Raw genomic sequence first — 288,358 nt, forward strand, 5'->3', positions numbered from 1 at the left:
TCTTGCACACTCAGGCGAACACGGATTCATACACATACATTCAAGTGCAATCACACAGTAACACTGTTTTGCACACACAGCGCATCGGACGCACGAGGCCTTGAGCAATTGCGTCGGTGACCCACACCTGCCAAGATGGTCCTACTGCATTGATTTTACATTGTTGGTTCTGCGTGTTGGTTGGTTTAAGTAAAGCCCCTCAATCCTGACGGGGAATCAAAGACAAGTCCTTCCAAGGTCTGTGGGAGCCAAGAAAGGAGCCACAGAGGCCCCGTCGGGACTGGGAGGGCATAAATAATAAATAAAAAGGCCCAGGCAGGCGGAGCTGGGGAAGCCCGGCACTAAATCACTCCCCAAATCACAGTCGCGTCCTGCTCCATCCAATAGCTCTAAGCGATTTGTAGGATTGGGGGTTGAAATCAATTTTTTCCGTTCTCGCAGGTGCAATATGAATCAATTATCTTAATTAAGATTATGCCGCAAGCCCAGGAGATTTGGGGAGGACGGGTTTTGCGCTCGGGGCGACTGCGAGGCATTTTAATAGCATATCTCTTGCGCTTGGCTCTCCCCGGTCGCCTGCCAGTCGAGCCTGAGCAGCTCCAGCCTCAGGCCAGGACCCGCGAGCCCAACTGCCTCCCCCGGGGCGGAGGCGCGGCGTCGGCGGTCTAGTCCGAACCCGCGTCAACCGCCCACCCCCCACCCCCTACCCCCCACCCCTCGAAGCTCTCTGGAACCTCTGAGCTACCGGGCGTCTGTAGGACCTGCAGCTCTCAGCCGTCTATCCTGCGGCCTCTGCGCGCCAAGGTCTCGCGGGCCCCTCGGTTACCCTGCCCCCCACCCCCATCTCCCGCCCCTGGAACGCGCACAGGCGCGGACACCCCCCTCCTAGGTAGGGCGGGGAGAGGACGCGGGAACCTCTCGGGGTCGGCGGGGCTGCCCAGGCTACACTTGATCCTTTCATTGAACGCAAACCTCCCTTTGCAAGACCGAGCATCTGTTTCCCTGAGAAACAGGTCACCGCGGCCGACGCCGGCCCTGCCCCTGCTCTTTATCTTGGCCCTGTGAATGCTTCGCCCCCACCTCCCACCTCCCGCTTTCGCCTCCAGCCACACGCTTCCCACCCCCTACGTCCGGGCCACTAGCTTCCATCCCTTCCCCACCCCCATCCTTCCACACGCCTCCCCCTTCCCCTCCGCCCGGCCCAGGCCACACTGCCCTCTCCCCACCCTCGGCCACACGCCTCCTCCCGCCCCCTTCCCGCGGGCGCTCCGGCTGCCGCTGTAACGGCCGGGACGCCCGGCCCGCGCCGCGCGCTCAGAGTGGGGACCCGGGAGGCGGCAGATTTGGGGCATTGCTCGAGGGCAGTGAGTCATGAAAGCGGCTTTTGTTGCCCGCGCGTGCGGTTCGCGTGCCGCTGGGTAGCCTGCAGCGCCCAGTGGGGACTGGAGCTGGGGGAGTACAGCTAACGGGCAGCGAAGGGAGAGAGAAAAAACTTAGAGAATCAGGAGGGGGGAAAGGGTGCAACCGTCCAAACGTGTCCAAAGAGAAGAAAATAAGGAGGCGGGGCGAGGCCGCGGAGAAGGTTCTCAGCGCTAAGCTCCGCCGCCCCTTCAGCTCCGTCCTCTCTCAGCGTCCGGCTGACTCTCTTCTCTCGCCCCAATTTCTCGCGCCTTCAACCCCAAGCAAAAAGTACCTCAATCCAGGCCTTGTCTGGGCTCCTCCCTTTAGGGTCTAACTACCCCTCCATTTCCCAGGAGCCCCGCAGGCACTGGCTGAGCGTCGCGATGCCGGCGCCCCGGGTCGAAATTCTCCGCGCGGAGGAGGGTCAAGTCCTATCGCTGCAGGCTGGGAAGCCCAGTAACAGCCACCGTGAGACCCAACCTCAACCCGGTCTCAGAAACATCCTGGAGTGGCCTTTCCTTTGTACAAATCCCCAGACCTGAGCGAATAACGCTCAGTGGGATTAGAGATGAATTTATCGAGGGGAGAGGGAGGAAACAGACTGGTAATTCCCGCACTTTATGTATTTGAGTCTCCGTCTGGCAAAACACTCGGGCGTCCCTCTGGCCCAGGAACATCTGACTCCGCCATAATTCTCCTGTATTGTACGGAATGTCGCAAACTGGAGACGTTTCTGCTTTCTGAGGGTGACGGACAAGGATTTAGCAGAGGGACCTCTAGGCCACCCCTGACCTCGGGGTTAGCTGGAGTCCGTTCTCCCCCTCTGTCCCCAGATATCCTCTGGAGCTTCCCAAGGTTAGAAAAACGAGAGCCTAGGCACAAGTTCCTTTTGCCTGCAGCACCGTACGCTGCCAGTCCGGACAGCTGCCGGGCGAGGCGCAGCACTTAGCTTGGCCCTGCCTCAAATGTCCTCGGATCTCGGGCTGTAAACCAGCTTCTAAGGGCTAGTACTCCGATGTCTCTCGATTTTTAGCCCAGCTCTGAAGATACAGAGAGTACAGGGGTAAATCCTGGGACCAGGCTCCTGGGTGAATTATTTTATCCTCTCCTATGGTCTTTGTCAGCCACGTGAAGGTAGGAAAGCAAGCAAAACTCTGGAACCTCACAAAGATTCATGCCACGCTTCGGTGGCACAACTCCTTTCTTCCGTTTTTAGATTCATACTGTGCAAGGAAGGCTGCACCTGCCACCTTCAGACACTGGCGATCTGGCTAGGACCCACTGCCTCCACCTCCACTCTCTCCTCCGTCCCCACCCTTTCCCAGATGCACCCCACTCCAGCCACTCGACGCTGACACTGTTTGCAAACTCGAGGGATGTTTAGGGCAATTTCCTTTAAATAAGTAATTCACTTAAGAGGTATTTATTGCAGAGGGCTTCAGGTCTGGGAGGGGGTAAGGAGTCAGTTAATGAAGGATTAGAGGCAAAGCTGGGAAAGAATGAGCAGACAGGCCAGTTTCTTTCTTTTTAAAATGTATTATTCCGGAAGATCCTTGTTCGAAGAGAGTGAAGAATGACTAGGCAACAATATCTAACGGCTCCTTCAGAACTGATCGAGAATTTCTGTGGTCTTTGCTTGACCTGCAAGGTGGGAGCTTCAAATCAGAGGCTTTGAACCCTGGAAGAGTTTGCAGCCATTAATCTTTCCCGGGGTTGTGCTAAAGGCATTTCTAGAAAGAGTTCGGAAAGACCGGTTCAACACACACCCATTCCATCTTCTCTTTGAAAAGGTTTGTCTGAATCAAGTGTGTTACACAGACTCGAGATTGAAAAGAGCAAGAGCGCAGGTCCAGCTGTGGTGAGGTGTCCACCACCGTACTCGTGGTCAATGCCTGGACTAGAGAGGCGAGGCCATGCAAAGAGGGCTGGCCAGGGAACCAGAAGGGTCCCTGGACTAGCTGAGTGAGGATGCTCTTTGCAGCAACCCAGTGGCCATAGTTAGAGGGCAGAATCTAAGCGTCAAAGAAGCCCCCAGCTCCCATACAAGAGAGCGCAAAGGCCAATGGAACCAAGGCCTCTGGAGAACTAGCTCGCTTTGAGGACAAGATCGTGGGGATGGAGATGGGGACTGACATAGTGAGAGGGTCTCAAGGGACAGTGGTAGGTGAGGGTCAGGACACGAAGGATTGCATGTATGGTAGGGATAGAATGACGGGTACATATATTCTGTACGGAAGGAACTGGCAGCGGACGTCTGGTTAGGGAAGCTGGGGAACTAATCTCAACGCTGCGTTTACAGATGAAGCGGCTTTTATATGGCGTGTATGTTTGCTTAGAGGGGCCGACGGAGATTAGAAGCCACCCTTTGGCGCCAATGATCAAAGCGTCTGCTAAGGAGAAGCAAAGGGATGGGCCTTTCAGAGAGGGCAGGGAGTCATGCTGTTCTGAATGCCAGTGCCAGGGCAAGGAATCGAAAGGAGAGAGGACTCATCACTGCGTGCCTCAGTCTCCCCGCTTCTGGCTCTTTCACCTCTGTCCTACTTCCGGCGCGAAAGCAGGCCACTCGTTTTGACCTAGACCTAGTCAACATTAGCTTTTCCCTTCCTTCCTTCAAATCCCCTCCCCCCTCTATCCCCGGTCCCTTCTGCCGCCTGAAAGGGTTAATCTCTCCTGCGGGTAAAAACAGGTCCGCGGAGTCTCTAACTGGCGACAGATGGGCCACTTTCTTCTGGCCACAAAGGGGCCGGAATGGAGCGCTCCGCGGCATACAAATGGGCAGGTCACGTGGTTCTAGGCTCTTGGCTGGACTGGGAAGACCATATGGCGCATGCCGGGGAGGAAGGAGAAGGGGCGGGGGTTGGGGTGGAGGGTGAGGGGAGCGGTTGTCGGAGGAGGGCGGGAGGAGAGCAAGGCGTGGGGAGAAGCAGGGAGGAGGGGAGAACCAGGAGCGCACAGCCTGGACGCGTGCGCAGGCGCCAGGCGCAGAGACCTGCTAGCCGCTCAGCTCGCAGCCCCGCCCGCGCTTAGCATCACTAACTGGGCTATATAACCTGAGCGCCCGCGCGGCCGGGACACGAGGAATTCGCCCACGCAGAAGGCACGGCGTCCGGAGGCCCCAGGGTTATGAGACTACCACCACTCAGGACCTACTAACAACAAAGGTAATTAAAATTCTTTCATTTTTTGCTCTAGAATAGAAGCAGTAACTGAAGACTGATGCACCTACATATTCTGTATGTGTGCGTTTCCAAGCGTGTGTATATGTGTTGAGACCAGCATCTCTCTCCATAATTGCCCATAACTACTCACACAAATGAGTAATGTCACTCAAGTACCCCCTGCAGGCTTTCTAATTTAAAATTTAAAAATTTGGGTTTCTTTTGTGAATAGCATAGAAGCTTCTTGGATGTTTTTAATAAAAGAATACACGGTAACCATGATTAGCTGCTAGTGCTGATTTTAAAGTCTCAAAAGCAATAATGACTTCACTTTCTCACATCTTACAGTAAGAAAAAAGCTGTTATTCTATTTATCTCTATAGTGTGCATGTATTTTATGCACATTGGGAATGTCAATCTGTGTTTTCAGTGAATGAAAGGGACATGGATACCTTCAGTATTCACATAATGGAAAATAAATCAGATTCGGAGATAGTTTAGTTGAGAGTGGGGGAAAGTGGAGAAAGGGAGAGGGACTCACTTCTGCTACCTGTTACCGCTCCAGAGGCGGCCAAGTCCCCAGCAGCCACTACTGGAGCCAGAAATTCAGTTGTTTTACCAAAGGCTTTTTATTTTCCTTATTAGAAGCGGCAACTTCGCCGTTGCCAATCGTTGACCATTGTAATTACTAAATCTTTTAAAGGGAGGTTTGAGGCGAACTTTGAAAAGCCCCAATAAAGAACGGGCGGTCCTTTCAATGGGCTGTTTATTAGAGAGGAGCCTTCCGCACCTGATCCCCAGCGCGTGGGAGAGCGCTCTGCGCCGTGCCCCCAGCCCTGGCCCTGTACCGAGAGCTTTTGTACAAGGTGGAAATTTAGCGGCTAGCCAGAGATGGAAGGCAAGAAAAGAATGGCGAAGGTGGGGTGGAAGATCCTGTCTACTTTTGTTGCCAAATGTTACATCGATGGTGAAACAATTTTGTGGAAACTATTTTTCATCCTTTCTGCATTTGTTCTTCAGTACCCTTAAGTATAATCTTCTTAAAAATCACTGCCAGTGTTAGTAAATTACGCAGTGGCTCTTCAAGTTAAATCGTTAAGTACCTAGAAGCCAGGACAGAAAGGGAAGCAGAATGTGTGATTTTTTTCAACTCATTTTTTGGTGGAGTTGCGAGCAACTTTGAACACATTTGGATAAACATGAAGTCGCTGAAATATACAGTCATTTCCACACACATTATCCTGTTGGGAAACCACCATAAACACATTTAAGTTAATCACTAGGATACATACACATATGCGTGAGTGGTGTACACATATACATATTCACTGCCCTCCTCCCGTCCTGTCCTCACTCCTACGTACCAGCGGGGCACACGCATGAGCCATTATAAAACACTGCATTTAACTTTTTCTCAGAGGCATTCATTTTGTAATGAGCAGGTATTTTTCGCATGCATTTGTAGAGGTTTAGTGGGTGGAAGCTGAAGGCGTATCTGGCTTTTGAATATAGCGTTTTTCTCCTTTTCTTTCTGTTTGCCCCTCTCCTGTTGAATGTAGGAAACAGAAACATGACCAAATCGTACAGCGAGAGTGGGCTGATGGGTGAGCCTCAGCCCCAAGGTCCTCCAAGCTGGACAGACGAGTGTCTCAGTTCTCAAGACGAGGAGCACGAGGCAGACAAGAAGGAGGACGACCTTGAAGCCATGAACGCAGAGGAGGACTCACTGAGGAATGGGGGAGAGGAGGAGGACGAAGACGAGGACCTGGAAGAGGAGGAAGAAGAGGAAGAGGAGGATGACGATCAAAAGCCCAAGAGACGCGGTCCCAAAAAGAAGAAGATGACCAAGGCTCGCCTGGAGCGTTTTAAACTGAGACGCATGAAGGCTAACGCCCGGGAGCGGAACCGCATGCACGGGCTGAACGCGGCGCTAGACAACCTGCGAAAGGTGGTGCCCTGCTATTCTAAGACGCAGAAGCTTTCCAAAATTGAGACTCTGCGCTTGGCCAAGAACTACATCTGGGCTCTGTCAGAGATCCTGCGCTCAGGCAAAAGCCCAGACCTGGTCTCCTTCGTTCAGACGCTTTGCAAGGGCTTATCCCAACCCACCACCAACCTGGTTGCCGGCTGCCTGCAACTCAATCCTCGGACTTTTCTGCCTGAGCAGAACCAGGACATGCCCCCGCACCTGCCGACGGCCAGCGCTTCCTTCCCTGTACACCCCTACTCCTACCAGTCTCCTGGGCTGCCCAGTCCACCTTACGGTACCATGGACAGCTCCCATGTCTTCCACGTCAAGCCGCCGCCGCACGCCTACAGCGCAGCGCTGGAGCCCTTCTTTGAAAGCCCTCTGACTGATTGCACCAGCCCTTCCTTTGACGGACCTCTCAGCCCGCCGCTTAGCATCAATGGCAACTTCTCTTTCAAACACGAACCGTCCGCCGAATTTGAGAAAAATTATGCCTTTACCATGCACTATCCTGCAGCGACCCTGGCAGGGGCCCAAAGCCACGGATCAATCTTCTCGGGCACCGCTGCCCCTCGCTGCGAGATCCCCATAGACAATATTATGTCCTTCGATAGCCATTCACATCATGAGCGAGTCATGAGTGCCCAACTCAATGCCATCTTTCACGATTAGAGGCACGCCAGTGTCACCATTTCCGGGAAACGAAACCACTGTGCTTACAGTGATTGTCGTGTTTACAAAAGGCAGCCCTTTGGGTACTACTGCTGCAAAGTGCAAATACTCCAAGCTTCAAGTGATATATGTATTTATTGTCATTACTGCCTTTGGAAGAAACAGGGGATCAAAGTTCCTGTTCACCTTATGTATTATTTTCTATAGCTCTTCTATTATGAAAAAGTAATACAGTAAAGTTAAAAAAAAAATGCACCACGAATTTGGTGTAGCTGTATTCAGATCGTATTAATTATCTGATCGGGATAACAAAATCACAAGCAATAATTAGGATCTATGCAATTTTTAAACTAGTAATGGGCCAATTAAAATATATATAAATATATATTTTTCAACCAGCATTTTACTACTTGTTACCTTTCCCATGCTGAATTATTTTGTTGTGATTTTGTACAGAATTTTTAATGACTTTTTATAATGTGGATTTCCTATTTTAAAACCATGCAGCTTCATCAATTTTTATACATATCAGAAAAGTAGAATTATATCTAATTTATACAAAATAATTTAACTAATTTAACCAGCAGAAAAGTGCTTAGAAAGTTATTGTGTTGCCTTAGCACTTCTTTCCTCACTAATTGTAAAAACAAATTGCACAATTTGAGCAATTCATTTCACTTTAAAATCGTTCCCTCTCTCTAAAATAAAAACCAGAATCATAACTTTCAAGAGAATAAAAAATTAAGAGATTCATTCTCTATCAAAACATATCAATTCAATACATTACTTGCACAAGCTTGTATGTACATATTATAAATGCCAACATACCCTTCTTTAAATCAAAAGCTGCTTGACTATCACATACAATTTGCACTGTTACTTTTTAGTCTTTTACTCCTTTGCATTCCATGATTTTACAGAGAATCTGAAGCTATTGATGTTTCCAGAAACTACAAATGCATGATTTTATACATAGTCACAAAAATGGTGGTTTGTCATATATTCATGTAATAAATCTGAGCCTAAATCTAATCAGGTTGTTAATGTTGGGATTTATATCTATTGTAGTCAATTAGTACAGTAGCTTAAATACATTCAAACCATTTAATTCATAATTAGAACAATAGCTATTGCATGTAAAATGCAGTCCAGGATAAATGCTGTTTGAGATGTGATGCTGGTACCACTGGAATCGATCTGTACTGTAATTTTGTTTGTAATCCTGTATATTATGGTGTAATGCACAATTTAGAAAACATTCATCCAGTTGCAATAAAGTAGTATTGAAAGTGATAGTAATTGTTGTATTTCTTCTTAAAGGGATTTTGTTTTTATTTTGGGGGAAAATAGTTGCTTTTTTGCTGAATTAAAAAATACTAAACACTCTATGTAGAATAAAAGGAAAGAAAAAAGTTTACCTTGGCTTATGGTCTTATCTGTCTATCTTGCATAGGGAGTCAACCAGCTCTTTGTAGATAATGAAAAGACCTAGCTAATATTTCATTATTTGGAATGTGAGATTGGATGTGGTACAAACTGTGTTTTTTCCTTGTTTTAAGTGGCTTAGCCTTTAGGTTTTTTATTTATATTTTAAAAAAATTATTCTATTTCTTTTTTTTTAAAAAAAGGTCAATTTTGTTAATTATTGACAAATAAGACATAAACAAGTATCCTAGCTTAGTTTTTCTACACATTTAAGACATAAAAACATTACCATTTTCTTGGTGTTCTGTTATTTGTACATTTTTCTGAACAGGTTTATCTTGCAAACCAGTACAGTCCCTGAGAAATTTATATACCTTTAGAAAGTACCAAAGGGAAATGGGTTAATTAATTTAAAAAATCCAAGAGAAGTGACATTTTATAATTGTTCTACAAACATCTTTTGATGATTTCCATCATTTTCCCATGAAAAAGCATAATGGATTATTTGTGCTGAAGAGCATGCTATTTGTACTATATTTTAGGAAGGTGTGATTATCTGCCCCCCCCCCCCCCCCCGCCATTCTTTGGGGCACTATTCTGTTGTTTCATGAACACAACTCACTGGAAAAACTTAGGATGATTCTGTCTATCATTAAGTCCACTTCAAAAAAAAAGAGTTTGGCATTTCTTTTCCTCTGGATGTATTGACTGACAGTCATGATTCCTAGGGAATATCATGTTGGCACTTGTGCCCTGGCTCTACTGTGGTGCTCTGATTACTGTCATTAGTAACTCCATTGTTTCTACTCTGATTCGGGTGCCACATTGGATGACTACCCCCCTTCCCAAGCTTGTTCCTTTAATCTCCTTCTCATTGGTGATTTAGGGGTTCCAGAAAGCTGACCTCATTTAGCAAGCTGCTCCAGAAAAATGTGAGTAATGTAATGGACAGGAACAATTAGCCATACTAATAACATTGCCAATGAGGCTGCGTCAAGCTGTGACAGTAGCAGTAAGAAATATTTCAATGTTAAAAAAATGTTTGAGAGCAATTTAAAATATATCACTTTAACATGTTTTCTATCAGCCTTCATCACATGACAGAAATACTTTTAAGTTAGTCCCAACTTTATCTAAAATGCAACAATCTCATTCCAAGTGAATCAGAGTTGTTATTTTGGAATCAAGCTGTTGCTTTCTATATCCTGGATTGTTCTCACTGTTCTTACTTTAAGAAACATAATACTGATATGATACATGAATACTATCAGCATAGGAGATCATGAAGTGAGCATTCAGACCTGATCTAATCTATTAAGTAGCTCAATTTCACCTGCAATTAAAATTAGACATCTTCATGCAAACTAAAATCTGTTGCTGTAGTGAGGAGAAGAAATAAAATAATGACATTTCAAGAATTTCAGCTTTCAAAATAGCAAACAGGGGAATCTAGACTGCATTCTTTTGTAAGGTAGAAATGAAGACTAAAAGTTAGGTTTGATTTTTTTTTTTTTTTTTTTCCATTTGCCAATACAACTTCATTCTAAAACATAGGGATTCTTTCAGTCAAGGAGTAACTCACATGCCACCATCTTTTATTCAAAGGCAGGCACAGATGTTCCTTCTGCAGGGGAGGATTTAATTTATGAAAATGATATTGTTTATGCATGAATGAACTGCATGCACTCTGCATAACACATAGCACTTCCATCTGATCAGAGAAATACCACAGAACCAGTGCCAATGTCAGAAACATATTCTACAAATTTACTCACTTAAATGTTTAATGAATATTTGGAAGGCATTTTCAAACCATAAGAAACATTTTAAATTATCTTATTCTTTTATGAATTGCTACCCATATTTAAAAGAGATTCTTACAGTTTTTGTAATTGGCTAATGCTTATACCCAGTTTGTAAGAAAAGAACATATTTTACTAAATGAAAACCAACCAAAAAAAAAAAAAATACTGGCAAGTTTGACTTCGCTGGAAAAAATATTTCTTTTAGTTTTGCTGTTTAATGCTTGTCATGAATAATATTTAGGATTCTATGTGTTTCTTCATCTTGAGCCACAACTATTCCTATCAAAAAGATGCTTAGGTATATTTGTTTAATGTGAAAATCCTATGAATAGTTATTTCTAGAAAAAGCTGGTATGCAAAATCAGGGTGAAATTTCATAGTTGAAGATGAAATTTGGCTAAATATAATAACTAGTGTATAATTACTATTGAATAGGATACTTTGTATAACATATTTTATTTTATACAACCAATTGCAGCTATATAGTATGATCTATTCACTTTCAATCCTTAAAACACTTATATACAAATTAAGATGAAAGATTATAATATCTTAAGAATGTTCTACTAATTTTAGGTTTATGATATATTACAGTAAAATAACATTTGAAATAAATTTTATGTTCTAATTTATTAATCGTTAAATCTCTATGTTTTTACATTTGAAAGTCCTTACACTCTTACAAAATTAATGCATTTTCTCAAAGAAACTAGCAATTACTAAAATGATATATGGATCATTAGCTAACAGTTTGAACCAAGCTGTTTTAGTTCTATAATTATATAAGAAATTTAAAGTGAAAATATCTATTAAGCAATTAATAAAACTAGATTTCAAAATATTAGCTGATTTTCTCCTAATGGGAAATGTAAAATAGCAAAACTGTTTCTTAAACTACACAAAAACCTCCTCATTTATCTTTTTCTCTCCCTCTAACACCACTTATTTCCTGAAAATTATCTAAATCAAAGCTTTAATTCCAGGGTCTGATAAAGAATAAAAGAGCCAATGCAACATCTTGTGGAACACCAGGACTGAAAACTCTTGTTGCTACCATTGCAAAGAGGCGTTCTGGCGTCAGATGCACAGTGATTTGTATGGTGGCATAATTATTGGCTCCTGGCCAGGCATTATGTTTCAGAGGACACTATTGTCAAGAACCATTCAACTAGAAATCTGCACTGTATGTGCTCAAAAGTTGAGATCATCTGCCTTCCTATGACAGGAAGAATTCTGTGCTGGCAATTGACTCATGGACTCTCTTCACACACACTAAAGCTTGGTCCAATGGCTCTGATGGAATTAACTGTGCAGCCAAACTAGTGGCATTGACGAGACAAGGCCACAGTCTCTGGGGACTTCTGGTTAAATTGCTAATTTTAAAATGCAGAGTATTATGTTAATGCTGGATTAAATCTTCAGATACATTAAATGTGGATTTGACCATCTAAGCATTATTGTGTTATTTGCCCAGCTAATTTAGAGGTAGATAGATAGTGATAATAACCATCTCTACAGAACCACAATTCTCAGACATGGATCCAATTTTGAAATGACAAGGAGAAATAAACAATAAGTTCAATTTAGCATATATAAAGTAACTTGGTAACTGACTTTTCTGTTAACAAGATCAAAAGCTAACCTGCTTTACACTTTCATGTCTAAGGATAGTCATTCAGAGAGGTGGCTTCACATATTAGGCCAGTGCTAAGTGCTTTTCATTCACTTACATATTGCATCATCAAAGCAGCCTCCTGCCTTATTTATAGATGGGGAAACTTCAGGAAGTTGAAATACCTAGATATTTGCATTCTGTCTTCCTTTCTTCATTCAGATTTTTTTTCAATGCTACTTTTTCAAAGAAGCTTTTCCTGATTCCCATTTAAAATAGCAACTGACTTCAACTCCACCAAAATCAGTATATTGCTCCTCTCTCTTTCCAGAGCATTTACCTGTCAAATGTTATCTTGTCTACTTATTTGTTTAGCTTATTTTTAAACTATTTGTTTCGTTTCTTTTTAAACTATCTATCTCTAGATCTTCTAAGCGCCACAGAAACAGAGACAAAGTTGTCTCTTCTGTTTGTTGCTATTCTTCTGTTGCTTAGAAGACCTAGAGGATCCTCAATAAACATTAACTTTCCAAAGGAACTGAAGAACACTAATGTGATGCCAAACCTGTTGCCTTAACCACTATGCTATAAGTCAAGTCAGTACAGAATGGAGAGGACCACAGATTATTTTCAGTCTAGCAAATGTTATAAACATTGATTCTATAAAAATAAAACAATTGAAATTAATTTCTTATTGTATTGCATGGCACCAAACTCCCTCCACTTCCTTTTTGAGGATCCGTAATCATGAGTTGTCAGGCACAGTTTCTTTTTATTGATTATCAACTGGTTAAATATAACCTGGAATTGGAATAAAAGAACAACAATTATAGGCTCTTTGTAGAGCATGTATTTCAATGCATGTTATTTTTTTCCTTTTGGTTCATTATGCTTTTGGCAATTGTTCTTGTTCTATTTTTAGTGTTATATGAAACTACTCTAGCTCATAATTTCTATTTTAAAGTGTTTAGTGTATAAACTCAGCACATCAATACTATTTTTTTAGTGTTCACTCTCAATGATGTCGGTTAAGAGATCACCATCATTTTTGGCGACGTCAATGAAGGGGTATTACAATGCTTGAGAGAACTGTTAATCCCTTTCCACTGGTGTCACTAACGATTGTAGTGCTTGTTTACTCATAGCAGGTATGTGCCTAAGCAATGCTAACATCAAAGCAGAAATAGGATAATAGAGTGTTCTAAAAAGAAGATTTGGTGGCTGGGTACAGTGGCTCACACCTGCAATCCCAGCACTTTTGGGAGGCAGATGGGGGTGGATAACTTGAGGCTAGGAGTTCAAGACCAGTCTGGGCAACATGGTGAAATCTCGTGTCTACAGAAAATACAAAAATTAGTGGTGCATGATGGCATGCCCCTGTAGTCCCAGCTACTTGGGAGGCTGAGGTGGGAGGATCACCTGAGCCTGGGGAGATTGAGGCTGCAGTGAAATGTGACTGCACCACTGCACGCCATCCAGTTCAGGTGACAAAGTGAGACGCTGTCTCAAAAAAAAAAAAAAAAAAAAAAAAAACTTAAGATAACATCACTTGTCATTGTTAATAGATAACTGAATAATCTTTATTCCAGCCAGTAACTTAATACATAATAAATGATAGTACAAATGCATATAAATTATAACTAAATCTAAGTAATGGTGTTTATCATATTTCTTTACTAGAATAGTTTTTTTTTAATAGGGGCAGGCTACTTGTTTAGATATCTTAAAATATCAACAAAACATATTTTGATAAATAAATTAATGGTTCCTTAACTCTGATTGGTGTATTAAAAATATTAAACAAAGAGATATTTTACTTCCCAAGGTTTCATTTTCATCTAATTAACCACTGGTGCATGTATATTAAAACATATTGTCAAGGGAAAACAGATAGATAGATAGATAGGTAGATAGATAGATAGATATGGAGTGTGTGTGTGTGTGTGTGTGTGTGTGTGTGTGTGTGTTGTACTTGGCTGAGTAGTATCCTTTTTCCTTCCCTACCTCTCTCTCAAGTTTATGTCCATCCAGAACCTCAAAATGTGACCTCATTTGAAATACTGTCTTTCCAGATTTAATTAATATATAAAATGTAAATTAATACGAGTTCCTGCTGGATTAGGGTGGGCCCTAAATCCAATCACTGATGTCCTGATAAGAAGACAGAATGTAGATACACAGATACATAGACAAAGGCAGAAATTGGAGTGATGTGTCTACAAGGGCAGGGGCCCTGAGGATTTGGGGCAAACATCAGAAGCTGGGAAAGAGACAGGAATTCACAGCTTCTCCCTCTGTATCCCTAAGAAGGAATCTGTCCTGTGGACACCTTGATTTTAAACTTCTTGTCTCTAGAACTGTAATACAATACATTTCTGTTGCTTTAAACTACCCAGTCTGTGGTGATTTGTTATGGCAGCCCTAGGAAACTGATAGGTATACTAAAATCTCTAAAGAATTGATGTTGGCCGGGCGCGGTGGCTCAAGCCTGTAATCCCAGCACTTTGGGAGGCCGAGGCGGATGGATCACGAGGTCAAGAGATCGAGACCATCCTGGTCAACAAGGTGAAATGCCGTCTCTACTAAAAATACAAAAAATTAGCTGGGCATGGTGGCGCGTGCCTGTGATCCCAGCTACTCAGGAGGCTGAGGCAGGAGAATTGCCTGAACCCAGGAGGCTGAGGTTGCGGTGAGCCGAGATCGTGCCATTGCACTCCAGCCTGGGTAACGAGCGAAACTCCGCCTCAAAAAAAAAAAAAAAAAAGAATTGATGTTAAATATATGTAAGTATAGGAGAGTTTATTTAAATTCTTCTGAAAATGTCATCTTAAACTTTTAATGAGACGATATATTACAGCCAGTATACTTAGTTGATATCAGGTTTGATATTGAAAAAGCTGACAAAAACAGCTATTTAATAAGCATCTGAATTATATAAAAGTTATATTGTTTATTATTCATGTGAATGATCTAAACTGACATCGACATTTAGTGAAGTGTGAATAAGCCTAGCCAATAAACTATGGGCAATTTTTTTTAAGTCTTATCTTTGAATTCATAAAAAATTATCAAATATCAGCTATTATTTATTCTTCATGTGAAGAAAATGTCATATTTATTTGATTTGTGGAGCAGCATATATATTAATAAATAAAGCCTCTGAAAGAACAAATGTAGCATTTTCCTGATTTCACAGACACTCATTTAACACACAATTTTATATTTAAAATTACATAATTAAAAAAATAATTCTAGTTCAAATGAATTTAGGTGCCATGATTTCTAAAAATTCTGTCTCTATTTTTGCATTTTTTTAAGGGGCTTCAGCCAGTACTCTTCTTGTGAGCTTAAGAGGCTAAGACTTCAATTTTAGTTACATTGGGCTTTCATCTGACTATCAGTCTATTTTGATTGCTCTAAATACAAGTTAGTGATCATTTCATCTGAAGGTATTTAATTAGAAGTTTGGGTTTTATGTAGATCTGGGGTTCTATCTTGTTTTTAATCTTTATTGGTCTGTTTGTTTTGGGATAGTTGGTACTTTCATCTCTTATGCTTGCTTTCTTTCTCATTTTATGCCCACCCTTAGTCAGGTGAACATCAGTAAGGAATAAAACTTTGTTGTTTTAAGCCACTGGAAAAGTTTGAAAACCACATCATAACTCTGCCTCTGCTAACTGATAAAGATGATAACTTATTAAGACAAAATGTTATGCAGGAAGACTTTACTGGCATAGAGAAACTCCCTTTTTTATGTAAGAAATATCTATAGAGGCCGGGCACGGTGGCTCAAGCCTGTAATCCCAGCACTTTGGGAGGCCGAGGTGGGTGGATCACGAGGTCAAGAGATCGAGACCATCCTGGTCAACATGGTGAAACCCCATCTCTACTAAAAATACAAAAAATTAGCTGGGCATGGTGGTGCGTGCCTGTAATCCCAGCTCTCAGGAGGCTGAGGCAGGAGAATTGCCTGAGCCCAGGAGGCAGAGGTTGCGGTGAGCCGAGATCGTGCCATTGCACTCCAGCCTGGGTAACAAGAGTCAAACTCCGTCTCAAAAAAAAAAAAAAAAAAAAAAAAAAAAAAAAAAGAAAGAAAGCAAAGAAAGAAATATCTATAGAGACATGTGTCTTTCTTGTGACAAATGTGATATGTATGTGGATTCGAGGTCTGGAATGTGGTAGCATTTAGGTACTTGGAGGAGAGAATTTGAGCAGGCTAGAAAGACACGAAGCAGAGGATGATGCTCACCCAATAGAAAGCAGAGTGAAGAAAGAAAGGGAAAGTGGTTTTTTTGGCATTATATTATTTGAGCTGTGGAATCAAGTCTTTCCATAAGCCATCTCTATGCCTCTAAGTAGGTTTTATTATTTTAAGCTGGTTTGAGTTGGGTTTTCTGCCACACACAAGAATTGCCTGATACAAGAGAGGCTTTGATTTTGTTGTTGCTTGCTAATTTCTATATACTAAGATGGAGAAAACCCTGGACATAGTGAAGATGAAATTGAGGACTTCTGAAAGTCATCACATTAACATAAACTCAGGTGTGGTTGAAAGAGGATTGTTTTGAATAACAAAAGATGTGCCTTTTTCCTTTCTGTCTCTGAGTTGTTTCAGGAGCTAGGGACAAAAGCCTAATACTATAACAACAACAAGAACAACAAAAACAAAACTTTTGCTTTCATCTCTTGGGAATTACAAGGATTTTAGGAGCTCTGTGCAGAAGCTGGTGATGAAGATCAAAATATATATTTCTTATTATCTCACAGTATCACACACATACATGATATCTGTAAGATAAGTGAACTACATAAAAGTCAAAAAGTTTCTAAAGGAGTTGTGTCCATTTACACAATTTGTAAGACAAAAGTATCTGTGACAAGTCTAATCAATTTAGAAGTTCGTTTTTCCAGTGTTAAGGACATGCCTGTGACACAGCCTCAGAAGGTCCTGATGACATGTGCCCAAGGTGCCCAGGCTACAACTTGGTTTTATACATTTAGGGAGACATAGGACGTCAACCAATGAATATTAGTTCAGTCCAGAAGAGCAGGACTACTGAAAGTTGGGGCTTCCAGGTCGTAGGAAGATTCAGAGGTTTTCTGATTGGCAGTTGGTTGAGTCATTATCTAAAGACCTGGAATTAATAGAAAGAAATTTATCATGCAGATGGGGTTTCAGGTAGCAGGCTTCAGAGAGACTAGATTGTTAAGTGTTTCTTATGAGACCTAAAAAGTCTGTTCTACCAGTATTAAGGTCTCTGTGTTGACGTTAATGCTGGTCAGCTATGCCTGAATTCCAAAAGGGTGGAGGATGTAATGAGGCATTTCTGACTCCCCTTTCCCATTGTGGCATGAATTAGTTTTTCAGGGTAACTTTGGAATGTCCTTGGCTGAGGAGGGGTCCATTGAGATGGTTGGGGGGCTTAGAATTTTATTTTTGGTTTACAAGTTTAGCATGAAAAGCCTCTGTACCTCCGGCTTTTTAATGGATAAAAAGAAGCTGAAAAAGCTACTTGGCTGCAATCATGGGCCATTACTTGGTGAAAAGAAGAATAATATGGAGGGAAGAACCAAAAGCCCAGAGGCTGCAGCCAAGAGCTGCTGAGAATGATGAATTAGGGAACCACTCTCAGGGAGCAGATCTGGATGTGAGATAGGAACATTCTTTTTCCCAGGGTCTGGGAAACTGCTAACACATGCCTTCCTGAATTTCAGAACTGCTATGGACCAGTGATTGTGATGTCCTTTCTATATTTTTCCCTTTTTGATGGGAGCATTTATCATGACTTATCCTCTCCCTGTCTCTTCAGTATGTTGTATTTGTGTGGGAAGATAACATGTGTTTTTAGTTCCTAGGTTCTCCGAACAAGAGGAGCACCATAAGATGCTGGATTTTGCACTTGATATCATAATTGGATGAGACTTGGGAATACTGAAAGAAAGTGAGTATATTTGGCAAATGGGAGGGATGTTAACCGCTGACAAACACACTCACAGGGTCCACTGTGTTAGCTTGTCTGCAAAGATGGCTGCCAACAATTCTTTCTGTCCATATATACATTCTCCTTTTTAATGTGATTGTTTCATCTGCCAGCAACTGAAGGGCTTTATTTCCATGTCCCCTTGTGACTTGTTGGACTAACAGCAAGATGTAAAGTAAGCTATTCTGGTTCAAGACCTGGGCCTTAAGAGCGGTGACAGCTTCTGCATTTACTCTCTTGAAACTCAGTGTCATTTTTTAAAAGCTCAGGCTAGACTACTCACAATGAGGAACAACATGAAAAGAGATAGGCCCAGCTAGTTTTTACCTATTCCAGCCACTCCAGCTGAGATGCAAGACATGCAAATGAAGCCATCTTGGCTATTTCACCCCCACCCGAGCTTCCAGTTAAATGCAAGTACATTCAGTTGATACCTCACAGAGCTGAACTACTTTAGCTGACTTTATCCAACTCACAGAACTATAGGAAATAACAAATTGTTGCTTTAAGTCACTAAGTTTGACTTTTTTGTTATCCGGTTAACAAATCCAGATGAATTATACAGTCTGAAGGGGAAAAAAGAAGAGAGTGCACTGTTAGTTGCCTCATCAGTATTCATCTAGAATTTCTTTTTCCATTTCAGTAGGTCTCACCTCCCACCTGGAAGCTGATAACACCTTTCCCAGTATCTCTGGGAGCTACAGCACAGGCATATTGCCCAATTCTAATCAATAGGATATGACAGGAGGTCTGCTGGGTGGGATTTTTGAAAATATTTTTTTCCTCTGGTTAAGAAAAAAGAAATGCCCAAGGAAAATCTACAAATGCCCCTTCCATAGTTGCTTTTGGACATTTTTTGAGAGAGGGTCTGATGCGTAGCGCTCCTGTAGCCATCTTGAAGCCATCAGTAGAATCCTTGTTGCTACCTGGTGATAGCAACAGGTAGAAAGGTAGAAAGCTGCACAGCTCTTGATTTCTAATGACACAGTATGGGATGAACCAACCCAGGAACAGCCTGACTCTGAACCTCCTTTAATGTCAGAAATAAAATCTTATTTTAAACCACTGTTAGTTGTACAGGTTGTTGATGTAGGCACTGAAGTGCCCCCAAATGGTGACAAATAATGAAGCAAAAGTCAAAGACAGCAAGGCTGGTGCCAAATTTTTTGATGCCTAAGGGTAAGAAGCTGAAGAGAATGAGCTATTTTCTTTCCTTTTTAAATGTGTTTTTTATTTTGGTGGGTCTCTAGATGTATACATTAGTGAGCTATTTTCAATAGTGAGAAGGGATGTTACCACTTAGTATAATGCCTTTTTCACAACTATCATAGAAACTATATACACATATAGTACAGAAAATGAGGATAGATTTCTGACTTAAACTGCCTATTTCATTTGTGTGCCTGGGTACATCTAATTTAAGATTCTACAACACAGCATTGCTAGCAGTTACTGTGAGAATATTTCAAGCTCCCTATCTGGTGGAAATACATTGCAGTTTTTTTGCTCCAAGTTTATGAGTATTAGAACCTACCTAAAAAAAAAAAGCTTTTTAAAAACTTGAGGAAAGGAAAAGTGAGGGCCTACTCTTCCTGCCTGTGTTACTTCTTGTTACTGCTGATTGAGACGCTAGAGATCACATTGGGTGAGATGTGTCTTAGAATACAGCTGAGCAGTTCACTTTTAACACTTTCCATCTGAGTACAGAAAACTGGCACGTGCAGAAAATTGGATATTCTGACTTGGTGGGATTCTAGGATTTGTTCTATTTTTTTCTGTAATTGTTGTAGGGACATATGGCCCTCTACCTTTTAGGCAGCAGGAGCTGGAATAGCAGGAACATTCTGACAAAATTTCCACTCAGCATGAGAGGGAAGCAGTCCCCTTGACACTGATGATGTGCCCATTTAGCATTAAAAGTGATTGAGAGGTGGACACAACTAAAACTCACTTCACTCAAAATATATGTTGACATAGAGAAAGTAAATACAATCTGCTCTTATGAATCTTTCATTCTCACCAATGAGACATATGTTAAATAATATTTGAAATTTATAAAGAGATTCAATTTTAAAAGTTTACTCATTCATGCATTTAACACATTTATTGAGCATCTGTTATACAAATGCACTGTTTTAGGCACAAGAGGTAGAGCCACATATAAGCAGATTAAATCACTGGACTCATTGAGGTATCAATCTGATATGAGAGAGGAGACTGAAATAAGTAAACATATAAATCAACTACATACTTTTACACAGTATAAAGTGCAATGAGGAAAATCATATTGAATACGTGTTAACTATTGGAATGGCTGGACAGGGAAGACCTTTTGGTAACATGAAGTTGGCCTGAGCACTGTGTGAAGTTATACCATGGTGAAAATTGTTCCATGGTGAAAAGAGTAGACAGAAACAGCAAAGGCCCTGAAGGAGAATGAACTTGGCTTGTCTGAAGAGTAGAATGAAGGCCAGTGTGGTAGGATACATACTAATAATAGAAGAAAAATGATAGAAGAGAGAATGTTTGAGCAGGTGGGCAGGAATTGGTCAACATAGGTCATAATAGAAGTTTGGATTTTATTCCATCTGCAGTGAGAAGTTCCTAAAAAAATATTCTATAAACTGGAGTTTGAGAAAAAAACTATGATAATGATAATTTTTATAGCAAAAGCCCTCAATCATTTGTCTCATAAACTCCAAACTTCTAATTCAGCAGAGACTTAGGGAGATCAAAGGGACTACCATAAAATTACCCACGGGTTAAAATTCAGATCCACGGCAGCTGGTCCTGACTGGAATTAGACTTCCTTGTCTGTTGCCCTCTTTGCAGTGGGTCTGAATGTCTCTGTCGGCTATGAATTTTTCTGCCTTCATCTGTGGTCCTGAGAAGGTGGCCCAGGCTTCTGGAGTCTGTCCCATTGGCCTATACCCTAGGGATTTGCTGCCCTTCTTTTGGAAATTTGGATATTTGTTTTCAGAACATACATAAAGGCCTCCTGAAAACAATGTTAACAATAGCGGAATGTTTTTTACGGTCTTCTGCTCAGACTTGGATTTTTAAAAAGCAGGGATGGAGACTGTATTTCCAGATCTAGTCAAATCCCTTCTAAACTTAAAGCAACAAAGTGCCTTTCAAACTAGGACTTGTACTGTTTAATGCTCTGGAATCAAATACCCAAGCTTCAGCCAAAGGAGAGAAAGTGATGTTCTGGAAGCTTTCTGAAAGTTTTTGGAAAGCAATTTTCATGCATTAGTATAATATATATATGAATCACTAATGAGAAAATTGATCTTCAGAAACTAAAGTGAAAAAAAAATGGGTTATCTTTGTATCATTGTTACAGATAAATGTCGAAGAAGTTCATTACTTCTTTCAGATATTAATTGAGGACTTACTGTGTACTAGGAACTGTGATAGATACTGGAAATTCAATGGCGAATGAAAAAAATTCTCTGCCTTCAAGGAGCTTATATTCTAACAACAACTTAAAATTTACTGAGTGTTCTCTATATTTCAGTAGTTATTAAGTGCACTAATTCAGTGGGGAAGCTAGATAATAAAGAAGTATGTAATAAGTATTAAATATAAGTGCTGTAAAGAATAATAAGGCAGGTTATGGTAGAGAGATTAATGGCAGTCTGAAGATGTCCATGTTTCAATCCCCAGAACCTGTGAATATGTTACCTTACATAGCAAAAGAGACTTTGCAAATATAATGAAGAATTATCTGGGCAGGTCCAATGTAATTATAAGAGTTCTTGTAAGATGAAGGGACAAAGGTCAAAGAGGAAAAGAGAAGATTTCAGGATAGAAGCAAAGAGGACAGATGTTAGATTGCTGGCTTTGAAGATGGAAAAAAGAAACATGAACCAAAACAAACAAAACAAAATCCACAGGTGGCCTCTAGAACAGGGGTCCCCAGTCCCTGAGGCATGGAGCAGTACCTGTCTGTGGCCTGTTAGCAATCAGGCCGGAGGTGCGTGGAGGTGCCTGGCAAATGATGGTCAAGCAAGCATTATCACCTGAGCCCAGTCTCCTGTCAGGTCAGTGGCAGTATCAGATTCTCATAGGAGCCTGAACCCTACTGTGAACTGCATATGCAGGGATCTAGGTCTGTGCTCCTTATGAGAACTTGATGCCTTCAAAATGCCCATGCTTCAATCCTACCTCCATCCGTGGACAAACTGTCTTCCACAAAATCAGTCCTTGGTTCCAAAAAATTTGGGAACCGCTGCTATAGAAGCTGGAAAGGGGGAGATATATTTTCTTTTAGAGCCTATAGAAGGATACAGGCCTGCTGGCACTTTTAGTCCTGTGAAACTGATTTTGGATTTCTGAACTCCAGAAACGTAAAATAATACATTTATTTTGTTTCAAGCCACTAAATTTGTGGATTTAGTAATTGGATACAGCAGCAGTAGGAAATGAATACACAGGTTTACAGGATGGTGAATTATGGAGGATGCTTAAGAATCACCTCTTTGAGGTGCTGGCCTTTAAAGAGAAAAAGGCGCAAAGGAACAAACCATCTGGTGGGGGGAAAAGCAGTCCTGTCAGAGGGCACAGCAAAAGCAAGTGCTCTGAGAAGGGACTATTCTCAGAGTGTTTGGGGACTGGCAAGAGGGCTTTGTGAGAGTGAGCAAAAGGAAAACGTTAGTAGGTTATCTTGGAGACATAGCAAGGGACCAGAATATGAAGGACCTCTCACCTTGCTAGGCATTTTGACTTTATTCCAAGAATGATGAGAAGTCATTGAAAGGTTGTGAGCAGGGTTACATGCTCTTGTTACTTTTTAAAGGCACAATGTAACTCCAAAATGGAAAATCAGCTCTGGGCTGGAGGTGCCAGCATAGGGGAAAGGGAAAGCAGAGAGATGGATTGGGAGAACAGAGCCTTAAGTTGTCCAGCTAAGATGTGCGAAGTGCAGACTGGAATGAGAGCAGGCAGAAAGGACTATATGTGCTAGATGGAATGGACAGGATTTGCTGGTAGATTGAAGGTATGAGACAAAGGAGACATGGATGATATCAAGGATTTTGATGACACTACTGATTTGAAACATTCTGAGAGGAACAGGTTTGGGATGGAAAATCATGAGTCTGATTTTAGATGTTTTAGAAGCTTATTGGACAGCCAAGAAGATGTCAGGTAGGCAGTTGGACTTAATATTTGAAGTTCAGAGGAGTGATTGGAGCTGGTGTCATCATTTGCAGAGCTCTGGATAGTACATAAAGCATGGGATAGTGTGGGGGATAGATCCTAAAGACAGAGCCCTAGGGCACTCCAGCCTTTACAGCCCAGGAAGAAGACAGCTTATTGAAGGGTTGGGGGGTCGGGAGAAGAAAAAAAACCAAAAAAAAAAAAAACCCCAAAAAACCCAACTCTTATTACTTCCATTGTCAGGACAATTCAGAACCACTTTTTTTGACTTCCTGGCCTGAGTGAAGCTTGAAAAATGGCAGCTTGCCCCTTTGCAAAGGTCCTAAGGAGTAGCCATTGGCTTGGCCTGTTTGCCATGGCTCTGGGTGAGCTTTTAAAATGCCAGTGAGCTCTAATTGTGTTGATTGCCTAACAGCTGTGAATACAAGATGCTGAGTCCAGAACTGTAACTCACTCTGCGAAGGGCACCATCCTTTTCCCACTAATGACTGCTGAGCAGAGCCACCTGAAGCCTGCACGGGATTTAGCAGCAGCTGCACTTCTGCTCTAAGAAATAGCTCACTGCAGTCAGATCAAAGTGAAGCTCTTCCTTGCTTTTCCTGGAAGCTTGGGTATTTACTGTCAGAGCATTAAACAGTAAGAGTTCTAGCTTAACTGGTGCACAGCACTTTATGTTTGATGGGGATTTGGTTAGGGCTACAAACCATCTGAGCTAAGAACCTTGAGAAACTCCTGCTATAAATCGCTTTTTCTGCGACTTTGTGGTGTGACCAGGAATGAGGACAGAATAAGAGTTGGCTGCCTCTGTGATGGAACTGTTTAGGCACCAGAACGCTGAAACTAGATCTACAACCCTATGAATTTAATGTCCTCTGCAACTCCCCTACTCCTAACTTGTTTTCAATATGATAATGACTGCTTTTTTTTTTTTTTTTTTTTTAAGCCTTCTGCTTTACCTCCCACTCTGCTCTTCTTCCCAGGGACTCACTTTCTTCTTCCTGGCTGCTTCCCCATTACAAGCACTCAGCTCCCAGTGTTATCACCCTGCTTAGAGCAGCCATTATCAGCCTTGGCCAAGCGAGCATTGGAATTACCTGGGAACTTCTAAAAATCCGGAAGTCTGGGTCTCACCTCCAGAGATTCCAGCTTAATTGTCTTAAGCTTGGCCTGGACATCTGGGTTTTCAAAAGCTCTTCAGGTAACTCTAATGTGCAGCCAGTATTGAGAATTACTAGCCTCCAGACTCTCTGTATTTTCCAAGGTAACCTGCAGCTGATTTTAGAAATCTCGATTGTCAGGAGAAAAGGGTGAACCTCCCAGGGCTCTACTCCTTTACCAGGTGACACTTCTTTACCTCAGTGCGTGGAGGAGAAGTCCTGCTGCTTTCCATCTCCCTCAAGAGAGTACAAGATCCAGGCAAAGACAAGACTGCAGAGGAGATGCCTTGGGGGAAAGTAGGACCCTAAATGCTTACACCTGGAGGCACTTAACCTTTAATACAGAATTTGTCAGATGCAAATTTGTCTATGCAAACAAGGGCCTTATCTCTAGCTTCCCCTCGGGGGTTTTGAAGGTGCGCTAGTATTCTGAAACAGGGTTGTAAAGTACCTACTCTGCTCACCAGGGAACCTTCTGGAAAGGAGGTGGAGAAACGGAAGCTTTCACCTTTGCAAGTGTGTTACGTGGCCAGCGAGAGCCGTCGCCTAGTAGTTTCTTATATTTGTGGTATTTGGAGGCCAGCCCCACACCTATTTAACAGGGATCTGCATTTGAACAAGATGCCCAACGGATGATATGCAAGTTAAAGTTTGAGGAGCGCTGGCCTAACTGGGGGTTGCCCTAAGTGCGGAATCCTACTTCACAAGAGAAGCTGGGCGAAGGAGCCACTTATTCTCCCTCCAGCTGGGTCGTTTTGTGGTGAGTGGCGAAGCGGCGAGGCTCACGGGCCAGGGTGCTGCACGGGCTCCGGCGCGGCCCCGCCTGCCCGCCCCGCCTCCCTCCTGGGTCCTTGCCCTGCGCGCCGTTGCTGTGGCAGCGCAGGACGCGGCTGGAGCTGGGCGGCGGCGCCCTCCATCTCCTCCTCCGAGGCCTCCCCGGGCCCCTGGCTCGGGCCCAGCCTGCCGCTCCGCCATGCCACGGAGGAGGCGCAGGAGCCGGGTGAGTGCCCTGGAGGGCGGCCGGGGGGAAGAGGCGCCCCCGGAGGCTGCGGCTGTGCCTTCGGCGCCGTTAACGTCCCCGCAGCAGACGGAGGCGGCGGCGGCGGAGCGGATTCTGCTCCGGGGCATCTTCAAGATCGGGAGGGGCAGCTGTGACGTGGTGCTGAGCGAGCGAGCCCTGCGGTGGCGGCCCATCCTGCCCGAGCGCCCGGCGGGTGAGTGCCCGGCCTCCGCGCCTTCGCCTCCCTCTCCCCGGCCCCAGGCCCGCACCCGCGCGCGCTCTCACTCCACCCTCCTCTCCCCCCATTCCCGCTCTCCAAGCTGCCGGGACAGGTTCCCAAGTCCCCAGGTCGCCGCCTCCAGCTTCCCAGCCGGGAACTCACGCCCCTCGCCCCACCCCACAACCCCCAGGGGTCCTCTCGCTACCACGCTTTCTCCCGCCTCCGGGACCTTCCCCGGGCAAACGTGACACTGAGCTTTTGCTCAGCGTCTCGGCAGAAAATCTGGAGCCCCCAAGGGGAGGTAAATTAAAAACGTGAGAAGGTCACTTCGCCACTCCAAGTGGAAAAAGTTTTACTCCATCAACTTTGATGTTCCACTGAAACTATAAACATTTTACAGATATGCCTACACACGAGTTCTGAATACAACACTCATTTTGCTTACTTGAAAATGCAACCCCAGAGCGTTGGGAGTGATTCTGGATTTTTTTCTACTCCTCACCTTCCTTGCCGTTGTCTAGAATCAAGAGTTCTTCAGGCTCAGCCTTGAAACTTGATTTTTGATATTGACCCTAGAATATTGGATCAGTTTTGCGATGGTTAGTTGCATCAGTCGGTTTGCGTACATTTGCCTTTTATTGACTTAAAATCTTAAAGTTGTGATGCTGTAGTTTATAACAAATACTTCGAATCTATTTTCACGTCTTAATCAAATGGTCTTATAGTCTTGCAGTTATCTTATAAAGACCATCTTACAATATAGTCTTATTTACAAGTCTAAACTCCAGAAATACTCCCCATTGTTGAATTAACTTAGATGTGAGTGGTGAGCTTAGATGTGAGCTTAGATGTGAGCTCTACTATATCAAGGTTATCTACTTGCGAGGAGATGACTTGGGAAACCTTGGAATCTGATATTCAACCTCTTTTAGCTGAATACAAATTTATGAGATTAAAAAAAAATTCCTGTTGGAAAACAAGACACAGTGTGCTATTTATGTTGCAGAATAGAAAGAGTCACTGTCTTAAAGTTTCTTCCGCAAAAGTCTATGAAACCAACTACCAGGGCACCTGCACTGGCTGCGATTGTGAATTCTGCCTGTGCTGTGTGTGCCATGCTTGCTCACTTCATGAAAATGGTCTTTGACCTTAATTAAAATGTTTTCGGGTGTTTTAAAAACCAAGATGAAGTATTTTATTGAATGTTTTAAAAGCTGGGGATATAGTATAGAATGATTTGTCTTTCAGGCAATTCAAGTTATGCAATATAGAAGTTTATAATTACGTACAGTTTGGATTAGCCCAAAGAGCCAATTTAACGTACAATGCTGCTGAAATACTATAGAATTAAAATGAGACATTGTGCAATGAGAGGTCATACACACCAATGTTGCAGTATTTGTGTACAAAAAAAAAAAATGGCACGAGAAAAGAAACACTGTTTTATATTGAGTGGTGCTTGAGAAAAATAGGTTTAATTAGCATTCCTGGCAGTAGAGTTTTAAAATACATCTTGACAGATTTGTAACTTTAATGGTTGTAAGTACTGATTCTTTATGTTTAATTATGCCCGAAAACCATTTGGTTTTCTTTTCCTTTATTATTAATTACAAAAAAGAGATACAGGTGTACCTTTTCTTTACTATTCTTTTCCTTTACTGTTAATTACAAAATTACAGGTGTACCTCTTTTGTAATTAATACCTGGTATTCAAACCACTTTGGGCCTCTAAAATTGAAGACACAGAAGCCTTAGTAAGTACTTCCATTTATAGAAGAAACCAAGAGATGTTTTATTTAGATAAAATATAGCCAAGCGTGGTGGCCTGTGCCTGTAATCCTGGCTACTTGGGAGGCTGAGGCAGGTGAATTGCTTGAACTCAGGAGGCGGAGGTTGCAGTGAGTGGAGTTTGTGCCATTGCACTCCAGCCCTGGCAACAAGAGCAAAACTCTGCCTCAAAAACAAAAAACAAACACTTGGACATAGGAAGATGTTAAGAGATGATATATTTAAATGTGAGAAATACTTTCTGTTGAATAAACATAGATGTGAGTGGTAAAAGATGAAATGGAAGAGGACTATATCAAAGTTACTGTACTTGGGAGGACACGATATGGTAGGATGTGGTTGGGGGAGAGCATGTCCATGTCTGGCTGTCTCAGAAAAGGATGAGGGTGAGTAGGGGAGGTCACTGGACGTTATTAGAACATACATACGTTTTCAAGACTGCTTAACTCGTAGTGTTTTTTGTTTGTTTGTTTGTTTTTTGAGACAGTGTCTTGCTCTATTGCCAGGCTGGAGTGCAGTGGCATGATCTCTGCTCACTGCAAGCTCTGCCTCCCAGGTTCAAGTGATTTCTTGCCTCCGCCTCCCAAATAGCTGGAACTATACAGGCACGTGCCACCACGCCCAGCTAATTTTTGTATTTTTAGTAGAGGCGGGGCTTCACCATGTTGGCCGGGATGGACTTGATCTCTTGACCTCATGATCCACCCGCCTCGGCCTCCCAAAGTACTGGAATAATAGGCATGAGCCACCATGCCCCACCAAGGCTGCTTAGTTTTTAAACCTCATAGTGCCTTAATTGTTTTCACTGATGAAATAAATACCATGTGATCTTTTTCTAATTTTCCATCTTGAGTAATGAGCAAAGACATTAATGTATTTTATGAAGGCTATGACTGCCAAAATTGGGACAAATTGATGGTCTTGTTGGCAGGGTAAATGAACATAACCATAGTAATTGTAGTTCGTTTTATTGGGTTCGGGGGTGACTTGGAATAATGGATGTGTTACCCTTCCCTGTAGAAATGAGGCTTTCAAAAACAGGCTATAAGTCAAGTTGGGAGGCACAAAAGTATCAGCACTTTTTGGGGATTTTTTTTTTTTTTTAAGTCAAAAAATATTTGAAATCAAATGTGTGTTATAATGTTATGCATGTGCTTCTTAAGCACATTAACCAGATCTAACAGCTGGTCTAATAACTTTTTAATTGTTTTAAAAAATTTAATTGACACATTGTAATTGCACATATTTATGAAATACTATTTGCTGTTTTGATATTTATGTTGTACATTTATCCAGTCAGAGTAGTGTATCCTTCACCTCACATATTCATTTCCTTGTGGGTTAAAACATTCAAAAGCCTCTTTTCTAGTTATTTTGTGGTATGCAATAGCTTACTGCTAACCATAGTAACCCTGCTGTGCAACAAAACACCAGAATTTATTCTTCCTATCTAATTATACCTTGGTATCTGGTGACTAACCTCTCTCCATCCTTGCTTCTTCCCTGCTCTTCCCAGTCTCTGGTAACCACTATTCTAATCTCTGCCTTATTTATATCAACTCTTTTGTAATAGAAAAATATTCTGCATGTGAGTGACATCATGTGGTATTTGTCTTTCTGTGTCTGGTTTATTTCACTTGACATGATGTCCTCCAGGTTTATCCATTCACAATTCACAGGACTTTATTTTTTTTTATGGCTATTATTCCATTATGTTTATATATCACATTTTCTTCGTCCATTGTCTGCTTAGGTTGATTCCATATCTTGCCCATTGTAAGTAGTGCTGAAATAAACATGGGAGTGCAGATTTCTTCAACATACTGATTTTATTTCCTTTGGATACATACCCAGTAGTGGGATTGCTGGATCATACGAAATTCTATTTTTAATTGTTTAGGAACTTCCATGCTGTTTTCCATAATGACTGTACTAGTTTACAATCATACCAACAATGTGTAAGTGTTCCCTTTTCTGTGTATCTGTGTCAATACTTATTTTCTTTTGTCATTTTGGCAATAGCCATTTTAACTGGAGTGAGGTATATCCCATTGTGGTTTTGATTTGCATTTCCCTGAAGATTAGTGATGTTAAGCATTTTTTTAAATGTACCTGTTGGTCATTTGTATGTCTTCTTTTGAGACATGTCAATTAAGGTCTTTTGCCCATATAAAAAATCAAGTTGCCGGGCGCAGTGGCTCACACTTGTAATCCTAGCACTTTGGGAGGCCGAGGTGGGTGGATTACCTGAGGATGGGTGTTCAAGACCAGCCTGGCCATCATTGTGAAACCGCATCTTAAAAAAAAAAAAAAGAAAAAAAAAAAAATCAAGTTATTTTTGCTGTTGTGTTGTTTCTTTTATATTTTGGATTTTATCCCTTTGTCACATGTATAGATTGCAAATATTTTCTCCCATTCTGCAGCTGTTTTCACTCCGTTAATAGTTTTCTTTAAGGTGCAAACGTTTTTAGTTTGATGTAATCTTACTTATTTTTGTCAGTGCTTTTGAGATCTTATTTTTAAAATCCTTGCTCAGCTCAGTGTTGAGAATAATTTCCCTTTTGTTTTCTTCTAGTAATTACATAGTTTGAAGTTTTACATTTTAAATCTTTATTTTGAGTTGATTTTTGTATATGGTGAGAGGGAGGGGTCTAATTTCATTCTTCTACATGTGAATATCCAGTTTTCCTACTACCATTTGTTGAACAGACTGTCTTTTTTCCCCATGTATGTTCTTGACATCTTAACCAGTTGGCTGTTGTAGGTGCATAAATTGGTTGTTAGGAGCATGTTGTTTCCATGATTTGTGAAGTCATCAGTTTTCCTTGTTGTTGATTTCTAGTTATTTTTCTTTTGTTTCTCTTTATTTTATTTTATTTTTAGTAGAGGTGGCTTTCATTATGTTGCCCATGCTGGTCTCAAACTCCTGGGCTCAAGCAACCTGCCCACCTTGGCTTCACAAAGTGCTGGGATTAGAGGTGTCAGCCACTGCACCTGGCCTGATTTCTAGTTTTATAATGCTGTGGTCAGAAAAGATACTTGATATTATCTTTTAAAATTTGTTAAGACTTGTTTTGTGGCCTAACATATGATCTGTCCTCAAGAGTGTTCCATGTGCATTTGAGAAGAATGTGTGTCTGCAGCGGTTGAATGGAATGTTCTGTTAAGTGTCTGCTAGGTGCATTTGGTCTATGGTGCAGCTTAAATCCAATATTTCTTGATCTCTCTCTGTGTGTGTTGGTATGTGTGTGTATGTACGCATGTCTAGATAATTTATTCATTATTGAAAGTGAGGTGTTAAAGTCTTTTACTATTACTGTGTAGAAGTCTATCTCTTTAGGTTGAATATTTTGCTCTATATATCCGGATACTTAGGTATTGGGTACATGTATGTTTATAATTATTATATCCTCTTGTTGAATTGATCCCTTAATCATTATGACGTTTTTACAATTTTTGACTTAGTCTATTTTGTCTGACATAAGTATTGCTTCTCCCACTCAATTTTGGATTCTGATTGCATGGAATATCTTTTTCCATTTGTCTTTAATGGTGAGGTAAGCCTCTTGTAGGTAGCATGTAGCTGAATTTTTTTTTTCCAGTCATGCAACCACTTTATAACTTTCAATTAGATAATTTAATCTATTTATATTCAAGATTTTTATTGTTAAGGATTTGTTTCTGCCATTTTGTTAATTTTTTTTTTTTTTTTTTTTTTTTTTTTGAGACGGAGTTTCACTCTTGTTACCCAGGCTGGAGTGCAATGGTGCGATCTCGGCTCACCGCAACCTCCGCCTCCTGGGTTCAGGCAATTCTCCTGCCTCAGCCTCCTGAGTAGCTGGGATTACAGGCACGAGCCACCATGCCCAGCTAATTTTTTGTATTTTTTAATTTTTTTTATTTTTAGTAGAGACGGGGTTTCACCATGTTGACCAGGATGGTCTCGATCTCTTGACCTCGTGATCCACCCGCCTCGGCCTCCCAAAGTGCTGGGATTACAGGCTTGAGCCACGGCGCCCGGCCTGTTAATTGTTTTCTGGTTGTCTTGTAGATCCTCAGTTCTTCTTTCTGTCTTGTTTATCTCTGCGGTTTGCTGGTTTTCTGTGGTCCTAAGCTTTGTTTTCTATCTCTTGTTTATGTATCTGCTGTAATTGCTTTCTTTGTGATTCCCATGGGGCTAACCTAAACAGTTTTGTAGTTATAATAAAGTATTTTAAGCTGATAGCAAGTTAACTTCAGTCAGATAAAAATACTCTAGACTTTTTTCCTCCCCCATCCCCAATTTATATTTTTGTTGCCTTTATTTCTTTACTATTGAAGCAGGAGTAGCCATGAGAAACAGACCTCTCAGACACTGAACTAGAAAAGGAAGGGGTTTTACAGCCCAGAAGACAGGCTTTATGTTTTGTCCAAACGACCACGCTCCCCTAACAAAGAGAAGCTCTGCCTTTATATAGGCTTACACTCTAGATACTACACGTGAAAGAATCTTAGGTTTACAGCCTTAGAAATAATAAGTGAAAGAGTCTTGGGTTTACAGCTTTAGAAATCACATATGAAAGGGTCTTGGGTTTACAGTTTTAGGAATTACATGTGAATGAGTTTCTGGTCGCTGGATGGAGGTGTGGGCTAGGGGTTTGATCTTGTTCAAGTAAAAACATGTCTTCTGGAGAGATTCCCCCATACCATGCCTGCTATTTACAGGAAGGTGATTTAGGAGGCACCAGTCGGCCAGCCTTTTCTTCTATTGAAATGCAGTGTGGAAGTCAAGGGGGAGGTGATCCTAGATGCCTGGGTCTCCTTCACCATGTGTTCCTTAGCCATTGTAGCTGTTGTTGTTTTTGACCAGTTTGACTTTAAACCTTCGTATAGAGGACTCAGAGATTTACATACTACCATGCTATCTCGGGGGCATTCTGTGTTGGATTTATAAATTTACCTCTATTGGTGATTTTTATACTTCAACATGGGTTCATGATAGTTATTTTTTCATTTACAGCCGTAGCACTCTCGTAAGCATTTCTTGTAAGGCTGGTGTGGGAGTGATGAATTCCCTCACCTTTTGCTTGTCTGGGAAGGCCTTTATTCTCCTTCATTTCTGAAGGCTAATTTTGCTGGATATGGTATCCTTTATCCTTGGCTGATAGTGATTTTCTTTTTCTTTTAACCCCTTGAATAAATTATTCCTTTCTCTCCTAGCCTATATCAGTAATAAGGTTACTGATGAGAAATCTACTGACAGTCTGAGTATTCCTTTACATGTAACTTGATGCTTTTCTCTTGCAGCTTTTAGAATTCTGTCTTCGACTTTTGACAGTTTGACTGTAATGTGCCACAGAGAGAATCTTTTTGAGTTTACTCTAATTGGGAAATTTTATACTTCCTTAATCTGGATGTCTATATCTCCCCCAATATTTGGGAATTTTTTAGCTATTTCATTAAATAGATTTTCTGTGCCTTTCTTCAACTTTCCTCCCTCTGCTATTTCTATAATGCAAAAATTTGTTTAATTTTTTTTAAAAAAAACTTTTTCTCTGGGTTAAAAAAACCAATTTTCAAATTTTGACATTCTTCTTAATCTGCTCTATTCTGGAAGCTCTCAATTGTGTCTTTATTCACTGCTTTCTTTAAATTTTTGTGTTTTTAAAATGATATATCCTGTATTAATTTCTCATTCATTTTATGACATTTTCCTGATTTCATTGGATTGTATTTTCTTATATCTGGCTGAATTTCCTTAAGATCATTATTTTCAATTTTGTTTCTGGCATTTTATAAAACCCTTTTCTTTGGGGTCCATTACCAGAGACTTTTGTGTTCCTTTTGGGATTTCACATGTCCTTGCTTTTTCTTTTTTTCTTTTTCTTTTTCTTCCTTTTTTTTTTTTTTTTTTTGAGATGGAGTTTCACTCTTGTTACCCAGGCTGGAGTGCAATGGTGCGATCTCAGCTCACCGCAACCTCCGCCTCCTGGGTTCAGGTGATTCTCCTGCCTCAGCCTCCCGAGTAGCTGGGATTACAGGCACACCCCACCATGCCCAGCTAATTTTTTGTGTTTTTAGTAGAGACGGGTTTCACCATGTTGACCAGGATGGTCTCGATCTCTTGACCTTGTGATCTGCCCTCCTCAGCCTCCCAAAGAGCTGGGATTACAGGCTTCTGCCACTGCACCTGGCCCGTGTCCTTGCTTTTTCATGTTGCTTGTGACACCTGCACATCTAGTGGAATGGTCACATTTCCAGTTGTAAGGAGTGCTTTTCATAGGGAGAGACTTTTCCTGTAGATGGGTCCTGGAGTGTTGTTTGGGTATGGTACATTGGCTTTGGTTTTGGGTGGATTCAGTAGCATGGTCTCTAGTAGTTTTTTCAGCTGTAATCTTCATCAGCAATGTATGTGGTTGCCTCAGTGGCCTAGGCTACAGGAGTTTTTGATGGTGGTATAGTTTTGCTAGGGACAGGTGTGTCAGGCTGATTGTCAAGCTGGATACTTGCAGGCTCAAAGGACTGAAAAACTATCTTTTGGGCTCCCCAGGATGATTTTTTTCCAGCTTTTCTTCCATGTTTATTTAAAACTTTGTTGTCTGACTCACAGTGTTCTTTATCCAAAGTCTTGCCATTGGTGTTGGTTATATCACAATTATTATTAAAACTTCAGACTTCGTAGACCTCTTGCATTTTGGTGACCTTCACCTTCATTCCCCTTCATTTGCCTCTACCCGTGACCGCATAATAAATGTTGTCATCTCTACTGAAGGCAAACCAATCCCATCTCTTCAGCTTCATCTAGAAATTTGTTTCATCTGTTCCACTTTCTTTCTTTGATTTTTACCCTTCACTCTCTACCAGCTCTTTAACTACCTTGCTTTTTTTCTTTCTTTCTTTCTTTCTTTTTTTTTTTTTTTTTTTTTTTTGTTTTTTTGTTTGTTTGTTTTGTTTTTTTTGTTCTCACTTGTTCTGATAAGCTCCTAGAAAAATTGGTTTACTCTCACGGCCTCAGTTAGTTCACCTCTTAATTATTCTTCAGCCATCTGAGACCTGGCTTTGTTCTTTCTCTACTGAAACTCTTCAAGCAAAGATTAGCAGAAGTCTTCTAATTGCTCAATCAAGGAGGAACTTTCAGTCCTTTTGCATTTCTTCTTCATTTGACTTTGACTTGGCATTTGACTCTCTTGGCTTTTGTAATACCACCAGCACCTAGTTTCAGTCTCCCATAGGGTTTTCATTTTCATTCCATCTGCCTGCCAAATGGTGGAGTCCAAAGAAGTCTTGTCTGATCTGCTATTCCTCGTCATGTGCTTTCTGGGTAGTATTGCCCATTGTGGTTTTCACCTACCATCATCTACCTCCAGGAGTGCCAAAAATTTAGTAAGTTTATAAGGAAAGCAATTTTTCTTGCTCTGTAGACTACTGATCTTTTGTTCCCTATCATGGTTATGGAACCCACTAGTTATTCAGCATCAGCTATCAGAATATTTAACTTTGCTACTTAGGTCTGTGTAAGTTGTGGGACAATAATTAGGATAACTACAATTAGCTTGTAACTTATATTGGATAGATTCATAGAATTGCATTTAAAAACAGAAATCTGGAGAATGCAGTGGTGAATAAAAGACACAATTGAGAGCTTCAGGAATAAACTAGATCAAGCAGAAGAAAGAGATTCAAAATTTGAAAATAGATTATTTGAAATAACCCAGTCAGAGGAAAATTATTTTTTTAAAAAAACAAGCAACAAAATTTTTGCATTACATAAATGGCAGAGGGAGGAAAGTTGAAGAAAGACACAGAAAATCTATTTAATGAAATAGGGGCTTAGTATGTGAAGGAGTATTTAGGAGGCTATCTGGAATGTTATCTAAGTCAGGATTCTGAGGGTAACCCCCAGCCTCATTGTCACTTACTCACTATTTCTAAACACCCACCAATCCTGCCTACTTTATTTACTTAGTATTTCTCAAATCTACGATTCTTCTCTGTCCAACCAATCACTGCCCTAGTTCAGGCCTTTATACTCTCTCACTTGACCTACTCCTTCACCTCCTTTGAACTTGTGCACAAATGTTAGCTTCTTAGTAAGGCTTTCTCTGGTGACCTGTATAAAGCTTGCACCTGCTACATACTCCTGGTTCACTTTATTGCCTTATATTCCTCAGGGATATTTATCTTCTTGTATGCTATATGTTTTCTAATCTCTGTCCTTTCTGCCACCACCCCACTTCAAGATGGCAAGGATTCATCTGTTACATTAGTGGCTGTCCTAATAGGGAAACAATGGCATGTATATATTAGGATAACTTGAGAAGAATTTTTTAAAGTCAGTATTTATAAATGTGTAGGCAGGATATAGGGATAGTGAAGTACTCTTGGGACTAGTAATAATTGGGCAGGTGATACTATTTTTAAGCTCATAGTGAAGGAGCAGGTGTCTAAACCTGGATTCAGAGAGACTATGTAGAGGAGGCCACTAGGCAGGAGCTGTGAACTTTGCCTCAGCTTGACTGATTTCCTCACTAATCCTGCAGGGAGGGAGGTGGGGACTAAATTATCCAATCTCCCTGTTTTCTGGCCCATTTCACAGTCCAAAGCCAACTTTAAACCAGAGGGCAAGGGGAGCATTTGGTATAGTTCATGCAGTGTGGCCTCCCAGGGAATAGGGCAGGTGGAGAAAGATGGAGACTAAATCTAGATGAAGGAGAGGGAAGATATTCAGAATATCTTTTTCTTTACTGTCAGCACCTTAAAGAGTGACTGGCATATAGCTAATATTTATTGAATGAATGAATTCGTTACTAGTTTACTGGTCTCATGAGGTTTAGTTTTGCCTATTCTAACTTGATGACTACATTCCTACATACTTGATACCAACCCCTCATCAACTACGAAAGCATATTCCCCTCTCCCTATTTTTAAACATTAAAACTCTTTTAAAAAAATTCTTAAATGCATCCCCAGTATATAGCAGAAAACTACAGGTTCCTTGATTGGAATAGTGAGTAAAAGACCCTGAGTCTGTCTGCTTGGTTTTCTTCTTTGCCTAGCAGGAATTGACTATCTTGTTTGAACAAGCCCACTGAAGTAGAAAATGGGGTGAGGGACACACTCTTCAACATGGCTTAAGATTTCCATGCTTGGCTCCTGCCTTTCTCTGCGTCCTTATTTCTCAGTAGTTCCCTCATATTTTACCATCCTGTAATTGAAAGAATTATAAAACTTGTTCTGTATGCGCTCTTTCTTGCCATTCCAGCAGCTGAGAATTAGCTTCTTTTGTGTTTCTATTTGGATGATTACATGTTTACATTCATTAAAATTAATGAAGATTCATTACAGTTGTTTCTTCTTTAGGCATAATTGGATCTCATATACTGAGACATTGGATAAAACTTTGATTTTTTTCCCCATTGTATGGTAAGCTCCTTGAGGTTCTTTTCAACTTTGAGTTATTCCAGAATTTTTATTATAAGAGTTAAGGTTGGCCCACTTCTCTGATGTGAGGTTCATGGCAGGAAGGTTTCATGTTGCACAGCTGCAGAGTAGAAAATGCCGAGCCAGGGCATAAATAGATTAGGATGCTGCCATTATAATATAAACTGTGTTTACAAAAGGGCATCATCAATTCAGAAAATATCTTTTTCATTGACTACAGTGGTGCTTGATAATCTTTCTGTTACAATCTTAAATTATGGTCATTTTAATTGCAGAATCATGCATGAGTTCATGTTAAAATAAGGTAATTATCAAGCTAACTGTGACCTACGAGAAAGAAAAATCCTGAAGAAATGGCAGAGGGATCCGGTGAGTGTTTTTGAGGTCAACTGCAAGAGATCAGACAACTCTAGGTCATAGGACCCTGCCAAGGCAGAGCAGGTCAAGTGCTGTGCCCAATAGGTCCAGCCCCCAGTATGGTGTCAGGGACTGGGTGTGAGAAGCCAAAAGGTGTGAATACACCTCAGAAAGGGGATGTGGACAGATACCACAGGCTAATTTACATATTTCATGATTTATCCCTTAGCCTGTGCCGATATTGGATCAGATATTCTCAGTGTTTAGTATTTTCAAAAGCATTGCTGATCACCTGTCAGCATTGGTTACATCTCAACAAAGAACAAACTTTTTCTAGGGACATGTGTTTGCCAAGTGATAAGCTTTTATTTGAAATGTTAAAGCAGAAGATTCAGGCATTTTTGTGCCTCCCTAAAGCAGGATTTGTTTACTGTCCTGTGCGCATAAATATAATGCCATTATTTCCCATAAAGGAAAAACTACTGATGGGGAGAGTAAGTAATAGGTAAGATTAGACAATGTTAAGCTCATACATTAGTATGTTTAAGAATGATCAATTTAGGGATCTCTGTGACAGAGATGCCAAATGCTCATAATGCTATCTCATGTTGGAAATATGTGTCTCCTCCACTCCTTTTGGTCCCTTGAAGTGACGGCCCTTTAGGGATTGACAAATACTATACATATTTCTATACTGATATGTGATTTGTCTAAAACAAAAATGTCACAAAACAATTCTTACCATTGCCATTTAAGAGTCACTCAGGGCCGGGCACGGTGGGTCACGTCTGTAATCCCAGCACTTTTGGAGGCCGAGGCGGGCGGATCACGAAGTCAAGAGATTGAGACCGTCCTGGCCAACATGGTGAAACCTCCTTTCTACTAAAATATAAAAATTAGCCCAGTGTGGTGGCACGTACCTGTAATCCCAGCTACTTGGGAGGCTGAGGCAGGAGAAATGCTTGAACCTGGGAGGTAGAGATTGCAGTGAGCCGAGATTGCGCCACTGCACTCTAGCCTGGCACCTGATGACAAAGCAAGACTCTGTCTCAAAAAAAAAAGTCACTCTGATATGTTCTGTTTTCATTACAAACAAGTGCTCCTTATGATTCATGAAATTAACTTCATAATTTCCTAATGGATAGCATCTTGAAGTATGAATAAGCACTGCAGGATCTTTCACAGCTTCCCTCCCCAGCTCTCTATAATCTGCTCCCATCTGTGGTGTAGGAAAGGTTTCAGGAATGGCCACTGAAGGCCCTAAGAAGATATCTAGTCTCAGCAAATGGTAAGGTGTATAATGGACTTTGCACAAGTTATTTAACACATCTGAGTTAGTTTATTCACAGGCAAAGTGATGGGCGTCTATGATATTGTCTCTAACTACTGGCAGTTCTGACCACCTATGAAGTTTCATGTTAAAGAAAATATCTATTTCTATGGCCTTTAGGCATTAGGGAATTTTGTCAAGTAAATCTCAGGTTTGATGGCCAATGGCATAACCGTCTGGTGTGTGTGGAGGGGTGTTGTATTTTACAACAGGAATTTCACAGTCTTAACGAATTTCTAATTAGAAGAACCTCCTGGAAAATATAGAGCAAAGCCCTTTGCTCCCCTCACTCAGCTTTGGGGCATAGTGACGAGAAGAGGGCAATTGCTTTGCCGTAGGTATTGTCATTGGAAAGGAAGAAACCATTTTCTGGAAGAAAAGAGTTGGTTGAGGCTAGTTTTAAGCAGCTGTTTCATGGACTAGCTCATCCATTCTTCATTCATTTTACTGTATCTATCGAACTTTTGAGTAAAGATTTTACCCTATGCTTGATTAGCATTCAAATATGTTTCAAAGGTGTTTAAAAAATAAAACTTGGCTTTTGAATCTTAATTATGGCTTATAACTTTATTTTTCATACACTTATCTCAAGTTAACAATTTCATGTTGTTTTTTCAAAGAATATTCCTGCCACAACTCAGAGCTCAGCTGAAATAGAGCAGTGACTAGAAAATCTGAGAAAGCTGAGCTTCAAAATAAGGCCTGGAAAGTGTTTCTTATTGTTATAAGAGAGTCAAAATGATTTTCTTGAGCTTTAAGTTTATATAAATATTTACTTGAAACTCAGCAGTGTGAAAGATAATGTGCAAAAATGTGAAAATGAGGAAAAAACAATTTCAAAACAAGAGTTAGTGATTATGTGGGACTTAGCAGAGCAGTGTATATTCTAAGCATTAATCTGTCTAAGCTGTTTGGGAACAGATGTACGTGAAACAGATACCCGGTGTTGTGTTGTATACACCCCAAGTGAGACATCTGTCGGTAGACCGTGTGGTCAGAAATAATGGAAGCAGGGGTTAAACCCCAATATGACCTATTAGTCATGTGAATTATTGAAGGACTGATTGCTCAGTAAAACATGATGCTTTGATTCATCAGTCTACACATTAAGAAAAAAATGCCTCTTTAGAAAAAGATTTAGTTCTGTTCCTATGTTGTCAAATATAAAGACATTTTAAAAAGATGGATGCAAAGTTCCATAGTAACTGCAAATACTATCTGCCTATAAAGTTTTAAAATGTTTTGTTAGGTCTACTAATTATAAAAATATTCTCAAAGTTTTTAGCTTTTTATTAGGGTAAGTTAGGTCTCACAGAAAACAAATGTAGAGTGAATTTTCTAAAGCAGGACTGTCCAGTTAGACTTCCTGAAATGGGAGTGTACTATATCTGAACTGTACAATATAGTTGCCACCAGCTACATGTGGCTATTGAATAGAAACATGGCTAATGTGATTGAGAAGCTGAATTTTTAATTATATTTGATTTTCATTAATTTGAATTCAATAACTGCATGTGGTGAGTAGCAACTGCATTGAACAGCACAGCTCTGACACATGGAGAGTTGAAAATGTTTTCTTTATTCCCAGGCTTTCATTTTAGTGTCTTTGTTTCTACATAGAAAGATATGGCTTCTAAAAAATGAACCTGAATGTAGAACTGATATGGTCATTGCAATTTGAACTGCCGATTTAAAGTTAAAGCAGCTGAGCTTAGACATTTCAAAGTGGCAAAGTCCTTTAACATATTTTGTGGGCTGGGCATGGTAGCTCATACCTGAAATTCCAGCACTTGGGAGGCTGAGGCGGGAGGACTGCTTGAGCTCAGGAGTTTGAGGTCAGCCTGGGCGACATAGTGAGACCCCATATTAGGGAAAAATACATATACACATACAAACATACATGCACATATATAAACATATTTTGTGTGTACAAATATTATGTGTGGATTAGTTGTTTACTAGTAAAATTAAAGTCTTCTCTATAGAAATCATTGTATTATTTTTCGTGATAATTGTGATACATTGTTTGAACTGAAATTTGGCAAATTCAATCTTACTACAAGAATGGTTACATAGATTTGAAATGATGACTATCTTAGTCTGTGTACTCTGACCCTGTGAACGTCTGGAAACTAATGTTCTTCCTAAATATGCTATCTATAACCATGTGGCACCACCTGAAGGCAAACACTTTTTAAAAACTGATCTACATTTGGAGACCCTTCCTCTCTCTCTTCCCTGCACCCCTATGGGTCTATTACTGGCACAAAACTATTCCGCTAGGAGCATGCAAATTGAGAATCAGATAGGCTGGACCAAGGTCATTAAACCAGAGAGGGCAAAACAGAGGGGTTGTCCAAAGTAGGAAGTTCTGAAGTGAATTGCAGAAATCTAAACATGGCCAATATAAAGGAATAGAGAACCAGAGCGATGGATATAGAGAACAGAGCAATTGAGTATGCAGGAAGTTGCTACTGCCTAGACAGGACATTTTTGTAACCTCTGTAATTTGGGGAAATGGACCATCCTTGTTGAAAGGGTCAGGGATTTAATAGGTGTAATTCACTGCAGTTGTATAATCTAAGCACTAGAATACTCATAACTGTATTGCTTGTTATCCCACCTACCTGCCACCTGATTGAGTTATTAGATTACATTTCAGACATTGACAAGTCTACAAGCATCATTGAAATCCTAAACACAGACTTCTTTAAAACCTCCTGACTGTATTCCTGCCCAAGTTTTAGAAGTACTGTGCCAATGATGGGGTAGTAGATACTGAGCAAGTAAGTTTTGATTGTGTGTGTTTGCATGTGTATGTGGGTGTGATGAGCAATGAGAAGGAACTCTCCGCCGTGGCTCTAAATGCTCGTGTGTTGGCCAGAATCGGTATGTGCTAGGAGAAGTAAAAGGAGAGAGAGGCATGAAGCTGAAGGACATTAAACCATTAGCCAGCTTTTGGCATGCAATCCAGAATTTGAGGAACCTTAGCATAGTGGATTACTGAATCCAGAGGTAGACAGGCAAGCGGGAAGGTATAGGTACCAGAAATATTCACAATTGGTGAGCATTTTTGTTTTTATCATTGGTATGGGGCTATGAACTTATATTAAGCCTAAGGGTAACTCAAAAATAATGTACCAGCTGGCATTAGGGAATTCCTGCATACATTCCTAGATTTTCATTAGAAACAGTGTTTTAGAAACTACCATTGCTGCTATACTATAGTACCCAGTGCTTGACTGAAAATAGTGAACACTTACTTTGTTTACTCTGCCAGCTTCTGTGCTAAGTATCTTATCTTGTTTAACCTTAGCAACTAAACTATATAGTCTAGATAGGATTTTAATCCCTAGGGCCCAGAGGTGTTAAATAACTTGCCCAAGGTCATGCTATCAATGCAGTTGCTGGGGTTCAAAGATAGACAGTCTGATACCAGAGCCTGCAGTGACCCCATTAGGTTATGTTACTTCTCCAGTCAAGCAAGCAAGAACTCCCTCCCCCTAATGCCATCAGGAATCTGTCTGACATCCAAGTTGGTGATAGTAAAGCATCATGGTCTGAACCAAAATAATAAAAACCTTTGAAACAATGTTATCTGACTTCTTTTCAGGCTTTTAAGACAGTTCCGTCTTCACCAGCTTCTTCCATTTTTCTGGCCACTTCCACTTTCTGAACAAATGAAGAAAATGGAAGTGATAAATTAGAGTTTTTAACAAGTTTTTTATCCAATATTTTTTCATAGAAACCACCAAACATACCCAAATGTAGACATAATTATATAATAAGCCTTCATGTTCGACCCTAAAAGGGGTAAGGCTCTATGTGACCCATTACTGAGTTTAAACAGTTTGCAATTTATGGTCAGCCTTGTTTCACCTATACCCTACCCACATCCCTTCTTCCCCTGGAATGTTTGAAGCAATTCCTAGGCATCATATAATTTCATCTATAAACATCTCAGCATGTTTCTCTAGGAGATAAAGATTTTTAAAAAATTGTATTACTATTCACATTTAAAATAATCTTTATAATTTTAAATACCCAGTTAGTGTTCAGATTTCCCTAATAGTTTATTTTTTAAATATGTCAACATTGAAATGAAGATCATTGTAGTTGATAGCTATGTCTTTTAAATTTTCTCATCACAGATTCCTCTTTTATTTTCCTTTCAATTTATTTATTTATTTATTTATTTATTTATTTATTTATTTATTTATTTGAGACGGAGTTTCGCTCTTGTTACCCAGGCTGGAGTGCAATGGCGCGATCTCGGCTCACCGCAACCTCCGCCTCCTGGGCTCAGGCAATTCTCCTGCCTCAGCCTCCTGAGTAGCTGGGATTACAGGCACGTGCCACCATGCCCAGCTAATTTTTTTTTATTTTTTTTTAGTAGAGACGGGGTTTCACCATGTTAACCAGGATGGTCTCGATCTCTCGACCTTGTGATCCACCCGCCTCGGCCTCCCAAAGTGCTGGGATTACAGGCTTGAGCCACCGCGCCCGGCCTCAATTTATTTTTTGAACAAACTAATTTGTCTGCCCTGTACTTTCCCATGGGCAAGAATAATCTTCAGGCTGGGATGCCCATCAATCTGATACCTGTAAAGGGGATCAGGCAGGCTGGGGAACTGAGAGCCTCAGACCACGATCAGATGTTACAAGGTCTTTGCTTGCCTAGAGTGAAGACTTGGGAAAAAGACTGCCCATTAGGAGTCCTGCCTTGCGCAAAAGTGACCAACCTTTAGCTGTGCTGCCACAGGCTGTGGGCTGCCTTGGAAGTGTAGGACCTCAGCTCCTCTGAAGTTGAGGGTACCAATCCTTGGTGGCCATTGTAACCATAACTATACTCATTGCCCTGGCATGACAGTTTCCTCCTCAAAGGTGGATCCTAGCAGCCACCATGGCCAATGAGGTTTTTTATTGTTATGATTACTATGAACTCAGGGATTTAAACCTGTTAAATATTCAATTTACAGCAATGGCTATTTTTACGGATCTTGAAATTGTCACAATTTTGGATTTTTGGACCAATGGGAGCCCCTTCATGTTGACTTCTGAGTTCTTTTGACATGCCCTCAGCTCTCTCTTTGATAGCTTCCCTGCTTCCTGGAATGGCAAGTTATTCCAGGTACATCTTGAACATTCCATGCTTGAGATGGGGAATCAAGCTAACGGTTAGAGAGGCCTGGTTCCTTTTATTGGATAGTGGTATTAGAGACCTCAGTTTGAGAACTAATCATGATCACTGCAAACACTTCCCCTATGTGAACCTTGTTACTTAGGTTTTTCGAAGAAGAGAGATTTTTTTTTTTTTTTTGCTTTGTTTTTTAAAGAAAAGATGTATCATAGGATTATGCTGATACTTTCAAGTGCAGGCCTAAGCTTTTTACATGGTCTCTTTTCTCCTACCCCTAAGGTCCTGATGCCTAATTATAGCAACATCATTACTCATTTGCTTTATTCTGCTATGTAGACACAATAGAATAACACCACCAATGCTGCCAATCAAAAGTATAATTATTGAAACCCACTTAAGATAGTTCTGCAGGTTTTTTTTTGTTCATAGAGTGTACACTACTAGGGAGGTGTAGACAAGTTATTATGTTTTAAAGACACTTGGAATAATTCATATCTGTGAAGTTATACTCCCAACTTATTTGTGTTTTGTATTGTTTCATTTTGCTTTGGATATTTAGGCATTTCTTTTTTTAAAAAAAAATTTTATAGTTATGTGAAATACTTATATGGTTCCAAAGTCAAATCTGCTAAACAAATCATATTCTGGGAAGTATATCTTTTCTCTATTTCCCTTCTATGCCTTTCCTTCCTTCCTGTAGGTAGAGAAGCTTGTTTCTTAAAGTTCTGGGTTGCTCTTTTATTTTAAAAATATAACTAAACATGTGCATATATTCCTTTCATTACCCCACAGTACCCGCCTTCGTAAACACATGTATCATATTTGTTTTTCCACCTTGATTTCTTTCTCAATATGCCCAGAAGTTTACTCTGTAGCACTATATGGCAAGAGTCCTCATTTCCTTTTACATTAGCACCATAATCCATTATGTACTATTGCTTATTAACCTCTCTGTTGGAGAATTCAGATTGTTCCTAGTCATTTTTCTTATTACAAATGGTGGTTTAATAAAAAACCTTACTTTGCATTTTGTATTTTTTTTAATGTGCTTTTAGGATAGATCCCTAGGAGTAAGATTATTGAGTCAAAGAATAAATGCATTAATAATTTTGCTCAATATTACCAAATTCTTTCACAAGGGTTGTGCAGTTTTTCTTTTTAAAATTATTTTGCATAAGGGCATCCATTTCCTGAAAATTTCTCCAAAAGAGCTTATTGTAAAAAAAAAACCTGATACATAAGAAATGATATCTCAGCATAGTTCAAATTTGCATTTTTCTTATTAAATCATTTATGTTTTTAGTCTATTCCTTCTAACATTTAGGGAGCACTTATTATGTACTGGGGTCTCTAGTAGGCTCCAGGATGCTATAATCAATTTGACATGATTTCTGTCTTAAGATATTCACAATCTTCAGGAAGATATATTGACAAAAGAATAACTGCATGATCTATTTTGTATGCAATTGAGGTAGTACTTACAGAGCATTATAAATGCACATGGAAAAATAAGGGAGAAAATTGTTCCCTGTTGAGTGGGCTGAGGGGGAGGTTAGGAAAAGCTACAGAGAAGTTCAAGGGTAAGCTTGAATGTGGGCCTTGAAGTGTGATTAGGAGTTATCAAGTCAGACCAAGGAGCAAGGAAACCATTCTAGAAAAAGAAAAATCTGAAAAAAATCTCAAAAAACGATGCTTTGGCATATTTGCAAAATAAGAATATTGTCTCATTTATGGGGGAGATGATGGTGCTTTGTTATTCGTCAGTAATTTATACAGGACTTTTAACAGCATGCCAGGAAGTTGGTATCTCAACCTGAGTGTTGAGGAAAGTGTGACAAAGGCTGGGCTTTAGCTGAGATCAAGAATTTTTGCTTTTTTGGTAAATGAGGTAGCAGGATAGATTATAAATGGGCTCCATACTGAGGAGCCCAGTGTGATGACTGATCCACCAGAAGATCAGGAGGCAGTGGCTGCAAGGCAGGGAGAATCGCGAGGTAAGCCTGGATGCAAAGGATATTGTCAAAGACAGAACATGGAGGATGTGAGGCTTAAGGAAATAAATGATAGCGATGCTGAGATTTCTAGCTTGGGCAGTGGGTTAGATAGTAGACACTGCACAAGTTAATTTTTAAATCAGAATAAGAAGCATCTTATTTGAAATATATTCTACCAAATTTTAGCATCAGATGTGCCAGTGACTAGCAAAATGTGTAAACAGAAGGAAAGTAGCTTGGAAAGTGCACAAACAGGAGAAATTGCTCCTGAAGGACGGTAAGCTGAACCCTTGTAAGCCTAAGATGTTTTTTCCTATGAGCCCTAGACTCTTTCCTTCTGTATCCTGTTTCTTATTAGAGTAGAGGCTACTTAAAAATAATCATAGTTTAAAGCTCTCCATTTTCAGAAAATATTATTCATTAGATGTTAGTAAATAACGTGATCTTTGTACATTTATAATATATCTGCATTATTGAAATGTCAAAAGTCAATGAAATTGTCATTTTTAAATATGTCCGTTTTTATCTGGAAAATAACTGCTCATACCATTTTAAGCTTAAAAGTTCTTCATTTACTTAAAATACTCATGTTGATATTTGGTCAAATACAAATAATTATTACCCCAAATTAAGCTTTAAAGTTTACTAAATGTTACAAACATAATTCAAAGTACTCTTTAGTGCCCATCTGTGCAGGAAAAATAAGATCAATACAATTGAGCAGCTGTTAGCATGTATTGGTTTCCTTATATTTTAAGTATGTTTTCATGTTTTGAAGGTGTAAAGGGATGATAGTATATGTTTTGTTGTGGTTTTCATCATACAGATAAAAACTTATTACAGTTAAACTCTTGGTGAACATAAGACATTGTGAAAGTTCCATTCCTCACCCACTTATCTAGATACTTGATTTAAACACAGTAAAATAAATAACATGGATACATTTTTGTCATGTGATTTGATTTACAATGTTTTTTTAAAAGTAGAAATAAATTTCTCAAAGTTGTTTTCATTTCTTAAATTTAGCATTTTTCCTGTTTGAGGAAAAAAACAATATGTCTTGGTACCCTAGCTTCTGAACTAAAAATACATCTGTCATTTTATAGGTTATTTTAATATTTTTCATTGGGATCAGACCTACTCTGGAAACATCTCATGGGTGAGATTGACTTTTATGAAACATTTTTGGCACTTGAAGACCTTCTTAGGTGCATGCCAGACTCATCTTGCATCCAGTTCTTCTGCATGGAAAATATGTGCGTTGAGATTCTAAGTGCTTTTTCAAATTTGACCTTCTTAGAGTATAATATGAGTCCCAACAATTAGGAAAACTATGGAATGGCTTTTGGCTTTGACTTTTCAAAGATTTTCAGTCAATAATATTTAATTAGTATTTATTATGTACACTGTACCTTTTTGTGTGATATGGCTAGTTACAAAGGAATATTCTAGAAGCTCTCAGCCCTCTGATATTGGAGGTGATAATACACTATAAGTTATGCGTTGCTTTACACTAAAATAATGTTGCAGCAGTTATTTACTGCTTAACTAGTGGGTATAGGACGCCAGGTTGAAATCACTGATTTTGAAGTGAAGAATTCTTGTTTATATCTTAAACTAACCAGGTATGTTCATTAACATTGAGAATACAATGATCTTTTTTCATTATTCTTGAGTAGACTGGGTAAATCAGAAAACCTGTGTTAGAGATCCCTGTAAAAACCTCAGTCTTACTTGGTAAATTGCTCTGGCTTTATAAGAGTCAATCAAATCAGGTAAATTTAAACTCTAATTCTACATACTGTCTATTAGGTTCAATTTACTGTTAAACAATGCTATGCACTGGAATAAAAATTTTCACCTTAATGAAATCACTGGTCATTACTGCTGCTACTGATGCTCTTTTGTCTGCACATACTGTTGCAACATAATGTGTTGTGCATTTGATACGGATATTATCATATTGCCATAAGGAGCTGCTATTATTTTAGACACCAACTGATTCCATGATAGTGTCAGATTTCTTTAACATATGCTTATGTTTTTGTACAAATGACCCCAAGAAACATCTGCTAGTTTTGTGGTGGTATCTACTGTTTCTCTTTTAGAATTTGACCTGGTAGTCACTTTTTAACGTGAATCTACAATATTTCGTTAGAGTAGTCTTCCTTTCTAGTTTTTATGCCATTGACATTAACAAAATTGAGTCAGTTTTATGGCATGATTCAGAAAGAAAAGTTGTCTATGCATGTTATTTTTAAAATATCTTTTTCACAATTGTGCCTTTAAATTTTGTATCATTGGTTGACACTTTAAAGTTGAAAAGCGCCCTTTAAATGAATCTTTTAGATTCCAAAATCTTAATTAGAAAATTTCTGTCTGTTGGTCCTGAAATTACTCTCTGAATTTGGTAAGAAGTATGTAGTAGTTGTGGTGTATCCTTGGTCAGTTTATATCCTGTGCTAATTGCTAATCTCTCTTAGTTTCTTTGATAGGTGTGTGAGGACAGTCAAAGAAAAAGTGGATTTTTTATAAAACTGAAATCTTTGCCTTATGGAGACTAGAGAAATTTCCAAATAAAAGAAACCACTCATTCTATTGTAGTTAGGATCCCTTCTTTGACTTGCTTTTCATCTTGACTGAGAAGAAACGATCAAGATTTTCATTGTCTGACACTTTCTCTCTCTCGCTTTTTTTTTTTTTTTTTTTTTTTTGCTTCTCGTAATACAGCTATCATGTTTTTAAAGACAGTTATTTATTAAAAAACAATGTGAACTTTTATTTAGGGGGCTTAAACTTGGAGCATCAACAAAACAAAGAACAAACAAAACCACCTTTCCAACTTTATTTTATTAGACAATGTTATCAGTACAATTTTGTATGACCTTCATACTTGGTGCCAAACCTAAACCCAAGAAAGTGCATCCTGTGTTACAAGCATATCCCTCTGTTTAAGATAATAACTAGAACAGTTTACTTTTATTTTCTACTCGTCTGCTCTCTGTACATCAGCTGTTGTCCGCCCTCAGCCTCGAAGCATGTCATCATTTACATCTCCATGCTCATTCAGTCATCCTTGCTGCTCTTAGTCCCCTTTTTGTCCCTTGGGTGACTTATGTCATTAGGACAACCTTCTGTCCCCACTTGGCTGCAACTGAGCTGAGGCCCTTGCCAGTTGCATTAGGTGTGACACCTCTCGTGGCTCAGTTTGTGCCTCTGTGATATCTGTGTGCCTTCTACTCCAAAACTCCATTCTGCTGGAGGTGGCAGGATGACTGGAAGCTTTAGTTTTAGTGACAAAACCCAAGCGTGGCTATGATGAGTGTCTAAGTAGCTTTCATTTAAGCCTGAAATAGGAGAGTTAGGAGCCTCTATGTCCCTTGAGAAAGAGGGATTTCCCTCAGCTCTCTGAGCCCAGCACTCAACCATTATAAGTGAGCTGGTGAGTATAATTTCCCTAAATTGTGGTTTAGTTTCCCTATGTGTAGGACTGGAGTGGGACCAAGTAAGGGAAGTCCCTAGTGACTTTTCTGCCTCCTGAGGAGGAGGCCATTTACTTTCAGTCATAGCTTCTCCCATCTGTCTGTCTCCACCCTATCCAAGGCCCTGGAGGAGGGAGGAGATTATGGAAAAGGGCCTTCAGGTACTGGGTATATCTGGAGTACCACATAAGTTTAAAAGACTCTTTAACAATTTTCCTCCGATACTTATTACTGCCTATACTTGTTAGGTTTTAGTACAGTGAATTTTGTCTATCATGAGGGTGAAGAAAATAGAAATATTCTCATTAACTTTGCATGGTGCTTGGTATGATACCCTGAACAGGTGCACCCATAATTGTTTACTTGATGTTCTTTTCAATAAGTCAATTACATCATGGGAAATTGAAGAATAGCAAAGTTAATTTGTTTAATCATTCTATGGGAAATGTTGCATGCCTGTTCACTAGAGGAACATTGGGTTTCTCCCGTAAAGGACAAGGCTTTGTTTTGTTTTTAATAAGACACACTCTTTATAATTAAAACAAAATCCCAGTGTTAAGGGATTACTGTTTTAAATAATTGGATTTCTTTCCTTTTTTTCTCTGATCCCTATATGAGAAAAAAATCTAATGGTGTCTTAGGATAATAAATATTTTCCGATTAAAAAGTTCTCTTAACCACTGAGATTTAATACTTCTCGAAGTTTCTTGATGATATAAAATGTAAGGTTGAAAATTTTATGTTTGGCAAAGGCAAAATACAAAAACTAGTGAAAAACAGCAAACTGGAAACACTCTTTTAGAATAGTGATGTATTTATCTTTGCAATAAATTATTCAGAAATATAAATCATTATGTAATTTTATTTAAATGTTTTCAAAATACTAAATTTAATACTATATATTTCCTTCTTTCAGATAAATACCTTCCTGAAAATGATATTTTGACATCTAGAAATGGCTTAATTTAACAATGGTGGGGGTTAAAAATGATATATAGGGAAAAGCAAAATGTGACAGTCCAGCCCTGTTACCTTTAGAGAAACTCTCGGAATAAGCTATTTCCTTCTCTTTCCCCTTTCCATACTCAAGAGCCCTTTTCTGAGACTCTTAAGTCATGTGTGGGCCTTGGAGAGGATAAATAGCAGGGTGGGTGGTAAGAGGGGAGAGTGCTTTGCTTGAGGCAAAGTTTTCGTCCATAAGGGACCTTCCTTGAGCCCTCCCTTCAAGCTCCTTAAATTAGAGCATGAGCTCCTAGGACAGAGGTCATGTGGAAAGCGGCATTAGTACAGAGGGAGGGTGGTGTGGAGGAGTGTAAGATGCAAAAAGCAACATGATTACAGAGGAGGGATGGGGTAGAGCGGTGTAAGGAGAAAGATGAAGTGGTTGAAGGGCCGTTTTCCTAGTTTATGACCTCTGACTCTTCAGATGGACCTGTTTCTGCACTTAGTCGTGGACTAATCTTGACTCTTAACTTTCCAGGTGTATCGTTCAATGCTGGTTTCTCCTGGGTTTGGAAGCTCCGAGAAGCACTGGTTCTAGTTCAATCACAAGAATTTCAAAGAACCAGAAAAATAAAATAATTTTTCAAAAAGTAATGAAAAAACCTTTTAAAGAACCAGTGAGAACCTGGGAGTAAAAATATTGAAGACTTTTGAGAAATTTTCATCTTTACCGTTCAAGTAGACAACATGAGAAATTCTTGTAGATGGTGCCTTCAAATCCTTCACAAGGTTCTCAGTTCCCTACATCTGTACTCCCTAGACTGTGTTGTATCCCTTGTTATATTGACTAATTCTCAACTAAAATAATTCAATGGCCTCCCAATATAATCTGGTATTCTAATTAATAAGTTAAGCAGTTATTTGGCTTTTCTCTCATTGGCATTAAATATTCTTCAGTGCCAACATTTGGAAATATTGGAACACAGAAATGAAAAAAGATGCAATCAGTGTCTCTGCTTGCCATGTTTTCCTTGATATGGCAGTACAACAGGTCACCCTTTGAACAAAATTCAGAGATACTAAAGAAGAAATTAAAACTGAAGACAAGGCAGGATGGTGTAGGAGTCTGTTAGGGCTGCCATAGCAAAATACTACAGCCTGGAAGGCTTGGACAGAAATTTATCTTCTCATCATTCTTGAGGCTGGAAATCTAAGATCAAGATGCCATTGGAGTTGGTTTCTGGAGAGGGTTCTTTTCCTGACTTAGAGGGGGTCATCTTCATACAGCATCCTCATGTGGCCTTTCATATTTGCCTACATGGATAGAGATCTCTGATGTCTTCCTTTTAAGAACACCAGTCCTATTGGATTAGGACCTCACCCTATAACAACATTTAGCCTAATTACCCCATTTAAGGTCCTAGCTCCATGTACAGTCACACTGGAAGTTAGGGCTTCAACATACTAATTTTAGGGGAATACAGGTCAGTTCATAACAGCTATAATACTCCTTTACCTAAATACTTTTCAACCTTGAGAATGAGTTTAGGCCAGGTGTGGTGGCTCGTACCTGTAATCCCAGCACTTTGGGAGGCTGGGAGGGTGGATTGCTGAAGCCCAGGAGTTTGAGATCAGCCTGGGCAACAAGGCAAAACCCTGTCTCTACAAATAATAATAATAATAATAACTAGCTGGGCTTGGTAGTGCTCACTGTAGTCCCAGTTACTCAAGAGGCTGAGACTAAAAGATCCCTACAGCCCAGGAGGCAGAGGTCACAGCAGAGATTGCACCACTACACCCCAGCCTGGGTGACAGAGTGAGGCCTTGTCTCAAAAAAAAAAAAGGTGGGTTTTATTCTTCCTCCTAAATTCCTATTAATAGTGAGGGGAAGCTTTTTTTGTGTGTTTCTTTTTCCCAAAACAATGGCTAATGTATACTTACTTAAAAATGATATATAACACCAAGAAACAAAGAATTATTAGGAGAGTCATGTGAGATAGAACATATTAAAATGGCTTGGAAAGATGGGTAATTTTTAACGTTTTAAGTAGGTTTTCTCAACTCTGGAACTTGGTCAATCTAATCAGTCTAAATGTAGCAAAATTAACAATCTTAGTTATATAGACAAATAGCAGTAGTAGCTCTCAAAGATAGTGAAATATATCTGAACATCACTAACAATGTCATGAATTTGCTTGTTCTTAAGTTTTCTGAAAGTCAGACTTCGTACCTGAATTTTTTTTTGAGGAGAGTAGTGGCAGACACCCGCCTCCCCCAATTTATTACGTTTATTTCATATTTTGGTACTGAAATCAGTGTTCACTTATCTTTGTGTCTTCCTGATAAATCTTGCCAATAAATAATTACCTTACATATTGAAAAGTTCTTAGGATTATCACGTCGCTGGGGGCAACCTTAAAAGGCCATGCAGAAAAGTGACTTAGGTGGCTATTACCCTGCTTTATTCAAGTCTGAACATTTATGTTTCTAGTACAATCAGAATACTGACCTACATTTAAAAGTGCAGCACTGCCCTGTTATCTAAATTCATTGTGTTCTTGAGAGGAAATAGCAGAAAAGAGGGCACCAATATTATTTTTCTGCTGTTCTTGATCATAAGTGATTATCTTTTTTTTTTATGATTACGCATTCTGCTTCTGAAAGATAACTGAAGTTGAAGTTAGTAGAACTAAGACTTTTACATAAAATCATAGGAAAGATAATTTTTAGGATTGTTGAATCATATTGAAAAATGGTATAACCATATTAAAATAAGATGAGGACTAAAATGAGTTAATTCCATTTGGAAATCGTTAAATTAGAATTTGCTTCTGTTTTTGATGAATACTGCTTTTCAAAAAAAATCTTTTGAGTATTTAAGCTTTTACTACTCCAGTCATTCTCCCTAAAGTAGACATAGAAACGTGTTCTTATCTTGATTTGGTAAGGCTTTGAAAATGCAAAGCAACAGATGTTGTACCCAGCATAATTATATGTATCCTGGAAACACATCTTTATTGAGTGGGATTTGTTCTTGGGGAAATAAAAATTTGGCAAACAAAGGGCATTAACTTGCTGATCTCAGCAGTAATTACTTGGGTTAGATTATAATAATCCTGTGTAGGTGGTAACTGAATGCATATATTGGAAAATAATATAATTCTAAAATACGTATATTAAAAGAAAAATGAACTTGTGTAAACTTAAGCTCATTTATCCCCTGGAAGAGCAGAAAATATCTCAATTTCATTTTTTTGAAAGTTCTTTGAACAGCTTTTTGGAAGAGGTTTCCAGGATTCCAAATCCTAATATGTATATTGATACTGAGGCTTTGGACTAATCCTCTGGGGGTTACTGCCTTTTTTTTTTTTTTTTTTTTTTTTTTTTAATGCCCACTGAAAATAGAGCATTTCAGACAAATGAACTGATCTGTGATCTTTAAGCATCCCAGTAACCCTTTGAAACAAATCCATAGTTATTTGTACCAAGGACTGTATTGAAGCAGTACTGTCTGTGTTATCTCTTCTGTTCCAATGTCATTTTTAAACATCCTCTTTCTTCTCTCCCAGTAGGTAAAGTAAAGTAGAGTGCTTAGGTCTGGGTCATGGAGGAATTATCCGGAGGTCAGTTTGAGAGCCACTGTGTAAAACATTTCTTTTTTCTTTTTCTTTTTTTTTTTTTTTGAGGTGGAGTTTCACTCTTGTTACCCAGACTGGAGTGCAATGGCGCGATCTCGGCTCACCACAACCTCCGCCTCCTGGGTTCAGGCAATTCTCCTGCCTCAGCTTCCTGAAAAGCTGGGATTACAGGCACGAGCCACCATGCCCAGCTAATTTTTTTGTATTTTTAGTAGAGACGGGGTTTCACCATGTTGACCAGGATGGTCTCGATTCGACCTTGTGATCCACCCTCCTCGACCTCCCAAAGTGCTGGGATTACAGGCTCGAGCCACCGCGTCTGGCAAAACATTTCTTAAATAGGTAGCTACAAAGTTGTGAAGGCCCTTAAGAAATTTCTGAAGTTAATGGTATTGGTTTTTGGAGTCTGAAGCTTAAATAAGAGTTTGTCAGTAGTAATGGTCTAAATAGTTGGTTACTACCAAGGTCATTTAATTGTTTTTTACACACACAAAAAATATTCTGAACACAAATGAAACCTTCAGGAAAAGACATTTATGTTTTAAGTATATCCTTAAATGATTCCCGTCATGTATCTTATTTTATTATCTTAATGATAAGCATATTTTTTGTTGTTGTTGATCTTATAAATGTGCTATCATCTAGTTTCTGATTCCTAACAGCTTCTTCACAGTGAAATATTGCTGTGGCACAGTTTTCCCATTTGTTGAGAAAAGATGGCGACTAGTAAGCGTGGCACATTTCAGGGCTAGTGTGCTATCTCAACATCTAGTGTTTTAGTACTGAGGGCAGTGAAGTATGAAGTGTTCCTTACAGTAATGGAGTGTGGGAAGTTTTCCTCTTCGGCAAAGTCTGTGCATTTCCAAAGCTGAACTCAGGATCCAGCGAAAAACCACAAGATGGTAAGGCCAGATGATTGTGATCAGATTTCTGTTCCCCACTACATGATCATTTGTTTTCGTCAAAAGAAATACCCATCCTATCCTGGGTTGGAATTGGTAAAGAACTTTGCATTGTGAGTAGGACACATAAAGCATTTTAGGATGAATAGAAGTGGAATTTGATAGATTTCCCCAAAATGTTTGGGAAAAGATTTATGCCTCACTAGGAACAGCAAGAGTAGCAGTATCACATGAGTCAACTCCTGGTAATTTTTAATTCTTGCTCTTATTTCAATTATATCTTCTCATTATTTTCTCTCTCTCTCAGTTTCTACATTTTTCCTCTTAACCTATTCTGTAAATTTCTTAGATTTTTTTTTTTAAACCAATGGGGGTTTCCTAGTTTGCTTTAGGAGGCAGTCAGGATACCCCCTTTTGTAAGGCAGTAAATTGGAAATAAGAATCTGGTGAAGGTCCACATGATGGTCAGTTTCCATTCTCCATTATACCAAACTGCTGCAGGGAAAGAACCATATTTAACCTCAGATTCTCAATATTTAGGCCAGAAAACATTTGGCATGGAAGAGACACTCAAATTTTGCAACTCAATAGATTATTGATAGAAAATATGTTTGTTGCCTCTACAAGCAATATGAAATCAATACGACCTCTAAATATCTTCAGATTATCAGGGGCAAATATTGTATTAAAAGAATAATTCTTCAAAAAGGAAAATCCAGCTACTCTGATATCACCACTCTATGTTGAAAACTAGGAAAGATAAACTGGCTTCCAGCCAATGAGAGTCCATGTGGACCTAGTGCTGGCTGCAGATCCCTGATTCAAAGGCAAGAGCCACATACTGGTTTGTCTGCTGAAAATCAGGAGGTGACCTCCCTGGTAGTAATGCTATGTGACTCATCTCTGCATTCTTTCTCCTTTCTACTCTGATTTCTGTAAGGATCTCGCCTCTTTCCCTAGTACCCACTCTCAAGAACTGATTTCTTTCTTAACATGGTCCTACCAAAAAGTATCAAACAGTACCTTGATTTCCCTTCTGAAGTATTTAGGGAGCATATTTACTTTGTCAGATTCATTAGAAGTTTGGCTTCTTGGTAGGTTTGTTAAATGGACAACATGTTTGGGTGATTTGGGAGAGAATGGGAGAAGCCAGGCCCCTCTAATAGAGCAACCCTGGGGAGCTGTAGTTGACCTACTTCCCAACTGTCCTGTACAGTTAGGCATGTGGCATCCAGTGGGTGACTGACCAGAGCCACCATCTCAAGAGCAGCTGTTCTTTCTCTCCTGTGCCTTCTCAGTTCTCTTTTGTGTTCTCATTACTCCACCACATTGGTTTTTCTTGAGTTTTTTTTTTCAAGCGAATATCACTATTTGCTTCTACTGCAGTTCCTTTGTTATTGTTCTCCTTTTGTCTTAGTCTTTATTGTTTTTCCTTTTGAACATTCAGAAACACATCAAGAAAAGCAAAATAACAAAGGGAGAGGTAAACACCAGTCGAAGTATTATGGTAGTATATTACTATACCCTTGAAAGTCATTGAAAGATGGTTTTTTTGAGTCAGAATATCTGCTAGAATTTGGAATTCACTACTCCTGAGACTAGGGCAAGCTAAACTCTAAGTTTATCTGTCTATCCCTCCTCACAGTCTGTAAAATGGATCTTAATAATAGTACCCAATTTATGGTGTAGTGAGCATTCGGTGACACAATGAATCTAAACTTATTTGCACTACATAGAACAGAATTTTTGTCTATTATTAAATAATATAGCATTTTAGGTATTAAAGAAAATTTAGATAAAATTGGATATTTGTCATTTTCCTTACTAGAGGGTAAGCTTCTGTTTTGTTTGCCACTGTTTCTCTAACACCTAGAATATTTTCCAGCACGTAGAGATGCAACAAGTTTGTTGAGTGAATGAATGTATCTCTTCTAATCCTCTTATTTTGGGAATGAGCTGTCAGGCTCAAAAGCAAAAGCATTTTCTTCAAGATTGGTAACAGAGTTGGGGACTAAATCTAAGGCTTTCTCTTCCTACACCAGTGTCCTTTCTGGGAACACAGTGCCATTTGCTCAATATTTGTTTATTTATATGGTAAATGAATAGGAAGCTGTGTGGTAGTAAGAGGATAAACTTTGATAATGAGGTATGCATGCTATCAAATTATAACATTCTTATTTAAATAATTGGCACATCATTTATCTTAACTTCTACATTTTCATCTGTAAATTGAGGTGATTTCTACCTTATAGAATGACTGTGAGGATTAACTGAGATAATCTTTGTAGATCCCGTAGTCCCATTTTTTTTCACTCACCCCACCCCGCAACTTTGTAGCTAGGCTTCTTATAGATTCACTTTATTTTTCATTCCTTCTTGAATCACCTGTGGTAAGACTTGACTCCTACCACTCCACAGCTCACTTGTCAAGGTCAGTCCTCACCTGACTTTACCTATTAGGAGTCTGACAAGTAGTCACACTATCCTCCTTGATGCAACTTTCTTCACTGATGTCATTCTTCTGGTTCTCCTCCTACACCACTGGGCTGCTTTTTCCTGGTATCTTTCTTGGGTATTCTCATTTCCCCATGTCTGTCCTCTAGCTTCTTATTGTCTCTGTGTTGTTTCTCTGGTTGGACCTTCTCTAGTTTCTGGCTTCAAATACTATCTAAATGCTCATGTCTTTTAAATTTATCTCTAGTCTAGGGCTCTCTTCTCAATTCCAGATTTATAAATCTTCTACTTAAATATTAACTTAGAGGTCTAATAAACTTCTCAAACTTACTGTGTTTTACAACTACACATTTTCTTCTGCAATCTCTAAATATATACTTCCTATAGATTTTTCCATTTCAGTAAGTGGGAGCTTGATTATTCTGACTGTCCAAACCAAAAGTGCTTGGAGATCGGCTAGATTCCACTCTTTGTCTTTCATTCTACATCTGCACCAACAACAAATCCTTTTGCCTCTTCCTTTGAAATATATCCATGTTTGAGCAGCATCACTGCCACCATTGTGGTGTTATACACTCTCATTTCTCACCTGGAGTATTGTATTACTAATATCTGTCTAACCATGTCCCCCATCAGTCTCTTCTCCATGGAGCAGCTTTGTTTTTGTTTTAAGACCGGGTCTTACTGTCATCTAGGCTGGAATGCAGTGTTGAGCATAGCTCACTGTAGCTTTTAATTCCTGGGCTCAAGTGATCCTTTTGCCTTAGCCTCTCCAGTAGCTGGGACTACAGATACACAATCACACTTGACTAATTTTTCTTTTTAACTTTTACTAGAGATGGTGGGTGGGTCTCTTTGCTTCCCAGGCTCTGACCTTAAGTAATCCTTCTGCATCAGCCTCCAAAGTGCTGGGATTATAGACATGAGCCGCTGTGCTCGGCCCAGATACTAATTTAAAAGTGTACGTTACAACACATCATTCTTCTGCATGTTGAGTGTAAAATCCAATGTCCTTAATGTAGTCTGTATCTCCCTAAATGGGCTACCTGCACCTGACCCCTCTACTCTCATGTCTTATCCACCTCCTGCTTTCTCACTAGCACCAGCCACATCTTACTGTTCCTTGAGCACACTAAGCATGCTTTTGCCACAGGACCTTGATGCTTACCTTTCCCTCTGCCCAGAAACCCTTAGAACCAGCTGTGTGTTAAAATTGAGATATTTACTGATTTTTTTAAGAGAGCTGAATAGGGTATATATAATATATTATATAACACTCACAACTGGTTTGTGGTAGTGTTTCATAATCAAACAATATTTCTGAATGAAACATTAAGAATACCCATGCTAAGAGGGATAAGTAAAAACTGAAATCTCATTGTCAGTTCAGCTGCAGAATGAGAGGATTTGCTGCCAAATGACTTAAGAAAAAAATGTTTTTGGAGCTTTGGGGATTTCAGAATTGCAGATGAGAAATTCTGGACCCGTACCTACACAGCTTGCTCCCTTATTTTGTTCCAATCTTTGTTCAACAATTATTTATTGGGTAGTCAAGGAAGATCTCTGTCTAAAAGTCTTCTCTGTGTGGAACAAGACTGACATGTGAAACGTTTCCAATTAACAATATTGAAAGAGTGAATGAAGCTCAAATCATTTTTCACTCAAATACATATTATTTAGAAGACAGTGGCCAGTTTAAGAATAGTTAATCATTACTGGAAGCAAAGTATTATTTGATTAGGGATAGTTAACACAAACACTTATTAGTATTAGGTCTATGTGAAATACTTAATGGATGAGTCATCTGCTGACATAAAACACATTATCTATTTTAGTTCCTGGTAGCCTAACTAGTTGAACTTTGTCTCATTGATCTGTTATTGATTTGGCCTATAACTTTAAGTTACATTTTAATGTAATTTCATCCTTTTTGATTGCTATGTATCTTCTTCTAGCATTTTCAAACAGTTTATAGATAGTTGAAAGATATTATCACTATTTCAATCTACTTAAAATTTTTAATACAATCATTTTAAGTACACTTATGGAACTAATTGAAAAATATAGTGAAAAACTTCTGTGAAGGTCTCCTGAAATTTTAACATTCATTTATTTTCCTTATATAGAGGAACTTAGTCTCTCTAAAGGATTATGAGTAATAAAATATTATAATGATATTTTTCTTAGTTTTGGTTGAGTATACTCCATAGGAGAAAGTTAAGAATGAGTAGGAATTATTGTAGTACCACATTTTCAAACAATTCTCCAGTAAGAAAGATTTTATGTGTTTCCAGAAATCATTTTTCTCCTCTTTAGAGCTTTGGGACCATAATGATATTTAAATTGCTAATCTGTTTTAAGGAATTATAATAAATTCTTTAACATTTATATTCAATTAACTTTGTAATTTGTATAATTTTTTTCAGGGGAACATTGAAAAATTTTTTAAAAAATTGGTAATACAGAACTTGTCTTAGTTTTACTGTATTTAAAAAAGTTGACATCTGATCTACTGACAAATCCTTCAATCATTTTTTTTCCTATCCAAGATTCGATAGAATGAATGTGATTTTACTTTCTAATTTGCATTATGGAGAGTACTTTTTTGGGAGTTTTATGAAAAGGACTTCATATTTTTTGATAGTGATACTTAAGTTGCATAAGAAGACGCTCTTTTAAATATAAGTGGTCATTTGCGTGCAGCCTTAAAGTTAGCAAACATGCTTTTGAGTAGTCACTATTTTTGAAGGTCTTTATTTATATCTGATTGCAATGGCTTATATTCAACAGTGTTCCTACTAAATGAAATAAAAATGGATGCCTCTTCTGCCACAGAGGCACAGGTGGACATCTTGGTAGCAAGCCCCATGCGGTGTGACACATGGCACAGCCCAACATGGGGGCAAAGAGCATGCGGCTTGAGCTAGGAGTCATTTTATGGCTACTTTACTGTAGATTTGTGTTTTTCTGTGGAACAGATATTATTGGAGATATTTATATAATATGTTTATTTTTCATTAAATGCTTATTATGATTTCTTAAAAAGAGTCAAGGCTTGATTAGCAGGACCTATTTAGAAGCCAGAGTTCCCCTGCTCCACCCCTTGCTATCTATATAAATGATATTTTTGACTCTGTCCTTTATAATGTTGGCACCCTGTGCATATTAGATGTAATCAGGGCTGAAAGGAAACTTGAATCCATCTGGAAGCAATAAACTTTTCTAAAAGACTGCACAGTGTTATTTAATCCTGTGACTTCTTACTGTGAGTGAAATTAAGGTTTGATGCAGTTGTGTCACATCGTATTGATATCAAATTTATCTTTCTAAAAAAAACTGACAGTAGTATTACAGCACAGAGGAGAAGATGGCTTGCTGTAATCCTATAAGCTATTTTACATTGATTACATGCTACATAGTATACTTAAGTATATAAATACTTGATCTAGAATGTTTAAGCTTTCTCTAAAATTTTCTCATCAGGTAATACTTTCTCACCTTCACCTTTAATTTTGGCTTTTTACCATAGTACTCTGCGGCAGTAATTGTGTTATGATGAATATTATTTAAAAATCATTATAAAGTGGAAACACACTTGTATAATTACCATTTATGTAGGATGCCAAGGTAAACACATTGAGCTTATTTTAGTATCTGACTTTTTGAATCAATTTAAGGCTTTTTCAATAAAATTGGCTTCCTTTAATTTCCACTCCAAAATGGCCTTTAATATTTTGTTTCACTTTAAATACGGTGGTAGGGTATCATATTTCATGTGACTAGGAGTCTAAATTATGAGCTGACTAGCATAATTTGTGAAGTATATGTGTGTTTAAGATTTAAGGTTTTTATTAAGACTTTAAATTTTGTTAAGACTTAAACTTTTTATTGCAGTTTAGATTCTGGGGTACATGTGCAGATCATGCAAGATTGCTGCATAGGTGCATTCATGGCAAGGTGGTTTGTTGCCACCATCCCCCCATCACCTATACCTTACATTTCTCCCCATGTTATCCCTGTCCCACCCTCCTTCCCACTATCCCTCCTGTAACCCCCCTGCCACGGACCCCAGTGTGTGATGCTCCTCTCTTTGTGTCCAAGTGTTCTCATTGTTCAGCACCCACCTATGAATGAAAACATGCGGTGTTTGATTTTCTGTTCTTGTGTCAGTTTTCTGAGAATGATGGTTTCCTCCAACTACAAATAACTTAGAAACTTAGGAAATTTGACTATATTTTATAAGTAATTTCCTTGTAATTTTTCTTTCGTGTGAAATCAATTCTTACTGATTTACTTAACTATCTTTTTCAATGCCAAAAATGAAAACCAGATGTATTTGTCAACTATATGCTTTGAATTGTGGAAATGAAAGGTTCATATCCTCCATTTGCCTAGCATATTAAAAATAAACACGACCTTTGTCTTGAATGTTATTAAGTTGTATTTTAAAAATCAAACCATGATAAACTATATTAAAATTGCTTATCACCTTCCCTTTGTCTGCAGTAAGTCTAGACCTAAATATACTCATCATATGAATAAACGGATTTTTATACATACTTTTTAGAACATCTTGAATTAGGTGTGTTTGAAGCTGACTTTTGGATGCTCAGTCAACATGGCTTCTGACAGTTTCTTTTTATCTTCCCTCTCTTCTCTGCCACTGTGCACCCAAAATGATCCCTGACCACAGTGGTGCTGTTGCTGGCGGGCTTCAGGAAGGTGGAATGAGGCGTTCAGATATCCTAGAGGCTGTTAGGTGAATCTCTTCCATCTCTTTTCTGTTCCTAGGACTAGTTTTCAAGTAAAAATAACAATTACTTTAATCTGTCAGGTAAAGGTTCTTCTCTCTTCCAGCAACACAGATCTGCCCCTGCTGAGTTCAAACATCCTGAACTTTGAACAGTTGTTCTGAATACTTTCTTGTCATCTTATGATCAAATAATGAGAGCATTGAGGGGAGAACTGAATGTGCATGGTATAAAAGTGAGACTTTTACTGTTTTTAAGTAGCAGAACTCTGGATAATTTAGAGGGCTGTGCGATATCTTTACCATGACTGCTGGGAATTGATGGGATCTGACCTGCAGAGGTACTACTTTGACTGACAATAATGGCAGAGGTGAGAGCAAAGTACATAGGACTATCCTTGAGGTTCTCAGGAAAAAAAGAGTATCAGTGAGTTGAACTGTGAGATGTAAGGGCCTTTACCGACAAGGAAGCTCATACTCAGACATAATCCTTAGACCCTGGCAATAGAAGCCATGTGGTTTAGATCTCATCCTGTTCCTACAGTCCGGCAAGTCCAGGCCACAAAAGCTTTAAGCACTCTTCTATCCTTTGTTTTCATAGAAACAGTTGCCCATGGAGGTTCAGTTACACTAATATTAACATTGTAACATACACAAAGAAGTACCTGGAATGTAGTAGGTATTCAAACTTGTTAAATGAAAAAAGTAAACTCTCGGACTCACTTTGAGCTACTACAGCTTCATTCTTTCTCTAACTCCTCCCACTACCACCATCTTAAAACCACTATTTAATTAGTATTTTATAACAAGTTATTAAGGGCTTTCAAAGACCTTTGAACCTTCACCCTCTGGTAAGTTAATAACTTCTGATATGCGGCTAAATGTTATCTGAGTAATTGCGGACCTTAAGAGTTCAGAGGGACTGAAAAATGCAGGTTATTTTTTAGAAGAGTGACTTGCTGTGCTTTGACAGTTGGTTAATGTTTGAAAAGACTGGAGTCAAGAAGGCCTTCCATGTGCTAGGAAATGAAGGAGCAAAGGTCCAGAGGTGGAAATGCATACAGTGTGATTAAGGGATCTTCTGGTTGATAGTAAATACAGCCAATAACAGATTTTATTGGAAGCCTAGCCTGTGTTTGAAGCATTAGCTAGGTGCTGGGATACAGAGATTAGACATGAGGATGATGATGAAGATATTGTTGAAGTGAATTGCTGAGAAGCTAGAGAAGGGCCCAATTACCATAATCTGAGGCTCATAAGGAATCGGTGCAAAGATCATCTGGTATGGTATATATGAACTGTGTTATGTAGCTGAAGTGATATGTGTAGCTGAAGTGATAGGTGTACACTGATATGTAGCTGAAGTGATAAGGCCAAATAAATGACTAGGTTTCGTGATTAAGATGAATCCATTAAGGTCATATTTTCTATTGGTGCCGTTTTTGGAGACCTTCCCCAACACTGTACATTTATAAATGTTTTTCTTGAGGCACTAAGATAGAAGTGGACATATAAAAGGAAAGGCCTGGGCAAATACATAAGTAGATAGTAAAATCAAGGGATAAATAATCTCAACAAAAGTGCCCTTCTTGAAATGAATGAAAATGATGAAAGCCAATCACATTGCATGATGAAGTTAGGGTATAGAATATGAAGTATTTTGAATTGGTTTATTTCATTGTTTCAGATGTAATAGGAACTTGTTGCATAGAAAGTGTAAATAATAATCTAGTGATTAAACTTTAGGTATTTAATACAAGATGATGAAAACATAATGCATAAATCATGCCATTTTAGGCTTCATTTTCATAAGGTTATGCCTGTCTTCATAAGATTGCATACCAAGAGTTCTAGCTTTTAGGTTTGGAACCCTGTTATACTTTGAAAACCATTTATTTAAGTTAAAACCATTGATAATTGTTATATTAGAAATTAAATAAACATTAAAAATATTTACTATTTAAAAATAACAATAAAGCTGGGTGTGGTAGCTCACACCTGTAATCTCAGCACTATGGGAGGCTGAGGCAGGCAGCTCACTTGAGGTCAGGAGTTTGAGATCAGCCAGTATGGTAAAACCCCATCTCTACTAAAAATACAAAAATTAGCCAGGTGTGGTGGCGGGTACCTGTAATCCCAGCTACTCAGGAAGTTAGGCATGAGAATTGCTTGAACCCAGGAGGTGGAGGTTGCAGTGAACTGAGATTGCACCACTTAAACTCCAGCCTGGGTGACAGAGCAAGACTCTGTCTCAATAAATAAATAAAATAAAAATAACAGTAAATAAATTCATTGCATATTAAAATCAATAACATATTTGTATTAAAAATAGCTAAACAGTCATAAAAGCAATACTATTCTATTTTAAGTATTTTCAAATCTCCCTTTTTTAAAAAAAATTGTCTAAGTTTAAGGGGTACAAGTGCAATTTTGTTGCATGGATATATTGCTTAATGGTGAAGTCTGAGAATTTAGTGTATCATCACCCAAAGAATATACATTGTACCCATTAAATAATTTTTTGACACTTACGCCCTCACTCTCTTGAGTCTCCTTTGTCTATCATTACACATTGTGTTCCTGTGTACACATTATTTAGCACCCACTTAAAGTGAGAACATGTGGTATTTGACTTTCTGAGTTTTTTCAAGTCTGGCTTAATAGAAGATAACTGAATTCTCAGAATGCTTCTGCATCCAGTCTGTTATGAATATGCTGTTTTGATTGAAGTATCTAAGGAAAGCCCAGTTTAATACACACATACAGCTGAAGAGGAAACGTCTTTTAATAATACGTTCAGATAATTGTGGATGTTGTCTTTTGATAATATGGCAAAACTTGTCAAGTGCTAATTTCTTCAAGGCTGGTTATAATGTGGAATCTGAAAACACATCAATTTAATTGTGGTCTGCTATTTGAAAATTTATTGGTCTGTCTGTCTTATCCTTTGAATGGATATTTTTAACCCGTGTATTATTTTATAACATCTTGTATTGGCCTTTTGGAAAATTTGGTTTACTTTTTACAAAGTTTCTGTGTTGATACATTTTATTACATAATATTTTTAAAAGTCTAATAATATCACTGCCAGTCTCATCAGAAAATTCTTTAAGATTAAAAAGCTGTTAAGTTCATCATACAAGTTTTACAAAAATCTAATTTTACTTGAAACCTTGTATTTTTTCTTTGACAAAGCTCTCAGTTGCTTTCCTTTAGTGACTGACTCACTTTGCTCATTTTCCAGAAAATGTTTGCCAAATGCTGGTGCCTAAATACCAGAGTCTGTATTGTCAGTTGATATTGCAAGTAAAAAGTGGTGTTCTATGAAAAACAGCTAGTTTAGCTAGCTATTCACTCACACTGAAATGATATAAGTGCTTCTCCTGGAGCAAACCACCACTTCCATTTGTAGCAGAAATGCTATATATATACTTTCCATTGTTATTACCCATAAAAATTTTTAAAATGTATTCAAAAGTAGAGATTTTTTTAATAAAGTAAGTGTTATTGCTTAATCAAGAAGAGTTAAATTGAATTTTTTGAACTGAGTTTGAGTTAGTGAAGAATGATCAATTATTAGTAAAATTTGGTGCCCCACCTTGGCTCATACTGACTGACACTCCAGGAGTTTTTATCCACTATTTCTTTTGCACCTTTAGTACAAATGTCAATGGTAAAAAAGATAAATAACATCTTTAATAATATAAAAATCATTTTTACCCTGTGTACTCTTTGAGACTACACATTGAAAATTGGTGATGAAAGTGTTTTCATTTATCGTAAGTGTTGAAAGGATTTACTTAATTCACCAATTTCTCCTGAATATTTGTTTATATAAAGCAAGACAGCAACAGCCCTATTTGTTTAAACACTAGTTTAACCTGACATATAGACATAACATTTTATTAATGGTAGAGATCCAGGAAAAAATAATTTCTAAGAACTAGCCAGGATAGTTGGAATATGAATAAATCATATATCAAGAAAAAAGCTTTAGAAGATTGTCAATGAAAATCAAACAGCTCTCATTTTCTATTATTCTGTTCTTTTTCAAAGAATTTACCAATTTTGTGTGATATTTATGATTAAACATAAACCATGTAATTTAACATTGTTAATGTCATAGGTATTAAATGTTTGGAATAAAGATTAGCATTTTATTGTCTATATTTTAAAACTGAAAGAATAACATTTAGATTTTGACTGTTTCATTAATTCATTTTAGACTTCATGTGAAAATATCTGTATATCCTCAAATGCGTACGTACATTCTTAAGAAGTATCTCAGCCATTTACACATGATAGAAATAACCAAATGGAAAAAAACTGCAGATGGAAGTTCAATATTTTTTGTTTGAACTGATAAAATGTGACATTTGCATATTGGACTGGAATTTTCTGTCTTTCTCTCTGAAAATGATCAAAAATTTTTCTCTAATTCTTTTACTAGATAAGAAGGCAGTTTCTTCATTGTCACTCTTGATATGTATTTAGGAACTTAAGCTTTTCTGGTAACAAATGTTATATCATAATTCTTGAGGATAGTAATACATTGTGATGGGTTTTCAGTAAACTACAGCAACAGCCCTATTTGTTTAAACCCTAGTTTAACCTGATTATTAACAATTAAATTGTGTTTTCTTCTTACAGTTAAAGTGTATTTAAATTTATTGGTCCCTTGCTTCACAGATTTATCTCAGTATGTGGTGTATTCAAACAGAATTTTGTATTTTTAATTAGGGGATTAGATAACTAATTCTGAAGAGCCAAAAAAAATTGTTAGACATCACATTGCTTAACCATCTAATATACAATAACTGTGTGTATACACTATGTTGTGGGAGCCATCTATCAGGCAGGCCTGTTTTTTAGGCAGTATTTTAAAAAGTGGACATGTGCAGAAACTGTGAGCACAATTAGCGCCAAGCAGATAAATCCAGCTCTAATCCTGTTTACGGTCTACATCAGACAGATGTGCCAAGATTGATTTAGACAAGCCCGAGGCTTACAGTAATATTTTTAAAAGTGCCATTCACTGTTCTATTTCTGTTAAACCTTTGCTAAATATTCTTAAGTGTTGTTGGTTTTGCTCTTCTTATTAACCACTGTAACCTACTTTAAGCAGGTTCTGCTTTGCTCTCATGGTGACGAGGTAACCTGCCAGGAGAGGTTATCTTTATTCCCTGTAATTAAGTTGACTTTTCCCCCCCAAGAAAATACAACAATAGGAAGTGGGTGCTGAATTAAATAAATAGCATGATACCCAGTAGATGTATACTTAAATCCCTTGCAAGAACAGATGGTCCCCAGTATCTCTGTAAGTAATGTGAGAGGACAGTTAATGTTCTGAAACAACTAGCTATAACCAGTATGATACTAATGAACCAGTAGATTTCAAATAATAAACCACATGCCACCAAGCACAATTATATATCATTCATAAGGATTTAATTCTCGTACCTGCAAGAAAGTGTCAATACATGATTTCTGTATTTTTATCTACTCATATCAAATCAAATACCGGTTATTGAATAGAGTTTCATTTCCTATTTTTTACCAATAAAGATATGTTTTGACATTAAGGTAGAATTAAAGTTACATTTGAAATACATGCCCCAAAGTATGTGAGGATTTTTTAAAACTTCTTTTTTACTACACTGTCTGTATGTATTGGGCTGTGTATGGAAATATGGCTTTTATATACAATTAGGAAAACAATTGCTTTTATTTCTGGCAGAAACTCATACTACAACAGGAGTAGCTAGCATGGGACTCAGAGTAGCTCACCTTGTAGATACAAATTTAAGCAGACATATAAGATGTAATTTTTTTGGCACTTAACAATTTATAAGTAAAATTTTATAAACAAAAAGTATTTTTCTGATTCATATGGAAAATAAAATGAGTCTGAGTCATTCTTAAAGTGATACTGCAAAGGTGTATAGATAAGCAATCCATTTTTAAGTACACCCAAAACAGCAATTTTCTCTCTCAATATGGTTTGTTTTTCTTTTTTTCCCTTTAATCATAATTCTCATATGTGTTTGTATATTCTAAGAATGTCCAAAGAGTAAGTATTTTGGAGTGGGGACTGAGAAAGAAAGACCTTTTTAGATTTCAGCTGATCCTATCAGATGATCTCTAGAACCTTGAACCTTCAACCTTCACTGAGGTTAGCTGAAGGGCCTTTCTCCTGGAAACCTGAGAAACCTTAGAAACCTTCTGCTTTAGCTCTCTCTCAAGTCTAGGAAGCCAGTGGCCTGCAGTCCCACAGAGCCAGCTGGTCTTCTCCTCATATGAGAACGTCAGAAATAATACAAAAACTAGCAAAGCACCATCTAATCTGATAACTGATTAAGCAATATTTAGATGGCTCAAGACTTTAAATACAAACATATTAAGCTTGTTTACAGGATATTAACAAGTTTTATTCCCGAAGATTATATTCAGAGTGAGAAAACAATTTTCCTTAAAACTAATATTACACACATCTTCATATGTTAGGAACTAGGTTATGTGCAAAATCAAGTGAATCTTGTGATTAGAACTGGCAAGATTTACTCCTATAACATAAATGGTTAGTATTGGCAAAATGAGTAATAGATTAGATTTTCTATGTGAGATATTGACACTTGAGAGATGTATAATGTTTTACTGCTGTGAAAAATGGAGTGCTGAAGAACATTTGTCTATTGTTACACGTTTATAAACAGAATTCACAAATTACTAATTTCAAATAACTAAATATTTCTTGTAAGTCTATAGTTTTTGCTTTTTTTTTTCTTGTAACTTTGTGATAAAGACCATTCATGTGAAAACCTCAGATTTTGATCTGCACGCAAATGCGCAAGTAGAGATTGGAAGCATGAGCTGGAAAAGCAGGAAATACTGCTCAGATCCTTATAAGGATTTTCAAATTTTCATGTCTGGGTGCTCCTGGTTGCTGCAATCTAACCTCCCATCTCCTTGAAGGCCACCTCAGTTTCTAATGAAATACTACTCAGTTAATTTATACATATGCTGTCTTGCTGTTTTCCTAAGGAGTACAGGCAGAACTGTGATTCACCTACTGTTTTAAGTTTGGCTAGATTTAAAAACAGATTATCTCACTTATATGTGGAATCCAAAAAAGTCGAACTCACAGAAGCAGAGAGTAGTACAATTTCGACTGCCAAGAGCTGGGGGAGTAAGTGTATGATGGTGAAAGGCTACAAAATTTCAGTTAAACAGAATGAATAAGTTCTGGATCTATTGTATAGCATGGTGACTATGGCTAATAATGTATACTTGAAAATTGCTAATGTCTGAAAATTGTTAAGAGACTAGATCTTAAGTGTTCTCACAACATACCAAAAAAAGGTGTGAGGTAATGAATATGTTAATTAGTTTGATCTAATCATTTCACATTGTAAACATGTATCAGTACCTCACATTGTACAGCACAGATACAATTTTAGGTAAATTATGCTGTAATAAAGATACATAAATATGTATGATTTTTATTGGTCAATTATACTGTAATAAAATTACAAAAATAGTTATAATTTAAAAAATAATTTGGAAGAAAAAATAGCAAGTGGTTGGAGATTAAGGAAGGTGGGACCAGTAAATCCTCCAAGAAGAGGCATACAATAGTTTTTTTAAGTCCTTCATTAATCTTATAATTTTTAATATGGATAATTTCTTGACACTAATCCAGTTATGTATCACATGAGAACACTGGATAAAACGAAAAACCTTAAAGTTGAGTAAAATAAACCAGATACAAAGAAGCACATACTTTATGGTTACATTTATATGAAGTTCTAGAAAAAGGCAAAACTAAGCTATTGTAACAATCAAAATCATGGTCCTGAGGGAATTACTGGAGAGTGGCATGAGGAAATGTTCTAGAATAGTGGGAAAATTCTATGTCTTTATTGGGATAGTGATCATGTGAATGCATATACTTGGCAAAACTCATGGAATTGGACCTTAAAAATCTATTTTTTGGGTAATTTATACCTTAATAAAAACCAGAACAGATGAGGGTTAATGAGTGTTTCCTTGAAGGTCTTTACGTGGGTCAGTTGATAAGGAGTGTAGTAACAACCATCCAAAATGCTTGGATTCAAATCATGGATCTGTTCCTACCAGATGTATGACGATAGACAAGTTACTTACATTCTTTCTTCAGTTCCTTCCCTTTTAGGAGAAAACATCTACTTTTTGTTGTAGAGATTAAATTAGATAATACAAATGAAGTGCCTAGGGCAGTGTCTGGTGTGTAGCACATGTTAAGTATTAGCTACCCTTATTTTTTAGGGAATGGAACTTTTTAAATTAAAACAAATCAAACTATTTTAGGATAAGCAAGTGAAACAATCGTTTTTTAATCACAGAAATATTTTCACTGAAGACAAATTAGACATTTATATAAGCAAAGTAAACTTACAATCTCATTACCGTTCAAATTTTCATATGCATATTCATACTTATATGCATATGAAAACATTACACATATGTTATATATTCTATAAATATATACAAAACAGTAATGGAAATGTACTGTACTATTTTGAACACTTTTCTAGTCAGCTCTACATTTTATTTACTTTTGAGACAGAGTCTCACTCTGTTGCTCAGGCTTGAGTATAGTAGTGCGATCTCAGCTCACTGGAGGCTGGACATCCCTGGCTAATGCAACGCTCCCGCCTCAGTCTCCTGAGTATCTGGGACCACAGGAAAGCACCACCATGCCCAGCTTATTCTGTTTATCTTTTGTAGAGATGAGGTCTCACCATGTTGCCCAGACTAGTCTCAAACTCCTGGGCTCAAGTGATCCTCCTGCCTCAGCTTCCCAAAGCACTGGGATCACAGACATTAGCCACTGAACTGACCTCTACATTTTAATAGCTGAATAGACTACTGTTATATGAAGATACTTTTTTTTTTACAGAATAAATACTCCATTATTGTACATTTAGGTAGTATCCAAGTTTCACTCAAATAATTCTTGGGTAAGTATTCTTTTAGCTAAATGTGCATATTATTTATTCCCTTAGGATAAATTCCTGGAAGTAAATTGCTGAATCAAAACCATATATATTTTAAAGAATTTTCCTTTTCTACATCAAAAATAATTATAATGTAATTTTGATTATAGGAAAGAAAAATTATGAAGCTTTATCAGAAAAAATCTCATATTTCATACCTCATATTGGACATTTAATAGGTAACCAGTTTTAAATTTGTTGTGTTTTCCACTGGGATTTCTTTTTATCTCCTTTAATAAAAGCAGGATCAGATCCCTCAGATTACTTTGTAACTTACTTTTATTCTGCTTTTTCATACCTCTTAGCCTGAATGTCTTTCCAGACCAGAACACAGAGATCTCACTTATTCATTTATGAGCTGCAGCAGATGACTATGATTTATTCAACCATTCTCCTATTGAACATGAATATTGCTTCGGATATTTTTGTTATTATAAATATTACTGCAATTAACATTTTAAAGTCTTTTGATACAGATTCCCCACTTGTTCTTCAGCAATTACCTTTTTTGCATTCCCACTAGCACTGGGGCTACTTCCCTTTAGTCGTACCATCATTTAGCATTATTTTTGATCTTGTGCCAATCTAAAAGGCAAAAAGTGGTATCTTGTTGTTTTAATTTGCATTTCTTTGATTACTAATTAGGTTGAACTTTTTCATATGTTCACCGGTCAATTTGCATTTCTTCTTTTGTGAAATGCCTGCTTGGGTCTTTTATGTACTTTACCATTAAAGTGTTTTTCTTGATTAAATAGATTATGTAACTGTCATATGTTGCAAATGTTTTTGTCCATTTGGCCTTTGCTTATGACTTTTTATGAGTCTTTAAGGACTTTATAGGTATTAAATAATTTTAATGTTAAACATATTGATCTGTCTTCTTTGTGTCAGGGATTTTTTATTTATGGTTACTTAAATTTCTAATCTATAAATACTGGCGTATATTATGAAATAAGGCTCTATTTTCTTTACAAAAGATTAATCAGTTTTAAATCATCGTTTGCTATTTCTAGCTAAGCTTAGATGCTACCATGATCACATCAGTGAATTTTTAAATGTGTAATTGTTTCCTGATCTATTCATTTCTCTATTCCTAGATATTTTTGTTGTTATAGCTTTACCAAATATATCTGATAGGGCATCTACCCCCACTCATTACTTTTCGTTTGTTTGTTTAGAGATGGACTTTTGCTCAGTCACCCAGGCTTGAGTGCAGTGGTGCGATCTCAGCTCACTGCAACCTCTGCCTCCTGGGTTCAAGCAATTCTCCTGCCTCAGCTGCTTGAGTAACTGGGGTTACAGGTGTACACCACCACACCTGGCTAATTTTTGTACTTTTTTTTTTTTTTAATAGAGACAGGATTTTGCCATGGTGGCCTGGCTGATCTTGAACTCCTGACCTTAGGTGATCTGCCAACCTCGGCTTCCCAAAGTGCTGGGATTAGAGGTATGAGCCACCATGCCTGGCTCCCTCATTGCTTTTAAAACATTTTCTTAATGTAATATATTTATTTCAAGAAAATTTTCAAATAATTTAATGAGATTCCTTGTCCATTCCTTACATAAAAAAATGTGATTTTGATTGAAGTTCTATTATAAGTAGCTATTAATAAAGAGATTACTGGCATGGAAAATATCTAATCTTGGAACTTGTATCTCCACTTACTCAATTCATTGTCTCTCAGTAGATTTTGAATGGCTCTTTATCCCACACAAGTCTAGAATCATTTTGCTAAGTTTATTCCTAGACATGGCATACTAATTGACATGGGAATCTCTTTAACTCCATTATGCCTTCTTCTTGGATGTAGACATATTTGTAACCAGCTTCCTCACTGCATTTTTAAATTAGGCCTAATGGCTTTGAGTTTATTACTTTGGATTTTACAAAAGAAAAAAAAAGTGATAACACCTTTAAATAGTTACAGTTTCAGATCCTCTTTCCCCCTAACCATCAATTACTGTCTTTTATTTTACTTTCTTTATGTATTGACTAGGATGTTTAGAATAATTGAATAGTATGAGTAATTGATAATAGGTATTCTTGAGCTGTTTTTGGAAATTCTTCTGGATTTCAGTAATGAGTGTGATGTTGGCACTTGGTTTAGTATCTTTAAATTTGCATTTTACGAGATGTTTTACTTTGCAATAGTTACTGAATTGTTAAATAAAGTAAAGCACAAATGTGAAATTCAGACTAAAGTGCAGGACTTTAATGGAAAGTGAAGAGAGTTTATTTCATCGCTTTCATTTTTTGTTTCTCTCAGTAGCTGTTTGTCCCCTCTTACCCTCTGGCTTCCTTCCTTTGTGCTCTTATTGTTTTAGGTTTGACTATATAAGAAGAAACTCTAAATTTATATGTGGTACAAGATCATAACTAATATTATAAAATAAGTCTAGAAGAAGTGATTTGCAATGTATATAAAAGGGACTAATTTCAAGATTATTTGAAGGGCTTTAAGAATTGGTAAGAAAGAAATAGACGACCAGTTAGAATAAGGCAAAGCATGTGTAGAGGCAACTCTTAAAAAAAAAAAATACAAAAGTGAGGTGGGTCTAATGGTGCATACCTGTAGTCCCAGCTACTAGGGAGACTGAGGCAGGAGGATCACTTGAGCCCAGGAGTTCAGGGCTGTAGTGCACCATGATCATGCCTGTGAATAGCCACTCTACTCTAAGCTGGGCAAACATAAGATTCTGTCTTAAGAGAGAAAGAGAGAAAGAGAGAAAGAAAGAAAAAGAAAGAAAGAAAGAAAGAAAGAGAAAGATATTCAATTTTGTTGTTTGACTAGCTGATTTTTGGAAAACACCCACAAATATAACCAAGCCCACAAGTTAGGTGGGTAAATGATACATATTATCTATATGGATTCACCAATGTGAAGCAGACGCCAAGCAACACCCCCATGTGGAAGACAAGCTTCCTTAAACTTCACAGGACACTATTTTCCATGTAGTCCATCATAGTGTGAGCATTTTTCATGACCTTTGGTAAGCCTGCTTGCTTTTATTCTTGAGGGCAGAGGAAGGGTGTAAGACCTCCCTGGTCTCTTCCGAGTGTTCTGGGGACCTTGGCCATAAGCCTACCTGCTCCACAGGTGCAAATAACTGGTAATAAGTTGACCAGATGATTTGCTGTGACTGAGTTTGGTTTCCTTTGTATATAATGCCATACTATTCAGCTTTTAATTTCTAATATATTCTTCCTTAAAGGAATCAGGACTTCTTGAGGAATCCGGATGAAGTTGAAACACTGTTTTTATAAGAGAGTAAGGCTGCTTTCAAAGACATCTATAGTTTGTAACAAAAGAGCGAGATTGAAGGGACTCTGTTCAGTCTGTGACAAGTATGAGTATTAAAATGGGAACAAGAATTTTTGTTAATATAACTTCATAACATGATCAGGAGGAACAAACAATCTAAAATGTATTCAAATAGCATTTTCAAAGTGTGGTCCAGGGACTCTCAGGGTTGGTGAGGTCACAAGTTTTTATAATATTGCTAAGAATGTATTTCACTCTATTTCTCTCCAAGGATATGGTGGAGTTTTCTGGAAGTTATGGGATGTTCGGTGATAGCCTTGTCCTAACAGTGTGCTTTGTGCTTTGCATTTTTGTCCTTTAAAAACTCTTGGGTTCAATTTTGAATAGAATAAGTATAGATATAATATAACCTACATAAACCAAAGTTATTTGTGGCCCTCAGTCTTTAAGGGTACATGAGCCTGAGACTAAAGAGTCTGGGAACTGCTGCACTAGAGAAAAGTCTTACTGATGTAGGTTAATCAATGAGTATTTACTTACCAAGGGAAGGGCAACCCATTCATTTTCTAAAGACATGTAGAGCATTTCATAAAATAATTTTACTCTACTGATTAAGTGGTGAAAAACCTGTTGAACTGATACTTTGAGAGTGTTGAGTTTTAGGTCATTGGCTAACTCTAGAAGTGGACCAGGAGAAAACCTGAAATGTGAGTCTTCTAAGAAATAAAAGGCCTAAAAATGTTTAGCATTACCCTATTCCATGAACACAATAATTGAGAAAAAGGCTTCTCCTTTTGCTCCCCCTCCCTCCCCCTTTCTCCTGTTTACTTTCTCTTCCTCCCCTTCCCTCCTTCTTTCTTCCCCATTTCCCTCCCCTTTCTCTCCCTCCCTCCCCCTTCTTCTCTCTTCCCTCTCCCTCCCCCACTTCCCTCCCCTTCCTTCCCCTCCCTTCTCCCTCCCTCCCTCCCACGCCTCCCTTTCTCCCCTTCTCCTGCTTTCCCTTCCTGCCTTCCTCCCCCTCCTTCCTCCTCTCTTCCTCCCTCTCCGCTATTAGTGAGCATAGGAACATCCTTACTCCAACTGAAGGATAACATTGTGTGTACTTAAAGGGCTAAAAAGCTAAGAGTCTCTGCTTTCTGTTATTGTTAGTACTTGAGTCATTTCTGTATCTGTTGATTACTTTTTCTCCTATTTTGGTTCATATATTTTCTGCTTCTTTACATGTCTAGTGATTTTGGATTAGGTGAGTGATATTGTGAATTTTACCATGCAGAGTTGCTGGTTTTTTTAAAAAAAATTCTGTAAATATTTTTGGGCACTGTTCTAGAATGTAGTTACCTGGAAACAGTGTCATTCTTTTGAGGGGCTTGCTTTTAAGCTTTTTTTAGGTGGTATCACAGCAGCCTTTAGTCAGCTCACTAAGGAACAGTACTCTTCTAAATACTTACCGTAATGTCATATAAATTTTTGTGTTTTTCCCCTTTGGCCGGTGGGAACACCTGTGTCATCTCTGAGCATTGTTTTGTTAATTCTTTTAGTAGTTCTTACCTGGTTTGACACATCTGCTGGTCAATACTTTCAGCTAAAGTCTCGAGGGGACATCTGTAAATCTACAGAGTTCACTGTTCACCCTTATCTTCTGTAGTAAATTGCACAGTGAACTCTCAGGGGTCGCTTGGTCTTAGTCACCTTGGCCTTCCTAAACCCAAAGTTCTCCTTTACTCAGGGAGACCACCAGGCCCCACCAGGATTCTCGTGTCTGTCCTGTGACCTGGAAACTCTCGGCAGGCAATAGGCTGGGGCTATCATAGGGTTCACTTTGTTTTCCCCCTCTTCAGCTTCACTGTCCTGTGCAACCTGATGTCCAATGTCTGAAAACTGCTGTTTCATGTATCTTATGTGCTTTTGTAGTTTTAGGTGAAAGGTGAAACTAGTTTCTATTATCCCACGTTGGCCAAGGTAGAAGTTTTGGAAGTCTTTTTTTCATGTCTAAAACGCTTCAATTGACTTTGAGAGTCAATTGAAATGATCTTTTCTACATGAATTATTTTCTGACCTATAGTTTAAAGATTAGTCATGAAAATTTTATGCCAGTATTTTAAGTCTGATTATAGATGGATTCAGGGGGCTATTTATTTCCTTTTAGATTGACAGAGTTTATATTTCCTCCGGGCGCGGTGGCTCAAGCCTGTAATCCCAGCACTTTGGGAGGCCGAGGCGGGTGGATCACGAGGTCGAGAGATCGAGACCATCCTGGTCAACCTGGTGAAACCCCGTCTCTACTAAAAATACAAAAAATTAGCTGGGCATGGTGGCACGTGCCTGTAATCCCAGCTACTCAGGAGGCTGAGGCAGGAGAATTGCCTGAACCCAGGAGGCGGAGGTTGCGGTGAGCCGAGATCGCGCCATTGCACTCCAGCCTGGGCAACAAGAGCGAAACTCCGTCTCATAAATAAATAAATAAATAAATAAAATAAAATAAAAATAATATTTCCTCCTCACAATAGTTGTATTTCTGCTTCCTTTTTGTATGTGTTACTTTAATGGGAATGTATATTTCCTTTTCATTAATGCTGCCTTCAACAATTTGTCATAAATTCACTTCTGTTAGTGAATTCTATCTACTGTTTTTTCTGTTTCTTTACTTTATCCGTAGTACCAACAAGCTCCTCATGTGATATCAATTTATTACTAAAATGTCACCCTGTTTGTTATTGGAATTCTTCGTACATTGACTGTCCTCAGATGTTGAATGTTGTAGGCCTGTGTAGCAGGGACTCTCTTCTATTTATTCTATTTTTAATCTAATTCTTGACAAAATAAACCCAATTTATATTTTCTTTCCCTTTCCATCTTATATAGGGACTGGCATAAATGACAATCCATAAAATTACAAATGATAAAGGTATTTTTTGATTTCAACTATTATACATAAGATATAGACACTTTTTTTTTTTTTTCTTAGTAGTTCATTTTATTTTTTAACTTTTAGGTTCAGGGTACATGTGCAGGTTTCTTATACAGGTAAATTTGTGTCGTGTGGGTTTGTTGTACAGATTATTTTATCAAACAGGTATTAAGCCTAGTACCCATTAGTTACTTTTCCTGATCCTTTCCCTTCACTCACTTTCTACCTTCTGGTAGGTCCCAGTATCTGTTGTTCCTCTCTATGGAATACAATGGTTTTAATTGAAAAATTTAAATTTTTTTCCAGGTGATTCTAAGTATGACTGGCTATGTAAAGAAGAATTTATTGAACTGAAAGACATATTCTCTGTGAAACTGAAACGGCGTTGTTCTGTTAAACAGCAGAGAAGTGGTACTTTATTAGGTATCACACTCTTCATTTGCTTGAAAAAGGAACAAAATAAACTAAAGAAGTCTACACTTGATCTTATTAATTTAAGTGAAGACCATTGTGACATATGGTTTAGACAGTTCAAGAAAATATTGGCAGGTAAGTACTCCTTATGGGAATTTTTAAAATCCGCCCAGTTTCCTTGATATAGATGATTAATCTAGACATGTTTTGAATAAAAGCAACTTTTAATGATGTTGAGGTAGTTTCCTTCTGTTCCTAGTTTTTTTATGTTTTTGTCATGAGAAAGTGTTGAAATTTGTAAAATACTTTTTCTACATTAAGATAGTCATATTTTTCCCTACATTCTGTTAATATGGTATCGTATATTAATTGATTTTCATATGTTTAACCACCCTTGCATTCCAGGAATAACTCTCCCTCAGTCATGGTGTATTATCTTTTAAAGATGCTATTGAATTTGGTTTGCTAATATTTTGTTGAGGATGTTTGCATCAATATTCATAAAGCATATTGTTCTGTAGTTTTTCTGTACTGTTTGACTTTGGCATCAGGATAATACTGGCTTCATAGAACGAGTTGAGAAGTAGCTCTTGAATGACCATTTTCATGAAGAAGCTTAAAAAATATGAAATACAATTCTTAAATAATTTAGCTCACTTGAGAGTTGTTTTTAGAAGCATATTTATTTTTCTATTAATGTCTCTTTTGAACTTATGTAAGAATGTAGTCTCCTTCCACTCACACCCTGATGGCAAGTGTGTATATGTGCTCTGTGGCCTAAAACTAAGAAGTTTTTGAATAATCATAAGAGGCCGTGCTTTATACTCTGGTAATTGAGAATTACCTATTTCACAGGAGCTTTTTATAAAGGTTAGTATCCAGAGAAAAGAGAACATGTTCATTAGAATATATCTGCTAATGAATTCAGTGTACCTGAAATTTCTAAATGACATTTTTGTGTTTTGCATACTAAATAAAATTCCTAAGTACAAATATGCAATTCATAAGTACAAATATGATACAATTTGGATTTCTAGAAGTTATCTAGTTAAAATATCTGTTTTAGGATTGATTTCTTTTTGTTGTAGATTTGTGAATCTTGCTTATTTTTCCTGTAACTCATTTCTTTTTGTTTGCCATGTCGATCAGAGTGGAGGCAGCTTGTGTAATTGATGGCATAGTTTAGGGTTAGATGGCACAGGACAGAAATGGGTGCTAGACAAAGAGCAGTCACAGAGCAATGTTAGAAATTTTCAGTTTCAGCATCATTGATAAAGAAAACCATGAGGACCCAAGTTGATCAAAGGCAACCAGCCAATAAAGTTATGCTCTTGGGAGGTGAGCTGAAGTGACATTACATTAAAATTGGAAGATCCTCTTACTAAGTGGCTTCATGCTTCCCTTTTAGCCCCTTTGGGACTCCCAAAAAGACTTGATTCTTGCAAAGAGGCAAGAACCCTCAGAGGCCATAGTGTAGTTTATCTTTCTGAAAACATAGAAAATATGTATAATTAAATAAAAGCACTTTAATAGTGAATCTTTTACAGTGTTATTTCAAATATATGTCAAGTGATTTAAAAAGTAAAAATAAAAATGATAATAATTTCAATGGAATTAAATTTATTAACATGACCAGGTATTCATAAGACTTGCATGGTCTTGTCTATAAAATAAGGATATGTCATTTAATTAGGAGAGTCAAAGCTCTTTCTTACACTTAAAGTCCGAAGAACTCCTCTTCTATGGGGCTTATGAAGGGCTAGGCTGAGGCAACTTCCTCAATATATCTCAGCAATAAAACCAGTAGAAAGTAAGACGCAGTGGACATCACAACAAAGCTCAATCCAGTAAGAGCAATTTTATAGGAGTGGAGGGACTTGTCAAAAACAACAACAACAAAAAAAAACACTGTCCAAATATTCAGCTTAATACGTGATGTTTTGGTTTGGCCTAGGGTTAAATTGTAGACAAATTACAGAGATGAATAAACTACATATCCTTTGCTGTACCATCCTCTGAAAAGATTACTTTCTGAAACTTTGATTTTGATAAGAAAATGGAGACTCAGGAAGTCATTCTCTGGCGTGGTCTTGGAGAACAGAGTGATTTTGCTGATTAAAAGCAAATAGATTGACTTTTTAAATAAATCAACACATGCAAACAAACAGTTTTAAAATCCTCTAATGAAAGTGAAGGAACCTAACCAATATTGATTGATACATTACTGCTCCATCTCTGTACCAAAGTGGACTCAGGAAGTCCTATGGGAGATGCCAGCTCCTTATCCTACTCCCTACAAAGACAGTTCTGGGCCATCTTCATCAGACACAAATGAATGGTTGAGGCTCCAAAGCTCTCTACATTTTTTTTTTTTTTTTTTTTTTTTTTTTTAGTATCTCATTCTGTCTTCCTGACTGGAGTGCAGTGGCATGATCTTGGCTCACTGCAACCTCTGCCTCCTGGGTTTGAGCAATTCTCCCTGCTTCCACCTTCCAAGTAGCTGGGATTACAGGCACTTGCCACCACACCTGGGTAATTGTTGTCTAATTTAGAGGAGATGGGTTTTCATCATGTTGGGCAGGCTGGTCTTAACCTCCTGACCTCAAATGATTCCCCCGCTTCAGCCTCCCAAACTGCTGGGTTTACAAACGTGAGCCATTGTGCCTGGCTGGCACTTCTCTTTCAAAATTAATATCTCAAGAAGTTTTTTCTTTAAGAAATTTCTTTCACTTTCAGGTCCATGTAATTCTGATATTCATTAAAGTGCCTATCCCAGGGGTTTTGGTTGTTTTGTTTCAATTTTCATGTTTCAAATGTTTTTTTTAAATTTTTGCATTAATTTTGTTTATCCAAAATTCGGGTGCATGTTGTTGTTTCCATATGTTTGTGTGATTTTGAGAATTCCTCTTGTTCTTGATTTCTAATTTTATTTCATAATGACCTCAGAAGATGCTTGATATGATTTTGAATTTTTTTTTTATCTTAATGAGACGTGACTTATGACCATGTGGTCAAGTTTAGAGAATGTTCCATGAACAGATGTGAAAATTGTATATTCTGTGTTGTTGAGTGGAATATTCTGTAGATGTCTGTCAGGTCCATTTGGTCAAGAGTCTGACTTAAGTCCAGAGTATACCTTTGTTAGTTTTCTGCCTTGGTGATCTGTCTGGTGCTGTTAGTGGGGTGTTGAAGTCCCCCATTATTAATATATAGCTATCTTTTTTTCCTTAGGTCTAGTAGTGTTTGTTTTATGAATCTGGCTGCTCTGACATTGAGTGCATATTTATTTAGGAGAGTTAGTCTTCTGGTTGAATGGAACCCTTTATCATTATTTAATGCCTTCCTTTGTCTCTTTTTACTGTTGTTGGTTTAATGTCTATTTCTCCTCATACAAGAATAGCAATAACTCCTTTTTTTTTTTTTATTTGCCATATGCATGCTAGATCTTTCTCCATTCCTTTACTTTGAGCCTGTGGTTGTCATTACATGTGAGATGGGTTTCTTGAATTCAGAAGATGTCCTTTAAGTGAAGCATTTAGGCCATTTATGTTCTAGGTTAACATTGATATTTGAAGTTTTGTTTCTATAAATTCGATATTTGAGCATTGTTCGGTAGTTGTTTTCTAGTCTCAATTGTGTAATTGCTCTATAAGATCTCTGAGCTTTATACTTTTGTGTGCTTATATGGTAGCAAGTATTCTTTTATTTCCACGTTTAGAATTCCTTTGAGTATTTATTGTATGGCAGGTCTGGTGGTGACAAATTCTCTTAGTGTTTACTTGCCTGGGGAAGACTTTATTTCTCTTTCATTTATGAAGCTTAGTTTGCCAGAATATGAAATTCTTGGCTGGCATTTTTATTTTCTTTAAGGGGACTAAAAGTAGGCTCCTGATCTCTTCTTGCTTGTAAGGTTTCTGCTGACAAGTCCTCTGTTAGTCTGATTGGATTTCCTTTATAGGTAATTTAGCCCTTTTCTCTAGATGCCTTTCAGATTGTTTTCTTTGGTGTTAACCTTGCATAGTCTGATGGACTATATGCCATCTTGTATCTTGCAGGTGTTTTCTGAGTTTCTTATATTTGGATGTCAACCTCTCTAGCAAGCTTAGAGAAATTTTCCTAAATTATTGCTTCAAATATGTTTTCCAATTTGCTTACTTCTTTCTCTTCTCCATCAAGAATGCCAGTAAGTCACAGGTTTGGTTGCTTTACATAATTCCACGTTTCTCTAAGGCTTTGTTCATTTTTCAGATTCTTTATTTTTGGCTAACTTGGTTAGCCAAAGGTTAATTTGAAAGGCTGGTCTTCAAGCTCTGAAATCTTGTCTTTCGCTTAGTGTAGTCTATTATTAAAATGTGTGTGTGTGTGTGTGTGTGTGTGTGTGTGTGTGTGTGTGTGTTTGAGATGGAATCTCACTCTGTTGCCCAGGCTGGAGTACAGTGGTGTGATCTCAATTCACTGTAACCTCTGCCTCCTAGGTTCAAGTGATTCTCCTGCCTCAGCCTCTGGAGAAGCTGGGATTACAGGTGCATGCCACCACACCTGGCTAATTTTTGTATTTTTAGTAGACACAGGGTTTTGCCATATTGACAGAGCTGGTCTCGAACTCCTGACCTCAGGTGAACCGCCCACCTCGGCCTCTCAAAGTGCTGCAATTACACATCTGAGCCACTGCACCTGGCCTGCTTCCAAGTGTATTTTGATTTTCCTTTTAGTGAATTTTTCAATTCCAAAAGTTCTATTTGGTTTTATCTTAATATGGCTATCTCATGTTTCATATCCTGCATTTTTTTTTCTGGTTTCTTTGAAATGGATTTTAAATTTCTCTTGGATCTCATTGAGTTTCCTTGCAATATGTATTTTATTTCTTTAATCTGCCATTTCAAAGTTTTCAACTTGGTTAGGATCCATTGCTATAGAGCTGGTGCAATTCTTTGGAGGTGGAAAGACATTCTTTTTGTAGTGTTGGAGTTCTTGGGCTGATTTCTTTTCATTTGAAGGAGCCGCTGCTGCTTATTTTTGAATTTCCTATTGTTTGGACAAGATTTAAACTTTTTTTCCCCCTGAGGGTATGACTGTGGTGTATGTTGTGTATGATCATTTGATCACTTGACTTTGTTTCTGAGTGTTCAAGGGGCCAAAACCCTGGATTCCTTAGGTGTGGTAGCTTTCTTAGATGCTGCTTGTTGTAGCAGTGTATTAGATATATGAGCTGACACACTATCTCATGTGAGGCTGAAGGTGCAGAAGTCTCAGGAAGTTTATTTTGTGGAGTAGCACTAAGTCTTTCTGGTAGCGGGCTTTTTATTTGATAGCACAGTTCAGGCTGTAATCCAGTAGGTGGCACTTAAGACCCAGCTTGCCCTCAGTTAGGCTGATGTCCAGTAGAAGGAAGCACCTACTCTGACAGGGGAGTGGCAGGAAGAGATTGTGTTGGTGTGTGCTGAGGCCTTTGGCGTCAGGGGCTAGGGGTTGGGGTGGGGAGGTGTACTAGATCCTTATCTAGTACTGGCAGGAATTCTATCTACTTTTTTATCATGCCTTATCACGGGGCTCATGACCTTCAGTTCATAAAGATTTTGTCCTTTGGTTCCCAGCCATAGTGTGGCTGTAGGTTATGGATATGCCCCTCTGAAGGCAACCACCAAAATGGTCTTGGGGCAGAGCCTCTTCCCTGAGTCTAGGGCAGGAAAATCCATGACTTGTATGTCCTCCATTGCTGGGACACTGCTGTTCTGTGTGGGGATGGGGAATTTGGCCCCACCCTTTATGTAAGCCCAAGTGGCATAGGCTCACTTTCAGCAGGGGTGAAACCATCTTGAAAAATATGAAGAACTCTTTCTTCAAGTACCTGTGCTGGCCCCCACTGGAAAGAACCACCACTGCATCTTCAACGGTGTATGGGATGTGAGGGCATTGCCAGAGATGACCCCCTTCTCCATGTCCATTTCTTGACATCGTGTTGCCCCCTTTAGCGATTGGGATTGTGCTTACATTTCCTTTGTCCAAAAGGGGCTTTGGCAGATTGTGCCCCACTCTGTTATAGATGGCCTACCCTGGGGGATAGATCTCCAGAGGTTCCACAGCTCCCTGGGAACTTGCTGGTCCCCTGGGCTTTTCAAAGCCAGAACAGGTTATGTGGTATGTTTGCATGGGATCTAGTGCTACAGAGACTCAAGGGTAGAGAATCCCTGCGCAGAGCAGAGGCCCACCACTGGTGCACAACCAATATGGTGATCGCTGTCTCAGTTTTGATCTGAGGGGAGTATGGAAAGGCCTGCAGGAGCTGCCCGTCGAGTTCTCTGTTCCTGGGAAATTCCCAAATTGCCACCAATAACTTTGCCCTGGATTGCAAGGGTGGGGCCCTGAGTTTTTTGGGGGGTTGATCGCTGCCAGAGTCTACCTGCTTTTCTTTTTTGCACCCCAGCTTTTTCCCATGGGCACTCCAACAGGTCCTGGCTCTGTTCTCCCAGTTTTCCATTAGAAACTTGTCCATTTGACAGAAATTTTGATCTTCTTTCTAAGAAGAACTGGCATCCAAGGTCTGGGGTCAGCCATGTTAGAAAAAAGAAAAAGAAAAACTAGTTTGTATTAAATTCTGAATGCCTGATGGCACTGCTTAACTCTTTAAAGGATTGTTAACAAAAGCAAATCTTTTTAAACCAAACTCCTAATTTTTTCAAATTTGTAACTGAAAAAAATAAATGTATGAAGACATAGTTATGTACAATTTGCTTAATTAAAAGAATAGGAATAATTACTATTTATCTTGGACCAAAAGCCTGTTAGACATTTGAACCCTTTCTACTATAGTAAGTAGTGGTGTGAAAAATTCACTGTAAGAGTCTGCAGACATAACAAATTACCATTAGGCTGCTGAGACGGCCACATAATAGAGCAAGCAGAGAATGTAAACTAAGCATATTAAAAATGATCAAAAAAAGAGAAATTGAAAACAAAATAATAGGGTGCTATCACAAAAGGATAGCATTTATGTTATGACCTATGTACACATTAGTATCAGTTTTTAGAATTTTATCCTTTTTAGGACTTGTTCCTGAGTCTGAGGATTGGGAGGTTCTGATAAAATAGATCTGACTGGGTCCCAAGCATGGGCTTGCTTAAAAAATCTCCTCAGTGATTCTAATGTGTTGCCAGGATCAAGAACCATGGATGTCCAAGATTTTAGCAGCACAGTTTGATTTAATGAACATATGTAGAACCCTGAATGCCACACTTAACCAAAGAAACCTTTGCAGGGATTAATTATAGGTGACAGAACATGCTGTATTCTTGTTATTAAATATTATTAAAGGTTAACCAATACTGATTCCTGAGTCATGTAAAGTTCTTTTCCAAGAGTTTTACTTTGTGACTGGTTTATGGGATCCTGGAAAAGATGTGGCAAAGGTTCCCTTAAAGTTTCTCTTGTCCAGCAACAACCGTAATGCAGAACCTCTACCCTTTCAGCTGAAAGCTATTAGCTCTTTAGAAATGTTCCATTCCATTTATACTTGGGACAAATGACATCAGGCAGTCTTCCCTAGGGCTTCCCATGGGCCCTGGTGGCATTTTTATTCTAAGGGAGGGATATATTTTTGCAGGTAATTGCTCATAATTATCCTAAAAACAAATAATTGGTGTCTTATTCAAGAAAATTATATTTCTGCTTTAGTCATTGACAGAGTATCCTGAAAATAGGAGTTAAGTATATCCATTGTCATGCTATTTTTGATATATTTCAAATCCTTTTGCTAGGAAGAAGCCCCTTGACTGTGCTTTGTATAACAAAACTTCTTTGGAGAAATCAATTTAGATAAAATTTCTCAGATCTTATGTGATTATATTCAAAATGCTAACTGAAGATTCTCTAAATATTTTCAGTAAAATGTTGAATTAAGTTTGCATGCTGTTAAATAAGTTAACATTTTTTCCTTTACTAAAGTCATTATTTAAAAAATTTAAATCCTAATGATAATAGCTGATATTTATTAAGCATTTAGTGTGTACCATTTTTTTTTGCTAGCAACGTTTATGAATTATCTCATTAAATCATAATAGCACCAAGAACTACAAATGTTTTTATGTAAAAAGGGAAATAAAATTAGTTTATGAGTTTTGCTGTGAGGTTTGAAGAATGAAAACAAAGTATGACTTAGAAAATAGTATAATTAAGTGAATTTTATTATGCTCATCATCTCTTAGAGAAAAAACAAAGGCTTAAGTAATATAAAAATCAGTTAACAAGGTTAACTGGTAGGAGGTAGAGGAGCTGGAACAATCTGTACTTGCCTGAATCTGGAGCAGGAGCCCTTAACTGATGTGCGTTCCAGCAGGTCATCAGTTACTCTGCAATACCTGTTAAGTATACTTTACTATATTTAGGTTTATAGTAGATTTAGATTCTACTGTTAAAACAAGGACTTCAGACACTTGTTAGAAAGTATCCATGTCGTCTCTTTTGATAATTATCTCTCTCTAGTGTTCTTTTCTAAACATCATGATTCAGAATTCCAAACTCTTGAAGCAGGCAACTTTTAGGGTCAGCATTAAAAATTTCTCAATACTTAGTTTCCTCATGACTGCTGCTATTACTGAGATTTCTCACATGCCTTGGGCTGAATTGGGTGTGTACTATGGCAAAAAATGGCAGATATTTCTTTTTGTTAACCTAAAGGAATTTAAAAAACACATATGAACAGAGTGGTTTGTGACTGATTGTCAAGCTTTATGTTTAGCAGCATTTCCTAAGCAAAACACAAATTCTGTAAACCTACAGAACTAGATAAAACGTTGACTAAGTCCTTAGATGAGAGTATAATGGATTGTCACTTAATAACATTTGTCACTGAAAAGAAATGATGTAAAAAGTAATAAAGTTCTACTCTCACAGTATGAATAAATAGGAAGTGCATAATATTTTAAATTAGGCCACAAATCATTATTAAGCCCCTTAGCATTCATTAGACTACCATTAATGATAATGAAATTGTGTGGTATTTATACAGATATATGTAACTCCAGGAATTTTATTATAATTGTGTATGAATATATTTGTTGTTTGAGGTAGGTAGTTGTGTATTTGCAGTGGCTATATGCTGAAGCATTCTGGTAATAGTTTTCTGCTGAAGCATTCTGGTAATAGTTTTCAAATTAACCATTTTTTTTTTCTCATTGATTAGCTTTAAAGCAAAGCCATCTATTTTTTACTACATTTTTTGAAAAAATACCTTAAGTGGAAAATTACATATTTCAAAAAAGTGCATTTTCAGTTCCTACTAGTTTCATAACTTTGTTCTTTTTTCAGTGGAAAGAACAGATAGGCGAAGGTGAAGCCTGTGTGTGTGTTCAGGTTAGATGCTGGGCCCTTCGTAGCATCTAATGCCAGGCTGTGTTCTCTTGTGAGTGCCTTCCTACTTGCTAATTAAGCGACAGAGCCAGGAACTTCCCTCTGTCTAGAATGCCCCCCTTCTCTTGTTTGCCCCCGTGAAATCCAGTTTGAAGTTCAAGGTCTGGTGCAAACCAGGTGACCCTCTGCAAAACTAACTGCACCTGAGCAAAACCAGGCACTTACTCTTTAATATGTTCCTGGCACTGCTCATACTCTGAGAGAACACATCATTACTTAATGTTAATTGTGGGTTCACAAAAGGGATACTTTTACTTTAAAAAGACTAACTCTTCTTAGCACAGAGATTATTAAATGCTTGGAACAAAGTTTCACATATAGTAAGTGTTCAATAAATGTTTATTATTTTTTATTTCTAACACTTGGCACAGTGCCTAGCTCAGTAAATGTTGGTGAGATGAGCTGTGTATACTGCTTATCTATTATGTGGTAGGCATTATTCTAGTTGATTCTGTTATAAACCAACTCATTTAATCCTTATTACAACACTTTTATTATAGTCAGTATTTTTTAATCCTCACAGATGACTAAGGAATCAGAACTCTAAGAGACTGGTTGACTGAGAGATTGGTCAGGTGCTTAGAAAGTGGTAGAGCAAGATTCCTATCCAGGCTTTCTAATTCAAAAACACATTTTTATTTTATTTTGTTTTGTTTTACTGTACCACACTGCCTCCCAACAAAAATATTTAAAGCCTTAATCTTGAGTTGTGGAATTGGGAATCAAATTCAGGCAGTCTGTCCCCACAGTCCATGTTCTTAACCCACCATGCTCTTCTAGCACTTTAGAAGTTAGGTGGCATACTCTATATATAGTCTATAATGTTGCTGCAAAGATAATCTAATGTTAAATCTGGTGAAGTTTGTTAGTTGCTGTTTTTGATATGCCATTCAGATTGTGCTATGCTTATGACTCCAACCTTGGTTGTATATGTAATTGGGCATCAAATATACAAATACTCAAAAAGTGATAGGTGCCAATATAATATTTTATAGTTAACACTTATGTAATCTGTGTTCTATATGTTCGAGGGCTGATTCTAAAATACTGTTCTATATTTGACTTTTAGCTAAAACAATAATGTTTGTTCATATTAATTATGCAGTTGATACCATTCTCATGTTACTAACATGTCCATAAGTAACAGTTGAAATTGATCTGGCAATTTAAGAGCTGTCCGACCCAGAAGATGAGACAAAAATTTAAAATGTTTATATCATTAAATCAGCTGGGTCGAGAGAGAAAGAGAAAGACAATTCAGATGTCTTTTACTGGTGGATATAAGTGCTTTAAACTGAAATAAAGGAGTAGATGTAGGGAGAAACATAAAGAAGTCTTCCTTTTACACAAGTTGAAATTCAGTTTTCTTTGAGGTATAGAAGTGAAGATATTTTAAGAAGCTCCTTAAAGCTTTCTGATGTGGTTTTTCTTTTTTCTTTTTTTCTTTTTTTGAGAAAAAGAATAATAAGAAAAAGAATAAAGAAGAGGAAGAAAGAGAAAGAGGAAGAGGGAGAGAGAATGGGGGTATTGCTTTGCTGCCCGGGATAGAATGCAGTCTAAATATGGGTATGCCTATAATTGTCCTTAATAATGGAGACATGAAAGAAAATGAGGGAAGAGAGTAACAAACAAGGAGCCAACCAACATTTCGTTTAAACTTCTAAGTTGATATGATGTGGTACTGATAAGAGTGTATATTTTGTGTAAAGTGGAGAGTTCTATAAATGTTAATTACGTTTACTTGTTCTAGATCTGAGTTCAAGTCCTGGATATCGTTATTAATTTTCTGTCTCATTGATCTGTCTAGTACTATTGTTGAAGTCTCCCACTATTATTGTGTGGGAGTCTAAGTCTCTTTATAAGTCTTGTATGTCTAGGTATTCCTGTGTTGGGTGCGTGTATATTTAGGACCTTTAACTCTTCTTGTTGTTGCATTAATTCTTTTATCATTATATAATGTCCTTCTTTGCTTCTTTTGATCTTTGTTGCTTTAAATACTATTTTATCAGAGGCAAAAATTGTAACTTCTGCTTTTTATTTATTTATTTTTGCTCTCTGGTTGGTTGGTAAGTCTCTCTCCATCCTTTGTTTTGAGTCTTTGTGTATCCTTAAATGTGAGATGGGTCTGGATGCAGGATACAGTTTTAGTTTTTTTTTTCCAAATTGCCTGTCTTTGAATTGAGGAATTTAGTCAATTTAAATTTAGAATTGATAATGATATATGTGAGTTTAATATTGTCATTTAATATTAGCTGGCTATTTTGCCCATTAGTTGATGTAAGTTCTTCATTATATTGATGTTTTTTACTTTTTGGTATTTTTTAGAAAGGCTGATACTGTTTGTTCCTTTCTATTGTAGTGGTTCTTTCAGAAGCTCTTGTAAAGCAGGCCTGGTGGTGATGAATTCTCTGAGTGCTTGCTTGTTCACAAAAAACTTTATTTTTCCTTCACTTATGAAGCTTAGTTTGGCTGGATGTAAAATTCTTGGTTGAAAGTTCTTTTCTTTAAGGATGTTGAATATTGGTCCCCACTCTCTTCTGGCTTGTAGGGTTTCTGCTGAGAGATCTGCTGTGAGTCTGATAGGCTTCCCTTTGTGGGTAACCTGACCTTTCTCTCTGGTTGCCCTTAGTATTTTCTCCTTCATTTCAACCCTGGTGAATCTGACGATTATGTGCCTTGGAGTTGCTCTTCTTGAGGAATATCTTTGTGGTGTTCTCTGTATTACCTGGAGTTTTCAATCTGTTTCTATTAATTTGGCAACATTTCTTCACTTTTTGGCACAATAGAATATTGCAGGTTTATCTCACACCTTCCTTGCCCTAGCCCAGGAATCAGCCATTTCTCTAAGAAACCATGGTTCCTTTTAGTGGGGAGCAATATTGGGAAACCAAGATCTAGGAGCTAAATGTACTCCTAGTGGTTAGGAGGTCATAACTTCTAGACTTTTGTAGCAGAAGGAGTTAGGAAATATTTATTAGAAATCATGAGTTTAAATTGATCTTGCTACTATCTGTACAATCCTACAAAGTTCTTCCCTGTTTCTCCTTTCTATTTGTCTCTCTTTTCTTCCATAGTAAGGACTGTGGCTCCCAACAACAAAGCATATGCCCATTTGCTCAATCATAGAATGTACAAAAACTCATTTCGGAAAAGTGGCTGCCAAACCACTAAGAAAATTAAACTTGCTCAAATGAGTTCAAGATTTATTGGCAGCTCTTTTTTTTTTTTTTTTTTTTTTTTGCCCCCTAGACTGAAAGTATGTATTTCAAGTATTGGGTCCAAAAGTTACTTGGGTTAGCTTTTTCCACCTTTTATAATAGTAATATTATTTACTTGAAATACAGTTGGCTTTGTTTTTATATTCAGTTTTCTCTATATTTTCATTAATTTCATTATATATATTTAATATATAGGACATTAACATGTTTCTAAAAGAAAAAACTCATGTATCATTTCAATCTAATCTCGATTACCCCTTATAGGTAACCAATTGCACTGGTTTCTGGTTTATTTTACTTATATTCCTTTTTGAAAAGTTACCATATATATGCTTTTAAACTTTTATTCTTTTTTTACACAAAAAGTAGCATATGCCATATATACTTTGGCACTTTCCCTTTTCTTTTAAGTGTATACTGGGAATCGCTTCATATCATATCACAGAAAGCTTCCTTATTTTTTTAATAGCTGCATAAGGCTTCGTTGTGTTGTCTGTACCATATTCTATTCAACACTCCTCCATGTGTGGACATTTCAGTTGTTTCTAGTATCTGCAATTAGAAATATTGCTGCAGTAAACTTTGTGCATATTTTTTATTTATTTTATTGCATTTTAGGTTTTGGGGTACATGTGAAGAACATGCAAGATTGTTGCATAGGTACACACATGGCAGTGTGGTTTTCTGCCTTCCGTCCCCTTGCCTCTATCTGTCATTTCTCCCCATGCTATCTCTTCCCACCTCCCCACCCCCCCGTCCCTCCCCCATTTTCCCCCAACAGACCCCAGTGTGTAGTGCTCCCCTCCCTGTGTCCATGTGTTCTCATTGTTCAACACCCACCTATGAGTGAGAACATGTGCTGTTTGATTTTCTGCTCTTGTGTCAGTTTGCTGAGAATGATGGTTTCCAGGTTCATCCATGTCCCTGCAAAGGACGTGAACTCATCGTTTTTGATGGCTGTGTAATATTCCATGGTGTATATGTACCACATTTTCCCTATCCAGTCTATCGTCGTTGGGCATTTGGGTTGGTTCCAGGTCTTTGCTATTGTAAACGGTGCTGCAATGAACATTCGTGTGCATGTGTCCTTATAGTAGAATGATTTATAATCCTTTGGATATATACCCAGTAATGGGATTGCTGGGTCAAATGGGATTTCTATTTTTAGGTCCTTGAGGAATCGCCACACTGTCTTCCACAAAGGTTGAATTAATTTACACTCCCACCAACAGTGTAAAAGTGTTCCTATTTCTTCACATCCTCTCCAGAACTTGCCTTATGTATCTGGGTGGTCCTGTATTGGGTGCATATATATTTAGGATCGTTAGCTCTTCTTGTTGCAGTGATCCTTTTACCATTATGTAATGTCTTTCTTTGTCTCTTTTGATCTTTGTTGCTTTAAAATCTATTTTATCAGAGATGAGAATTGCAACTCCTGCTTTTTTTTTTTTGCTCTCTGTTTGCTTGGTAGATCTTCCTCCATCCCTTTATTTTGAGCCTTTGTGTATCCTTGCATGTAAGATGGGTTTCCTGGATACAGCACACTGATGGGTTTTGGCTTTTTATCCAATTTGCCAGTCTGTGTCTTTTGATTGGGGCATTTAGTCCATTGACATTTAGGGATAGTATTGTTATGTGTGAATTTGATACTGTCATTTTGATGCTACCTGGCTGTTTTGTTGGTTAGTTGATGCAGATTCTTGATTGTGTTGATGCTCTTTTACCATTTGGTGTGTTTTTGGAGTGGCTGGTACTGGTTGTTCCTTTATATGTGTAGAGCCTCTTTCAGAAGTTCTTGTAGAGCAGGTTTGGTGGTGATGAAATCTCTGAGTACTTGCTTGTTCACAAAAAACTTTATTTTTCCTTCACTTATGAAGCTTAGTTTGGCTGGATAGGATATTCTGGGTTGAAAGTTCTTTTCTTTAAGGATGTTGAATATTGGCCCCCAATCTCTTCTGGCTTGTAGGGTTTCTGCTGAGAGATCTGCTGTGAGTCTAATGGGCTTCCCTTTGTGGGTAACCTGACCTTTCTCTCTGGCTGCCCTTAGCATTTTCTCTTTCATTTCAACCCTGGTGAATCTGACGATTATGTGCCTTGGTGTTGCTCTTCTTGAGGAATATCTTTGTGGTGTTCTCTGTATTTCCTGGATTTGAATATTGGCCTGCCTTGCTAGATTGGGGAAGTTTTCCTGGATAATATCCTGAAGAGTATTTTCCAGCTTGGATTCATTCTCTTCATCACATTCAGGTACACCTATCAAACGTAGATTAGGTCTTTTCACATAGTCCCACATTTCTTGAAGATTTTGTTCATTCCTTTTTGCGCTTTTTTCTCTGTTCTTGCCTTCTCTTTTTATTTCGTTGAGTTGATCTTCGACCTCTGATATCCTTTCTTCTGCTTGGTCAATTCGGCTGTTGAAGCTTGTGCATGCTTCACAAAGTTCTCGTGCTGTGTTTTTCAGCTCCATCAATTCACTTATATTCCTCTCTATGGTGTCCATTCTCGTTAGCATTTCGTCCAATCTTTTTTCAAGGTTCCTAGTTAGTTTGCGTTGGGTTAGAAAATGTTCTTTTAGCTCACTGTAGTTTCTTACTACCCACCTTCTGCAGTCTGATTCTGTCATTTCATCACCCTCCTTCTCCATCCGGTCTGGTTCCCTTGCTGGTGAGGAGTTGTGATCCCTTTTAGGAGGAGAGGTGTTCTGGTTTCAGGAGTTTTCATCCTTTTTGCGCTGGTTTCTTCCCATTTTTGTGGGTTTATCCACCTGTTGTTCTTGTAGTTACTGTTTTTCAGATTGGGTCTCTGAGTGAGCTTCTAGTTCGTGGATGCTGAAGTTACTTCTTCTTCTTCTTCTTTTTTTTTTTTTTTTTAAGCTTTCCTTCTAATAGTCTGGCCCCTCTGCTGTAGGACTGCTGAGGTCCTCTCCAGGCCCTGCTTGCCTGGGGATCACCTGCAGCAGCTGCAGAACAGTAAGGGTTGCTACCAGTTTCCTCTTCCGCTATCTTTGTCCCAGAAGGATGCTCGCCAATTGTTAGTCCGTTCTCTCCTTTATGAGGTGAGTCTTTGGATCTATGGGCATCAGGGAGCTACTTGAGGAGACAGTCTATCTTTTATTGGGGCTTAAGTCCTGAGCTGTGAGCTCCGTTGTTCGTTCAGAACTGCTGGGCAGGTATGTTTAGGTCTTCTGCAGCTGAACTCATAAAGCACTTTTTGTTCCCAGGTGCTCTGTCCCGGGGAGTTGGGGCTTATGGCTTTCCGTTGTGCTACTGCCTTTTTTGATTTTTCTTTCAGGTCTGCCCCACCCAGCTATCAGCCCACCTGGCCACTGTCTGCCTGCAGAGGCTTTGCTGAGCTGCTGTGGGCTCCGCCCAGCTGCCCTGCGCTCTTCCTTGCAGTCCTGTTTATATGGGCGTAGTTAGAACTGTCTCAGCAACGGTGGCCCTGCCTCTGTTATGGCAGACTCTCTCTGTTGTGGCAGGTTGCCTCAGCAATGGCGGGTTGCCTCGGTAATGGTGGAGAGTCTCAGTAATGGCTGACGCCCCTCCCCCACCGAGCCGGACCATCCTGGGTTCAGCTGTGCTTGGTATAAAGGGCTCAACCCAGAGGGTTTTCAATTACTGTTTTTGTTTTTGTTGTTGTTGGGGGTGGGGTGCTGGGACCAACCGAGCCTGATCACCTGGCTCCCTGACTCAGAGTCTTTTCTTTTAAGTTGAATGACCCCGCGTTCCAGTCGCTTGTTGAAAAGGCGCCGGGATCTCCAGTGCTGTTACTCACTGAGTCGGCTCAAACAGTGGAGTTGGCTCCTGTCGGATTTTTTGCCTAGGAATCTCCTGGCCTGGCTCGCTATTTCAGATGAATGGGCAGCTCTGCCGGCTCAGGGCTCCAATCGCCAGCTAAGAGGGCTCCCAGACCAGTGGCTTTTCTTCCGAGAACTGCTGCAACAGGGAGTGGTCACAGCAGCCGCTCTGGCCAAATCATCCCCGCAGGGGCCAAAACAGCCGCACCGGCCGGGACTGTGGCGCTGGCGACCCCTCTGCCTGGGTATCTCCTGGTCTGTGGGCAATAAAAATTCATCTGGAAATGCGGCGTCCACTCACCCTCTGCACTTTCGCTGGGAGCTGAAGTCCTGAGCTGTTCTTAGCGGCCATCTTCCCAGCATCCGCCCATATTTTTTCTTGAAGGTAAATTTCTTGAAATGGATTTCTGGATGAAAGGTTAAGTACATGTGTAGTTTTGTTAGATATTGAAAATTCCTTTCTGTTGAGTTTATATCATTTTTTTAATATTTACCAGAAGTGTATAAAAGTATCTATTTCTTCAGAGCCTAACCAACAGATTGTATGTTTTATGTATTTTAATGTTTTAGAATTTTTCCAATGAGAAAGGTAAACAATGGTGTATCAATATAGTTTTAATTTACATTAAAGTTGAGCATCTTTTCATGTTCAGCTCATCTCAGAGCAATTTTTAATGTCTTATGAATTGTCTTCATACCATTTTCCCATTTTCTATAATACTTTTGGTCTTTTTCTGCCTCAATTTTTTTTTTTCTTTTTTGAAACAGAGTCCTGCCAGGTGCCAGGTGCCAGGCTGGACTGCAGCGGCACAATCTTGGCTCACTGCAACCTCCACCTCCCGGGTTCAATCAATTCTCCTGCCTCAGCCTCTCAAGTAGCTGGGAATATAGGCACACACCACCATGCCCAGCTAATTTTTGTATTTTTAGTAGAGACGAGGTTTCACCGTGTTGGCCAGGATGGTCACGATCTCTTGACCTCGTGTTCTGCTCACCTCGGCCTCCCAAAGTGCTGGGATTACAGGTGTGAGGCACTGGGCCTGGCCTCTCCTTAATTCTTAAAAGTTCTTTGTATTTTAGGAATATTAGTCATTTTATTTGATAAGTTACAAATATTTTTCTCCCAATATATAACTTGTCTCTTAACTTTTAATGAGTTTTTTTATGCAAAATTTTAAATTAAAACCTTTTATGGGCCCAGGTACGATGGCTTATGCCTGTAATTCCAACACTTTGAAAGATGGAGGTAGGCAAATCATTTGAGGCCAGGAGTTCGAGACTAGCTTCACCACCACAGTAAAACACCGTCTGTACTAAAAAGAGAAAAAAATTGGCTGGGCCTGGTGGCACATGCTTGCAATCCCAGCTACTCAGGAGGCTGAGGCATAAGAATTGCTTGAATCCAGTGGGTGGATGTTGCAGTGAGCCGAGATTGTGCAACTGCACTCTAACGTGGGCAACAGCATGAGACTCTGTCTCAAAAATAAATAAATATATAATTAAACAAAACCATTTATGGGCCAGGTGCAGTGGCTCATACCTATAATCTTAGCACTTTGGGAGGTCAAGATGGGTCAATCATATGAGCCAAGGAGCTGGAGACCAGCCTGGGCAACATGGGGAAACTCCATATCTACAAAAAAAAAATCCCCAAGTTAGCTGGGTGTGGTAGCATGCACTGGTAGTTCTAGTTACTCAGGCAGATCACATGAGCCAGGGGAAGTTTAGGTTTCAGTGAGAGCTGTGATTGTGCTATTGCACTCCAGCCTAGGTGACAGAGTGAGACCCTGTTTCTAAATTAAATTGATATATGCATACATACCTTTTATGTAGTTAAATTTGCACACTTTAATGCAACTGGCTTTTGCAATGTAGTAGCCTTTCTTTATACTCTACTTATAGATAAATTCACCCACATTTTCATCTAGTACTTGTATAGTTTTATTTTAGTCCATTTGGAGTTCATTTTGTGTGTGGGAGATGGTATTGATCCTACCTATTTCCAAGCAGTTGTTATCCAGTTATCCCAAACTAATTTATTAAAAAAGTCAATCTTTGTCTCAGACTGGAACAAAATGAATTAAAAACTTAAATATAAGACTTGAAACTGTAAAACTACTAGAAACATAGGTGGAAAGCTTGATGTCATTGGTCTGGCAATCATTTTTAAGATAAGAACTTAAAAGAACAGACAACAAAAACAAAAATAGACACATTGGATTACATCAAACCAAAAAGCTTTGTACAGCAAAGGAAACAATCGGCTGAGTGAAGAGACAACCTCTGGAATCAGAGAAAATACTTACAAACCACACATCTGACAAAGGATTAATATCCAAGATATGTAAAGAATTGCAACAACTCAATAGCAAGAAAACAAATAACATGAATAAAAAATCAGCAAAGGTTCTAAATAGACATTTCTCTAAAGAAGACATACCAATGGACAACATGAAAAAAATGCTCAACATCACTAACCATCAGGGAAATGCAAATTAAAACCACAATGAGATATCACCTCATACTTATTAAAATGGCTGTTATCAGAAAGACAAAATATAAGTATTGGTGGGGTGTGGAGAAAAAGGAACTCTAGCACACTGTTAGTGACAGTGTAAATTAGTATAACCATGATGGAAAAGTATATGGAGGTTCCTTAAATAGTTAAAAGTAGAACTGCCATATGATTCAGCAGTTCGACTACTGGGAATATATCCAAAGGAAATGAAATCAGTATAGTGAAGAGGTCGGTATTTTAATGACTATTGTAGCATTATTCCCAATAGCCAAGATACGGAGTCAGTCTAAATATCTATCAATGGACAAATGATAAAGAAAATGTGGTGTATATACACAATGGAATACTATTCAGGCTTTAAAAAGAAAGAAATCCTGTCATTTGCCACAGCATGGTTGAACCTGGAGGATGTTAGCTGAGTGTAATAAGGCAGGCATCAGAAGAAAAATACCACATAGTCTTACTTATATGTGGAATTTTAAAAAATTGAACTCATCCAAATAGAATAGAATGGTAGTAACCAGGGATATGTGATAGGGTGAGGGATCAAGGAGATGTTGGTCAGAGGATACATTAGTTAGGAGGAAGAAGTTCAAGAGGTCTGTTGTATACCATGGTGACTACAGTTGATAATAGAGTATACTTGAAAATTGTTAAGAGTAGATTTTCTGTTCATACCACAAAAATGATAAGTATATGAGATAATGCATATGTAAATTAGCTCAATTTAGCCATTCCACAATGTATATATATTTCAAAACAACATGATGTACATGATTAAACATGTAGCTTATTTTCAATTACAAATTTTAAAAAATTCTCTAATTGGTCTTTAACATATAGTACACAAATCTTTCACAACTCTTTATAATAGAACATATGTTCTTGGAATGCTAAAAACTTTTTTTTGGAGGCCCTGCAAATAACTAAAAATTTAAAAGTCACATAATTACTCACATATGATCCAGAAAGGATACTTTGAAAAAGACTTTTAACTGATAAAATTATTGTGGTAAAACATATTCATAAAAGTATCCTCTAATATTTTTATAATTTTCTAGTTCATCAAGGATTGAATATGCAATTATCTCATTGAATTGGATTTTTTATGAAGTTAATTGTATTTAAATGCTAATTATTTTAACCAATTTTGTGGCTGACTTCTATGTAGGGTAGGCGGAAGAAAACACATTCCTAAAGCCAGTTACATATATCTCTTTTTAGTTTAGATTTTTAATTGGGAAAAGTGATACAGTTAAATAGGTCTACTTTATAACATCTTCTAAAATGAGTAAAAATTCATTATATCAGGACAAAAAATGGTAAAGATGTATCGGTAACACATTTGGCTGAATTTTTCTTTCTTCAATGTTCTCTTGCTCTCTATCTAAATAGTCTTAGCTCTTTTATCATTTGAATTTTGAAGCATTGAGGTGATTATTCTGGCAGCAGGTGATTCTACTAATTACGGTTCAGTCAGTGTCAGTTATTAGAAATAGAGATATGTTTACATTGCTCGGCTTCATGTAAATTTAGAAGTTATATGGCTTTGTTTTTGCTTTGACTATGACATTAAAATTATTTTTATCTGTATATGTAAAGTTCTGCATCTATAAGTTTTTGTGGATAATAAGGTGACACCGATGCTTTTTAATATAAATTGCCAGCATGAAATATCTTTAACTCAGAGCTCTACTGGAAAGTTGTCAAATCTTATGTAGGAAAGGCTTTTACCATCACTGTTACACATTAACTGGGCATAGTTTAATATTAATAGCTCCTGAGACTTATGGTTAACTGAGGTTTCTATTTCTTGTGTTTGAGTTTTATCTTTGCAACAACTTGGTTGCTTTTCTGTGTAAAATAGTGGTGAATATACACAAGAGTATGACAAGGTTCTGGTCTCTTAACTTTGATGAACACCGTGCCATTTCCATCGTGCTGCACTCAAAACAGCACAGATGTGAGTCTGGGAGTGGCGTCCCTGCCACTCTCATGAGCCTTTGTTTGGAGAACACCCTGATTAACCCCCACCCTTCATGGTTCATTGACTCACTGATAGATCAAGTTTAAACTAGTATATATTAGCACATTTGTTACCAACAGAGGAACATTTGGCCATTCTGTTTTACATTGCTGGTTCACTGAAAACCGGCGTGCTAAAAAGGTCTATACTCTAGAGTATGAATTGGGAAGTTACCAAAGGACTGAGAACCAAGTCAGTTGCATATTAATGTTGAATTATACCTATATTTTAATCTTGGATTATATACTTTGGGGATGCCTACACTATTGTCAAGTTATGAATAAATGATAATTATCACTTTGAAATTCATCTTTTTTCAAGGAGTTTAGGGGATTTAGGTATCTCAATATAACTTTAATATTAAACAGTTTGCTCTCATTGGATGAGAGCAGAGCTAGGTCATGACTACCTGATATCTTGTGTTGGAGCATTTTAAAAATGTTTTCCAGAGAGTTACTTGTATCTAATGATTATATATAAGTCTTTATAGTACACAATATTTCTAGGTTACCTAAAAATGTTAATTATTTAGACAAGAGGGTCAGGATGTGCGTCTTGTCTCAGAAAAAAAAAAATAAGCTGTTCTATTTTTATCAATTAATTTTCTTAAAATCTAAAGGTTTCTTTTTTCTTTGTTACCTTCCTAACCTAGTTACCAAAGCCTCTTAATGCTTTTCTTATTGTTACAGTTCTTTTCATGGGAGATAGGTTTACTGCATCATTTGGCAGTTTCAGAGGGTGAATTTTGTCTTGGCTTCATCTTTCCTTACTGGTTGCCATCTCCTGGGCCATCCCCTGGGCCACCTGCTTTTTTGCATTTTTCTTTTTCTTGTGAGATGAGAAAGCTTCATGCCCTGATGGGGCTGAGGGACAGTGCTCTGTGTCCAAGCCTAGGATAAGGCAATGAGCTTGCTTTTCAAAATAAACTAGTGTCATACAGGCTGCTTCTTTTAAGTCCACTGTCAGCTTTTTATTATAACTGATAATTTGTTTCTGGAAGGCAAACTGATTTAAGTTCTGAGCAAAAGGGTGGGTATTTATTTTTAATGCTGCTATAAATTTAAAGTTTTAACTTAGGAAAGATTTTTACCAGCTCTCAAATAGATTTTTCTACTGACTTTAAGTTTGTAAGGAGTAGGTATGAGACAGGGATTGAATTACTTTTTTTGTTTTTAAAACTTAACTTGGCAGTAATAAGAAGTTGCTTGTTTTTTCATGCTAAATATTTTTTTTCTGAGGGATTTAGATATCAGAAAACTTACTTTTGGTAACTCTGGTTCTTTAAGAATTTACCTTAGCCTTTTTGTCTCATTTTAGGAATTAATAGAAGTTGTTGCAATTTTAGACTTATTTTATAAAACAACAATTTAAAGAAGATTTTTCTTTAAATGATTGTTTTGCAGTGTTGTGCTTTTATTTTCTTTAATGCAATTGAAATTGCAGTTTTATAATTTGTTTTTATATTTTGAGTTTTAAAAGAATATTATTTATGCATATTTATTGGGCATCTACTGTGTGCCAGACACTGTTCAATGAATTAGTAAACATAGAGAGCAGAATCATGAGGTTCTTGACCTCAAGGAGCTTAAATCCTAGTGATAGAGGGAGAATTCAAAAAAAAATCAAATGTATTTGTATTTGTCAAGTGATGGTGTGTACTGCCAGGCAATGAGATGAAAATATTTTCTCTACAGAGTAGGCAAGGAAGGTTTCATTGACTGTGGAGTTTTAGAAGAAAACTGAAAGTAATGGGGAAAGACAGCCATATAGATAGATGAAGGAAGAAAATGGTCCAATCAGAGGAAACAATAAGTGCAAAGAATTAAGCAAGAAAGTCATGTTCAAGTGGAGTCAGCAGGGGAAAGACTAGGTCACAAATGCGGTTGAGGGTGGGTCATGAAGGGCCTTACAAGATTTGTATACTTTTTTTTACTTTGAAAGAAAAAGTGATTAGCTATTTGGGGGTTTTAAAAGAGAAGTAACATAACTACCTTTTAAAATGGATTTGTGACCACTAAGTGGAGAGAGTGGTCTATATGAATGGATGAAATAATTGAAACAGGCAAGCAGGAGACAGGTTAAATGGACAATGGATTCCAGGCGAAAGATGGTGACTTAAATTAGGTTGGGAATGGGAGACATGGTGACATTACGTTTAGACTTTGGAATTTCCAGATAGAGCTGGCTGACTAGACATGTCATTTACTGACATAGATTGACATAAACATGGCAGATGTTCTTCTTTTCTGAGACAAGGTTTTGCTCTGTTGTCCAGGCTGGAATGCAATGGTGTGATCATAGCTCACAGCAGCCTCAGACTCTTGATATCAAGTGATCCTCGCACCTCAGCCTCCCCAGTAGCTGAGATTACAGGCATGTGCCACGGTATCCAGCTAACGTTTTTGGTAGAGACAGTATCTCTCTTGTGTTGTTTAGGGTGGTTTTGAACTCCTGGCCTCAAGCAATCCTCCCACCTCAGCCTCTCAAAGTGTTGGGATTGTAGGAGTGAGCCACAATGTCTGGCAAATATATGGGGATTATTAACAGGATAAGTCAAGGATGACATTAATATTCTGTTATGAAAAGTGTCAGACATATAGACAATATAAATATTTTTCCAATGGGCACCCATATTTTTATCACCTTGATACTACAGGTCTTAACATTTTTCTGTATCTGCTTCAAATATTTTATTCTGTCAATGTGTTTTAAAGTACATTGTAGACATTGTGATAGTTCTCTTCAAAATGCTTCAGCATGTAGCTCTAAAAATATTTTTCAGATAACCAAATATCAGTATTCTGCCAAATCAATGAATGATAATTGCTTATTAACATTTAATACCTGGTCTGTAGTCAAATTCTCCGTATTTTCCATAATGTCTTTTATAGCTAACTTTCATCAACTAGTGCCTACTCAAGAATTATTCATTTAATCAATTACATTTAAACAATAACATTACAACATGATTTTTCATCATATGTTTTGTTCCCTCTGACACTGACTTATCAAAGAGACTAGATGATTTGTCCTGTAGACATTTGATCACACATTAGAGTCACTTGGAGAACTTAGATTACTAGTCCCGACTCTCAGAAATTTTGATTCACTAGATCTGAGGTGGCTCTTTCCAGTGTGCTGCTGCTGATGCTGGGCTGTTATTCTGAAGACCATACGTTGAGCACTACTGCTGTACCACTATCTGATAGCTTCTTTGTGGTATCGTTTAACTTGTTCTGTTGCCTGCATTTCCTATAAACTGAATTTTCAATCTAAAGACTTACTGAGATTCATGTTCAATACTTTGGGCAAGAATACTTCATAAGTGGTAGGACTTAATGTTAGGTAGCGCTTAATTCTGACTATCCCAGTATTCATGAGGCTAAGCTAAGGAGGTGACAGCCTGATCCCTCTATTGTGATGTTTCCATTTGAAACTACTAGATAATTAGTTGAGTGGAAGTTAGAGACTAGGTAGAATATCTAGTTTTCAGTAAATATTTCACCTAATGGTTTTAACACACATTGATTATCCTTGCCTGAACTAATTATTTCATTAGGGATAGCAACATGGAGACTTTCTAATTCAATCTTTTTTTTTTTTCTAGATTAGTGGCATTCTTTTTGTTTTTAAAAGGACGTGACTTTGAAACTGGGGCTATTTTGTTACCCAGAAATATAGTGCATATTATAAAGGTAGAATAAATTATTAGTTAACTAAGCAATTTTTAATTACCAGTTTTTGGAGTAAGACACTAAAGTTTCTGACCTGAGCAAGTGGAAAGATAAAGTGGTCATTTAGTGAGATGGGCAAGACTATGGATAGATAGACTAAGTTTGGTGGGAAAATCAGAATATCAGTTTTGAATATGTGAAGTTTGAGATGCCCATTAGAAACATGTTGACGAGGCCAGGTGCAGTGGCTCACACCTGTATTCGCAGCACTTTGGGAGGCTGAGGCGGGCAGGTCACCTGAGGCCAAGAGTTCAAGACCAGCCTGGCCAACATGTGAAACCTGTCTTTACTAAAAATACAAAAATTAGCCAGGCATGGTGGCATGCACCTGTAATCCCAGCTTCTTGGAAGGCTGAGGTGGAGAATCATTTGAACCTGAAAGGCAGAGGTTGCAGTGAGCCAAGATCCTGCCCCTGCACTTCAGCCTGGGTGACAGAGCGAGACTCCATCTCTCTCTCTCTCTCTGTCTTTCTCTCTCTCTCTCTCTTTATACACACACACACACACACACACACACACACACACACACACACATAATGTTGACAGTATTTCAACATTACAAAATAAAATATTGAATAAAATAAAATATTCTAGCTATTTTACGTAGAAAGGCATTTTATACAGATACTACTAAAGAGTAAGAGGATATGACTAGTACATTAAATATACTGGCGGCCTGCAACTGTTGCTGTGTTGCTTTTTCCTCTTCACCACACACATATGGCCTCATGAAACATTTTCTATGACCAGCACACAGAAGGAAATAAAAGGAACCTAATTCAGAGATAGTTCTGCATGATATAACAAAAATGAGCTACTAAAACATTACAATCCTACTCAAGAGTATTCCCCCCAAATAGCAGGGAAGGTCTTTCTGGTGGTCAGAACTTTAATCAGTTGATATTAATTGTCAGGGTGTGCTGGCCAAGGGACTTATGTTTATCAGTGTATGGACAGTGGTTCAGAATTTGGTGAAATAAGGGTTAAAAGGACAAAATTGGTGACAAAAATGTATGAGGTGGAAAGTATACTTTCACAGAAGAACAGAATATGAGGAGATTGGTGTTTTTTTGTAAATGTTCAACAAAGAAAATATTTTCAGAGGAGGAAATAGGTAGGCAAGATGCCCCATTCTACAGATGTTAGCATCACTGCAAAGCAACCCCAAGGCTTGTGCAGTAAACACTTAAAGTAGCACTGGTGCAGGGATGGGAGAAATAAATGGGTTTAATAAGCACTGCTGCTTACCAGGGTTGATGGGGCTGCCACTACTGCCAAGTGTTCTACCTGCAGACAGATCAACCTTGAGCCTTGGATATGGTACCATGTCACAGCAACCAGCGAGCCACCTGGTGGCAGGCTGATTACACTGGATTTGCCCCATTATAGAAGGTCCGTGGTTTGTCATTGCTGTGATGAATGCTTACTCTACATATGGATTTTCATACCTGCCCACCATGTTTTCTGCCAGCAATAACATCTATGGCCTTATTAAAAGCCTTAGTCAACAAAATGACATCCTATACAATATTGCTTTCTATCAAGAGACTCATTCACATGAAAGTGAGGCAATTGGCTGACAACTACAGGATTCCATGGTCTTACCATCTTTCTGTTGTAGCATATTGTACTCTTCCTGGAAGATAAAACCTGTAACATTAGTTTTTAGTTCTATAAACAGAATACAGGGGTCTATGAATCAAGAAGTGGAGGTAAAAGTGTCATCTCTACCTTTACATCTAATCACCTGTTCAAAATAATTTTACATCTTGCCTCTGCAGCTTTGAACTTTGCTGATACACAGAGGTTTTAGTGTGAGGAAACAATACTTTCACTTAGGAATATGACAATTATTCAATTGAATTGGACATTTAGAATAATCTGGCCACATTGCTGAACTGTATAACTGAAATAATAAATTTAAAAAATGAAGATGCTATGCTGGCAAAGATGATTAATTCTGATTATTGGGAGAAATAGTGTTGCTACTGTTACTCAGGACTAAGACTATGTCCAGAACCTAGGAGGAAACCTGGGTTGCCTCCTCGTAGCAGGATAAAATGAATGAGTACGTCGTCTAAGAAAGGGAATATTGCCAAACTGAACCCAGAAGACATAGGAAATCTGAACAGATCAATTAACACCAAAGAACCAGGCATTTTTTCGTACTTCTAAAAAAGTACCGGACTGATGTTTTCACGGAGATGTCTATTATACTCTTAAGGAACAGGAAACTTCAATACTGTTTAAACTATTTTAGAGCATAGAAAAGGAAAGAAAACTCCAGATTTTATTTATAGAGGTCATATGAAATTGATACCAAATTCTGAAAATGCAAGTCCAAAAAGGAAAATTAGAGATCAGTGTCACTTATAAATGTCAAACAGCTCTTAGTAAAATAAGAATAGATGAATATAGTTATCAACATAATAAATATGCTTATTACATTTTAAAGACTACGTGGAGAAACATTTTAGGTTTTCTTTAGGACTGACAGGAATGTGCTTTACTATGAGCACTATTAGTCATATTTTTCTGATGGGACAAATGCAAGTAGACTATGGAAGAAAATGAATGAAAATTGGAAAGGGAAAATTAAATGATTATTATTTCTAGATAAAATAATTATTAACCTGGAAAATCCATAATAATAAAGGGAAAGCCTACAATTAAGGAGTTAAGAAAAGGGCTAAGTATAGAAATCAACAGTTTTGATATATGCAGTCTATAGTTAGGAGATGAGTTAGGGGAAAAGACATGTTGACAGCAGCAGAAAACAGAGACAGGAGATATTTATATGGAAAAACATACCCTGCTTCTATACAGAAAGATTGATTATCACAAAAGCATTATTTATTCTTAAGATAATTTATATTTAATGCAATCTCAAATACCAGGAGAATTTTTTTTAGGTAGACAAACTTCTATCAAAGATCATATATAAAAATAACCAAAAAGAGATGAAAAAATTTTTTAACAAAGTGATAAGGAGAGACCAGCCTTATTGACTATTAAATGATTATAAAGCTATAATATGTAAAACATGGTACTGATATATGAATAGATCAGTGGATCTCAGATGGGCAGTTCAAAAAGAGAGCCAAACACATTAAAATATTTAGTACCTCTAACGGTGGCATTTAAAATCTGTGGGAAAAGGTGGATTTCCCAATGAATAATGTTGGGATAGGTAGATTGCCATCTGGAAAAAAGTAAAGTCAAATCCCAACTTTTTACCTTTTATCAAAATGAACTTCAGATACAATGAAAAATATAAAATTGAGAGTGTAAAAGTATTAGAAGAAAAAATATAATTTTTAAGTCTCAAAAGGAGGCTTTTGAGTACAAAGTCCAGAGACCATAAAAAATGATAAATTCAAATGTAGGTCCATTTAAATGAAAACTTTCAGTATGGAGAAAACACCATAAATTATAAAGGCAAATGACACACTAGGAGAAGTATTTGTAACTCATATAACACACAGCCTAATTTTCTTACTGTATAAAGTACTACCACAATTAATGACAAAATATGAAAAACTGGCAAGCGATATACACGGAAAGTTCATGGAAAAAATAAACACTTGGAAAATTTTACAGCTTCTCTCATGGTAAGAAAAATGGAAATTGATTCACCTCTCATTTCTCAAAGATCAAAAAGTTTGAAAATAGTGTGGGTTTATGTTTATAAGGATGTAGAAAAACAAGCAGTGTAAATTCCTGGTAGAGTAAATTGGTGGTCATAAGAGAAATTTACTGACTACTTACTATCTGCCGGGCACTTCTCTAAGCACTTTATTTACATTTAAGTATTTATCACAATTGCCTTATCCAGAAAGTACTATTATTATTTGTGTATTACCCATGAAGAATTTGAAGAACAGTTAGACAAATAATGCAAAGTCACACAGTTAGTAAATGGCAGAGTGAAGATGTGAGACCATTTACTTTTACTCAAGTGTCCGCTTTTGGTCGAAGCTCTGTTCTATAGTGAGTGATTTAACAATACATGATAAAACCTTAAGAGTGCATACTCTGATCCAATGATTCTACTTCTAGAAGTTTGTACTGCAGTTTGTCCATTTTGCATCAAATAGATGGAAAATAGCATTCATTGCATTGTTATTTGCAGTAAAGGAAGATTGGAAACAACCTAAATATTTATCCTCAAGGGCTCATCCATACAAAATAATTGAAGTAAATTCATCCACATGAATATGAGTCAGCTTTAGATAGAGTGAGATGGCATCCTGTATAGTGATATGGAGTCATCTTTAAAATACAGTAAAAGGAAAAAACAAGATACAGAATAGCATGTAGGGAAGCTGCTATCTGAAAAGCTATAGAGTATACACGAGTTTTTGTATATGCATAGAATATTTCTAGATGGGGCCAAGCATGGTGGCTCACACCTGTAATCCCAGCACTTTGGGAGGCTGAGGTAGGGGGTTCACTTGAGTCCAAGAGGTTGAGACCAGCCTGGCCAACATGGCAAAACCCCATCTCTAGGAAAAATGTAAAAATTAGCTTGGCCTGGTGGTACATGCCTGTGGTCCCAGCTGCTTGGGAGACTGAGGTGAGAGGATTTCTTGAACCTGGGAGGCAAAGGTTGTAGGGAGCCAAGATCATGCCACTGCACTCCAGCTTGGGCGACAGAGCAAGACACCATCTCAAAAAATATGTATTTCTGAATGATTCTCAATGTGATATCAGTGATTGTTTTGCAAGACGGAAACTAGATATCAGTGAATGAGCTAAATAAGGAGACTTCGAATTCTGTAGCATGTGTATGATTTACCTATTAAGAAAACAGTCAAGCATATGGTTCTCAAATGTTTGCAGTGAGGTCACTTGGTGAAAAGTGTAGCCATGTCAGACAGATATAGGTTCGGATTCCAGGACTTCCAGGACTGATGAAAGGGAAAGGGTCTTTGGAGCTCCTTTAGCTCCAGGCAGCATTGCTCCTTTCCCGACTTTGACATTAGCTGGAGGGAAGACAAATTCTTAGAGCTCTAAGTGCTTGGGGTAAGACCCTTCCCCCACTGCCTTACTCTCCAACCGTAATTGCTGCCAACAGTTCTTACCTCTTCCACCCCATGTCACTGCCTAAAACCCTTCCATCACCTGAACTCCCATGCCTCTGAGTCTCTGTGCACCTCGTAGGCTGACACTGTCCCCTACCCTCCTCAACTCCAGACAGCATTTTACACTGCCTTCTGGAATGAAAAGTCCATCATTAGCAAAGTCTCCTGTATTTTCAATCTCCTTTCTAAATATTTTCCCCACATTCTTGCTATAGTAGAGACTCAGCTCTCCCAGGAACATATAGCTTTCCTTAGAGTTCTCTAAAGTGGTAACTGGTTTCTCTCTCATACATTTTATACCACTGGTTCTGGAGATATTGTCAATGTCTTGATGTCTTCCTTCCATCTCTGTTCAATTTCAAGACCATATTTTTTTTGTCTCTTAAAAATTATCAGCGCTAAGCTCAATCTATTAGATACCTCTATCTGGCACTACCAGTTGCAGTCCTGTGCAGACCACTTAGGTACTTTCTTTACTCATTGAAGACTTAAAACTACCTTATTCCCACTCTTACTCTCTCTGGCACTGATCCTATTAAATTATTATATATATTTATAATATATATATTTTAAGCTATTCTTTTAGTTTCGAGTCTCTTCTCCTTCAACGAGGATGATTTCTAGAACATTGGTTCTCAAAATGTGGTTCCTTTGCAAACATAATTAGCATCTGGCAACCTGTTATAAATATGAATTTCTAGATAACATCCCAGACTACTGAGCCCAAAACTCAAGCCCTTCAGGTGATTCTGATGAATATGCCAGTTTCTTAGATCTTGCCATTACTGACAACTTTCTCTGAGACCACAATTTGAGTCTACAGGTTTTTCACTACTACTCATCTATCTTAAATCCTTACTTTCTCCTTACCAGCCAGATATTTGAGTACTCCTGGACTCTTCTCTTTCACATACTATATCCAAAGCGTCAACAAATGCTGTCAGCTATACCTTCAAAATACATGTGGCATCTAACTTTTAACCTCCGCTGCAGTCATTCCAGTCCAAGCATAACCATTTCCCTCCTGGAATATTGCAACTGCTCTTGTTTGGTGGCTTTTGATCCTACTTTATCTACTTTCCACAAGGCAGCCAGAGTGTTTCTTTCAGCACCTAAGGTTATGTGGCTTCATTGATTGAAATTCACCATGCTTCACTTTTTACTCTACAAAAGCCAAAGTCCTTGTAAATGTCTACAAGGCTTTAAGGTGATCTGTCCTTTCCCGGCCAGAGAGTCATGTCCACCTTTGCCCTCCCTCTCTCATACTGCAAGCAATCTTCATTTTAATCTTTAGAATGTATTATATTACCATGTGATATACTCGTTTCTTTCTGTCTTGTGCCATTTGAGTGGAAGCTTCACAAGGGCAGAGTCTTTCTTGTTCACTGACAGAGCCTCAGTTTCTGGAACCCTGCCTGATATACCTAGCAGGCATGTAGTTATTTGTGAATAAATGAGTGAATATAGGAAGAGAAGTAAATAAAAGTTGTTTGTGTGTGATAACACTGTCTTTATTGGGACTGCCCCTGCTTGAGAAGTAAAGCAGGATATTCCAATAAATTTGCCAGGTAAAGTAAATTTAATCAGGCTATTTAATCTGACACTTGGCCTTTGGGTTTTAAGCAAGTTTCTTTTTCCTGTTGTGTTTCAGTAAAAGTAAGCTCTAGGTTATTTTTAGTAAGCTAAAAGTAAGCTTAGTCATTCTTGGTTAAAGGACAGCCATATATTATCCTTTATGGTGTTTTTTTTTTTAAACCCAATTCAGAATCACACATTGCATTTAATTTTCATGTCTTTAGTCTCTATTAAAGGTGCTACCCTTTATATTAATAATTAGAGTAATGAGAGATAGAGTTTAAGGATATATAAATATTTTGACCCCAACTGACTGTCACTGGATGGCTTTAGCACCCATTGGTGATTCTTATCTGAAACAATAATTATTGTGATGACTGGAAATAGTGATTTTTCTCACTTTATAATTCTTCTGTATTGTTTACCTTAATATTATTCTACTATAGAACGGAATGTTCTCTTCTTGTATTTTGTTTGTTTAGTGTCAGTATTACTCATGGAGTTTGTTGTTATTCAATTCTGTATTGTCTCAGCTTGGGGGTCTTTCATCAGCGTCCTTTCATGTAAATGATATAAGGATGAGTAATAGAGAAACAGAGTAAAGTGTGAGCAGAGAAACCCTACTCAGACAAATTTCAGAGAGGTGAACTCTGTTGCTGAGTAAGAGACTTCAGGCCCGGCACGGTGGCTCACGCCTGTAATCCCAGTACTTTGGAAGACTGAGGTGAGTGGATCATGAGGTCAGGAGATCAAGACCAGCCTGGCCAAGATAGTGAAACCCTATCTCTACTAAAAATACAAAAAAAAAAAAAAAAAAAAAAAATTAGCTGGGTATGGTGGCACATGTCTGTAACTACAGCTACTCAGGAGACTGAGGTGGAGAATTGCTTCAATCCAGGAGGTGGAGATTGCAGTGAGTCGAGATCATGCCACTGTATTCCAGACTAGGCAACAGAGTGAGACCATCTCAAAAAAACAAAAACAAACAAACAAACAAAAAAACAAAAAAGGCTTCATTGAGGAAGTGTTGTTTGAGTGAACTGTGAAAAGTCATAAAATTTTGACAAAAGTGGGGATGGGGTGGAGCATAAAGAAAAAGTGTCTGAACAAAGGAAGGCTCAGCAGACCCTTTGGCAATAATACAATGGTTCTGGACCTTGATGAGAAGGCTGAAATGGAACATAAAAATCCTCTGAACTTAGCTTCATTTATTTGCTCAGGCAGGTCTCACTGCTGTTTTGCTCTAGGGTGGGATGGGGGTTAATGAAGGAGGGAATTTTAGGGGATGAAAACAGCACAAGCCAAAAGCCCAGCTCAGATACTCCCTTCTTTTGAAACCTTTTCCAGATCCTTAATAAGGATTAACCACCTTCTCTCACACACCATTTTGTACTTTATGCTTCTCTGTTAACAAATCTATGTTTTTTGCTGTCTGTATTTGCAGATACATCTTTCTCCTTTAAAACACAAATCATGTCTTAATCCCTTGACCTTTCTTCCCAGTACTTAGCACAAATGCTCAATAAATGTTTCTTTAACCTGTGTGACAGAAGGAGGAGAGGAGAGTGATTGGCTGGGATTGGGAGCAGGAGGGCTCTGAATGTCATTTTAAGGGGTTTGGGCTCGCTCTTCAGGCAGCAGTGAGCCACAGTCTCCTTTGAACTGTGCAGCACTAATGAGAGCTGCGATGCCAAAGGATGCAGTGGAAGGGGAGGACAGCCGGCATGCCTGGGCACCGGCCCCAAGTCAGAGCACGACAGTGGGAAAAGGGAGAAGGCATGGACGCAGGTAGCCACCATCTTACAATTCTGAGACCCCATTCAAATGTAGCAAGGAAAAAAGAAGACATTGAGCACGGATTTGGGGTTTCCAGCTTGGGTAAGGCTGACGCAGGCTTCTTACCAAAAAGCATCCTAGGCAGTTTGGGAGTGTTTAAGGAGTTCATCATGACCCTATCTCTTCTTCATCTAAATCTCTCCCTAAAATCAAAAGTGTGTCCTGTTGAAAGATTTTATTGTATTAAATATGGCGACAAATGAAACATTGTCTCTACTTGAGGTATGAAACACTGGCTCCTTGTAGTGGACAGTTTTCCCTTGTCTTTAATAATGGCTTTTATTAAAAATAGATGTTAATAACTGCTTCTTTAATCTTTAAATGTGGCCCTCTGAGAGCAGCTTATTATAAAAGAAACGGTTGTCAGCTTTCTTTTGGCTCCTCAGTCCCTCCTGCCCCTTCCTAACAACAGAAAATTTGCTTTGCACCTGCTCCAACTGGGTTTGAAGAGATAAGCATCTTGCAAGCCCAGAAAATTGTAGTATCAAATCTCAGCCCCAACTGTGAGGCAGCACTATCATCGAATCCCTGCTGAGAGGCGATGCTTTCCCAATTCCCCAAAGAGTTCCTTCTCCCCTGGCCCCTTTTCAGGCTTGAACTCTGACCGAAACCCTCTCTTTAACTCCCAGCATGCACTGCACTTGGTGCTGACACTGACCCATCCCTGCTTCCTCTATTCTGCCCTGGACTCATCAGTAGGTCAGGCGTTGGTAGCCCTGGGGTCACTGGGGTGCCCAATTCCAATAATGAGCACATTTAGCTAAGGAGAGGAAATGTACCCTTCTATTTGTTACAGTCCATTGCTTTTTTCCAGAAACAAATGCTAAAAGCACATTTGATATATTGTGGTTTGGTAAATACACATACACTTTGCCTGACATTCACAAAGTTGCCTTTTTTTTTTTTTTTTTGTGCATCTTCCTTCATAAATGTATTGTTCTAACTCATTTATTTTAAGAGGGAAATGCCTATTTCACAGCTAGGAAAATGTAAATGTTTTAAAATAAAGTTATATTCAGGAATACTCTTGCAAGAAGTTCAAATAAAAATAGTAAATACTATTTAAATGTATATAACGACAGAATTGTGTATCATTTTAAAGGGAAAGAAGAAAATTGCTGACAAGCGCTTTACAGCTTTGTCTTTAAAATTTCTTTTTAGGCTTTCCAAACAGACCGAAGTCATTAAAAATATTCCTTAACCCCCAGAGTCACAAAAAAGAAGCTATCCAGGTTTATTATGAGAAGGTTGAACCTCTGTTGAAGCTTGCAGGAATAAAAACTGATGTAACAAGTAAGTAATTTTCAGAATATAATTTCGCCATTTACAAAAACATACAAAAGCAAGATAACCTGAATTTTTTCTTAAGGCAAACTTGGGAAACTATTTGCAGTATCCATAGTGTTTTTATGTCTTCCATAACCGGCTGCAACCAGCTCCAAAGTTATTATTTATTTTCTTTTTTTATTGTGTTATTTTTATTAGAATATGAATATTTTTTCTTTGAACTTTTTCAGATTTTTTTCCAGACCTAAACAATTGTCAGATATAATTCTAAAGGAAGCTGTATACTTGTTTACATCTTCATTGAGATGTTTGTTATTTACACATTCATTTTGCAGTTAGGCAAGCAATCGATTTTTTGCTCACTTATGTAGTTGATGTCTTTCCATGGAATTCTTCCTTAGGTTGTTTTCGTTCTGACTCTGACCCCTGCTGGTTAGGTCAAAACTAAGCACTAAACTGCTGATTTTATTAATAGATGAATTAGAGATTCTAGAAGCTTAAATTCATGGTCTAAACTAAGAAGTGTACTTAGGTTTGTGGCAAGGAAAATAGAAACTTGTTAATACAGAAATTAATAGATGACCAGTAATATCCTTTTTGATTTTTTGACTTTGATGACCACATTCCTTTGTTTCTTTGAGACTTATTTTCATATGGTGGGGAACTGAGTAGCAGAGTCCGATGCTATGGAGAATCGCAACTTCTCTAGCTTTATTTCTAGGTGACTTCACTAACAGTGGAAATTTGCAATAAATTTAATTGATGAAAAATATTATAAAATAAGCCTACTCAAGGGGCAAGCTCAGAGTTCACTTGGTATTTCCTAGTCCCAGTTACAAATTCCGGGGGAAGGGATTCACAGTGATGTGGCTTTACTCAGCTCTAAACAAAGGAGATAGGTTTCAAGATGTAAATGCTGCCGTGGAAGCCTACACCTAGTGACTTGATGGACTGAGGTAGAAGAAAGTTCCTAAAAAAAAAAAAAGAGCAAGTTTTGTGGGAAGGTCAGCTTCCATGAAATGTATCTATGACTGTAGAGGTTAAAGAGAAACTACCATGAAAAACTCAAGAAGAATTTCTGAATTAAAATAAAGTTATAGTGAAGAAGTTAACCTTTCATGTTTGTGACTTTTGGCTTATTTAGAGGTGATTTATAAGAAAGAGAGAAAATTCAGATTTTTGTTTCCTTTCTACGGAAGATTTTCAAAGATTGGCTAAAGGAAAAGTTTGAGATTTGTATTAGGGCGAGAATTAAAAGTGGAATAAACTTATTGGTATACTCAATGACTATTTTGTGTCATTGATTTTACATGTGACTACTACAAAACAGCTTGACATGGATATTGCTATATAGTATTCACTTCAGGAATCTCATTGTGTGCTTGCTTTGTGTTCAACATTGTGCAGGATGCAAGATGAATAAGCTATCATACTTGCAATTGAATGACTTTCCAGGTTATTAGGGATTCAAATATATACTTAAAACTACATTAGCTGGAGTATATACATAAAAGAACTGTGATGTCTCAGGTGATATTTTGATGGGAAGGTTCAAGGAAAGCATTTGAACTAGGCAGTTTTTAAGAGGCAGAAAAAACAAAAAGTGAGGGGATGAAGTCAGGCTAGCAGGCAGTACTGTAAAAGTGGTGGTGGTGGGGGGAGAGAGAGAGAGAGTCTGTGTGTGTGTGTGTGTGTGTGTGTGTGTGTGTGTCTGTGTGTCTGTATGTCTGTGTATGTTATACCTATACATCTTGAGAGTTTGTTTTATAACTGTTTGACTTTCCTCAGTTTGACGTTATGTCAAATCTTATTCTATCGTCATAAAACAGCTGCCAGTGAATTTGATCCTTTCTTATTAATATCCAGTGGGATGGGGACAGGTGTGAATACGTGTGTGAGAGAGACCCAACATGCTTTAATCCTGATGATAATTTAAAATTTCAGTTTGGGCACAGATACTGTATTAGCACATTCAATCTGGAATAATCATTTCTTTAACCATCAAGAGTCTTCCTAGAGACTGAGGGTAGATCCCCTTTTTCTGAAGGCTAAAATGCTTCAGTTGAATCTGGATTCTGTTAGGGAGAAGAAAGGGCAAAATGACTTCCAGGAAGGCTCCTGTATACTACAGGAGGTGTTAGGTCTGGGTTATGGATGGATCCTTATACTACACTCAGCAGTTTACTCACCTTGCATTCATTGATCCACAGTTGGTGTACATTTTTGTTTATCATAGTGTCGTAATCTGGTTTGGCAAAGATGACTCCACCAGCAGAATTAAAATTAAAAACGAAGAGAGAAAGAGATTGGAGAAAATAAAACTGATACACAAGGCCTGAACTAAGGCAGAGGAAATCATCAAAATATGCTTTCCTTCTTAATTTTATTCGAGACAAAAATATGTTCTAGGGTTTTTTCTCTAAATTTGTGAATATTACTAAGTACTATATTTACTTTAACACAAAACAATAGAATATTACCTAAAGCAAATTTAGAATTTACTTGTATTTGTTCTTAATGGCTAATTATTAGCTGCCTAACACTCCTCCTACAGGCAAATTTATAAAATTACATCTTTTGCTTATAAAACCATTTTAGTATGCATATTGGCTCAATATTTATGAAAAAAAATTTTTTGAATAACCCTGTGAATATTTGAAAATTTTTAGTCTTCCTGCCTATCTTACAGTGTTATTTTTGTGGTTGAAATAATGTATTTGAAACTGTGTATATTATAAAATACTACAGAAAGATGGTCATAATACTGTTTCAGTTTCAAAAATTATGTCATAGTAAGATTCAATTCATACTTTTTTTTGGAGAGAAAACGTATATGAAAGAGTAAAGCAAAAAGAGGGCATTTCTTCTGCCTGACCAGTGGGACTATTGTTGTAATGTATTCTTGTGTGCATTGGTGAGTCCAGATGGAACTGGAATTGCAAAATAAACCCTATATGATGATGAGTTCATCAGGAAATAGTGCTATATAAATATGAAGTATAATTTGAACAATTACAGCTAGATATATACACTATAAGATGCTGTCATTTTTTCATAATTTTTAATGGATCTTATCACATTAATAAAAATACACTTCTTTCATTTTGGCTTGTGCCGAAATTATAACTACTTTTGAATATAGATTGGCATCTTTTGAAATATTTGTGCTAAAGTTGCATTTCTACTCTGCTGCCACCATCAATATAGTATCTTATCTAATAATGGCATCAGAAAAACTTCTGGGAGAACGTGGAAAGAATTATTTTTTCCTAATTGCCTATTGGTACACAAATCAAAGAGCATGAATGATAAGCCCATCCTGGCATATGATATCATTTCTCTTTTAAAAGCAGGTTTTAGAGATTGTACCATTAAAGGTGTGTGAAGTATTTTGAGGATCAGAGATCCATAGGATAATTTATAGGACAATAGAGTCAAAAAGTTAAGGCAGCAGAGAAATCAGACTGAAAAGAACTTTTGAGGCTATATGGTTCAATTTTTTTCCTTGCGGGTGGAGAACAGGTGTGTGTGGCGCTCAACTTTGATTTAGCCACCTATGCTAGGGGCAGAGTATGTTGTCACTGGGCAATACTGTTTGACATTCTTATGAATGTTCAGAGTTACTGTGCATTTGTGCAGATTAGGAAAGGTACCTTCTCTATGCTGATTTACAAAAGGTGCCCTTTCTTCCAGGCTAATTCAGCCTAAGGTCACTGCTTGTCAATCAGGAGCACTAGCTAGATCGCAAATCCAGCCTTCTCTTTGGCCAAGTGCCTTTGTGCTAGGCATAAACTGTACAAAATGAGAACTTGTGAGCTGACATTTGCCTGTTTGTAATTTTTATCTACTAGAGTTAATGTTACTTATTTTAGTAATATGAAATAAATGTGCCCCATCTATTGTAAAAGAGTCATTGAGTTTTTTGAAGACAGATATCTGTCTGCCCCTCATCTCTTGGTCATGATAGCTACTTCCATCTCCTTCAGTTACCTTTTGTATTAACAGAGCTGCTAGACCTTATCATGGTCGTTATCATTATCATAGTCAGAGACATTTATCTAAAGGAAACCTTGATCTTGGGAGTGCCTAAGTCATCAGATAATTTTAACTCCTGGGCAGAGAGCAGTGTTTGTTGTCATCTTCTTCTTTCTCCTATAATCATGTTTTTAACAGGGCTGTTAGCAAGCCCATTTGTATTGTTTCTCTAGTTGTTTTTGGCTCTACTTGAAGCCTTTCATTTCTTGGAAATGCCTCTTGTCATTTTAAATCTCACCTAGCAAAAAGCTAGGCAACCTAATGAAATTGTATCACAAAAGATTCCAGTAGCCTGAGGCATCACTCTTTCCAGTTTTACCTGCATTTTAATAAAAAAAAAATCTGAAAAGTAGATGTTCATGCATCATGTCTAGTTTGAGAGAAAGATAATTCTGTATAAAAGATTCTGTTTATTACCTCTTAAATAATTTTGGATGTAGACAGCCAATTCCATTCCCATCATTCAGATGTGAGTTAGGAAGTTGGAACTTGATGTCTGGGAACAATGAAGACTCATTAATGGGGTTTGTACAAAAAAGTGATATAATTAAATATGTATCTGAAAATGGTTATTCTGGCTAGAGTTGGGGAGAGGTTTGAGGGAGACAAGATAAAAGGCTATTGTAGTACAGGTTGAGTATCCCTTATCTGCAAGGCTTGGGACCAGAACTGTTTCAGATTTAGGATGGTTTTAGCTTTTGGAATATTTGCATTATACTTAACCAGTTGAGCATCCTTAATTTGAAAATCTGAAATTGAAAATGCACCAATGAGCATTTACTTTGAACATCATGTCAGTGATCCCAAATTTTTAGATGTCGAAGCATTTTGGATTTTAGATTTTCTGATTAGGGACACTTGTCTATACATAAAAGATAGATAGTGATCAGATCTAGGGAATTGGCTGGTAGAAAAGGGATGCTGTGGCATAATTTAAACACAGAAACAACTGGCCTTGGCCATAGAGTGGTTCTGGATACTGGAAGAAAGAGAGTAGTAATTTTCCTGTCTTGAGTGGATGATGGAACAGAAAAAAAATAATATGTTTGAGAGAGAATATATTTGAAGGTATACATAGTGGATTCTGTTTTGAGCTTACTAAGTTTGAAGCACCTACAAGACAGGAAGAAAATGACATTTCAGTATTGTATCCTGTGCAATAATTTTATCACCAAACCAAGAAATGTTTTCTTATGTCCAAATCAAATTTCACCTGATTTTATTTCAGCTGATTTTCTCATCAACATTCAGTATTAACCTTAAGACCTTCTCTTATCTTGTCTTCCTGAGAAAGTTGCATTTGCATTGAAGAGGGGAGGGGGAAATTCCCAGCAATGGGAACTGTGTTGGAAGACCTGTAAACTGTGAAGAATTTACATCTGCTATTTAGAAAGAGTACAGGTTGGCAGTTTCATAGGAAAAGGCAGATAGATGAAAGAAGAGGCTAGGTTACATTTTTTTGAAATTCCATTTGTCTAGCAACCCTCTATGTTTGTTTGGAGACGGATGATTTGAATCTGGCTCTCACTGATTCCAGGGCCCACAATACTCTTGTCTAAATACATATTTGGTTCTTTCTACTATATATCTAAATAGTAATCCAGATCACTCATTATCCTTTTGCCTATTTTATAACCACCTATTACTTCGTATTATAGATTCATTATTTCATTTGCATATATTGTCTATCTCTAGAATGCAAATTCCTGAGGCCAAAGTCCTATGCATTTTGTTCATTTTGCTAATATATTTTATAGATGTGGGTAGTCAGATTCTTTTCATTTTGTTTCTTTGTTTCAGATATTTGATTTTATTGAACTTTTACAATGTTACTTTAAAAATTACTATTTTCAGGCAGCTTGCATTAGTGTATAATCAAATTCCACCCACAATTTCAAAAAAGACTATTACAAATTTAAAAATAAAATAAAAATGGCATTTCAATCATAACACAGTTTTAAAGCTCATTATTTATTGGATTGGAAAAACTTTACCAATGTAAGCTTTGGTATATATGCAAGACTTGGTAAACTGATTCTTAGCATAAATATTTTTTCATAATATTCTTAATTATTTTTAATGTGTATATGTAAGATGTTATTTTGCATTTTAAGGCTGCAACTACTTGCTGTAGTTATAAAGGAATTATCAGCACACATTTTCTATGATAACCTTTCAAGTTTATTAATATTAATATTTTATATATAGTTTTATTATGGCTTTCTTCTGATTTAATATAGAGAGGTTTTATTCATGTGTTAATGGCATTTTGAATAAGCTATGGAAGAATTACAATGTAACACTGCTGGATACGGAATAATTCCTTTAGACACCAAGACTAATAATTTTTAACAATATCTAAAAACATTGTAGGAAAAGCTTGAACCGTGCTGGCACCAGGGACAGACAGGCATGAAAGATTAATGTAATCTTGCATATAATGACGCACATTCTTACACAAAAAATCCATCTGCAATGTCATGTCAGTCAGCAGAAATCTTTGATGGGTGGATACAGCTGGGCTGTCTCTTCTGGCAGAGCTGCCCTGGAAAATGCTAAATGTGGTTGTGATGCTTGGTGCCATCTGCAGTGTGCCCATTTATCCTGTCTTCATTGGCATTTACAATACTGCATGGGCATCAGTGACCGGGGAGACAGCGATACGGAGTGACAGATTCATTTCCTTGGAGGATCTGGGCCCTGACGGGCCTGTGTGCCACCCTCTTTCTTGGGTCTGGGTTTCTTATCATTGGTGTTGGCTTTACATTGTATTTTCACATCCAACAGTTCTAGTACACATTCTTCTGGTTTGTAAATCTTACACTAACCTTTCGACTAATTTATTCATGTAAGGTTGCCAAACCGATTTAACATTGACTGTTCGATGCCAGCTAATATGCCTTATTTTCAAAATACTGCTGCTCCTAAGCCTCTGATTTAAAGGACATGTATCTTATTTAGGGAATACTAAACACACAGGCACCAAGATAAATTCTGTAACCACTATGTGTGGGATATCCCAAATGACTTATGTAGTTGAAACAAATATATGATCTTTTACATAAAGCTATAAAACACATCAGGCCACTATACTTAATCTTCTTGCCCAAGATTAAAATATAAATATTCAAGAATAAATGTTGTTTTATGAATTGGCCATATGTTTCTCATATTATTTTGCCAGAACACGTTAAAAACTGTAGATCATTGTTTAAGACTTTCACTTTGTTTGTCTGTGTGTGTGTGTGTGTGTGTGTTTTCTTTTTTTTACTAGTACTGGAATATGAAGGGCATGCTCTGTCACTGCTCAAGGAATGCGAACTCCAGGGATTTGATGGGTAGGTTATATTATTAATCAGTATGTATCATATAGTTTATGTATTAAATGCTTTCACTAGTTTTTAGCCATATATTTGAAACCTAACATTTACAGCTCTATCTTGTTCATATCTATGTAATAATAATTAATGTTGATAATATGACGTGATCATCTACCTCTCAGGATCTGGCATAGGAAAGCAAAGAGAGGAATCTAGTTATAAATACTGGGAAATGACAGCGTACTACCCTATACTTACTAATGTGCATAAATTTGCATCTGTAATTATTGGCTTTTACCATTTATCTAGAAAAGCACTGATGGATGTTATACTAGTCACATGGAGGAACTATTTGATGATTCTCTTTTGCAGATTAATTGATAGGTTTAATAGCTACCCATTAGTTAATTTGCCTGTGATAGATTGAGAGTAGATATTTTATAAATACAAGTAAATAAATATATTATTTTCTGAAAGAATAAGAAATAATTTTAATTATCTCATAATGTAGTGACTATAATATAGGTATGTTATTCACAGTGGGCATTGGAAACCATTGTTTGCAATACATTGAAGTGTACAGAGATTCTTCACTGGCATACAAACATTAGAACCAAGGCAAGTGATACAAATTTCACTGCCATTTTTTAAAATTAGGTGAACCAATTTGCTAAAGTGTTCAATTCTTGTGTAAGACTAAAACTTATTATATTCCTTTAAGGAAGATTTTTTTCCAAGAGTAGATATTTGAGAGTTTAAAAAGGTGACAAGTGTGTGAATTGTTTGTGTTACATGGTGATGAGCAGGGGACAGAGACCCGTAAGGTCAGGAAAGGCAGTTAGGTCTGTACTTTCACCAAAGTGAACGGCATTAACCTTCCCAAAGAAGGATTTTGAATGTGTTGAGGAGGGAAGCGATCCATCAAAGTGGAGCATCAGCAGGGCGGTTTTTCAGAAATGCTTATTCATTTATTTATTTGGATGAGGAGAAAACAATAGTTGGTGAGAAAGAAAATTTGGTAAGTAAAACATGATTTTTCCAAAAGGAATTTAGTTGAGGGAAGTAAACTTGATAGCAATATTATATAAGTATTGGGAATAAAAAATACGGGGTAGGAGATTACTTCAGAACTTTCTACTTAGAGGTAGACAAAAATATTAACAGGCTTCGTTTAGAAAATTGTCCCACAAGTATACAATTTAAGGAAAGTACTTGGGGGAATCATGCCCACTAACTACCTATTTTAACATACGGCATAGTTCCTCACTAGATCTCATGAGTACATGAAGGTAGCTGCGTTGCAAATGAGTCCCTGCTTCAAAACTTGATTAGATAAAGAACGAGAATAAAGACATCACAAATATTAAGCTTGGTCTTACACAGCAGCATTATGAAGTGTTCTTCTGAATGTAGTATCTATTAATATGTTTTACTGGTATTTGTACTGGGTAAAGGGATGAAAAGAATTTTGCAGAACAAAGAAAGACTATTCCTGAAGTGTAGTATAGTAATATTTTTCTCTTTACCAGAACATATTTAATCCTTATTTATTTTTTATAGCAGGTGTGGTTATTTCTCAGTGTAGCACTAAAAGATGTATAGATTTTTCAGTTATTACTCACATTTTAAAAACCAAATAGTTTGGCCTAACCATTATTTGAATTGAGTTATGTAACTGTTTCTAAACTCTATGGCATGTTGATTTATTTCAGACTTAGAGTAATTTGAAATTTCTTCTGAAAATCATCTGTGTTCTAAGATTCTTTAAATTGGGTGTCCCCAACTCCCAGGCTGCAGACTAGTACCAGTTGGTGGCCTTTAAGAATGGGGAGGCACAGCAGGAGCTGAGTGGCAGGAGAGGGAACATCTCTGCCTGAGCTCCACCTTCTGTCAGGTCAGCAGCAGCATTAGATTCTCATAGGAGTGTGAACCCTACTGTGAACTGGGCATGCGAGGGATCTAGGTTGCACACTCTGGGTGAGAATCTAATGCTTGATGATCTGAGGTGGAACAGTTTCATCCTAAAACCATCCCTTTCCCACCCTGCCCCCCAGTCCATAGAAAAATTATCTCCCCACCAAACAAGTCCTTGGTGGCAAAAAGGTTGGGGACCACTTTAAATAGCTTATTTATTTTTGTGGGTTTAGTTTTCCCAGTAGAAGCTGATATGGTCATTGGGGTCATTATCTTAATTAAAAAAAAAAAGGCACTTTTAAGTCACTGTACTTAGAATTACATAGAGAAGTATATGAGGAGAATAATAGAAACATAGTTTCTTCAGTTACTTCAAAGGAACAATTCTCTTGAAAGTAAAATTACTTGAAAAATGGAATATTCTACATTGGTGAGGTTTCTATTCCTTAACCTGCTCTAAAGAGTGGCTATACGAAAATTTTTGGGGAAATTTATTGAAAAGGTACAGAGATAGGAGAACGTTAACCCCAAAATGCTATGACATTCCGATGAGAGACAGACTCATATTTTTTTAAGAACTTTAGCCTGAAGCACTTCCATCTGATACTAGTGGAACTATTAATAGGAATTGATTAGGAAATCACCTATACATTTTAGGGATACAGAAGTTATAGACAAAGACATAATATATGTAGGGTATACATTGGTTTGGTCCAGAGAGGAGGGACATCATGGAGCTGGTTGGGAGGGGAGCTCACAGGTCATAAGTAGATTCAGAGATTTTCTGATTGTCAGTTAGTTGAAAAGTTAAGCTTTTCTGAAAGATTTGAAGTCAGCACAAAGAAATGGTTGAGTTAAAAGAAATGGGGTTGTGTAGGCTGGACACAGTGGTTTATGCCTGTAATCCCAGCACTTTAGGAGGCCGAAGAGGGGAGATCACCTGAGGTCAGGAGTTTGAGATCAGCCTGGCCAACATGGCAAAACCCCATCTCTACTAAAAATATAAAAAATAGCCGGGTTTGGTGGCATGCACCTGTAGTCTCAGCTACTCAGGAGTCTGATGCAGGAGAATTGCTTGAACCATGAGGCAGAGGTTGCAGTGAGCTGAGATCACACCATTGCACTCTAGCCTGGGCAACAGAGCGAGACTTGGTCTCAAAAATAAATAAATAAATAAATATGAAGATAAATGGAGTTTTGGAAGCACAGGTTCTTATTAAAATAAATTAAAAATATTCTAAAAAATAAATTAAAAAATAAATGTGAAGATAAATGGGGTTTTGGAAGCACAGGCCTCTAGATACCAGACTTCAGAGAGAATAGATGGTCAGTATCTCTTATTAGACCTTAAAAGCTATCACACTCTTAGTTTAATCTTTCCTGGATCAGGAAAAGACCTGGAAAGTGAAGGAGATTCTCTATAGAATGGAAATTTCTCCTGCAAATGATGGCTTAGCAGGACCCTTTCAAAATATGTCAACAAAATACATTTTGGCATAAAATACTTTGATTTCCTCTAGGGCCTGCTATCTGTTATTTAATGCTATGCCAGAGTCAGGTTGGAGTTGGGGATCTTATTGCGACAAAGTCTGTTTTGTCAGTTTTGTGATCTATATCTTACTGTCAGTGCTGGTCAGTTGTACCTAAACTCCAAAAGGCAAGAAGGTATAAGGAGGCATATCCAACCTCCCTTCCTGTTATAACCTGAACTAGTTTTTCAGATTTTCTTTGGGATATCCTTGGCTAAGAGGGGAGAATCCATTCAGTTAGTTGGAGGACTTAGAATTTTATTTTTGTTTTTCAAAACTTATTTCCTATATTAAGTCACTGTACCTGAACATGATCTTAATGATTGAATAGTTATTAACATAAATAAGCTCACTTAATTTCACATTTGTTCTATTGTTAAACTGTTCTTCAAAATAAAATTCTCATAAGGCTATTTTACTAGGTTTCACATATAGAAAAGGTATCTAATATATTGAATAATATTGCAGTTTCTAAGGCCAAATTGTCGTATTTCAAACCCCTGTTTTATTACTTCCTACTGGTACGATCTTGAAAAAGTTACTTAATCTTTCTATGCCTTAGTTTCCTAATCTGTAAATTGAGGGTAACAGTACCTATTGCATACAATTATTTTTCCACTTAAATGAGTTAATACATGGAGAATGCTAAGGAAAATGTCTGATATATATAGTAATTACTAAATATTTCTTTATTGTTATAATTGTCATTTGTATTAGTTTCAAAGATTTAACACAGAATGTATTATGACAAAACTTCAGATGTTTCAGAACATGCTCCTAGGGAGGTCGCCTCTAATAACTCTAGCAGTATGGATGACGCTATAATTGTATTCAAGATTCTAGGAGTTAAGTGTTGCCATCTTATGTATATAAGCGTCAGGTTCTTTGGTGCTAAATTATATGACTTCACAGAGTCTTTTTGGTCACACCCATATGTCAGCATGAAGACAGGCATGGATCAAGAGTTACGTTTAATTTCATAGATTAGAAATCTCATAGAGATTTTTGAAATCAGGTAAGTTTCAAATCAAACCTTGTTTTTTTCATTTATAAAGATGGGGCTGTTACCTATTTTGCAGACTTCTGAGGATATAATATAGATTAATAAACATATTGCCTGATCTATAGTTTGTCCTTAGTAAATATCATTCATTTTCTCTGACTAGGTGGTCACATTGTGAACCTCCCGGAATTAGTTTAGACATAAGAAAAGAACGCACCTAATCAAAAATGACCTGAGTCATATCTTGAGTCTTCTAATGAGAGTAGACTTGGATACCCAGGCTATGTGGAGCTAGTGGGATGAGGAAGATGGAGACTAGAAGGGCAGATGGTGGGAACCAACTGAAAAGACACTTTCAGCCTCTGGTCCCCACCCTCCAGAGCTTCCTAAACTTAGAGAACCAGTAACTATTGCTGGCTGTGGTCCATAGGCAGTTTTGTTGGAAGTACAGTGTTTTTAAATGTATTGAATGCTAGTTGCTAGTATTTACAAATTAGGAGGCTCAGCCTTAAACCAGAATCTCTGGCTTCTCTAGAAAAACCAGATCTGGTTCCCTTAGGCCTCCCACGTTATATGAGTGGGCCACGGCGATGAAGCAGCTGCCCCTTTAGGTTGAGCCTTCCTTTCCATTCCTGCTGGGCTTTTTGGAGCCCTTGAGTTGTGACACCTGCTTTCACTGAGGCAAAAATCTACTTTCCATTGGGTACATTGGTGACATTTTAATACATAAGAATATTTTGCCTCTTTTGAACACAAATGATTATGAAACAAATTTCTGGTATCTTATGTTACTTTCCTGGATTCCACCCCCATAATCTACTTAACATAAAATCTTAAAGAATATACTAGTAGTACTACCTAGGATCAAAGGCTAATAACATTAAATCTAGAAGTGTCATAAAGCAATAATGTCAAGAAGATGAAATCCAGGTCAGGTTTGTAATGGCTGCATTCATATACTAATGATAATTAGCAGTTTCTTAAAGCTTCATATTTTATATGATTTTTTTTATTGCCATCTGTCTTTTCAGAGCTTTATTGAGAATCAGAATTTTATGACTTTGGTTGGTGTTAGTTGAATGAATTGCAGATGACAGTATTATTAACATAAACAAAATGAGAATGATATGGTTTTGGATGTTAACAGCAAAACGCTGGTCAGATGTGAGTTAATATGTTAAAATGTTTTCATATCTCTTAACACACTTAAAGTTATTTTGTCTACAGGGAATTAACTAGTTATTATGTTTGTGAAGTAAACTTTACCTATTTAGTGTTTGTGTCTTACCCATTGACACGTACTAACATGTTTGAAGGAGCATGTGAGTAGTCATGCACATAGACTACAGATTAGTAAACTATATTGAAGTCTAGATTTTATGAATTATTACCAATCATTCTGAAGTTTTGCCTTCTTTGCTTAATTGATATCTTTCTAGTGTTGTCTGTGTTGGTGGAGATGGATCTGCTAGTGAAGTAGCCCATGCTTTGCTTCTGAGAGCCCAGAAGAATGCTGGGATGGAAACAGACCGAATCCTGACACCTGTCAGAGCACAGCTTCCACTTGGCTTAATACCAGCAGGCAAGGGAGTGGCTACAGATTCATTAAACTGACCCTTCTCCCTCATTTCCTTTCTTACTTCCTAACCTAGAGAGCATAACACAGAGTTAACGAACAGCCTTTGAAAGATCCAGGCTTCTGGCATCCCCACTATCAAATGTGAGACTTATAATAAGTCATTTAATCTCTTAGAGCCTTATTTTTCTAATCTGTAGAATAGGGATCACACATATATTATTCACTTTATCACAAGGTGGCTGTAGTACTAACCTTTGGGTTAGTAAAGGGTTTAATATATAGTTAAACTTTCAGTATATGCAATGGTTATTCTTTTCTCTTCCCATAAAAAGGTATAATGATTACACAGTACCAGGTAGGAGGTTTCAAAACAGGGCCACTCCAGTCTAGCTGCTTATAATTCCATATGAGGTGAATATGGTAACTTGCATAATTGAAGTATAAGCAGATAACCTTGAGAATGCCAGAATTACTTGTGACTGGAAGGAGGATAAGGTTTGGAAGGGTGCAATTCTTAAGGACAAGACGTTTTATCTTTCCACTCACTGCCATTTCTTCAGCACCTAGAATAGACTATGCCACAGTGATGCTCAGTGAAGCCTGTTAAGTGAATGAATGTAAACAAGACTTCATATAGTAAATGACACTTGAATTAGGTCTTAAAATGGGTTGGAGCTGGCCTGAAAAGGTGACAGTGAGTTATTTTCTTGGCTGCAAAAATAAAGCAAAGGCAAAACCCAGGAGTGTTTGAGAAATAGTGAAAAGGCCATTCAATGGGAGATAACGGTATCAAAATAGACCCAACCATGGAGGCTCCTGCATGCCACAGTAAGGGCTCTGAATTGTATTTGATAAGCAGTAGGAAATAATGGGATGTTTCAGAGCAGGGGGCAACCTGATTGGAGCTTGTTCTAGGAGGGTTCATTTTGCCTCACTGTGTGGAACGATTAGAGGATGGGGGCAGGAGAAAATAGAGGTAGAGATAGGGAGAACCATTAGAGCAACACTGTGGTTCAGAAAAGAGGAAAACATCATTCAGAAGTTGATTGTATTATACAATCACTCATCCCAAATTATTTAAATAAATGATAGTGGAGGAAATTATGTTTTCATTTAAAAAGTCACACATCACTAAAAACAGAATATTTTTCCCTATGATAATAGAAAAGAAAAAATATATATTTTGATAACCCTATTCATTTTGTATGGATTTCAGTAAAATTAGTCTTGTTGATAAATTAACAGAGCACAAGATACCAAAATGCCCTTTTAGAGTATGAAGTCTTTCAGAAAAGCCAGAATTTAAAAGGAGAGAGATATTCAAATATATTCTGATAATTGTGGAGAATATAGAAAAACCTCAAATGGTTTCTAAGTAGCAGACAAAAAGATGATTTTGACACAAAGAGAAAAAAAGCATGCATTTTGGGCTATCTTTTCATGGCATTTTATTTCTTGGAGTTCTTGTTTTACTTTAGCAATTCTGAATATAATGGTGGAATCTTTCCAACACTTCCCTCCATGCCAAGTGGATGTTCTTAGGACACTGTTTGTCTTCCTTGGTACTTAAATTCCCAGGGTCATTCACTGACTGCCTTACATCAGAAATAGAAAGATGGGTGTCCCTACAGGTATGCATTTGACATAAATTGGGTGGTTGGCTATAAAAACTGGTGGTTATGGTTTATGTTTTTTTATGTGATTTGGACATTATAAAGGAGTAACACTGAGTTTTATCACTATTATAATTTTTAAGAGTATTGCTGATTTGGGGAGTGTTTTATGTGTTCTTTGGATATTTGTAAGTAATGCTATTTTAACAAGTCTTGTTTAGAAGACACAGTAGTTTAGAAGACACAGTATGCTGCCAAAACTCTGGTCATTGTATAGGAGTTCTAGCATTCTAATTCATTCTAATGGGATGAGGAAGTCATGTGTGGGATATATTTAATATGAGGACTCTTTGCCTAGTCAGGGCTTTAGATAGAGAATGGGAACAAGAACTAGGCAGGAAGTTTTCAAGCTGAACATGAGACAGTGTGCCTTTGAAGCCATTTACCTCCTGGAGAGAGACACCCAGAGGGAGAGTGTTTAGTAAATTAATCCACTGAGCCAACAGACTAAGCCGCTGAATTATGGTCAGACTCAAATGGATCAGATGTGGGGAAGCCTGTATTTGAACTGCTGGCCATTAGGAATGGTGTTTGTTGCTATGGGAACTGGTGCTAAGGAACTATACTGAGAGACTCTGATTAAAAGGGGGAGGGGGAATGGAGAAAAACTGAGAGGACATAAAAATAAAAAAGCAATCCAGTTGTTGTAAAACAAGGCTCAATCCACATACTGATGGCTGTGAACCATATATTCCTATAGAGTTTGCATAAATAAATTCATGCTTTCCAATTAATTTGAGGAGAATAAAATATTGCCGAGGGACTGTTAATTTCTATGATATTTCAGGCAGAGAACCAAAGTGTAGGTGCCGTTTTCATGAGAATTTTAGATATGCTTGACTAGGAAGTCATTACATCACGTTTATCTGTTTGGATGTGGGAGACATTAACAGCCTTATGAATATTCATGGTGTCTGGTTAATTAAGTTAATTGTTCTGCAGAAGTGCTTGCACTTCCAAGGACGATTTTTTTTTTTTTTCTTTTTTTTTCTTTTTGCCTCTGTAGTTTCTGACTGGTATTTCATCAGTAATTCCTTTTATGAGCTGCTACTTCTGTCCTTACTTTTTGTATTTGGAACATTTTAGCAGCTCTGGGGAGGGAGTGGTGGGCAAAGTTTCTGGTAGTGTTAAGAAAAATAACTTTCAGGCTAATTAAAATGTTTACCTTGAGGTAGAACATTTATAGCTTTTGTGAGAACATTAAAATTACACCATTGTTATTTATGTGAGCAGCATGTTCTTTTGGCATGTAAACATCTTTTCAAATAGAGTGCAATTTCCTGAAACAAAATGTAATCCATCTTTCAGATTATCCCAACAAAATATAGAACAATCTATCATTTTGCAATTTTACATACACTTTTTCATAAACTTTCTTTTTTTCTTCAGAGTGTCAAAACCACATTTAAAGGCTAAGGTACAGATTAATGAATAGTCAATGACTAAAATAATTTTCCTGCTTGTAGTCATTTCTGTTATCCCTGCCAACTTCTACAGAATTAGAGAAAAGTTGCAAAGCCTGAGAGGACATAAACATTTTTTAAAGCCATCTTTAACATTCTAAAAAGAAAGTGTACTTGGGCATACTCAGCATACTTCAAACTCACAAGGAATAAACAGTCTTTATTTTCTTAAGTCATGCTATGTGTCATTCTCTATTGTATATGATATTATGTTTTTAAATAATCTTTCTAGAGGAATGCTTTTATGGTCTACTCCTAAATAACCATGATAATGGAAGAAAAGTGTTTCATGGAGTACTGTACTCCATCAATAATCCTAAATATCTCACTCTAATGATGTGTTCTCTTCTAAAACCTTTACCACAAATCTGATTGGGAAGCACAATGGATTGACTTGTTTCCTCCTTTTTTTCCCAATCCTTTCCACATTATTAGCAATTATATGGTCAAAGGCCAGGCTTGAGGGCTGCAAGATCACTGGAAAGGCCTGGATAAGTATCCACAGAGTAACAGGTTTCTATACTACTTGTTCTCAAAACTTAGGGTTCATAGACTCACCTTGTGAACTTGCTAAAACAGAGACACCTGGGTCTTCCCTCCTCCACACACATTCCGATTTTTTGAGTTGGAGGTAGAACCCAGGAATGTATGTTTTTAAAAAGCTCCCAGGTAATGATGCTGCTTGGACCATGCATTCCAGAGGAGTTTCTCACCAAGTCACTGTGCATACAAACCACCTGGAGATCTTATAAGTTGCAGACTGATTCAGTCTGTCTGAAATGGGACCTAATAGGTAACATTTTAAAAATAATATATTTTTTTACTTTCATTAATACTTCCATTAATTACTGTTTTAATACCCGTTATCCTTATTTATTTTTAAATTGACAAAAATTTTATTGTGTACAATGTGATGTATTGAAACTTACACATTGTGAAATGGCTAAATAAAGATAAACATGCATAAAATTGACATAATGATCACATACTTATTTTGCATTGAGAACACTTAAAATTTCTCTTAGAAATTTTCAAGTATATAATGCATTGTTATTAACTATTGTTTTAGTCTGTTCTCATGCTGCTGTTAAGAAAATATCCAAGACTGGGTAATTTATAAGGGAAAGAAGTTTAATTGACTCTCAGTTCAGCATGGCTGGGGAGGCCTCAGGACACTTAAAACCATGGTGGAAGGCAAAGGAAAAGCAAGGTACATTCTTCACAAGGTGGCAGGAAGGAGAAATGCTGAGTAAAGTGGGGAAGAGTCCTTTGTAAAACCATCAGTTGTCATGAGAACTCACTCGCTGTCACAAGAACAGCAGCAGGGACTCGCCCCCATGATTCAGTTACCTTCACCTGGTCTCTCCTTTGACATGTGGAGAATTAGGGATTAAAATCCAAGATGAGATTTGGGTAGAGACACAAAGCCTAACCGTATCAACTATGGTCACCAGGTTATAAAACAGATGTCCTGAAAGCATTCCTCTTTTACTGAAATTTTGTATCCTTTGACCAATATCTCCCCAGTCCTTCCCACACATTAGCCCCAGTAACCACCATTTTACTCTTTGCTTTTATGAGTTTAAGTTTTTCAGATTCTACATAAAAGTAAGATCATATCGTATTTATCTTTCTGTGGCTGGCTTATTTGACCTAGCATACCATATTCCAGGTTCATCCATGTGTTGTAAATGACAGGACTTCTTTAATTCCAAAATAGTGATCCATTGTGTATATAAACAAGCTGACCATCCCTAATCTGAAAACCTAAAATCCAAAATGCTACAAAATTAGAAATTTTTGAGTGCCAGCATGATACCACAACTGGAAAATTCCACACCTCATGTTATGGGTAGCAGTCAAACTGCAGTCAAAACTTTGTTTTATATAAAAAATTTAAATATTAAAAATTTAATATTAAATATTTAATTATCAATTAAAATAAATTAATATCAATTAATATTAATTTTAAATATTAAAAATTTAAAAATTATCTTCAGGCTATATCTAAAAGATGTATAAAAATTAAATTTATGTTTAGACTTGGGTTCCATCCTCCAGATATCTCATTATGTATATGCAAATACCTGAAAAGTTGAAATCTGAAACACTTCTGGATTTTAGATTATGGATATTCAAACTTTACCACATTTTCTTAATGGACACTTAGATTTATTCTGTATCTTGGCTATTGCCATTAATACAGCAACAAATATGGGAATGAAGATACCTTTTTGACATAATGATTTCATTTCCTCTGGATACATACCCAGTAGTAGGATTGCTAGATCATATGAAAATTCTAATTTTAATTGTTTGAAGAACCTCCATACTGTTTTCCGTAATGGCAGTACAAATTTACATTGCCACCAATAGTGTTCAAGTTTTTCTATACATTTCCTCTAACATTTGTTATGTTTGTTTCGTTTTGTTTTTGTCTCTTTGATAACAATTGTGAGTTGATATTTCATTGTGTTTTTAATTTGCATTTCCATGATGATTAGTCATACTGGGGATTCTTTCATATGCCTATTGGCCAGTTATTTGTATGTCTTCTTTGGAGAAATGACTATCAGGGGCCTTTGCTAATTTTTAAGTGAGGTTATTTACTTTCTTGCTATTGAGTTATTTGAGTTCCTTACATAATTTGGATATTAACCCCTTATCAGATGTGGGGTGCAAATATTTTCTCCCATTTCATAGGTTGTATCTATTGATTGTTTGCTTTGTTGTGGAGAAACTTTTTCATTTGATGTAATCTGTGTCTGTTTTCACTTTTGTTGATTGTGCTTTGAGAGTCAAATCCAGAAAATAATTACCTAGATAAGTGGCATGAAGCTTTTCTCCTATTTTCTTCTAGCAGTTTTATGGTTTCAGGTATTACATTTATGCCTTTAAACTTTTTGAGTCTATATATATATATATATATATATATACACACACATATATATACACACACACACACACATATATAGACATATATATATATATATATATATATATATATATATATATGGTGTGAGATAAACTTCTAATTTTATTTTTCTGCATGTGGCTATCTAGTTCTTTTAATACCATTTATTGAAGAGAGCGTCCCTTCACAATTAAATTTTCTTGATATTTTTGTTGAAAATCCATTGACCATAAATACTTGGGTTTTATTTCCAGGATCTGTATTCAGTCCCAGTTGTCCATGTGTCTTTTTTATGCTCGTACCATGTTTTGATTTCTATTTTGGTGTATATTTTGAGGTCAGGTATTATAATGCCTCTATACTGGTTTGGCTTCTTGGATTTTTTTTGTATTTCCATGGAAAGTTTAGATTTTTTTTTCCATTTATGTCCCCCACCCCCCCCCAAAAAAAAGCCTTTGGAATTGTGATAGGAATTGCATTGAATTTGTAGATTGCTTTGGGTGGTATGAAAATTTTAACAATATCTTTCCATTTATTTGTGTCTTCTTCAGTTTCTTTTATCAATATTTTTAGTTTTCAGTGTACAGGCCTTTCAAGTTTTTGGTTACATTTTTGTTATTTTTAAATTTTAAGTTCTGGAATACATGTACAGGTTTGTTACATAAGTATACATGTGCCATGGTGGTTTGCTGCACCTATCAACCTGTTATTTAGGTTTTAAGCCTCACATGCATTAGGTATTTGTTCTAATGCTCCCCCTCCCCTTGTCCCCCTCCCCCTGACAGGCCCTGGTGTGTGATGTTCCCCTCCCTGTGTTCATATGTTCTCATTGTTCAACTGCCACTTATAAGTGAGAACATGTGATGTTTGATTTTCTGTTCCTGCGTTTGCTGAGAATGACAGACCTTCATCCATGTCTCTGCAGAGGACATGAACGAATTATTTTATATGGCTGCATAGTATTCCATGGTGTATATGTGCCACATTTTCTTTATTCATTCTGCCATTAATGGGCATTTAGTTTGGTTCCAAGTCTTTGCTATTGTAAATAGTGCTGCAATAAACATATTTGTGCATGTTTCTTTATAGTAAAATGATTTATTAACTTTTGATATACATCCAGTAGTGGGATTGCTGGTCAAATGGCATTTCTGGTTCTAGGTCCTTGAGGAATTGCCATACTGTCTTCCACAATGGTTGAACTTATTTACATTCCCACCAACAGTGCGCAGGTGTTCTTATTTCTCCACAGGTTTGCCAGCATCTGTTGTTTCCTGACTTTTTAATAATTGCCATTCTGACTGATGTGAGACAGTCTTTCATTGTGATTTTGATTTGCATTTCTCTGATGATCAGTGATATTTAGCTTTTTTTCAGGTTTGTTTGCCACATAAATGTCATCTTTTGTGAAATGTCTGTTCATACCCTTTGCCCACTTTTTGATGAGGTTGTTTTATTTCTTGAAAATATGTTTAAGTTCCTTCTAAATTCTGGATGTTAGACCTTTTTGTCAGATGGGAAGATTGTGAAAATTTTCTTCCATTCTGTAGGTTGCCTGTTCACTCTGATGATGTTTTTTTTTTTTTGTTTTTTTTTTTTTTTGTTTTGTTTTTTGCTGTGCAGGGATTGTTTTCTTGATTTCTTTTTCAGATAGTTGTAAGTGTGTAGAAATACTAATGATTTTTGAATGTTGATTTTGTGTCCTGCAGCTTTACTGGGTTTGTTTATTAGCTCTGATGATTCATTGGTGGATCCTTTAGGGTTTCTTAAATAAGATCATGCCTACAAACAGAAGCAATTTAGCTTACATCTTTATGATTTGGAAGACTTTTGTTTCTTTCTCTTGCCTAATTGCTCTGGCTAGAACTTCCAGTACTATTTTAGTTCCATGGAAAGTTTATACCCGTTTTCACAGTGGTGAAAACGGGTATAATGTCTTCTTGAGGAAGAAGACATTGTCTCTCAACTCATGAGAGTCACATTTTAATAAGCACTCAAGTGTTGTCATTCCTGTTGACAGTAGGCCATACTCTGAGTAACAGAGGTCACAGCATAACTTGTCTTTTGGTGAATCAGTTGGCACCAGTTTGCCAATTTGTTAAAATAAACTTTGCATTGGTAGTACTAGAACTCTGGTTTAATTATGCTTATTTATTAATAATAAATATGCTTATTAATTCTTAGGTAGGTGCCTCATAAAAATTATGATTTTAATGATCTCTTGGTTGATAATGGCTAAGCTGCCTTAGCTTCTCTAATTTAGCAACCCAAATACATATCAGTTCAAAGTAACAAAGCAATTATATATGATCACATAAGAATGCTTCTAATTAACAAAATCCAGAGGACTGGCCTTTGCCTTGATAACTGGAACACACTGCATCCATGCTTTCACAGCTCTCAGCTATTATTGGACTTCCTTGTCATATTCTTTCATTCAAGAAAAATTGTAGCTTCATTCATTCTATTTTTAATAATTTTAAATTCTCTTTAGCCTCCTGGGAATGAGAGGGGCTAGCTGGTATTTCCCCCTGTATCTCAGATTTCAGTCGTACATAAACATTAAAGGGGCCTGACTTGGGGAGCTCTTTGCCTCTGTACATTGGTGGGGAAAATACAGGTGTGTCTTAAATTATTCTAATGATCATGAAAATTAGAATCTTCATATTGGGAAATACCATGGAATTAAACATTTTCTTCAATGTAGGAGACATTTGTCAGATAATAGAGGGAATTCTCATTAGGCTAAGAGATTACTTCTAATATTCATTAAATATATTTGGAGTATATCTTTTGTAGTTTATAGTTATTTTATAATTTTTCTCAGTTATTGTTTGGGTTATTTTCTTTTTTATTTATGTTTGCATTTGTCTCTGTTCTCGAGAGGCACCCTTTTGCTGTTGATCCTCATTTTGATATAGAAGCTAAAAACCCATTCATTAAGGTTGGATGGAGTGAGCTTTGATACAGCTAGCATTTGGAAGGTAGAAAATAGACATCCATAATTTTAAAAAGCTGTAAGCAGATACTAAAAACTATTTTTGAATTTCTAAGTTAATAATCAACAAATAACTGGGCAGATATTTGATATGCATCTATACTGTGAATGAGAACTTAAACTTCCACTAGTATTTTCATTAACTTTGCTGATTATAAATTTTTGTTTTATTTTTCATCTCAACATTGCAGAATGACATCTATATAAAATAAGAGCAAATGTTAATTTAAACTCATTCTACCCTGATAGTGCATGTTTTAAAATTGCTTTGGCAGGATCTACCAATGTATTGGCACATTCTCTTCATGGAGTTCCTCATGTGGTAACTGCAACATTGCACATTATAATGGGTAAGAATTCTTCCAAAGCAGTTCATATGTTATAAGCAAATTTTGATTTATTTAAGGAAGGCTATCTTATTTCCTTCAGACTTTAAGGAAAGGCAGGCTCTTTGTCTCTGAAAGTAGAGAAATGTTTGACTAAAAAACCAAAAGTCAATGCTTTACTATTTGGACTGCGTATCTTTTCATAATACTTGCCTTGTCAAGAGTAATACATGAAGTTTTACTATAATCTCTATAGAAAAAATAGTGATGCTCAAAATAATAATTTTATAACCAGATTAAGAAAATTAATGCGTACTCCTTACGTATATCCAACACTGATGTCGGATTTACCAAGACTCTAAGACTAGGATTTTGTTATGAATGAAAACACATATGGGAAAATAATTTCAGCCAGTATATGTCTGTAGATATTTTATTATCCCAATTGGTGGAAAGTGTATAAGCTTAGGTATATCTAATGCCAAACTACTGTTAAATCTAAGTTTACTTGGCCCATCTACTTCATTTCTTTGACCATGTTTTATAGGAAATAGCAATAAGCTGAAAAATTTACTACTCTGACTTTCTTTACTAATACCTGAACAAGTTAAAAATGGCAATTGCTTCCGGGCGTGGTGGCTCAAGCCTGTAATCCCAGCACTTTGGGAGGCTGAGGCGGGTGGATCACAAGGTCAAGAGATCAAAACCATCCTGGTCAACTTGGTGAAACCCCGTCTCTACTAAAAATACAAAAAATTAGCTGGGCATGATGGCTTGTGCCTGTAATCCCAGCTACTCAGGAGGCCGAGGCAGGAGAATTGCCTGAACCCAGGAGGCGGAGGTTGCGGTGAGCCGAGATCGTGCCATTGCACTCCAGCCTGGGTTACAAGAGTGAAACACCATTTCAAAAAAAAATGGCAATTGCTGTAGTTATAGGTAAAGGGAGCTTAAGAGAAAGTGAGGATGTTTATGGTCTACAGCAGGCGTCCCCAAACTTTTTACACCGGGGGCCAGTTCACTGTCCCTCAGACCGTTGGAGGGCCGCCACATACTGTGCTCCTCTCACTGACCACCACCTTCCTGAAGTGCGGCGGGGGGCTGGATAAATGGACTCGGGGGGCTGCAGTATGGGGATGCCTGGTCTACAGTACCTTGAGATATTCTCCTATAAATCAGTGAATATGCTGTCTTACATTTGCTGTTTTGATAGAAGTCCTACTGTACTCACTAATGTTTAATATAATATTCAAGGGCAGGTACAGCTGGTCGATGTCTGCACCTTCAGCACCACTGGAAAGCTTCTTCGCTTTGGGTTCTCAGCCATGTTTGGCTTTGGTGGAAGAACTTTGGCTCTGGCAGAAAAATATCGATGGATGTCCCCTAACCAAAGGAGAGATTTTGCTGTCGTTAAGGCACTGGCAAAACTTAAGTAAGTCTTTTTCTTAAACCAAAAATTTTGTATCCCAGAGTCAATGACTGTTAATAGCAAATTTCATTATATTTTAGGCCAGAAGACTGTGAAATATCATTTTTACCATTTAACAGCTCTGATGATGTGCAAGAAAGGTAAGTAAAAACTCAGTGTAATACAGATAACCTATATCTTTCTTTAAAGCAGAAAACATTCTGACATAAACAATTGATCAGACTTAGGATCTTTGATTATTTTTCTAACACAGTACTAAAGAATATAGAATTATAGACTCCTAGGGATCCTCGTAAGCAAACAACCACTCATCAGCCTTTTTCTCTTTTCCCTCCCTCCCTCTTTTTCTTTTCTTTCTTCCTTCCTTTTCTTTCCTTTTTTTTTTCCTTTCCTTTCCTTTCCCCTTTTCTGTTTTCCTTTCCCCTTCCTTTCACTGTTTATTGAGTGACTACTATATGCCAGGCACTCTGGATACAACAATGCACTAAAAAATGAGCAAAACATACAGTTTTGTCCCTCGTGAGAGTTTTGGTCTAGTTTGTAATACGAATATTAAAGCTATATTAAAAAAGGGTTATAGTCTTTAAAGAAATAGAAAATTATTGTTCCTTATAATACTAGTTTACCTTTAAAAGAATCAACACATTATAATGTTGGCAGCAACAAAATTGTACACATAGTTTTACTATCTAATTAAGAAAGTAATATATGTAATGATGGGTTCTCTGATTTTCTCATATTTAATAGATTTGTGTGTGTGTGTGTGTGTGTGTGTGTGTGTGTGTGTGTGTGTTACCTGTTTTATGTCTTTGTTTTGTTTTCTTACTTTTAGGAGGGAACAGGGATCTCCCAAATCTGGTGAGTCCAAAAGCATCTCCTTGAGAACTATGCCAGGTTCTGTTGACATTTTGCTCTGGTGAGGGAAAATAACCAATCACTTCCATTACCTTTAGACTGTAATGATCAGTGGCAAATGATCCAGGGTCAGTTCTTGAATGTCAGCATTATGGCAATTCCTTGCCTGTGTTCAGTGGCACCTAGAGGCTTGGCACCGAATACCAGGTGAGTAAGCATTTTTATTGAATCACTGATACATTTCTTATAAACCAATTTTTTTCCAGTATACACGACTAACTATTGGTTAGCTAGAAACTTAACAGGTGGTTTCTCTTTGTATATTAGAGATTCTAAGGGATTTGTCACAGGTTGAGAAGAACTGTTGAACTGGAATAATTAGCAGATGATCATTGACTATTTAAGGTCACTGAGGATAAAATAATATTTTTAAGGTTTTATTGACAGAATTTTAACCTATGCCTACTTTGCTTGATTTATTCATTTAGCTATTGAGACCATTATATTAAATACTGATATTTTTGTGACTGCCTTTGCTTTCCAACTTTAATGCAAACATAAATATCCTTAGCATGAAAAGCCCACATATGTATATTTGATACTGCATTAGTCTGTGTTCATGCTGCTTATAAAAACATACCCAAGACTGGGTAATTTACAAAAGAAAGAGGTTTAATGAACTTACAGTTCCACGATGCTGGGGAGGCCCCACAATCATGGTAGAAGGTGAAAGGCAAATCTCACATGGAGGCAGATAAGAAAAGAGAGCTTGTGTAGGGAAACTTCTGTTTTAAAAACCATTGGATCTCATGAGACTTATTATCATGAGAACAGCACAGGAAACACCCACCCCCGTGATTCAATTATCTCCCATGGTGTCTCTCCCACAACACATGAGAATTATAGGAGCTATAAGATGAGATTTCGATTGCGGACATGAAGCCAAACTGTATCAGATACTTTTAGTCAAAGGAAACATTTCAGTTTTATTTAATGTGAATAGTAGTGCACAAGAATCTCCTGCCCACATTTTCAATTGAATGAAATATAAAACATCTTACATGTATAAATTTATCCATAGGATAGGCATTCCTTCTCTTGCACATTCTTCTTAAACAGCTGTCCATTATGGGCCTGAAAATATTTCTTTCCTAAATCCAATCCTGTAGAGCATAGGAGAAAGGATTATGAATGTTGTAAAATATAGTCAATAAACAGGGAAATACTCTAAGTCAGAGAAGAAAAAAGAGAAACTACAAACTTGGATATTGAAAACTCAGATGGTAAAGTCCTCATTAATAACATCTAGTGCTAAAACTTGTAAGGAGTATTTTGTATCTTGTGTGATTTAGAAATTGAGCCTGGTTGGTTTCCCCACACACCTTCAGAAATCCCAGATAGCTATGTGCTGTCCTAATGTAGTTTCCCTGACTACACTTGAAGACTTGGCTAGCTGACCAAGCAATGGATATCTAACCCCGTTTGCTCAAGGACCTTCTTGGGAGCATAGTCCTGCTTTTCTGGGAGCAGTTGATTCATAGCTCCTTCAAAGCCACTCATAAATGTTCAGCTTGACTGGAATTCCACTGTTGACTCTCCAGGCTTAAATTGGTATTGATGAATTTTTCAGAAAAGGATGACTAATTAGAGATTTCTTCTGTGGTTTATAATCACAACATGGCATCTTTGCAAAGGCCTTTAGATCAAGCCTCGGTTGACCAGAGATTTTTCAGAAATGTAGCTTCTGATGAATCAGGATGATTGAACAGGAGACTTCATTTTCTGCTTTTTCCTGCACCATGATAAATAATAATTTATGTTAAAATATCTCAATGCAAATTGCTGATAGGAACTAATATTTTTATATTCTATGTATTCTAAAATTGAGTGTGTTCATATATGTGAAACATTTAATGCAGTGCCAGCCATGTAAGTTGTGTTTCTATTTTAAGTAAATATTGCAAAGCAGGCATAGGATAATGCTTTTAATGTTTATAAAATTATGCAATTAAAAAAATAAACGATGCACAGTAATGCTACCATTAATATTTTGGTGCTATTTATTTTTAATTGGGAAGAAGAGGCGTGATGGAAGGACTAGTGAGCACAGAGTATTGGTGCTGATGACCATTTTGTTTTTCTCTGTGTGCCTTTGAACAAATCACTTAAACTTGGAGTTGTCTTTTCCTTCTATGTGGAATGAGTAAATGATGAGATAATCTCTAAGGTCCTTTATAGCTCTAACCTAAGCTTCCATAAGATACCAAGAGCTCTTTCTTATGTTGTTGTTATTCTTAGATTAACTTCATGTTTGCACTGAAATCAAGCTAAAAGTCATTTGTATGTATTTCTGCAAACTGCCTTCTATAGCTCGATGCATTTGTGAGTGGCTGTTTTGGCACTAAATCACACCTCTGAATTTTCAGTCTCTTTTATTGGATGGAACAGTTATGCAAGATTAAAATGTTCAGTCATTTAACTGAACATGTGTGGCAGCATTTGTTCACTCCATTTCATCCATCCAAAGGCCACTTTGATTTATTTCATTTCCTATGTCATTTGGACCTTGTGTCTATAAATAAATATTTAAATCACACTAGATTTTAGAAAATGTTGAGCTATTTGTTACATCACTTCTGCATATTAACTATTCTATAATACATCTTTTAAAAACATAGTTTCATATTTAGAATTTCTAATTACATTGGATTTTAAATTATGTCTTGATATGTGAGTAGGATGCATGATGGTTTGTTTTGTAAAATGCTCTAATGTGGGAGTGTATTGAGCAGGAAGCCAGTGATTTAATAAAACTCATTTGAAAGCCTGCATCATTTAAAAAATAATAGCAAGATATGGTTTATGAACTTCAGGTAAATGAAACATGGTGATGATTTATCCTGTCCAGTACTTTTATATAAGGAACAGTATGTCATAATTTTTGGTATACTATCTTATTAAACTTCTTAATGTCTAACACAAATGTTTAATTTCAGGTTAAATAATGGAAGTATGGCTCTTATAATTGCCCGAAACACTTCCCGGTCAGAATTTATAAAGCACCTGAAAAGATATGCCAGTGTAAAAAATCAGGTATAGTAAATTATTTTTGTTACTTATTCACAAAGCTATTAATCATGGAGAGAGCGAGCGAGAGAGAGATGCTGCAAGAGTTTACATCGAGTCCTGCCTCATAAGAAGACCTTATGTTCTGCTGAATATATTAATCTTTTTTTCTGATCTGTTTCATCCAAATTTTGAAAAGCATATACCAGTATTAATATGGATTGGCCTTTTTCGAACGATGGGTTAGTGGTTATGTTAGTGGTGATGTATATGTAACCACAAAGATAAAATTGAAAATGTAATGTTATGTTGCAATGTGAAATAAATTAAGGATAAAATTACATACTCAGGGCATTCTTCAGAATGAAAAGTATTGAAATTTGAGAGTTTAGCCTTCTCGATATTACCGCGGCAGACTCTCTAAAGTTACAATCTTTAGATTTTCCTGACATCTGTTTGCATATCTGCCTATGCTCATTGATTGAAATAGATTTTATGTATTTAAAAATGTAACCCTTTTATTCAAATATTTATTTACAATGAGAATGTGTGAAGATACATATTTCTAATTAAATGATTTGCCTTAAAGAGAAACAAACAATAACTATTACAAGCCCCATAATTTTGGCAGATATTTTGACCTAATTATTCGGAAAATGATCCTAGAAATATGTGAATTTCTGAAATTGTGAGTCTTTGAAGTACGTGAGTATGGTTGTAAAACCCTATAGTTTCACACATTCTTAAAGGTTTAAAATGGTACTTGGATGTAGTTGGGAGAGAACAGATGGGAGGAGGAGGAGAGTAAACTCAGCCAATGACTGGCAGCTGAACCTTGCTTATGTACCTTAGCCATTGCAAGGCTCTCCATTTTTGCCTCATTATAATTTCAGACTTTCTTAGGCCATTCTTAAGAAGTTTGATCTGTCTATAACATTACTTGATCCTCATGTATTGAGCAACTAGCTGGGCTGTTTTTAGGAACTTAAATCATAAAAGAAAATTAGATACAGTCTCACTTTCCTTATATATCAAAGTAGATGAGCAGATACAATGTAGGTTGTGAGCCTATGTAACAATTTTATGTGTGTTTGGGGGAAATATGGAGATTTATTATTTTTCAAAGGAATATATGCCTTTTCATATTTTACTAAATTTCTAAACATTAAAACCAAATTTAAAAAAACCCAAAGCAGTATATATTCATTGCTGTTTCTAAGGTAGAAAACAGAAACAAGAAAATAATTTAAAGCACTCAAAATTCCGTGTTCCTTGAGATAAGTATCATTACCTTGGTAGAATTTTTTTCTGAACCCTTTTCTATTAAATGAGAAGTGAGTATTAACCTCATTCATGTACCCCTATTTGAGAACTTAAGTACATATTAACCTATTAATGTACCCCTGAGAAACTATGTTAGGGAGGTGTGTGTTGCACAAATTGTTTATGGAAGGTCTCTTTTGAAATTGCCCATGGGGCAAGTTTCTTTTGTAAACTTTTTTTTTTTTTTTTTAAAGTCAATATACCTTTCTTCTGATTTTAAAAGCAATGATTACCTTAAACATAAGGACAGGCCGGGCACGGTGGCTCAAGCCTGTAATCCCAGCACTTTGGGAGGTCGAGGTGGGTGGATCATGAGGTCAAGAGATTGAGACCATCCTGGTCAACATGGTGAAACCCCGTCTCTACTAAAAATACAAAAAATTAGCTGGGCATGGTGGCACGTGCCTGTAATCCCAGCTACTTGGGAGGCTGAGGCAGGAGAATTGCCTGAACCCAGGAGGCGGAGGTTGCGGTGAGCCGAGATCGCGCCATTGCACTCCAGCCTAGGTAACAAGAGCGAAACTCCGTCTCATTAAAAAAAAAATAATAAATAAATAATAAGGACAGATATACAGAAAATAACAAAAACATATATCGATAAGATGTTTTCTAGGCCGGGCACGGTGGCTTATGCCTGTAATCCCAGCACTTTGGGACACTGAGGCAGGCGGATCACGAGGTCAAGAGATTGAGAACAACCTGGCCAACATGGTGAAACCCAGTCTCTACTAACAAATACAAAAATTAGCTGGGTGTGGTGGTGCGTGCCTGTAGTCCTAGCTACTTGGGAGGCAGAGGCAGGAGACTCACCTGAACCCGGGTTGTGGAGGCTGCAGTGAGCAGAAATGGTGCCATTGTACTTCAGCCTGGTGACAGAGTGAGACTCTGTCTCAAAAAATAAAAAGAAAAAAGAAAATGTTTTCTACAAGAGATAATGTTATACAGAATGTATCATATTTTCTCATACACTCCACCAGGCATATCTTGCTTTTGATACAAGAAACTGTTGCCTGTGTGAGATTCACTAGCCTTAACGCTGATTTATCAACTTTCAAAAAGTAAAATCCATATTGCTTTTATTTTTTGCAAATAAAAATTCTAAAATATTTTGTATAGTGTATATTTTGTATAGTGTATATAGTAATAATAATCAGATTGATTCCCAGGGTGACTGTTTTCAAGGAATGTTAATTTGATTCATTAGTTATCCACACAGGTGTGTGTACTTAGGCTCTTTCCTTCCTGGTGACATTAAAAATGTGAATTTATATACATTTTGTAAGATTATGACAATCAGATCTATGTAAGATCATATCTACTGCATAATTTGTAGCAGTGCTGCTATTCAGGAAGGGAAATGTGGCAATTCAGTTTAGGGAGAGTAACATCTGCTTCTCTGAACCATGTTTACCAGGTTGAATAAGTGAATGTTACTGTATAACACTATAAAACTGATTGAAACCACCATGTGCGGGGTGGCTCCTGCTGCCTTCTTCATCTCCGTGTGAAATTAGATGGAGGGTGAACACTATCCTCCAGAGTCCTTGCAGCTCCATCCTATTGCTTTGCCCCCACTCACTGTCCACACTTTTCTCTTTCATTGTGACCGTTTTTAGTAGGGAGTTTAAAACCTTAAATGTGAGTGCTTCCCACGGATTTGTTTGCAGCCCCCTCGTCTTCTCAGGATACCCTCTCCTGGATGGTCTCATTGCCCCTCACTTTTCAGCTATCTAAGCATCATGTACTCTCAAGGGTTCTGTCATCTCGTCTGATCTGCAGGACCTCTTTGGCTTCTTGTATGCTACAGAGGTTCTAAAACTCACTGGCATCTTGAGGTCAACATGTCCACAGCTGACATTTCCCCCTAACGTTGCCCCTTCTGCATTGCTCTGCATGGGTTAGTGGCACCAGCTTCTACCCATCCGGGTTACTCTGGACTCGGCTCCATCTCCCTCATTCCTCACTACCAGTCCCCTAACTTGTTCTATTGGTCTCTTCTTAAATGTTTCTAAAATTTCTCTCTCACCTTGATTCAAACTTTAATCCTTTCTTACAGTAGATGCCTTTCGGCCTTCGGGTTCTCTGGTCTCGTCTTCTATACCTCCTTTTAGAGAAACCTTTTTCTAAGACATGCGTTGGATTTCTCTTTGCTTAATTCTTCACTGCCTTTCTCTTATTGTCAGAATATGGAATTTCCTCAGTCTGGAACATGGGGCTGTTGTATTCGGGTCCCTGTCTGTGTTGCAACCCCACCTCTTATTACCACTCTGCACCACAATCCCAGTGTTTCGGCATTGTATTCATTGGCTAGCGTTGCCATAACAAATATGACAGAAAAGATGGCTTCAACAACAGTAATGTATTTCTTTCATGGTTCTGGAGGCCAGAGCTGCAAGATGATGGCCGCAGGTTTAGTTTCTCCCAAGTCTTCTCTCTCCAGCTGGCACATGGCTGTTTTCTCACTGCACCTGCAAGTGAGTGGTCTTTCCTCTGTGCATCCCCGATGCCTTTTTCTATGTCCAAATTTCTTCTTGTTATAAGGACACATCATTAGATGAGGGCCCGAAGACATCATTTTAGCTTAATCACCTCTTTAAACATCTAATCTCCAAATACGGTTACATTCAGAGGCATAGAGGGTAAGGATTTTAACACAGGAACTTGAGGGCTAAGGGGCATGATTCGCCCGTAGGAGTCACACTGAATTCTGTGTAGTTGCTTGACCATGGCATGCCTCTCATTTTGTAAATGCTTTGTCTCTCCAGACTTTCTTCTCCAGGCTAAATCTTCCATGTTCTTTAAGACTCAATGCAAATGGAAAGTTTTCCCAACATCCAGAGCCTGTTCGCTTGTTTCCTGCATTGAACACGCTTGCACCATCATGGCACTTCCCTGTTTCACAATTGGAACTGTTTACTTCTCCCCATGCCCCAAACATACCCTCACACTTGATGCTAAACTGTTGGCTCCCTAAAGTCCCACTTAACAATGTCTGTGGCTTCACAGTTAAAGCATTTGAAGGATGGCTAGACCTTCATTTTGTGAGGTGTGCACATGACAACTGCTGATTTAAGGTAACAGACTTACTGGTGATGGCTCTCGATTCTTGGCATTGCTTGGCTTGCAGCTGCATCACTGCAGTCTCTGCCATCTTGGCACTCTTCTCTCCTAAGGACATTGGTCATAGTGGATTAGGACCCACCCTAATGACTTCATCTTGATATATCTGCAAAGACCCTACTTCTGAACAGGTGACATTCACAGTTAGCAGGAGTTAGGACTTGAACTTATTTTTGGGGGGTGGGGTGCGGATATAATTTAGCCCATAACAGCCAGTTGTTAACATTTAAAACACAATCTCTAATATGAATGATTATGCAGATAATTCTACAAGGATGAGGCATGTAGCCACCGCTTTACACCAGAGGTGGGAGGCCTAATGCAGTAACTGTCAAACAGTTTTGCTTGGGGCTCTCTAATTCAGTACCTTAGTCACAGCAGCTGATGTGATCAGATCGTCTACCGTTTAACTGTTTACTATACAGTATAAGCTGGAAAGTCTGTTGGACCTTGGTATCTACATATGTAAAATATGGGTGCTGGGAAAAATAATAGGTTTCTGTCACCTTTTAAAACTATGTGTTTCATTGAGGTTTATAAGTGGAAAAGGGGAAAAAGGTATGTAGATGTTTAATTAGGAATATATCTCCTGTCATTTATCTGAAAACTGAAATGAGTAATCATGTATTTCCACTAAAGTGATTTGGTTATGTTTTGTTTCAGAAAATCATAGTGCTTTTTCAGTATAGTTTCCTTAGGCAAACAAGAAAAAAATGCAAGTTGAAGTTTACCTCGCACCATTCTATAGTGGTCAGTAAGTAAACAGTGATCTTGCAACTTGTGTTCATTGTTAAAGTAGGAATGGGGCAAGTAAACAGCTGTGAAAATCCATATTTGATTGGCTTTCTCTTTTTTTATTTTTTTAAATTGCATTTTAGGTTTTTGGGTACATGTGAAGAACATGCAAGATTGTTGCATAGGTACACACATGGCAGTGTGATTTGCTGCCTTCCTCCCTTTCACGTATACCTGGCATTTCTCCCCATGCTATCTCTCCCCAACTTCCCACCCTCTGCTGTCCCTCCCCTATTTCCCCCTTCCCTATTTCCCCCTGACAGACTCCAGTGTATGATGCTCCCCTCCCTGTGTCCATGTGTTCTCATTGTTCAACACCCACTTATGAGTGAGAACATGAGATGTTTGATTTTCTGTTCTTGTGTCAGTTTGCTGAGAATGATGGTTTCCAGGTTCATCCATGTCCCTACAAAGGACATGAACTCATCGTTTTGATGGCTGCATAGTATTCCATGGTGTTTATGTGCCACATTTTCCCTGTCCAGTCTATCATCGATGGGCATTTGGGTTGGTTCCAGGTCTTTGCTATTGTAAACAGTGCTGCAATGAACATTCGTGTGCATGTGTCCTTATAGTAGAATGATTTATAATCCTTTGGATATATACCCAGTAATAGGATTGCTGGGTCAAATGAAATTTCTATTTCTAGGTCCTTGAGGCATTGCCACACTGTCTTCCACAATGGTTGAACTAATTTACACTCACACCAACAGTGTAAAAGTGTTCCTATTTCTCCACATCCTCTCCAGCATCTGTTGTCTCCAGATTTTTTAATGATTGCCATTCTAACTGGCATGAGATGGCATCTCAATGTAGTTTTGATTTGCATTTCTCTAATGACCAGTGATGATGAGCATTTTTTCATATGTTTGTTGGTCTCATCGATGTCTTCTTTTGTAATGTGTCTGTTCGTATTCTTTGCCACTTTTGAATGAGCTTGTTTTTTTCTTGTAAATCTGTTTTAGTTCTTTGTAGATTCTGGATATCAGCCCTTTGTCAGATGGGTAGCTTGCAAAACTTTTTTCACATTCTGTTGGTTGCCGATTCACTCTAATGACTGTTTCTTTTGCTGTGCAGAAGCTTTGGGGTTTGATTAGGTCCCATTTGTCTATTTTGGCTTTTGTTGCCAATGCTTTTGGCATTTTGGTAATGAAGTCCTTGCCTACACCTATGTCCTGAATGGTTTTGCCTAGATTTTCTTCTAGGCTTTTTATGGTGTTAGGTCTTATGTTTAAGTCTTTAATCCATCTAGAGTTAATGTTAATGTAAGGTATTAGGAAGGGGTCCAGTTTCTCTTTTCTGCACATGGCTAACCAGTTTTCCCAACACCATTGATTAAACAGGGCATCCTTTCCCCATTGCTTGTTTTTGTCAGGTTTGTCGAAGATCAGATGGTTGTAGATGTGTGGTGTTGCCCCCGAGGCCTCTGTTCTGTTCCATTCTCTTTTAAAAGAAGATGTACTTCCAATTTTATCTTCAGAAGTTTACACCTATATTCTTCCAAATTAAATTCCAAGTGTGAAACTTGCATTAGTTTGCTTTATGTTAGCTAAACTAATTGACAAGTTGAAAACTCTACAGATTATGTCTTCTGTATCTACAGGCTAGTATTAAAGATGATCTTTAATGGAAAAATCTACAATATCATTATTATATGCAGCTTCTCACAGATCTCCACTTTTTTTGGAAGACAAATCTTGTTTTATTACAAATACTTGTCATAAAAGATTTCTAGATGCTAGATCTAAAAGAAGCCAAAAGACTTCGGATGAGAGATTCGTTCTCCCAAAGAAAGCAGAGATCCCTGTTCATAGTCTCAAAGCTATAAAAATGTCAGCATGCATGTCACATGCATTGTGAGAGAGGGTGCAGTGAACTTCAATTTGTGTTAGTAGCTAGAAATAAAGCAAGTATCATGATTATTTGTATTTATTTTTAGTTTAATTTTCCATTTGTTGAGACTTACACTGTTGAGGAAGTAAAAATTCATCCAAGAAATACCAGTGGATATAATCCAGAGGAGGAGGATGAAACTGCTTCAGAAAATGGGTTCCCTTGGAATGTAGATGGCGATTTAATGGAAGTTTCATCAGAAGTCCATATTAGGTAAGTCTAATTATTTCACTGCTTTATATGTCAACCAGTAAACATAAATCTATTGGTACAACAAAAGCTCTCTTCTCTCAACTAGCAAAGCAGGCAGTTGGTTGGTTTTTTAAAAAATCAGGAGATCAGGGAAGCATAAAAAGAGACATGCACAAATTTCAATTAAAAAAGTAACTTTACATTTATTCACCAATTGTCATGTAGAGCCAAGGCATTTGTTTTGGTTATGTGTCTAAATTGGCTTTCCGATTTTTTATTGTACATAAACTATACAGATAATGTCTACAACTTCCATTTTAGATTTTTAAAAATGAATCAAGATCTTAAACCTTTTAGTGGAGCCATCTGAGTAGTGGAGTGTTAGATTTTAATCCTTCAGTCTTGTAGTTTCCTCTCACTCATAATTACTGTAACACTTTTTGTTCAGAAATTTGCTTTTATTAGGTGTTTATGAAGCATTAAACTTCCTTTATATAGGAACAGTTTTACATATTAATGAGCAACTGGTATAAACAGGTTTAGGAACCTGCAGACTCATCCTTGGTAGGTATTGTTTTACAGAGGCAATGGAGAACATTAGACAATCAAGGAAGTCAGCTAAGGAGGCTTTAGAGTAATTACTGTTGATTTATTAGAGCCTCTCAGTTTTCTAGATTACAGCTCTGTCATGAATTCTATGTTTGTTATCAATTTGTATTTGGCATTGTATAACAAATAAGTTGATGAAATAATGAATTATACATATTTTCTTTATAGATTGCATCCAAGACTTATCAGTCTTTATGGAGGAAGCATGGAAGAAGTAAATGATTCCAAAGTCACCTGTAATTGCTTCTAAAGGTAATGTACAAACCAGAAGTTTAATATCAAGAAATATGGACATTCTTTAAACCTGTGGTCCTCACCCTTTTTGATACCAGGGAATGGTTTCAGGATGAAACTGTTCCACCTCAGATCATCAGGCATTAGATTCGTATAAGGAATATGGCACCCTAGATCTCTCACAAACCAGTTCACACTCCTATGAGAATTTAATGCTGCTGCTGCTCTGACAGGAGGTGGAACTCAGGCAGTAATGCTCAATTGCTCCAACCTCTTGCTGTGTGGGCAGTTGGGGATCCCTGCTTTAAACAGATATCCTAATAGCAATTGCTATTTTTGATGTTACTAACAATTAGCCTCTACTGTTTTGAAAGTCAAGATGAAATATCAATTCCAATTTTGGTTTTTACAGTGTTTTTGTATGCACAAAAAAACTTAGGCAGCATCATGGTATATCAATTTAAATGAAATAATTTGGATACTTTCATTTTTCAGGATTTGAGCCCATTAATTGTCTGCCCTGATTTTACTGATTCCTAATCCAGAGCAGTTGAATTTCAAAATCAGTTATATATACACTACCTGCAAAAAAAAAAAAAAAAAAAAAAAAAACACTAACCATCCCTGTCTTCTTAAATTTTATTTTGAACTGGGCAAAATTTAGCCAAATACATAATTGCATTTCTCTTATATCAGAGGGGCCTGTGTTGGACAATCACAGCACGCAGCTTTCAATGTGCTCAAATAATAGATAGTCGTTTCTGAGTAGGAAATAACCAAATTTAAATTTGTAGAGAAGGCATTGGGGCTTGATTTCTCATCTATGATCCTAAGACATTCTCCTGAAAGAATGGCTGGACTCTTTAGAAGGATAAAAATGTATCTTTTGCACAAAGACTGTTTTCAAAAATACATAAATGTCACAAAGTTTATTCCTGTGTATACGCATTCAGGAGGTTTGGTGCTTGCGTTTCACTACTCAAATGCTTTCACAAATCTCAGAACATTCCTCACCATCATGCAGGCCTGTGAACACATAACTTTTATCAATTAGGATGGCTAGTTGCAGAGATTTCATCTAGAAATCTTTTCCAAAATTGCAAAGACTGCTCTCTAATGACAGATATTCAGAATTCAGCCACAGCTTTCTTAGGAAGACAGATAAAATTATATTCTGCAATTATCTAGCTCATAAGCGTAAAATAAATATTACAAAAATGATTCTATTTGCAAATGAAAGGTATTTAAATTATTTAAAATCCAGAAAGTCATTTCATTTAAAATATAGAACTTCATAGAATACAAACAAACTATAAATATACTTTAGCTGTCACTTAACATTTCATGGAAATTTTGATGTCTTTTATATTCATTGTATACGAATTGAATCAGCATCTTTCAGCTAAATTTATGATTTTTGTTTCTCCATTTTCATGCAAGGGAACACTTACATTTGAAAAGAGTAACAAACTGTAACATCCAAGCAAATATTTGTGTGATAGTCAATATTTTACACAGTACATGTATAAAGTATAGACCCCCTACTTAGTCTTTGCACCACTTTGGTTTTTAAAAAGTTATTAGTGAGGTGAGGTTTCCATATTTTTTAAATCAGTGTATATTGGCTAAAGTGCAACACTCACACTCCTTTGTTTCAGCATATAAATTTGAATATTTACGTACCTTTTTTAAATAACAAAACATTTGAAGATGGTTCTTAACTATTTACTCCTAGGTATGCTTGATAAATCTGTGTTATAGGAAGCATAATATATATTTACATAAACACACATTATATATACAGAAAAATGGGAAAATCCATAGCTGTATAAAAAATAATTATCTAGAAGTCATTTCATTAAGCTCACACCAGTGTACAAGTTCAGTCTGAATATTGCCCAGTAGGCCTATAATATTCACACTCTGCTAAAAATAATGGTTCGAGCAAAGCCCATAGGAAATGTCTTATAAATAAAAGGCTTTAAAGTGATAATGGTCTACTGCCACTCATTAGAAAATTTGGGAACAGCTCTCTTAAAAAATTCTACTAAATATTTTTAAAGAACATATTTTGAACAAGTCTCAAAGATGTATTTGAAATGAACCTCTTACCAAGGCAACCACATATAGTAAGTAGTATTTCTTTGAAAGGAAAAATATTTCAAGTCTAAGACTTCTCCAATATGATTCAACTCAGATACACTTTCAGGATATCTTCAAGGGTTTAGTTTTCTTGAATAAATTGAATGCTTTAGTGTTTTTCTACCCATTTAAAAGCTGAGAGATTATCTTTGGCTCTATTATTACCTTGGCAGTTCTTTCTCAAAGAGTAATCATTGGTAAGATTTTCCCCTTGCATGAAGACATAGTATGTCACAAGATGATGAGTAAAACAAGCCCAAGAAAAATTCATGTTTTCTTGTAAACAGTGTCTGAAATTTCTTAACTACAACCTGAGTCTGTTTTCCATTCTCTCAATTTGAAAGACGTCTTTAATCATCATCATTGCTTTTACTGTTGATGTAACTCCAACTGTTTCTTCTGTTTTCTTCTTGTAGGATAGATTTGTATTGTCTTTTAAAGAAGCCAGCCTGAAAATAGCATTACATAATCACTAGTGTATAATTATGAACACTCTTATCTACTATACTCATTTCTAGTATCTAAGCAGTTAACACCAATATTTCTTAAACTGTGTCCCTCATAGCATCATAACGGTTTTTTAACAGGTAATTAGTTGGGGACTAATTACTAAAATTTTTAACAGGTAATTAGTTGGGGACTAAAAAAACATTTGTTTTTAATGCAGAAATTCTCAGTGATATATGCCACATTCTCTCCAAAATTGATATTCAGTGTAATTTGCAGTCTTTTCCAAATGCTTTTTTAAAAGGAACAGCTTTCAAAACAAATTAAGAAGGCATATTTTTCTAGAAAGACTTTGGTGTTGAAGAGAAATGTGAGATCACTACTGAGCAACATAAAAAATTAACATTAAAATACTGAAATATTTAACTTGAAAACCAGAAACTGGCTTTGAGAAAATAATGTCACTTTAAGTAGTTTAACGCTCGTAATTCTTAAAAGCTTACCTTCCACATGACATAAGAGATCAACAAAAGTACAATAAGTCCAAGTAGCAAGCTACTTGAAATAATCACTATGGTAAAATGACGTTTGGGTCTTTGATGATGTAGTCCTTCCAGTAGAACCTACATGAATTAAGAAAAAGCTTAAAAAGCAAAAAAACCCAGACAGTTTAAAAACTTGCTTATATTTCCTTTAAAGCCCTGCCATAATCCCCAATAATATTTAGAACCTCCCACCCCATTTTCTTCCTGGTTCTAATATAACCACAGGAAACACTGGTAACTGTTTAGCAGAAACACTGAGTATGATGGGCTCTATCCATGACTGTTCCTCCAGTCTATCCAATGCTCACTGCTGCCCAGTTCACCTCTCTAAAAGAACTGCTGTATCATTCCCTCGTGCCAGTTGTGGAAAATGCCAACTCTCAATCGAGCATTGAGGGCCCTCTGTGAGCTGGTCACACTCTACTTTCCCAACTCAGTTATTCAACAGGAAATAATTGTAAACAGACACCCTTGGCATGTGTTTCCTATAATTTTAACGTAGCAGTTAAGAGGGTAATCTTACATGCGCAACGTTCTCATCCTGGTTTAGTTCAATAACTCTTGGGTTTGGCTCTGGAAAAGCTGTTGCCTTTATTTCAAACTTGAGTGCTGAAGTCTCATCCTGTTTAATAATAGATCACCATAGCCTGATTTATTTCATGAGGACTATTAATAGAAATAATTTATCAAGATCTTTACCTTCTATTAGAGGTTTCCACAATTTATCTTCCCCAATTTGCTTCAATACTTAAAATTAACTGCAGTGCTTCCTTTGGTTCCCAAAGTATGGTTTAGGTATTAATTTATATAGTATTTCATTGAAATTCTTTGATTAAACATAGCTACCCTGCAAATTACTTGATTTAAATATTTATTAGACAACAGCAAGTTAATAGTTACCAATGTTCTCCACCCTGCCACCGCATATTGAATCTATCTTGTTTGGGCTTTTTATTTCTTTCTACATTAAATACATGTATGGAATTCAAATATAAAATCAGTGGATGAACTCAGAACTTTACTATCTAAAGCAAGGACTTTAAAACCCCAAATCCATGGAGCTTGGGTATCCGCAGATGCACCTTACAAGTTCTAAGAATCTTCAGGAGATGTTTTCATGTCTGCATTTGCTGAGGGAGATGAGAATATATTCTTTAGTCAGACTCTTTAAGAGGGATATGACCTTTAAAACTACTGTGCAAATGTGATTTAACATTTTAGAGCCGACAATAAATGACAAGCTTCATACAGAGCTAGAGCCATTGGTTCTCAGCAGGGAGGATTTTATCACCTAAGGGCCAGTCAGGAACGTCTGAAGAAACTGTCAAGTGTCAGAATGTGAGAGGTGGTACTACCAGCAGTGAGTGTGTAGAGGCTGAGGATGCTACCAAATATCCTACAATGCACAGGATAGCCCCTGACAACAACAATATCTAGTCCAAAATGCCAATTATGGCCACTGAGGGGAAACCTAGACCTAGAGAGAAAGAGAAGGCAAATTGCAAAAGGTTAAATGACTTCCTGATGGTCTAATGACTTCACTTTCAGCACAGTTGAAACTAGAATGGATGTTTCTTCTTTGCCTGTCTAGAAGATCTTCATCGTAATTACTGTTTGGTAATTTCAAAAATCCAACTTGAAACATAACAGCTGCTATTTCCTTCAGCTTCCTTTGTGCCATGAACTATTACTAAGTGCTTATAAAAATCATCTCATTTATTCAAATTGAACAGATGAGGAAGCTGAAAAGCAAAACTCCAGATAACATTAGTTTTATCTCAAACTATTCCTTAAATATACATGCTCCTTTCCAGGAAGAAGTCCAATATTTATTATTTTTAAAGATGAAATGTTTTGTTGATGATTTCATGAAAGCTTTAGTTTTTCTTGTTAACTATATTTTTAAAATAAAAGACCTTCAATACAATTCAACATCCCTTCATCCTAAAAACTCTCAATAAACTAGGTATTGATGGAACATATCTCAAAATAATAAGCTATTTATGACAAACATAGCCAATATCATACTGAATGGGCAAAAACTGGAAGCATTCCCTTTGAAAACCAGCACAAGACGAGATGCCCTCTTACCACTCCTATTCAACATAGAATTGGACATTCTGTCCAGGGCAATCAGGCAAGAGAAAGAAAGTGTATTCAAATAGAAAGTGAAGAAGTCAAATTGTCTGTCTGCACATGACATGATTGTATATTTAGAAAACTCCATAGTCTCAGCCCCAAAACTCCTTAAGCTGACAAGCAACTTCAGCAAAGTCTCAGGATACAATCAATGTGCAAAAATCAGAAGCATTCCTATATACCAACAACAGAAAAGCAGCCAAATCATGAGTGAATTCCCATTCTTACAAGGGATGTGAAGGACCTCGTCAAGAAGTACAAACCACTGCTCAAGGAAATAAGAGAGGACACAAATGGAATAACATTGCATGGTCATGGATAGGAACAATCAACATCATGAAAATGACTATAATGACGAAGTAATTTAGAGATTCAATGCTATTCCATCAAGCTACCATAGACTTTCTTCACAGAATTAGAAAAAAAAAAAAACAAAACAAAACCTTTAAATTTCATATGGAACCAATAAAGAGCCTGTATAGCCAAGAAAATCCTAAGCAAAAATAAAGCTGGAGGTCTCATGCTACATGACTTCAAACTATACAACAAGGCTACCATAACCAAAACAGCACGATACTAGTACCAAAACAGATATATAGACCAATGGAACAGAACAGAGACCTCAGAAATAACACTATACATCTAAAACCATCTGATCTTCTATAAACCTGACAAAAACAAGCAGTGGGGAAAGGATTCCCTATTTAATAAACGGTGCTAAGAAAACTGGCTAGCCATATGCAGAAAACAAACTGGACCCCTTCCTTCTACAAAAATTAACTCCAGATGAATTAGAATAAAATGTAAAACCCAAAACTATAAAAACCCTAGAAGAAAACCTAGGCAATACCATTCAGGACATAGGCATGGTTAAAGACTTCATGCCTATAACACCAAAAGCAATTGCAACAAAAGCCAACACTGATAAATGTGATCTAATTAAAAGGCTTCTGCACAGCAAAACAAAGTATCAGAATGAACAGGCAACCTGGGAGGACATTTTTGCAATCTACCCATCCCACAAAGATCTAATATCCCGAATCTACAGGAACTTAAATTTACAAGGAAAAAAAAACCCACATCAAATGGTGAAGAATATGAACAGACACATCTCAAAAGAAGGCATTTATGTGGCCAACAAACATGAAAAAATACTCATCACTGGTCTTAGAGAAATGCACATCAAAACTGTAATGAAACACTACCTCATGCCAGTTAGAATGGTGATTATTAAAGAGTCAGGAAACAACAGATGCTGGTGAGGCTGTGGAGAAATAGGAACATTACACTGTTGGTGGGAGTGTGCATTAGTTCAACCATTGTGCAAGACAGTGTGGCAATTCCTCAAGGATCTAGAACCAGAAATAACCATTTGACCCAGCAATTCCATTACTGGTTATACACCCAAAGGATTATAAATCATTCTACTATAAAGACACATGCACAGGTATGTTTATTGCAGCACTGTTTACAATAGCAAAGACTTGGAACCAACCCAAATGCCCATCAACAACAGACTTGAGAAAGAAAATGCGGCACATATACACCATGGAATACTATGCGTCTATAAAAAAGAATGAGTTTACATCCTTTGAAGGGACATGGATGAAGCTGGGAGCCAACATTCTCAGCAAACTAACAAGAACAGAAAACCACTGCATGTTCTCATTCATAAGTGGGAGTTGAACAATGAGAACATATGGATACAGGTAGGGGAACATCACACACTAGGACCTGTTAGGGATTGGGGTTTTGGTGAGGGAGGGATAGCATTAGGACCTAATGCATGTGGGGATTAAAACCAAGATGAGAGATTGATAGGCACAGCAAACCACCATGGCACATATATACCTATGTAACAAACCTGCACATTCTGCACATGTATCCCAGAGCTTAAAAAGTGTGTGTGTGTGTGTGTGTGTGTGTGTGTGTGTGTGTGTATTAGATTTTAAAGACAGTTTGAAGCAATTTGAAAATAATTTAAAGGTGTATGAAATGTAAGGCAGTCAATTTAATTTAATAAGTTTCATAGGCAGTTGTGCATGCTTTCTAAAATAAACATTTTAATTTTTCCATAATCTATTTTAGTCCTTTTATTTTCTTTGAGACAGAGTATCACTCTGTCGCCCTGACTGGAGTGCAGTGGCATGATCTTGGCTCACTGCAACCTCAGCCTCCAAGTGATTCTTATCCCTCAGCCTCTGGAGTAGCTGGAACTATAGGCACAGGCCACTACACCTGGCTAATTTTTGTATTTTTAGTAGGAACAGGGTTTCACCATGTTAGCCAGGCTGGTCTTGAACCCCTGCCCTCCAATGATTGTCCTGCCTTGGCCTCCCAAAGTGCTGGGATTACAGGTGTGAGCCACTGTGCCTGGCCTATTTTAGTCTTTATTACCTGTTAATTACTAAAGCCATTCTACTTATTTAGTGTAGCTAATTGACGTGTTAGAAATAGTTGAGTTTTACTCCAAAATTTTATTTAAACCTTAGTTTGTTGAATGCCTTCAAACTATCCTGCCTATATGACTGAACCAAGTTGTCAATGTATTTTAGACTTACCATTTCTTTTTTTTTTTTTTATTGCATTTTAGGTTTTGGGGTACATGTGAAGAACATGCAAGATTGTTGCATAGGTACACACATGGCAGTGTGGTTTTCTGCCTTCCGTCGCCTCGCCTATATCTGTCATTTCTCCCCATGCTATCTCTTCCCACCTCCCCACCCCCGCCATTTCCCCTGAACAGACCCCAGTGTGTAGTGCTCCCCTCCCTGTGTCCATGTGTTCTCATTGATCAACACCCGCCTATGAGTGAGAACATGCGGTGTTTGATTTTCTGCTCTTGTGTAGAAATCCCATTTGACCCAGCAATCCCATTACTGAGTATATATCCAAAGGATTATAAATCATTCTACTATAAAGACTTACCATTTCTAAAATGGATGGCCGGCCTTCCAACTGGATATGAACACTGGCTTCTTTTCCACTTTCCATTTTCCCAAAATTACACAGGAAATTTAAACAATGTGGATCAGCTTTTATGCAGTACTTGAAAGGAATATTAAAGTGCTACATTAAAATTTTCAACATTGGAAAATATTTTAAAAATATTTTATATAGAATTTAATATATACTCTAATAGCATTTTGATAATTATCTTTCTATAAATATGAAATTGAACATCTGCTTTCCTTGGTATTTAAAAATTATCTTTGAACAAGACATGAATGTTTATTTTGTAAATTATATTAAAGTATTTAAACTGGAGCATATGTTCTTATTTGTATTAAAAATCTTCTGGGACAGTTTTTTTTTTTTAAAGGTTCCTAATCAGAGTCTTCCTAAGTTACATATTCTATGTTTGTTATAAACGTGGGTTATTTCAAGGTGATGATTGCTTATCCAGTTTCTTTTCATAAAGTCACTAAGATGAAAACAATAAAAATTCTCATGCCACAAAGGTTGCCCAAGGGTCTGGAACAATGTGTTGTTGGTAAATAGCAGTTGTTAGACAAAAAAATGAAACTGTACAATGTATAACGTGTGTGTGTGTGTGTGTCTATTTAGTTATTTATTTTTCTGAGATGGAGTCTTGCTCTGTTGCCCAGGCTGGAGTGCAGCAATGCAATCTCAGCTCACTACAACCTCCACCTCCCGAGTAGCTAGGAATGCAGGCACCTGCCACCACGCCCGACTGATTTTTGCACTTTTAGTAGAGACAGGGTTTCACCATATTGGCCAGGCTTGTCTCAAACTCCTGACCTTGGGATCACCCCACATCGGCCTTCCAAAGTGCTGGGATTACAGGCATGAGCCACTGCACCCAGCCAACATATTTATATAGGGGATAAACTCTGGGTCTATCTCAACTCTCCAATTGTGTTTGTTCCTTTCATGCAAGAATACTAACTAAACTTGTCTTCTCTCTTATCATTGGAGTGACTGCTCAAACCCATTGACTTGATTTTAAGTGTCTCACTTTTCTGTCAAAAAGCAAGAACTACAACCTAAAAAATTCAAACTTACCAATAGCCTCTTATCAGTCTTGTAAAAGAACTGGAATATGCCTTTCAAGGTCTGCATTGTACTTTGTTGCTGCTCTAATGCACATTCTCTTTGATAATTTTCAAAGTGGCATTCTCCATTAGTAGTCTATGAAGATAGAAAGCAAGAGAATTCTTATCTTTTGACATTGGAAAAAAAAAAAAAAAACAGCAAAAAGCAACATGGTTTTAAAAGTTCCAATAGCTTATCTTTACTAAAATACATCAAGTACTTCTGAAATTGTGGAATTTTTTGACATATTTGGGAGTGATTAAATGTCTGTGGCAAAAACACAAAAACCCAGCCCAATTACAGAGGGTTGGATATAGGTTCTAAGCTGATAAAATGACCTACACCTTACAGAAATGTGAATAATGATATTAGAACATTAGCATGAAATTAAATATTTGCCTTTATAAGCAAAACAGTGTAACACCATATCCTTCTCTCTAAATCTGGAATTTAAGATTTTCAAAAATCACACCTCAAACCTATTTAGTAGATGTGTTGACTTGTCTTCAAGCTGACAAGCTCAAAACAATTCTGATGGAATCATCAGTGCAAAAATATTGGTTCTTAAGAAGTGGTTTGAATAATGCTCCCTTAAAAAAAAGGCTATAATCTTCATCTTTGAATAGTGGTTTCAAGTTCTATGAAGAATTCTACCAATCAAGTTACTTCTACAGGTCCATATCACATAAAAATGACTCTTAAAATAATTATTCAATGAAGATAGAACATAATTCTGTTATTGTAAAAGTCAAATGTAAAAGTTCCACTGTAATTCTGTAGTTTTAATGAAATGTATAATATTCAAAGCATAATTTAATAAATGCATGTGAATTCATAGCTTAGAGTGTGACTGAAGATAACAATTATCCATTTTAGCATCATTACTTGAATAAAGGACTGGTTTACATTTATTTTAGTATTTACTTGAATAAAGGACTGGTTTACATTTATTTTAGTATTTAAGACACATAATAAAGGTTAGGTGGAAGAAATACATTTTTTTTTTTACCTGAACATCCAAAATGTTGAACAGCTTATCAGTTTGGGGGCTAAAAGAATTTGGTACCATTATTTTCACACTAACATTGGGAGCCATGCTATTGCCAGTGTTGATAACCTGATAATAAGGAAAAAATTTTAACAAAGTAAATGTTTTTTTATAAACATAAGTACAGATATCAATGAGCTTTTAGGTGATCCCATATATTCCATGCAACATTTATACTGGTGTAGGTTTATAGTTGGCAGCTGCACAATAAAGGGAGACAGGATGTCCACAGTTAGAATTTAAGATATTGACAGAATTTTTAAAGTTTGCTAATTATTTCAAATGAGTCATTATTTCTAACCTCCTAGTTTTGGTGTTGTTGAGACCAAAATATATAGGCTGATGGTTTATTGGAGAAACAGTCTTAGGAGACATAAACAATATGTATATTTGTATGTTACATCACATATATTAAAAATATGATCATTTGGCTTTCATGGGGCAGGCCAATATTTTACTATTCATCAGCTAAGGAAAATACTAACAGGTGTTCTTAGTGTTCCCAAGACAAAAGTTTAAAAATGGCAAGAATTATGACCAAAACTCAGGTATTGTAATTCTAAATCCTATGATGCTATCACACAATCACTCTGTGCTGAGAGGATAAGCAGCTGGAGAAAGTGAATAAAAATGTATTTGTATTCAGGAACCACTTTCAGAAAATTAGAAGAGTATGTTGTTGGGCTTTGAGAAAGCACAACAGGTTTTTAACAATATTGTTCAAAAAATGCATGAGGATGATAAATCTGGGGATTGAAGATTCCTGAAAAAGGAAATGGGGCCAAAATATAGCCTACTGAACTGGCAGTTTAACTATAAAACCAACACAGTAAGTCAGAAAGAGATGCATCTCAATACCTCGATTAAAAAAGACTTGGCAGACCTGCAGTCATTTTTTGAATGCATGTGACATAGTGAAGAAAGTAAATGTCTCTAAACTGGGAACAGGTGGTAATTGCTAATCCATAAAAGCACAGGGCAGTTGCAGAAGGAAATGTCAGCAACAGATACCTAGCAGTGCCCAGTACTACAGACAAGGTCTTCTCGATGCCACTAAATATCTAAATCACAATCATCTCTTGTTTGCCTAACAACAATTAGACCTCTAAGAACAAATCTACATAGTTGGTCAGACACAGAAATCCTATATACTGCAAATTTCTCCAGTCCCAGGCACTACATTATAAATTCAGTAGAAAATACTTAAGTATTAATTATAAATTAATAAACATTCTAGAGCCCAGTTTGGTTTCTGTTTTAGTTTGTCAAAGCACAAACTCCCATTGGGTTTTAGAGGGCATTTCTTGGGATTTCAAAGTAGAGGACTAAAATTTTTCAACATTAGTATTAACTAGTGTAACAAAAACTGGAGTATACATAGAATCAATAGGATTTCAAGGTCATTCTTTTTCCACAGATCTGGGGCAAGGCCCAGGAATCTGCATTTTGGATATGTAGCCCAAGTAATTCTAGTACACATTTTGAAAAGCATTGTCTTACAAAATATTATACCTAATCCAAGATTCATTCACATCTATAGATTATTCTATAAGAATGCTTGGACAGTGCTTTTGGTTCAAAGAGTATATATTTTTGAAATTATTTACTAATCACCAACATCTTTGATACCACAAAAATCTCAGTTTTACATTAATTTTTTTTTTTTTATTGTACTTTAGGTTCTGGGGTACATGTGCAGATCATGCAGGATTGTTGCATAGGTACACACATGGCAATGTGGTTTGCTGCCTCCATCCCCTGTCACCTACATCTGGCATTTCTCCAAAAATGTTTTTAAAAACAGCTTTACATCAGTCTCCAAATACTTCTGAATAATGATAGTACTCTCTAAAATTTATTTAATAATTGATAAAGCACTTATCACAGGTCATAAACTTATGGCTTGAAAGGCTGACCCACGTGACCTTAAATGGAGATGGGCGGTAAGAACCTGCTTTACTTTGTAGCGTTAAGGCTTTTATAAGGTTTCAACCAAGAAGAAATTTCACTGATTTGCACCCAAAGATGCATTCCATTGGCTTGTCCTGTTTTCTGTATACATCTCTAGCAAAGTCAGCTCATCCCATAACTTTGCCTGTTTCAAGCATTATCTCTGTTACCGCATGCTCTTTCTCACTTGTCCTGTAAGGGGATATGGGCTTGAATACCAGGGACGAGACAAGTGGAAAGAATGCAGTAGGGGTCTGAGAGGCAGGAAGTACCCCTGCTGCAGCCCCCCTCTAGCCAGCCATGGTCTACAGAGGCTGAGGGACATGATAAGTGTACACTGTCTCTTGGGGAAATGCATCAGTGATATCCTTTTAGGTTTTTACAAATATCCACACAATTAGCTTTTCTTACATGGAAAGTTAAGTTCATTTTCTCCACCATGCATGTTTCAGGCTCATTTTCATCATTTGATCCATACACAAATGAAGTTGGGTTTACAAACCTGGTGGAAACAAATTCAAATGTAATTAACTGTCTTATTCAATGATGTGTTATAAAGAATCTTTTTCTATAGACTGGATTATAGCATATTTATAAGGCACCATGAAATACTTTTGGTTTTATGGCCATATACAGATTATATTTAAAAAGAAATTAAATTAGAAGGCCATGTGCTCTGACCTGGGTGACAATATCTGTCCTCACTAATATTCTTTTCTTGCCTTCCACAACACTATACCTTGTTCATTCTACTGAACAGTCCTTCTCTTTCAGCCCTTAAGTGATTCATTTAAATTTGGCAAATGTGGGATAAATTACATATTGGCTTTTTCCTAGGGCTCTTATAACTCAATTTATGCTACCCATTTTGAAGTCATTTCTTTCCATCTCATTATCCCTGCTGGCTACTTACAAAGAACCCCAAGTCTGGGGAACAAGTCTAACACTGTTAAGTATGATACATTTTTCGTTAGAATACAAGGCTGTCACTCCTTAGGCCTGTGATTTGACATTTTTATCTGCAATAAACTTTAAGAAACATGTCTCTATAGAGACCTCCACTCCATAAGGTGCTCACATTTGGCAGCTAATACTAGGTAATCCCAAATTAGAAACCCATGCAACAGGAAAGAAATCAAATTCAAATAGCATAGATTTAGGCAGTTCAATAGGTGAACATCACTTGTTCAAAATAATGAGATGTGAGTAACAGAAAAATAGGAAGGCACTCATAAGCCAGGAGGAGTGGCAAGATAAAAGTTGAACATCCAGAAACCATGCAATGAACTTTTATTTGCTTACTCGTGATTCTCTAGGTCTTACTCTCCTGTGAATGGCTTTTTTTTCTCCTCCTGTTGGCTTTATCTCACAAAGTTGACAATCCCATCAGCTTCAGACACTGACAATTTACATTTACATGGTTGTATATCACCTTTCTAAGTGGATAAAATAACTGGGGGATGGTTTAGATTTAGAGCAACAGTAAAGGCTCATCTGTCTATTTGTTCTGTAACTCATATATTTTATTGTATAAAAATGTAGTTTTAAAGACTTGCAGCATGAATAAGTTCCAGTGGAATTACTGAAGATTTTCATAAGGCCCTTTCTTTCTCTACACATTTCCTTGAATGAGAAGGGGATCAAGTCAATCATTAAAATAATGAGGATGCAATGAATTCTGGTACTTGGGCTGTGGTTGAGGAACTCAGTGATCCCATAGGTATAAAAAGAGGACAACAGACACCTTGCAGCCAGATCCCTCACATCTCAATCCGTTTGTCACATATGTAGATATGGGACTGCAGAATAGTGATTTGGGCAAGTTCCCACTTTAGACTTCACATGGGCATTGAGTATGATTATGAAAGCTGCACATTGCTTAATTCTAGGTGCCCATGAATGGCATAGTGCACAACTGAAGTCTCACTGTGGCCTTACTAGCTTATTTGGGCTCTCCCAGGAAGAAATCTCCTCCAACTGGGCACTAGTTTGATGTAGTATCAGTGATGATTACAGAGTGGATTATTATAATGGACAGCTAAGCAAAGGACCATAACAACAAGATAATTATTCAGAGATAGAAACAGTATAGTATCCTTTATTTAAAAAATCTAGAATACAGGTTTTTCATTAATATAAGAAGCAATGAAACTGAAAATCAGCTCTAAATTTGAAAGGAGGCCTTTCTGTCTACTTACCCATGAACACTTAGTGTAACCTCATATTTTAAAGGTATTGCTACAGTCACTCTGTTACGCTTCAGATTGCCCACTTCCCCTTCATTTTCACTACACAAATAGAAAACACGCTGTTAGAATTCACCAAGCAGAAAAACCATCTTTAGAGGCAACTAATTACATACCCTCTATACCTAATATACTCAGAGGTTTGTGTAAATGCTTGTTGGGGAATGGGGATAAAAGCAGATGTGGTAGTAAAAAAATTTTAGGACAAGGTTGGCAGAAAATTTCATCATTTAAACTGTTATCATTTGCTTCTAGTGCTAGATAGAGGAGTTTGTTGTGGTTGTTTGGTTTTTTAAAAAACAGAACATGCAAGAGACGTTTTCTCTTACAATTAATGGAACAGTGTTTCATGGTTTTCTTAATTTCCCCTTCAAAATATGGGAGTACATTTCTTCTAGTACTTTTTTTTTTTTTTTAAACTTTACAATAAACTATACCAGGTAGCATGCACTATGATACTGAGGTCCTCGTCTGCTCTGCTGAGTGAGCTCACATCCAGGAGAAAGCTAATATCTATCTGTAAAACACAGAACAGGAAAGTCCATTAAAAAAAAAATCTTAAGTGCATTTTTTTATCATCTGAAATTTTTTTCTTAAAAGTTTTTGTTCTATGGAATGTCGAATTGAACCTATTCTAGAGGCATTGGCTACTTCTCAATTGGCAGTAAGATTCAGGGAAGTTGCTGGGTTTGTGGTAATTTTAGACTACATGCATTTCCACAAGTAACATTCAAAGACAAAGCCTTCTCCAAATGTGAATGCAGGCAAGTCCAGACTGACAAAATTAGAAATGCTTTCACAACTTGAGCGAAGACTCTTGCCAAAAACACCTTTTTGTATAGCAAAGATAACATGCCTGGCAGACAGGACCACCTGGGGTGGGGGTGGGGGTGTGGGTGAGGGGTGTTGGGGAAGGGTGTGTAGGGGGAGAATTCTGATTGACACGTATGCAGCCCCTGCCTTTAAAACAGTGAACATTGCCAAAAATATAAACACAAAGCTCAAAGATTTCAAGAACCAGTTTTATTTCATCACTCAGCTACCTACTTTAAGCTAAAATATATATAATATTTTATACGCAACATGAAGATAGGGAAGTATAAAAAATATTCATGATAGTGAACAAAAGCCATAAATGTGCAACACTTACCCTTGAGAGATGATCTACATATATATAGCCAACACTGCAGTCAAGTTTTACCATGCCAGAGTTATCTGTGACTTCGCAGTTTATTTGTTTCTCTTCCTGATGGGAAAAATCAAACAACTGGCTTGGACAGGAAGGAGATAAAAAGTTTGTAACATATGTTTAAGGATGGTTACTGAAAAGAATAATATCTCAGAAGTATTTGCTTTCCCAGGGAAACTATTTTCTATTTATGTTTGAGATTAATAGAAATATAAATAAATGATACATGAATGTGTTTGTATATGCATACAGGTATACCATAGTATTCAAACAGATTCTCCACAAAAAATTTCTGGACTTGTTTTATTCATCTTGGTATATTCCCTATTTAATCCAAGATCTAAATTCCTTGAAGAATCATGAGGCAAGAAATCTATTAGGTTCATATTTTAATGGCCTTCTCTGTCTAGTATGTGAGAATGTGTTTAATGTATTTAATTAAAATAGTGATAATCTCAATAGGTGTAATGAGGTTATAATGGCAGCAAGTATAAAATATTTGTAAAATACAGTCCCTGAATATTTGAGTTTCCACTCTTCCTTTTGCAAGTAGGTTTTAAATGTTCTACAGAAAGAAGTTAGTAGATATTTGTGAGAGGTTGAGGGTCGCTCTTGGTGTGAAGGTGTGGTTCCTGGACAAAAGATGAGTTAATTTGATAAGGGATAGAGATTACATTAATTGTCTGAATGTAACCTTAAAATAAAGAACAGTAACTCTGGAGCCCGGCATGAAGGACCAAGGTTACTTGTTCAAGGACCACAATCAAGGGGCAGACATCATCACTGTTCTGACATCAGACGTGCTGGCTACAGCAGTGAGAATGTAAAAGCAGCCAGGCAGCTTCCTCCTACTCCTAGCACTGGAAAACAGGAGGTTAATGCCTTTGGACTTAAGACCCAAGAACTTGCCATTCTGAGCAGGGGCACGGAGGAAGTCTGAAAATAATTAAGATCCTAAACATTAAGACTTATACCCCAAATCAATGAAGTGAATTCTACCATTTACTTTTTAAAAAACAAAGTAAAATACTAAGTAGTATCATGCTATTGTGGTTTACAGTACTTACCAGCTCTAAAATCTTAATGAAGTAAAGACCCATGGGTAGTGTGACATGTAGAGTAGTTTCATATGCATCATCTCCAGCATTAAACAAGGACACATTCAACATTAATGTCTTCATACTCCCAACAGCAATATGGGTTTTATTTTCATGGGGCCTAAAGATGAAGTAATATTATTTAGTTCTTGTATAGGAAATAAACATCCCTCTCTCTCTCTGCATATATGTACACAAGTATATATATGATTTATGCTGAACACAGCTTACTAAGTTGGAAAAACAATTATGGGATTGACCCAATGCAAGAAGATGTAAACTCGTATTAAAAAGAACTCCTTCTCATGTTTTTGGGAAATTCAGACACCCAAGAAAAGTTTGTTAGCTATAATTAAACTGGTGTATTTTCTTTTTTCTTTTCTGCTTAACCTGTCGCTTCTGTAATTTTAACATTTTCCTTATTATTTTACAACATTTTTTAAAGGCAAATCACTTTTTCTTTTCTTATAAGCCTAAAATAGACATTGAATCAGCTGCTGCCTGAACCAAGGGAGGAAAATGGACAGAACTGGTAGAAAAGGAGAAGACTAGAAGGAATGCTTTCTAGAATTGAGCAAGGCATGAGGAAGAACAACTACGTCTCCCAGCAAGTGCATGGCACTAAAATCCATTGGACTAAAATTAAATTCTGAAGTAGCTGGTCACCTTCATCAATAACCAGGCCAAGTTAAAAACAGAATTGGAAAAATGCTTCATCCTCCTGTGTATTACAAAGTATAGATTACTGCAAATCCACACATATGCGTGAGTTCAAGTCCTGGCACTGCCGGCAGTTCTTCTGGGTGGGCAGTAATTTAGCATTTTTAAGCCTCAGTCATCCAATCCCATACTACTTACCATTCAGTGAAGATCTGGCTTATGTATACTGTACGAAATCCTTAGAATGTTTCAAATATGAAGTATTTGAGGCATAAGGAACTTATTCAAAGGCCACAGCTAGAATGCTCTATAGTCTTGAAACAATTTCAAATTTCTACACAGTTCATTCTTTTCCCATTGAGAGGGTCAGAACAGCTAGGTGCTGTAGGAAAACTTTCAGTTACAGCATGTTATTTTATTAACTTTCCCCAAAGACAGAACAGCTAGGTGCTGTAGGAAAACTTTCAGTTACAGCATGTTATTTTATTAACTTTCCCCAAAGACAGAAGTTCTTAGATATCTAGGAATTTAAAATTTGGAAAAATTAGCTCAAAGTAGAGAAGTATGTGACCCAAAGCAAAATATCCAGTGGGGATAAATATATATATATATATATATATATATATATATATATATTCACCTAGCACTGCAGAATTTAGAAAGTTTCTTCAATAATGTTTAAATTATGCCATTTGAATCAACATTTGTATAGAAGATTAATGTTTGAATAAACTATGGAAATACTAAAGATACAGTAGGAATTTTTTTGTGAATTGATTAAAGATAGAGTACGTAAGGACAGAGTTTAAGAACATGTTTAACAATTTCTGCTTTTAAGCATTACTTAAAGATTCATGAATGACTGAATATAACTGAAACTTTCTATACAATAAATCAGGCACTAAGTTCATTGTTCCCAAATACCAACACGCTTCACTCCTTCCTACAGCTGATAAAGGACAGATGTATAAATAAATGCAAAAAAACAACAACAAAAACAAAACAAAACAAAAAAAAACCCATAAGTGAGCAAAAGTTATGCACAGAGTACTCTGGGAAACCAGAAAAGGAAACCATTTTTGCCTGCAGTAGTGAAGACATGATACTTTTCCTTCCCTACTACAATGGTTATTTAAATTGGCTGCCTCAAGAAAGATTTTTAAGTCTGAAAATATTATGATTGAACCTAAAATACTTGGATTGGGTTATTAATTGACTTCTCTGTCTCAAGTCCTTCTTTTCTCCTTTAATCCAATCTTCATATTGCCAGAGGGACATTTTCAAGAAAGCAAACTAGGTAATGGTGTCTGTTTAGTACCTTACATTGCCTTCAAGACAGGAGTTCTAATTCCTTAGCATGACACAGAGGCCCTCCAGAGTTGGCCCCTGCTTCACTTTCACTGCACAATTTATTCTTTTGTTTCAGTCATATTTATCTACAAACAGGCATCTAATACACCAGGATGTTTTGCCTCTTTCTTCAAACTAGCTCTCCGACATCAACATCTTCTCCTTATGCATCTGATTTGTACTTATTCTTCAAGACTTAACTTGGATGTCAATAATTCTTAGCTGGGTTCCAGCCAGAACTCCCTGTTAACCACCTTCACTCTGCACTGCTTTCCCCTAACAGTGTAAGGCGGCAGCTTTTCCCTCTCCCAAAGCACACTGGGCAATATTTTCACAATGTCAAGTTTCTATCTGGTTTCTCTCACCACTAGACTAATTTGTCGTGGGGAGAAGATGCTGGATCATGATTAGCATGCTTTCTCAGAGCCTAACAACACAGTGTTCAAATAATATATGCAGGTATATACATGTCTGTATTAAAAATAAAGAAGGATTTGGTGGTGTCCAAGCAACATGTCAGAAAAAACTGGGGAAACTAATGGATAAGTTATTGACTGACAGAAGTCTACCAAAGAAGCAGCATAAATACCATCACCTTATAGCCACCTTATAGCCTTAAGCCATGTTTATCTGTTCTGTGATGGTATACAAATTCCAAATGTCTCACTAAGAAAGTAAATATCTAGCATTACGTTGTTGTGATCTGAACCCCATCTAGACAATCTAATGTTTTAGTGGTGATAAACCTACTGAAATGACCTATAAATTAATGGCATCATATGACCATGGCAAAAGCAAACCTGGAAGTGGTATGGTTTTTGAGAATTATTCTTATAAACCTCAGAATATGCAAATAAAATAATTTTGGGCACTTTCCCCACTTTTATAACTCTAATAATGTAACTTCTAAGCAACTGGGCACTTTAATGCTTGACAGTTCTTCCTTTTTTTCTGTTTTAAACATCAGAATACATGCACAGAAAAATGCACATATCCTAATTGTACAGCTCAGTTTTTTTTTAAATAAGATGAAAACATGTGTTAAACTAGCACCCAGATCAAGGAAAATAATAAAAGCAGCACCACTGAAAAACTCTTTGGGCTTTTTCCTTCCTTTTATTGGCCCCACCCTCCTTGATTTTTAATCGTCTGAATTGGTTTTGCTCAGTTTTGTATTTTATATAAATGTAATATAATCTTTGAGTATCTGAATATGTAATTTTTGGGAATCTGTTATTTTGCATGGCTCCTTTTATTCAAAATTTTGTGAGATTAACATATTGATACTTGTAGTGGTAAAATGTTTATTATTATTGGTGAATACAGTCTATTTTATGAATGTGCCACATCTTATTTATCCTTTCAGTTATCCATGGGACTTTGGACAATTTCCATTTTTGAAACTATTGCAGTGTTTTGGTGGACACACGTGTAATTCCATAGGCCATATACATATTTATATCTATTTTTATGTTTCTATCTAGGAGCAGATTCTTACAATTTTTCAACCCAGGATTAATTCCTTAAAATCTCTGATTCTTGACTTAACTTTGACAACCAGTCTAAATTATTCTGAAAAATATTTAAAAAACAAAACATACTATAAGGAACTATTTTTAAATAAAAAAAAAATATATTTTAGAATTTCCAGATACAAAGCAAGCATACCATAGAGCAGAGATCTGTAAACCACCACCTGAAGGCCATGTCTGCCTACTTTGGAAAATAAAGTTCTATTAGAACACAGCCGTGTGTCTGCACTACAGTGACAGAGCTGAGTAGTTGGGATAGAGATCTCTGTCCCACAAAGACTCGAATATATACTGTCTGTCCCTTCACAGAAAAAGCAATCTGATTAATGAGTAAATTAATTACAAAATGAACACATAACATATGACTATATTTACTTTATATCTATTTTGTACTATTCTGACTATAGTAGAAGCTTCATTTTGTCAGATGGCATAGGATGTAGTTCTTTACCCCAAGAAGCCATGTAGAATTAGAGAAAATGATCTCTCAATCCTCACAACTCCTCCAGACATGGGGAAGAAATGAAAGAACACTTGCAAATGTATCATCTCTATGTTGGGATCCTTGATTTGAGCAGCTGGATATGCTGGAAGAATGTGTAATAACTAACAAAGCAGTAATTCTAAACCCTGGGCACCACTGCAGGGTGGAGGAGTCTGAGTGACAGTGTGCTACCACAACATTTTAGGGAATGGCTGTGATTTACTCGTGCCTGTGTGGCAAACCTTGGGGTTAAGTCGTACACATCTGCTTGGTGGCACCATTAAATAGGAGAGAGGAAATGTGTGGGGACAAGGCTGTCCTACATTCCCTGTCCCACAACTCTGTAATCATATTAAAGCTAAAGGAACCTACGAGGTTCTAAAAGTAAACTTTAGTTTGACATTAAAGTTTAATTAAGACTTGTAGAAGAGCTGCCCAGAAATAGACATTTATAAAATGTTCTGGCTTGTAACCAAAGCATTAGTCACTGAACACCTTTGGGAAAGAAGTTGGCACTTAGACAAGCAACAGAAGGTGAAAGCACTGCATAAACAGCTAGGTTCCAAGACAACAGCAAATTAAAGAGAAACACAATGTTCACATTACAGCAGCTAGACTCCTGGTTTATTTTCCATTTTTAAGCTATTTTGCCACATTACCATAATTACAATTCTACTTTTTTTCTCCCAAATATACATCTTACTGTGAATTGATTCATTAACGAGATGCTCTCAGAAAGATTCCTACCAGCTTCCTTTGTGAGACATAATAAAGAACCAGGTGCACATCTGGAAGTGCGACAAGACTGAACCAGAGCTGTCCCCAGGACTCATAGTTCATTCTTCATTAAAACATGCATAATGCAGACCTGAAATTTACAAAGCAGCCTAGAATCCATGTAACTTAAACAAATCAAGGTACCGTGTACATACAGAATCATAACTTAATAAGTGACAGAGGAAAAATAGAAAAATGATGTACTGCAGCACTAGGCTCTATGTGTTTTCTGAGTGAATAATACAGTTTTATTTTACAAGAAATGCTCCCCAAGTCTTAGTATAATGAATTCACTTTGTCTCCCTAAAATGAATTAGGGCTTGATAGCTAACTTGTTTTTAATCAAGACGCTAGAATAAAATATAATGTAAACTGATTCCATACTACACTATGTCAAGACACACAACTCATTTATTTGACGAAAGAGTAACCTACAGCAAGCAGCCTACAGGCCTAAGTAAAATTTCATCATCTTTTTCCTTTACTACTGACTTCAGGGGAAAAGCCAATACTGAAGACTTCTTGCCTACTGGAATAGACAGGTTAACAGACATTTAGGATGATTTTATTGAAGAAAGGCAAATTCATTGAGGTCAAAGGGAGAACAGCAGAAAAGTTTAAATTAAAAGATTGAACCAGTAATTACGCATCTTAGTGTATAAAGCATATAAATCCATTCTCCCCAAACTGTATGCAGTCAGCGTGGCAAATATTCCTACTATTTCCATTTTAAAAATGGACAATTTCATCAGACTAGCCCTTTGGGGGATTAACAGCATAGTGGCAGATGTTGCTCATTGCTCATTGCCTAGCCAAAGGTGATTTCCCTTCTTAGCTGCCAACACAAACCTGGATTATTCAGGGGACAGGCAGCATTCCCTCAATATTTCAGAAGACAGGCCTCCAAGTTCAACTTCAGAGAATGTATTACAATAACAAAAAAAAAAAAATTGAATCAGGATCAGTTTACTGTGATCATGATGACTCCATTCTCCTTCAGCCATGACAGAACTGGGGTAAACAGGTAACACAGGTCTGGTGAATCAGAATACATCTAATAAGGCACTACCCTTCCTGGAAGGGCAACTAAAAAAAAACAAAGCACTTTTGCTCTTTTCCCCATTCTCTTGCTGGGAACCTTGATGCTGCTGCAGCCATATTGTGATCATGAGAAAAAGCTGAGAGAGCTGGAAAGATAACCCTAAATGTCTAGTCTTTGGTAGCTGTTCACCAAAGCTGTGAACATCCTTCCTCAAGATTGCTTTTTATGCAAAATAATTACATCTTTTTATTGTTTAAGTCACAGTTAATTACTCTAAAACTTGCAATTAAAACTATTCCTAACAGATACAGAAGCAATTGTTTAGGAAAAGCTTACATCACTCACTCTGGAAGCAGGACCGAGGTGCAGAAATGTATTGCGGTGTCATTTACATGAGTAATCTGTATGAAAGATTTGCTTTTAAACTGCCTCTGTGATGGCTAATACCTTCTATTATGTTTGTAATCTTGAAGTCATGTCGGTTTATCTTTATTTTGCACTAGAAGTCCTTTCAAGTATAGTTTATTGTCCTGAGCATTTAGACATCCAGGAGGAAGCCACAACTTAATGAAGAGATGAGAGAGTGGATAAGCACTGTTTAGTGTACTGTCGACAGTTTATTATTGTGGTCTTCAGAAACTCATGTTCTTTACTGAGTAAATACATTTACCTAAAACAGGTTTATTGCTCCTGGGCACATAAATACCATTAGTGACAGCTGAGTTACAGCTGGGAGAATGCATGGAACATATGGTCACAATTCGCCTACTGTTTCTGAGAAAGGAGAGAGGACACTTCTGTGGGAGAGACATATTTTTGTCTGATAATGTAATTTACTAAAACATAAAGTACTTTGTCAGAACCTTTCACTGTGAGTCTAAGAAATTAATTAGGAGAGTTCTCATTTGAAAGTTCCTTAAATAAATTATCGTTTATCTAATAGAAACACATGGCCTGTAACTTTCTTAGTTGATACAAAAGCTATGGTGCCTACTACTTTACATGGACAATCATGCCACTTCAAACATTGTAAGACTGAAAACTACTGAGCCAGTCACAGCCAGCTATATTCTCAGAATATAAAGATTTTATGCAGAATGATGTGTCGAATTGATGTTTCATTATATGACCAAACTAAAAAATATTTTCATCATCTCTATATATTCCAACCACAATATATCAAAAACAGTAATGACTTTTATTGAGCCTTCATGTAAATCAGGCTTTGCACTAGGCACTTGGCCTGCATTATCATCCTTTAAGACAACCTTAAAGAGTTGGTACTGTTTTTATTCCCTTAGCAATGAGCAAAGAGGTCTAGAGAGGTTAGATGACTTCTCTAAAAAGGTCACTAGTAATACAGTAGATACGGGATTTGAACTAGGTCAGTTTGACTTCAAATCCAGAAGCTCTTCACCACCACCACATTAGTTCTTAGGTTTCAGTGTGGTAAGAACTTGGAGCTCTATTAATTGTGAAGATCTGTGGCCTGGTCCCCATTAGCTCTGACTTGGATGGTCTGGGGCTTAGGAACCTGCATTTATTTCAAACATCCCAGGTGATTCTCATAAAGGTGGCTCAAAGACAACACCTTAAGAAACACAACCTTACACTCCATTTAAAATCATAATGGGTTTGATAGGCTACAAGAAATATTGCTTCAAATTACAAATGCAAAGTAGGTATTTTGTTGTGAGAAAACATGTAACAAAGAAAAGTAATTCATTAAGATACATTTTCATTCTTCAGGAAAGAAGCATAGTTAGTAATACTTTCTTATAAATATCAATGTCTCATTTTCTCCTAGGCCACAGAGACCACAATGAAAGGTAACAGCAGAAGTGTCTGATTTAAGAGAATGAAAACCTCCTTTACTTACAGCTTAGAAAAGATTTCCCTCACACAACTCTTATTCTTATCAAAGGCCCACGAGGGTAAACATATGAAGACAATTAAGCAGTTTAGGAAGACAATAAATACAGAAATGGGAAGATTTAAGTTATTCAGCTAAGAAATCAAAAAAGGCACTGCCCTATGTGTTGGCATACAAAGTAGTCGGTAGTCACTGTTTTTGGATTATCTTAGCAGTCAGTCTGGGTAACTTAAGTATAAAGTTCAATTGTCAGTCAAATAGGTCAAGTCTTTTTGGCCCTGGACTATGGATGCTCAAGGCTAAACTGGCATTGCCTAAGTGATAATAATTAATTGATTCTCTGCCATATGTGATCCCACCGAAGTAGGGTACTCAACCCTATCTGTCAACCTTTTTATTTATTCCTAGTTGACTCCCTGTCCTTTATCATAATAGCTATTTTCAATCTTTTTCATTCCTTTCAAGTTCCCAAACATATCCTCAGTACCTTCAATTACCATATGTAAACTTGTTTTTTATCTTAGCTATCCATGAGTTCTCTGTTTCCCTTCCTTCCACAGTGAAATTTCTTAATATCAAGCATCTTTTCATAGCTTGTTAGATCAAGATAAGGAGATTCTTAACTAAGGCTAATTCCTCTACCTATAAATCTGATCCCTTTTGGGACCTCGTTCCATTCTCCGCAAGCCTCTCCAGTCACCTGCAGCACTCCAGGCACTCTGTTAGGCACTGGGAACACAAAGGTGAAAGGACAGGACCGTGCTTTGCAGCAGCTTCCGGGACAGTGTGGAGACTCTCGATAATCGTGAGCACAGTGACACAGGACCAGGGACATAGCAGAACTTAAGTTTAAGTAGCTGGAGACCAGGGGGCTTCCCCTAGGAAACAGCTGAGATTTAAAAGATAAATAAAAGTGAATCAGGTAGATGGGCAGAAGAAGCGAGAAGATATCGAGATTCAGAAAAGCATGGCACAGCCAAGCAAGTATAAGTATTCATCCAATGATGAAAAAATGCCCTTGGGAATTGGTGAAAAATACCACCAAGGAGTTTAGATTTTAAGTCTGAAATGAGCCACTGACACTGTTATCAGATGTGTATGTTAATAACGCAAAATCAGAGACCAGTATCCTAGAAAGCAGGAGAGCTTAGTGATCTAGGTAGGATAATGAGTACCTAGTTTGGAGCAAAAGTAGTAGAGATAGCAAAATATGATGGATAAGAAAGACATCTAAGTGGTAGTATTGTAGAACTTAACAATTCTGAATATCAGAAAAAAGAAAGAGAAAAGAATGTAGGTTGAGCCCCAGGTTTCTGGCTTTGGTAACTTTCTAATGGCCATGTCGTTCCTGGATAGTGCCTGGGCAGACTGAAATTATGAGGCACCCAAAAGGACATGTCTAAAAGGGAATTTGATATGTGGGTAAGTATGTCATTCAGAGACACTGGTTTGGGCATCACCCGTGTAGGTATGCCAGTTGAAGTTGCAGTTTTGAGCAAGACTACTGAGGTTGAATATGGTAGAGAGAAAAAGGGTTGAGGGAAGATCATTTAGGGTGCCAAAACCAAAAATCCCTCGAAAACAGCTGAAAAGAAAGGGCTAAATAACTACAAAGAGAATGGGAGTAGGACAGTATCATGAAAATCAGAGGACAAGACATTCAAAAGAGAAAATGAACAGTGCTGTCAAATGCTTCAGAGGAGAATTCAAGTCTGGACTGAAAAGCGCCTGCTGGGAATTAAGTTGAAGGTGTCTCCCTCCAATTTATTCTGTTCCCTGCCTCTGGCCCTCATATTTACATCTCCTAATAGTTAAACAAATAACAACATTATATATATATATATACACACACACACACACACACACACACACACACATATATATATATATGTGTGTATATATATATATATATACACACACACACACACACACACACACACAAATTCCTCAATTGAACCTACTTGTTCCCAGTATACTCTCCTTTCTTGAATCACGAACACTGCCATCTGGCTACTTCTGCACTGAGTGTTCTATCTTACAGTTGCCAGTGATACTCATTTCTCCCCACCAGTCACATATTATCAATAAATGCCAGTTCCCATGACCTTTCTTCAGACATTGTGCTATCTGATGGTTTTACAAATTTTACAATATTAAGTCTCCCTTTTTATATTTTCCATTGGCTATTTCACCAAGGACTTGGTTCTCTTTATTCCTCTCAAGATGCTTTCTCAGTCTCCTATTGGGACTCCCCATTCTTTTTAATCTCCTTGAATAAAATTGTCCTCTAAGATTTGATCTATAATTCTTTTCTCTTTGAAATCCATATTTCCACCCCTTGGGCCATCTCATGAGTCACTAACATATAGAGGAACTTTCAAACATAATCCTGAACTAGATTTTCTTTTCTTTTTTTTTTTTTTTTTTTTTCTGGAGGGCTGGATAGGCCATGCCTAAACAGGAAATTTTATTTTTCAAAGGCCAGGAATAAATACACTTTCTTTGCTCTGGTTTACGTCATTGCAAGAGGAAATGCAAATCTATACCTTACAAGGCCTGTACAATAGAGAAGTCAGATACACAATCAGTGGTTGTAAAAAGTAATAGAATTTCCTGTGATCACAAAGCTTATTTACATCCAGACATTATTCCTCATGGCTGCATTTTCAAGTGGAATGCCACATATAAAAGTCCCTTCAAATTCAACATGCCCCAAATTAAAGCTGCTCCATTTATTTCATAACCTCCCAAAAACAGTTCCCTATTTTTCTGCCCTTCTATGATCATTGTCAACCGGACGTGTTCATTCTGTCTCTCTCTGGTCCTTGTTTTCACATCATCCCTTTGATATGCAACATGGTTTGAATATAGGGGATCCAGACATGATGCAAAATGGCAATGGTTTATTTCCCATCATGAAATAACAACAGCAACCAACATTTAACTAGTCTTCACTATGTGTTAGATGCTATTCTAAGCACATCATATCTATTGCCTTTTACTCTGTTTCCCCTTCAATGAATTTAGAAGATTAAGATGGTTTGTTCCTTTTCAAATTTGTCATATTTGGATTATATATCAGTCTTTGTGATATAACCAGTTTTCTGGGTGATAAAAAACTAAGCATTGTGTAGTGAAATGTTGCTAATTCTTTAAATGCTGTTAATTTTCAAGGGTTAGCTCTTAGTCCTTTTCATTTGGGAATGCAAATGCACACACTCTTGATGATTAACAGACTATAACATATATTCTTACCTCAAAAACCCAATCTTTGCAGAAACCTGTAAATCAGCAGAACAATTTTCATGGGTACAAAACCTTGCAAAGTTTATCTGGAAATAAAATGACAACATTTTAAATTTTAATCAGCAAGTATATTCATTCTTTTTTTTAAAGATGACATCTGTGATGCATGAGAAAAATAAAATTAATACATCAAATTGACAACTCCTTATTTTATGTCTTTTAAAAAATTCAATTTGAGAATTAGTAGGGTTCAAACAACAATTACTTGCAGGACTAAAAGAGCTAAGTTCTAAATAGGTAAATTTTATAAGTGAAATAAGATTTGGAAAAAAAAAGTTAACTGTAAGGTATTAAAGGAGTATAGTAACTGGCAAGATGTTTTTCACTGGGTTCCTCTCAATTTTCTGGTGCTGCAGTTTGATCCCATTTATTACATGTAAGCATGGCACTTAATTTTGGCAGATGTCAGAACAGTGATTTTATATTCATTGAAATGAGCTACATGGAGATACTTAGAAAATTTACTTAGAGGAAACATTGAACAAAATTAAATGAGGTTTCCAGAATTTAATTAACTCTGAGCTTTTTAATAAGATCAATAAACACTACGAAGGACCTGGGAAGTCCCAAGGAATAAGCTGGACAAAAGGAAAAAACTGGGAGAGATTAAAGGAAGAGAAGATAATAGGAATAGGTAAAGGAGAGAGACAGATGCAGAAAACAAAGAGAAATGTAGAAAGTCAGAAGGAGCCAGGCTCATGAAGTGGGAAGTGTCTAGAGTACTGTCAAATAGCGTGCTAGACAAGACAGTGCCTACACCTAGGGGAACAGTGTCAATCTTTCTCTAAATAAATATGATTTTTTCTGCCATTTCTATTTGTAAAGCAGGTTGTTCTAAGAATCAAAATATAAATTAACTATAAATTGCTAAGGTTTTGGCTTGTGTACTTGCAATATTGAGATTTTCACTATTGAAGACATTTAAAAATAGTTGATGTTGAAAACTGAAGTTTAACAGAAGAGAAAAAACAACCCCTGACTTCCCTAAGTATTTTCATATGAGGCTATAGAGAAAAATGTGCTCTTAAGTTATCTTCATTTGATCCTATATTCTAGACTAGACTAATGGTGACTGTAAGCTCAATTATCTTAAAGTGACGCTGGGGCAATTTTGTCTGGACAGGATATGAACTAGGCTTTTAAATGTCCCTTTCATCTTTTACATTCTGTGTGTCATTAGTGAACGTTTTAATGAAGGCTTTTTACCATGCCCAGACACATCCTGTTTTTGGACAAACACTATGTTTTTGTAATGACAGACAGTAAAGGTCTGTACAAAAGGACTCCTGAGAGTAAATATATTGTCAGTGAAACCAAAATATTATGGGATAATTTAGAAAACAGTTCACTGGTTAGAATGTAGGATCTATCTCAAATGCAATTGATCCTGGGATGTGGCTGAAATGCATATAATGAAAATTGAAAAAAGAAATCATTGTATAACATAAATGCCTGTGTCTATAAATGGATACAACTAAGCAAGGAAATTTGACTGTGAAGACATGAGGAAATCTGTTAGTAGGATTAGAGCAAGGGAGACAGGAAATGAGAAGAGGAAGATAAACTGAGGACACATGATGACACTGAATAACTAACTTACAAATACAATCTTCTCCCATTATGATTTCTCTCTAGTAATATCAAGTTTCTTCACTGACAAGGGATCACAAACAGAACATTAGCATTTTATATAAATGAGAATCTACTATTGTGACTAAATGCATATTTTAAAATATTCAGTTCAATATCCTAAAGGGAATACAAGCAATTTTTAAAAATAGAAAATAAGACACATAAATCTTTGTTTTTAAAAATTTATAAACATTTCTACAAAAATTCAGACATATCGCTCACTTCTTCAGAATTATACCATATTTTAAAAATTTATCTATATGCCACATAATAATTTGAATAAAGGAAAATATTCCTACCATTTTTTTAATCACGTCTTTTTCTTTCTTCTGCTGAAGAATTGGCTGAAGTGGTGGGAATTCCTCTGTGCTTCGTTTACTGATGATGTGATGCCCAAGGTGGTAAGCAGCTTCAATTTGAATCGGGGTGACGATGTCCCGCACATCTTTCTAAGGAAAATCACAACCATATGCATTAATAACAAAAACAAGCATGTAGATTAAAAAATATAAAACTCCTTTCCTGCGTGAGACCAAACACTATACATGGAAGACAAAGCAAATACTTGCCTCTTATCTAAATTGTTAAAAAAAAATTGAAGATGTATTTTTTTATATCACAAATCACGTACTTTTATGAAAAACACAAAAAGAATAAAAATGCAAAATAAAACCATCCAATAATAGTTACAAACATCTATACTTAGGAATATTTTCTCCCATGCTATTTTCTATGCATTAAAAAAAGCCCTTAATATTATAACATAAGCATTTTTCATGGTAAACTTTTTGTAAATAATTTCAAAGTGCTAATCATGTTATTCCATATAACATTACCCTATGCGTTTTCAATGTTCTCAACACTTTGGTAGATTCATTTCACTTCAGATATATTATAAAACATCCTTTAGTTATCCTTTTTTTTTAAGATGGGATATCTCTGTCAGCAGACTGGAGTGCAATATAGCTCACCACATTTATGAACTCTTGGCTCAAGCGATCTTTCTGCTTCAGCCGTCAGAGTAGCTAAGATTACAGGCATGCACCACCATGCCCAGCCAGTTTTTTCATTTTTATAGAGACAGGGTCTTTCAATGTTGCCTGGACTGATCTTGAATTCCTGGGCTCAAGGGATCCTCCAGTCTTGGCCTCCCAAAAAGCTGGGATTACAGGTGTGAGCCACCATACCCAGCCCTTTTTTTTCTTTATGGAACTTTTCTATTTTATTTTCTAACATAATCAATGGTATATAGGAAAAGTATTTATTTTGTACATTTAATTGTATATAATGGTCACTTTACTGATTTTCTTATTAGTTGTTATAGTTTTGTTTTGTTTTGTTTTTTTTCATTTTTGATTCAGAGTCTTGCACTGTTGCCTAGGCTTCAGGGCAGTGGTGCATGATCTCAGCTCACTGCAACCTCCCTCTCCTAGGTTCAAGGGATCCTCCCACCTCAGTCTCCCCAGTAGCTGGAATTTCAGGCACACACAACCACATCCAGCTAATTTTTGTATTTTTAATAGAGATGGGTTTCACTGGTCTCAAATTCCTGAGCTCAAGTGATCCGCCTGCTTTGGCCTCCCTAAGTGCTGGGATTATAGGCTTGAGCCACTGCACCTGGCCATTTTCTTTTCTTTTCTTTTTTTTAAAGTTGATTGTTTGTGAAGTACAAAAGCACAAAGAACTCTTGGATTTGTTTACCAATTACACAGAAATTGTAACCCATTCACAGTCCATTTTTCTCTGTATAATATTCTTCTACACTTGATATCTTAACTAATTTCTACACAGCATTGCTTATACCTATTCTTGTTTATACGTGGTCACAAAGTTTTTTTAAATAATTTAAAAAATTTATTGTCTTCTGTCGCCAGTTTATCACAACTGATTGTCTATTCTTATATTTTAACCTTTATTTCTATATGCAGACATTTTTCTTTTTAAAATATTTTCTATCAACTTAAAAATCATTTTATCTTTTCATTTGATTGTTTGCTAGCCTCGTTAAAAAAATTCCACATTATCTTCAACATTATTTGCCATATATTACCATCAAGTTGGTAATCTGACCCCACGAGCTCCTTCCCCTCCACCCTCGCCCCGTCTCCGCCGCCGCACCCCTGTACAGCTGCTGACCTGCCCGCCCCACCTGCTCAAGCCTAAGTCTGAGGCCAGCCTCCTCCAGCTGCTGGCAGGGGCTGGCACCCATGGCGCACCCCCTGCCCCCAGCCGCAGCCTGTCAGAGCTCTGCCTGGCTGTTCCAGCCCCAGGTATTAGGACTCAGGGATCCCCTCGGGAAGCTGGGCCCAGCTGGGATTGCCGGGGGGGCCCCAGCCCTGGCAGTGGTCCTGAGCTGTTAGAGCCCGAGGACAGAAGCAGCTGCCTGGCCGGGGAACCTGCAGGCTCTGACAGGAAGAGATGTGTAGAGCTGCCCTCGGGGGCCCCTCTGGCGGTCCAGCCTGAACCCCCACCAGGGGTCTCTGCTCAGCACAGGAAGCTGACCCTGGCCCAGCTCTACCGAATCAGGACCACCCTGCTGCTTAACTCCACGCTCACTGCCTCGGAGGTCTGAGGAGAGGGAGGCCCCCAAGAGTGCCATTGACCAAGAGACAGCAGATAGCCTGCCTCCTGGGGTGTGCCGGCACCCACTTCAGCCACTGCCTCCGTGTGCGTGAGCCGGATGCTGGGCAGGACCCCTGCCTACGCCTGGCCTGATGTGTGCTTTGCCAGATTGGATGGAGTGGAGAGTGGAGGCGGCTTGGGCTGCAGTACCACCCCTACCTTCGCAGGCAGCCCCTCATCACCTACTCCCTGAAGTTGCCAGCTCGACTCTTCAGGGCTGGGCTCCCGGGCTGCCCATCCCACTTCCACTCTCACTGGCCTCCAGTGGGACTTGCTCCTGCCCAGCCCCCACCTTCCCAGTTCCACAGGCCACCTCTGGCCTGGGCTGGTTCTGTCAAGTTGCATACTTATTGAAAAAAAAAATTATTTCACACAGTGAAATAATCAACAAGAAAACATCTTTGAAAACATTTGTCATTCAATTAAGTAAGCACTTCACTAGACAGTAAAAGTGTCCTACACTCTGAAGTCTATGAAAACAAAGAGAGTCAGCCCTCTGTATCCATCGGTTCCACATTTGTGGGTTCAGCCACCTTGGATCAAAAATAGTTGGCAAAAACTAAATGGCTGCATCAGTGCTGAACATGTACAGATTTTTTTTTTTTTATTCCCTAACCAGTACAGTATAACAAGTATTTACATAGCATTTACATTGTATTACATATTATAAGTAATTTAGAGATTATTTAAAGTATATAAGAGGATTTACAAAGGTTATGTGCAAATATGACACTATATAAGGGACTTGAGGATCCTTGGATTTTTGTGTCCAAGTGGGGTCCTGGAACCAGTCCCCTATGGATACTGCTGGACAAGTGTATATGAAAATCAGGTAAGATATAAAACACAATGTCTCTTAGCATCTGTTCAAGCCCTCCACAGACAGAAATGTGATTTTCAAAGTGTACTCAACAAAATAGACTTCTCCTTATCTAAAAGGGCAAGCTAATAAGATTTTACTACTTCAGTAACCTAAGAAGATTAATAACAGAATTCAATTGAGAAATTACATAAAGTAAGACATGTTGAAAAGAAATCTATAAAACAAGATCTTAAGCACAGCAAAAATTAAAAGTAGAAATGATCTCAGGATGTGAGAGAGCAGTTCACATCAGCATATATAGCCCACCTACACAGAAACTAGTGGAGAAAATACGCAGTTTTTGCTTTTCTTGGTATTGAAATTGTTGCTATACTCAGGAGATAATTTGAAGAATTGGTCACAGACTGTGATGTCTTTCATAACAGTGAGAACACATGGACACAGGGAGGGGAGCATCACACACTGGGGTCTGTTGAGGGGAAATAGGAGAGGGAAAGTGAGGGTGGGGAGTTGGGGAGAGATAGCATGGGGAGAAATGCCAGATATAGGTGATGGGGAGGAAGGCAGCAAATCACACTGCCATGTGTGTACTTATGCAACAATCTTGCATGTTCTTCACATGTACCCCAAAACCTAAAATGCAATTAAAAAAAAAAAACAGATTCAACAAATTCCCTCTTGACCATTAAAGAGTCAAGTGTTTTCACCCAGGCTAGACATACCAAACCACAATTGAGGTTTATATTATGCTAGATGAGTTCCTCAGAGTAGACCCATGACACTGCAATTGACAGACCTCCTGCTGGGTAATGTCAGTGGACCAGGTTTCTATTTATCTATAGACATCTCAGGATTGCAATATGGCTTAAATATTACTGCTCCAAAGCAAATAAGGAATAGATTATCTTCAAAGCTCATCAATTAATAATCCTTAAGGAATATGGAAAAAATCCCTATCACACAAATTATTGCTGTGTTGCTATATTATTTACATAGTAACTTTTGATAAAAATCAATGAATTTAATAAAGATGACACATACCACAAAGGACTATATGTTTTCTATGTCTTTATGTAATTACAAACAAAAAGGATGTAATCTTTTTTTCCTCTTTTCATTTACAACTATCAATTTATGTATTTAGTGGTTAAAAGCAATAGTGGTATGAAGGTAGAGAACTGGTGTTCAAATCTGGGGTCCACCACTTATTATCTATGTAACATTGGACAAGTTTCTTGTTTCCAGCTTAGTTATCTTATCTGAAAATGGGAAAAATAACAATTATGGTGTTTATACCTATACCTTGTCGTGACGATTAAATGACATAATGTCTGTGAATGAGACATAAGATTTGTATGTTGCTTCAAAATGCAGGTATATAACCCAACCAAGAAATTGCTAAATTTCAGTTTCCTAGAATAAGAGATTCTGGTGAACATTTGGAAGGAATAAGAAACTGAACTACTGCCAACCAATCAGCATTAAATAGAAAATTAGTTATAGAACAAGGAATAAAGCTCTATTTATTTAACAGTATTTAGAAGATTTGGAGCCTGAATCAGAGTACTCAAGATCCCCGATTACTTTTCCATTCTTATACAGAGATGCTTTTATTAAATTACTTGGTAAGTGATCATCTCAACATGAAACCTTGACCATATAGGAATGCTGCAAATCAAGGCCAAATCCCAAGTTATTGACTTGTGAAAACGAAACAGCTTGAAGCCCTGAGTATTACAATAGCAAACTTGATTAAATTATTCCCTAGGTATTGGAGCTAGACAGCCACTGATTGTCCCTCCACATGTCCACTGTATTAATTCTTCTCAACAAGCTTTCTTTGACCAAATCACATGCTATCTAATTCATACTAATTTTCCACAAGGTCTTCTCTACATCTGGTGTATATTACTTTCATTATCCTAATTAGCTATTAATTATGCTTTTCTTGCAATATATAAAATGTACCTGTACTCTTGCAAAACCATACAGATATTCACACTTATTTAACTTTAACAGCTCCACCTAAGGACAAAAGCTGTAATATCACAAATGTCTTAAAGGGATTAATTAAATATTTGGGAGTAAAAAAGTAGATTTGCTTAAATTTTTAAATCTGGATGGGCATGTGCTATGTGTATTAAAAATAATGAAGATTCCATGCCACATTTTTATGGACAATTACATAAAATAGGGTGCCCACAAGCATGCAAATTAGCACATGCCTGAAATTACATAACGTCTGTCTTCTTGCTTGACTTTCATGGAAATCTGTATTTCTGGACAACTTGAGAGCTGAGCAACAGGCCCATGTCCTCCTGTTAATTTATTTAAAGGGTGGGGCCAAAACATTTATAAGATATCACTAAATAAAAAATAATGTCAGGAATAAATATTTGAAGATATCTATTCATTGGTCTACGGTGTTCAAGGTGGCTCTAGGGATATAAAACTGAAAGTCAGTACCCATCACAATGCAAGTTCCACAAATCCACATAGACAGTGTGAGCCTGAGTATTGTGATATAGGCATGCCCAAATACAGAAGAAGCAGGACTATTGAATCTACACATAAAAGGGTCTGGGGAGGCTCTTACACAGGAAGATTTTAAGCAATGAAATACTAGATTTTTGAAATACCTCTCTGGTGCCAGTGTAGGGGTCGGGGAGGAGAAGCTGAGACCAAGACATAGACTGGTACCTGAACCATCACCATCTTGTATAATTACAGTCACTTTATCTAGTAGGCTTGGCTCAAGTGGTAGAAAACAGTCAGGCATGTAGCAGTAAAATTTCCTGAGAAAAGACAGCACCCCCAAGACAAATGCCCTAACCATTCTATCAATAGGACATTCTCAGATTTTCTCTAATAGAATTTTTAAATAGCACCAAGAACATAGCATCCATACAGTTGTTAAATATGTGTTAAGTTTCTGCCTTATGTAATGGATTGTGCTAGCTCTAAGAACACAAATATGCAAAAGATAATATCCTGCCTCAAATACCTTGCAATCTAATAAACGTATGTTATAATAAACCATTCACTTCTGGAATACCATAAATACTTGTACAGTTTTACAGTTTGCTTGGACAGCTTTGCAGCAGAAATGTCTGCATATATGAATCAGTCCATAATGTGCTATAGTTAAAAAATTACTTAGGACAAATGACATTTTATTAAACTATGTATATGTATCGCTTAACAATATAAGCAAATAAAATTTTAAAAATACAAACATATATTTACTAATCAAACATACATTTGTTTTCCTGAAATTACTATGGAAAAAAGATGAGTTTTAGAAGTCACCTAAAGATTTACATAACAAAATAAACTGCCTGTATTTCAGAAATCTAAAATTCAGAAATTTGAGCAATTAAGGGAAAGAAGAGAACTAATTAATCTACTACACAGGTAGGTTAATGTCATGATTTTAATAGAACATGCTAAGGCCACTGAATTTACTGAATCTAGAATATCTCTGGGGACAGGCATTCTTCGTTCAGCAACTAAGCCAATATTTCTAGCCTTATTGGAAATGCAGACAGACAGGGAATCTTATTGCTTCTTTTGTTATCCCAGTGTAGCACCCCTCTTCTCTTCTCAAATATTAGTGGGTATTTTGATGCAGAGATTCCGTCAAGATCATCCAAGTGATATCATCCATCAAAATTTCAAGGAAAGTTCCACTACCATGGCGGCTCTAACATTTCTAAAAACTGCTTCAAGTTACAATGTGGGTTTCTCTAAATTAAAATTGCCTCAAAATTATCCCTTGTTTTAAGAAATCTCTAAAATTTCATCAAGTTGTATATTTAAATAAAGCAAAAACAAAGATTTTCATATACTTACATGAATGGGGAAATACCTTTCCATAGAGGACAATGTGATGTCTAATAGAAGAGGATTTCAATAGATAAAACACTAAAAGGTATAAATGAAATTAACCATTTCCCTTCTATTATAGAAGCATCATTATGAACTTTCAAAGTTAAATTCTGTTCTGTTTTAGCAAAATCTAATAATTGTATGGCTCTAATGGCAAAAATTAAAGCTTGGAATAATTATAATCAACTAAAATAACAATATTTTTTAAAGAAAAAAAAAAGATGTTTCCTTGTCTTATGAGGAAAAAAATTACCAGTCAAGTAAACCTACGTGATACTATTTTAATTATGATTAGACTTAAGAAAACTGATTCCCTTACCAACTAGATAAATGAACACATAGCCTCAGAAAAATAACATGCCAGAACAAAAATCTACATGCCAGCTTAATATAGATCCTTATTAGATTACTAAAAACGTCACTTCTAGTCCAAGAAGTTCTAGCATAAAACTAAAAAATTGTGATTAAAAAAGAATTTTTTTTAACATGAGTTTTACATAAACTTAAGAGCTGGAATTTTTTTGATAGCCAAATTCCCTACCATCAAAGAATGTAATAGATTTTGCAAGTAAAAGTAAGTTTAAAGACTTTCATTTGCATGAGGAAATCAAAGAATTGTGAGCAAAAATAAAAGCAAAATTCAACCTCTTCCTCACCTTTAAGTCTCCAAGGGCTTTTATATTTTATAATATCTATGAAATCTTTGCAGCTTGATCCCTTTAATAGTCAATTCCAACAATTGATCCTACTGGGATCTCCAATGCAAATTTCTTTCCTGGTCCCTTACCCTCTTGGTGTGCCCCCCTCCTTAGCCTGCTTCAATTCATTCTCTTGACCAAACCAAAACCCTGGTTAATTGTAACTCTTCATCCACTCCTGCCTGTAAGATTGAACATGACGGGAAAAAACCACACCACACAAGCTACACTCAACTTTATGAGTGCAAGTGGTCCTAAACACCATCTGACAACCATCCTGTATTATTTTGTTATTCTCACATTCTCCTAGAAAACTATTTTACATCTTCTTCCCAAATTCCAAATACCACTTCCTCCATTCCTACTCTGGTTGATGAGTTTGCTTTAGTTCAGAGAATATTAAAACAATCAGATGAGAACTTCCATAGTCTCCATCACCACATCTACTCAGCATCTGTAAGCACATACTCAGATGAACCAGGCACGTGCCTATCTAGAACCAACCCTTTCACTTGTACATTTAATCCTTCCCTTCTTGCCTTCAAGAATTTTGCTCCAGTTCTTCTCCTCTGTCACATGTATCCCAAGCTTTTCGCTCTACTGGAGCATGCTTATCAGCAGAAAAACATGCTAATGCTTCTCCTGTCTTAAAAGACAAAAACCCAGAAAACTCTTCACTCCACTTCAGCTACTGACCCACAAACTCCATTTCTTTGGTCACCTTTGGGCCAAAACTTTGTGAAAGAATAGCCTGTAACATTTTTGATTCCTCTTCTTTCCCCCGTTACTTGTCTGAGATGCTTTTGTCACCAACACCAACAGCCTCCACAATGTAAATCCAATGGTGAGTTTTCAGCCCTCATCTTACTCGATCAAGCTGCAGTATAAAAAACATCATCATGCTTTCTCCCTTTCCTTTATTTGCTTCACTTCCAGGACACACCACCCTGTTGACTTCCTTCCTTTCTTACTGGTTCAGCCTTCTCATCTCCTCTGCAGGCTCTTCTTGCCAACCTCTTCACGTAGTGAGTGGCCCAGAGTGCAGACGCTGGCCTTCTTCTGATCTCAGCCATCTTACACAGCTTTAAATACCATCCATATGCCAAAGATACATTAAGTTACCTTTCCTGTTCTCTGCCTCTCCTCAACAGAAGAATATACAAAGGCTTAGTTGATATTTACATTTAAAATAGGTCTCTCTAGCTAAGCAGGCCCACAACTGAACTCTAGAATTTTCTACTCAAAAGGTATTCTGCAATAGCGTCTCAGTTAATGAAAACTACATTCTCTTAGTGGCTCAGGCTAAAGATCCTGGAGTCATCATAGAGCCTCTCTTTCTCAAATGCCCAACATCCAGTCTGTCAGCAAATTGTAAACTGGGTGTCAGCAAACTGACTTCAACTACTTCTTACCACATCTACCGCCACCAGTTTTGTTGGAAACATCTCTCACCTGCGTTACTGCAGTAGCCTCTTCTCTGTGTAGGAGATCCCTTGATCTCCTATTCTATTCACAGCACGGCAGCTACAGTGCTGCTGTGTTAGATCATGTGACTTCTCTGTCAAAATGCTGTTATAGATCCTCCTTTCAGAGAAAAAGCCGCAGCTTCCCCATGACCTCTCCTCCCACCATTCATCCCTTTGCTTACATTTCTGGCCATCCTTGCCTCCCCATTGTCCTTTAAAATAACCAGGTACATTCTTAGGTCTTTTGACTCAGCTTTTGTTGCTAGAATACTCTTCTCCTAGACCAGGGGTTCTCAAAGTATGTGTCCCCTGGAAACTTGGCAGAAATGCAAATTCTCAGGCCTCACTGCAGACCTACTAAATCAGGGATTCTAGATGGGGGCCAGCAATTTGTGTTTTAAGAAGCCCAACAGGTGTTGTTGCTATGATACCCTAAACATATGACCAGCCCTAGACATCTGTGTGGGCAACTTCCTTACTACCTTCAAGTCTTTGCTCAGATATCACTTTCTGAATGAAGCCTACTCTATCTTATTTACAATTTTACATGCCACTCCTTCTCCAGCACTGCACATTTCTGTACTCTGCCTTCCTTTTCCATTTGTCACCCTTATCTTCCAAAATACTATAAAATGTATATTTTCATATTATTTTTTGTCTCGCCCCAGTAGACTAAGCTCCATGAGGGTAGTAATCTTTTTATGTCTTATTCACCAGTATATACAGAATTTGATACAATATAGGTACTCACTAAACCTCAAATTAGTTGAGTAAATGGTCAGTAGGGACAACTATCTAAGTAAAGCATCCCCAACCATCAGACAGGCAGGGAGTCCTCCGACAAGTGAGGGTTGTGGGCCCAAGTACACAATTAACAAGTGTCACTTCATTTCATTGTAAAGAGTGCAGAAATAAAATAGACATATATGTTAACACTCCCACTCCTGGTACCGGATGCATTTATGGAACACAGGAACAACCCAGGCATCCTGACAGCTGTTCATCTTTTGTGGTATTATTGGGGAGATGAAAGAATTCAAGTTGCTGTCCTATTCTTTCAGACTGTAGAACCTTTTGACTATTAATGTTTCCTAATGCCTTAGACTACCACCCTGGTGGAAGTAGGAAAGTACAGTCATTACATTCCTACATATTCCTAAGTAACAGCTACAGATCCTTAACAGAATTCAAGTTCAGGGTAGCTGCAACTGTGGTTCTTGTCCTCTGTGTGGGTATGTTACAAACGAGAAGGTTGGAGTAACTTTATGTCTTTCTACATATGAGTTTTAAAAGTGTTCCAAACACAAGTGAGGTAACTTAGGAAGAGAAAAAGATACTGAAGGAAACAACCATTTTAAAAAAGGTCTCTGCTATGTACAATCCCAGTAGTAAATGCTATCATTTAACATTTGCGATATGGTACAAAGGTAATGGCTGAATCCTGCTACCATCAAAACCACGGTAATACTACAAATATACATGCAGAAAAACACTTACCTCTGTTAATTATTTCTGCTACAAGTTTATTCCAAAAAAGGTGTACAATTTTGATGATCCCTTATTTATAGGAATGACGCCAAGAAACACAGAACTGAATAAACCAGATCACTTTTACAAATTTAACACAATGTATTTCTTTGTGAATATCTAATGTTGGCCTTTCTAGTCCCTTTAAAAGGGTCTCAATATTTGTCTCTACAATTGACTAAGGTAAATAAAACAACATCTACGAAGTATGAAAAAAAGAACCTCTTTAATTCCTACCACATAAATGATGGTTACATTAATATTCTATACTTTTGGCTCTGAACCATCTAATAGCTTTATTTTAGTACAACAATAAAAACTGTTAAGGGAAATGAGGAAATAGCATGGGGATTATTGCTCTTAGCATTTAATAGCGTATTGGAGTCTTGATGCTTGCTTGCATTTGCTTGGAATAAGTATCTAAGGGAAAATTAAGCCCTAAGCTGAAGCAACTATTTGAAATCCCAGAAAGGGCTCCTGGGAATAGTTTGGCTTTTTGTGACAATAGATTTTCTGATGAAGTACACCATTCCCTAATGAAAAAGACCTGGCACAGCTTCATATGATAAAATTTGACCAATGTGAGGAGTGCGACGATCAGTTTGGGAATGAGTGTTTTAATAAAAGAAACATGAAATTGGCTGTGCTTTGGCAGGACATACCCCAAACCATCATGAGAGCTGTCGTCCTGGCCCACAGATGATCCCCACCATGCTACAACTGAGCAAGTTCCCACTGACATCACTGACAAAGCTGGCGTGGAGACAAAGACATAATCCAGAAGCAGTCATGTTGGATTCTGCTTTGTTGGAGTCATAGGAAAAGCAAACTAACTTCCCTGCCCCACCGACCCACCCCCTCAAAATGTACCATGAAATAGATTTGAGGCTCAGAGCTACTGAAGATGTACATTTCAGGCAAATAGATAAACAGGGGTAGGCAAACTGAAATTTTAGAAAGGAGAAGGCAGTGTTTTCAAATGATGAGGTCAAATGTGATAAATGTGAAAAAGGATGCTACAATAAAACAACTCTGAATCACTTGGATTGAGGTTGTCCAATACTTTAACTGGAACAACAGGTCATAGTTAGGGGTCGGTAACAGTTGCTTTTGTCTAAATTTTATAACAAGATACCAATACAATAAGCTGCTCTCTGTTGGCAATGTTGAAGTTCACATATGTATTAATAAAAAAAATACTTTACATTACCCGCATAAACGCTTGATGTGTTCTACAGGTAGCTACTCTGTTGGACACCTGTATGCTTCTTGTGATCACATCAGAAGTTCCATTAGAAGAAAAATAGAATCTTGATGAAGACTCTGCCTTTCTGTTCACATCCAAACTCATGTTATAAAACAAAACTGCAAAAATAGAAAATTGCATTAATCTAACTACCTAAATGCATCTATTGTTATTTTTGAAGTGATAATAGTCAAAGTTACACAGACTACTGGAAATATTAGTATCTGGAATTCTCTTTATTAAACAGCTTTTTAAAAACTAACCTGAAATATAAAAGAGGTAACAATTAACATACAAATTTTAAAAATTGCTTTTATAAACAAAGGTTTACAAACTTTCTTCTACCTCAAGGTTTCCATTAACATTAAAATCTTTAGTTATTTGCCTAATCCTTCTATAAATAAAAATAACAAAAATAAAAAAGTTGTTGCTCATAAAAGTCTTGCATAAAGTTTCGGATTCCTCTGGAGTCCTTTTGTCCTCAGAACATCGACTAAGGAAGTATAGACACAGTATTGTGTTTTCTATTTTATGCAGTTACATGACTAATTTTATATGTCTAATTTCTTTTCATATTTAAGACTCATTTGTTTGTTTCTGATTTGAAGGCTGCTTTTTTATATACATGAATACATGGTTAAGTCAAATCTATAAATATGGTTTTCTCAAAAAATGTCTTCTTTCCAGTCTTAATGCCCGGATTATCTGTTCTTCCTCTGTGTTTCATTGGTTTCTAGTTTGACCTTCCAGTGTTATTTTGTGCAATTAAAAAAATTCTCTCAATAAATATTCTAGTGGTTTGGCAGGCTTTATTTCAAATCTGACATAATAAATATTCATCTGCCCATGAAGATCTCCAAGTTAGTTTAAAAAAAAAAAAAAAAAAAAAAAAGGAGACAAATGGGAAAAAAAAGAAAAAAGAAAAATTTTAAAAGCAAACAGAATGCTGGGAAGATGGCCGCCTAAGAACAGCTCAGGACTTCAGCTCCCAGTGAAAGTGCAGAGGGTGAGTGGACGCCGCATTTCCAGACGAACTCTTATTGCCCACAGACCAGGAGATACCCAGGCAGAGGGGTCTCCAGCGTCTCAGTACCAGCCGGTGCGGCTGTTTTGGCCCCCGCGGGGCTGATTCCGCCCGCGCGGCTACTGTGACCACGCCCTGTTGCTGCGGTTCTCCCTACAAAAGCCACTGGTCTGGGAGCCCTCTTAGCTGGCGAGCAGAGCCCTGAGACGGCAGAGCTGCCCATTCATCTGAAACAGCGAGTCAGGCCAGGAGATTCCTAGGCAAAAAATCCACCTGGAGCCGGCGCCACAGTTCGAGCCGACTCCGTGAGTCGCAGCACGGGAGATCCCGGTGCCTTTTCAACAAGCTACCCGAACGCGGGGTCGTTCAACTTAAAAGAAAAGACTCTGAGTCAGGGAGCCAGGTGATCAGGCTCGGTTGGTCCCACCCCTCCACCCCCAACAACAACCAAAACAAAAACAGTAATTGGAAACCCTCTGGGTTGAGCCCTTCAAACCAAGCACAGCTGAACCGGGACGGTCCCGCTCCATGGGGGAGGGGTTTCCGCCATTACTGAGACTCTCCACCACTACGGAGGCAGGCTGCCATTGCCGAGGCAACCCGCCGTTGCCGAGGCAACCTGCCACAACAGAGAGAGTCTACCATAACAGAGGCGGGGCCACCACTGCTGAGACAGTTCTAACTACGCCCATATAAAAAGGACTACAGGGAAGAGCTCAGGGCAGCTGGGCAGAGCCCACAGCAGCTCAGCAAAGCCCCTGCGGGCAGGCAGAGGCTAGGCCTGCTGCTAGCTGGGCGGGTCCGACCTGAAAGAAAAATCAAAAACAGCAGTAGTGCAACGGAAACTCATAAAGCTCCAACTCTCTGGGACAGAGACAGACAACAGGTGGATAAACCCACAAAAATGGGAAGAAACCAGCGTAAAAAGGATGAAAACTCCCGAAACCAGAACACCTCTCCTCCTAAAAGTGATCACAACTCCTCACCAGCAAGGGAACCAGACCGGATGGAGAAGGAGGGTGATGAAATGACAGAATCAGACTTCAGAAGGTGGGTAGTAAGGAACTACAATGAGCTAAAAGAAAATGTTCTAACCCATCGCAAAGAAAATAGGAACCTTGAAAAAAGATTGGACGAACTGCTGACGAGAATGGACAGCATAGAGAGGAGTAATAAGTGAATTGATGGAGCTGAAAAACGCAACACGAGAACTTCGTGAAGCATGCACAAGCTTCAACAGCCGAATTGACCAAGCAGAAGAAAGGATATCAGAGGTCGAAGATCAACTCAATGAAATAAAAAGAGAAGGCAAGAACAGAGAAAAAAGCGCAAAAAGGAATGAACAAAATCTTCAAGAAATGTGGGACTATGTGAAAAGACCTAATCTACGTCTGATAGGTGTACCTGAATGTGATGAAGAGAATGAATCCAAGTTGGAAAATACTCTTCAGGATATTATCCAGGAAAACTTCCCTAACCTAGCAATGCAGACCAATATTCAAATCCAGGAAATACAGAGAACACCACAAAGATATTCCTCAAGAAGAGCAACCCCAAGGCACATAATCGTCAGATTCACCAGGGTTGAAATGAAAGAGAAAATGCTAAGGGCAGCCAGAGAGAAAGGTCGGGTTACCCACAAAGAGAAGCCCATTAGACTCACAGCAGATCTCTCAGCAGAAACCCTACAAGCCAGAAGAGATTGGGGGCCAATATTCGACATCCTTAAAGAAAAGAACTTTCAACCCAGAATCTCCTATCCAGCCAAACTAAGCTTCATAAGTGAAGGAAAAATAAAATCCTTTGTGAACAAGCAAGCACTCAGAGATTTCATCACCACCAAACCTGCTCTACAAGAACTCCTGAAAGAGGCTCTACACATATAAAGGAACAACCAGTACCAGCCACTCCAAAAACACACCAAATGGTAAAAAAGCATCAACACAATCAAGAATCTGCATCAACTAACCAACAAAACAGCCAGGTAGCATCAAAATGACAGCATCAAATTCACACATAACAATACTATCCCTAAATGTCAATGGACTAAATGCCCCAATCAAAAGACACAGACTGGCCAATTGGATAAAAAGCCAAAACCCATCAGTGTGCTGTATCCAGGAAACCCATCTTACATGCAAGGATACACAAAGGCTCAAAATAAAGGGATGGAGGAAGATCTACCAAGCAAATGGAGAGCAAAAAAAGGCAGGAGTTGCAATTCTCATCTCTGATAAAATAGACTTTAAAGCAACAAAGATCAAAAGAGACAAAGAAGGACATTACATAATGGTAAAAGGATCACTGCAACAAGAAGAGCTAACGATCCTAAATATATACGCACCCAATACAGAAGCACCCAGATACATAAGGCAAGTTCTTAATGACTTACAAAGAGACTTAGACTCCCACACAATAATAGTGGGAGACTTTAACACCCCATTGTCAATATTAGACAGATCAACCAGACAAAAAATCAACAAGGATATCCAGGACCTGAATACAGACCTGGAACAAGCAAACCTAATAGACATTTACAGAACTCTCTACCCCAAATCCACAGAATATACATTCTTCTCAGCACCACATCACACCTACTCTAAAATTGACCACATAATTGGCAATAAATCACTCCTCAGCAAATGCAAAACAACAGAAATCATAACAAACAGTCTCTCAGACCACAGTGCAATCGAGTTAGAACTCAGAATGCAGAAACTAACTCAGAACGGCACAGCTTCATGGAAACTGAACAACTTGCTCTTGAATGTTGACTGGATAAACAATGAAATGAAGGCAGAAATAAAGATGTTCTTCGAAACCAATGAGAACGAAGACACAACATACCAGAATCTCTGGGACACATTTAAAGCAGTCTCTAGAGGAAAATATATAGCAATGAGTGCCCACATGAGAAGAAAGGAGAGATCTAAAACTGACACCCTATCATCAAAATTGAAAGAGCTAGAGGAGCAAGATCAAAAAAACTGAAAATCTAGCAGAAGACAGGAAATAACTAAGATCAGAGCAGAACTGAAGGAAATAGAGACACAAAAAACTCTTCAAAAAATCAATAAAACCAGGAGCTGGTTTTTTGAAAAGATCAACAAAATAGACAGACCACTAGCCAGATTAATAAAAAAGAAAAGAGAGAATAACCAAATTGATGCAATAAAAAACGATAAAGGTGATATCACCACAGATTCCACAGAAATCCAAACCATCATCAGAGATTATTACAAACAACTCTATGCACATAAACTAGTAAACCTGGAAGAAATGGATAAATTCCTGGACACCTGCAACCTCCCAAGCCTAAACCTGGAAGAAGCCAAAACCCTGAATAGACCAATAACATGGTCTGAAGTCGAGGCAGCAATAAAGAGCCTACCACCCAAAAAAAGCCCAGGTCCAGATGGGTTCACAGCTGAATTCTACCAGACATACAAGGAGGAGCTGATACCATTCCTTCTGAAACTATTCCAGACAATCCAAAAAGAGGGAATCCTTCCCAAATTATTTTACGAGACAAACATCATCCTGATACCAAAACCCGGCAGAGACTCAACAAGAAAAGAAAATTTCAGGCCAATATCCATGATGAACATAGATGCAAAAATCTTCAATAAAATACTGGCAAACCGATTGCAATAGCATATCAAAAAGCTCATCCACCATGATCAAGTAGGATTCATCCCGGGGATGCAAGGCTGGTTCAACATACGCAAGTCCATAAACGTAATTCACCACATAAACAGAACCAAAGACAAAAACCACATGATTATCTCGATTGATGCAGAGAAGGCTTTTGACAAAATTCAACAACCCTTTATGCTAAAAACCCTCAATAAACTAGGTATTGACGGAACGTATCTCAAAACAATAAAAGCTATTTACGACAAACCAACAGCCAATATTATACTGAATGGGCAAAAAGTGGAAGCATTCCCTTTGAAATCTGGCACTAGACAAGGATGCCCTCTCTCACCACTCCTATTCAATATAGTACTGGAAGTTCTAGCCAGAGCAATCAGGCAAGAAAAAGAAATAAAGCGTATCCAAATTGGAAAGGAGGAAATCAAATTGTCTCTATTTGCAGATGACATGATTGTATATCTGGAAGACCCCATCATCTCAGCCCAAAATCTCCTGAAACTGATAAACAACTTCAGCAAAGTCTCAGGATACAAAATCAACGTGCAAAAATCACAAGCATTCCTATACACCAGTAATAGACTTCAAGAGAGCCAAATCAAGAACGAACTGCCATTCACAATTGCTTCAAAGAGAATAAAGTACCTAGGAATACAACTAACAAGGAACGTAAAGGACCTCTTCAAGGAGAACTACAAGCCATTGCTCAACGAAATAAGAGAGGATACAAACAGGTGGAGAAACATTCCATGTTCATGGTTAGGAAGAATCAACATCGTGAAAATGGCCATACTGCCCAAAGTAATTTACAGATTCAACGCTATTCCCATCAAGCTACCAATGACCTTCTTCACAGAACTGGAAAAAAACACCTTAAACTTCATATGGAACCAAAAGAGAGCCCGCATAGCCAAGTCAATTCTAAGCAAAAAGAACAAAGCAGGAGGCATCACACTACCGGACTTCAAACTATACTACAAGGCTACAGTAATCAAAACAGCATGGTACTGGTACCAAAACAGAGATATAGACCAATGGAACAGAACAGAGGCCTCACAGGAAATACAACATACCCACAACCATCTGATCTTCGACAAACCTGACAAAAACAAGCAATGGGGAAAGGACCCCCTGTTTAATAAATGGTGTTGGGAAAACTGGCTAGCCATGTGCAGAAAGCAGAAACAGGACCCCTTCCTGACACCTTACACCAAAATTAACTCCAGATGGATTAAAGACTTAAACATCAGACCTAATACCATAAAAACCTTAGAAGAAAATCTAGGCAAAACCATTCAGGACATAGGTGTAGGCAAGGACTTCATGACCGAAACGCCAAAAGCAATGGCAACAAAAGCCAATATAGACAAATGGGACCTAATCAAACTCCACAGCTTCTGCACGGCAAAAGAAACAGTCAGTAGAGTGAATCAGCAACCAACAGAATGGGAAAAAATTTTTGCAGCCTACCCATCTGACAAGGGGCTGATATCCAGAATTTACAAAGAACTAAAGCAGATCTACAAGAAAAAAACAAACAAGCCCATTCAAAAATGGGCGAAGGATATGAACAGATACTTTACAAAAGAAGACATACAGGAGGCCAACAAACATATGAAAAAATGCTCATCATCACTGGTCATCAGAGAAATGCAAATCAAAACCACATTGAGATACCATCTCACACCAGTTAGAATGGCGATCATTAAAAAATCGGGAAACAACAGATGCTGGAGAGGATGTGGAGAAATAGGAACACTTTTACACTGTTGGTGGGAATGTAAATTAATTCAACCATTGTGGAAGACAGTGTGGCGATTCCTCAAGGACCTAAAAATAGAAATCCCATTTGACCCAGCAATCCCATTACTGGCTATATATCCAAAGGATTATAAATCATTCTACTACAAGGACACGTGCACACGAATGTTCATTGCAGCACTGTTTACAATAGCAAAGACCTGGAACCAACCCAAATGCCCAACGATGATAGACTGGATAGGGAAAATGTGGTACATATACACCATGGAATATTATGCAGCCATCAAAAACGATGAGTTCACGTCCTTTGTAGGGACATGGATGAACCTGGAAACCATCATTCTCAGCAAACTGACACAAGAGCAGAAAATCAAACACCGTATATTCTCGCTCATAGGCGGGTGTTGAACAATGAGAACACATGGACACAGGGAGGGGAGAACTACACACTGGGGTCCGTTGGGGGGAAATGGGGGAGGGGCGGGGGGTGGGGAGGTGGGAAGAGATAGCATGGGGAGAAATGACAGATACAGGTGAGGGGACGGAAGGCAGCAAAGCACACTGCCATGTGTGTACCTATGCAACAATCTTGCATGTTCATCACATGTACCCCAAAACCTAAAATGCAATTAAAAAAAATAAATAAATATTAAAAAAAAATTTAAAAAAAAAAGCAAACAAAAAATTCCAAGCCAGATCTTACCAAGAAAATGAGAACAATTTCATGAATCTAAATGGGTTCTTTGCGATGCAAGCTGAATCTAATAGTCTGCTGAGGTGTGACTCATTATAGAGAGGCAGTAATTCATAATAGTTTAAAGAATTTATATAATTCTTGACATGTTCATTTTTATTTTAGGAGTGACTTATACTTCTAGAAGAATTTTACCCACTTACTTCAAGGAAACATAAACATAAAATCTATATTTCTCTTTATACACTTCAAATAAATCCTTCGATCATTTTTCTATTTGGAAAATAATGAAGTCCAAGCCAACTGGATTGCAATATTTTAACTGAGATTCAATACCTCATAGACAAAGCACTGCAACTAAAATAGCTGTCTACAAGTTCACTGCCCTGAGTTCAGAAAAAGAGTAAATAAAAAAGAGGTGAAAAATAATCCACTCTCAGAGTCAAAATGTCCTGGATTTATTAAGCATTTAGGTAATTAATGTGAATTGTTTCTCCCAGGAGTCATTTTATGATAATTATAAGGTATGTTTCTCTAATAATGTGATGGTTATTTATGGGTTTTATATGTTTGTCTTCAACTATTTTTAAAAATATCTGGTCACAATGGAATTGTTAGTAGAGGAAATACTGGTTTCACATAAAGGGAAAGAGCCCCATCTACTCAATGTGTGTCTTTCAGATTATCCATCAGCTTGTCTGTGTTAATGTGTAATTTACTCTGATGTCATGCTCTCAAACTGCCATTTTCCAATCAATAACTAGATGAAGGCTTGCCTACGCTCTTATTACTGTAGCTCTGGCCATGACTTTTCCAGGGCACTATTAAAAGTGAGTCTCATCTAAAGTAGAGACACCAGGCTCACTGTGTACCTTTCATTACAAGCTAATACATACTAAGATCTCTATTACATATCCACGGTATGATTTAATAGGTATGTGGGCCTTTCATGATGTTTACATGACAGCAGCCTGCAGGGTCATGAATACAATAAATTCTTGGCAGGTCCTAATAGGGGATCATAAACTTTATGAATTATTAATCTCCAAATGTTAATCCCAGTTATGCTCTTCTTCTACCACAGGCTAGTTTCACTATTCTTATATTAGCCTAAATAAACATAATTAGGAACATTAACCTGCTAGCAAAAATGTAATATGTATAAAACCACTTATACATGATTTGGGATTCCCCACCACAATTTTGGATGAGCTGTATCAATGATACTTTCTTCACAGCAGATAAGTGAGAGTTGCCTGTACATAGGGAAATGGGTATGGTTCTCAGGAACTTGTAGTCAGTAAATTATTAACAGGTGTATTATTTATAGAGATTAGAATCAGGTCTATTTTGTTTTTTAATATTTATTTTTGTGATTATAATTTTTTGAGACAGGATCTCACTCCATTGCCCAGCCCGGAACGCAGTGGTGTGATCACAGCTCACTGTAGCCTGGACCTCCTGGGATCCAGCCTCAGCCTCATTTAGTGCTGGGATTATAGGCATGAGCTACCATGCCTGGCTTTCTTTAATTATTGAAATAGGATAAAATATGAAGAAAGCAGTTTTACAGGTTAAGCTCAGTTGATTTTCCTTAAACTAATATGGCAAGTCATACTATGTCCCTTGCTTCTTGCCATAATCTCTAAACAACTACAGCCTTCTAATGTGCCCAACTCATTGGTTAGAACAAAGCAAGAATCTGGCAGATGAAGAGGAAAAGTATGCATCAGGTGGTTTCTCTCCCCTGCTCTCAAGAAGAGCTCCATTGGTGAAAACCAGTGAGGGCTACAAACAGGAATGTGGGATTAATGAGTGAACTGCACACCATCAAGCATTAATTCTGTTGGGCATGCTCACCAATGTAACCTGGAACTTCTTTGCCCTTATATGAGAAACAAAGTGTTAGATCCATGCACACAGAAGGCCATCCATTTTCAACACAGTCAAATTTTGTTCTATTTACTGACTCAGGGTGGCTTAAAGAAGCTTCAACAATTACTACAGGTCTTGTCCTAAGAAGGAAATAAAATTAACAATGTTAATTGTAGAATTATTTTTCCTTAAGAAGATAACTATATTTGTTTTGTGAGTTTACATTCATCAAGTAATTTCATGAATCTTCCTTATTACGTGTATACATACTAATTACCCTAATTTCTGTTAACAGAGGTAAAGAAATTTTATTTAAATGTCTAAAAACATTGACTTTGATGATTTAATTATATCTATGTAAGGTGAAAAAAATACCCTCAAGTTCGATAATTAAACTTCCGAACACCAATAGAACATCATGAGGTCATTATCACTGCTGATTTTAAACAATGCCTTCTATCATTTACAGTTAAACCAAATTGTCATTAAACAGTAAAATGTATCAGTCTTACCTTAGCAATACAGCAGAATCAGAACGAAAAGAACCAACTGCTACATCTGTAGGATAAAAAACAACACAGATTAATGATCATCATTAGTCAAAGAGAATTACTTTTCAGCCGTAAATACTTAACTACATATCACCTTTGACTACATAAAAACACTATTTACAGAAAATTGATTAGAGGATATATGCTAATATCTTAATATTCATTCCACTTTTCTCTGAATCTATTCATGTACAACATTCACTCCATTATGATATAACATAAACTTTATGATAAAGAGAGGTTTACTGAAACAAAATTCAATTTCGTACTAGAAACATTCAAATTTCCTTTTCCTTTCCAATTAAAAAAACATTCTTTTTTTTCCTCATCATATGTTTGATTTTCATAAGTGTTTCCATTTTTTCAGAAACACAGACTATAACATTAAGCAGCTAACACTGTTAAGGTGAGGAATTACTTGATCATTTCTGGCCCATCCTTGAATTCAAGAGAACTTTAAAAATGATGGAAAAAATTATCAGCAAGACAAAGTCTTTCATACTAGTTTTATGTACTTTACTATAAAGCAGTATCTATAATAGAGCTTATTTTGATTTATAAACTATGATAAACTTTATACTCACCTACATATCCATTATTATCTGCATCAATTTGTCCTGATATAGACTGTCCAAACATACTTAATGATTTGCTGATGTGAAGTCCTTCAATTCTCTGAAAAATAGTAAAGTTGAGTGGAAGTAGTTTTTGAATACTAGTACACCAGAGAAACAATGATTCAGTTAAATAACGACCTTTCCCAGGCAGGTCTTGGCACACTTACTAACAAAATTGCAATTTAGTTAAATCAAATACTTCTAAGGGTGACAAAATTTTCCAGCTGGAAATGAACAGGTGACATCTGTTTTGTGGCTAAAAAAATTTACTTTACTTTATGAGCAAAGGGAAAATTATGTTGTACAGATTTGCTAAAATAGCCTGACTCCCTCTCTTTTTAGAGATGGGGGTCTCACTATGTCACCCTGGCTGGGCTTGAACTCCTGGGTTCAGTCTTCCCAGCTCAGCCTCCTAAGTAGTTGAGATTACAGGTGCACACAACCATGCCTCACCTCCTTAAGTCTTTTCAGGCTCTGTATTTACTTACTTGCCCAACATGAATAACTAAATAAGTAATGTGGAAAACAAGATGTCTATAATCACTTAATGGAGACTATGATTCAGGCTTTTCATAAAAGCTGACTTTTTAACAAGAACAACCCTAGCCAGATATGTACTTTCCATTCCATATATCTAATTGCGTGTTCATATATAGATTTATAAATATTAAGCTGATATCCATACAAAGAAAATTAGTATTTTTATGAGACAAATACATTTTTTCATGTCAACTACAGAGAATGATTTGCTCATTTTTGCCTAATTAAAAATAACTGTACCAGCTAATATTTCCATGTAACTATCACAGGAAAAACTTTTCTCTACATATGAATGTCATTTTTTTCTATACACTGAAATGCCCTGAGTTTTCAACATATAGAAGTGAAGTAAGAGTGAGATCATGAGACTTTATTAAAGTGCTATCATCTTACTACTCAACAGTGAAAGAAACCCAGAGTATCTTATGTATGATCGATCTCTCTATGCAATCTTCATGAAATATGGGGCTCTAGCCACAAGGCCAAGACACATTTAATCCAAATGAGCATGTTTTAGAATCACATAGAGATTACCTCAGAATACAATTTAATAAAATACAAAGAGAAATCTTCAATGGGCTATAGACAAGCTAGGGTGGAAATGAACTACAACTCTTACTTATGGAAAAAGGGAATTTGAAGAATTATTAATTCCTTAAAAGAAGATTATTTATTATGAGTAAATGGTAAAAAAAAAAAAAAGTGTTAAGTATTTGAAAGAGAAAAATGAAGAAAAATAAGTCCACATAAACCCTTGGCATTTTAAAGGATGCTCCTCATCACCAATGCTTCTTTTGGAAATAGAATAGTATCTTACCTGAGAGAAGGTTAATGAGATCCCATCTGCACGGCCATTGTAAATATAAATAGCACCTCTCAAGTCATCTTCTTGTGGAGCTCCGATAGCAACATCTATCCGAGAATGGAAACAGTGGAATGATAAATTTTGATACAAAGAAAGCAACTTTGAAAACTAACCTTATGATCCTTAATTCGTATCATATAAGAAAACTCTTACAAAAAATAACACTCAGAAAACAATTAAAATACAATCATCATCATCATGTACAGGATTGCACACAATGGTTTGTATATGGAAGAAAGCACAGTGGATGCATCTGAGAGACAGTCTCATAAAATAATTAGGGCACAGGCTCTACAGCCAGACCACTGGGGGCTGACCTGAGCTCTACCACTGGGCACTGTTGCGCTAGGCTGGGCCCATTTCTTAATCTGTGTTTCAATTCCCTCACCTACATAATGGGATCATAATAAAAGCCACTCTCGGCATAAAAGGATATAAGTTATGTAAAGTGCTTAGAGAAGTGCCTCGCATGTAATAAATTCTCACAATCTAGGAAAATGATCATACGAATTTTTATTTTGAGAGTCTAGATGTACCTTATTTGCAAAATGACTTTTAAATTAACTCCTATTCCAATGAGTGATTAACGTAACTGTTAGGGATATCTGCGCGCACACACACACACACGCACACACGATTTCAGAAAATGGATTTGTTCTGTAAAATAGTAACTGTATCACCTTTCTGTATTATTGATAATTATGTCAGACTATGACACCAAGGGAAAAAAGATCTGATCAACTGATATAAGAAAACCTGAGTAAATGACGTGGTTGCTTAAGTGCTATAAATATATAGCACAAAGGAGAAAAATAACATTCTACAGCTGCAAGAGCATTTCATTTTATCAAGTGTTGTCTATTTACTCACATATTTATATGCAATTTATTACTTTAATAGAAACCTAATGTATCTAGTTCATCTTCATGATATTGCTTATTACTGTCAAATCTAAAACCTTTTTGTCAACTATAGTGGTAATTTTTGACTACTATTTCAATGAGTAAAAATATCTTTGATGTATAACTCTATGGTAAACACTGTAAAATAGTAGAAATGCAAAGCTTTTCTATTTTCAGTTAAAAATAAACGATAGACATCTATATTTACTTTGTTTATACATACTAAGGCTAGCCTTTTTTGACTTGTACAAAGTTTTTCAAACATTCATATACAAATATGCCCATTCATTTATTCATTAATTGGACAGCTAGTGAGCACCTACTATATTCCAGACATTTTTCAGAAGCTGGCAAAACAGGGCAGTACCATAAAAAGAAACTCATTGTCTAGTAGGGAGGAATGGCAAGCAAGAATAGAATAGTAACACGGGATGTGAGGAGGAGGTGATGGAAATTAGGGAAGGCTTCTCATAGAAGATGATGTCCGAAATAAGATTAAAGTATCCATAGGGCATAGCCAGATGAAGAAAAGGGGAAATGCAACTTAGAGACAGGGAAAAGCCTGTGCAAGGACAGGGAAGCAACAGGCAGCATGGCACACGTGAAGAATGGCAATTGGTTTGGAATAACTGGAGTCAGATTTGTGCAGGATAAATACATACAGGAACGGAGTAGCAGGAATGGGGAGAAGAGAAAGAGAGGAGGAGGAGAAGAGGGATGTGAGAAGAAGGAGTGGGGAAAAGTATAGCCACTGAAGAGAAGACAGCAATTTCTTTAATCTGGGCTGAGTTTATAATTCCACCACTGTGGTTAAATCTCTAGAATTTGCTATATATTGATTCTTGATGATAACACATGAATAAAATAGCAAGCCTGCGTCATGAAGTAGTTGATGTACAGAAATTTTTATAGTATCTCTCCTTAGCAAGAGTGATCTAAATTAAGGCAAATATTTTGAAAAAAATACAGATGAGCCTTTTCAGCCAAAATATTTTAAAAGCCCAGATAAATTTTTTTCCATACAGAGGACACTTGGGTATAGTCACTCTTTGGCTATCTCATATACAGGTCCAAATTCTTCCTGGATTACACTTGGATCTGTTATATAATACAGTTCTATCTATCATTATACAAATAAGAAAAATACATTTTGAAGTATATATAATGATGTTTTCCATGCTTACACAACTTGATTTGGGACACAATATACAGAACACAGATATTTAACGACTGCTTTAACTTTTCATCTGAACATTTTATTTCATTCCGTTAGTATAAATCATAATTATTAGCATTAATGTCAGCCAATACTTACATGTTTACAATATAGGCACTGTGATATGGGTTTTGTGCACATTTACCCAAGTAACTCTCACAACCACCATATTAAATACTCTTTGACTCCAACTTTATGGATGATGAAACTGAGACACAGAGTATAACCTGCTCAGGGTGACAGAGCCAGGGTGTTGTGCAGCTGGGATTTAAATCCTGCAGCCTGGCCCTAGAGCCTGGGCTATCACCATGCTCTATAAACTCATTAACAACAGAAGTCATGCCCCCAAATTTCCCTTCCTAATACCTATTCCTGTTCTGTGTCAATGAAGTTCTGTCTCTGTCTCTCTCTCTGTCACACACACACACAGAATACCATTCAGTTATTAAAAAAAAATGATGTATTCTACAGCAATATGGATGGAATTAGGGGGTCATTAGCTTATGTGAAACAAGCCAGGCACAGAGAGTAAGATATCCTGTGCTCTTACTCCTAAGTCAATGCTTTAAAAGTGTGTTCACGTAGGCATAGAAAGTAGAATGGTAGGCAATGGAGATTCAGAAAGCGGAAGTGTTGTGGAGGGTGGTTGATGAGAAATTACCTAATGGATAAAACATATGTTATTTGGGTTATAGGCACCTGCAAGCTCTGACTTGATCACTATGTAATTGATGTATGTAACAAAATTACACTTGTACCCTATAAATTAACACAAATTTTAAAAAGTACTCACTTAATGATTTGATAATATGTAACTATTCAGGTGCACATAATAGTACAGCTTGTAATTTACAATTGTAGAACCTATTATGGTTCTGCTCTAAAAATATTCAAACATACAGTCTAAAAGTTAGACAATAAGGCTCAATGTGAATCAATCGACAGTGGTCTTGTCAAGTTTATTTTACATATCAAATCAAAAATGCTATTTTCTGTCAGTCATGTCAGTTATATTAATCTGTCTGACCAATGTTTTGATGAGTTTTACATGGAACTTTTGCCAAATCAATTGGTCATCTTCTTCAAAAATGCCTTGCGTTGCTTTCTTAATGACACTGGAAATAGAGTCTGATTTTTTTCCATTTGAAAAAATTGAAAAATGATGTGACAAATGCCAAGATAACTTAAGGTTACTATGCAAAGTATCACAAAAATTTGCATAATAAAAAGACATTAAGTGTGATTTGCATCCAATACTAGAGATGGAAGATAAAAAAAATAGGTAGTGTTTTCATTCTTTTTCTACATAATCCTACACTTCTTGCCATGAACACAAAGTATCTTTACCCATCCACCCAAGAAAAATAAAATGACAGATGTGGCAAAGTAATAAATACATTAAAAAAACCCAACAACTTGTAAATTCCTGCTGTTTCATCCAGGCAGACATGGTGGAAAGGAATTAAAGACCTCAGTGAAAAACTAGGACACCCTGACCCTGCTTCCACATCAGCAATGGTCATGCTGATATCTAAAATACAGAAAATGCCTATTCATGGACAAAACCGAAGATAAAATATAAACCGGACCAAGTAGAAGAAGATCTATGGCATTATAAGCATTCACTGAAATGTTAATGTAGCCACTAAAAGTAAATATGCGGTAAATTATAAATGACATTATATATAAACAGCACAAAAATACACAGGAATATATTTTAAAATCATTTGAATAATAACCTTCCAGATACAAAGGCATTTCCTTTAGGAGTGGAGTGCTGAGGGCTCTCGGTGAAACAAGAAGCCCAGGGTTTTATAAAGGAACTAAAAGACTGCACTGTCCCCTGAAAGTCCCCTCCAAACTCCTCTGTTTCATGAACAGAACACTGTCTGTCTGTCTGTCATTCACACCACTGGAAAATTACTCAGGCTTTTCCCAGGTACTAGAGTAATTTTTTAAAGTTGTACTTTAGGTTCTGGAGTACATGTGCCAATCATCCGGAATTGTTGCATAGGTACAAACATGGCACTGTGGTTTGCTGCCTCCACTCCCCTGTCACCTATATCTGGCATTTCTCCCCATGTTATCCTTCCTCATCCTCCCCACCCCTCACTGTCCTTCTCCTAGACGCCTCCCAACAGCCCCCCATGTGTGATGCTTGCCTCCCTATGTCCATGTGTTCTCATTGTTCAACACCTGCCTACGAGTGAGAACATGCGGTATTGGATTATCTGTTCTTGTATCAGTTTGCTGAGAATGATGGTTTCCAGATTCATCCAAGTACCTACAAAGGATATGAACTCATCCTTTTTTATGGCTGCATAGTATTCCATGGTGTATATGTGCCACATTTTTTTTTGTCCAGTCTATCACTGATGGGCATCTAGGTTAGTTCCAGGTCTTTGCTATTGTAAACAGTGCCAAAATGAACATATGTGTGCATGTGTCTTTATAATAGAATGATTTATAATCCTTCAGGTATATACCCAGTAATGGGGTTGCTGGGTCAAATAGAATTTCAATTTCTAGATCCTGGAGGAATCGCCACACTGTCTTCCACATTTTGATAAGGAATTTACCTATTTCTCAAAATAGTTTTACAGCTCTGACTAAAACAATAATTCAAATTTGTCATTGACATTTTAATGCCACAAAAATAATTTCTCATGTGTGCATACATATATTTTCACATTCCAAAGAGTAAAAATAGTGAATGGTCTTCCTTAAATGTGCCAATTAAAACAAGACAGAAATCATAAACCAAGTATTTTACTAAACAGTGATTTTTCATTTTTTAAAAAAAGAATTGGGATTGTCTCATACAACACACATAACATATCAAAATGCATAAACATGGTTTTATCTCTAGGTTTTTATTAGGTAGAATCCTTAAATTTGCCACTGAATAAGGCTTATGTTTTCAAGCATTAATGTTATTTTCCACTTGATTGCAGAACTATAAAAAAGGGTGCCACCATTTTCTCATTTATTATGGCACATATTCTGTACCTGGTATGGTACATCTGACCCCAAATAAATGTTCAATAAATATCAGAGTTGCTGATTACTTATGAGATGCAACATAAAGCATAATAAAATTGTCTTTTGTTTTAAATAAGTTTTTTAATACAAATATAATAAAATAACAGTTTCTCATTACTGTTCATTAAAACTACACACTTCTGAATGGAGAAATCAGTTATCAGTGAATGCTTTTCATGACACTGAGTGGCTGCAGAGGAGCAGTGCTGATCTGAATTTATAAAAACTCTCAAGAGATGTGAACTCAGTGTGATCAGTGATGGCAGCGGTGTAGTGCACGGTGTGAAGTGATGGCCGCTACAGAAGTGCAAACCAGGTGTCCTGATTCCTTTCGAGGAAGGACATGAAATAGGACACGATCCCTCTTACAGTTCCAATTAAATGAAAAAGCTACACCACCATCCTTCACCCCTTTCAGGGACAAGGTATTTGTGAAAATGAGTCACTTTCCAACCTGGGGTCACAGTGGGGAAAGAAGTACAGGGAAGCCAGTGATGGGTGGGGTACAGAGAGGCTCCCCTCCATACACGTTTTTAAAAAATGTCTTGTGTTATGTGTAATCATAATAACCGAAAGTATATACATGTTTTTTTTTTTCTTTCCTTTCAGTTTTAAAACAGTAAACAAAAAATCCAGAATGGTAATATTTGTATATCACATTACACTATTTTACGTTTAAGGTTCACAGGAAGCATATATACAATAACTGACTTTTTCTGTAAAATAATTCATTTTATATATTTAAAGTAGATTGCAGCATCTAGGTACCAGAAGACATTAAGGAAGTGAGAATGTGTAGTACCCTGTCACTTATTTTTAGCATCTGAGAAAGCTTTAGCCTAATATTATCATACACTAATTGTCAATGGCCTTATCAAGAAGACAATATGAACCTGAAAATAAGTATCAAATACTTATGTGCTGAGCTCCAGGAAATTGCACACTCTCCTCTTACACCTATTCATCATTTTATGAATCATCATTCACAGTTTTAACAGACTCAGTTACTTACCACTTAGAAGTAGACTGATAAAAGCAAAGGTTAACAAGAAATGCTGGTAGATGCAGAGATTTCAACAACAGGACTGGCATCCATGGCGATATGCACAGTCACCATACTATCATCTAGTCAATCAGTGAAAGACGTCAATATCAGTGGGTAAACAGCCACTGTCCCCAGGCTTCCCAGTGGCCTCTCAGAATCTCTTCTGGAATTCCCCAGATTCTCCCACAACACAGCTATGGGGAATGCCTGGTAGAAGAAGGGGCTTCCATAACCCTGTTCCAGCTCAGCAGCTAGGCTCTGTTGGGTTTGGTCGTGTCTTTATTGTACTGATAGCTAAATACAGTGGTCCAATGAGTCTATGATATACATTTACTACCCATATTTTATTATTTCTGAAATCAGGATCTTTCTTAACATAGAAAAATGGTGGCTGTTACAGCTTAATAGGCAGCATTTTTTAGGGACACATAAGGAACAATGCAGTTTCTAATCAATGGTACCTTAGAATCACTGAAATAAGGTATTTTGAATATCACCTTATTAACAGTGGTAAAGACCAATGGGTGACAATTGAGGAGAAGTCATAAGTAACACTAAAGAAAAGAAAAAAGTTAGCATGCTATTCTGGCTCAGTTTTCTATAGGAAGGCAAACAACACAAAACTTCAATCATATTTTTTTCTGTAAACCATTTTGAAAGCAGAAATCAAGCACCAAATTGATAATTTTAATTACCTTCAAAGCCATCATTGTCAATGTCGCCAAGATTTGCTATAGATTCTCCAAATCTTGCAGCGTATTTGTCACTTCCAACAAGGTTTGTTTCCATTGCATTCATTACTGCTCCCTAGATAGAAAGGGAGAGAAAAGGTGTCAGTATAACACTCTCCAACAACTTTACACATGATTTACTGTTGTAATTGGATATGGATTTTTTCTAATGCGTCAAACAAGTTGGACAAACCACAGACTGAGCTTTAGTACACACATCTCAGTTCAATTCAATAAATATTTATTGAGTCTGTCAACACATAATAGTATGATTAGAGCTCAGAGGACATAAAACATTGTCAAACTCCTGATCTCTAGCTTTGAAAATCCAATAAATCATTTTGATAATTCAATTTAGCAAATATTTATTGAGCTTCTACTAAAGACAACACACTGTGTAAAGAGTGAAAAGGTGAAAGGGGGCAAGGCAGTGTGTGTATAAATACTCCCTTTCCTCGAGAAGCCCAGAGTTACAGGGCAGGCTTAGCACAAGCATACAAAAGACTAAGAAGTAGAAACTGCTTTACAATATCAAGAAGAAAAAAAAGAATATCTAATTATAACAGAAGAGATTTCATAAAGGAAATGGCATGCCAGGTGGCTATTGAAGGATAAGTGTAATTTTGATAAACAGAGAACTAGCAGCAAAACAAATTCCAAAGAATTTGGCTCTAATGAATGGTATGTATAATGTATGAGAAAAAAATGTCAGATTGCAGTCTTACAGTGTAGCATCTTGATTGCTGAGAAAAATTTACTCTTAATTTAGGGAACAACAGCAAACACTGAAGGTTTCTGAGCTGAGGAGTGACATAATTGAAGCAGGCCTTTGGAACCGGCAGCAAGGGAGCATAGATCAATCAACTGATAACTAGGAGGGAGGAAGATGAGTTACTACAATAAGACATTCAATAATGTAATAATTAGCTGTCACAATAACAGCTACCAGTTCTCTTTGCAAACTTTGATCATGTCAGTCCTTTGTATTAAAAAAAAAAAAAAAAAAAAAAAAAAGGCCATGTCCTTTCAAATCTATTTGGCATTCCCCAGGCACACACATTTTCTTTCCTTGTCAAGTGTTTTTACTTGTGAATTTTCCAATTGAAAAATTCAATTTTTGTCTTTCGCAAATACTACTTCCTCTGTGAAACCTACTTGACACACAGGAAATCACTTCTTCTACTTTGTATGTACTTATAATGTGCCATACACCATGCTGTAGTCAATTGCTTCCTCCCATTGGTGCCTTCACTAGATCTGAAGTCCTGGGGTCAGCACTATAATCATTAGCTCTTTTTATAAGTCCTGGTTACATTTCAGAAACTCACTAAATGTCACTTATTTTAAATGAAATACGACAACTGGGAATCATCTCTATAAATATAATCACTGACACCGTAGCAACGAATGATTGTAACAAAGGAGTCAGGGATAAAGCAGCTTGGCTACTGAGCAAATGTCTAAATTAAAGAGCAGAAGGATGAAGAGGCTCCAGGGAGAAAAGACAAGATACAGGCTTAAGAAAACCCAATGGCTCTGAAGTTCTGGAAGGAGAGTTTCAATAGGAAGTGGTGATCCCTCTTCTTCAAGTATTCCCTAGTCACTGAGAGTGGCGACTAAGAGTTCACTGGGAATCCCAGAGACCTATTTTACTGTAAGTAGGTAGAAGCCAGAGTCACTCAAGTACCATTCTTTCTTGAGTTCATTCAAGAAAAAATTTCACCTACTTGTCCAGGACTCTTCCAAGCCCTGAGGAAACTGTGGTAAACAAGGCAGACAATTTCTCTCCAGGTGGCATCTATACTACAGTAGAATAATAGACAATACCAAATCGAATCAATGTAAATAAATGCTACTTAGTGGTTAGTGCCATTTCAGAGAGTTGAGAAATGAGAAGTTAGACAGGAATGAGAGGGAACAAAGGAAGACTAATCTATATCGGAGGATTTAAAAGCTGAAATCAATTATTAAATTAATCCCAGTGTTTTATAAGAGTAGCACCTTGGGGTAGGCATGAGGGAAGAACAAGAGGGTAGAAAACTGAGTAGTAGGGTTTATCTGTTTTTTCTTAATGATATTAAGATTTCAATGGGGGGAAATGATTCTACATTGCTTTACTTTAGGTATACATGTGGATGTTTGGTTGTAAAGAGTAATATAAGATGAATTTGCAGCATGAAGATGTAGCAAGTACAAAGACCACTAGTTTTGGAAGTAGAAATGTGAAATCTATGGAAGAAAATTATCTGATATCACTATTAATGAGCTTCTAATGATCACTGTGTAGATAATTTGCTTTTATTATTAAATGTAGGTTAAATACAGACTAGGAAATATCACAGCATAAATAACTTCCCTGTTCTATAATCATCCATTTATAAGACTCGATGTTTTCATTCTTAAATTGTAATGTTTAGTCCGATGCTTAATATAAGAACTTGCTAAATGCTCTGAAACCATTTACTAATCATAGATACAAACACTTGAAACAGAGTTAAATTTTCAGAATCCTGAATGAAAAATGCTGTGCCACAGAAATGAACCAGTTTTCTCAAAAGCCCACACTTGTTTTCAAATTACAGGAACAGGCCAAGAAGATCTCAATAAGACCCTATCAATTTTTTGTTTTAAGGTCAAGTAGCAACACTGGCAAGATAAGGCCAGCAGATGTCTTTAAGCTGAATTATCAAGTGATCAGTTTCTACCACAAATTATCACTAATAATTTAAAATTGAATCATAGTTCAGTACTTATCTATTTATACAATTAATATATTCACTTTGGAATAAACGGTGACAATTTTATACTCTTATAAAGTAATCTCTTATGAATTATGAAAATTAACATTTTAATAACTTGTTTGTAATTGTTTTCAAATCAAGAAATTGAAAACTATTTAATTATTCATCTTCTAATCCTAGTAATATTTTATAATTTAATTTACATAAAGACCTTAACTAGAACTATTAAGAGATCCACATTTTGAAGGAGGTATAAAATTATTCTTTCAAATTAGATTAGTATCAACATAAAATTGAAAGAAATTTCAACTACCAGAGGGAACATATATAAGCTGTGAATAGAAAACTCCCTAACAACCTATTTCATACTTCTGGATAGTCAAAATGGAACACTTTCCTAATCATCATCATATTCCATTTTATTTTTAGAGCATCACTACAGTATTAGAATTTTAACATTTGTCAGTAAAAGAAACCTAAAAATAATCTCAGATCTCTGGAATAAGACCAATTTCAGTTTTGATTATAAATCCATAAATGGCTTCCAGTTGGGGCAGTTGGACATACCGAGCCAGAGTTGATATACACAAACACTCTTCCTTCCTCTCTGATGGTGCTCTGCATGGGCGCTCCCACCAGCAGATCTGAGAAGCCATCTGCGTTGAGGTCCACAGCACAGACAGAAGCTCCAAAGTACGAGCCAAGCTGTCTCAAAACAAACCAGATCCACTCACTGAGAAAAAAGGAGGGCTACTCGCAAAAGCCCTCAGAGATACTAAAGGTAGAGACATATTACCTTTTTACCTTTCATTTCATGTAAGATACTTAGTTCTTTTTCTTCAATGCTGAATATATATGCCTGTAATTGGGGAAAGAATTAGAGAAGTTTTTATGAATACCATACTTTTTTTAAAAACCCACTCATTTCTGTTTGATCCAAACATGAATTTTTATAACTTGTAGTTAATTGCTCAAACATTAAAAAAAAAAAATCCTTTTAAGAGTGACACAAAAGGGTTAGGGATCCACTGTTACATTAATATGCCTTACTTGCAAAAGTATTTTCTCAGGAATTATCTTATTGATCCTACAGAGCAGGCGTCCCCAAACCTTTTACACAGGGGGCCAGTTCACTGTCCCTCAGACCGTTGGAGGGCCGCCACATACTGTGCTCCTCTCACTGACCACCAATGAAAGAGGTGCCCCTTCCTGAAGTGCGGCAGGTGGGACGCGGGGGAGGGGCGGATAAATGGCCTCAGGGGGCCGTAGTCTGGGGACGCCTGCTATAGAGGAAGTACAGGAAAAGTCTGCCTAAGTTTTCAAAAGTAAGCCTCAGAAAAGTTGAGTGACCAGTGTTCACATAGCAACCCAGAAAAAACTAAAACCAGAAATATTTTTCTTCGTTCTAAGTCTTACCACAAAACATGTAGCTGCCTCAATTTCTTTGCAGCTGTGAAACTGTTCACCATATACTCCCTGGACATTTTTAGGTAGTTCTATCTTAGAATTTTCTTATAGGAAAAGTCTCATTTGGCTTTTGTAATTTTTCAGAAAGCTTCTTGCTTAATTTATTCTAAAACCATAACATCTTTTGCCAATTCCACTAAATGTAATAACCAGATTATCATTTCTAATCTTCCTTTCCTTACAACATTTGCAGTTTCTCCTTCAATATCTTATTCATGCAATGTATTTGAATGTTTGTGAAGAAATAAGTATAAAAATGTAATTCTTACTTTACCAATCTGCTCATGTTGAGGAGCTCCTCCAACTACTTCAGTAGTATCCTGACTCCGAAAATGACCAGCTCCAACTGAATATCCTTTAAGAAAAGGAAGAAAGTATGAGAGTCCTGAGTAAAGCACATCATATGGTGATCTGGGTAAAACAGATCATAAATGTATTCATAAAATTAAATTATGCTGAATTCAAAATGACTACATTAAGCAGTTTTAATATTTAGCATAGTGGTAACTCAAAATTGGTCATTTATTATGTTTTATGCAATTTTGACATGTGTCACAAAACTATAGCCATATGGATCGTATTTCCAAGTGTTAGAAACTGAAAATAGCATCTTTACATCTGGTTAGTCTCTGTGCAGTATAATCAGTTTCTAGGATTACAACAGACATATTTTAGAGTATATTAAATGTAATGTCTCAACTGGAAAATGAGTATTTTAAACTTTAAATAAAAATCCTGCTAAAGTTTGACTTTTTGCCACCAAATCTTTTTGTGATGACTTTTTGATGACAAAAGGTAAAATATTTTTATTTTATGTGATAAAAGGCATATCAAGTTATATTTGTTAAATTATTTCAAAGTATCCTTCAATCATAAATAAGAAAACTTGAATTGTAGCAAATTCTACTTGAAATTTCTTCTGTTTGTATGGAAGTAGTGCTTGTTTTATGTTTCTAAGTATAAGATGCTCACATTCGACACATAAACAGTTTAAACAAACCTGGATTTTCTGAAAACCTATAGGAAAAGCACTTACTTTCTGGTAATGGACTTTAATGTCAGAAAAGTTTGCATTTCTATTGAAATACAGGTGATAAAGTATCCTATTGACTTATGAGATGATAGTGAGGAGGAGGAAGATGACAAAAATAGTTAAACTCTGGGAAATATTTAAGAACTGATGAGGTGAAGATCAATGAGCTGTTTTTAGACCCATATGCTTCATGGAGCCCCTTATTCAGAATGCGGTGGACAGTACAACTGGCCTTCAGGGGGTCCTTTAAGAAACTGTACTTACTTATACAGATGTGTAAATGAGTTAATTCACATAAAGTTCTCACAAAAAGTTCCTGGGATATGGGAAGCACTCAACAGAAGCTACCTGTATAATCAGTTGACTACATAAAGATATAAACTTACTAATGTTTTCTAACTGCAAAGAGTAAACTATGAGTTCTACTAAGAATTATGTATTGATGACTTTAGTCACATGTATAAATGTAAAATATTAAGCTAACTAAAGTTTCATAAATCCTATCCTTAAGAGACAGTTTCTGAAATGCCTATTACTGTAATTACTGGCCACTTAGATCTTTGAAAAATACAATTTTCCTTATTTACAATTATAGTACTAGTATTTGTAAGACAGAGATAATTTGAGTTTGCCAACTTTTATAGTACCTAAATAACTTCCAAATTTTACTTGATTTTGTTTATCTAAAAAAGCCTTGTATTTATTTGTAGTTATATTGTAGACAAAAAGAGAGCCAGTCCAATAAGATGATCCTGGGGCTCCCATCACAATTAAATCCTGTAAAAAAAAAAACAAAAAACAAACTTATTAAAGTTAAATCTTACCACCCTAAACCTCCTCCAGATATATAATAGATAGTGAAGAGAACATGTTTTCATAATAATAGATTTCTGAAGTAGGAACATTTTGTGAAGTTAAAACATATCAGGAAAAGAAAAAGAAGAAGAAAAAGAAAAAGCCAGATAAGTTGGCTGATGGATTTCTATCAAAAAGCAGAATCTCAGAGAAGAAACTCTGAAACTGTCATTTAACACATTTATCAGTGGATTTCAAAAGTTGAAGGGAGAAGTACCAAACACTAGAGTTAGCTTTTGGGAAAAAGGCGATGTGGTTCCTATTAAAGAAAATCATATGTGGATGATTCATTAGTGCTCATTATTAAGATAATCATGTGTTGCCAAAGAATAAAAAGTGGCCTTAATTTATTTCAATTTTCCTAATAATTTTGGCTAATTTTCCTAATAATATTGGCTTAGGGAAAAAAAAGTCCAGTGGAATGTAGACTTTTTTTGTGATATATAGGAATTTAGGAGAAGGAACAGAAGATTAGAAGGAGCATGCCCTTGTCTGGTACAGTATGAAAAGTTTCAGCAATTAAATCTATTTAGCATATTTCTACATTTCCTAAATAACTATAAACTTCAAAAAGAAGGTCAATTTAAATGGAAAAAAGAATTTTCTTTTTAAGCATTTTAATATGACTGTTAACATTTACAGGCATTGTTAACCCCAAGACTTAATATGGCCTAATCTTCATGGAGTCAGAAAACATTCCTGAATTCATAGAGGGTTTTTAAGGAAAACTGAGATTTGGGGTTGAGTACAACTGTGCCATTTCACAGATATCCTAGAGTGTTAGGAGAGTAAGAAATCTTGGGAATATTGTCTATCTAATTTAATGGGATATTAAGTTCTTAAATTTCCCAATTTCCATGATTTCAATGAAAAATATAGACTAATATGCTTCCATAGCCCCTCAACTAGAAATTTAAAACAATATACTTGGGTTGATATTTTTAATACCTAAGTTAACAAGGCAATTAACGGTACCTATTTTTTATTTTCATTAAATTCTCGATGAAAGAAATATTTTTTTAGTATAGATTTAGTTTGTCTTATGTAGTATAGCCATCTAAATGTTGATATTTTATTGAATAATGGAATACTGAGTGGCAAAAATTAAGTTGTAATACTCTAAGAGACATGATGCAAATGTTGCACAATTTTTACTTTAAAACATAAAATCACTCTTCTAAACCATCAGAAGAAGATTCTATATGTAAACTTTTATAGCAGCTATTTTTAAAACTATTACCTTTGTGTAGAAACTAGATATTCCAGCTTGACACGATGCAAAATGTTCTCCAAATTTTTTCACATAATCTAAAATGAAATATTAAAACAACTCAGAAGTTTATCTTAAAGATATAATCTCCACAATTTTTAAAAAGTAAATCCTTACAAAAACTTCCTTTAAGGTTTATAGTTTGTACTTTAAAAAAGAAAAACTTTAACCTTGATATAATTTAACAAATCTTTTCCATATTAATATTTAATATATCCCTATAAAATGGCAATAAAAACATCTCCCTCTGTCTGCCTCTTCTTCATAGGAAGCACACACAGCATATACTCAAAACAATTTTGTCAAATGAGTAAGACAGAAGTAGGATTTGTGATTTTGTGTCCATGTTGTCTTTCTACTATATATAGTTAAAGTGTGCAATGTTTGATAGACATATACATAGGGAAATGGCTACTACACTTAAACTAACATACATGCGTCCTCACGGTCATCTTTTTTGTGCATTTAGAGTGAAATCTACTCTCTTGGCGAATTTCCAGTGTACTATACAATAATTAACTCTAGTCCTCATGCTGTACATTAGATCTCTAGACTTATTCATCCTACACAAATGCAGCCTTGTTCACTTTCACCAACATCTCCCCATACCTAACGCTCTCACTACCCCCAGTCTACTCTATGTATTTGACTTTTTTAGATTCTATAGATTAAGTGAGATCATACAGCATTTGTCTTTCTATGCCTAGTTTATTTCAATTCAAATAATTTCCTTCAGGGTCATCCATGTTGTCATAAAAGACAGGATTTTAAAGGCTGAATAACTCTTCATTGTATATGTTTATGTATATATGTGTGTATGTATACACCTCACACACAATTTCTTATCCATTTATCTGTCAATGGACACAAGGTTGTTTCCATAACTTGGCTATTGTGAATGCTGCTGCAATGAACATAAAAGCGCAGATCTCTTTATGTGGTACTGATTTCATTTCCTTTGGATATACATAAACCCAGAAGAGGGATTGCTGGATCACATGGTAGTTTTATTTTTAATTTTTTGAGTTTTTTAATTTTTTTATTTTTAATTAACTTCTCTATTGTTTTCTATAATGGCTGTACTAATTTCCATTCCCAGCAGTCTATAAGGGTTCCCTTTCCTTCACATCCTCACCAACACTTGCTATAGCTTGCCTTTTTGATAATGACAATTCTATTAGGTGTTAAGTGATATTTCATTGCTGTTTATAATTTGAACTTCTTTAATAATTGGTGATGTTAAGCAGCTTTTCATCTACCTATTGGCCATTTTGATGCCATCTTTGAAAAGAAAGCCATTTGCACCATCCCTTGACTATTTTTCAGTCAGCTTTCTTTTTTTTTGCTATTGAGTTGGTGAGTTTCTTAACTCTTTATTAGGCATATGCAAGTACTATCTCCCATTGTGGAGACTGTCTCTTCACTCTGCTGATCATTTCCTTTCTATGCAAGAGCTTTCTAATGTAGTCCTATTTGCTTATTTTTGCTTTTGTTGTTTGAGCTTTTGGTGTAGCTTCCAAAAACTTATTGCCTAGACTAATGGCAAGTAGCTTTTCCCTTAGGTTTTTCACTAGGCATTTTATGGTTTCAGGTCTCATGTTTAAGTCTTTAATCCTGTTCACGTTGGTATATTTGCTAAGATAAGGGTTAAATTTCATTCTTTTCCATGCAGCTAGCCAATTCTCCCAATGGCATTTAAAAAAAAAAAAACTTTTAGGTTCAAGGTTCATGTGCAAGTTTGTTGCATAGATAAATTACATGTTGCGGGGGTTTGGTGTACAGATTATTTCCCCATTCAGGTAATAAGCACAGTACCCAATAGGTAGTTTTTTTATCCTCTCCCCGCTCCCACCCCCTACCATCAGGTAGGCCCCAGGGCCTGTTGTTCCCTTCTTTGTATCCATATGTACTCAATGTTTAGATCCCACTTATCAGTGAGAACATGTGGTATTTGGTTTTCTGTGTTAGTTTGCTTAGGTTATTGGCCTCCAGCTCCATCTAAGTTGCAGAAAGGACACAATCTAGTCCTTTTTTATGGCTGTGCAGTATTCCATGTGGTGTGTGCATCACATTCTCTTTATCCAGTCTGCCACTGATGGACATTTAGGTTGATTCCATTGTCTTTGCTATTGCCAACACCATTTACTGAAGAGAGTATCCTTTCTTAGATTTTGCCTAACTGAAAATATAGGCTGAATCAAGATCTGCATGAACATGAAGGTCTCTTATTACACAGCCTCATGAATGAATGCTTTTGGAACTCACTAAGGGGGAAAGCTTTGCTTCTTTCAAAAAAAAACTGACATAAGTAAACTTCTATGAAAATAAGAATTGGAACCACAGATTCCCTTTGGCTTTGCTAAGCAGAGAACTTAAACAAATTGCTAAATCATTTATAATTAAGATTTCCAGTCAGAAAATTCCTGATGTTCCAGTCAGGAATTTTCATTCCTTTAAAAAATATATGTATCTCACCTGGTCCTGTATTTTACAATTGTAGATGTGTTAGGTTTATGACATCTTGAGATTTTTATTGTATGTGGCTAGGTAGATCTGAGAAAAACTAAAAAATCTACTCTGAAATATTTTAAAGATAAATCATAAATTATTAGGAAAAATAAGATAAAAAACATACAGAAAACTAGACTGAATTTTACTGCAACTGAGAATTCAATAATCACTTTTTATCTTTTGGGTATCCAAAGGCAAAATAGCAATATATGTAAATAAGCTGCTCTGTGACCTCACATTCCAGGGAAGAAATATCCAAATATTATCAAGAATTGAACTCAAATTCTTGGCCAAAGTTTTGTCAACTAATCAAACTTTTCATTGGATGTTGGGGGATTATGAGGGTGAGGGTGGTTAGAAATTAGAAATTGGCATTCATATGTTTCTTAGCTTTCTAAATACACATTGTTGGATTTTAGTTTTGCTGCAGATATCACTTGACATACTCTGTTGACATTCACCCCAACTCTGCTCACTTCTGTTATTTATGTCCTAGCTCCATAACTCTATACTGTTATTTATGTCCTAGCATAGAGTTACCATGAGAAAAATGTTTCAAATTCAAGACACCAATCTCTTTCTGCTTGAAGGAATACATGTGAATTAGAAAAAAGATAGTGAGTAGGAAGGAAGGATTTGCTTACACTGATAACTTTATTCTTTCCAATGATCCCTGGAAGCTAAAGGTAAAACAGGAAACCTGAGGTTTTTCTTTTTAATCAAACTTCCAATATAATTTCACAATTTTAAGTATCCTATATTTGCTGGGCACTAGACTCATACCAAATTGAAAGTAAATTTAATGCAAAAGTGAGTAATTCCCAGTTAGATTTCAGAGTTATTCAAATTGTAAAATTTTTATAGCACAAAGTGCATTTATGAAAATGAATGCTATTGCAATTGAGTAAGGAAAGAAAAGGAAGAAACTGGGTAGTTAAAAAGAATTTAATTACTTAGACTATCTCCCTCTCCTCTGAATATCTAAACTTGAACATAAATTTAAAACACTAAAAAGCATTCACTTACTTGAGCTAATTAATATCAAAATCATGTCTTACCTTGATAACACGGAGCTATTCTTTTACTCAATTCTGCTCGTAAATCAGGGGGTATTCCATAACAACCACCAGTGGGGAGCTTATTTTCATTCTTTATGTAAAATACATTTTTCCATCTATGCCCACAAGTCTGAATAAAATAAAAGTAGACCAAATGACATGAAAGCTGCACCCAGGGTAGCTGGTTTCACGATGGATTGGTAGATCAGTTCCAATACCTACCACGATGGATCCATTTTCTCCTGGCTGTCTGGAAAGTGTGACCCCCAACCACTGGTTGTCTCTCTCTTCCAAACAAGTCTTTCCACAGGGTTCTCCATTAGGGCTACCTACAGCATTTGAACATAATTTTACCATCGGTTGTCTTGAAAACATTCTACAAAAGCAGAAAAAATAAACTGTGCACTAATCCCCAGTATTTTTGTTAACCAGTTCTCTAACATCTTATACTCAGTGCACAGTGTGAGGATAATGAATCAATCTGTGCCAACATAATTCTTCTTTAATACAAGGTGGCTTTTGTTTGTAGAAATGACCTCCAACTGATAGCACCATGAAGAGACAGACTCGATCATGCAGGAGACAGCTAACAGAACTAGGAGTGGGGAAAACCAGTAAAATCCAATACCAGGTTGTGCAACTGCAACTGCTGTGTCTAAGGTTTAGAAAATAATTAACCATTTATCTAACAACGTAAGCAATATTATTAGAGCACTTTTAAAAATGTTTCTTCTACTGAGATATCAAGAATAGAAAGACTATAATACATCCTCAGCAATTATGGTACAATTTATTGGAGCTGGAAGGTGATGATTAAGCATGCAGACAGTGGAACATGGAATTGGCATACCAATAATTCCTTGCATTTAAAGAAACTGCCCTATGTTTTCATTTATTGGAATATGATAAAATCATTTAGAAAACCAGATTATTTCATTAGTAAATTAAAAAAAAACTTCAACAGGCACTTTGGCAAATCAGGAATAGCCAAAGTCAACATAAATAAAATACTCATGTACTAAATAGTACTTTTATACTCTATAAGAAGTGGTCTTCACAGTAATCATTTTTGTTAGTAAAAATTCTTTGTGTTATAGCTGGGTTCATATTGAAATCCTATGTTAAATAATTTTAAATAAGTTACTTTGGGGGAGAGTAAGATGGAGTATTTTTGCTGTCTTTATTTTCACCCTTTTCAGTTGGCATATGACAAATCTATTGCATCTGTTCTTAATTCCAATGGCAAATACACTGATTGGATAAGGCTGTGGATCTTGGGTTTAATTTTGAAAGCTGGTCACTAGGTACCAAGTTTTCATGAATTTATGGTGACCATTCTCTATATCACTGGCTCTTTTCTCCTCCTATAACGTTGACCCCTAAATGCAACTTCCTGGGCAAACTCAGAACACCTACAGAGAAGGGCTAATATTTGTATAAATGGGGGTCTTATTATGTTACCCAGGCTAGTCTTGAACCCTTGCTTTCAGGTGATCCTCTTGCTTTGACCTCCCAAAGTGCTGGGATTACCAGCAGAAGCCACCATGCCTGGGAAGGCTAATATTTGAGAAGCAAAATTATTTGCACTAAGTCTCCTGGGTAGGAGAGATTGTGTTTAAGGAGTGTAGAAGATGTTTTTTTATACTTTTGTTTTCCAAAATGTTATTCAGGAGAAACAAAACCTTTATTCACAAATGAAGCAAAGAAAATGTTCAAGCCCTTCCTCTGGAGATTCTCCTGCAGCAAGTCTAGGTGAGGCCCTGATTATCCTAGGTCAATGGTCCCCAATCTTTTCGACTCCAAGGACTGGTTTCATGGAAGACAATTTTTCCATGGGCAGTGATGAGGGTTGGAATGAAGCTGTTCCTCTTCAGATCATTCGGCATTAGATTCTCCTAAGGAACACACAACCTAGATCCCTCACAAGTGCAGTTCACAATAGGGTTTGCATTCCTATGAGAATCTAATGCCACCACTGATCTGACAGGAGGCAAAACTCAGGTGGGAATGCTCACTGGTCCACCACTCACCTTCTGCTATGCAGCCCAGTTCCTGCCAGACCATGGGCTGGTACCCATCCACAGCCTAGGGATTGGGGACTTCTGTGCCGTAAGTGGTTCTTATGGTCAGGAACACTGCCATAGTGATATACAGAGAATGTTTTTTGTGGTAGCCTACACATAGAATAATGACAACTCCCACTAACTGGTAATGGCTTCCTGGAGAACTAGACTAAAAGGAGGAAGACTAAAAGGTCTGGACAAAAAATGCAGGGATTGATTAGCAATGGTTGCTATTAGAATTGTAAAGGAGTCTTGCTGTGGTCCAACCTTGATAAACAATTGTCCAGGTGGACATTATGTAACCTCCATCCTCTCCTGTCATCTTATATTCAGTACACAATGTGAGGATAAATGTGAATTACTCTGTGCTAACATATTTATTCTCTAACACAAGGTGACTTTTGTTTGTAGAAATGACCTCTAACTGGTAGCACCACAGGAGATAGACTCAATCATACAGGAGATAGCTAACAAGACTAGGAGTGGGGAAAACCAGTTAAAGCTAATACCAGGTTGTGCAACTACAACTGCTGTGTCTAATGTTTGGAAAATAATTAGCCATTTATCTAACAGCATAAGCAGTATTATCAGAGCACTTTAAAAAATGTTTCTTCTACTGAAATATTAAGAATAGAAAGACTATAATACATCCTCAGCAACTAAGGTAACAAAGACATTAAGGTCTGTGTTAAACTGAGAAAGGAAGGGATGAAGAGAGAAATTACAGGGAAAGAGAAGAGGAAAAAAGAGGGAAGATGATGGGAGAAAACAAAACTGTGTGTGGAGATAGGTAAGGCCTAAAACAGGGAGTTGTTATTGTGGCTACCCGATGCCAAACCAATGAAATTGAAGTAAAACAGAATGACAAAATGGCATTTTATTTTCATTGTAATGCAGTTTTCAATTTTCACTAAAATCAGTTTTTTTACTGTCAAAAATAGATAATAAATGGTAGATTCTGTCTACATGAAGTTGAAGTTCCTGTTATTTGCTACAACAGCCATGTTAATAAATACCTTCTGAAAATACTAAAATTTTTATGAAGTTATAGTCAACACTCAGTTAACTAAGACAATTGATCAAGAGGGAAATTAAGTACAGGAGAGATTGAGGTCACAAATAACATGGTATGCTTAATAAACTCTTTCATTAAGATTACAACCAATGTTTAGAAACAAATCTATTATTCTAGACAGAGCTGCCCAGAAGATTAAAAACAGACAATAGTTCAGAACCACAAAATACCATGTAAATAGCTTGATGAAAATGGCAAACAGTTATGTGCAAAAAGAGCATATTGTTACTTGTTTCTTAGCTGAACTGTTTTGTGAATTTCTGAGTGAACACTAGACAAACTCTTGCATATCTGAACTGTTCTCTGTTTGATATTCTGCATTGCCTCCTCGTTTTAGTTTTAGCTCCATCAGGTGACCACAATGTCATCACTGCGCAGTCTCACACCAAGATTTACACACATCACAAACTACTCACTTTCCCACTTACTAACATTACTTCCTTGAAACATCTTTCTTTCCATGGGAGTGCCTCTCAGCTTTCTGGGAAAAGAACCACTAAATCATTAGGCTATTTTAGGATGTGTCCCATGTAGTCTCACCAAAGTCCTGGGGCTTTATTTCTAGTGTGGTTCATGTCCTTCCCTTCTTACTCTAGGTTAAAAATAATGACTCTTAGAAACAGGAGAATAGCCCTCCAGAAGCCACAAGAAAGAGATGTTTACCTAAGAATAAATGTGGGAAGAGCTTTCCCAGGAATCCTGTGATGTGGTTCATTCACCCATGAGCAAAAGAGATTTCAAATTGAAAATCATATGACAGGTGTGTAAGTGGGAAATTGGTGGGGTGAGGGGTCAAAATGCCACTAGATGTAATCTCACATCTGTTACAAATGTGGTTCCAAACAATATTGTGGTTCCAAACAATATTGCCTTCTAATATATAGATAAAATTTCTGATTCATTAATTTTCAAATCTCCTATACAGATGTTAGTTCATCCACTCTTTGATACTGACAGATGCCTCTCAACATCAGCAAGTGTTCTTAGACACACAGGATGTGATCACTCAGAGGAAATTATGATGAAATTGATTAATATTTTCATTTTTGTTAGGGTTAATGACATTTATTTACAATGTTTCTGCCTTACTTCCAAGGCTGAGTAAATAGTGGCCGCATTCATCTTGCTCAGGACTGTATCTTTGTCATAATCCCACCCTCAACACACAGTCCAGAAATGGGTGCTGAAAATGGAAAGATCAGTAAAGGAAAAACAATTCAAAGCTTCTATTATGGTTTGACTACACATCTTTTTAATATCTTAATTCAAACGTGTGTAAAAAGAATGAGCGCACCACCAGAAAGAAAATTCATGAAAATAGTCACGAAACAATCATTCTTCCACAGAAGAAAAACCAATCTTAGTATGTGAGCAAATACATATACTACATTTAGATATGTTTCTCCTTTTCACTTCTTAACATTGCTTTTACCATAGAGGCAGCTCCCAACAGTAGTGATAATACTGAGGTAACTTTCAAGTCCTGGCTACAGGCTAGAACCTGTTCAGAGAACATCCTGCGAGTCCCCATTAGTGTTCTGGGTCTTTTAATTTCTGAAGCTTTTTCCCCTGTTTCTATTTTTTTATAGAGACAAGATCTCACTCTGTCACCCAGGCTAGAGTACAATCGTATGATCATAGCTCACTGCAGCCTCAAACTCCTGGGCTTTTGCAGTCCTCCCATTTCAGCCTCTTGCATAGCTGGGAACACAGGTGGCCGCCACCACGGCCAGCTTCTCTTTTCTTTTTGTTGTGCCCGTGGAATGTTGGCAGAAGAGGTAAAACGTTCACATGATCAGCTTCTGATCATGGCCTTCTCCAAAGCTTTTCTCCCTTAAACTGTGTGATCCTGAGTCCATTCCTTCCCATTCAGTACTCAACCTTGACTGGACATTAGAATCAACTGAAGGGAGTTTGAAACCAGTACCTCTACCTGGGCCCCACTCTTAGAGGCTCAGACTTGATGTGTCTGGGTTAAGAACCAGTTATGAGAATTTTTTCTAGTCTCCCCAGGTGGTTGTAGCATATGGTTGGGCTTGTGTAAAACTGCTGTGCAATGCAGCTCAGGGGTGTCCAGTATTTTGGCTTCCCTGGGCCACACTGGAATAATCGTCTAGGGCCACACCTAAAGTACATGAACACTAATGATAACTAACGGGCTTAAAAAAAATCACAAGAAAATCTCACAATGTTTTATGAAAGCTTGTGAATTCGTGTTGGGACACATTCAAAGCCATCCTGGGCCACATGGACAAGCTTGATGTATTAATAGATCGTTATGCCTTTTCTTGCATATATACATATATTTAAAAACCTTACTGTTTTAAAAATAAAAGTAATATCTTTTTGTTCCCCCTTCGTTTTAGTTACCTATTAAAATAGCAAATGTTAAGCAAATTTTCTTTGGGTAGAAATGTAATAGTTCTAATTTGGTCAAAAATAATGATTATTACAACTGCCATGAGAGCTAATTCTCATGAATTTCTCTGACAGAACACCATATATACCCTCAGATTATATTTTATCCAAATGTCATGATGAAGTGATTTATAATCTGGTTTTCAATTCAGTTCATACATTACTCATCTAAACTCTCAGTAAATCAAATTAGCTCCATAAATTGAAAAAGCACTTTACATGGTTTAACATAAAAGAGGTCAGCAGAAATTAACATGTGATAATTTTCCCTTTTAAATAACTAGAATGGCTAATTCTTTGCATAGTTGAATGCATTTTTCCACTAGATATTTTAAAAACAAAATCACATTAAAACCATCATTCCCTGTTAAACCTATCTTTCTCTTTCCTCTCTGTCCTATATATATATTTTTAATTTGGAAAAGAAAATACAAAAATGCATGATTACTTTAGTTTCTTCATACTGATGTGTATCAGTATACAAAAATGTGAATATAAATGTGAACAGGAATTTTGATAAAAGAAAATAAAGTTAGTGCAAAGCCAGTTAAGTACATTCTTTACCCTTCCCCCTTTACCCTTTATGCTAGCACCAGTTTTAATGTCATTGTTCCAAGTGTGGCGGGGACTATGGGAGATTAGACATTTAACCTTGTATGTCACCTCCATGAAGGCAGATTGGCTTTTGTTGACAGCAGCTTTCCCATAGCTCAAGATAGTGCCTTACATGCAGTAGGCAGGACCTCAATAGGTATAAGGGAGGGAATTCTGAAATACATTATATCATCACACACACACACACACAAATGCTTTGCTAGAATGTACTACTGTACAATTATCTCCAAACTTTGAGGGGTTTAAGTTTTGGAGAGGTCTTTTCTCTTTACTATGATTCTTTCCTACTTCTCTTCCAAACTATTATTTTCTTCAATTTTAAGAAAGTAACAGATGGTCTGAAAGGAAACAGCCTCTGAGTTTGAAGATTTTTACAAAGCATGATTTGTGAGTAGGATGACTTAAGACAGAATCAGCTGGAGTCCACAGAAGATGCCTATCTCAGAGGGTTTCTTCAAGGACTGTGGAGTAAATGAGATGTGTGTGACGTGCATGGATGAGAGCCTCGCAGAGAAAACATGCAAATGTTAGTTGCTATTGACATCGTCATTATTATTTTAAGGATTAATTTAAACATATTAAGCTGCACATGCATCATAACCTACAACCTGGATCAGAATATGTGTGGCATATTCCTATTGGTGAACTGTAATCACACACATTAACTCATTTTACACCCACAGCAGTAGCCAAGGATGACTGTATTATTAATTCTATCCTACAAAAGAGAAAATTAAGTCTTAAAGGAATCAAATAACTAGCCCAAATCCATAAGTGGAAAGATCAGAATAAAGAATAACATCAGGCTGAGCACGGTGGCTCACTCCTGTAATCCCAGCACTTTGGGAGGCCAAGGTGGGCGGATCCCAAGGTCAAGAGATTGAGACCATCCTGGCCAACACGGTAAAACCCCATCTCTACTAAAAATACAAAAAAATTAGCTAGGTGTGGTGGCACATGCCTGTGGTCCCAGCTACTCAGGAGGCTGAGGCAGAAGAATCGCTTGAACCCAGGAGGCGGGGGTTGCAGTGAGCCGAGATCGCGCCACTACACTCCAGCCTGGTTATAGAGCAAGACACCGTCTCAAACAAACAAACAAATGAACAAACAAAAAAACAGAAAAACAAAAAACAAAAAAACAAAAACAACAACAACAACAACAAAAACCTTTGATCTCTAAGTTTAGCTGGGAAAATAACAGAAATCTACAAATATTTCAGACATATGAATTAAATATATTCTGAACCTTTTAGCTGAAAATGTATAAAATATAGAAAATCTGCCCACAGACTGTACAATCAACTTTCACTTGTGCAAGAAAAAGGTCACCTACTTGGTTCCTATCTTGCCTTGCTCTTTTCCTCCATTTAGAATAGTTCCAGTATTTTGGTATTTCCACTAAAGAAAGTACCACCAGAGTAAAGGTCAGACTCAAAGTTCTTCTTTCTATCTAACTTTTGACTATGCAAGTGAAATACTTTGTGAATGGAAAAGCTTGGGACTTCCAAATGCAATTAAATGTCTGCTTTGTCTACCTGCATCATTGTACCATGACTTCCCCACCAATTTAGGTATTTCACTGGGGCTCTCAGTCCGGCTTTCTGGCTACTAGACAGCATACATACTTAACTGATATTTCAAAACTCATGATGTGATATGAAGTTTTGGAAAAGCAGTAAAAGCCCTTACCCTCTACCAACTGTCTTTTTTTTTTTTAAGCTGAAGCTCTATTCCACTGTAAGAAAAATTCTATACATTTTAAACTGTTCCACTATAAAGTTTTTCTTAAATAAAATAACCATGAAAGATTGACTCTTCTTCCAATTCTATATTTTATAGTCATTTATTCAAGATATTTTTATAAGAGCAATAATTATTGAAAATAATTATATAATCCCTTCACTCACATAGCTTCAGAATATTAGGAAATATATGGAATTAAAAGTAAGAAAATCAATTCAAATATGACAACACGAGAAAATTTACCATTGCAGGGCTATGAGGATGATAGGAAACTCGTGCCTGTGCATGCAGGAATGCCTGGCACCTAGTAGGTGGTCAATAAATGATCAATGCTTCTGCTCATCAGCGTATGTACATTATGGTGCTTTGAACTGAGCCAGCAGAGGGCACTCACAGGGCTGCAAGAATTGAACAGCAGTCTAGCTTTTTAATCCAAATGGCCCATTCATTTAGTTTCTCCTTTCATGTCCTAATAATTACTTAATCCATTAATGCTAATCCACATAGTAATTGACTATATTAAACTATGTACTTTTTTTACACATCTAGTTAAACCTGGTGGCAATGTTTCTAAATAACAATGATGTTTATGAATTCTACTGTAATAAAAATTAAATTTGGGTAAGAAAAAGTAAAATATCCAAGTTTTAGAGGTGATACAGGACATTAAATTACTAAACTTCTAAAATCCTTTTCTTCCAGCTAGTTTAGTGGCAAAGAGAGTCAAAATAGCAAAACATCAAAGTTAGAAACCATTCTTGAAGTATTTTCTTTTTGGAAATATGTGTTTAAATGTCATATTTTCATATTATCTAATCAAAATCTGAAAACAGCCAATAATCATGCTCAATTTATGTGAGAAATAGTTTATATAACTGTAGACCTGAAAAGGTCTACAATTTCAGCTTTCTATTTAATTTTTATTTGATTTGGAAAGAGTTCAAGAGGTAAATGTCCCCAGAGAGTAGTGCCAAGCTTATGGTTGCAATTTTATAAATCTGGGCTGGTCCCGAGTCATCATGAGGCCTCAGAACTCTATATAACTAGGTCACTTGTGGGTTTGATTCTAGGTTCAGGGGTCTCTGCCAAGGACCTTGTTCTCAAACTTCTTCAAAATCTCTCAGAAAATGTACACAAGCCTTTTCAGTAACTAAAGCCAAAAAATGTGACCCAGCTAACATTTTGGAGGCATAAAGAGGGAAAGTTACTCTCTAATTACCAATCCTTATTGCATGCTTACTATGTACCAAACACAGTTTTAATACATGTAGACATGTATTAACTCACTTTCATAACATCCCTATGAAGTAAGCATTAGTACCACCATCCCAATTTTATGGATGAGGAAGCTGAAACAAGGGATGTTGAAGCACTTGTCCAAGGTGGGGGAGGAAGGCTCAAAACTCACACTATCAACCACTATTCTATGCTGCCAGACAATAATTAGTTGTTAGTACTTTTCCATTATTTTCAAATATGGACATTTTGAGTTATCCTATGCTATACTATTCTGAAACAACCTACTAAAAGAATATGTTTTAATCTCTAACATCAGAAAATAAGGAAAGAAAATTCGGAACCTCCATGGTTTTCAATTAGTCTCTTGGATTTAAAAATTCACTTGAAAACCGGCTACTAATGTGTGAATACCACTTTGTAGATCCTTGAAATGAGAATGATACAAAAATGTAAACAGAAAATACTCCAGGGAAATCTGCTTGGAGGTCAGTATTAAAGTTCTGGGCTTGGTTTTGGAATACACAGGGTAGGATGGACGTTAAAAAACAAAACAAAACAAAAACAGCAACAAAAGAATTAAAGGAGGTCAGGAAGATAGGAAGTCTTAAAAATATAGGAGAGAAAAACCAGTGAGGAATGTATCATATTAACCTGACCAATGGAGGGTCAAAATGAGATGAAGAGTTATAGATATCAAAGGACATTTCTCTGGGCAGAGTTTAAAGGATGAAACAAGATGTTACAGACAATGATTGGCAGACAAAATGATGATAGTCTAACTTCTAGAACATTTTAACAAGAAAACAAAGGCTGGTATTGTGGCGAGGCAGACCTCGAAGGGATTCACAAACAGATGGTGTGCATTGGCCAGCATTTTCTACATAGGGCACAATGTCAAAAGAACACGTCTAATAAGGAGTCCCATAAAAGGGGTTTTTAAAACTAAGTCCACACTCTTACTATTTTCTGAACATTTTTTGTGGATTATAGTATTTTATGCAGTTTATATAAAAAAGATTTCCCATGATTTTTAAAGTCTTGGAGGTAAACTGAGTACAAGCACACTGCATTAGAGTCCAGATCGGTCCCCTGTATGTCCACTTCTATATTCTAGTTTGATGTTTCCAGCTAATCTTAAAATTTAAAATCCCTGCTTTTAAAGACAGTTATTTCCAAGCTCCCTATCTCAGGGGTAGGTGTTACTGTTTAAACTGCCTGATATGAGGCCTTGGAACCCCAAGACTGACCTAGACACTTTGGAATGAGGCTGAAATGTGCAGCAAATCCCAGAGGATTTTGCCCAAATATTAAAAACAAAAATAATTGCACATTTATTGAGCCCTTACATGTACTCTTCAAAACCAGTCAGAACTGGCTTCACTACTCAGGTTTTGCTCTTCCAGGAAGCCTTCTCCCATTCATTTCTTCTCATCACCCTGTGCCTGTCTATTGTCATGCTTATTACATTATCTCATAATTATCCATTTACCTGTCTCTCTCATCATCTCAACACGGTTCTTTGAGGGCTTCAACCATGTCTTACTCAACTTTGTATTTCTAATACATAAGTAATCAACAAAATGTATTAATGAAGGAAGAACCCAGTTAAAGAGTTATTGACACTTGCTGTCATTTCTTACTTCTCAACCCTCTGCAGTGGATTCACCATTAAAGCTTGTCTTACCAACGTTACTAATAAACTAATTCTCTCCAAATCCAATGAGGCTTCACAATTTCTCACCCTGGTTAGTATCTTCGCAACTTAAAAGTTGCTAACTACTCATTTCTTCTCAAAACACTCTCTTCCTTTAATCAGGTTAATGTCACATTGACCTGATCACTTCTTGCTACCTCTTTGGCTTTTTTTTTTTTTCTGCCTCTTTTCTTCTCCAGTGGTTCTCAAGCATGGATGAATACTGGAATCATCTGTGGACCTCTGGAAACTATTGGTTCCCTACCTAGACTTATTTCAGATATTTTATTAGTTTGAGATGGGCCGCCAGAACTGTTAAAGCTCTGCAGGAGAATTTAAGTTGCAGCCAGACCTGAGCAGCACTATTCTAGCCACTTCTCAAAGTGTAAGAATCCTCAGAAATTTGCCATTGGCCATTTGATGTATTTACCCCAGAGAGATGCTAATCCAATTAGAAGTAAATTAGGTTATGTCAATTACTCTCACCTCCAATTTGCTAGTACAGACATCTCTACTGTCTACCCACACCCATATATGGAACTGATTACTAGACATTTACTTCTATGTGTTTCAGGAATCTCAAGCCAATGAAACTCATCATTTTGCCAGAAAGCCTGCTGTTCTTCCATTTTTCAGTACATGGTACCATCATCCATGTCACGGCCGAAGTTAGAAACTTTAGTAACATCTTCGGAACCTCATCTCTTTCATTCAGTAATTACCAAGTGCTATCTTTTAAATATCTTCAAAATCTTAATGTTCTTTTCCATTGCTACTGCCACTGTCCTTGAACAGACACTTGTCATCTGTAGTCTAAATTATAACAAAATTTTCCTAATGCCTGTCTCACTGCCTTCAGTCTGGAACCAGTTACCCCAAAGCATTCAGTAATCTGCAACCAGAAGAATCTGTCAAACATACAAATCTGATATTATTTCCCAGTTTTAAATATCCTAGGGTAAATTCATACTTAGAGTTGTACCAAAAATAATCCCTGCCTGCCTCTCTAACCTACAGTTTAGTTCACACTCCATAGTGCAATTGTATACACTTCTCTCAGTTCTTCAAAGGGGATCTTGCTCTCAAAGACTTCAGGGGCTTTATACACATAGTTTGTTCTGTCTGGCAAGCTTTTCCATAGCTTCTTCCTCTGGTTAACTTCTGATAATTTTTCAGTTCCCTCACTTGAACACCAGTTCCTCAGGAATGCATTATCTTATTGTCTTACCTATATTAAATCTCACCGTGCTTTCCTATAATAACCTCTCCTATAGACTGTGAAGCCTTGGGAGAGGAGTATTTGTGTGCCCACATTCTGGCCCTTAGGCATACCTCAATCAACAATTGAATGGATAAATTGCCCACATGTGCAATGGATTTCCACATCTGGCCCTAGAACTGTTGCCAAGGGGATATATTTTTAAGTTATTAGGTATATCACTCAGTGACCAAGTAAACTTAAGGCAAATAATAATAATAACAACAATAATAATAATAAAGTGCATAGAAATCCTCATCTCTCAAATTGGGTGGATATGTCATCCTTTTGGAGATGAAGTTTGGAAAACTGCTGGAAATAAGGAAGCTTCTTTCTGGTAACCTGATAGTTTATTAATGAAGCTCTCTGTCTTGATTTTCTGCATAATTGTATAATAGGCTTCATTCAGGGGTGATTTTTCAAAATGACCAATCTGCATGAATTCCAGCATCATAAGTTACAATTTAAAGCATATTGAAAAAGCAAAAGTAAAAAAGCTGTTAAGAAAAAAACATATTTGAAGTTTCAGCAGTGAGATATTTGCTATTCAATGTTAACCTAATAACTCCTATGAATCACATAGAAGTGAGGCTTAGGTAATCATTAGTTTAATGATGCAACACTAAATTTTTTCAAACAGGTTATGTAATATGAACCAGGAGGCTGGCTAAGGTAATATAATTTCTAGAAAGAAATCTAAATATGGATAATGGTGACTAACTTGAGATGGGTCTTTCCCATAAGAAAAAGAGGCACAGGCAGGCAGCTTGAAGGCTCAGTAACTATAGAACACTTAGTCTAGAAAGGAAAGTGAAAGTTCTGCTCATTTATGCATAAATGCCAGGAAAGCATGTGCTAAAAAGTTAGTGTTATTTTACACAGGGAACTTTCTCTACAGCAGTACTGTCCAATTGAAATATAATACAAGCGTATAGGAAAATTTAAATTTTGTAGTAGTAGCATTAAAAAAGTAAAAAATATTTAATTTCATACTTTAACCTAATAAAGCCAACATATTTCATTATGTAATCAACATTAATTTTAAAATGTTTATTTCAATATATAATATAAAAACTAACGAGTTTTCTTATGCTAAGTATTTGAAAGCCAGTATGTAATTTACATTACAGCCCTCTCATTGCTGACTAGCCACATTTTATCTGTTCAAAGCCACCTGTGGTTAGTGGATACTATACTAGATGGTGTAATTGTGCAACTGTATACTATTGCCCAAATGAGTGTCAGTGTGTGCATAATGCTTTCAGTGGTAACTCCAAAGTAATGAAAGATCTGCAATGTTATCTGAATAACCAAATAAAGACCACATTTTTAGTGTAATTTGATAATCGTTTCTATATTTTATTATGTTCTAATTCTTTGAATATTGACAGTCCATGGATGGACTAAGTTAACTATCTTGAGTCATTATTTGTGACACCCTAATTTAGGAACCAGCTGTGATGAAAGTTTCCTTAAAACAAGCTTAAGGATGCAGAGTACCCCAGTGGAAAATGGATATGTGGAAATCACCTGGATCTTCTGAGACACAGTCTTCATGAGCAAGTCTGAGCCCAGACCCACCTGACAGAAAAGACTACCTTCCTCTGGTACAAAGGAAGCGAGAGAAGAGATGTCTCATGTCTCATGGGAAGTGAGAGAAGAGTCAGGGAGGTAGAAGGCGGTCAGTAATACATAAGCAGGAAGAAAAGCACCTTGCAGTACTATCCAGGCAACTCTCTCAATGCCAGCTCTGCAGTCAATTCACTTGACTAAAAGGAGTATCTCATGCCTAACATCTCTTACCCTGAGCATTCTAGATAAACGAGCATGCTCACTTCTGCTTATGGCTTGAATATACCATGGTATGGGACAACTTATCCAGAGGGTAGGGTCGGGGAGATAAGGACCTCCTCTTTTGAGGGGAGGAGTCTATCTGAATCAACAGTTGATATGAAATGCTACAGAGACTCAAAGATTAGTCCATGTGGATATTTTTAATTGCATGTGAGATGGACACCATTTGAAGACCCCACACCTTCAGATTCTTGATAGCAAGTAAAGCTATTCCAAAGGAAAGAAAATATCTTAGTGACATGGCAATCATAGATTAATCTTTAGTCATTAAGACTTTTTTCTTCAGTCAACAAAATTTTTCATTGTGTTTCATTTCAACTTCTACTTTTTAATGTATTATCTTCTAATAACTTTTAAACTTCTGGTTCAGTTTACTGTCTCTATTAACCTCAACCTCCTTATTACAGATAACATACAAATAATAGATTTAAGTAAACAACAGAGATAAGAACTGCTTTTTAAATGTCTGTGTCATTACCGAACTAAGCATTTTTCAAACACTGGAATCACTCACATTTGAAACAGGATAAATGAAGCTATTTTATACAGAAGATACACACACACTCTCTCTCCTATAGAAAATGGCTTATCTATATTTACACACACTCTTGAAACTTCTTCATACAAAATAGTGCACAGACCACAAACCTAAGAATCCTAAAATATATTACCGATGTATTGTTTTCAGTGTTTTATTTCTAGACTGTAGCCTCAATATCCCTATTTTATAGCTTTAAGCTACCTCTGGATTTATTTTGAATAGAGATGGTTTCTTTACATAAGGAATAAAATATTTGTGTATTCTTTAGAACTTTACATGAGAAATAACTTTAGTCAACTCTTCGACAAATATTCAAGGCTATTACTACCACCATAAATGTTCTAACTCATTGACTAGGAATCTTTTATTTTTTTCATCTCAGTAAGTACCTTATGGATTGGCCTGAATTTTGAGAATTAAAAATATCAGTTCAGCTCATCATTTCTAATCAATTATCTTACTCATCAATCAGGTTGATAAACTTTCTCGTCACTTTATTCATTCATCCATCCAACAAATCTTCATTTAATTCATGTCTATTACATATCTACCATGTTCACATTCCTCTGAGAACAGTCAACCCCCATATGACACACGCCCAAATAATTTTTCATTCCCTCAGCAGGCATTATCTTAAATTTTATATTATGACATGATTTATCCAATTAAACACAGACATCCAGAAATAGATTCAGTGTCCATCCAGACAGGAAGTAGGCACTAAATATCAGTTAAAATGTCATGGATCAGGAAACTATGACAGGACAACCAAAATAAAATTGTTTCCTCCTGAGACCTTGCCAAGATCCTCTGGCAGACTAAGGCTCCACTCCCTAATTCTTCACCCACAACTCTCTCATGAAATAAAATTTATGCTTTGCAAAATTATTCCAGATATATGGATCTGTGACTATTTTAAGCATTCCTACTGTGATTTTTGAGATTGGGGATGCTTAACAAGAGGCTCTACATGCAACAGACAACTTGTGGACTTTTATGAGTGCTCTGAATTGAAAGTTACAATTTCATTATGTTTATACTCTATTTGAATTCATTTGACTGAAGGGAACCAGCTTCACAGTTTGAAAAAGAGCAAAGACTATTATGAAATGCAAAAGAAGTTAAAGATCCAATAACTAGCTAATCGCAAAGTCTATACGGAAGATAAATATAAAGTACCAGTTTTGTTCACCATTTACAGATGACCCATCAGCTCTGCAGATAACATATTAGACCGTTCATCTACTTTTATTTGCAGTGAAGATACATAAATGGAAGAAAATGGCTTAGACTTTGGACCCATCCTTTTAGTTCCCACCTACCACTCACTAGCTAACTTTTAAAAAGATATGTGCAACTCTGAGCCGCAGTCCTCATACATAAACCAGGAACAATGTCAACCATGACCCAGGGTTGTTTTGAGGGGAAACAAATTAAGCAATAAGTATAGCAGTAACTAACACTTTGGAACAAGATAGGTCTTGTTATTGAATATCAGTTCCTCTTTCTTTCCCCACTTGCCTGTGTGCAACAAATGTGCCTTTGGCTTTGAAACATGAAAGTTCTCCCCTCCTCCAACAGGACAAAATTTTCAACTTTTCACAGATCTGAGACATTAGGAAGTGACTGCAAAAAGATCCATTTAACATGAGTTTTGGATGACAGTTTGGGGAATAGAAAATTATATGTTAAGCTTCAGGTTAACTATATTAACAACGGAGATGACAATTTTCCTTACATTTTCTTTTACACTGCATATTCTAAGTATCACTTTTTTTTAGGCCCTTAGGTTAAACGACGGGATATGGGATCTATTCCAATTGCTAGCCCGCTATGCCCCTTAGCCTGTTCTTTAAGAAGGTTGATAGGTCAAAGATGGAAATAAAATTCTCAAGTCTTGGCTTAGCTAGATCCTGTCTTTAATATGCTGAGAGACTCTAAAATGTGCTTTACACATGGCAAGACAGGGGGAGAGATGAAGAGAAGGTAACATAAGAAATTTTTTTCTAGAATAGTTTTGTCAGAGTACTGCAATCGTTGCCATAAGGAAAAGGGAGAACGATATTAACAGAAAGAAGGGAATCTCTTTTATATTACGAAGGGAAGATGAGATACGGAGTTAAAACTGAAAACTTACACGCTTTAAACTACAAGTAACAGGCGACTTGAATTTTTCCAGGACTTGCCCTATGATGGGCTCCACACAGGGGATCGGGAGGTCACTAACTCCTGGTCCCACATCCAACTCACCCAGCTGGAGCTGCTCGCACGTCCGGCCGGGATTCTTCCCGATCTTGCATCTGTAAATCGCCCCGGGATGGATCACTGAAGCATTGGCGAGCCAGTTGGCAGTGGGCGCACCCACTATGAGCCTAAAGCAAGACACGTGCACGTGCGCTCAGACGTGAGCTCTGCTGCCCATTGAGCTCCAAGTCGCAACAGATGTGCAGTCGGCAGCGGGGCAGCTTCCCCACCTCCTCCTCCGCCCACCACCCGCTACTAGAAGCTCCAGGACCTTGCACCAGAACGCACCCGGGTCGCTGACACCTCAGGATAAGTTATTTTCCCTGGCAGTTCTCCAGCAAGCTGGCTCTCGCAGCGTTTCCCTCCTGCCTCCTTGGAAGGGAGGAAAGTTTGAACAGGGCAGGGAATCCCTGGAGCTCGGCTCTCGCGCCGCTCTGAGCTGCCAAGAGCGCGCCGCTACGACTCTACTCACCACCGGTTCGCCCCGTGGCTGTGCAGCACGACCGAGTAGCCGAACAGCGTGTTGTGGGGGCCCTGGTAAAGCAGTGCGCTCTCAGTGTCCACGTTGTAGGGGTGGCCGGTCGGGACCCCCAGGCACAGCAACAGCATCACTGTCTCCCTGACAGCGGCCCTTCGGGGGCAGGGTCCGAGCCTGGCTTCCCAAGCCATGCGCTCTCGGTGAGGAACATTCAACACTAAATGGCCACTGCCCCAAAGTTGCACGGGATGCGACGATTGGCTAATAAGGAAGAGCGCCCCAAGAGATGAGGCGCAGCGTGTCCCGCGCCCGCTGGCGAGAGGAGAGGAAGGAGGGAGGGAGGGAGGGAACAGGAGGGGAAGTTGGCTCGCTGCAAGCAGAGCAATCCCGCCGGCCTGGGACGCCGTGCACCCGCCGGGCCCAACGCTCAGTTTCTGCCGCCGGCCCGGAGCTGCGGGTGCTCGCGCTTCTTCTCCGGGCAAGGGCAGCTGGGTGGGGTCCCGGGCGTGGTGCGGAGACGCAGGGCCGGGCTCCGTCTCCCCCGACGCGCGGCTGCAGGTGGCGCTGGGGGACCTCGGCAGCGCAGGACGCGCGACCCCGTCCCGGGCCTCCCAGCCCGCAGGTCGCGGGATGGCTCCCGGCTCTCCAAGAACGGACCTGGATGGGGCACGGGGCTTCCCCTTTTAAGAGTAGTTGGGGCCTAGAAGCTGTGTGGCCCCAAACCGCGCGCCCCTCGCTGTGACCGCCCAGCCTCTGCGGCCAGCCCGGCGTGGCCCAAATGCCAGCCGCAAACTCGGGGACTGGGTCTGCGGCGGGGAGCCGTCCAGTTCTTTCGTCGATAATTCAGCACTGTGTCGTTTTCACGTGTAGGCAACCACTGGAGAAATTATCAAAAGTCACAAATTAAAATTTAAAAAACCAAAAAAACTCGCCGAAGGCCCCTGGGGAACATTTTAGTGACAAAGACGTTATGGTTATTCTCTTCAAGACCCACAGCTCGGCACCCTTGTATGCCCACTTCCTTCCTCCCCACACTTCCTCTGCAGCCCGGGCTGAGTGCGTGAGCGCGCGAGCAGCAGCCGCTCCGGCTGAACGGCAGGTGGTTTACGCCGTGGCTGACCCCAACAGAGAGGTTGGGATAAGGAAGCGCTGTGACTTGATTCACTTTAAACAATTCGGATTGCTCCAACTGGTTCTTGATGATCCCACTTTTCACCAACCCACTCAGCTGCCACGGGACACACCTGCTGTTCGGAGTGTAAACCCCTGTGTGGGGTCAGGGTCCTAATGAGCCTCTGAAATGTGCTGGAGGCCCACGACCCAGCACACCTGAACTGGGTAATGTGTCTCATTCTAATGCAATCCGGGTATGCCCTGCTTTTTTTTTTTTTTTTTTTTTTTTTTTTTTTTTTTTTTCCTTCTTTCCTTCAGCAACCAGAGAGACAGCCATAGATAATTATTAGACTGATATTTTCAGGAGATGAAGGTCTAGTTTTTGATTGTTGCTATATGTAAAAAGAAAAAAAAAAAAAGGAAAAGTCTGCTTCCAAGGGTGTGTCTGTGTGCTAAAACCATTCTGGAATAACATATCTGACACTGTAATGGCAGATACATAATTAAAATGCTTATTCATTTATTCAGCACATTCATGGAGGAAGCACTTGGCTAGTCCCGCAGGATTCCACCAACAGCAAGGCAGGACTGACACAAACCTTCAGAAAATATTCGCTCCGATGGTAGGCAGAAAAATGTGTACTAACTAGAGAAAGTTCCAGGTGAGGGCACTTAAAGGGAGATTCGAAGGACCAAGAGGCTTGAATCAGGCTAGAACAGGATGAGCAATAAGGAGGGCTCCTGCGGGGCCAAGTAGGGGAATTGAGAACACTTGCCTGGCTAGAGTATTTAGCCCCCCCCCCCCCACACACACAGGTTGGTGTGATATGAGGCTAACTTAGGGAAGCAGGGACACATGGGGAACCTCATAAGCCAGGTTAGGAAATTTTAATCTATGCTGGGCCTGACAGGAAGTTGTTGAAGGATTTGCCTTGGTAAGCTCTGGTTTTCGGAAGTGTGAACACAAGACTGAACACAGAAAACCTAATTTTGGAAGTCCCTGCCGTAATAAGTAGAGAGAGGATAACGCCGGACTAGGAAGCGGCAGGAAGGAAAAAAAATAGATACAAGATTCTGAGAGTCAGAACTCCAAAGAGCTTGGTAATAATACTGATAAATAGGAATGTGTGGCTGAGATGAAGGACTCGGGACGAAGCCCAAGGAGAAGTATTTCTCTTTCTTGAAAGACTCTCTTCTCAGGACATCACCTGGTTCAATGTTTTTCTCTTCCACTCCTATCTGGGGGCTCTGAGTCTCTTCTGCTGGCTTCTTTTCCTCCACCATAATTGTTGAAAATTCCCAGGGCTGTTTTGGATTTGGGGATTCGGTGTTTGGTGCTACCATTCATGGAGTAAAAAAAAACACTGAGAAATGAGATTATATGCAGGTACTCATGCATGCAGATGGGGGCATTGATGGGCTAAGTTTTAGCCATGTGGAGTTTGAGATGTTTGTGAAATGATAGGATATTCCAGCCAAAGCCAATGCAATTATTTTCACTTTGTCAACAGACAAAACATGAGGAATATTAACTTTCCCTTACTCTTTGCAGTAAAAAATCGATATGGTGTGTGATAAATCTATTGTAAAAATGAAATGGCTTCCAGAAAGCTACCAACCAAGGCCCATGGTGAATAGTTCTGTTCTGTTTCTTTCTGCAGTAGTGCTGAGTGTGTTTCTTAGTAGATCTACTTGCTTATTTTAACCCAGTTCCATGATTAGCTCACATTGTTGTTATTCTGAACTATGCAATTATTCTTGTTTGCGGCTGCAAAACCTCCAGTTGAGGCCAAGGAGGCAAGTATATTAAAGCCACTCTGACACCCTTCAGAAACTGCCAAAACCACATCTTCTGATTCGAATCCCTACTAGTTTCTTCCCCTCCCTTCACCAAAATCTTTTACATTGAAAGCCACTCAACACAATTCATTTCATAGCATAGTTTTGGTGACTAAAGTCAGTGGGGTGGTTGATAAGGCAGGACTTTTTTCCATAGTTATGGTTATAGTTATGATTCACTACCTTTCAAGAAATAGCCACCCTACATTATCCCACATGCTATGTTAGCAGAATTTCCTTCCTCCAGGGCTTAGAAAAAAGCTTGCTTTTCCTACTGTCAGCAGGAATAAAGTGTGTTTCATGTTGCTTTGAAAAAAAACTGAAGATATTGGTATCTCTAATCAATGCTTCTGAAGACAAGTCAGGGGATGGAAGAAGGAGAAGGGCAGGACATTTAAGAAAGACTCATGCCTCTTCCTAGCTCTCATCTAGACATAAGTATTTGGGCACTAAATTATTACATGTCATTAGATTAATACATATCAAGTGCCCACTACATGCCAGAATATGCATTATGAACTAAAATTATAGTAGACAAAATACAAATAATCTTTAACCTTGTGTAGAAAGTCTTTCCTGGTAGAGAGGTTTCTAATGTGGACTCACCCTATTTTTCAGTTGTTATCAAAAGTAAGCATCTCTTCTTCTAGAAAGACTCTCTTCTCATGATATCACCTTATTAAGCTTTTTCTTTTCTTTCAATCTGGCCACTCTGAGTCTCCTCTGATTCCCTCCACCATAAGTGCTAGAAATCCTCAAGGTTGTCTTCTGGAACCTCTTTCATTCTCTTTCCATCTTCCCTCTTTAGGAGATCTAACCCATTTCCTATGTCTTTAAATGCCATCTAAATATCATAAATCATTAATAGAATCAAACACAAAAGCAGTATGATTATTTCAATAGATGCTGAAACAGCATTTGAAAAAATTCAACATTCCTTTATGATAAAAGTCCTCACTGAAATGGATATAGAAGGAACATACTTCAAAATAAAAAAGGCCGTATATGACAGACCTACAGTCAACATTATACTGAACACGGAAAAATTGAAGTCCTTTCCTCTAAGGACTGGAACAGACAATGATACCCACGTCTCACCACTGTTATTCTACCTGGGACTGGAAGTCCTGGCCAGAGCAATCGGGCAAGAGGAAGAAAGGAATTGTATCTAAATTGGAAAAGAAGAAGTCAAGTTAGATTTGTTTGCAGACTACCTGATCTTATACCTAGAAAAATCTCAAGAAGCCACCTAGAAACTGTTAGATCTGATTCAATAAAGTTTCAGGATGCAAAATCAACATACAAAAATTAATAGCATTTGTATATGCCAGCAGTGAAAAATCTAAATAAAAATCAAGAAATCAGTTCCTTTTACAATAGCTACAAAAAATATACAATACTTCAGAATAAATTTAACTAAAAAAGTAAAATATCTATACAAGAAAAACTATAAAACTCTGATAAAAGAGATTGAAGAGGACATAAAAACCCAGAAAGATATTCCATGATGATGGATTGGAAGAACTAATATTGTTAAAATGAGAATACTGCCTAAAGCAGTTTGTAGATTCAATGCAACTCCTATCAAAATACCAATGACATTCTTCACTGAAATAGAAAAAAATCCTCAAATTCATATGAAATCACAAAAGACCCTGAATAACCAAAGTAATCCTGAGCAAAAAGAACAAAGCTGGAGGCATCATACTACCTAATTTCAAAATTTACTACAAAGATATAGTAACCAAAACAGCACAGTACTGGCAGAGGAACAGACATATAGACCAATGGAACAGAATAGAAAATCCACATATAAATCCATGCACTTCCAATCAACTCATCTGTGACAAAGGTCCAAAGAACATACAATGGAAAAAAAAAGTCTTTTCAATAAATGGTGCTGGGAAAACTGAATAACTACATGCAGAAGAATAAAATTAGACCTTTATCTCACAATACACAAAAACCAAATCAAAATGAATTATAGACCTGAAATTATCAAATTACTGGATGAAAACACTGGGGAAATGCTCTAAGACATTGGTCTGGGCAAAGACTTTTTTGTGTAAGAACTAAAAAGCATAGGCAACTAAAACAAAAATAGACAAATGGGATTACATCAAGCTAAAAAGCTTCTGCACAGCAAAGAAAATATCAACAAGTAGAGAGAACCCATATAAATGAGAGAAAACATTTGCAAACTATCTATCTGACAAGGGATTAATAATCAGAATATATAAGTAGCTGAAACAACTCAGTAGCAACAAAACAAATGAAACAAAACAAAACCCTAACAAATAATCTAATTTCAAAATTGGCAAAATATCTCAACAGATATTTCTCAAAAGAAGACATACGAATGGCTAATGGGTATGTGAAAACATGTACAACATCACTAATCATTAGAAAAATGCAAATCAAAACCACAGTGAGATATTCTCACTCCAGTTAAAATGGCTTGTATAAAAAAGACAGGCAAAACCAGATACTGGTGACAAAGTGATGTCAAAGGGGAACCCTGGTACAGTGTTGCTTGGGAATGCAAGTTAGTATAGCCACTATGGAGAACAGAACAGGGGTTTCTTAAAAAAGTAAAACTGGAACTACAATATGAGCCAGCAATTCTTGTGGGTATGCATCCAAGAGAAAGGAAATTAATACATTGAAGAAATATCTGCACTCCCATGTTTATTGCAGCATTATTCACAATAGCCAAAATATGGAATCAGCATAAGTGTCCATCAATGAGTGAATGGATAAAGAAATATTCATACATAATGGAATATAATTCAACCATAAAAAAGAATTAAATCCTGTCATTCGCAGCAAAATGGATGGAACTGGAGGCCATTATGTTAAGTGAACTAAGCCAAGCACAGAAACACAAATATTACATGAACTCACTCATATGTGGGAGCTTAAAAAATGGATCTCATGAAGATAGAGAGTAGAATGGTAGTTACTAGAAGGCAGGAAGGTAGGTGCAGGGCAATAAAGGGAAAATCTATATATAATTTTATATTATATAAATATAATTATACCTATATAATTATATATAGAATGAAAAATCAACATATAAAAATTAATAGCATTTATATATGCCAACAGTGAATATAGGTATTTTATATATACATGTATATAATTATATAGATATAATTATATAGGTACCTATATTATATAATATCTATATTCACTGTTGGTATATATAAATGAAAATTACTAAAGCAAAGCATGTAATATCTCTCTACATAATTATATATAGGTATTATAGATACCATATTATATATTTATAAAATATAAAATATGTATTTTATTATATATTACCTACATATAGGTAATATATAATATCTATATGTATTATATATAGGAATATAATATATGTATATAACCTATTATATATAGGTAATTATATATATAATAATATATAGGTATATTATATATAGATAATATATAATAGGTAATATATATAATATACCTATATATAGGTAATATATAGGTATATATAGGTTATATATATAATATATAGGTATATTATATATATAATATATAATATATATTACCTATATATAGGTATATTATATATATAATATATAATATATATTACCTATATATAGGTATATTTTATATATATATAAATAGGCATATTATATATATATATAAATAGGCATATTATATATATGTTACCTATATATAGGTTATATTATATATAATATATATATAATATATAATATATATTATTATTAATATATATAATATATAATATATATAATAATATATATTATATAAATAAATATTATATATATTAATATAAATATATATATTATATATATATTATATATAATATAACCTATATATAGGTAACATATATATAATATGCCTATTTATATTATTATATATATAATTATCTATAATATAAAATAATATAACCTATATATAGGTTATATTATATATATATAATATAGGTTATATATATATATATAATATAACCTATATATAGGCAACATATATATATATAATATGCCTATTTATATTATATATATCAATATATAGGTAATATATAATAAAATATATAATATAGGTATATATATTTATAGGCATATATATAGGTATGTATATATATACCTATATATAGGTAATATATAATAAAAATCAATGTACAAAAATCAATAGCATTTATATATGCCAACAGTGAATATAGGTATTATATATATATATATATAATACCTACATATAATTATACATAGAGATGTTAATATATAATTATATAGGCATTTTATATAATTATATAATTATATAATACCTATATATAATTATATATTAACACCCATCTATAATTATATAGATATAAGTATATATGTGTTAATACATAATTATGTATATAGGTATAATTATAATTATATAGGTATAATTATATATATAATCCATAGATTATATAAAGATTATATAATCTATATATATGGATCATATATCTATATATACAAAAATCATATATATATATGTAAATCTAGTTATTACCACTGGACTTTACACTTAAAAATGGCAAAGATAAATTTTATAAGAACATTATACCATTACAAAAAATGTTTAAAAAGGAAAAATATATTCACAACTAATATCAAGTAACTGTATTAAGTGGTCAGTCAAGGATATAATTAAAATACGTGAAGAAACAATCCTCTAAAATTATCCATGATTGTCACTTTTTTGTGATAAACATCCTCATAGAAGAGTACAATAGAAAGAGTACATAGAAGGTACAATTTAAATAATGTTATCTTATTATATTCTACACACCCAATAATTGGCTTCTAGATCCTTGAGGAGTCCTTGTTTTGCTTTTGCATAAAGTTCTTTTACTCAGCAGGTAAAAGAAATATATCATTTGAAGGTAAAGTTTTTTTTTTTTTATATACATGTTGAAATATTGGTAAATCAATTGGCTATTTGATGAGTTATTTAAATACACCCTCAATTTTTTGACATGAAAAAAATAAACAAATGTCATGAGTCCCCAGTTCATGTTTCCAGCCTGGACCTTTCTTCAGAGCTCCAGGTTCATTTGTTCTACTGCCTACCGGACATCTCCACTTGGATGTATAGTGGGCACTGTGCATGTAACAGATCTAAAACTGAGTTCTGGTTCCCTGACTACTCATCTAAACTATTCCACCACCCAATCTCTTTCTTTCCAGAACAACTGGGTAGCCAGAAATTTGGAAAATAACCATTAATACCTTCCTCTAACTTCATCAATCATGAGGTCATATCAATTTGACCTTTAAAATATATCTCAGGCCCATATTACATTGATCTTTTTTGCACAGCTACTGCCATTTCCCAAGATGGCATAATTTCATCTAGGCTATTTAATAATCTGCTACATTGTCTTTCTTTGTCATTCCCCTACCTCATCAAATTTCTGCACAGAAGCTAAATGAACTTTTAAAATTCGAAATGAATCATGCATCTACTCCCTTGCTTAAATCCTGTAAATAGTTTTCCATTGCTCTCCTATAGTACAAACTATACTCAATATGGCCTAAAAGGACCCTATGATCTGGCCTCTAACTATGGCACCAGCCTTGGCATTGCTCACTCCCCCTGGATCAGCTGGCTTTTGCCATATCGGCCTTTCTTAATTTCCTTAAGTGCATCAAGGTTTTTTTTTTAACCTCAAGGTCTTTACCATATTATTTTACCTCTGCTTGGATACACAGCCTCTGACTTTTCACATGATTCCTCTTTCTCTTCTTTCTGTCTCAGCTTAAAGATCTCCTCACAAAGGACCTTCTGCCTATCCAATTTAAAATAGGTCTCCATAATATTCTCTTGCAGACAACCCTGTTTATTATCTCCAGAACTCTTTAATTCATAATCATATATTTTCTTTATTGTATTTTTCTCACTAGAATTTGAGAGTAGAAAACATGGTTTTTTTTTGTTTGTTTGTTTTTTGTTTTTTTTTTTTTTTTTTTTTTTTAGACGGAGTTTCACTCTTGTTACCCAGGCTGGAGTGCAATGGCGCGATCTCAGCTCACCGCAACCTCCGCCTCCTGGGTTCAGGCAATTCTCCTGCCTCAGCCTCCTGAGTAGCTGGGATTACAGGCATGCGCCACCATGCCCAGCTAATTTTTCGTATTTTTAGTAGAGGCGGGGTTTCACCATGTTGACCAAGATGGTCTCGATCTCTTGACCTCGTGATCCACCCGCCTCGGCCTCCCAAAGTGCTGGGATTACAGGCGTGAGCCACCGCGCCCGGCCCGAAAACATGTTTTGTTTTCCTCCTGTTGTTTACCACCATATCCCTAGCACTTCATATGCTACCTGGTAAGTAGCAGGTATGCTGTATTTTTTTAAATGACCCTTACATGATTTTGACTTTTTACATCATTAATATCATAAACTGGAAATTTATAGGTTTATGTTAATTCATTGTTACATGCAAAACAACATGCTAAGTTCTTTGGCAGATGTAAAGCTGTATAAAAAGTGAGTCCTAATCTCAGTTTATAATTTACAAAGGAAGATATGATATACTGTAGTCAAATGTGAGTATCATATACGATGGGGAGACAAGAGACAATCAGTTGCTGACAAACAGTGTAGGCATAAAGGTAGTTCCAAGACCCAAACTTACATAGAGAGCAGGGCAGGGAAAATAAGAGAACTCGTAAGACATTGGGGAAAAAACCTGATGTATATTGCGTGGTGTAGGTACTATGAGGAAGTAAAATGTGACCAGCATTTTTAAGCCTGGTGCCAGAGACACTGGTAATATCATGAAAACACATAAAGCAGCCAGATGGAAGAGTTGGAATGGGGAAGAACAGGGTGGGGTGGAAGGGTGCATGGTGTTGGCGGAGACGGAGAGTGTGTTTAGATAGTGCTGACTGGGTTCTAGAGATAAGTCTGAGGTATTGGTGGGACATTCATGTAGATATGTCTGGCAAGTAGTGGTTTTTGTTACATTTTTTAAAATTAGATTTTAAAAAAATTACTAAAGCAAAGCCTGTAACATGTAAAACGATTAGAGGTACATAGAACATTTTTTGCAATTTATCTGTCTCCCTCTAATCTAACCTCCTAAGACATCCCTATAACCCCAATAAACTGTCTACACCCAAGTGCTTGCCTCAAGGTCAGCCTTTAGGGGACCCAAACCAAGATGATAGGAGATTTCTTTCTCCTCCTCCTCCTCGTCCTCCTCCTTACAGTACTAAAGTTTCAACTAGAAACAAGAAGCTCAATTCTTTTATATTGATACATACTATTTACCACATTGCCTTGTGCTTTTATTTATTTTTTTTTCTTTTGGAACACAGAGTCTTGCTCTGTTGCCCGGGCCTGGGTTAAAGTGATTCTCTGAATAGTTGGAACTACACATGCATGTCATCACACCCAGCCAATTTTGTATTATTTTTAGTAGAGATGGGGTTTCACCATGTTGGCCAGGCTGCTTTTGAACTCCTGGCTCCAAGTGATGCACCTGCGTCAGCCTCCCAAAGTGCTGGGATTATAGACGTGAGCCTCTAGGCCAGGCCTTGATGCTTTAATATAAGTATCAATGACAAGGTTGCTTTAAAAGAAACATGAAACAAAGGCTTCTCAATTGTAAGACTTCTGAAACCTGTTGAGAAAGTGTATGAGACATGGCTCAGACCCTGATCCCTGAAAGACTGAGAGGCTGAAGCATCTATCTAAGGACTTCCATCCTCCACTGGTGGAGAGAGAACTTTCCACACTTGAAGATTGCACCTGTTCGCCAGCAAGCCAGCTCCCAGGTATGCTCAGGCAGTGATAAGAGACAAAAAAGTAGGAACTGGGAAGCTGCCAATGTTCTGACATTAGCTACTCAGCCACAGGTGGGCTCAGGTGGCCCAAGGGGTAAGACATCAACAGTGTCTGCAACAACTGTCAATCAGAGCCTTGAGTGATTTCTTAGTATTGCTCAAACCTGGTTTTTAGTTGTATAATTAAGTTTTCTCTTGTTGGATGGGGAAAATAAGTATGTGAGGGCAAAGCACTTAATATAATGCTTAGCACATAATAAATAATGAGTAAGTAGACCTTTCTTCTTCATCACTCTTTTCTTTTTTTACCATCATCATCATGAATGTTATACATACATTTTTTTAGAAATGAACTACCTACAGAAATCAACTATGCATAAAAATCTGAAATCAAGGTAATGACTTACATGTAGAAGATTATTCTAGTTAATAAAGAGCTACTTATGTCTGTATTTGCTTAAACTTGTTTATTCATTCATTCAACAAATTTAGTGAACTCCTACTATGTGTTACTGAGAGATGCCATGCACATCATGGGAAAAGGCATTGGGATCATTATCTTGTTTAGATGGGCATTCCAAAATGGCAACATGGCAATAAATAAATAATACATAAATATTTCCATTTTTTTCTTGTCACTTTTCAGTATATACTTGTCACTTTTTAATATATATGAGTAGATAATTTCTTTTTTCTACAGCATAACTATCAATATGTCATTTCTCAACTCTCTTCTCGAAAGTATCTTAATAGTTCTTCCCTCTACTCAACCCAAATAAATTAGAATTTCTTGCCTGGGGCTTTATGTGATCCATATATAACCTCAAACTCACTTTCTTTCTGTCCACTCCAGACATAACCTATTTTTCCTTCCCTCTCAGCATGTTCCCTTTATTTCGGTAAATTGACAGATCAAAGCCAGTAGGTGTCAAATGTCACACAAGATGGTGCGTAACAGAGAAATTCAATGGATGGAGAGTTTTCTTCTGGCTGGGATGTTGGGGCAATTTTTCTGCAGTAGGAGGGTAATTTTGATAGATATTACTTTTTACCAGCCTTTTCAAAACTCCTGAAACTACTGCTACTTTTTAAACCAAGTCTATTTCATGCTTCAGTTCAGAAGAAGAAATAATTGCTTCTCTTGTTACAGTGTATAAAGGACTTGGTATAAAATCATTCTCCTCTCAGGGCACACAGTTATTATGTGACAACCTTTTGTCTCATAAGTAATCTGACCTGGAAGATTGAATTTATACACTGGAATGATTTAACAACTGGTCCACACAGGCTCTCAAAGGTTCACAAGACACACAGATAGTTTGCAGCATCGCTTTCCTTTATTAACAGGAGTTAGAATCTGTTATACGTAAAAGTGCTACACAACAGTGCCTTGCCACCAGATTCTCACACACATGGCTTCATCTTTGAAAAACAGAGTTCCAAGCATTTTGGAAAGGAGTATGGTGAAAAAAGGATAATTATGGATAAAGATAACACAGTAAGCATATATACTATATTCAAGCAATCTGAAGACACAGAAGAAGCTAATGATACGTTCTTATTCATCAATAGCCAGCAATCTAACTGGAAAAACACAGAACTTAAAATCAGGAAACAATTTCAGAGCAACTTACAAAATATGTTGTGGATATAGCACAAATTACATAGTGGGATTTTCAGAGTAGCAAAAGGTTGTATGGGGGACTAAAAGAAATTTAGTTAAATCTTAATCTTTAAACTTAATCTTACTTTTTCTTTCTCTTTCTCTTTTTCTTTCTTTCACCAGGCTTAACTGGAGGGACATAGACATTTGTCCTTGTAGACTAGAAAAAAGAGATAAGAGAATATGAAAGACTAAAATATCATCAGTAAATAGGAAGAATATAAACAGTGAAATGAGGTTATACCACTTTGTAAGAATAATGGCAGGAAATAAGAGAAATTATTTAATGCACTGAAGTTTACTGAACTGTTTAGAATCCAGCAGAATTTTGGGAAAAATAATTATAATTTTCATTAGTAAAATATTGTGCATATTACCACAAATAAAAAATAATATCAGCTCTATCTTATGTCTGTGGATTAAAAGGCCAGCAGACAGCTTGGATGTGCTATTTTTGGTATATACTGGGAATCAGCTTTGTTTATAACAGATGCACAGTATACTGGCCCAGTAAAGTAAATTTCCTCTGTATACAGAAACAAGCATAACTATTTTGATTTTAAAACTGTATGTTGTTCATTTCTAAAAAAAAAAAAAAAAAACTGGTTAGAATGATGAATAAAAGTAAAAGTTTTTAAATTCAGGTCACTTTTTTTAACTTCTGTCTACAAAGTTGGTAATACTAATTCAACACAATAATAATATAAAAATTTTATTTGTAGAATGTAGAAATATTGCTTATTCTTTTAATGGTTCACATAAAAATCTGCAGGCTTATTTAAAAACAGTTTTAGAAACTAAACATGGATTTGGAAGACCTGAAGTTCCTAATAATGGAATTGTCCTTGTATTTTTACAACTTCCTTGTTATTAAAATGAAAGGATTAAATCAGATTGTCACTAACGTTACACTCATTTCCAAAATGTTATTGTTTTTAGTTTTCATAGACAGCAAGAGAATCCTCATTTTTTTTCAGAGAGAAATTTCTTTCATGTAATAGGAATCAGAAAACCACACACAGATGAACCAGTAAAGAGCATTTGAACAGTTGATAACTCTATTCCAGAAGATGAAATGGTACAACAGTAAGAATAAATATGTGAATCATGAAGAAACATCAACACCTATCTGTCTATATATCAACATCTATAATCAACTATCTATCTATATTATCTTCTTAGCATATTGTGTCCCAGTTAAGTATAAGCGTATTAGAAAACTTTAACTTTTCTTTCCAGAACTGTTGGATAACACTCTTTTCTAGTGTTTTGCAGTTGCCTTTCCTAAAACTCCCTTTCCTTTGTACTCTTACATATGTAGATTTCTGGTAAATGATAATAATAATAATAATAATAATAATAAATTATATGTGTTTAGATCTTTATAATTTAGAAAATAAATTTTGTTGGCTGGGTGCAGTGGCTCACACCTGTAATCTCAACACTTTGGGAGGCTAAGACAGGTGGATTACCTGAGGTCAAGAGTTCAAGACTGGCCTGGTCCACATGGTGAAACCCTGTCTCTACTAAAAATGCAAAAAGTAGCTGGGCATGGTGGTGGGTGCCTGTAATCTCAGCTATTCAGGAGGCTGAGGCAGGAGAATTGCTTGAATCCGGGAGGCAGAGGTTGCTGTGAGCTGAGATCACACCACTGCCCTCCAGCCAGGGCAACAGAGTAAGACTCCAGCTTAAAAAAAAAAAAATTCTCAGGCTGCATTAAACAGATATGAGGTTATTAACAGTAAAGCTTGAGATCTAAGCAGTATTGGTATAGTACAATAAAACGATAGTCAATGATATAAAATGTATCATGATAGCCAAGGCTACATTTTTTAAAAAATGGGAACATAATTTTCATCTAAGGCTTAGCTTGGACATTATTTTTTTCATCACTAATTGAGCAAGCAAGATCAGTACTGCAAAACTCAGAGGCAAAAATGTCAAAAGACACCTAGACAGATCACTGACAATTAGATACCAGGAACAGGGAGAACCTCAAAGAAAGAGAACATTCCTGGAGAAATATACACTTGGTTGGAGATGATTTCATTGTATAATTGAAGAACATTAGAACATTTATAATGAAGATCGAGCTTGAGTAATGGTACAATGGAAAGACTGAAAAGATTCTATATTTATGATTAACTGTCCTAATAAAAGAAAGTCCCATGAATATGATATTAATACAAGTAAAAATATGGCATATAGGAAGAGTATGTATAGGAACCAGGTCAAGAGAACAGAGGAGAAGCAGCATTGACTGTTTTAGTAACAATTTTCTTGACCACAACCAAGTAAATATTATCACTGATTCTACAGGAGGAGAGATTAAAAATTAATTTCAGAAGTCTACAGCCTACTTGATTTTTTAAAGTTAATAGTTAATAGAACTGTAAGTTACATATAGTTCATATTTCTCTGTGACTTTGGTGAATTCTAGTTGATGCTTTTATTGCTAGTAGAAGTGCTGAAATACCAGTTTTAATTATATGTAGAGTTCTGACCTAGGATTATCTCAACAAAAAATTGCAGTAAATATTTTGGCTATACTTACCAGTTAAGCAGCAGGTAATATTTTACCAAGGTTTATTTCCAGCAGCTTAAGTAAACTTCAGATTACAGGTTTACATACATTAACTTTATTAATGTATAGAAGAAGATATTGAGTTTGGTAGCATGATTTCTTTGACTTTAGAAATGAGGTAATGGCTTCAAAATGTTAAGGGCTTTGCCCAAGACCACTGACTACATTTCTGAGTCTCTTAGATTCCCTTAGAAGAAGATTATACTGGACTACAGGGACAGCAATCAGAGTAGGTGCCAGGTTTCACGTCTCTGGGAATAAAAATGGGCCGAAAATAAGAAGTGCCTAACCTTCCTCAAGTTTGAGTTAGAGAAATGAAGAGCATGGGGAAATGGGATAGAACTGGGGGAGACAAAGCCACATGTAAGGTTTCAGAAACAGACAGAAACTTACCAAACAGCAACAGATCCATATGTCTCTGGGCAATGGCTGTGAACAGAGCTGAAACTTCCATGACTTGTCTTTGGTATCTTAAAGATACTGAGATTGGTGGGGGCTGGTAGCTCACACCTGTGATCTCAGCACTTTGAAAGGCTAAGGTTGGGAGGACTACTTGAACCCAGGAGTTCAAGACCAGCCTGGGTAACATGGCAAAACCCTGTCTCTCCAAAAACTACAAAAATTAACCACCATGGTGGTATGATCAGGTAGTCCCAGCTATTCAGGAGGCTGAGGTGGGAGGGTTGCTTCAGCCTGCAGTGAGCCATCAGTGCACCACTGAACTCCAGCTTGAGTGACAGAGCAAGACTGTCAATAAATAGATAGATAGATAGACAGATAAATAAATAAATAAATAAATAAATAAATAAATGATATGGAGATTGCCCAGGGAATATGTTAACAATAACATTTTAACAAGCGAGTGAGACAGTGTTTGTTCAAGGTCTGGTCAGCTTATTCACATTTACTTTTTTTAAAAAAATCCCCCTCCCCCAATGTATAGAGAAGAGACAATCATATGCTATTTGTGTATAGAGAAGAGAACCTCAGTACCTGAAGACATCAGAAAATGTCTACCTGAGTAAACATCTACGATTATTCAAAAAAATTTTGCCTTTAAATGTTGATAGCATCTATTTGTTTAATTCCTAGCTTAACTCATTTTAGATTCACAACTTGTTTTCCTTGTAAATTAAGGAAGTCATAGAAATTCAAACTCTTAATCATTCTCTTTATCAAGACAGTTTTGAGAAGATACTCTACCTTGCTTAGTGTTTTTCATGTGCCCGAGTTAATTGTTAGAAAGTGGATCTGAAGGAATGAAATTAAGCAGAATGAATTTTTAGATTCATGTATGTTTGGTTGTCATAATGAAATGCTTTATTTAAAATAATTATTGGACCACCTTACCTTCCCATAGTCAAGTAGACATATAAAAATATATCTGTTTCAAACTCTAGAATAATTATAAGGTTATTGACACTTGAGACATAATTGCCCTTCTATATTTCTGTCCGTATTTATGAGTGTTATGCTAAAATTTAATAAGCTAATACTGTTAAGGCCCATGGTTTTATCAATCTTATATAATTCTTTAGGGCCAGCAGACATGGACTAACAGCAGAGCTGTGGGCCCTGCAGTAGATGAAGTAGATAAAGTAGAGAAAGCAAGGTATGGTTGGAGATCATTCAAATCCAATCTTACCACTCTTTTAAAACTGTTACTTCCACCAGCATCACATTTTGTTCAAACATGGAACAAGTTACTATATGGCTTTTGGCTGTTAAGTGATTTTGGAAGTGCTCATAAATCCTTATGAAATTCAATTCAGTTTTCAACAAGTAATGGTTTAGGGAATGGGCAAGAATGCTTTCTTAGCTCCACTGAAAAAATTTTCATTGAATCAAATAAAATTTTAGTGGTTTGACTGAAATGAATCCTTGTTATGGGATCATTGCTGGTATTAACAGTAGATACTGCCAATGGACATTTTTGTAACTTTGAGTCCCTTAGGTTTTTGATAAAATAAAAACTACAAGAGCAGAATAAGGGATAAGAACAGGATTAAACCTTTCTCACTGTTCTCATAATAAACTCACCTTCTAAATCAGACTGTCAGTAGCATCAGACATTTTTTAATCCCAGAGAACTGTCTTTAACAACAACAACAACAAAAGTCCAAGATTGTATAACCTCATTTGATAATCTTTCACAGACAGGAATTCCAAAGGGCTTTTGACTTCAATGCAGAGAAATTCCTATTTTTCACAAGCGAGACATCAGTTAAAAGAGACAGGAGGTGTACACAGGCTAAGAGTATTGTTTGAAGTGAGATGATAGTCTGACTTGTAAATAACACCAGAGATATCCTGTATGGGAGTTGAACTGAAGAAAGAAACACTTAAAGGCAGCCTTCTTCTTCTTCTATATGTCTCTGATTTGTAACTCAGATGTCTGTTAACTGATTAAAATCTGCCTACTCTTATTTGTGACCTCCCTGACCTCCTGTCAGTGCCCATATTCTCAGAACTCAAATCTGCTTCTTTCAGGTTCCCCTATCACAACAAGAATGACTCTGATATTATCCTCTTAGCCTATACCGTAAATGCTGTTCAGTCGACCAGAGGCTTTTGATTTTAAAACTGGCTTTGCCCTCATGGACAAGTTTTAGGCACCATCAGGTAACTATATACCAGTTCCCTGTTTTCTTTACATTTATTCTACACCTAATCATTCTTTCTCTGTTAATATTTAGTGGCATCTACCCTATGCCAGGTGTGCCTGGTGCTACACACACAAACATAAATAAGGCAGGATCCCACATTCAAGGAAATTACTGTATGTACAAGTGAGATTGATGTAAAACAAATAAATAAAATATCCTACTTTTTAGAAAATGCAATATTCTACGTGGGAACGAAGGAAGGAATGGCCAGGTCTGGCAGTCAGGTAACACTTTATCAGAGAGAGACAACTAAATGGAATCTCTCTGTATGAGCAGGTGCTTACCAGGGAGATAGCGTGGAGCACTAAGACAGTCTGGAATCAGGAAACTTTATGCTTCAAGCTAGAACAGGGAGTGGTGAGATCAGACAGAAGAGGTAGGCAAAGTTTAGATTGCATTAAGCTAGTATGCCATGCTAAGAGGTATGGATTTTTAGTGAAGTCAGGAAAAAATACCTTATGCAGTAGAATAATGTGCTTACATAGATTGAGGCGATGGGAAATTAGTAGACAGTCTAGTTAAATGACTGATGTATTAGTGTAGGAGAAAGATGCCAAGAGTCCTAATTAAATGTCTTAAATGGCTAAAGAGAAAGGGATGGGGTAAGGGCAAGGGAGAACTGGAGCATGGTATCCGTAGTTTTGGGTGACTGGGGAATATCATTCATTGTGATAAGGTGTAAAGGCGGTGAACAGATCTCAGTGGGAGAATAATTAGGGTGGAGTTAATTGTGGTTAGCTTGAATTTTCTGAGGCATGCAGGTGAATGTACTTCAGAGACAAATACATTATTTTGGACTCAGAAGAGACATCTGTACTCAAGATATTATCTTAGTAGCATCATATAGGTGGATGGTGGAGAGATATGGAAGAAAAATAGAAGGGAGCTATGGAAAGAATCTTGGAGGATAACAGACTTTTGGATCTAGCAAAGGAAAAGCAAACCATAGTCAGATCTAAGAAAGAATCATTAGAGAGCTAGGGAAACCAGGGAAATGTTTCTGAAGACCAAGAGTATAGAGTTTTAGGAGGAAAGCGGCCTACATGTGACTGTGAGTTTAAGGTCAAACATAATGGGAGATTTACTAATTAGAGGTTTTCAGGGAACACATAGTTTATAAGACTTAGAGTGTCTGGGGGAAGATGGGTGAGAAAAATGAGTCTCGGCACCGACCCTGGGGCTGCATGTTTGTTCTGTCCAAGAGGGAGGCCTAAGTGATGGCCCTCTGAGATCATCACAGGCTTATTCTCTGGACCATCATGAAGACCAAAAATCAGTCTCTAGAAAGGAAGTCTGCTCCTTCTGAAAATCGGTTTTTCCATGTGGCTGGTTATCTCTTTTCCCTACCCACTCTTTTCTGCTGGCATAGGCCTTATCTTCTCTTGTTCCCCTATAACTACCAGATACCAAATCCTCCTGCAAATCTCCACCTACCAGCTTTGGTGTTAATCTTTAATTTTTCTCTCTTCTCTAAGGATGACAGTAAACATGCCAATGGACCATGGTAGCTTTACTACCCGAAGTTCCAGCTTCTTCAGTCTCTTCAAATTTGGGAGGAAATTACTCTTCAAAGGAGGTGATAGGCATGTGAATCATAGTGCTTAAAAGCCTCACATGGAGAATATAGCTATATTAAGAAGTATTGGAAAAGGCAGGAGACAACAGGGCCTATAGGCACGAGCAAAGTTTTGGTCTCTGTAGGGAAAAACGGAACACAGTCATGGTTGTACTTGGAATACAGACATGGTTGTACTTGGACATGTCACCCCAGACTCTATTCTCAGATGTTAAATCTTCTTGGTCTCACTGCCCCATGGCACAGTGCTTGGGCTGAGTGATCAGCATGTAATTATGTTGTTGCATTTCAGATACAGAGATTAAAAAGGTCAGAAGGTCTCGAAATTTTAAGTGAACTCATCCCACCAAGGTGCTCTGGTGATGTTTTTGAGAGCAGGTTGAGTTTTAAATAAACTTGAAGATTTCAGAATCTGGGATAATTTGAAGCATTTCCAAGGAACCAAATGCTTTCAATAAAGTGGGAATCTTAGTGGCCACAAACTTGGCTGTTCGCATTTTTGCCAACTGGTGAACTTGAAGTCAAGGCAGCTCTGATGTTAACTAGAGATATAGAATGACTGTGAAACAGACACACACACACACGCTTTGTAAACTTGTGGTCTACGAAAGTGAGAGAAGATAGGCAAGTTGAGAATATAAGATCTATCTGCACAAAGGATGTTACATATATTGCACTCTAAGCAGTATTTTCAGTCAGTTGTAGGTCATACATTTTAAATGGTGAAGCAGAAATTCCAGCGTCAGGTTCTCAGGAAAACTTGCTGATCACCCCCAGGTGGTAACAGAGCAATCCCCAATGAGAGCCAAACACCTGGAGAATGTCTCTAAGACAGTGTTTCTCAGGTTTTAATACGGGTGTGAATCATGTGAAGATCTTGTTAAAATGCAAATTCTCATTCAGTAGGTCTGGGCAAGGCCTGAGATTCTGCATTTCTAACATGTTCCCACATGATACCAAACTGCTAGGCTTTTTGGATTATACTTTGGCAGTAAAGTTTTAAGAGAATATTCTTCGTTGAGTCTTATTACACAGCTATATCAGTAAAGTATAAAGTCTATTGTCAGAAATGCCAGCAGAGAAAATCTGAACTGAGTAGCTAAGTGTAAATCAATATTTTTGGTCAATATCTTGTGGTTGAAAAATTAAATTAGACTATGTAATGAAAATCTATTTTGACATTTAGTTAGAAGTCATATAAATCCTTTTTTATAAATGAGATAAAATTTTGTGGCACGCTATTTTTTTTATGACCAGATTCAGTGAATTGTAGTTAGAAATCTTGTCTCTCCCTGTCTGGATATTGTCATGGTAAAATGTCTAGTGTAGTTTCAGATTTCTAACTTAAATTAAATGCCTTTTTGAAATACCATAAAACAGAACTATGTGTAAAAAATACTTTTACCTGTTTCCTTTATTTCTTCCTTCTTCCCTGTGTGTCTGTCTGCCTGCCTCTGCAGGAGGAGGAAGAGAAGGAGGAGAATAGCAGCTTTCCTAATAACTCAAGTTTATAATTATTTTAATTAATAATGGAAGGGAAAAAATACAAGAAGTAATTTTCTAGCTGTATCTTTATAAGAACTTTAATGTAAACAAGGCTTCTAATTCTTGAGAATGAATAATATTTTTGAGACTCCAAATCTTAGCATCAAGTGTTAATTTTGGTAAATTCTCCCAAGTAGGTGATCTTTTTTTTTTTTTTTTTTTTTTTTTTTTTTTTTTTTTTTTTTTTTTACCAAGAAAGACTTTAACATTTAAATCCTTAGATGTTTACAGCCTGCTGTGGACTTTCAAAACACATCACTTATATACCATGATTTTGAGACATACTATTTGATTCTTTGTAAAATTCATTCCTTTGTCCAGTAATGGTGTTTTGAAGAAGATTAGTTCTGTGAACCAATTATTTCCCAAATGAGAGTTCCATGGTCACATAAAGTTTGAAAAAAAATCTAAGTAATTTAGCTCTCTTTTGACATCTATAAAGCACACAATTATTTGAAAAAACATGAAAACAATTTCTGTTGCACTCTGTTTATCACATGCTTTGGAAAATGTTTGCTTTTTCAACTCTTCTACCTGTTCTCACATTAATCAAGTTTTTGATTTAGGATAGAACTAGGCAGAATGCCTTTCCTTTTATCATCAGTAACAAGACAGTCTTTGCAGAAATTTCCCCAGTTGACTATCTCTGAAATCTTTTTGGACAAGCAGGATATGCTGAGCTGTGTGGGATGCCATGAAAGTGAATGGTCAACAAAAGGGAATGGGATAATCAGGACATAATTGGACCAATCTTTTCTTGTTTATTTTAAATTTGGGGGTACATGTGTAGGTTTGTTACATGGGCATATTGCATAATAGTAAGGTTTGGGCTTCTAGAAAACCCATCATTCAAATAGTGAATATTATATCTAATAGGTAAATTTTCAACTCTCACCCCCTCCACCCTCCCCTATTTTGGAATCCCCAGTGTTCATTATTTCCATCTTTATGTCCATGTGACCCATTGTTTAGCTTCCACTTATAAGGGAGGACATATGGTATATGATTTTCTTTCTCAGAGTTATTTCATTTAGGATAATGACCTCCAGCTCTATCTATGTTGCTGTGAATGACATGATTTCATTCTTTTTTTTATGGCTGCATAGTATTCTATGGTGTGTGTGTGTGTGTGTGTGTGTGTGTGTGTGTGTGTGTATTACATTTTCTTTATCCAGTCTACTGTTGATGGACACTTAGGTTGATTCCATGATGCTGCTATTGTGAATAGTGCTGTGATGAACATACCAGAGTAGGTGTTTTTTAAATAAAACTTTCTTTTCCTTTGGGTAGATATCCAATAGTGAGATTTCTGAGTCAAATGGTAGTTCTATTTTTAGTTAATTGAGAATATGCTGATTTCCATAGTAGTTGAACTAATTTGCATTCCCGCCAATAATGTATAAGCATTCCTTTTTCTTTCTGGAAATAATTTTAGAATTTTTTTAAAAAATGCTATTTTTGACTTTTTAATAATACCCATTCTGATAGGTATGAAATGATATCTCATTGTGGTTTTAATTTACATTTTTTTGATAATTAGTGATGTTGAACACTTTTTAATGTTTTTGGCTATTTGTATGTCTTCTTTTGAGAAGTATCTACATGTCCATTGTCCACTTTTTAATGAGGTTATTTATTTTTTCTTGTTGATTTGTTTAATTTACTTATATATTCTGGATATTAGTTCTTTGTCAAATGAATAGTTTGCAAAATTTTCTCACATTCTGTAGGTTGTCTGCTTACTCTGTTGATAGTTTCTTTTGCTGTGCAGAAGCTCTTTAGTTTAATTAGGTTCCAATTATCAGTTTTGTTTTGGTTGTGTTTGCTTTTAAAGTCCTAGTCATAAATTCATTGCCTAAGCCAATGTCCAGAAGTGTATACCCAGGTTTTCTTCTAGGATTTTTATTTTTTGAGGTCTTACCTTTGAGTCTTTAATCCATCTTGAGTTAATTTTTGTATAGGATGATAAGCAGCAATCCAGTTTTATTCTTCTGCTTGTGGCTAGCCAGTTTTCTCAGCACTACTTATTGAATAGGGTGTCCTTTCCCTATCATTAATGTTTGTTGGCTTTGTCAAAGATAAGTAGATTGTAGCTATGTGGCTTTATTTCTGGGTACTCTATTCTATTCCATTGATCTGTATGTCTATTTTTGTACCAATAAGATGCTGTTTTGGTTACTATAGACTTGTAGTATAGTTTGAAGTTGGGTAATGTGATACCTCTGACTTTGTTCTTTTTGCTTAGGATTGCTTCAGCTATTTGGGCTCTTTTTTTGCTTCCATATGAATTTTAGAATTGCTTTTTCTAATTCTGTGAAAAATGAAATTGATAATTTTATAGGAATTGTGTTGAATCACTTTAGAAAATATTGTCATTTTGATAATTATTCTTTTTATCCATGAGCATAGGATATTTTTGCATTTGTTTGTCCAGTTTCATTCATAGTGTTTTGTAGTTATCCTTATAGAGGTCTTTCACTTCCTTGGTTAAATGGAGGTGAAAGTCTTATTGCCGGATGTTTTGGTAGCTTTGTTTATTTGTTTGTTTTGGTGGGAAGGAACTATTACAAATGGGATGGAATTCTTAATTTAGTTCTCAGCTTGAGCATTGTTGGTATACATAAATGCAGCTGATAGTTGTGTGTTAATTTTGTCTCCTAAAAGTTTACTGAAGTAATTTATCAGGCCTAATAGTCTTTTGGAGGAATCTTTAGAATTTTCTAGATATCAAGATTATATCACCAGTGAAGAAAGATTATTTTTTCTTCTTTTCCAATTTGAGTGCCTTTTATTTTTACATCTTGCCTGATTGCTCTGGCTAGGATTTCCACTACTATGTTAAAACAGGAGGGGTGAAAACGACATCTTTATCTTTTTCTAATTCTTAGGAGAAATGCTTTAAATGTTTTCCCATTCCATGTTGGCTGTGGATTTGTCAGAGATGGCTCTTATTATTTTGCAGTATGCTCCTTCGATATCTAGTTTATTGAGGATTTTTATCATAAGGGCATGTTGAGTTTTATTGAAAATATTTTCAGCATCTATTGAGATGATCAAATGATTTTAAGTCTATTTATGTAGTAAATCACATTGACTTGCATATATTGAAATATCCTTACACACAAGTGGCCTAATCGTGACTTCTCACTTGGGACTGATGCATCACATAACATTGGAGCACTGTTAAAAAGAAATAGAAGTAGGGAGGACTTTTGGGAAGCTAACTAACAGTGCCCAAAGGAAATTTTTTTTAAAAAAGTATTCATCGCTTTCACTGCTTTCATACTGGTTTAAACCAAAATCTTTTCTTATTTCTGCAGAAGCTTTGGACTGATGCTTCCATTCTTAGTCCCTTGCCACTAGTCCTCCAGATTGTTGCCAGGACAATCATTTAAAACCATAAATCAAGTCATGTTACTTCCCTGCTACAAACCTTCCAAGGGCTTTCCATTTCGTTTAGTATAAACTCCAGGCTCTTGGTCATGGCTAAAAAGTCCTGTGAACTTTTGCAGCCTTTATTAGTCTTTTCTCATACTGCTAATAAAGACATACCCAAGACTGAGTAATTTACAGAAAAAAAGATTTAATGGACTCACAGTTCCACATGGCTGGGGAGGCCTTACAATCATGGCAGAAGCCAAATGAGGAGCAAAGTCACTTGCTATCATGGGGTCAGGCAAGAGAGAGTTAGTGCGGGGGAACTCCCCTTTGTAAAACCATCAGATCTCGTAAGACTTATTCGCTATCACAAGAACAACCTGGTAAAGAGCCCCACTCCCCATGATTCAATTACCCCCAACTGGGTTCCTCCCATGACATGTGGGAATTGCGGGAGCTACAATTCAAGATAAAATTTGGGTGGAGACACAGCCAAACCGCATCACAACCTCACCTCATGCTTTGTTCACTCTATTCGAGTCTTGGCTCTTTGCTCTTCCTCCAAAATGCCAGGTTATTTTTTTTTCAATCTTATACCATTGACACTTTCTTTTTCTTTTCTTTTCACTTCTTTTTTTTTTTTTTTTTTTTTTTTGCTTGAAAGTTTTTGTCTTCAGATTTTCACATGACTTTCTCCCTTATTTATGTTCATTTAGGAACAATGTTCCTGATCAGACTCTCTAAGACACTGATTTATTTTTCTTATTTGCTCTTTTTGTCATGTAATTATATAATTGTCTATATTCCATTCCCTCCACTAAAATTTTAAAACATGAGTTGATCTTGTTTATCTCTGAATGTCAGCACTTACAACAATCTCACATTACAGACTTGCAAATATTTGTAGATTACATGAGTGAAATCTATGAAGTTCAAAGAGAAACTCATCATAGCCAGTTAAAATAGAAGATGATGGGTTCTTTGTAAACAAAAAAATACAGAGTAGTGGCACTCATTTGGAGACCCTCATAATGAAAATTCTGAATAGCAAAAATCCTATTGACATCTTTGATGTCATTTAGACCCAGAGGTGGGGCTGAATTTACTGGATGTTAACAAGTTTGAAATATTGGACTTGCAATGCAACAAAAACAAAAATAAATGAATAGGACCTAATTAAACTAAAAAGCTTCTGCACAGCAAAATAAATAATCAGCAGAGTAAACAGAAAACTCACAGAGTGGGAGAAAATATTCACAAACTATGCATACTACAAAGGAATAACATCCAGAACCTATGAGGAACTCAAACAAATCAGCAAGAAAAAAACAAATAATCCCATCAAAAAGTTGGCAAAGGTCATCAATACACAATTGCCAAAAGAAAGTATAAAAACAGCCAACAAACCTATGAAAAAAGTGCTCAATATCACTAATTACCAGGGAAAGGCAAATTAGAACCACAATGAGATAACATCTTACTATTGCATGAATGGCCATAATTAAGAAGTCAAAAACAATAGATTGGCATGGATGTGATGAAAAGGGAATACTTTTACTGTTGGTGGGAATGTAAACTAGTACAACCACTATGGAAAACATAACACAGATTTCTTAAAGAACTAAAGGAAAAACTACCATTCAATCCAGCAATCTCACTACTGTGTATCTACCTAGGGAAAAAGGAAGTCATTATATGGAAAAGACACATGCACATGGATGTTTATAGCAGCACAATTCACAATTTCAAAGATATGAAACCAACCTAAGTGTCTGTCAGCCAACAAGTGGACAAAGAAAATGTGATATATATACACACATATATGTATATGTATACATATATACATACATATATATACATAAATATACGTATATACATACATATATACTCATATATATGTATATACATATATACTCATATATACGTATGGTGGTATATATGTATATATATACATATATATGTATATACGTATATATGTAAGTATATTTATGGTATATATGTAAGTTTATTCTATGGTATATATGTATATATATACATATATACGTATACATATACGTATACATATATGCATATATGTATATGTATACGTATACGTATATATATACACGTATACGTATAATATATAAGTATATTCTATGGTATATGTGTATATACATATATACGTGTATACATATATATATATATACATATACGTATATATACGTGTATATTTATGTATATATATGTATATATATATATATACATATATACCATGGAATACTACTCATTCATAAAAAGGAATGAAAAAATGTCTTTTGCAGCAACTTGGATGGAACTGGAGGCCATTATTCTAAGTGAAGTACTCAGGTAGGACTGGAAAACCAAATATTGTATGTTCTCACTTATAAGTGGGAGCTAAGCTATGAGGATGCAAAGGCATAAGAATTATATAATGGACTTTGAGGACTCTGTGTGTGGGGTGTGATGGCTGGCAGTGGGGTGAGGGATAAAATAATACCTATTGGGTATAATGTACACTGCTTGGGTTATGAGTGCACCAAAATAATTACCGCTAAAAAATTTATCCATGTAACCTAAAACCACCTGTACCTCAAAAATTATTGAAATAAAAACAAAAATTATTCAAGCAAAATAAAAATAAGTAGTTTCAGGTGATAAAATGCATTTGCAAAACTTGATGTTAAAGTTCTGAGTCTTAATAATCCTAGTAGAAGACCCATCTTAGCCCTCTGCTGACACCTTTGGCACCTGCAACTCTACCACTTTAGATGTTGGAACTAGAGACTTTTTCTCACCAATATAAGGGAGAGTTACCTGTAAAGATTTAGGAAAAAAGTAATGATTCTTAGAGAAAGTCATAGATTGAAATGAACATTTTAAATTAGACAGAATCTAAGGTATCTTCCAACTATTGGGTTTTAAATTCTAGTTTTCCACTTATCTGAAAACTGATCCCCAGGAGGCTGAGGCAGGAGAATTGCCTGAACCCAGGAGGCAGAGGTTGCTGTGAGCAGACATCGTGCCATTGTACTCCAGCCTGGGTAACAAGAGCGAAACTCTGTCTCAAAAAAAAAACCAAAACAAAAAAACAAAAACTGATCCCTCCTTACATTCAATTCTATTTAAAGAAAATTTCCTTAGAAAACATCTTCTAAGACATTAGAATTTAAGTCTAGTTCATTCATAAATTTACCAGACAATTTTGTCTGGGTTGGGCATTGTTTTACATATAAAGAATTCAAACTAATTTTCTTTATACCCAAGAATATTTTGAGTATAGATGATACTGTCAGATGTTAACACGCAGCTTAATTTCTGTTCTGTTTTTAAAGCTTATTGCTTGTCTATCATACCTTGTCTGTTTTTCCATATGTTAAATTTAAGTAGCAAGATATATAATAGAAGTTAGATTTTAAAAATCTGGAACCAATTAAAGACATTCACTCTTAACATGGCCTTAGTCCCAGAAGTTTTACATTAGCAATGTAAAGCATTCCAAGCTAATAGAAAAATTGGATTAATATTAATATAAGAGGTTATTTTTCAAAAGGCTTTATAGTTATGTCAATGACTTAATGATAAATGTTTCAGTAAAATTAAGAATGCTTAATATATTGTCACTGAATCTTGCACATGTCACAGTCTCCCTTTGCACAATAGACACAGAACCGTTCTGTTAAACAGGGCTAAGAAGTAGCTGTGGCAGGGACTACTGGCTGTGCACCAAAGTTCATTGTCCCATTCTGCTCTAGGAATACAGTTGGGATCAGGATGTGACCACAAAATCAGGAACTACATTTTCTAGCACTGCCACCCCTCGTCAATCCTTTAGAAAAGCATGACTGCATGACTTCATTTTCACCACTGGAAAATAAATGGAAGTGAGGTGTACCTCTTCCAGGCCTAGTATCAGAGGCATTCGAACCAGTGACTCCATTTTGAATACGGGCTGGGTAAAATAAGGCTGAGACCTACTGGGCTGCATTCCCAGGAAGATAGGCAATGTAAGTCACAGGAAGAGACAGGGGGTCAGCACAAGGTACAGGTCACAAAGACCTTGCTGATAAAACAGATTGCAATAAACAAGCAGGACAAAAGCTAGCAAAATTAAGCTGGTGATAAAAGTGACCTCTAGTCATTCTTGTGGCTCATTACATGCTAATTATAACACATTAGCATGCTAAAAGACACTCCCACTAGTGCCATGACAATTTAAAAATGCCATGGCAATGTCAGAAAGTTACCCTACATGGTCTAAAACAGAGGAACCCTCAGTTCAGGGAAATTGCCTACTTCTTTCCCGGAAAACTCGTGAATAATCCACTCCTAGTAGGAGCTTATAATAAAAAAAATAAACATCAAAATAGTAAACCAGCAGCCCTTGGGGCTGCTCTGCCTTTGGAGGATCCATTCTTTTATTTCTTTACTTTCTTAATAAACCTGCTCTCACTATGGATTTGCCTTAAAATCTTGCACAAGTTTCAAGAACCCTCTCTTGGGGTCTGAATCAGGACCCTTTTCTGGTAATGCTGGGATTTAAAACATGGGGCATATATTTGTTGATGTTCTTTCCTCTTCCCATAAACTGGAATAAATACTATTTAAAGAAAACTGCCTTAGAAAACATCCCTCATGGAGATAAGGGCAACAGTCCAGATGATAATGCAGACAGAAAATGGAGAGATCTGATCCCAGAATGATTGTGTGGATCACACAGCAGACTGCCTACTTGCTCTGGATTGATATGTAAGGAAGAAATAAAAGCCATTTAAAAGTCACTCCACTGTTAAGACTTATCATAATAGCATTATAGCACTTTGGCCGTTTATGCTACAGAATACAGGGGCTGAAGCCATCTTGAACGGCCTCCTACCCCTCTTTCATGTTCTGCTCTTCACTGGAACCCTCAGGAAGCTACCTACATGTGTGCTCTGTTTTGGATTGTTGTCTTCATGATTTTGGCTTGCTTGACTCCTAAATCCCAAGTCTTGCTGCATTTAGTTTTAGCTATTTGGCTCTTTCAAAGGCATCTAATTAACTCAGTCAATTTTTTAGAAGCTTATAGACCATTATGTCTGATAAAAGGCACTATTTTACCTCAGAGCTGTGACTTAATCCAAATGAAGAGTTTTTTTTTTTCTTAACTGGCAGAAGTTCCAGCAGAAGGCCACAGATTATTCTAGTGTCTGTTCAATTATACTCTATAATGTTGAACTTTCCCTTGTGTAAGAAAGAAAAAAAGAAACTTTTTCCCTTTCAGATTCTCAGGTGAGAGCAGAGCTCAGCTTCCCCTTCCAAGACAGAAAAAGAACAAAATTGCGGCTGGGATCTTCTCATTTCTTTGCCACTCTTTTGCTAGGTGACTAGAAGAGATTGTCTCAGATTTTAATGTGAAAAACATAGGCTTAATTTATTTCAAACGGTCATGAACTAAATAAATAATAATTACTATTTACTATCTGTAAACAAATTTAACTAATGAGATTGTGTGATTCAACTTAGATTTCAGAAGTTTCCATTTACTTGTTACAATGAGTCAGAAGCTCAAAGTTTCTGAGTACTGCCTTATACATTCCAGCTTAATGTCTTTTGAGGCAACAAGTGAAAGAATTTGTAAATGACACTAATCAAAGAATATTCATGTTTTTTGGGTCACCTCCACTCATAAATCAGAGAATAACAGGTCCTCATTCTACATGCCAGGTTTTATAACATACTTTATAATACTTTTCACACTGCTGGGTGCTACTTTCACGGGACATGAAATAACTTACTGGATCATGGTCAACAAATGAAAAAGTACAAACAGAATAAAATAGTATAATAGTGCTTTAACTATAATTTCAGTAAGTCTTGTTTTGTGAAATTTTAGTTTCCATTTTATGTAAATGAGAGGGTGAGTGTGAATGTGTACTGGGTTGTGATGCAAAATGTATTATTTACTATTAAAAATAAAGTTTTAAAAGTCCATCAGCTCATTTTCGAAACAGGATGACTTCGCTTTACGGATGCCTGCCTACCCAGGCTACTGCCTTAACGTCATTGAATGGAGTCTCTTGAATTAATCTTTAAAGTGCTACGGTGCCATGTAATATTAAACTACACATTTATGTATCAGGGAGTTAGATCCAGGGCCATCCTTTTGCAAAATTATTTAATTCTCTGTGCTTCTATAAAAATCAATCCCCAAATCCCAACACTGCTGTAGTTTACATAAAATAATGGCTTTGAAAAGAAAACTTCCACAATATAAATTTGTCTGTATTCAATAACTTAATTTACACATGGACTAAACATATACTTCTATAATTTTAAGTTTCCTCAATCATGGACAATATCATGCTGTACTCAGAACACCATAGAGATTCTTTCTGGGAAATCACCAATATACAAATTAACAGCTTATATGAGAAGCTATTTATTGCAATAAAAGGAATTTGTTCAGATTCATTCACAAATCCATTTGTGGCTTCTGAGATATATTATCTTTTAGGGGGAGGAGGTTAGGAAATAATTTTTTATTCTAAATGCAAAAAAATAGATTTTACTTGGTAGAATGCAAATCTCTGTAATTTGCATACTATGTTTAGATTTTCAATATTTACATATAGCATGCTTAATATTCTAGATAAAATTACTCATAGATGGATGCATTCATTTAATTATTATACATATTAAAATGTACAAAACATTCACCAACACACTCAAAAATATAAATCAAGGGATAGGAGAAACTTCTGACTGATTGCCTTAGCTGGTAATACTGATACACTAGTTTATCTTATGAATGTTCATATCTAGTAGCTTAACTAATAACTTGCACCACTGTCTATTGACAATGAAGAGAAAATCTGAGCACAAACATGGTTGAACGATGAACATGTGAAAATAATTATACTGCTCTGAAAAGTGGTTTAACTATTTTTTTTTTTTTTTTTTTTGAGACAATTTCACTCTTGTTGCCCTGGCTGGAGTGCAATGGCTCAACTGCAATGTCTGCCTCCCAGGTTCAAGAGATTCTCCTGTCTGAGACTCCTGGGCAGCCAGGATTACAGGCATGCACCACCACGCCCGGCTATTTTGTTTTTTTTTTGTATTTTTAGTAGAGACAGAGTTTCACCATATTGGCCAGGCTGTCCTTAAACTCCTGACCTCAGGTGATCCACCTGCCTCGGCCTCCCAAAGTGCTGAGATTACAGGCGTGAGCCACTGTGCCCAGCCAGTTAAACTTTTTACTGTAAAACATTCTGCTTTTCAGAAATCACCCCTCTGAGAATAATCTACAAACTCACTAATTTACCCAAAATCACCACCATTAAAAATGAAAAATGATAAAACATCAAAACCATGTCTTGAGAACATTTGGTTATAATAATTTTGTTATTTGAAGATTATACTGTTAGTACTTGAATTGATTGCTCATTATTCTATATTTGAAAGCTTTATGAAACAACTTTACCTTTTCCCTATGTAATGTTATTGAAAAACTGTTCAAATAATCTACAGGCTTTACACTTTCACTAAGGCTTCACCATGAAATCACTTTGTGTTATGAGTCTCAGTATCTGTGAGCACAGAGTGTTTGAAAATATACAAAAAATAAAAAGGACAAAGAAAATAAAGTGTATTTTTCAAGCTTCTCAGATACAAAATTTATGATTATTTAAATTGGCCTTAACACGCTGTTTATCGTTGTGTATTATCTTTAGAGGGGAGGGAAAGGGCAAGAGGAGGGAAAGTAGCTTGTTAAGCAAATGAATAGGGCCTCCCTACCTTAATGCTGGAGGAGGACTTTTTTCCAAGCACTTGAGAAGTGTGCAAACACTGTAATTGCCACATGAACAAAGGCCACTCTGCACAGCTCAGCTCACCCTTTGATATGGAAACTACAAATCTCGTCCTCTTTTAGTAAATCAGGATTTCCAGACAGCAACCCTTGAGTCCCGCTGGTTTACACAACACTTTCCTCCTAATAAATTAAGATCACAGGTGGTTTTTAGTGCTTTGCTTTGTGCCTTAGCAATGTATCAAGAAGGTCTTAGGGCACTGCCCTTCCCACCTGGTAGATTCTACCTTCCCAGCTGGTAGAAATTAGTGGGGATTATGTAGGTGACATGTGAAAGGTGTTTCCCTAAATGCGAATTATTTTTTCTCTGAGGAAAAAAAAAATCCCTTAAGCTTGCCTTTAAACTTGGAAACGATTTTTGAAATAGTGTTTTCCTATTGTTTGCAAGATGTAAATGAGGGCAGAGGTACATCCATGAGTTATGAGCTTAGTTATACATAATCATTTGTAGAAAATACTTTATGGTCTCCTAAATAGATACACATAAAGTCAATTTACCCTCTTGAAAATATAATCATCGATGATTTGACATTGGACTGAGTTCCAAAGGCTCAAGAAATAGCAATGACTAGCTTGAGGAAGAATTTGGCAAACAGAAATTTTCTATGGAAAAATTGGTCTCAGTGTTGACGGCAGAGATCCTGTCAGGAAAGGGTTGGCATGCTCAAAAAGGTAATTGAAAGAAATTTAATCAAGGTGTAAGCACTAGGGAATGTCAGGTCTCCATATGCAAGCCTGGACCCTGAAAGTCTGAAGTCCTGCTTGCCTTCGCTGATGTCTCCCACCCGCTGCCTGCATTTGCCATTGTCCCTGATCACCCAGCAGAGCTTTCCTGGACAAGCCCCTCACTCATCCCTGCCATCTTAACTGTTCTTATGATAAAAATACCTCTCACCCAACCCTGCCATTGTAACTGAACTTGTGGTCATGTATACTCCTTGCCCCTACCTCCCACCACTGTAACTGAACTTACTCTGCAACACCCCTGCCCCCCACCAAAAAAACTACCCAAACCTATAAAACCAACTCCTATCCCACTGTCCTTTGCTAATGCCCTTTTGGGCCTTAGCCCACCTGCACCCAGGGGAATAAACAGCCATGCTGCTCACGCAAAGCCTGTTTGGAAGGTCTCTTCATTCAAAGCACGTGTTTTTCAACAGGGAGTATATCCAAGTCACATGGCACCAAAGTAGGTGAGCAGTGGCGAATCTGTAGAAGTCTGCAAGAACCTCAATTCTTGCTGCCTCAGAAAAAAGAATCTGACCATGAAGCATAAGGCAGAAGAAGAGACAGGCAAATATGAACATGAGTTAAAGATTTTTAAAAAGTTTAGAGCAGGAACAGAAAGAAGTACATTTGGAAGAGGGCCAAGCAGGTGACTTAGAGATTGAAATGAGTGATTAGACTTTTTACTTACGGTTTTATAGATTGGCCTGCTTCTGGGGGGCTGCGTCCCTTATCCCCCGATTCTTCCCTTGGGGTGGGCTGTCTGCATGTACAGTGCCCTCCAGCACTTGGAAGAGACTGCATGTTCAGTCTGTTTACACATGCTCACTTGAGGCTTTCTTCTCTTACCAGTAGAGTGTTCCTGCCAGTTAAACTCCACCATTTTGCCTCTTAGTGCACATTCTTGAACCCACTCCCCTAACTCCTGAGATCTTATCAGGAAGCTGCTGATCATCAGTTTCAGGTGTTTCTATCTACTGGGAGGCAGCCTCTTCCCGGCACCGTCAATGACCAATTATTATTTGGGAGAGACAGCTTAACAACCACCTGGCCATCACCGGTTGGTTGCCTCACATTCATGAAGCGAGGGTCTCTCTTGCCCTGCTTATGTCGGACTAACTACTGACTGTAACAAAGAGACTATTTAAAAGTGTGAGGTGAAGGTTATGGGTAGCTACAAAGGGATGGTGAGACACCAAGATCACCACTAGACTTGCAAGGCAAGGTGAGGAAGGAGCTACTGGGTCCTGGAAAGAGCTGTAGATGTAGCTGATGGAGGGTTACCCTACAGGAGCCATGGCAGTTGGGGAACCAAGCTACTGACAGCCCATGGTCTGCAATGAAATAAATTTTTACAAATCTCTTCCCCTGGTACTCTCTAACCTCCTGTCAGGAGCGCCTAAAGGATAAGGTCAAGCAGAAGCAAGAGGGCAAGAATACGGTTAATGTAGCCTGTAGAAACTGGCCTCCTGACACTCAGAGCAGACTGAAGATGCATAAAGAATGAGTGTGGAAGAGCAAGACCCTTGGATACACACAGATTTCCTAAAATTTCATCTTGAGAGCTGTTTGTGAAAGAAAACTCACTGAATGGAAGCTCATATACACCAGTGTCAATGTTGACAGTAGACGTGGGATTGTGACAGCTTTTTGGTTTATTGATCAGCCCAACTTCTTTCAGGAAGAAGGCACCACGATCCTGAATAAATGGGATGCTTTTTAATTCCTGAAAAATGATCTTTCTCATTCCCCTCTGCCCCACTCACTCACTTATGCAGTGTATAATAACATTGCTGAGCAGATTTGTCTTGAAACAGGCCAGTTGGCTAGCTGTTAGTCATAGATTGAGTCCTTTATAGATGTAGACATCAATTAATGGGTTCCAAGGTCATACATTTTATTATTTTTTTGACTAAGTCCTTCTCACATGACCAGTGTGTGTGGGGAGGGGATGCAGAGGTATCGTTGGGAACAGTGCAAAGAGGAAACTGATATTGACATCCTGACTTTACCAAGGCAACATTATCTTTAAGTACTGAAAGAATGAATTCACATATTAATAGAGTAACGTCATCCTTGATCACAGTTCTTGCTAGTAATTCTTTCTAGGGTAATCTATATTTGCATACAACTTCTGATTTAACACTTATAACTACCTATCAGTGCATTGGCCACATTTTATTTACTCCAGTTTTACAAATAAGGAAACTGAATTATACAGATCTTAATGACAACCCCAACTCACGTAACTAGTTAGTCATGTAGTCAGATTTAATTCAGGCTTTCTAATTTTTCTAATTCTAAATACAGTTCTTTTGTCAAGATAAACACAAGATATACTCTAATTATTAATACTTCCTATTTTTGTATTATGTTTTTGACATTCAGGTATTACTTCTGAGGCAAACATATTTAATATTAACAATGAACCTAATATCGTTTAAAATAAAATGACTAAAAATGGTTAAAAAGGAATTTTTCTGTTATCAAAGTCTGTTAACATTAGAGAACAACCAAAATCCAATTACTTGCAAGTTACATGTTTTCCCTTACAGGAAATTTATTTAAATAGTCTCAAAATGTAATGCCAAATGTGCTGCAATCATATTTCAAGTTACAAAGGTTATTGCTTGCTAGGAGAAAAAAAAAATTCAAAAGCTGTGAGTTAAATCATATTATATATGACTTGTTTAATAGAGAGAAAATGGCTTAACACAAATAATTTACTATAGAAGTGTTCTAAGATGTTTTATGCCAAAAATATAAAAATATTGTGAAAAATTATTTCTGACAATATCAATGTTAGGAAAATCAACAAAAATAAATGAAAATTTAGAGCCTAACTAGTAAATCAAAATTAAATGTAATATAACACAAAATTCAAGTTATTGCTGCTGTGCATACAGTACTTCTCATAGAATTATAACTTTGGAAGGTTTATTACATAAAACCTCATTGAGGTATGTAATATTCCAGTCCCATTTATAAAAGCAGAGGCGGATGTGTCTGAGACTCAGAAGAGATACTCAACAGCAGATTTCATTACAAAGAAAATCCGCCTTTTGCTGACTTCTTATACCAGATGATTTCTTCTGCTTGCAATTCAAAGGATTTGACATCTTAAAGATTGTTATAATTTAGCTAAACAATTAAAAAAGGATTAGCAGTCTTTTTCTATCTCAAATTAATAGAAACTTCTACATTTAGGCCAACATAGCTTTTATATTTCTGTTAGGCAACAGAGAATTATTTTCTAACACAATGTGTTATTTGCGTGGAATTCTGCTTGTATTTTTTGGTCATGTTTACAACATTTTAAAATTGAATATTATAGAGATTGATGTATTTGACATAACATTCTTAGGGATGTTTCTCCTCTACAAATTCTCGTAAAGATAATGCCTTGAAAGGTCTTCAAAAAAATAATCCCATGCTGTAGATTGACAGTAGGAGAAACAATTGTTCTCTGTGGGTCATTGCATCTGGAATTTCTTTCATCCAGCAGGGCCCTAGTTATCCACATTCATCTCTGGGCAAGACAAAATTGCAGCAGATCCATGGCATCTTTGTTTAGCGTTGAATGCTACCAGAGTGATGTAAATACCATCACCAATTATCATTCACTAAACGCTGAATCTGCAAGGACATCTGTAAACTGCCATTTCTGACTAGGAGAGTAGAATCTTTGCTTTTTAAGTAGATTTATTAAGGCAAAATTTGAATGCCATAAAACTGACTCATTTTAAGGGTATAATATGATGATTTTTACAAATTTAGAGTTGTGTGACCATCACCTCAATCTGATTTTAAAACAATTGCATCACTTCATAAAGACCCTTTGACTTTTAAGTTTGTGAAACAACTGTTCAAATAAGTGACTCCTATTTATGAAAACAATATAGAAATATGATTATAAATACTCTAAAGTGAAGTTATTACTTAACTTGTGGATTTTTGTAGTCAGAGTAATTCCTAGAAATCTTTATTATTGAGTTCACAAGGATTTTGGGTAAAATGTAATTGCTGTATTTTATTCAATCATGGAGATGGCTGAAATTTTAACTGAATTACTTTTATGTTGCATCAGTATTTACTAAGCAGAATATTTTCCTAAAACAGGAAAGAAATTACAATTCATATTTCTACAAATAATTTTACAAGCTGATCTTTAGCCATTCTGAGAGATGAGAGTGTTTCTTTTTATAGAGTCATGAGGCTTGGAATCTATTTAGATAAATACTCAAGTCAGAAAGGACAAGACCCCATTGCTGAACTGAAACAACTGTTTCCACTGGTAGTCTATCTCTCTATCAGCACCAAAACTGGAAATGCCACTCCTCAAGAAAAAGGCCGTCAATCCAAGCAGCTTTCTAAAATCAGGCAATTACTTAGTGGAGGCCTGAATCTTCTAAGAAAACTAACTTACAGTTTCTGCATTTATAAATAAAATTTCTTTTCTGTGTGTTTTAGTTTCCTAGTGCTGCCCTAGCAACGTACCACAAACTGGGTGTTTTAAAACAATAGTAATTTATTCTCTCACGGATATGGAAGCTAGACATCTGGAATTAAGGTGTCAGCAAGGTCATGCTCCCTCTTTGGCTCTGGATAGAAGGCCTCCTGCTTCCTCCCACTTTCTGGTGGTAGCTACACATCCCCGGCATTCCTTGGCTTGAAACAGCATCACTCCAAATTCTGCCTTTGTTATCACATGACATTTTCCCCTGTGTGTCTATGGCCTCATTTTAACCTGATTACATCTGCAAGAATCTTTTTTTTTTTTTTTTAAAGGATATATTCACAGATACTAAGGAATAGGATTTCAACATATCTTTTGGGGAAACACAGTTAAAGACACAACAATGTGAGCATTTAGGAATCATGAAATCCATGCATGTGCCTTTGTTGTAAAGGTTAAAGACTTTTCAAAGAGCAATGAATCCCTCTGAGGTTATATGTTCAGGTTGAAATGAGGTTGTGAGAGGTCAGGTATCTATCTACTCAGATCATGTAGTTCCTCCTGCATATTAAAACATCTAAAAAATAAAATGAGTCCAAAGTGAAATTTGTCTTTTCCTATTCTTTCAATATCTGAATAATTTTGTGGAATATATTTAGTGTTTATTGGAAATAAACATCCTTTATTTGTTATCTAGTCTTTCATACAAAATACACGTGTAAATATTCTGAAGTAAAATCGTGACTCATTTCTTTCTCCTTGTACCTTTGCTTTATAGATGTAGAAAGCGGTCTTCTTTTGCAGTTCAATGTGAGTTAGAAAGTAGTATAGAAACAAGTATCAGAGATCAGGTACATGAGTTGTACATATTTCAGGCACTTGGGCCTTATCTCTCATCCTCCCAGTCAGAGTCTTCTCCAGGCATTGTTTACACAGCTTTGTCTCACAGGCTGATATTAATTTTATGATTGTGATAGGGAACAGGATGTTAAATAGGGCTCTTCCTGTTTGGGTTCCTGCAGAGGCCCAAACAAGAGTTGACAAGTATGTCCTCACCTTCAAAGTGGGGTGCTAACCAACCTCAACAGACTGGTACAAGAGGGAGACTTTGCTTCCCTTAGTAAACTACTCTTCTAGCTTTTAAAGAAGTTAAGAAAGCTCAAGAGAAGAGAAAGGGTTTAAAAGAGGATTCTTTTTATTTATTTTATACATTATATTTTGCAGAAAACTGATTTTTACTTAATAAAAACAAATAAATGCCACTGCATGTTAATAAGTTTATGCTTTTAAGCATCAAAACACCAATAATTCTGAAGTTGTAAGACATAATTGAAATAGTAAAAGGAGATTCTTAAAGAGCAATGTCATTGGACTGTGATTCTTTCTGAGGAAGAGAGGATTGAGAGGTGTACCTTTGTTATCTAAAGTCAAGTGGGAGTGGCTTTAAGGAGGCCACGCGGAATTTCGTCTGTGTCTCCCTTATGAACTGCAGTCATGCCTGAGAATCTCATGATGACAGGTGGCTGGCTGAAGCAACCCATAGTGACAGAGGAGAGTTCTGCTCTTGGAAGTAACTGCATGGCCTACAGGGACCAGGATGAGGACTACATATGAGGACTGTCTGGGGTTTTCTTGGGTTCTGTCCCAGAAGGCTGCTGGATGGTGAAGGAAGCTTCTGCAGAAAGTCTAGAGGTGACTAGATAATCAAGGGCTGAGGGAGAAACAATGGAACCAGCAGAAAACTTGAGAAGTGCAGGTGAGATATCGCTAGAGGTGAGGGATCTCAGAAAAGCCCAAGAAAACACCCACAAGAGAAAGAGTCCCTTTAAACACTTGCCAAACCCCCCAAAGAATTGAAGTCATAGACCTTTCAAGGGGGAGGAAAAGAATCAGTTCTGCAAAAACAGCTCTAAATGACTGTGATGGAGAAATAAGAAAGCTGGTTTCTAATTGTTAAATATGTTTTATTTTATCTTAAAAACACATGGACACAGGGAGGGGAGCATCAGCTATTGGGGCCTGTTGGGGGGTAGGGGGCTAGGGGAGGGATAGCAGCGGGTAGGGGGCTAGGGGAGGGATAGCAGTGGGAGAAATACCTAATGTAGATGACAGAGGATGGATGCAGCAAACCACTGTGACATGTGTATACCTATATAACAAACCTGCACGTTCTGCACATGCACCCCAGAACTTAAAGTATAATTTTTTTTAAAAGTCAAAAAAAATACCCCAAATATCCTTATGTGTTATGGGTATTCTTTTGTCAGGTAACAATTTTTTATAATGAAGAGAGAGCCCATGGAGGTCATTCACCAACATGCCATGTCATATATATCATGTACATGTACACAGACTTCCAACATTTAAATATTAAAAAGCATGTCTCTGTATTTTATAAGCATTCTCTCAATGAATAAACCTCACCTCAAGGCAGCGTGGCAAAAGCTATTGCTGTAATTGGAAACCTGTGTTTCAGCAAGGTGGTGATTTACAATAAACAAAACTGTTGAATTTGTCTTGCCTGTTCTTCAACTGTACCTCCCAACCCAGAGGGGACGTATGTGCACATGTTGCAGTTTATACCTCTCTGTCATCTGTCCACCACCATTACTAGTCTTTTCCATGACTCAGAATTTAGGCAGCAGTTCACAAAAAGAACTCAGGTCCTAGGGTGCTTCTTTTGATACCAGAACACATGTTTTGGGGTCAGGAAAAGATGTTCTCTCTTAGAAACCATGGAGACATTTTAGTCCTGCCCTATAGTTCATCTCTTAGTAGAACATTTCTACTTAAAAGTTATGACCTCATTGCAGCTACTAATTCTCCTTATAATTTTACCTCCAAATAAATTCCTCTTTTCAACTTCCTTATTCTGGTAAATGACAGCACTGTTTTCTTTAGTTACTAAGAATTAAAATCATTGTCAGGTTTTACTTCTCCATCTACTGTGCATTTAATACCTAAGTTCCCTTCGTGTTTTTTGAATGGCTCCCATAAATGCATCTTCTTTAGCAGTTTTATAAAGTTTCACTAGTTGCCTGAATTTATTCAGTCTGCAAAGTTGTTTTCTCGGCCTCCAAGTTCTCCTGTCTTTTGATTTATCCTGTATATGGTAACCAAATTTCTTTCTCTAAAACACAACTTCTGTTTATCACTCTGTGGTTAAGAAATATTTTGTGGCTTCCAGTGACCTCAGAATAAATGAAAAACTTCAGATGGAATTATAATACCATTCAGGTAGATGCAGCCTCTCTGAACCCCACCCCTTATATACTTTAATCTTACTGTGGTAAAATAACTTTATAGTTTCAAAGGTAATTTCATTCATTCATTAAAAAATACTTGCAACTCTGCTAGATATGGGATACAGCAGTGAAAATGAAAGACATAGTCCTTGAGCACACATCAGTTGGAGTCCAGAGGGACAGACAAATCAAACAAGTTTCATATTTGGAAGTACCAAATGCAATAGGATAGGAAAGGCACAAAATACCAAGGCTTGGGTCATCAGCAAAGGCTTCTCAAAGACAGTTATACTCACACTGAGGCCTGCAGGCAAAGCAGGCATTGTCTAGTGAAGTGTGGTCAAGAAATCTACCAGGTAGAAGGAAAATAATGAGTGAAGATCTAGAGGTGAGGCTGAGCATGACTAGTTTATGTAATTGAAAGCAATTTTGCTTTATTAAAATGTAGGGTATTGGTACCTAAGAAAGTTGAGGATAAATCTTGCAAGTTAGAATAAAAACTTGAACTTTATCTTAAGAAAAATGTGAAGCTATTCGGCATTTTAAAGAAAGAAAATAAGATGAACAGATTTGCTGCAGGAGTATACTCTGGCTGGTGGTTGTAGCATGGGCCCAGAAAAGAAGCAAAGGACCAGGTAGGAGACTACTTCTGAAACCCAGATGTGAATTCATAGTGGACTAGACTTGTGTAGAGGCAGTGGAGGCAGTGAAGATGAAGGGAAAACAGTGCTGTCATTTACCAGAATAAGGGAGTTTACCAGAAAGGGGAATCGATTACCAGTTTACCAGGAAGGGGAATGGATTTGAAAGAAAAAATATAAAGAGAATTAGAGGTTGCAATGAGGTCATAACTTCTAAGTAGTAGTGCAGTATTCCAGTGCTAATAACTGCAGGAAGCTATTTTCAACTTAAGCCCAAAAGGGGTAAGCAGGCAGGAGCTCTGACCTTAAGACCAGTAACACATAGCCTGAGGCATATCCAGAGTGGGAAAAATATATATTGCCACTCACTGTTCTCCCTCATTCCCTACCTGTCGTCTTATGCCAGTGCTCACCGTTGTTCTAACTCCAACAGAAGACAGAAAGCAGTAGAGTCGTTGACACCATCCATGTTTGATTAAACCCCTGGGTCATGGAGCCAAATGAAGAATGAAGGCAAATAGAAAGTAACCTACACAAACTTACTGTTAGCACTATTATGCACCTCTGGAGCTTTATCTTCCTTAAGCTCACAGGGAAGTTTTGGCCACTTCTTGAAACTCTCCTTTTATGGCCCATGACCCTGCAGTCTACCTGTCTTTTATCTCAACCTCCTTTGCAGTATCTCTCCCTTTATTTAAATGCTGATGCTCTCAGAGAGATGGCTCTTCAAAGGCTGTTTTCCTTCCATTGGCCCTAAGTGGGTCTCATCTATTCCTATTGCTTCAGTCATCATCAACAGCTTCATGATTTCCAAGACTATTTCAAACTCAGATATTTTTCCTGAGCTTGAGGCCCACGTCCTTGTCTGTCTTATGTGCATATTTACTGAGAAGTCTCATAGACACCTCAAGATCAACATGTCAAAATTGAACTGTCACATCTAACTTCAAATCCTTTCCACTCACATTTCCTACTTTAGCAAATGATACTATCATTCTTAAAATTGCCCAGAATAGGAATTTTGGATTCATCCTTGACTTAACACAATTGTAATTAGAATTTCTTTTTTTTCTTTATTTGTTCTAAAAAACTTCGGGATACATGTGCAGAATGTGCAGGTTTGTTACATAGGTCTATGTGTGCCATGGTGGTTTGCTGACCTATGGACTTGTCCCCTAAGTTCCTGCCCTACACCACCAACCCCCAGCAGGCCCCAGTGTATGTTATTCCCCTTCCTGTGTCCACGTGTTCTCAGTGTTTAAATCCCACTTATAAGTGAGAACATGTGGTGTTTGGTTTTCTGTTCTTGTGTTAGTTTGCTGAGGATGATGGCATCCAGCTTCATTTATGTCTCTGCAAATGACATGATCTCAATCATTTTTTTCAATGCATAGTATTCCATGGTGTATATGTGCTATCTTTTCTTTAGCCATTCTATTATTGATGGGCATTTGGGTTGGTTCTGTCTTTGCTATTGTAAATAGTGCTGCAATAATAACACATATGTGTGCATGTGTCTTTATAGCAGAATGATTTATATTTCCTTGGGTATATACCCAGTAATAGGATTGTGGTGTCAAATGATATTTCTGGTTCTAGATCCCTGAGGAATTGCCATACTATCTTCCACAATGGTTGCGCTAATTTACATTCCCACTAATAGTAGAAAAGTGTTCCTATTTCTTCACAGCATTGCCAGCATGTATTGTTTCTTGATTTCTTAATACAGGTATTGATAGACTTATGACCTATGCAACTTACACCCATTTGACTTTACAACCACAATAGCTAGCCACGACTGCTCCGCGTCTGGCAGTGCAAACGTTGCCCAGCTGGGCGTACCACAGTGTGGACCAGCTTCCGGCAGCACTACCTTCCCCGCGTGCACCATTTCAACTGTACATATAGCCTACTCAACTTACGACCAAATCGTGTTGTGACTGTTCCGCGGTCCCGACCGTGGTCGTAAGTCGAGCACTAGCTGTAATCACCATTCTGACTGGTGTGAGATAGTATCTCATCATGGTTTTGATTAGCATTTCTCTGATGATCAGTGATGTTGAGATTTTTTTCATAAGTTTGGTGGCTGTGTAAATATCTTCTTTTGAGAAGTGTCTGTTCATATCCTTTGCCCACTTTTTGATGGGGTTGTCTTTTTCTTGTAAATATGTTTAAGTTCCTTGTAAATTCTGGATATTAGACCTTTGTCAACAGGTAGATTGCAAAAATTTTCTCCCATTCTGTAGGTTGCCTGTTCACTCTGACAGTAGTTTCTTCTGCTGTGCAGAAGCTCTTTAATTAGAAACCATTTGTCAATTTTGGCTTTTGTTGCAATTGCTTTTGGCATTTCTGTCATGAAGTCTTTGCCCACGCCTACATCCTGAATGATATTGCCTAGGTTTTCTTCCAGGGTTTTTATGGTTTTTGGTTTTACATTTAAGTCTTTAATCTATCTTGAGTTAATTTTTGCATAAGGTATAAGGAAGGGGTCCTATTTCAATTTTCTGCATGTGGCTAGCCAGTTTTCCCAACACCATTTACTGAATATGAGATCCTTTCCGCATTGCTTGTTTTTGTCAGGTTTGCCAAAGATCAGATGGTTGTAGACATGTGGTGTTATTTCTGAGGTCTCTGTTCTGCACCATTGATCTATATGTTTGTTTTGGTACCAGTACCATGTTGTTTTGGTTACTGTAGCCTTGTAGTATAGTTTGAAGTCAGGTAGCATGATGCCTCCAGCTTTGTTCTTTTTGCTTAGGATTGTCTTGGCTATATGGGGTCTTGTTAACTCCATATGAAATTTAAAATAGTTTTTACTAATTCTGTGAAGAATGTTAATGTTAGTTTTATGGAAACAGCATTGAATCTGTAAATTTCTTTGGGCAGTATGGCCATTTTCATGATATTGAGTCTTCCTATCCATGAGAATGGAGTGTTTTTTTATTTGTGTCCTCTCTTATTTCCTTGAGCAGTAGTTTGTAGTTCTCCTTGAATAAGTTCTTCTCATCCCTTGTTAGCTGTATTCCTAGGTATTTTATTCTCTTTGTAGCAATTGTGAATGGAAGTTTATTCATGATTTGACTGTCAGCTTGCCTGTTGTTGATGTAAAAGAAGCTTGTGATCTTTGTATTTTGATTTTATATCCTGAGACTTTGCAGAAGTTGCTTATCAGTTCGAGAAGTTTGGGGGCTGAGATGATGGGGTTTTCTAAATATAAAATTATGTCATCTACAAGCAGAGACAACTTGACTTCCTCTCTTTCTATTTGAAAATGCTTTATTTCTTTCTCTTGCCTGATTGCCCTGGCCAGAACTTCCAATATTATGTTGAATAGAAGTGGTGAGAGAGGGCATTCTGGTCTTGTACTGGTTTTCATAGGGAATGCTTCCAGCTTTTGCCCATTCAATATGATATTGGCTGTGGGTTTGTTATAAATAGCTCTTATTATCTGAGATATGTTCCATCAATACCTAGTTTACTGAGAGTTTTTAACACGAAGTGATGTTGAATTTTATCAAAGGCCTTTTCTGCATCTATTAAGATAAACATGTGGTTTTTGTCTTTGGTTCTCTTTATGTGATTGATTGTATTTATTGATTTGCATATGTTGAACCAGCCTTGCATCCCAGGGATAAAGCCAACTTGGTCGTGTTGGATAAGCTTTTTGTTGAGGATTTTCACAATGATGTTCATCAGGGATATTGGCCTAAAGTTTTCTTTTTTTGTTGTGTCTCTTCCCAGTTTTGTTATCAGGATGATGCTGGCTTTATAAAATGAGTTGGGGAGGAGTCCTTCCTTTTCAGTTGTTTGGAATAGTTGCAGAAGGAATGGTAACAGCTCTTCTTTGTACTTCTGGTAGAATTCAGCTGTGAATTTGTCTGGTCCTGGGGTTTCTTTGTTTGGTAGGCCATGAATTACTGTCTCAATTTGGAGCTTGTTATTTGTCTATTCAGGAATTCAACTTCTTCCTGTTTTAGTCTTGGCAGGGTGTATGCATCCAGGACTTTATCAATTTCTTCTAGATTTTCTAGTTTATTTGTATAGAGGTGTTTATAGTATTCTCTGATGGTAGCTTGTACTTTTGCAGCATCGGTAGTGATATCCCCTTTATCATGTTTTTTTTTTTTGGTGCCTATTGGATTCTTCTCTGTCTCTTCATTGGTATAGCTAGTGATCTATCTATTTTCTCTTTAAAAAAAAAAAAAAAAAAAAAAAAAAAACAGATCTTGGATTCATTGACTTTTTGAAGGGTTTTTCTTGTCTCTATCTCCTTCAATTCTTCTCTGAATTTAGTTATTTCTTATCTTCTGTTAGCTTTTGGATTAGTTTACACTTGTGTCTCTAGTTCTTTAAATTGTGATGTTAGGGTGTCAATTTAAGATCTTTCTAGCTTTCTGGTGTGGACATTTAGTGCTATAAATTTCCTTCTTAACGCTGCTTTAGCAGTGTACCTTTTCTCTTTGTTCTCATTGGTTTCAAAGAATTTCTGCCTTAATTTTTTGAAATTTCTTCTTGATTTCTGCCTTAATTTTGTTATTTACCCAGGAGTCATTCAGGAGCAGGTTGATCAATTTCCATGAAATAGTGTGGTTTTGAGTGAGTTTCTTAATTCTGAGTTCTAATTCATTGTACTGTGGTCTGAGAGACTGTTTGTTATTATTTCAGTTCTTTTGCATTTGCTGAGAAGTGTTTTACTTCCAATTATGTGATTCATTTTAGAATAACTGCCATGTGGCACTGAGAAGAATGTATATTCTGTTCATTTGGTTTAGAAAGTTCTATAGATGTTTACTAGGTCCACTTGATCTAGAACTGGGTTCAAGTCCTGCATATCCTTGTTAATTTACAGTCTCATTGATCTGTTTAATATTGATAGTGTGGTGTTAAAGTCTCCCACTCTTATTGTATGGGAGTCAAAGTCTCTTTGTAGGTCTCTAAGAACTTATTTTATGAATCTCGGTTCTCCTGTATTGGGCATATATATATTAAAATAGTTAGCTCTTCTTGTTGAATTATTCCCTTTAGTATTATGTAATTCCCTCCTTTATCTTTTCTAATTTTTGTTTAAAGTCTGTTTTGTCAGAGATTACAATTACCACCCCTACTTTTTTTTTTTTTTCTTTCCATTTGCTTGGTAAGTTTTCTTCTAACCTTTTAATTTGAGCCTGTGTGCGTCTTTAGACATAAGATGGGTCTCCTGAATACAGCACACCAGTGGGTCTTGATTCCTTATCCAGTTTGTCTGTATCCTTTAATTGGGGCATTTAGCCCATTCACATTTAAGTTTAGTATTGTTATGTGTGAATTTCATCCGGTCATCATGATGCTCTTTGGTTATTTTGCACACAAGTTAATGCAGTTTCTTCATAGTGCCATTATACTTTATGTTTTGGTGTGCTTTTGTAGTGGCTGGTACTGTTTTTTCCTTCTTATATTTGGTGTTTCTTTCAGGAGCTCTTGCAGAACAGGCCTGGTGGTAATGAAATGCCTCAGCATTTGCTTGTCTGGAAAGAATTTTATTTCTCCTTCACTTATGAAGCTTAGTTTGGCTGGATATGGAATTCTGGGTTGAAAATTCTTTTCTTTAAGAATATTGAATATTAGTCTCCAATCTCTTCTGGCTTGTAGAATTTCTGCTGAGAGGTCTGCCGTTAGTCTGATGAGCTTTTTTTGTAGATGTCCTGGCTTTTCTCTCTAGCTGCCCTTAACAGTTTTTCTTCATTTTGACCTTAGAGAATCTGATGATTATGTGTCTTGGGGTTGATCTTATTGTGGAATATTTTAATTGCGTTCTTTGTATTTCCTGTATTTGCATGTTGGCCTGGCTTGCTAGGTTGGGGATGTTCTCCTGTATAATATTCTGAAGTGTGTTTTACAGCTTGTTTCTACTCTCTCTGTCTCCTTCTGGTACTCCAATCAATGGCAGGTTCAGTCTTTTTCTGAAGTCCCATATTTCTTGAAGGCCTTGTTCATTCCTTTTCATTCTCTTTCTCTATTCTTGTCTGCCTATCTTATTTCAGTAAGGTGGTCTTCAAACTCTGATATCCCTTTTTCCACTTGGTTCATTTGATTATTGATACTTGTGTATGCTTCATGACGTTCTCATGCTGTGTTTTTCAGCTCTATCAGGTTATTTATGTTCTTCTCTAAACTGGTTATTCTAGTTAGCAATTCCTCTAACTTTTATCAAGGTTTTTAGCTTCTTTGCATTGGATTAGAACATGCTCCTTTAGTTCATCATGGTTTCTTTATTACCTATTTTCTGAAGCCTACTTCTGTCTATTCATCCATCTCATCCTCTGTCCAATTCTGCACGCTTGATGGAGAGACATTTGAAGGAGAATAGGCACTCTGGCCTTTTGGGTTTTCAGCATTTTTGTTGTTGTTGATTCTTTCTGAACTTTGTGAGTTTGTCTAGTTACAGTCTTTGAGGCTGCTGATCTTTGGATAGGGTTTTGGGGGCCTATTTTGTTGTTGATGATGCTGTTGTCACTTTCTGCTTGTTTGTTTTTCTTTCAATAGTCAGGTCCCTCTTCTGTAGGGCTGCTGCCATTTGCTGGGAGTTCACTTCAGGCCTTATTCATCAGATTTGCTCCCATGCCTGCAGAAGTCACTCAGGAGGCTAGAGAGCAGCAAAAATGGGTGCCTGCTCTTTCTTCTGGGACCTCTGACCTCAATGGGCATCAATCTGATGCCAGTAGGATTGCTTTTATATAGGGTGTCTGACAACCCCTGTTGGAGGGCCTCACTCAGTTGGGTGGCATGGGGAGCAGGACCCATTTAACCAAGCACTTTGTCCCTTGGCAGAGAGGGTGTGTTTTTCTAGGGGAAAATCCATTGGTCTGCCTGGATTCCTCAGAACTACCAGGAGGAGAGTCTAAGTCTGCTGGTCCACAGAGACTGTGGCCACCCCTCCCTCTAAGGGCTCAGGCCCAGGGAGATCTGAATTCTGTCCCCAAGCTTCTGGCTGGAACTATTGGAGATCCTGCAGGGAAGCCCCACCACTGAGGAAGGATGGGTCAGGGTTGGGCCTGAAGAGGCACTCTGGCTGCAGACTACCATAGCTGTGTGTTGGGCTGTGGGGACAAATCCTGGGACCAAGCCATCCGGCTTCTCTGGCTCCAGCAGGGGAAAAGCACAACCTGGAGCTAAAGAAATGGGTGCTGCTCTTCCCCCATCCAGGGAGCTTAGTGTGTTAGGCAGTCTGGAGTCCCAGTGCTGGTTGCTGCCCTCCCCCAAGGAGCTCAATGGGCTTAGGCAGCAGGCAGCTGCAGGTGGTGCTGGTCGCCCCTCCCCTAGGAGTACAGTAGCCTTACGCAGTTTCCAGCCGAGAGGCTGTATGAATTTATGCTGTTCCACTGTTGGGATACTAGACCCCAGTGGTGTGGGTTTTCAAGGGGGATCTTCTGATCTGTGGACTCCACAGTTCTGTGGAAAAGGCACAGTTTTCCTATCTGGATGTGCTCACTCACCACCTTCCTTAGCTGAGGGGAGGGGGCTGCCCTTCCCCAAGTGACTCTCAGGCACCACACTGCTTTTCCTTCTCTCTGTGGGTCATGCCAGTTTTTTAGTCAATTTTGGTGAGAGAACCTAAATACCTTGGTTGCAGGTGAAGGATTCACACACTTATTATGTTTTTTTCCTATGAGAGCCTCCCAACGGTGCTGCTTCTAGTTGGCCATCTTGGCCCTGCTTCCTGTAATTAGAATTTCTATCAATTGTATCTAAACTATCTCTCAATCTTCTCTCATTTCTTTCCTGCTAGAATCTTGACAAGCACAGGGGTAAACTGCGACTTGGTGAAAGCCTTTTCACAGGTGTGATGGAGGTGGAAGCCACATTACAGACAGACCAAGGGGTAAATGGGAGACAGGGAAAAGAAAGTAGTAGGTAGACTATTCTTTCAAAAAAGTTAGCTAGTAAAGGTTGAAGAGAGAAGGGGTAGCATCCACAAAGAAACATCCAGAGACGAAGATTTGATATTCCATTATTTGTGAATATAACTCAGTAGAGAAAGAGAGATTGAGGAGAGTAGAAAAAGATGCTACTAATGGAAGCATGGTCCCCTAGGAAGGTAAGAGAAAATAGTTCCCCCTAACACAAGGTCTAGTGTTAGACAGAAGAGACCCTTTTCCACAGTCACAGGAGGAAAGCGCGTTTAGGTACGCAGGGAAATCTGAATATGAGAATGAGATTATTCTGCTCTGATAGCTTCTCTTTTCCTTGTGAAGTTAAAAGCAATGCCACCTGACAAAAATTAAAATGAGTAATGGGTTTGGAGATTTAAGAATGAAAGAGGAGTTTCTAAATATTTTTTGGGAAAAGGATTCTCAGAACTCTGAGAACCTAGTTAAGTGTGAAAATCATGCACTTAAACTGACACCAATCTGCAAGCTTATCTGAAATTTCCCCAGAGGAACAGGAGAAGCATAGGTATTATTTCAGAAAAGGTGAAAAATTAGATTGAGCCAAGGCTGAGTTTTTCCAAGTATTCAGACTAAAGGACAATGGGAAAAAAGAGTCAGGGAATTAGAGAGTGAATATTTGAAATGATGCAATGTCAAATTTAGTCTGCATAAGGAAAGTAGTTGTAGGGAGAGAAGTTGAAATTCAAGGGACTAAAATGGCCCTAAAAGGCTGAAGACAGATGTGGTGGGGATAATAGGGTGGAAACTGGTAACCAGGGAGTTGAATGTCTAATTTAATATTTCACTATAGTTTTGAATACGTGCAAAACCCAGGATGAATCCTGATGGTGGGCGGCTGATGAGGAGAAAATAGAAAGTCACTGGACTTGAAGCTTGATGAGTGACCCCATATGGAGGGGGTCATCGAGTGATGTCTTCTTTGCATACCCTGAGTCCAATTCTTTTTCAGTGCATTTTATTTGTGATTAATGTCTCATAAGCCAGTTAACAAATTGCAGTGTACCACAATATACATAGTAATTTAAATATGAGAGGGTATTCTTTAGTCTACAATTCAGTTCCAGTCTTTTTTTCTTTTTAAGTCATCTGAATCCTTTATTTAAACATATTAACTTGAAAAATACATTTTCAAAAACAGAAAACAGGTGGGCTTTTTAAACTAGCCAGGCTGCCCAGACAAGTTCCTCATTTGGTTTTCTAATTATAAAGCACAGAAGGAAGGTTTGGATTGAAGTTTTAATTTACCAGAGCCATACAGGATTCGTTTTCCACATACAATCTAGTATTTGGCAGTTGTTAAATATTTGCTTTAACCATGAATTTATTTTGAGTACAACACAATTATACCTACTATCTCTGCATAGCTCTTTTAAGAACTGGCATACATTCATAATATTTAACTAGAACAATGAATGATTTAAAAATAGAAAATGCACAATTACTGTACTCCCTTGGAAACACATAAGCTTTGACAGAAAGTGGAATAAAAGATGTTGTGTAAAGAGCTTCAACATAATTTTTTAAAAATACTTTATTTTTATTAGCTTTAAATATATTTAGCTATTCAGTGGGATCACTCAAATATACACTCAAACTTCAATAATGTGTGGCAGGCCTGTGATAAGTCCATTAACTTTTTTCCCCTTGCAATTATAACAATTGATTATACAAATAATAACACTGATTCACACATCTTTTCAGTTTATACGCATACACGATATTTATATATAGATGCATACACATATATGCATTGCGTGTATATGTGTGTATTTATACGTATGTGTGTATCTATCTACTTAAATCAATCTATTTATATACTTATCCTGCTCTTGGTATATGAAAGTGATATAATCAGCCTTTGTTGAAAAGTTTTGTGAGTTACATTAAACTGGAAACACTCTCTGGCTCTGTTTCTTTTGTGACTAATGAGTAACTTGGGTGATGGAAATAAGAATACAGTATATGGTGAGTTTCTGGCTGAAAATAAAGATACAATGTGTTTTGGTGCCAAAGAAATAAGAATGTTCAGTCAAACGACTATGGACCTGGTCTCATTAATTTCATGTTATAAATCAGCTTAGACAACCACTGTCATTCATGAAACATCTATTGAAGGTCCGCTATGTGTCAAGAGCAAAAGGTGTGATGGTTAATACTATTAATCTGATTGGACTGAAGGATGCAAAGTATTGATTCTGGATGTGTCTGTGAGGGCGTTGCCCAAGGAGATTAACAGTTAAGTCAGTGGACTAAGAAAGGCAGACCTACCCTAAATCTGGGTGGGCACCATCTAATCAGCTGTTAGCACAGCCAAATAAAGTCAGGCAGAATGTGAAAAGACTAGACTGGTTTGGTCTTCTGGCCTACATCTTCCTCCCATGCTGGATGCTTCCTGCTCTTGAACATCAGACGCCCTGTTTCTTCAGCTTTGGGATTTGGACTGAGTTCCTTGCTCCTCAGCTCACAGATGGCCTATTGTGGGACCCACCTTATGAGTGTTCGAGTCAATATTCCTTAATAAACTCCCCTTTATCTATTAGTTCTGTCACTCTAGAGAACCCTGACTAATATAGAAGATAGAGTGAGTAAGATACTGTTTTTGCCCAACATCAATTGGGTTTGTAACTGATCTAGTTACATTTAATGTTCTGTATATTACATGTGAGAATAACATGTATTCATATTTAAAATATTTTTTCATAAATCAATTTATGCTGCTCTCAAGAATTTTCAAAAGTCTCAATAGTTTTTAGCTATAATTTACACTGATTCTCATA

At 37.1% G+C, this 288,358-nt stretch overlaps 3 protein-coding genes across 11 annotated transcripts; 2 read left to right on the forward strand and 1 right to left on the reverse strand.

Annotated features, from left to right (window-relative positions):
* Positions 1-4,319: 4,319 nt before the first annotated feature.
* Positions 4,320-8,493, forward strand: NEUROD1 (neuronal differentiation 1). The gene is made up of 2 exons (XM_003921808.4): positions 4,320-4,562; positions 6,119-8,493. Exon 2 carries the CDS (start codon positions 6,130-6,132, stop codon positions 7,198-7,200), a length of 1,071 nt encoding a protein of 356 aa, XP_003921857.1. The 5' UTR covers positions 4,320-4,562; positions 6,119-6,129; the 3' UTR covers positions 7,201-8,493.
* Positions 8,494-25,188: 16,695 nt separating this feature from the next.
* On the forward strand, positions 25,189-170,289 carry CERKL (CERK like autophagy regulator). Of its 9 annotated transcripts, none has more exons than XM_074399392.1 (14): positions 25,189-25,343; positions 77,273-77,515; positions 111,735-111,866; positions 119,170-119,233; positions 125,101-125,243; positions 134,564-134,638; positions 135,866-136,043; positions 136,121-136,180; positions 136,873-136,898; positions 136,994-137,102; positions 139,892-139,988; positions 147,139-147,305; positions 148,062-148,145; positions 165,459-170,289. In XM_074399392.1, exons 5-13 carry the CDS (start codon positions 125,180-125,182, stop codon positions 148,141-148,143), a joined length of 858 nt encoding a protein of 285 aa, XP_074255493.1. In that variant the 5' UTR covers positions 25,189-25,343; positions 77,273-77,515; positions 111,735-111,866; positions 119,170-119,233; positions 125,101-125,179; the 3' UTR covers positions 148,144-148,145; positions 165,459-170,289. The 9 variants fall into 9 exon arrangements, with proteins under 9 accessions (XP_074255493.1, XP_003921854.2, XP_074255491.1 ...); XM_039469950.2 differs by having other exon boundaries at positions 25,235-25,557; XM_074399393.1 differs by lacking the exon at positions 25,189-25,343 and adding an exon at positions 70,889-70,974.
* ITGA4 (integrin subunit alpha 4) lies at positions 147,462-237,023 on the reverse strand. Its single transcript, XM_003921809.4, has 28 exons — positions 236,580-237,023; positions 236,114-236,235; positions 219,587-219,693; positions 219,365-219,494; positions 215,766-215,833; positions 214,318-214,447; positions 212,907-212,992; positions 211,967-212,029; positions 211,738-211,875; positions 208,394-208,505; positions 201,446-201,540; positions 200,056-200,146; positions 199,433-199,478; positions 198,906-199,060; positions 189,877-190,031; positions 177,942-178,091; positions 175,960-176,036; positions 164,957-165,107; positions 163,851-163,946; positions 163,138-163,217; positions 162,653-162,742; positions 160,866-160,956; positions 158,466-158,573; positions 157,427-157,552; positions 156,329-156,448; positions 151,785-151,883; positions 151,220-151,339; positions 147,462-150,718 (listed from the first exon to the last, which is right to left on the reverse strand). The coding sequence occupies exons 1-28, from the start codon at positions 236,774-236,776 to the stop codon at positions 150,620-150,622; spliced, it is 3,102 nt and encodes a 1,033-aa protein (XP_003921858.1). The 5' UTR covers positions 236,777-237,023; the 3' UTR covers positions 147,462-150,619.
* Positions 237,024-288,358: the final 51,335 nt, after the last annotated feature.

The sequence above is a fragment of the Saimiri boliviensis genome, chromosome 5 (genome assembly GCF_048565385.1).
Source record: "Saimiri boliviensis isolate mSaiBol1 chromosome 5, mSaiBol1.pri, whole genome shotgun sequence".
In the NCBI taxonomy this organism is placed as follows: Eukaryota; Metazoa; Chordata; class Mammalia; order Primates; family Cebidae; genus Saimiri; species Saimiri boliviensis.

Bases quoted from the DNA above. Each gene is read 5' to 3' on its own strand.
- NEUROD1 (XM_003921808.4), top strand. From the start codon at position 6,130: ATGACCAAATCGTACAGCGAGAGTGGGCTGATGGGTGAGCCTCAGCCC.
- CERKL (XM_003921805.3), top strand. From the start codon at position 25,317: ATGCCACGGAGGAGGCGCAGGAGCCGGGTGAGTGCCCTGGAGGGCGGC. The intron at 119,234-125,100 runs GTAGGTTATATT...ATATCTTTCTAG, and splicing joins GAACTCCAGGGATTTGATGG to TGTTGTCTGTGTTGGTGGAG. The intron at 137,103-139,891 runs GTGAGTAAGCAT...GTTTAATTTCAG, and splicing joins GGCTTGGCACCGAATACCAG to GTTAAATAATGGAAGTATGG.
- ITGA4 (XM_003921809.4), bottom strand. From the start codon at position 236,776: ATGGCTTGGGAAGCCAGGCTCGGACCCTGCCCCCGAAGGGCCGCTGTC. The intron at 199,479-200,055 runs GTGAGTATAAAG...TTTATCCTACAG, and splicing joins AGATAATAATGGATATGTAG to ATGTAGCAGTTGGTTCTTTT. The intron at 156,449-157,426 runs GTAAGTTTGAAT...ATTCCTTTCAAG, and splicing joins AGACTGATAAGAGGCTATTG to TACTGCATAAAAGCTGATCC.